The sequence below is a fragment of the Arachis hypogaea genome, chromosome 2 (genome assembly GCF_003086295.3).
Source record: "Arachis hypogaea cultivar Tifrunner chromosome 2, arahy.Tifrunner.gnm2.J5K5, whole genome shotgun sequence".
NCBI classification, from domain to species: Eukaryota; Viridiplantae; Streptophyta; class Magnoliopsida; order Fabales; family Fabaceae; genus Arachis; species Arachis hypogaea.
The window spans coordinates 67,425,771-67,711,089 of record NC_092037.1 but is presented as its reverse complement, the minus strand read 5'-3'; the positions used below and the strand labels follow the sequence as shown (position 1 = coordinate 67,711,089).

At 36.1% G+C, this 285,319-nt stretch overlaps 11 protein-coding genes and 4 long non-coding RNA genes across 30 annotated transcripts; 11 read left to right on the top strand and 4 right to left on the bottom strand.

The window, feature by feature from the left end:
• Window positions 1-23,250: 23,250 nt before the first annotated feature.
• Window positions 23,251-26,317, bottom strand: LOC140177895 (uncharacterized). Its single transcript, XR_011869481.1, has 4 exons — window positions 26,131-26,317; window positions 25,986-26,040; window positions 25,740-25,897; window positions 23,251-23,549 (listed from the first exon to the last, which is right to left on the bottom strand). It is a non-coding gene; the product is annotated as an uncharacterized lncRNA (long non-coding RNA).
• Window positions 26,318-31,640: 5,323 nt separating this feature from the next.
• On the bottom strand, window positions 31,641-34,574 carry LOC140177893 (uncharacterized). The gene is made up of 4 exons (XR_011869478.1): window positions 34,388-34,574; window positions 34,243-34,297; window positions 33,997-34,154; window positions 31,641-31,806 (listed from the first exon to the last, which is right to left on the bottom strand). It is a non-coding gene; the product is annotated as an uncharacterized lncRNA (long non-coding RNA).
• A 7,868-nt stretch (window positions 34,575-42,442) lies between these two features.
• On the top strand, window positions 42,443-43,735 carry LOC112719530 (uncharacterized). The gene is made up of 2 exons (XR_003161833.3): window positions 42,443-42,656; window positions 43,464-43,735. It is a non-coding gene; the product is annotated as an uncharacterized lncRNA (long non-coding RNA).
• Window positions 43,736-47,253: 3,518 nt separating this feature from the next.
• Window positions 47,254-51,225, bottom strand: LOC112747131 (uncharacterized). Its single transcript, XR_003174798.3, has 4 exons — window positions 50,412-51,225; window positions 50,227-50,338; window positions 50,002-50,114; window positions 47,254-47,504 (listed from the first exon to the last, which is right to left on the bottom strand). It is a non-coding gene; the product is annotated as an uncharacterized lncRNA (long non-coding RNA).
• Window positions 51,226-58,877: 7,652 nt separating this feature from the next.
• LOC112747119 (uncharacterized) lies at window positions 58,878-62,821 on the top strand. Its single transcript, XM_025795143.3, has 3 exons — window positions 58,878-60,177; window positions 60,504-61,564; window positions 62,358-62,821. The coding sequence occupies exons 1-3, from the start codon at window positions 59,556-59,558 to the stop codon at window positions 62,415-62,417; spliced, it is 1,743 nt and encodes a 580-aa protein (XP_025650928.1). The 5' UTR covers window positions 58,878-59,555; the 3' UTR covers window positions 62,418-62,821.
• Window positions 62,822-79,230: 16,409 nt separating this feature from the next.
• LOC112726526 (uncharacterized) lies at window positions 79,231-79,785 on the top strand. The gene has a single exon (XM_025775944.1). It carries the CDS (start codon window positions 79,231-79,233, stop codon window positions 79,783-79,785), a length of 555 nt encoding a protein of 184 aa, XP_025631729.1.
• Window positions 79,786-89,591: 9,806 nt separating this feature from the next.
• LOC112747105 (uncharacterized) lies at window positions 89,592-91,387 on the top strand. The gene has a single exon (XM_025795137.3). The coding sequence runs from the start codon at window positions 90,079-90,081 to the stop codon at window positions 91,108-91,110; it is 1,032 nt and encodes a 343-aa protein (XP_025650922.1). The 5' UTR covers window positions 89,592-90,078; the 3' UTR covers window positions 91,111-91,387.
• An 8,893-nt stretch (window positions 91,388-100,280) lies between these two features.
• Window positions 100,281-114,160, top strand: LOC112747093 (ATP-dependent DNA helicase homolog RECG1, chloroplastic/mitochondrial). The gene is made up of 17 exons (XM_025795132.3): window positions 100,281-100,640; window positions 101,607-101,797; window positions 101,894-102,020; window positions 102,688-103,233; window positions 103,337-103,449; window positions 104,368-104,602; window positions 105,484-105,647; window positions 106,146-106,227; window positions 106,726-106,815; window positions 107,176-107,409; window positions 110,222-110,293; window positions 110,463-110,615; window positions 110,724-110,867; window positions 111,181-111,336; window positions 112,151-112,234; window positions 113,020-113,592; window positions 113,889-114,160. The coding sequence occupies exons 2-17, from the start codon at window positions 101,670-101,672 to the stop codon at window positions 113,979-113,981; spliced, it is 2,994 nt and encodes a 997-aa protein (XP_025650917.1). The 5' UTR covers window positions 100,281-100,640; window positions 101,607-101,669; the 3' UTR covers window positions 113,982-114,160.
• A 1,034-nt stretch (window positions 114,161-115,194) lies between these two features.
• LOC112747067 (uncharacterized) lies at window positions 115,195-119,752 on the top strand. Of its 2 annotated transcripts, XM_025795122.2 has the most exons (4): window positions 117,238-117,590; window positions 118,068-118,659; window positions 118,745-119,292; window positions 119,382-119,752. In XM_025795122.2, exons 1-4 carry the CDS (start codon window positions 117,573-117,575, stop codon window positions 119,550-119,552), a joined length of 1,329 nt encoding a protein of 442 aa, XP_025650907.1. In that variant the 5' UTR covers window positions 117,238-117,572; the 3' UTR covers window positions 119,553-119,752. The 2 variants fall into 2 exon arrangements, 1 of the variants encoding a protein (XP_025650907.1); XR_011869476.1 differs by lacking the exons at window positions 118,745-119,292; window positions 119,382-119,752 and adding an exon at window positions 115,195-115,401 and having other exon boundaries at window positions 116,114-117,590; window positions 118,068-118,203.
• Window positions 119,753-133,917: 14,165 nt separating this feature from the next.
• Window positions 133,918-144,813, top strand: LOC112747020 (uncharacterized). Of its 4 annotated transcripts, none has more exons than XM_072218463.1 (11): window positions 133,918-134,290; window positions 134,406-134,458; window positions 134,877-134,959; window positions 137,497-137,574; window positions 141,569-141,769; window positions 141,871-142,115; window positions 143,352-143,564; window positions 143,636-143,728; window positions 143,817-143,918; window positions 144,008-144,331; window positions 144,511-144,813. In XM_072218463.1, the coding sequence occupies exons 5-11, from the start codon at window positions 141,571-141,573 to the stop codon at window positions 144,556-144,558; spliced, it is 1,224 nt and encodes a 407-aa protein (XP_072074564.1). In that variant the 5' UTR covers window positions 133,918-134,290; window positions 134,406-134,458; window positions 134,877-134,959; window positions 137,497-137,574; window positions 141,569-141,570; the 3' UTR covers window positions 144,559-144,813. The 4 variants fall into 4 exon arrangements, with proteins under 4 accessions (XP_072074564.1, XP_025650894.1, XP_025650898.1 ...); XM_025795109.2 differs by having other exon boundaries at window positions 134,385-134,458; XM_025795113.2 differs by lacking the exon at window positions 137,497-137,574 and having other exon boundaries at window positions 134,385-134,458.
• LOC140172957 (uncharacterized) lies at window positions 138,369-140,651 on the top strand. The gene is made up of 3 exons (XM_072218462.1): window positions 138,369-140,056; window positions 140,126-140,440; window positions 140,521-140,651. Exons 1-3 carry the CDS (start codon window positions 138,426-138,428, stop codon window positions 140,648-140,650), a joined length of 2,076 nt encoding a protein of 691 aa, XP_072074563.1. The 5' UTR covers window positions 138,369-138,425; the 3' UTR covers window position 140,651.
• A 1,945-nt stretch (window positions 144,814-146,758) lies between the features above and the next one.
• LOC112746980 (zinc finger CCCH domain-containing protein 5) lies at window positions 146,759-156,197 on the top strand. 9 transcript variants are annotated; one of them, XM_025795079.3, is made up of 10 exons: window positions 146,759-147,319; window positions 149,813-149,903; window positions 150,580-151,076; window positions 151,163-151,285; window positions 151,379-151,537; window positions 152,959-153,051; window positions 153,635-153,751; window positions 153,993-154,067; window positions 154,295-154,512; window positions 155,081-156,197. In XM_025795079.3, the coding sequence occupies exons 2-10, from the start codon at window positions 149,858-149,860 to the stop codon at window positions 155,850-155,852; spliced, it is 2,100 nt and encodes a 699-aa protein (XP_025650864.1). In that variant the 5' UTR covers window positions 146,759-147,319; window positions 149,813-149,857; the 3' UTR covers window positions 155,853-156,197. The 9 variants fall into 9 exon arrangements, with proteins under 9 accessions (XP_025650864.1, XP_025650877.1, XP_072074545.1 ...); XM_072218444.1 differs by having other exon boundaries at window positions 146,840-148,314; window positions 149,676-149,903; XM_072218446.1 differs by having other exon boundaries at window positions 146,862-147,319; window positions 149,676-149,903.
• A 15,028-nt stretch (window positions 156,198-171,225) lies between these two features.
• Window positions 171,226-175,495, top strand: LOC112746971 (B3 domain-containing protein Os04g0386900). 3 transcript variants are annotated; one of them, XM_072218441.1, is made up of 6 exons: window positions 171,226-171,599; window positions 171,704-171,763; window positions 173,261-173,403; window positions 173,900-174,137; window positions 174,535-174,682; window positions 175,200-175,495. In XM_072218441.1, exons 2-5 carry the CDS (start codon window positions 171,730-171,732, stop codon window positions 174,543-174,545), a joined length of 426 nt encoding a protein of 141 aa, XP_072074542.1. In that variant the 5' UTR covers window positions 171,226-171,599; window positions 171,704-171,729; the 3' UTR covers window positions 174,546-174,682; window positions 175,200-175,495. The 3 variants fall into 3 exon arrangements, with proteins under 3 accessions (XP_072074542.1, XP_072074541.1, XP_029148196.1); XM_072218440.1 differs by having other exon boundaries at window positions 173,900-174,225; XM_029292363.2 differs by lacking the exons at window positions 174,535-174,682; window positions 175,200-175,495 and having other exon boundaries at window positions 173,900-174,491.
• LOC112746961 (G-type lectin S-receptor-like serine/threonine-protein kinase At1g11300) lies at window positions 175,011-181,202 on the bottom strand. Its single transcript, XM_025795064.3, has 7 exons — window positions 179,735-181,202; window positions 178,995-179,120; window positions 176,425-176,579; window positions 176,119-176,329; window positions 175,779-176,019; window positions 175,520-175,670; window positions 175,011-175,424 (listed from the first exon to the last, which is right to left on the bottom strand). The coding sequence occupies exons 1-7, from the start codon at window positions 181,062-181,064 to the stop codon at window positions 175,116-175,118; spliced, it is 2,523 nt and encodes an 840-aa protein (XP_025650849.1). The 5' UTR covers window positions 181,065-181,202; the 3' UTR covers window positions 175,011-175,115.
• A 25,349-nt stretch (window positions 181,203-206,551) lies between these two features.
• LOC112746952 (G-type lectin S-receptor-like serine/threonine-protein kinase At1g11300) lies at window positions 206,552-212,466 on the top strand. Of its 2 annotated transcripts, none has more exons than XM_072218435.1 (7): window positions 206,552-208,090; window positions 208,741-208,869; window positions 210,822-210,976; window positions 211,064-211,274; window positions 211,378-211,618; window positions 211,726-211,876; window positions 211,972-212,466. In XM_072218435.1, exons 1-7 carry the CDS (start codon window positions 206,761-206,763, stop codon window positions 212,281-212,283), a joined length of 2,529 nt encoding a protein of 842 aa, XP_072074536.1. In that variant the 5' UTR covers window positions 206,552-206,760; the 3' UTR covers window positions 212,284-212,466. The 2 variants fall into 2 exon arrangements, with proteins under 2 accessions (XP_072074536.1, XP_072074535.1); XM_072218434.1 differs by having other exon boundaries at window positions 206,594-208,090; window positions 208,747-208,869.
• The last annotated feature ends 72,853 nt before the right edge of the window (window positions 212,467-285,319 follow it).

Sequence of the window (285,319 nt, the reverse complement as noted above, 5' to 3'; positions counted from 1 at the left end):
AGCTTTCCTGCTTTGTTGAAGGTGTTGCACGCTCTTCTTTGGAGTGGCATGCCAACTTCTTCTTGGTTGATGGCGTTACACACTAGCTTGTGGCGTTGCACACAGCTTGTTATCCTGTTGAAGGAATTGCACGCCCTTGTGGTGGCATAGCATGCCAACTCTTTCATGGCTTGCTGGACTTCATGGCGTTACACACCATTTCTTGGAGTGGCATGCCAACTTCTCTATATCTTGGAAGGCGTTGCATGCCATTCTTTGGAATATCATGCCAACTTCCTGTATTTCCTTAAAAGTACTTAAAAAACATATTAGTAACAGAAAATACCTCAAATCAATCGGTTTAGATGAAAGAAACTATAATTAGCTTAATGAAAATTCAAAAAGAATGCAACATGCCAACCTCTGAGCATGCCACAAGCCCAAAATTGGCTCCCTGGGTGAGTTTTGTACTTGGCATGCAACACGCCGAGAAAGTGACGTGTCACACGCCCAGTAAAAAAGGAGATTCAAGACAATTCAAGAAGTTGGCATGCCACACACCAAGGCAAAAGGTGTGGCACGTTGGACCAATTTTTCAAAAGGTCAAACTCAAGGCATATCAAGCTTGAAGTTGGTGTGCAACACGCCAAGGAGGTGGTGTGTCCCATGCCCAAAAGTGGGCTCCTAGGAGGCATAGTTCATGGCGTGCAACACATCAGGCTTAAGGGACGTGTCATTTTGACACGCCTTCAAAGGAGAAATTGAAAGCAAAACTAGCATGTAACACACCAAACCCTAGGTGTTCCACACGCCATAAGTGGTGCTCCCATGGGTGTCAAGAAAAGTGACATGTAATAGGACAGTTCCTGGGTGTGCCACACACCAGGATTGATGCTCCAGGGCCATGAAACAGAGTGGGCGCACAACACGCTAGTGAATGGCCGTGCCACACGCCCCAAGGACCGAGAATAACATGCTGAAAGAGAGCTTTCCTCAGGCCCATATTAAAGCACCAAGTCAAGGATTGAATCACCACATCATATACTTGACAAGAATTGAAGATTAATTACGGAAGATTTGATTTGATTTGTTTTAATAAAGTTTGCATTTAATATTTAGGTTTTATTTTGAGGTTAGTATAAAAAGAATCCTGAAAACTAACCTTTAGATCTTTTTTCCATTTTTAATTCTGAATTTTGGATTTTGATGACTAGCATGAGTCACTAATCTCCCCGGTTAAGGTTAGGAGCTCTGTTGATTCTAATGGACTAATGTTATAACTTTTCTATATTTGATTAATGCATTGATGTTTTCTTAAGAAAAATTTTTGTTCTTTATCAAAAGAATTTGAATGTATTGGAAAATAATTCTAATCAGACTTAAATTCTCTTAATATATTGGAAAAGTTAATTAATTGAATTAAACTTGAAAAATTATTCTCATGGTTCTTAGGTTTTGAATTTGGACTTAATAAGTGACATTGAATCAGCTAAGTTTGGTTCTTGAGAATTGTGTGATTTTTAAATCAATGAACGTGCTTAATCTCTTATGACAATAAATTTATCAAAGAATTGATAATTTATTACGATTAGAGTAATTGAATTACCATGAAATTGGAGTTTGATTACTTATGATTTGCCATAAATCAAGATGGATAGTGAAAAGCATTTTTTTTGGAAGTCTCAACATATCTGAAACCTTAACTATTTTGAATCATATTAATTTCTCAATTATTTATGACTTGCTTTTGTTTAATTCCCATGTTTTATGCAAATTGACCTTGAAACTCTATTTTCTGATTGTCTGACTAGAATAATCAATTGACCATTTCTTGCTTAGTCTGTTAATCATTGTGAAAATGGTAACACACTCCTGTGGTATTACTTGGTACGACTTGGTGCACTTGCCGATCGTTTGTGGTTTTATAAAATTTGCATCAATTTTTTTGTGCCGTTGCCTAAGTGAGATTAATAACAAACCAATCAAATAATTACCTAGATTATACCTTTCTTTTCTTGTTATTTAATTTTTGTTAGTTACCTCAATGGGGATTCTCTTCACTTTGACATAAGGAATCCCAATTTTTCTTATTTTCGGTGTGTGTGTTTATGCAGAACAATAAGTGATAAAGAACCTCTTTAATTTGATCCTGAAATTGAAAGGACTCTTTGAAAGCAAAGAAAATAAGCCAAAGACCAAAGAGTTGAAGAAGAAATTGAAGAGAAAATTGAAGAATAGCCTGAAATCAATATGGCAACTAACAACAATAATGTTATTGCTATAATACCCGGTCTAACCGAAATTAATTAAATAATAAGTTAAATAGGAGCGAATATGGTTAGAAGATTTGGCAATTGGAATTTGATGATTTAAATATGATATTTGGATTCAGTGAATTTTTCTGAGTCAAAAAACATAGTTTTCTGCGTAAAAGCACGCAGTGGAATTTTGACCGGAAGTACCGGCTGAGATCTGTCTGGTATTGCAGTTGAAAAAATTGATTATGAGTAAATAAGATTAAGAAATGAGGAATTATAATTAGGGAAGGTAGAAATATTTGAAGTGCGATTTAGAGCGCTAATCTTAAAGGTTTTGGTCCAAAATTGGGCTAACGGACAAAAATAAGTGAACCGGGCCTAAGTGGGCCCAAGACTCAACATATATAAACATTAGTTATGAGTATTTCAGCTCATTTTGCGCTAAAGAAGGGGTGTTGGGCGCTCAAATTGGGAAGAGAGAAGAGAAGAGAGAAAACCTAACTCTCTTTGATCTTCAAATCACCATAACTTGAGCTACGGAGCTCCGATTGAGGAGCCGTTTACGGCCACACGTCGCTCTTCTCATCCTCTACAATTCTATCTAAGTTTTGTGGTGAGTAATCCACTGTCCTCTGCCCAGTTTTCATTTTCCTCTTCAAATTCGAATTTGGTTTGGGTTTTGAGGAAACCTTGTGATTTTGGTTGTTTAGGAGTGCTCTAGTATGAGCCATGGGTGATATTCATCACAAACTTCAGTGGGTTAAGGTAAGAAACCCCTCCAACCCTTGTGAATTGTCATTTTTATGAGCCCTAGGTTGATGTATGTATGTGATATTGGTTATGTTAGTGTATTTGATGGTTTTGGTGCACAATTGGGAGATTGGTGTTGCTTGAGGAGCTTTGGTGAGGCTTGGGGCTAAGGTTGGTGGAGACTTCCAAAGAAGAGGCTCAATTGATTTGGCTACAAGAGGTACGGTTTAAGTTTCATTTAAGTACCGTGTGGTGTGATGAGAACTCCTAGGCTAGATGCCCCTAGGATTAAGTTTGGATTGTGTAAATGGTTGGTGCTAATATGCATAGTTGGTATGTAATGTGAATTAATGATTGGGTTGAGAATTGTGTGGCCTTGTATGCTTGGTGTATTGAAAATTTGATGTATTGGGTAATGAGTATTGATTTGTGGTTTATGCATTTAAATTGTGAAATTGGGCCGGAGGCCGAAAATTTTGGGTCGGAGGCCGGAAAGAGGTAAGGAAGGTAAGTTGATGTGTGCATTGTATGATGACACAAGTGATTGGATGAATTTCAGATAACGAATATATGAATGATTGGGTTGGTTATTGAATAATAAGGTTTGAGGAGTTGAAGTGTGGAAATTGGTAATTTTGGGTGAAATTGTATAGATAAGGTATGTTTGGTTTTGGTTGAGGTATGTTATGTGGTCATATATGTGATCATGATTATTGATGCCTTGATGGTATGATGATGCATGAGAGATATGTATGTTGTGATATATGCTTGAGAAATGATTAAGGTTGATTTGTGGGTGAAACCATGTGACAGTGAGTATGATATTGATTATGTATAATGATAATTGATTGGAAATAGTTTTGTTGAAAATTGTGATGAGAAAAGATGTATGACATGTTAATGTGTTTGTAATTTAGCCATTTATTTGAAATGGGTAAAAATGCTTATATGGCGGTTTTGTGAATTGTGGTAATGTGTTAGTGTATGAGTTGAGGAGGCTTAATGTCGATTTTGATATACTTTGACTGATTTAAAAAAAAAGGGGATGAAATTGGCATGTTTTGGTTGATTTTGAAAATAGTTGGAAATGGCTTGTTTTGAAAATGACACCTTGTGGTTTTGAGTGAAAACATGGTTTTTGGGCATACTTTGATGGGACATAACTTGGGCTGCGGATTTCTGTTTTGTGCCAAACTTGTTTAGAAGTGAAGTTGGATCCGGGATGTCCATGTCGTTCGAAGAACGAACGAAAAACGATTTAAAATGAGAAAGTTATGTCCGTCAGAAGATTGGGGTTGAATTTGTGAATTCTGCAGCTTTTAACTTAGAAAAATTTTTAGCAAAATGACCCTCCACGCGTAGGCGCACTTGGCGCGTACGTGTCATTCTTCAAGAAGGCACCTCCACGCATGCGCGTGGTGTGCGCGTGCGCGTCGATGCACTGCACCCAATGCCCAGCCATTTTCCCGAGAGTTGTGCCAGTTTTGTGCCTAGGGCGCAAATGCACCCACGCGTACGCGTGGTTGATGCATACGCATCGTCTGTCTGTGTTTCAATCCGCGCATCCGCGTGTATGACGCATACACGTCGATGAGCTTTGTGGTCATCCACGCGTGCGCGTGGCCCTGTTTTCATCCCAAAGTTGATTTGTGAATTTTAAAAGCTAAATCCCATACTTCTAAGCCTCTGATCTCACCCCTTATGTATTAAATCATTATGATATGCCTAGCAAAGAGGAAGGAGCTAGGGGATGTGGTAACTTGCGAATGAAGCAAGGGGAAAAGTTGTGATCAATGATGATCAAAGATGATTATATGAGATATGGAGGATGGCGATGGAAGTACCGTGTATGCCATGAGCTGAAGGGCTATAACTATTGATAAATGGTTGGTTCTTGATTGAACCATGAGCCGGATGGCTAAGTTATTGCCGGATACGGCGGAGCCATGTTGATAAATTGGCTAGTTCTGGATTGAACTGTGAGCCGGATGGCTGAGTTATTGCCGAGTTACGGCAAAGCCATTATGGATTATGGTTGAGTATAAAGGCATATATGATAAATAAATGAATATGATAAATGAATAATGATAGAAAATGTTGAATATAAGCATGCTTGTGTTTTCTCTCTGGTTGTAAGGGTGACAGGGCACCGATACCCTCTAATGGCGACAGGGCGCAGATACCCTCTAATGGTGACAGGGCACATATTCCTTCTAATGATATTAATACGCAACAGAGAGATTGTGCCCGGGTTAGCTACCGGACACGTCGGGTTGGCTTGATAACCGACAGATGATATCATCAGCCATAGGGTAGGCATTCATCATTTGCATATGTTTGAATTGTTTGGGTTTGCCTATTTGTTTTGGATTTCTACATTATATATGCTAAGTTACCTGATTATGTGCTACTTGTTCTACTTGTACCTTAATTGTGTATTACTTGCCTGTATTGCTTGTGTTTGTACAACTGAGAGGCCCCTCATGTTGGTGTCGGTGGAGGTTGAGGGCTGTTCTTGATGAGATGAATTAATGATGCAATTGCATGATGATGATGATCATTGGATGAGATAATTTGAGCCCCCTAGGTAGATGCAGTGATGTGATTTCACTAGCTCCAGGCGAGGGTATGATGTATTGATATAGAGTTGCTGAGGCAGAACAACTGGTGATGGTTTTGCTTATGATTCTGAGTCTGATATGTGGAAGAGTCAGCGAGTTGGTAAATATGTGTAACATGAACTAGATTTAGTATCCCCTTACGACAGTTGCCTATTCATGGATTGGTGAGAATCTAGGCTGGATATTTGGTGAAGAAGTTTAGGATTGCTTAGTGAGTTTTTATTGCAGTGCATTGTATTTATTTGGCACTTTTACCGTACTGGGAACCCATGGGCCCGGGGTTCTCATTCAGTATATATCTCTTGTTTTTCCGATACAGGTCCAGGTGCTCAACAGTGAGTTGTGGGTCGTCTGAGAGACGGCGAAGATCTTTATTTTCTCTACTTTGTGTTTTGCTTAGAATCTCTCCACTTTTGTTTCAAAAAGATTATATTATGTATTGTACTCTTTTAAACTTACCTATAGAGGCTCTCATGTTTCCTTTGGGAGAGATTAGGATATACTGTTGTCAACTACTTTCATACTGTACCCTAGCCAGCCTAAACTTCGCGGGTCGTGACTAGTGGCTATTTACTTATGCTATAAATATCTATCTGTTATCTATCTCTTAATCTCCTTTATGCCTTGTCCGTATATCACGTTCGGCTTAACGGTTTATCTTTTTGTTGTTGAGATGTGAGTGATACGTCTTTGCGATTTTATCCCTACTCTTTTCAGGCTTCTTAATTAATACTCCTTTTGAAATTACCTATATCTATATAAAAAAAATCCACCTGAGAGTCGTACCACCGTAGTATCATTGACTTATGACTCGAGCATAAGGATTTGTATATTAGGGTGTTACATTATGGTATCAGAGTAGTTCGTCCTCGTGAGCCTGAGGGATGGAACTGCTTATGCTTCAATGCATACTCTGAGTCTGTGCCTGTGCTAGTTAGGGTATCTAATCGATACATCTAGCATGAAGTCCATGAGTGTACCTTTGGTACTTTGAAGCACTATACTTCCGATATTGAGACTGATCAACTTGATATCGATTGTTTGGTGTGTATAGGAACCAGATCGCGCCTCGTGGACCCGGTCGGGGATGTGAGAGAGATCGTACTAGTACTCAGGAACCGGAAATCAACCCGAATAACCCGGTAAACCTTATAGCGGCATTGGAGAATATGGCTACTACTATGCAGGCCACTGTGGAGGCTCTTGGGCAACAGATAAACAATAATGGCAATGGCGGAAGTGGAGCTCAGGGCACGATGACACTGGCAACTTTCTTAAAGGTTAATCCACCTAAGTCAAAGGAACCACTAATCCGACTGAAGCTGACACCTAGTTTCAGGCCATGGAGCGAGCACTGCAAGCGCAGTTGGTGCCTGAAGAGCAGTGTGTTGAATTTGCCACCTATCTACTCACGGGAGAAGCATCGCATTGGTGGCAAGGGGCTCGACGTCTCCTGCAGCAAGGAAATGATCCTATCACCTGGGGTGCTTTCCAAGTAGAATTTTATAAGAAGTACTTCCCGAATTCTGCTAGAACGGTCAAGGAACTTGAATTACTATAGCTGAAGCAGGGTACAATGTCCGTATCTGAGTATACGGATAAATTTGAGGAGTTATTCAGGTTTTCTCGTATGTGTCAAGGAACCCCGGGAGACTTCGAGGAATGGAAGTGTATTAAATATGAGAGAGGACTTCGAAGTGAAATCCCGAGCTCCGTTGGACCGATGGAGATTAGGGTCTTCTCCGAACTTGTGAACAAGAGCCGTATTGCTGAAGAATGTGTGAGGAAGGCTGTTGAGGCAAAGAATGACCGTTAGGAGTCCCACCGCAGGGAGCACAATCAAGAATACCCAACAAAGGGTCAAGAGTTTAAGAGAAGAGAATACCCACAACGTTTTTCTCAAAGGCAAAATGACCTTGCGACGAATAAGAATTCCCAAGGAAAAGGTAGGGAAAAACAAATAGTGGCTGCTTCGGATGTTTTGAGCTGTCAGAGATGTAGAGGTCATCACCAAATAGACCGTGTCGTTATGGTTCGGGTTTGTGTTACAATTGCGGAAAGCTAGGACATTTGATCAGAGATTACCCACACCGGAAGGACCAGGAGACTGCCAGATCCGATTTTCGTACCTGAGGTAATAAGAAAACTGATAACTTAATTCTTTACCACTTTAGATAATGCTAAAGGCTGGTATTCACTCATAATACATGGTCGAATGAAAAATTATGATCTGTTCTAGATAACCCTAAGTTATCTTAATAGAAGGTTTGGTGAGCATAAATGATTAGGTAGGCATTTAATGGAAAGCAACCTTAGAGTGGAATGACTGGTGAGCGATGTCAAAGCCATCATCCGGGAACTCCGTGTTGGGGTATATTGGGACTTTGCCATGGTTGTAGAGGAGTTGGACATGTGTCCTGGAAACGTCCTAAGAAGGTCAACCGGAATACTACCAAGGGCCAACAATAAGGTCGTGTGTTCACTACAACAACGGGTGATACCGTTAGATCCGACGGTTTGGGAATTGGTAAGCGAAAGATCGGTAACAATGTGTTAAAAGTACGATTAAGTTGGTATGTGGTTTTGGCTATCATAGATAGAAATCTAGTGAATGCCAGTCATGCTAAGTTGTGGTTGAGTACTTGAGGAAGTAAGTGATAGAGCTCGTACTAGACAAGAGATCAGAATAAAGCAGCAGAAACTTGTGAAAGCAGTAACACAGGATAGCTACGAATAGGAGCTGTAAAAGTTTACTATAGTATCTTATGTTTGAATACTAGAAAGGTTAAGTGGGTTACTGCAAGTAATGATCCCCAAATAGTTGGAAATGATTGCGGCTGCGAGCTTTGATGGTTCTAAAGCGGATGAGGAAATTATCATTAATGCACAATTGGATTTAGATGATGAGAGAGTGCAAGTTGTTGTATTTGAGAGATGAGTACTATGATGATTGGTCATAGTGACCTTGGATTTAGATTGAGATTTATAATGATTGGTTTTGAAAGACGAATGTGAAAACCATTAAATTGAAATGTTGATGCGGTACTGAGATTGATTTGAGGGAACCTGTGACAGGTGGTAAACTCCAATTTTTGGGGAGGTACTGTTGAAAAATTTTTCCCAAGAATTTGAAAGAGTGTTGGTTTTGGTTTTGAAGATGATTTTTTATATGAGTAATTTTAACAAAAGAGATGTGTTTCAAATGCTTTTATAGATTATTAAAGGAAATGCGGATTCTTATGATTTTGTTAGCTTGCTATTCCAAACTCATTTGATTTCTAGAAATGAAAGGGGTTTTTGATTGATAAGCCAGAGACTGTATAACAGCAAGTCATGTAGAAATTTGAGGGTTAAAGAATAAAAAAGCAAGTTTGGAGATTATGCTTGGAATTGAACTGTGATTAGAGGAATTGGCTTGGTAGAGAGAGAGAGAGAGAGAGAGAGAGAGGATAGTGATGGAGTATGATTAAGGTGTGGTGATGATCTTTGATTGATTATACTGATGTGGGATAATGGCTATGATTAATGATGATGGCAATCTTATTGATGACATGATTTGAGATTTAATAAGATGTGAGTTGATGAGACGATAAAAGTAAGGAACAAGGATGTTGGTTGGCGTTGAACGAATGACCGAGACCCTCGGAGATAGAGAAATCAGAGCACAGCAACGGAAGCGCGCAGAGTAAAAGGACCTTGGAACTGTTATGCGTTTGATATAAAGGCAGACTATGCTCGCGTACTCGTAGTGATGGATGGAATTTTCGAGGGCGAAAATTTCTGTTAGGGGGGGTAGAATGTAATACCCGGTCTAACCAAAATTAATTAAATAATAAGTTAAATAGGAGCGAATATGGTTGGAAGATTTGGCAATTGGAATTTGATGATTTAAATATGATATTTGGATTCAGTGAATTTTTCCGAGTCGAAAAACATAGTTTTCTGCGTAAAAGCGCGCAATGAAATTTTGACCGAAAGTACTGGCTGAGATCTGTCTGGTACTGCAGCTGAGAAAATTGATTATGAGTAAATAAGATTAAGAAATGAGGAATTATAATTAGGGGAGGTAGAAATATTTGAAGTGCGATTTAGAGCGTTAAAGGTTTTGGTCCAAAATTAGGCCAACGAACAAAAATAAGTGAATTGGGTCTAAGTGGGCCCAAGACCCAACATATATAAACATTAGTTATGAGCATTTCAGCTCATTTTGCCCTAAAAAAGGGGTGTTGGGCGCTGAAATTGGAAAGAGAGAAGAGAAGAGAGAAAATCTAACTCTCTTTGATCTTCAAATCACCATAACTTGAGCTACGGAGCTCCGATTGAGGAGCCGTTTACGGCCACGCGTCGCTATTCTCATCCTCTACAATTCTATCTAAGTTTTATGGTGAGTAATCCACTGTCTTCTGCCCAGTTTTCATTTTCCTCTTCAAATTCGAATTTGGTTTGGGTTTTGAGAAAACCTTGTGATTTTGGTTGTTTAGGAGTGCTCTAGTATGAGCCATGGGTGATATTCATCACAAACTTTAGTGGGTTAAGGTAAGAAATCCTCTAACCCTTGTGAATTGTCATTTTTATGAGCCCTAGGTTGATGTATGTATGTGATATTGGTTATGTTAGTGTATTTGATGGTTTTAGTGCACAATTTGGAGATTAGTGTTGCTAGAGGAGCTTTGGTGAGGCTTGGGGCTAAGGTTGGTAGAGACTTCCAAAGAAGAGGCTCAATTGATTTGGCTACAAGAGGTACGGTTTAAGTTTCATTTAAGTACCATGTGGTGTGATGAGAATTCCTAGGCTAGATGCCCCTAGGATTAAGTTTGGATTGTGTAAATGGTTGGTGCTAATATGCATAGTTAGTATGTAATGTGAATTAATGATTGGGTTGAGAATTGTGTGGCCTTGTATGCTTGGTGTATTGAAAATTTGATGTATTGGGTAATGAGTATTGATTTGTGGTTTATGCATTTAAATTGTGAAATTGGGCCGGAGGCCGTATATTTTGGGCCGGAGGCCGGAAAGAGGTAAGGAATGTAAGTTGATGTGTGCATTGTATGATGACACAAGTGATTGGATGAATTTCAGATAATGGATATATGAATGATTGGGTTGGTTATTGAATAATAAGATTTGAGGAGTTGAAGTGTGGAAATTGGTAATTTTGGGTGAAATTGTATAGCTGAGGTATGTTTAGTTTTGGTTGAGGTATGTTATGTGGTCATATATGTGATCATGAATATTGATGCCTTGATGGTATGATGATGCATGAGAGATATGTATGTTGTGATATATGCTTGAGAAATGATTAAGGTTGATTTGTGGGTGAAATCACGTGACAGTGAGTATGATATTGATTATGTATAATGATGATTGATTGGAAATAGTATTGTTGGAAATTGGGATGAGGAAAGATGTATGACATGTTAATGTGTTTGTAATTTAGCCATTTGTTTGAAATGGGTAAAAATGGTTATATGGCGGTTTTGTGAATTGTGGTAATGTGTTAGTGTATGCGTTGAGGAGGCTTAATGTTGATTTTGATATACTTTGATTGATTTAAAAAAAAGGGAATGAAATTGGCATGTTTTGGTTGATTTTGAAAAGAGTTGGAAATGGCTTGTTTTGAAAATGGCACCTTGTGGTTTTGAGTGAAAACATGGTTTTTGGGCATACTTTGACGGGACATAACTTGGACTGCGAATTTCTGTTATGTGCCAAACTTGTTTAGAAGTGAAGTTGGATCCGGGATGTCCATGCTGTTCGAAGAACAGGCGAAAAATGATTTAAAATGAGAAAGTTAAGTCCGTCGGAAGATTGGGGGTTGAATTTGTGAATTCTGCAGCTTTTAACTTAGAAAAATTTTTAGCAGAATGACCCTCCACGCGTAGGCGCACTTGGCGCGTACGCGTCATTCTTCAAGAAGGCACCATCCACGTGTGCGCGTGGTGTGCGCGTGCGCGTCGATGCGTTGCACCCAATGCCCAGCCATTTTCCTGAGAGTTGTGCCAGTTTTGTGCCTGGGGCGCAAATGCACCCACGCGTACGCATGGCTGACGCGTACGTGTCGTCTGGCTGTGTTTCAATCCATGCGTCCGTGTGTATAACGCATACGCGTCGATAAGCTTTGTGGCCATCCACGCGTGCGCGTGAAGTACGTGTGCGCGTGGCCCTGTTTTCATCCCAAAGTTGATTTGTGAGTTTTAAAAGCTAAATCTCATACTTCTAAGCCTCCGATCTCACCCCTTATGTATTAAATCATTATGATATACCTAGAAAAGAGGAAGGAGCTAGGGGATGTGGTAACTTGCGAATGAAGCAAGTGGAAAAGTTGTGATCAATGATGATCAAAGATGATTATATGAGATATGGAGGATGGCGGTGGAAGTACCGTGTATGCAATGAGCTGAAGGGCTATAATTATTGATAAATGGTTGGTTCTTGATTGAACTATGAGCCGGATGGCTGAGTTATTGCCGGATATGGCAGAGCCATGTTGATAAATTGGCTAGTTCTGGATTGAACTGTGAGCCGGATGGTTGAGTTATTGCCGAGTTACGGCAACGCCATTATGGATTATGGCTGAGTATAAAGACATATATGATAAATGAACGAATATGATAAATGAATAATGATGGAAAATGTTGAATGTAAGCATGCTTGTGTTTTCTCTCTGGTTGTAAGGGTGACAGGGCACCGATACCCTCTAATGGCGACAGGGCGCAGATACCCTCTAATAGTGACAGGGCACATATTCCCTCTAATGATATTAATACGCAACAGAGAGACTGTGCTCGGGTTAGCTACCGGACATGTCGGGTTGGCTTGATAACCGACCGATGATATCATCAGCCATAGGGCAGGCATTCATCATTTGCATATGTTTGAATTGTTTGGGTTTGCCTATTTGTTTTGGATTTCTACATTACATATGCTAAGTTACCTGATTATGTGCTACTTGTTCTACTTGTATCTTAATTGTGTATTACTTGCCTGTATTGCTTGTGTTTGTACAACTGAGAGGCCCCTCATTTTGGTGTCGGTGGAGGTTGAGGGTTGTTCTTGATGAGATGAATTAATGATGCGATTGCATGATAATGATGATCATTAGATGAGATTATTTGAGCCCCCTGGGTAGACGCAGTGATGTGATTTCACTAGTTCCAGGCGAGGGTATGATGTATTGATATAGAGTTGCTGAGGCAGAACAACTGGTGATGGTTTTGCATATGATTCTGAGTCTGATTCGTGGAAGAGTCAGCGAGTTGGGAAACATGTGTAACATGAACTAGATTTAGTATCCCCTTACGACAGTTGCCTATTCATGGGTTGGTGAGAATCTAGGCTGGATATTTGGTGAAGAAGTTTAGGATTGCTTAGTGAGTTTTTATTGTAGTGCATTGTATTTATTTGGCACTTTTACCGTACTGGGAACCATGGGCCCAGGGTTCTCATTCCGTATATATCTCTTGTTTTTCAGATACAGGTCCAGGTGCTCAGCAGTGAGTTGTGGGTCGTCTGAGAGACGGCGAAGATCTTTATTTTCTCTACTTTGTGTTTTGCTTAGAATCTCTCCACTTTTGTTTTGAAAAGATAATATTATGTATTGTACTCTTTTAAACTTGCCTATAGAGGCTCTCATGTTTCCTTTGGGAGAGATTAGGATATATTGTTGTCAACTACTTTCATACTGTACCCTAGCCGGCCTAAACTTCGCGGGTCGTGACTAGTGGCTATTTACTTATGCTATAAATATCTATCTGTTATCTATCTCTTAATCTCCTTTATGCCTTGTCCGTATATCGCGTTCGGCTTAAGGGTTTATCTTTTTGTTGTTGAGACGTGAGTGATACGTCTTCGTGATTTTATCCCTACTCTTTTCAGGCTTCTCGATTAATACTCCTTTTGAAATTACATATATCTATATAAAAAAAATCCACCTGAGAGTCGTACCACCGTAGTATCATTGACTTATGACTTGAGCATAAGGATTTGTATATTAGGTGTTACAATTGCCCCTAATGTCCTAAATGACTAGCAAGTTAGGAGGACTTTTGGATCCTTCACTACTCCAAATCCTGGGCATTGTGATAGTAGCATTATTACTCATACTTTGAATGTTAATAACTTTGAGTTAAAGCCCCAATTCATCACTTTGTTCCAAAAAAATTGTCAAATCGGTGGAAGTCCTCAAGAAGATCCTAACTGACATATCTCTAACTTCCTCCAAATCTGTGACATGGTCAAGACTAATGGGGTCTCTACTGAAGTTTACAGGTTGTTGTTGTTGTTCTCATTCTCTGTAAGGGACTAGGCTAAGCAATGGCTTGAAACTCAACCAAATGAGAGTATAATAACCTGGGAGGATTTGGTAAGTAAGTTCTTAACTAAATTCTTCTCACCTCAAAGGTTGACAAAGGTGAGAACAGACATCCAGACATTCAAATAGCAAGACAGAGAGTCCCTTTATGAAGTCTGTGAGAGGTATAAGGAGATGCTGAGAAAGTGCCATCCAGACATATTCTCTGACTAGGTGCAACTCTAGATCTTCTATAATGGGATTACCCCTACTTCAAGGATCTCATTAGATAACTCAGCTAGAGAATCTTTACATATGAAGAAGACCATTGATGAAGTTTTGGAGTTGATAAAGATGGTGGCTAATAATCAGTATTTATATTTCTTTGAGAGAACTATGAGAAAGGGAGAGATGAAGTTGGATGCATTAGACACTCTTCTAGCATAGAATAAAGCCATGTCTCAACAAATCATTGCTATTACTCAACAATTTGAAAACATACAAGTCTCAGCAGTGAATACACAAGATATCTCCTATGACATGGGTGGAGGAGTCACTCAAAGTGAAGGTTATGAATTTGGCCAATCCTCTGAATAAGTGAATTACATGGCGAACTCTACAAGACCACCTCAAAATGATCCTTTCTCTAAGACTTACAATCTAGGATGGAGAAATCACCCTAACTTTGGATGGGGTAATTAAGGTCAAAGGCAAAACAAATTCAACAATAACCCTCACCAAAATAACTTCAACCCCCATTACCAATCCTATCAACCATCCCAAATTCCTCAAAACCCTTCTCCTGTGGAAATTGTCCTAGAAAAACTCTCTCAATACACCTCTAATTTTGTCCAAACCACTCAAAATTTTATGCATAAAACTAAAGCCTCTATTAGAAACTTGGAAGTGCAAGTGGGACAAATTGCTCAATAATTAGCAAAATCCACTAACACCTTCCCAAGTGACACTGAGATCAACACACTAGAGGAATGCAAGGCTATCCTGTTGTGAAGAAAAAAGCCACCAGCTATGAAGAACAAGGGGCTCCTGTACCAAGTAAAATTTCAATAAAGAAGGAAGCATACGTCCAAGAATCTCATACCCTCAAAGTCTCAAGGAGGAGAACAAGAAAAAGAAATACTCCAAATTCTTGGAGATATTTAAGACACTTCACATCAATATTCCTTTCACAGAAGTACTTGAACAAATATCACTGTATGTTAAATTTATGAAGGATTTATTATCCAAGAAAAGATCTTTAAAGGGAGGTCAAATTATGGTCATGACTAGAGAGTGTAGTGTAATCATTGAAAGAGATTTGCCAAGTAAGAAGAAAGATCCCAAAAGTTTCCAAATCTCTTGCACCATTGAAAACACAACCTTTGAAATAGCATTGTGTGATTTAGGAGAAAGTATCAATTTTATGTCTCTTTCTGTGATGCAAAAGCTACAAATCCAAGAGATAAAACCCACAAGAATTACTCTCTAATTGACTGACAAATCAATAAAGCAAGCACATGAAGTGGTTGAGAATGTATTGATTAAGATGGAAAAAATTTTTCTCCCAGTGGATTTTGTTATTCTTGACATGAAAGAGGATGAGAATTCTTCTATCATTCTAGTGAGACCTTTCCTAGCTACTGGTAGAGCCTTGATCGATTTTGAAAATGGAGACTTGATGTTGAGGGTACATCACTCGAGTGACAAGAAGGATTGCATGAAGGTTGAATCAAGTGATCCAAATCTCAAAGAACCTTTTGAGGAAACACCTCTAGAAGCTCCACCACCATGCTTGAAAGGAAACAAAAAAAATAGAAGTGGTACAGCAAGTTGAAGGCACAACAGAAGCTACCAAGAATTTTCAACCTAAGCCCCCCTTTATGGATACCAACAAGACCCCCTTGACATCAAGCCTAAGTATAATGTTGAGTGTGCATGATCACCTAAGGGGGAAGAGAAAACTTTGAAGAAGCCCATGAAACGGAGAAATAAGAAGCTCTCTACAAGTGACTGATGCGAATTTTACAAATCACAAACTATTTACAAGTGCACCAGATCGTATCAAGTAATATCACATGAGTGGGTTATCATTCCCACGAGGATTAACGAATTAAGTAAGTAATAGTCAATTGATTATTCTAGTTAGATAATAAAAAAAAGAGTTTCAATAATAGATAGCATGAAAACAGAAAATTAAACAAGAACAAACTAAAATTGGTTAAGAAAATAATAAGATAAAGATAGTTAATGTGTCAGAGATGTTCCCTCTTTAGGAAAACAATCCTTGTGTCCATTCAGATGAGGTCTGCAAAGATCAATCACGACGAATCATAAATAATAAAATTCTAATTCCTTGGCAATTTAATTTCTCTTTAACCTAATTAACCGCTAATTCCTTAGTCAATTTCTTAAGAAAATAGGTGAAACACAATTCTGATTCAAATTCAACTAAAATTAAAAAATAGTCCGTAGGTTGAATTATATGTCACGTATTCAAGCTAGTCCCAAACAATTGAAACTCGCAAAGTGTCGCACACTCTTTGAAATTATTCCTTGTGAAATAAAAAAGTAATGAGAAAGAGTTTTCAAGCTAATTCAAATATTAATTTTTTCCAGAACAATATTTAAAATCCAAGACAGATTTAGAATGTTTTTCAACAATTTTAAATCTTTAGAGATGAAGAATGAAAACTCAATCATGAAATAAGTGAAAGCATAAACCTCATATAAAATAAAACACTTAGATTAATAATCTATAAAAAGATGATCATAGCTCCTAACCTTAACAATGGAGGTTTAGTTGCCTGTAGTGCAGAAAATTTAAATCCTAAAACTAACAATGAAGAGAAGAGAGAATGGGGGAGAAGAGTAAGTCAAATGTGTGGCTCCTCTCCTATTTATACTAACCCTAAAATCTACTTCAGAATCAAACTAATTAAAAAAAAAACAAATCAAATCCAATCTAATTAATTAAGTCTTAATGACTCTTAATTAGCTAATAGTCTTCCTTGTAATTGGAATTCAAACTTGGTGCCTTGCTTAGCTGAAATCATGGGCTTGAAACTTCAATCTTGGACTAACAACAGTTGAAGAATTGAAGGATTAATGAAGGATCAGTAAAGAATTGAAGATCCAAGAGGGTGGCCCATTTGTGCACGGAACGTGCCTCAAGTAACCATGCAACGTGTGGCTTAGTTTTGGAAAGGATTGCCTCTACCTCATACTTCACGTCTAACTGCCTGGCTACCACATCCCACAGTTGAATTTTTGCCTCAATTTGCTCTCTATTTTGCCCTTTACATTGCACAGCTAAATCTCACATGCAACGCATGGTTCTTGGTGGCCATAGAGTGCATTTTGTGGCTTGAGTGTAGCTAACTTATATGCATGTGCACTATAGACTATTATATATCGTTGGAATGCTCTAAATGTGAGCTTTCTAATGCTGCTAAAATTGCATCATTTGGAGCTCTCTAGTTCAATTTATGCTCATTAGAGTATGAAGAAGTTAGAGGGGTCTGGTTCCATTCATTGCACGGAAGACACCCCACATTGGACGCGAACTGGGTCTTGTGTGTATGCATGCTAGATATGTATAAAGGAGTTTTTTTTTTGGCGCTGGTTACGTGTACGCACATGAGATGCGTACACATGACTTCCTTCTTGGTGTTGGACGCAGTTTGGCACATGACGCCAATGTCATGGTGTTTAGCGCCGTGATGCCAGAGAGCAAGCATGGGCGAGTATATATCGTTGGAAAGTTGTGAAAGTTGGCTTTCTATTGCCACTAGAATCACATCAAATTTATAAGATTGTGAAAAAGAATTTGCTTAGAGGTCTTCAAGAACTTCCATTCTCTTGGCTTTAGTGAGGTGATCTCAAGTTGAACCTGACTCAATTCTGCATTGTTCACATTTCTAGAGTTCTCTGCTTCAATAGGTGACAAAATAGAATCATCTCCTGTATTTTGATCTATAGAATCAGAGACAGCATTTTCCAAAGACGATTCTGATTTATCTTCTTCTTGAATCTTTTGAGAACTCAATTCAGCTTCAGTTCCTGCATTATTTTCTTCAATAACACTTGAAACGGTGTTAGAATCACAAAAAATGACATGTTTAGACTCCTCTATTATTCTATATTCTTTGAGGTAAACCCTATAGGCTTTACTAGTGGTTGAATAACTAACAAAGACACTTTCATAAGATATTAGATCAAATTTTCCTAGATTGACTTTAGTGTTCAACACAAAATATTTGCAACAAAAAATATGAAAATACTTAAGATTTGGTGGTATTCCTTTCAAAATTATTCTAATGATGGCTTGGTTCAAAATGTAACAAGCTATATTCACAGCTTCTGCCCAAAGAAATGTTGCAATTTCATTTTCATAAAGCATTACCCTAACCATTTCTTGAAGACTTCTTTTTCTCCTTTCAACAACCCCATTTTGTTGAGGTGTTCTAGGACATGAAAAGTTATGTGAAATACCGAATTCATCACAAAATGCTTCAAAATGTTGATTTTTAAACTCTTCCATGATCACTTCTTATGAAAACTGTTTTCAAATCTGTTTTATTTTGGATCTTTTTGCATAGAATTGAAAAAGCAATGAAGGCATCATTCTTATGATCTAAGAAAAGAACCCATCTAAACCTAGCATAGTCATAAACCACCACAAATCCATAGTGCTTACCACCAAGACTTTGAGTCCTTGTAGGACCAAAAAGATCAATATGTAGCATTTCCAATGATCTTTTGGTTGAGATGTCATCCTTGGGTTTGAAAGACTTTTTAGTTTATTTACCTAATGGACAAGCATCACAAGTGATGTTTTTGTCAAATTTTATTTTAAGAAAACCTCTAACCAAATTCTTTTTCACAAGCTTAGAAATTTGAAACATGCTTGCATGTCCCAATTTCTTATGCCATAGCCATTTTTCAGATTCCATGGAAGTAAAACAAGCTACATTTTGTTCTTTTAGTTCCTCTAAGGTTAGTCTATACACATTATTGCATCTTCTAGTTTCAAACAATATTTTACTAGATTTTTCACACACAACTGATGAGCGGATAATTTGTACGCTTTTTGGCATTGTTTTTAGTATGTTTTTAGTATGATCTAGTTAGTTTTTAGTATATTTTTGTTAGTTTTTAGTTAAAATTCACTTTTCTGGACTTTACTATGAGTTTGTGTGTTTTTCTGTGATTTCAGGTATTTTCTGGCTGAAATTGAGGGACCTGAGCAAAAATCTGATTCAGAGACCAAAAAGGACTGTAGATGCTGTTAGATTCTGACCTCCCTGCACTCGAAGTGAATTTTCTGGAGCTACAGAAGCCCAATTGGCGCGCTCTCAACGGCGTTGGAAATTAGACATCCTGGGCTTTCCAGCAATATATGATAGTCCATACTTTTCCCAAGATTTGATGGCCCAAACCGGCGTTCAAAGTCACCCTCAGGAATTCCAGCGTTAAACGCCGGAACTGGCACAAGAATGGGAGTTAAACGCCCAAACTGGCACCAAAGCTGGCGTTTAACTCCAAGAAAAGTCTCTACACGAAAATGCTTCAATGCTCAGCCCAAGCACACACCAAGTGGGCCCGGAAGTGGATTTTTATGTCATTTACTCATCTCTGTACACCCTAGGCTACTAGTTCTCTATAAGTAGGACCTTTTACTATTGTATTTTCATCTTTTAATCATACTTTTTATGATTGAACCCTCATTGGGAGGCTGGCCATTCGGCCATGCCTAGACCTTGTTCTTATGTATTTTCAACGGTGGAGTTTCTACACACCATAGATTAAGGTGTGGAGCTCTGCTGTACCTCGAGTGTTAATGCAATTACTATTGTTCTTCTATTCAATTCCGCTTGTTCTTGTTCTAAGATATCACTTGTTCTTCAACTTGATGAATGTGATGATCCGTGACACTCATCATCATTCTCACCTATGAACGTGTGACTGACAACCACCTCCGTTCTACCTTCGATTGGGTGAATATCTCTTGGATTCCTGATACATGATGCATGGTTGATCGCCTGACAACCGAGTGCTCGCCTGACAAACGAGCCAGCCATTCCGTGATATTAGAGTCTTCGTGGTATAGGCTAGAACTGATGGTGGCATTCAAGAGAATCCGGAAGGTCTAACCTTGTCTGTGGTATTCTGAGTAGGATTCAATGATTGAATGACTGTGACGTGCTTCAAATTCCTGAGGGCGGGGCGTTAGTGACAGACGCAAAAGAATCACTGGATTCTATTCCGGCCTGATCGAGAACCGACAGATGGATAGCCGTGCCGTGACAGGGTGCGTTGAACATTTCCACTGAGAGGATGGGAGGTAGCCACTGACAACGGTGAAACCCTTGCTTAAGCTTGCCATGGAAAGGAGTAAGAAGGATTGGATGAAGACAGTAGGAAAGCAGAGAGACGGAAGGGAAGGCATCTTCATACGCTTATCTGAAATTCCTACCAATGAATTGCATAAGTATCTCTATCTTTATCTTTATGTTTTATTCGTATATCACCATACCCATTTGAGTTTGCCTGACTAAGATTTACAAGGTGACCATAGCTTGCTTCATACCAACAATCTCTGTGGGATCGACCCTTACTCGCGTAAGGTTTATTACTTGGACGACCCAGTACACTTGCTGGTTAGTTGTGCGAAGTTGTGTTTATGCCATGGTACTGAATACCAAGTTTTTGGATTCATTACCGGGGATTAATTGATTTGTGAAAAGTAGTGATCACAATTTCGCGCTACCAACAACCAAGCATTCCAATTTTTTGAAAATAACCAAATAAGCTAAATCATACAATTGGCTAATGCTTAGAAGATTATGTTTTAAACCATCAACTAGAAATACATCATTGATGAAAGTTGAAAAACTCTTACCAACCTTACCTACGAGCACAATTTTTCCTTTGTCATTGTCACCGAAAGTCACAAAGCCTCTATCATATTTGTTAAGTTTGATGAAGAATGTGGACTTTTCAGTTATGTGCCTAGAGCATCCACTATCCAAATACCACATGTCATTCTTCTTCTTGGATGATAGGAAAAAATGAACAAAGCTTTCAGGTGACCTTAAGCATCGAAAACTCTTTGAATCCTTTAATGTTAAACCATCTTTGTTGACGAAGAGCATTATATTTGCCAACTATTTTGTAATTTCTATCACCAATTTTTCTTTCAAAAATGAAACATTGAATAAGAAGATGACCATCTTTATTGTATATGTGACAGAATTTATTGGTTGCTGACTTTTTAAGAGGATTTGGATTTTGAAATCTTTTGTCTTTAGAACTGGAAGCTTTATTTTCAAATTGTGAATTTTTGAAAATAGATTATGATTTTTCACAATAATCCAATCCATCCTTTTCAAAAAGAGGTCTTTGATTAGCCAACAATTTATCTAAATTTTCAGAACTTTAAGCAAATTTGGCTAAGTCTATTTTTAAATTCTTAACCTCTTTATACATCCTTTCATTCTCTTCCAAACAATTTAAATATGCAACCACTGAATGCTATTTTTCAAAACTTTTAAATTAAGCCTTAAGCCGCTTGTTTCTTCAATAAGATCAACAGTGGTTTCGGGTTCCCTTAGTTTTTCTTTAAGAAAATTATTTTCAGCCTTTAGGATGTCATTTTCACATTTAAGTTCATGACATTGGTTCAAAAAGTTTCTTATTTTCTCAGTGAGATGATCAATCATAAGATGCAGATCTTCATTAGAGGGTTCAATAAAAATTACCTCATCATTCTGACTGTGGTCGGCCATAAGGCAGGCTTGAGACTGGTTGCCTGAATCTTCATCTTCTTCAGAGTCATTTTCCAGATCTTTCCAAAAGGTCATAAGTCCCTTCTTCTTGTCTTTTCATGATTTTTCTTATTTCTTTAACTTGGGATAGTCATATTTGTAGTGTCTAGCTTCTTTGCAGTTGTGGCAAAAGACCTTGCTTAGATCCTTCTTTGGTCCCTTTGAGCTTCTTCCTCTTAGTTTCATCATCCTTATGAGTTTTCTAGCAAAAAATACAAACTCGTCATCTGATACATTATCCAATTATTTAGTACATGATTTAAGAGCCACTCCTTTCTATTCATACCCTGGGTCGAGTTACCCGACCCGGGATGATTGGCGATAAAAGCAACCGACCTCCTTAGGTCCGACTAGCCGACCTCTTCTCAAAGAGCTCGGCCAAATCGACAGGAGAGCCCAGTAAAGGGCCCAAATAGAGGAACACGACCCAAATTCTAGGGCAACCCAAGCCTATAGAGATAAAGGCGGTTCCATTGAAGATACGTTGACCTCAACTCAAAGATAAAGATAAGATAAGATAACTAACTTATCTTATCCAAAAGGTCACATCTCATCATTATAAATACGCTGGAGCACCCAGGTATAGCTCATACTCTGATTCTACATAAAACCTGCTTAATACCCTTGCTAACTTAAGCATCGGAGTCCCTTGCAGGTACCCCCCACCCTTCGGTGATAGAGGATCAGCAGCACCATCAGTCCAACAAGTCGGACGTACCAGCTCCGACTGTCATCCACCTGCCGGACACACCAGCTACGACCAGTACGGAAGATCTCGTCCGAGATCGACCTCCAGTTTCAGGTAACCCTCGGAACACTTTCTTTTTTGTATCATTTTTTATGTGAGTGATTTCATATGCTAGTAACTTTTCTCTCAGCTCATCATTGGTTATTTGACTCAGGTTACTACTTTCAGAGATAACAGTAGCCTTTGTTTACCACTCTTTAGTCAGAATTCTCAAGACTTTCCTCACCAGCACTTGTTCAAAGTGAGTAATCCCTATAGCATTTAAGCTATTAATGATGATAGAGAACCGCTCGAACATGTCATCAATTGATTATCCTTCTTTCATAGAGAACATCTCATACTCTTTACTCAGTGTGTCAATTCTGGTTTCTTTTACTTGTGTGGTGCCCTCATGTGTGACTTGGACCTTTTCCTAGATTTCTTTTGTTGTTTCGCATCTTGAAACCTTCCGGTATTCCTCTAAACAAATTTCACAGTTAAGCATGTTAACTACCTTGGCATTGAGTTCCACCTTTTTCTTGTCTTCTTCATTCCATTCTATGTAACACCCTACCATACAGAGTCTTATGCTTAAGTCATAATTCAGAGATGGCAAGGTATTACGACCTCTAAAATAAAATTTAGTACGTATAGTAGTATGAATAATTGATTATAACTAGGAGCCTTTGTAGAAAAAGGGGTAAACAAAAAAAAACCGCAACCTTAAAGCGCAACACTCCGATCGATAACGTAACGAACAAGGATAACCAACGCGAGATTATATATATATACAAAGGAGTGTCAAAAACAGGAATATCAAGACTCAAGATCCGGCTGCGAAGATAACCGGTCCGAGCATAACAGTATATACATATGATAAAATAAGGAAAACCCCAAAGGAAACCCAAAGGGACACAAATACATAAAACCTATTCTCCAAAATCTCCCATAAGAGGAGTCATCACAGTTTGTATTATTTAATGGAGATAAAAGTATCTAGCAAAACATATAAACCAAAATCATAGCCCCCAAGAACAAGGAATCTTCGCAATCTAGAAGTCTCCAGCATGCATCAACGGGAAACCTCACGTCCTGCATCTGAAAACCACAAAATCCGCATGGGTGAGAACCAGAGGTTCCCAGCAGGTAACAGCTTCCACATATATAATACATAATAATGGAGGAAAGCCAAAGGCAATCCTAGGACTTCCTCCAATTAATATCAAAGCTTACAAACAAGCTAAACCATATAAGGGTATCTGACTAAAGATTCTTCAGTCTAACTAATACTTCCCTTTCCAATTCCTTCAGACCTCCCAACCACCAGCAGGATGTAATATAGCAAACACAGTTATATCAAACAAGGAATATACAAATAGGAGCAAGTAAGACATTTAGACAATTAGCAAGTTATATGCAGTCAAATAGGCAATCTCAAACAATTCATATAGTATGCATATGATGAATGCCTGTCCCTAGTGGCTGATGATATCATCTTGTCGGTTATATAGCCAACCCGACAAGTCCTGGTCGCTAACCATTGGACTGTCCCTCTGTCGTGCATCCCCAAACTCGAGTTATACTCGTTATAAACTTGATCATAAACATGATCCATATACATCACCCTCACTGGTGAATATTTACGGGGGTTCGAGCTCATCCGGGCCTTTCACAGTGCCCGGCCACACTTACAACATAGGGTTAACAGAGCTTCGAGTCTCAACCTGGAGCACGTGGTGGCTAGCCACTGCTACTACCCAAGGAAACTCGTACTTAGATAGTGGAAGTGCAAATTTCACAATTATCAATAATTCAGCATCAACATGCATGAATTCTCATCCATGGATCAACATCCATACTAGCCATTCCGGCTCACGGTTCAATCCAGAACCAGCCAATATTCATATCATACACAGCTATTCCGGCTCATGGTTAAATCCATAACCAGCCATTTCATTAACAATTATAGCCTTTCGGCCCATGGTATAACAAGCACTTCCTCCACCATCCTCCACATCTCACATAATCATCTTGATCCTCATTGATCATTCATATTTCCCTTGCTTCACTCGCAAGTTATCACATTCACTAGCCCCTTTTTAATAGCTAGGCATGCCATAATGATTTAAGACATAAATGGTGAGATCGGAGGCTTAGAAGTATGAGATTTGGCTTTTAAAACTCAAAAATCAACTTTGGGATGAAAACAGGGCCGCGCGTACGCGCACTCTACGCGCACGCGTGGATGGCCTCAAAAACTCATCGACGCGTAAGCGTCATGCACGCTAACGCGTGGATTCCAAACTTGCCCATCGACGCGCACGCGTCAACCTCGCGTACGCGCGGGTGTTCTCGTGCCCCAGGCACAACACCGGCACAGTTCTGGCATAACTCTCTGGAAAATGGCTGGGCATTGGGTGCAGCACAATCGGCGCGCCCGCGCACATCACGCGTACGCGTGGATGGCACTTTTCGGAAGATCGGCGCGCACGCGCCAGGTGCGCCTACGCGCAAGGGGTGATTCTGCTAAAATTTTTCTAAGTTAAAAGCTGCAGAATTCACAGATTTTCACCCCAATCTTCCAACGGACATAACTTTCTCATTTTAAATCGTTTTTCACCCGTTCTTCGAACGACATGGACATCCCGGATCCAATTTCATTTCTAAACAGATTTGGTACAAAACGGGGATCCGTAGTCCAAGTTATGTCCCGTCAAAGTATGCCCAAAAACCATATTTTCATACAAAACCACAATATGCCATTTTCAAAACAAACCATTTTCAACTCTTTCCAAAATCAATCAAAACATGTCAATTTCATCCCTTTTCTTTGAAATCAATCAAAATGTATCAAATTCAACATCAAGCCTCCTCAACTCACACATTGACACATTACCACGATATACAAAATCACTACCTCATCATTTTACCCCACTTCTCCCAAGTGGCTCAAATTCAAACATATTGACATATCATATACTATTCCTCATGCCAATTATCAACAACACCAATTCCAATAAATTATTATGGTACACAATCAACATCATACTCACCATCAACATGGTTCAACCCACAATTCAACCATAACCAATTATCAAGCATATATCACAACATGCATACTTCTCATACACCATACCATTAAGGCATCAATAATCATCGTCACATATATGAACACATCATATATCTCAATCATTCAACAACATCAACCATTCAATGCCTATCTTAGGGCCTCTAGCCTAAGTATTTCCTACCACATTACATATTAGATACGGGAAACCGAAACCATACCTTAGCCGATTTTCCCAAGCTCACCCGGAGCACTTCCAAACCACTTATCCACAAGTTCTCAAGGCCTCAACACCTCCAAGAACAGATTTTGCACCACCAAACCCTTTCCAAGCTTTTCAAAGTCACCAATCAAGCTCCAATATTCACATATACACAACCTAAGCCACAACCATCATACCCATACACAACATCTCAAAACCCAAACATCATAAAATCACAAAATTACACTAGGGTCAAGAACCTTACCTCACCCAAGGTCCAAGGAGACAAGATTAACCTTCTCCTTCAAGAGTGTTGGGTCCTATAACATCAAAGAACCCAAAATCTCAACATTTTACCCATGAAACTCGAAAATAGGGGCTGAGATTTCGAACAGAAACTTGTGGCTTACCTCAAGATTGATGGTATGGGTTTTGTAGAGCTCTCCGCGGTGAACGCGTGGCCGCAAACGGGGCGGCAATCGGAGCTCTAGATCAAAAGTTATGGTGATTTGAAGATCAAGTGAGAGAAGGAAGTTGAGAGAGTGTTCTTCCTCCCCTTCTCTCTAAATTCAGCGTGTTTTGGTGTGTAATGAGGAGAGAGAGTGCTGAAAACTAGGGTTTTGGTTAAGTTATGTTGGGCCAAGGGCCCACTTTGGGTCCGGTTGGCCCGGTTTGGCCCGTTCGGTCCAATCTTGGTCCGAATTCTATAAAATTGGTACCGAAATTCTCGTCTCAGTCTCCCCTATCACATTTAGCCATAAAAATCACATTTTAGGCTTTCTAGAATAAATTCTCATTTATGGGTTAATTAGCCGTTAATTAACCGGGTTTTACATTCTACCCACCTAATTGGGAATTTTGCCCACAAAATTCAAATGCAATTACCTGAGAATAAATGCGGATAATCCGTTCGCATCTTCGACTCAAGTTCCCAAGTGTGTTCCTCAACACCGCCTCGACTCCATGCCACTTTGACCAATGAAACCTCTTTTCCACGCAACCGTTTGATACTAGTATCATCAATTCTGACTGGAGCCACTGGAAGCGTCAAATCTTCCCTTAACTGAACCGACTCAGGTTCTAACACATGGCTAGCATCAGGAGTGTACTTCCAAAGCTGCGACACGTGAAACACGTCGTGCAGGTTCGAAAGATGAGGTGGTAGAGCCATTCGATACGCCACTGGTCCAATCCTTTCCAGGATTTGAAATGGACCAATGTATCGAGGATTCAACTTCTTTGTCTTAATTGCCCTACCTACTCCCGTAGTCGGAGTAACCTTAAGGAAAACATGGTCTCCTTCCTCAAATTCTAAGGGCTTTCGCCTCTGATCGGCGTAACTCTTTTGACGACTCTGCGCCGTAAGCATCCTATCACGGATTTTCTTGACTTGTTCAGTAGTCTCAGCTATCATTTCCGGCCCCAACAAGCTTTTCTCTCCAGCTTCATACCAACATAACGGAGATTGACATTTCCTCCCATACAAGGCCTCATACGGAGCCATTCCGATGCTCGCATGATAACTATTATTGTATGCAAACTCCACTAATGGCATATACCGATCCCAACTCACCGGTTGGTCCAAAACACAAGCTCTCAACATATCTTCTAGTGTTTGGATTGTCCTTTCAGATTGACCATCTGTTTGAGGATGGTAAGCCGTGCTCAAGCTTAATCGGGTTCCAAAAGCTTTCTGAAATGCACCCCAAAACCTTGAAGTGAAACGAGGATCTCTATCAGAGATTATAGTAGCAGGTACACCATGAAGTCTCACAATCTCCTTTATGTATAACCGTGCTAGCTCCTCAAGGGTATAAGTCATACGAATGGGCAAAAAGTGAGCTGACTTCGTCAGTCGATCCACAATCACCCAGATAGCATCAAAACCAGCCCTAGTCCTTGGCAATCCCGACACAAAGTCCATTGCAATACTTTCCCACTTCCATTGTGGAATCTCTAAAGGTTGCAACATCCCGGAAGGTCTTTGATGTTCAATCTTTACCTTTTGACAAGTTAAGCACTTTGATACATATTCCGCCACATCATTCTTCATTCCTGGCCACCAGAACATTGCCTTCAAATCACGGTACATCTTAGTACTTCCCGGGTGAATGGAGAATCCGCTTTTGTGTGCCTCCTTTAAAATATCTTGCCTCAAAGTGCCAACATCCGGCACAATGATCCTACCCTTGAATCTCCATAACCCATCTTTTTCTTCCGACACTCCCCACCGTTTTCCTTGCTCAATAGCCGGTAGCACCTTCCATAACGCTTCATCATTTTGATGAGCCTTTAGGAGTTCGGACTTAAAGTCACTTGAGATTTCTAATCGGCTCAAACACAAAGTTCTGGATACTTCTCGGGCACCAATTTGTAGACTCTCAAATCCCTTGAGCAATTTCTCCTCTTGAAGCATCATCCAAGCCGCATATAGTGACTTCCGACTCAACGCATCCGCCACTACGTTCGCCTTTCCCGGATGGTAATTCAACTCAAAGTCGTAGTCCTTCAACAATTCCATCCACCTTCTCTGCCTCATATTAAGCTCCTTCTGATCAAAGAGATACTTCAAGCTCTTATGATCGGAGAAAACTTGGAACTTGACCCCATAGAGATAATGCCTCCACACCTTTAAGGCAAACACAACCGCAGCGAGTTCCAAATCGTGCGTAGGGTAACTAACTTCATGAGGTCTCAACTGTCGTGAGGCATACGCCACCACATTACGATGCTGCATTAGCACGCATCCTAGACCCTTCAATGAGGCATCACAATACACCTCAAATGGCTCATTCGGCTCGGGTAACACTAACACAGGTGCAGTGGTCAACTTTTTCTTCAGTGTCTGAAAGCTCTCCTCGCACTCAGGAGTCCAAACAAATGGAGTGTCTTTGCGGGTTAACTTTGTCATTGGCAAAGCTATCTGTGAAAAGCCTTTGATAAACCTTCGGTAATAGCCAGCTAAACCCAGAAAACTCCTTATCTCCGTCACGGTGGTTGGTTGCTTCCAATCCATTACAGCCTCCACCTTAGTTGGATCTACGGCTATTCCCTTCTTACTCACCACATGGCCCAAAAACTTCACCTCACTCTTCCAAAACTCACATTTAGACAGTTTTGCATAGAGTTTCTTCTCCCTTAGAATCTGCAACACGGTCCTCAAGTGTTCCGCATGCTCTTCTTCAGTTTTGGAATAAATTAGTATATCATCAATGAAGACAACAACGAATTTATCCAGAAACGGACGGAAGACTCTGTTCATGTAATCCATAAACACCGCAGGAGCGTTTGTCAACCCAAAAGACATCACAGTGTACTCGTAATGACCATAACGCGTTCTGAAAGCGGTCTTAGGGATATCCTCACCCCTCACCCTTATCTGGTGATAACCAGATCGCAAATCAATCTTGGAGAAAACTCCAGCTCCTTGTAACTGATCCATGAGATCATCAATCCTCGGCAATGGGTACTTATTCTTTATTGTAACCTTGTTCAGCTGCCTGTAATCCACACAGAGCCGCATACTCCCATCTTTCTTCTTCACCAGTAACACTGGAGCACCCCACGGAGAGACGCTTGGTCGTATGAAATTCTTTCCCAACAAGTCTTCTAACTGAGACTTTAGCTCGTTCATCTCTAACGGTGACATCCTATAAGGAGCACTTGAGATTGGCCCCGCCCCAGGCACCAATTCAATAGAGAACTCAACCTCTCGGTTAGGTGGAAACTCATCAATATCATCAGGAAACACTTCCGGAAACTCACACACAACCGGAATCTGTTCCAACCTTTGATCATCACCTGAAACACCCGCTGTTAACAACATGATACCCTGACATTCGGTTCCGGAACAATTCACCATCATCGAATTCAAGTAATAATTATTCACCACGACCGGTCCTTCAGTATCTTCCGGCATAAAGTACACCGACTTTCTAGAACAATCAAGCAGAACATGGTTCTTAGATAACCAATCCAATCCCAAGATAAGATCAAGACCAATCATCGGTAAGCAGATTAAATTATGAACAAAATCACGCTGCTTGAACCTAAAGGAAACTTCCGGACATCCTAGCCTAGTTACCATGGCTTCATGGGTAGCATTATATACCTTTAGGTCATAACCTAAAGTTGCAATCTTCAACCCTAACTCATGGGCTTTCTCAAATGCAATGAATGAATGCGATGCTCCAGAATCAAATAAGGCATTTAAAGTTTGACCAGCTATTTCACAGTTACCTCGAATGAGTGTCTCAGATCCCTCAGCTCCTACAGCTGAAGTGGTGAACACCCGACCAGTCTGTTGTGCCTTCCCAGCACCTTGTTTCTGTCTCTCCAGACAATTGGCGGCTTTATGCCCCGCTTTTCCACAATTGTAGCACAAACCCCATCCGGCCTTGCATGGTGCTCCCGGATGGTGACTCCCACACCTAGTGCAAGCTTGATCATTCTGAGGCTGCTTCCCAAACCTCTTTCCTTGGGAGTTGTTGTTGTTGGGCCTCCTGAAAGAGCTTCCTCTCTTGAAAGACGAACCTCTAGGTGCAAAGCTCTTCCCTCGGTTCTGTGGGAATGATCCCCTTTGACTCCCTTTCTCAGCGGTTGCCCTCTTCACACACTCTTCAGCAACCCTACACTTGTTTACCAACTCGGAGAAGGTCCTAATCTCCATTGGTCCCACTAAACTGAAGATATCACTCCGGAGTCCTCCTTCATACTTAACACACTTCCATTCCTCATAGTCCACTGGGGTCCCTTGGCACATGCGAGAGAACCTGAACAACTCCTCAAACTTGTCAGTATACTCTGATATGGACATAGTACCCTGTTTCAGCTGTAGCAATTCAAGTTCCTTAGCCGTTCTAGCAGAAGTCGGAAAGTACTTCTTATAAAACTCCTCTTGGAAAACATTCCAAGTGATATAGTCATCACCTTGCTGCAGAAGGCGTCGGATACCTTGCCACCAATGCGACGCTTCACCGACAAGCATATAGGTAGCAAACTCAACACGCTGTCCTTCAGGCACCACTTGCGCTTGCAGCGCTCGCTCTATAGCCTGAAACCATGTATCAGCCTCAGTCGGACTAGTAGTTCCCTTGAACTTAGGTGGATTAACCTTCAAAAAGTTTGCCAAGGTCATCGGGCCCTGAACTCCACCTCCATCATTACCATGGTTGTTCATCTGTTGACCAAGAGCCTCAGCAGTGGCTTGCATAGCAGCAGCCATGTTCTCCAACGCAGTCATAAAGTTCACCGGGTCATTAGGGTTATTCTCCGGCGCACGAGCATTCGTACGACCTCTCGCACTACCTCTACCGCGTCCACGAGGCGCCATCTGGTTCCTATACATACCAAACAATCGATATTAAGTTGATCAGTCTCAATATCGGAAGTCTAGTACTTCAAAGTCCCAAATGCATGCTCATGAACGTTTATGCCAATTATATCAAGCAGATATACTAATAGCACATAACACACACACAGAGAATGCACAGAAGCATAATCAGTCCATCCCTCAGGCTCTAAAGGAACGAACTGCTCTGATACCATAATGTAACACCCTACCATACAGAGTCTTATGCTTAAGTCATAATTCAGAGATGGCAAGGTATTACGACCTCTAAAATAAAATTTAGTACGTATAGTAGTATGAATAATTGATTATAACTAGGAGCCTTTGTAGAAAAAGGGGTAAACAAAAAAAAACCGCAACCTTAAAGCGCAACACTCCGATCGATAACGTAACGAACAAGGATAACCAACGCGAGATTATATATATATACAAAGGAGTGTCAAAAACAGGAATATCAAGACTCAAGATCCGGCTGCGAAGATAACTGGTCCGAGCATAACAGTATATACATATGATAAAATAAGGAAAACCCCAAAGGAAACCCAAAGGGACACAAATACATAAAACCTATTCTCCAAAATCTCCCATAAGAGGAGTCATCACAGTTTGTATTATTTAATGGAGATAAAAGTATCTAGCAAAACATATAAACCAAAATCATAGCCCCCAAGAACAAGGAATCTTCGCAATCTAGAAGTCTCCAGCATGCATCAACGGGAAACCTCACGTCCTGCATCTGAAAACCACAAAATCCGCATGGGTGAGAACCAGAGGTTCCCAGCAGGTAACAGCTTCCACATATATAATACATAATAATGGAGGAAAGCCAAAGGCAATCCTAGGACTTCCTCCAATTAATATCAAAGCTTACAAACAAGCTAAACCATATAAGGGTATCTGACTAAAGATTCTTCAGTCTAACTAATACTTCCCTTTCCAATTCCTTCAGACCTCCCAACCACCAGCAGGATGTAATATAGCAAACACAGTTATATCAAACAAGGAATATACAAATAGGAGCAAGTAAGACATTTAGACAATTAGCAAGTTATATGCAGTCAAATAGGCAATCTCAAACAATTCATATAGTATGCATATGATGAATGCCTGTCCCTAGTGGCTGATGATATCATCTTGTCGGTTATATAGCCAACCCGACAAGTCCTGGTCGCTAACCATTGGACTGTCCCTCTGTCGTGCATCCCCAAACTCGAGTTATACTCGTTATAAACTTGATCATAAACATGATCCATATACATCACCCTCACTGGTGAATATTTACGGGGGTTCGAGCTCATCCGGGCCTTTCACAGTGCCCGGCCACACTTACAACATAGGGTTAACAGAGCTTCGAGTCTCAACCTGGAGCACGTGGTGGCTAGCCACTGCTACTACCCAAGGAAACTCGTACTTAGATAGTGGAAGTGCAAATTTCACAATTATCAATAATTCAGCATCAACATGCATGAATTCTCATCCATGGATCAACATCCATACTAGCCATTCCGGCTCACGGTTCAATCCAGAACCAGCCAATATTCATATCATACACAGCTATTCCGGCTCATGGTTAAATCCATAACCAGCCATTTCATTAACAATTATAGCCTTTCGGCCCATGGTATAACAAGCACTTCCTCCACCATCCTCCACATCTCACATAATCATCTTGATCCTCATTGATCATTCATATTTCCCTTGCTTCACTCGCAAGTTATCACATTCACTAGCCCCTTTTTAATAGCTAGGCATGCCATAATGATTTAAGACATAAATGGTGAGATCGGAGGCTTAGAAGTATGAGATTTGGCTTTTAAAACTCAAAAATCAACTTTGGGATGAAAACAGGGCCGCGCGTACGCGCACTCTACGCGCACGCGTGGATGGCCTCAAAAACTCATCGACGCGTAAGCGTCATGCACGCTAACGCGTGGATTCCAAATTTGCCCATCGACGCGCACGCGTCAACCTCGCGTACGCGCGGGTGTTCTCGTGCCCCAGGCACAACACCGGCACAGTTCTGGCATAACTCTCTGGAAAATGGCTGGGCATTGGGTGCAGCACAATCGGCGCGCCCGCGCACATCACGCGTACGCGTGGATGGCACTTTTCGGAAGATCGGCGCGCACGCGCCAGGTGCGCCTACGCGCAAGGGGTGATTCTGCTAAAATTTTTCTAAGTTAAAAGCTGCAGAATTCACAGATTTTCACCCCAATCTTCCAACGGACATAACTTTCTCATTTTAAATCGTTTTTCACCCGTTCTTCGAACGACATGGACATCCCGGATCCAATTTCATTTCTAAACAGATTTGGTACAAAACGGGGATCCGTAGTCCAAGTTATGTCCCGTCAAAGTATGCCCAAAAACCATATTTTCATACAAAACCACAATATGCCATTTTCAAAACAAACCATTTTCAACTCTTTCCAAAATCAATCAAAACATGTCAATTTCATCCCTTTTCTTTGAAATCAATCAAAATGTATCAAATTCAACATCAAGCCTCCTCAACTCACACATTGACACATTACCACGATATACAAAATCACTACCTCATCATTTTACCCCACTTCTCCCAAGTGGCTCAAATTCAAACATATTGACATATCATATACTATTCCTCATGCCAATTATCAACAACACCAATTCCAATAAATTATTATGGTACACAATCAACATCATACTCACCATCAACATGGTTCAACCCACAATTCAACCATAACCAATTATCAAGCATATATCACAACATGCATACTTCTCATACACCATACCATTAAGGCATCAATAATCATCGTCACATATATGAACACATCATATATCTCAATCATTCAACAACATCAACCATTCAATGCCTATCTTAGGGCCTCTAGCCTAAGTATTTCCTACCACATTACATATTAGATACGGGAAACCGAAACCATACCTTAGCCGATTTTCCCAAGCTCACCCGGAGCACTTCCAAACCACTTATCCACAAGTTCTCAAGGCCTCAACACCTCCAAGAACAGATTTTGCACCACCAAACCCTTTCCAAGCTTTTCAAAGTCACCAATCAAGCTCCAATATTCACATATACACAACCTAAGCCACAACCATCATACCCATACACAACATCTCAAAACCCAAACATCATAAAATCACAAAATTACACTAGGGTCAAGAACCTTACCTCACCCAAGGTCCAAGGAGACAAGATTAACCTTCTCCTTCAAGAGTGTTGGGTCCTATAACATCAAAGAACCCAAAATCTCAACATTTTACCCATGAAACTCGAAAATAGGGGCTGAGATTTCGAACAGAAACTTGTGGCTTACCTCAAGATTGATGGTATGGGTTTTGTAGAGCTCTCCGCGGTGAACGCGTGGCCGCAAACGGGGCGGCAATCGGAGCTCTAGATCAAAAGTTATGGTGATTTGAAGATCAAGTGAGAGAAGGAAGTTGAGAGAGTGTTCTTCCTCCCCTTCTCTCTAAATTCAGCGTGTTTTGGTGTGTAATGAGGAGAGAGAGTGCTGAAAACTAGGGTTTTGGTTAAGTTATGTTGGGCCAAGGGCCCACTTTGGGTCCGGTTGGCCCGGTTTGGCCCGTTCGGTCCAATCTTGGTCCGAATTCTATAAAATTGGTACCGAAATTCTCGTCTCAGTCTCCCCTATCACATTTAGCCATAAAAATCACATTTTAGGCTTTCTAGAATAAATTCTCATTTATGGGTTAATTAGCCGTTAATTAACCGGGTTTTACATTCTACTTCGGTTTTGGGAGTGACAACGCCATCAGCGCCAGTTTTGGTGGGGTTTGAGAACCGTTCATAATTATCTTCTATAGGTTGTAATCCACTAACTGAACAAAGATCTTCATTCTTTCTTTCTAATAGTTATAGTTTTTCCCATTGAAGAATGGAGATCTGTTTTTGGATTGTCCTTCTGTTAGTATATAAGTCACTATATTTAAACCAATGTTGTTCGCCATAATGATCTTTCCTCCAAGCTGCAAAGGATGATCTCTGTTAGATTAAGCTCTGATACCAATTGATGGTAATTAATGGCTAAGAAAAGGGGGAGTTGAATCTTGGCCTCCCTTTTAACTTTCCTTAAAACCTTGCTTTCTGTTTAGAGAATACAGGAGAAATTTTAGTTTTGTCTCCTGACGCAGTAGGAGCCAGAATAGAGTTATTTGCAAGGAAAGTTGTAAAGAAGTAAAGTTTTATAGAGAAATCAGTAGATACTTTATTTTTGTGTCTTTTAGTACAAAACGAGAAAAAGAGAAGAGAGTAGAGAATGGCACATAGATGTATCCTGATTCGGTTACCCAGTGCAATGTACCCTACATCCAATTTCCATTACAATAATGATGGAATTTCACTATCATTTCAACAGATTACAGTCACCAATTACCTCTAGGAACTACCCAGTCCTATCTGGGACAAGTCTAGATTCTAACCCAACCTGAACTTGACTAGGACTCACCCTAGCTTTTAACTGTAAAGTGCTAACCCAACTTGCAAGAGAATCCCCTCAGGATCATGACCACAAAATAGAAATACATACGAAAGATTTCTGAAATAACTTAGATTTTTTCTCCAAACTTAGATCTCTGTCTTTTTTCACTCACTGACTTTTTCTTATAAACCTCACCATGTTTGCCATTTACCAATCAAACTTAGATAGACTAAACTAAGAAAAAATACAATATGAAAACCATAAAGGAGAAGAACATAATAGATCAGGCAGCTATGAGAATCGAAACTAGTGCTCTTTCTCTCTTACTTCAATCCTTGGGTGTTCACCCTATTATAGAGGAGTGAAGCTTCCAGGGCTTGAACCATCCTTGGCACTTTGTTTGTTTTCTTTTCCAACAATCAGAATCAACAACGACGTTCACAAAAGAGCGAGGGGACCGAACCATACCTTTTCCTTTCAACCTTTTTCTTCATGCATCTTTAATCTGGGCTGTTCATCTTTACTTTGGCCCCAAGTTTGTTTCTTGACCGTTGATTCATAGCAGAGCACTATTGACTTCAATTTCATCAAAGTTTCCAGAATGGTGCTTGAGACATAGAGGATTTCTTTACGGTTTCTTGATGAAGTACAAATGAGAAAATCACCTTTTTGTGATCCTCTGTTCGGATGAGATTTTTCCTCTTATTGTAGCCCTCTTACTTTCTCTTCTTGCTTGAATTTGGAAACAACCTTTTTGTTCTTGACCGTGCCTTAGCTCTAGAAATTTCTTTTTCTTCCTTCTTATTTCAGAGTGATGTGATGTGAAAGAAAGAGAAGAGAGAATATTTGATTCGGTGGGTGAAGGTGGTGTGTTTCAAATTAAATGAATTTGATTCTAAATCATAGTTTAGTTCTCTAAATTCAACACAAGTGCTTGTGGTACTTATGTATCAAGAAAAGTTTGAAATAAAGCATTTAGATTCACAGCTAAACTCAAGGTGCAAAGCTTCCCCCCTCCCCCCCAAAGAAAGAGAAGCCAAAGGCTATGAGCACCACTAATTCAAAATGTTAAAAGGGCATTGTGAACTCAAATAGCTCCCTAATTAAGTGCTTGTGGTCCTTATGTATCAAGCAAAGCTTGAAAATAAAGCATTTAAAGTCACGGCTAGGCTCAAGGTGCAAAGAATCCAACAAGAATAAACTGTGAAAAGAGAGTAAGTAAACTAACAGGATGATTAGTTCATTCAAGCACACCGTAAAGAATAGAACTCGAATTGAGGGCAACATTTGCGAAGCATTTCTGGCCAAGGAAACTTTCACATTTTGCTTCTTCTATTTTCAATCTCATGTTGAGTCACGTAGAATAAGGGTTGCAAGGAACGATGAGAGGGGAGAATCCACATCAAGTGGAGCAACATACCTAATGTTTTTGTCAGAAGGAGCTACAATGGGTGTGGGCAATAACTACTGGTTAGAGCAGAAGGAGATTGATGCCGCTCATCTACATGTGTTGCTTAACTGTGACCAAGTTTCATCCTACCTCATGTTAGTTTTATAAGTCTTTGTAAATATTGCAATCAGTAACATACTAGCTTTGTAATCTAATTAAAACTTCGTTGTTCTAATCTATCATACAAGTTATTTCGAGAGGCAAATTTGGAGACATCATTGACCGATTTTCCACGATGGTTCCGAGAATACATCAGCGTACAACTAATTGACACAACATATTTAGAACTAGTTGTACTTAGTTGGAGCCCATTGAATAAGGCAACTAGCTACCCAATCTATAATGTTTATAGATATCGGTTCTATACCTTACAATGGTCGATTGAAAAGAAAACAGATAACACTAGAATTTGGGTTTGTGGAGATTCAGCCGGGGTCCATTCTGATTAGTTTGGTGTATTGTATAACATAATTGAATTACAGTATTTCTATCACACTACATACAAGGTGTGCATGTTAAAATATGAATGGTATGATTCAAGTTCGCCACAAGCAACATGAAAGCACAAAGACTACGATATCACTGAAGTAAATGTAACTAGGAAATAAAGGCACTATGATCCTTTTATCTACCTCAAAATACACGTTAGCTATACTATTTGTCTTATCTGGTTTGATGCAAGTCTAGTTAGGTGGTTGTGGTTAAGACTAAGCCAAGAGGCCGCATTGCGTCTGATGATACGATAGAGGGTCAGGAACCTTACTAGATTGATGGCCCAACTCCTTTGAAAATGGTGATTACCGGTGAGCTGTTCTCCCTTTGGTCTGCTGTTATAGATAATGATATCATTGACCTTGGACTAGATGTTGATACACTTCCAGTAGAGAACGACAATCTTCAAGAAGAAGACAGGGTTGATGGCGACAAAGAAAAGGAAGACGAGTTCAATGATAATCAAGAAACTATATTGGAAGACGAAGATAGTGAACCAGAGGAAGAAGATGATGAATTTGATTAGGGTTAATGTAAACATAGTTTTGTGATATGTATTTCTTTAAAAAACGTTACGTATTTGTAATATATGTTTCAGTGAATGTAAACATAGTTTTGTGAATGTAATATAGTTAGCATTATTTTAGATATTTCAGTTACCATCATTCGGTATTTGTAATTTAAATTTTTCGTATTTCACATCAAGTTTGAAGCACTATTTCAATTGTTAATTATCAGGGTACACTAGAAATGAATGGAGAAAGATAATTTAAATTTAAAAAAATACTACCGTTGAAATTTTTGTCGGAATATTCCGACGGTACCGTTATTTTTTCAAAAAAGATTAAATAACATTTCCATCGGTATCAGCGTCGGATAAATCCACTGGTAATATAGCAGGAAATCGTACAAAATTGCGCCAAATATGAGTAACATCGACAAATGATCTGTTTTCGATTTATTATATTCCATCAAAAAATCCGAAGGTAATTACTGTTGGATGCAATAAATCCGATGGTAAACGTTTACCAGCGAGATTTATACCGGCTGATATTTTTTGACGGTATTCATTATTTTTCTTATAGTGTATGTTATGTTATGAGCTCAATAAAGCCTAATAGAAAGGTCATTAAAAGGTATAAACACAATTAACTCTATACGTTGCCAAATCATGGCATTAAAGGCAGAAAACGTCTATCTGTTACATTGAAATGATGTTATAAGGGGAAAAGGAAAACACAGTAGATACACATTGTTCTCTAACTATCACCTAAAAAACACTACTAACATAAGCATCAGAGTGTTTTGCAGGTTTCTGTCCCGACCTAGTTCTAACTCGACATAGATCAGGATCCCTATTACTCGTAAGTTCAGAAACCTTCCTTCAGGTACGAACAATTCATACCAATATTCATTTACAAACATTAATCCAAACACATGCTATAACAACCTTGCTACCAAAATATCACGCTTCTGAATGCGCCACTCTAATAGCGAGGGCATTACGACAACATTCATATATTTAATAATAAGATATGAGCCTTTCAAACTTGAAACTGTATCACTATTTTTTTTTTTTTGAGAAACTGAAAATGCTTTTTACTTCATACAAACATGCATATACATATATACGAAACTTCTTACATAAGTAACTTACAAATATTATACACATACATATCATTATAATCACGAATCATATCCCTCCTTCAAGAATATAATGATAAAGGCGAGGGAAAACTATAACTAATATATATAAAAACAGAAACAGCATAGCTAAGAACTTAGTAAAAACTTCGGTGAGCTTCCTCATCTGTCTTGAAAAGAGAAGTCTGTAGAGGGTGAAAACCTAACTACACGGTCTCACCAGAGAAGTTTGAAATTGTTATAAGAGGATACGTATAAAAAAGAGTATGGGATTCAACCACAGCGATTATCGTTCATCTTATGAATTTTTTAAACCACAACAATTAATTATCTGACAATTCAAATTCATCTTTCACTTATAAGAATTTCAATCTCAATAACATGAACAATACATACCTCACTTACCAATCAGTGCCTCAGGACCAAACCCAACCAACAATGACTCTGGCCAAAACATAACCAACCACACTATCATCAATTCATCACTAATACTCAGTCTCAAAACAGAATCAATCACAGGCATCAAATAGTGCAAGCTAAACACAATTAAAAAACAATTATAGCAAGTACCACAATTAACAGTTAGACAAAATTTATAAGATATGCAAACCAAAACACTTAAGCACACACAAATAGTAGCAAACAAATATAGTATGATGCATGCCTGTCCTACTAGCCATGAGCTCACGTGTCGGTTAAACTGCCAGAACTCGACACATTTGATAGCTAACTCGGACATGGTCTCTCTGTTGCGTATCCCCAGGAGAAAAAATATTCCGGTCTTAGAAGGAGAGTTTCCTATCACCTTGGAATCAAAGAGAACATGGGCGGAACGACCCACCACATCTCTAAGAGGAACATTTCAAGTTTATCACAAGCTGGTCTCAGAGGAAAAGTGCCTTGTCACCTTCTCTTGGGATGTCAATCATGCAAGCAGGATAAGACCACTGTCCTTGCCAATCAATAATAATTTTCAATCTTAAACATGCAAGAGGGATAAGACCACTGTCCTTGCCAAACACAAATCAAATTCCAAAAATATTCCCGATCATATTCAAAACCACAATCCTTTCAAATCTTAACCCGGAGCAAGTGGGACTAAGCCATAACCCTTGCATCTTACCCAAGTGTTTTGAATCTAAAATTTTGTTAAAAAAAGCAAGTTAAATCCTCATGTTTACTAAACCAAAAATTCCAAACAAATTTCAAAACCTTTTTAAGTTTAAAACTCCTTCAAAGGACTCAAAAATCATCCAGTTTGCAATTCAAAATCTTTAACTGAAACAACATATAACCATTTGTTTTTTAATAAACACTTTAAAGTTCGCTAAAACACCCCAAATCATACTCTTTTCTTTAGTTAAATCAAACTCAAATAGAATAATTCTTCAATCAAATTAACCAAAATAAAACTTTCAAATTCTCATAAAAATTTCAGCAGCATCTCTTCTAAAATTCAAACTTTGCTACCCTTCTCGAGTCCCATCCAAACATCCCTCAAACCTTTCTCAACCATGATCAAATATCAAATCATTTTCAATAATCAAACCATTCCCAAATACCAAATTATTTTCAATAATTAAATAGTTCTCAAATATCAAATCATTTTCAATCCAAATCCCAAAGCAAAGAAATTAACATAACTAAAATTACAGCAAACATTCGGTCTCAATAATCAGAAATAACCACAACCAACCATTATCATAACAACTTCAAACCAAGCACAAAATCCAACTAAATAATTTCAATCGATCAATAAACTAACAAGGCAAGCAATTACATTCATTCAAAGTAACTCGGTTCAATTCATAAGACTTACGAAATCATAAAAAATATATTTTTCGTATTAATATCGACTTGTAATGATTCTTGAAAATAAAATGATGAGTTTAAAAAAAATTCTCTACCTCAAATTGTCAAAACTCAAAAGTCATAAAATGCGTCAAAACCCCTCTTTCAACTGGCTCGCAACAGTGGTAGCCGTAACCACAACTCCATAACGCTTCTGTAATAACAACAGCAACTCCAAACGCGACATGCAAAAACCAAAACTCAATCCTATTGTGATAACTTCACAAAAATCTCAGCAACATATAACGGAACAACGACTAAAAGAGTCTTCTAAGCAAAATAACTTACCACACAAAATGGGACCAAGAATAGAGCAGCGGCAGCTCCGGGGGACTCCAACAGTGGTTGCTTTGACTGTCGCGACCTAGACAGCGGCAACGGCACATGGCAGCGTGAGCGCGTTCTCTCTCTCTCGCTCTTTCCTCACACATCTTCTCTCTTTCACAAACCCCCATGCCTCCAGCCACAATGACAGCGATGATGGCGTGCAGCTCGCGACGGTGACGCGAGCTCGTTGCTCCATAGACTGGACGGCGAGGATGGCGCACGCAGTGGCAGCTCGCGTGGATGACGATGATAGTGGCTCCTCGTAGCGGTCGCGCTACTCCTCCTCTCAATAACGTCAATGGTGATGGCGAGCCCCAGTGCCGCCGATGTGGGCTCCTTCTTCCTCCTCCTCTTTTTCCTTCTCCGTTCCTTCACTCTCTCGAGCTCTCCCTCTCTTTTCTTTCTTTCCGTATGTGGGTGTGTATGGTGAGGGGATGGCGACTGTGTGTATGAATAGAAGTGAGAGTGTGAGTGTGTAATTAAGATTAGGGTTTGTAATAGAAATTAGAATTTGTTTTGAAAATTTAGAGATTAAAGTAGTATAATAATTTTAATAAAAATAAAATAAAATAATAATTTAAAATTAAATTAAATATAAAAATAATTATTTTTAAAATACTATTTTATTATTAATTTATAAGTTTAATTTTAAATACATATTAATTTAATAAAACCTATAAATAATTAAATTAATTTTTTAATTATAAATAAACGTCATAATCTAATTTCTAAAATCTGAGTCTTATACATACTAAATAAATCAAATAGATAAATTTTTCTTTCTCTTCTAATATGATGAATAATAAAGATAGAATTCATTTGCATTTGAATGGTGAATCATGGTGACGTCAATCCGTATGAGAAGGATAAATTTAATAGCAATAATGATAATATATGGTCTCAAATAAAAAGCATTTAATAGTTCTCTTTGTGCTCACCACACCGCTCCATATAAAAAGCATTTAATAACAATAATGACTATATAGAAACAAATTAAATCAAAAAAAATTATTTGGACCATCATTTTATGTGTTATGTTACCATATGTTGTTACCATACATTAGTTAAACATTTTATAAAAATTTCTCACCAAATAGTTGAATACACTATAAAGTTTTATATTAGATAGTCATATTATAAATACTAAAGGTTTACAAAGAAAAGAAATCATGCGCATAAAAAACACAAAGAACAAAGTTGAGAGAAAAAGAAATTTTCAAGTGAAAATGGCTAGAAAAGAAGCTTTGGTTTTTGCTTTCTCATGCCTCATACTCGTGGCATCTGTGATATCCAGAACTATTCCAGAAGCAAATACCAATAATACAGATGCTACACCAACGAATAAGCATGCCAAATTTCATGATAACAGTAATAAAATTGATGGTAAAGTCCTAATATCACATATGCACACATTGATATATTTTAAATTGATGTTCTCATTACTAGCATGCATGGTAGCTAGGATCATGAATTTCCTTTTGAGATCGTCCTATTTTACAGTTTCTTTTCTCTATTTTAGTCATCGTTGTCATAAATGGGTCACAAAATATATTTTATGTTCCTAACATTTATAATTTTTTAATTTTATTTAATTTTATTTTTGATATTTTTTTATGTGGCAAATTTATCATTAAACGTTTTTAATTTTGTTTTTAATGTTGATCTAGATGGAATTAACATCCAGTATAATTCTAACATAAATAAAAATATAAAAAATAAAATTAAATGAAAATAAACATTATAATATTTTTAAAAAAATTATAAACTTTAAAATAAAAGACATATTTTAATTATTTGAGTTTTTATTTATAGTCACAACTGAAAACTAGGAATATAGCCAGTTTAAAGTGGCGGTTCTCAAATGTGAAATAAAAATATAAAAATAAAATATTGATTAATATTAATAAAAAATATTGGTTCTTTTAAGTTTTTTCTTTTTTTTTTTTGGTCCTATGTAACTTGGCAACGTTGCTCACTAGTTTCTAATGCCGCTAATAATGATATGACCAATTTTATGGTACTTGTTATTTAGTGTTTAAATTTTGTATAATTTTATTAATTTTTATACTTTTAAAATAAATATTAATAATTTTATTTTTTAGTAATTAAATACTATATTTTAGACACCATAGCATACACATAATGATGTTGGTGACACTAAATCTTGGATATGTTTTTGACACTTCACAGGTAAAGTTCGGAACTGTTGCTTGGTAATTCCGTTCTATCCCGGTTGCTATTTATGGTGCAAACCGAAGCACACGTAGTTGCCGTACAACCGCATGGAGTATACTACCATGCACTATGCAGGATTTGAATAATATGTGTCCCCCATCTTAATATCGTGCTGTTGTAATAAATTAACGTGAAACAAATATCATGCATGAATATCTATTAGAACTTAAGTCTTATTGTTTTCTAAGTGATATCTTAATATAGTTATTTTGGTAATTCTTAACCAATTTATCTAATTATATTCTGTACCATAACATAATCAAGTAAATTTGATAATAAAGTAAAATGAAATTGGTCCAATAAACCATTGGTTTAAAATCATTCTAACAAAAAGTTATTTACAACATAAATGCATGAATCATGCACACTTTTTCTTTCCTCGTTTGAATCTCTGCTATCATGTTTGCTAAATAATTAGGGTAGATACTCTTACGAATATATGAAAGTGCTATGCTACATAATACATATACAAATTTTTTTGGCTTACAAACTTTATAATTTGGACCAAATCTAATAAAAACTACATTTACCCACTGAAACGTGATAAGACGCGCGTCACTCAACCGTTTCCAAAGCGCGCTCTCACTCACCATTATGGAAGACGCTTTCTTCTTTTTCGCATTCCTCCTTCTCCTCTTCCTCTTCTTTCTTCTTCTCATTCTTCTTTGCATTTCTCCTCCTTTTTCTTCGCATGTTTCATATTCATTGTTTTTTTTATTACTGTTGTCGCTGCATTTTTTTCTTCCTCCTCTTTTTATGATTTTGTAATATTATGTATTTTTTTTCTTTATTTGATTTTTTCTCCCAAGAAGAATTATAAGAAAACGAAATAAGAATATGAGGAAGAAGAAGCAGTAGAAGATGAGGAGGAAGAAGAGGAAGAGTTTTAAATTATGCAGAACTTATCAGAATAAAAATACACCCAAAAATTCTTAAAATACATCCAAATATCTTCGTGTTATACCCAAATATCTTCGTGTTACACCCAAATTTGCTGCAAATACAGAAAAATGTTTTCTCTGCCTTTTTCTTCTTTTTTTTCCTTATTTCTTTCTTTCTTTTAGTTGAATGAATGTAAGTTCATCATATTGCAAGTAATTTTGGAGCATTATGTATTTTTTCTTCTTCTTTGTTTGATTTTTTTGTTTTTATTCTTGTTAAGAGAGTAAAATAAGAAGAAACTTGAAAAGGTAAAATAAAATGGAAAAGATGAATGAGAAAAAAAACAGATGATGCTGATGATGATAAAAAAAGAAGCAGTAGAAGATGCGGAGGAGGAAGAGAAAGAGTTTTGAATTATGCAGAACTTATCAGAATAAAAATACACCAAAATATCTTCGTGTTACACTCAAATATCTTCGTGTTACACTCAAATTTGCTGCAAATTTAGAAAAGTATTTTCTCTAATGCTGTATTTTTTTAAACTTCTTTTTTTCCTTATTTCTCTCTTTTTTTTAGTTAAATGAGTGTAAGTTCATCCTCTTCCAAGTAATTTTGCAGCATTATGTGTTTCTTCTTCTTTTTTGTTTTGATTTTTTTTTGTTTTTATTTTTTTAAGAGAGTAAAACAAGAAGAAACTTGAGAAGGTAAAACAAAAAGGAAAATATGAATAAGAAAAAAAGAAGATAGTGATGATGATGAAAAAGAAAAGTAGAAGTAGTAGAAGATGAGGAGAAGGAAGAGGAAGAGTTTTGAATCATGCAGAACTTATCAGAATAAAAATACAACAAAAAATTCTTAAAATACACTCAAATATCTTCGTGTTATACCCAAATATCTTCGTGCTACACCCAAATTTGCTGTAAATACAGAAAAATATTTTCTCTAATACTATATTTTTTCTTCTGAATTAAATCACACCTCAGTCACTTGATTTGATTCAAAATAATAATCAATTTCATTATGGTTTAATTGACAATCTAAACCTTAATTATTTATTATTTTTAACAACGAGATAACTGATGATGGAGGAGAAAGAGAAAAAGAAAAGAGGAGAAAAAATTCCAATGAAAAAAGAAGGAGGAATAGGAGGAGGAGGAAAAGGTGGTGTTGATGACGATGATAATGAGAGAGAAAAATTACGAAGAAAAAGAAGAAGAAGAAAAAACATGGAGAAAAACATGAAAACACCTGAATATAAATGACTTGTATGACTTATATAGGAAAAAAACTTATACGTGGAGAATAATTCTATACAAAAACTTTCTTATTTAATTTATATTTTTGTTATAATTTTTAAGTTTATTTCTTACTAATTCATTTGGTTTGTGTATATCTTATTTTATTGATACAATTACCATGCTACAATTAATACACTTGCATAATTACGAGTGAAATGACTAAAATATGAGTTTTTCTCAATTGAATAACGCAAACACCTATATGATATATTATTTCTTTATTAGATGACATAATTATAATACAATAACAGAATATGGATAAGAAATTAATATTAAAGAAGCTATGTATTTTTGTATGGATGAACTTTTGAGGTATAGCTCGTCTCTTGCGCTGCTGTAATACGTCTTTTCTTTAATGGAGTGAGAAGAACTCGGACGTCAAAGAACACAGTAGGTAGATACCTGCAAAAGACACTACGACGCTCAAGTCAATAAATGTTTAAGAGGTATAAGAATTTTATGATTATAGAATGTTAAACATGAAATAGAACTTATCATGTGCATCCTTTTTGAGATATAGAAATTGGTACCTTTTATAGGCATAGAGTCGATGAATAGAGTTGATGTTATGACCGTTGGTCATTAAGTCAGAATAATGGTTATTAAGGTCATCCAATACAAATTTAGAATAAAAGCAAATAAAGTCAAGTTATGTCTCATAATGCACATTAAAGACCGAGCTATAAGGTGACAGATCACAACCCCCAAGCTTTGTCTACCGATCATATAATCCAGGCTAAACTTAAAAAATTAAATGAGTTATAACTCGGTAAAAAGATAAGTAAATAATGATATGGTGATCCCCCAAGTTTAGTCGGGTTATTATATCGGCACTTATTTAAAAAATAATTGAGTGGCAAGAGTTATTTAATGAAGATAGTTGTGTGGGGGATACTTTTCCACTTAAGAACAATTTTTCATGACATGCATATAGCATTTAATTGTATGTGAACTAAAAAGTTCAGAAATAGATATCGTTAGCGGAATCGATTGTATGATCTGAGAATATAATGGTTAATTATTTTGGGAATTTTTTCGGCCCTCAAGCTTATTGATGAATTTCGCGCTCAAAGCAATTAGTTATTGCATATTTACAATTTATAGTGAAGGTCATATGACATGAATAAGATAAATTGAGAAAATAAATATGTATAAAGTCGCAACATATATTGAATAATATATATTGTAAAAGTAAAAGAGTTCAAAGTAGAAAAATATACCTTGAAAGTTGATAATTGTAGAAAAGAAGACTACATATATGAATGTCATACATGTCAAATGTGAAATATTTAATTTTATTTGTTAGTATTTGTCATACATAATCTTCTATGCTCCTTTAGCTCCGTACTAAACCTCCACACATTTAGCTAAAAAGGGGTGAAAATAGAAGGTAGGAACTATGGAGTTCTTAGTAGGGTCGGGGTTAGAAGTTAAGTTCATTTTATAACACCCTAACTACCAAAGCTCACGCTTTCGGCTGCGCAACTCTGATAGCTCGGACATTACGACGACACTTATACTATTTAATACTAAAATATGAGCCTGTTTAAAACTTCAAACCGCAATACCGCTCCAAAAATTACTTCCGTTCGATAACGTACATCCATAGATACCATACAACTTAAAAGATTTCATCAAGAGTACATCCATACATACATATATATAAGTAATACTACAAACATTACCTAATACAATTCCTATCTCTCTTACAGAATATATTAAGATAAAGGCGAGGGTACAAAAATAATAATCTAAAGCAATACAGAGCATCTCAATAACAAATAGATAAACTCTTCGTGACTTCTGCGCCCATATCCTGAAAGGGGAAAAATGTAGGGGGTGAGAACATCATTGTCGAAAGGGTTCTCAGTAGAGGGTTTTTGGGAATTACTGTAATAGGATATATGAAGATAAACCGTACCAGTGATTAATAACCGACTTATGCCTCTTTTCAAAAACAACAGTTTACAATAAAAGTAAAGTCGGAAATCTTTTCTGAAAGAGGAACCGTTCAATTCTCAAAACATCAAAGCCTTTCAAAATGGTCTATCTATACTGAACCAAAGTAGCCTTTCATATTTTATTCCCAACTAGAAACACAAAATCGAAATCAACCATCGGTTCATCTCATTCCAACCACGGCCCTAGGCCCACACAATCCAATCCAACAATCAATCACCACAAACCAATAGAGTCCCAGTTGCAAACACAGATAGGAAGTTCAAGCACAAACATACAGTTACAGCAAGTAGAACAATTAGCAGTTAATCACAAAGGCAAACCACGTACAATATGCACACCCAAACAATGTCACATAGATGCATATGATGCATGCCTGTCCTAGTGGCTGATGATATGATCTGTCGGTTATATAGCCAACCCGACACGTCTTGGTAGCTAACCATGGACAGAAACACCCATCGCGGAGAAAGTAGGTTTGAGCTACAACCCCATTGCTACTACCCGCTCAACCCAGAGCCAGTGGAATAACCACTACTGCGGCTACTACCCAGGCGGATGTTTAAAAGCTCAACCTGGAGCGAGTGGAATCACCACTACTACCGCTACTACACAGGCGTCACAGTCTCTGACCTGGAGCAAGTGGGACGAACCACAACCCTTGCTACTACCCAAGTATCTCAAGCATATATTCATTCAGTCCCAACCATGGATCAACATCCATCTCAGCCATCCGGCTTAAATTCATAATTCATAATCAGCCATACGGCCCATAACTCATTCGGCAATCAGCCATAAATCAATATCATACACAGCCATTCCGGCTCACGGTTCAATCTAGAACCAGCCAATATTCATAATCATACATAGCCATTCTGGCCCATAACAAACAGCACTTCCACCATTCAACATCATCAAATTCATAAAACTGGCATTTAAGCCATAAATCATTTTTCTCAAGCCATTTCACTTTGAAATCAAATTTCAACTCTTTTTAGCATTGGCTTTAAAGATCTCATTTCTCAGATCATCTCAGGCTCATAGGCCAAATTTACTCAAAGTGAGTTCCCTTTCTAAAACAAAGCCACTCTCGGCATTCTCTTTCCAAAACTTCCAAAAACATGGCAAGTTAAGGATTTATTTCAAAGTATTCAAAATCGCCCATCCAACAATGGGATTTTATAACCAAAAGTTTCCCAGCAGAGTCCCAAGTCTTTAGAGGAGAATAACATAACTCATTCCGCCAAATTCATTTAAAATCATTAAAATCTTGGCTTTCCGATTTGAGTAATAAAATAGGATCTAAGCCAAACTGAGTCACGTAATCATTTATTTCTTTCAAAGCCGTTTCATTTACTTAGGCAAAATCAACTTCAACCCCCATGATAAATTCTAGAACGTTTCAACTGTTCAAAGTTGTTTTAGTCTTGCAAGAATTCAGAATTCAAAGAGTACTTAAAACATTTCTCAAAACATTTCAAAATGAAACTTGTCAATAGACATTCAGATTCTTTCAAAGTCCTTGAAACTTCTTTAATTGAAACCCCTAAGTCAAATTCAAAGGCATAAACCCTTTTCTCATTCAAACAGCTTTAAAACACAAGTTTCATCTAAATAACTTTCTCTTGAAAGAGATACAAGGCCTTTCTTAAGAAGCAAGACTAAATCACAATTTCCTCTTTACTAACTCATTTCGAAAACATGAATCATCCTTTTCGTGATGATTCAAATAAAATAGTAAAAGTCTTTAACTCATCATTTTCCAGACAACATTTCAATAAAGACTCAGATTTTATAGAAATTTCGGCAACACCTCCCCTAAAACTTAGACTATGCCACCCGGTTCGGGTCCCAACTAAATCGTTTCTCATCCCTTTTCAACAGCTCAAAACCAGAAATCAATTCAAAAGCAAGCTAAATCCAACAGTCGCCTCAGTGGCATATCTCAAGGAAACCATTTCAAAATCAACTCAATATCAATCGATTTAACTCATTTCCAAAGCTTAAAAGAATTGGTTCAACAATAAATCATTTGTCCAAAACCAAGCCAATTAAAGTAAACCAGGCTGAATTCAAAAGTGCATTCAACTTTTCACGTCGTCAAAATGATTAACTCAATTCAAATCAATCCTCAACGGATTAAACTCATATTTTAAATCTTTAAATAATCAACTTTAAAACATTACATTTCAAAAAGCCGCACAATGATTCAGCCAAACAAACATCCATAGTCATTCAAGACAATCAAATAATGCATAAGGCAGATACAATCACCAAATACACAGCGTCTCATCTCAGTATCCATATGAAATAATTCCAATACATAAACCATAGTTTTTGGAAAGCGCCCCTACCTCAAAACGCAAATCCATAGTCCAAACGCCTCACCGAGTCCTTTTCGCCTCAACTCGAAATGACGGAAACCAACAACTCGGCTCCACTTGCTTCCTCCATAATCTCAACAACTCTAATCGCAACATACAACAACCAAAACCCAATCTTATAGCAATTAACGCCACAAACCTCAGCGTATGATAACAGAATAGTAACCAAAGGACTTTTAAATCGAAAATGCTTACCGAACCGAAGGAGAAACGGCTGAACCAAAAACGGCGACGGTCTCCGAACCGGTTTGGTGGCAGCCCAGCAGCCATCTCAAGCGGCAGCGGTGACGAATTCCGATCACGACATCTGAAACCAACACGCAGTGACTATAGTATTCCTGGAATTCAAAAAGGACAGAAACCACAATTAAAACCCTTACCGACAACCATTTCCAACGATGGCAGGAGAGTCTCAAGCGGCAGAGGCTCAGCCCGGAGCTCCGGCGGTGATCCCGAAAGTCACAGAACCACTCTCGACGATCAAAACATAGTGGCACAGCTTCCTCCTCTGACCGCGACACCTGCGGCGGCCTGAATCCTTTTCCGGCGACGATGAGAACCCCAACAGCGCGGCGCGGTTCAATCTGCTCCATAGCACAGCGGCGACCGGACCTCTAGCTCGCGTCGTCCTCTCTCCCAGCGGTGCTCAATCTCAGCCTTCCTCTCCGACGCGGCGCGGCAGCGACCGGCGCAGCTCGTGGCTCCACAGCGACTCCCTCTCTCTCCCAACGTCGCCCACTCACAGCGAACCATGGAAGCAGAAACAAAGCCCCATCGTTCTTCTCGTTCGGAGCTGACAAGGACGACGGCGCGGTTACCCCGACGGCGTCAGATCGGCGAGGACGAGCTCCTCTGGCTCGCGCGCGATAGCTGCTTTTCCTCAAACCCTCTTCTGCGCAAACAGTGGCGATGCAGGAAACTTTGACGGCGGCAAATCGGTGGCAACGTGGTGGTTCGACAGTGTCCCTGGCAGCATGGACTGCTGTGGCGGTGAGGCGCGATGGCGGCGATGAGCTCCCTCCTCCCTTCCTCGCCGCAGCTCAGTTTCCCTTTCCCTCTTTGATTCTGTTACTTTCGGTCATGGAAGGGGAAACCATGGGTGTTGCTGTCCATGGGTGAAAGGGAAGGTAGGTAGGGTTTCGGCTGCTGGGTTGGAGGCTTTAGGGTTTCATTTGCATTTTTGAAAATTAGGGTTAGGGGTATTTTAGTAATTTCACTTAAAAATAGGAATAATATAGTAATTAGAAATAAATTCTAATCCAACACTAGATGTATATAGAAAATACTATTTGCTCATCAATTTTTACAAATTACTTTCAATAAAATGCCCAAATCAAATAATTAGAAATAATATAATTAATTTTCTCATTTTCCAAAATAGCAGTATTAATATTTAGAATATTACTTATCTAATCCAAATCATGTAAAACCCCTATTATTTCATAACAGCCAAATTTATAATCTAAATATAGAAAATAACCCAATAATTATAAAATTGGATAAAGATCATAACTCGTCTCAAATTCAATAAATTAAAACTTGCCTTAATTATCTTTAATAAAATAATTTCTGAAATTAAGGCTATAAATAACTATATGATTTGAGACTTGATCTGAGAAGGAAAGAACTTGGCTAAGAAAGTCGTGACCAGCTTATCCCAAGAGTTTAGGCTATCTTTAGATTGAGAGTCCAACCATACTCTAGCTCTGTCTCTTACAGCAAAAGGGAAAAGCATAAGCCTGTAGACCTTGAGATCAACCCCATTGGTCTTAACAGTATCACAGATCTGCAAGAATTCAATTAAAAACTGAAAAGGATCTTCTTATGAAAGTCCATAAAACTTGAAATTATGTTGCATCAGAGAAACTAATTGAGGCTTTAGCTCAAAATTGTTTTCTCCAATGGCAGGGATTGAGATGCTTCTTCCATGTAAGTTGGAATTTGGTGCAGTAAAGTCACCAAGCATCTTCCTTGCACCTCCACCATTGTTATTGGGTTCGGCCATCTCTACTTCTTTTTCAAAAATTTCAGTAAAGTCCTCTTTAGAGCGTTGTGTTCTAGTTGCTCTTAGCTTCCTCTTCAGAGTCCTTTCAGGTTCAGGATCTGCTTCAACAAGAATGTCCTTGTCCTTGCTCCTGCTCATATGAAAAAGAAGATAACAGAAAAGAAGAGGAATCCTCTATGTCACAGTATAGAGATTCCTTTATGTGAGTAGAAGAAGAAAAGAATAGAAGAAGGAGAAGAGAAAAATTTGAACACAGAGGAGAAGAGAGGGTTCGAATTTTGAGATGAAGAGAAGTGTTAGTAAATGAATGAATAAATAGAAAAAGATGAGAGAGAGAGAGGGAATTCAAATATTAACTAAAAGAGAGAAGAAAAAAATTTTTGTTTTTATTTTAATTATTAGTTAAAATCCAAAAATTAAGAGAAGAAATAAAATTAAAATTAAAATTTGAAATATTTAGTTAATTAAAAAGAATTTTGAAAAAAGGTGAGGAATTTTCAAAAATTAGAGAGAGAAAAGTAGTTAGGTGGTTTTGAAAAAGATAAGAAATAGACAAAAAGTCAATTAGTTAATTGAAAAAGATTTGAAAATCAATTTTGAAAAGATAGGAAGTTAGAAAAGATTTTTTGAAATCAAATTTTTGAAAAAGATATGATTTGAAAAAAAAGATATGATTGAAAATTATTTTTGAAAATGATTTGAAAAGGAAATTAAAAAGATTTGATTTTTAAAATTGATGACTTGACTAACAAGAAACTAAAAGATATGATTCTAGAATTTAAAGATTGAACATTTCTTAACAAGAAAGTAACAAACTTCAAATTTTTTAATCAATCACATCAATTGTTAGTAAAGTTTTCAAAAATTATGAGATAAAATTAAGAAAAAGATTTTAAAAACACTTTTTAAAATTTTCGAAAATATTAAGAAAAAAAATATGAAAAAGATTTGATTTTTGAAAAAGATTTTAAAAAGATAGGATTTTTGAAATTGAAATCTTGACTTGACTAACAAGAAACAACTAATTTTAAAAATTTTTTGACTAAGTCAACCCAAAGATATCGAAATTTATGAGTAAAATAAGAAAAATATATATATTTTATTTTTGAATTTTAATGAGGAAAGAGAAAAACAACAAAATAACTCAAGACATGAAAATTTAAGATCAAAACACATAATGCATGCAAGAACACTTTGAATGTCAAGATGAATACCAAGAACACTTCGAAGATCATGATGAACACCAAGAACTTATTTTTGAAAAATTTTTAAGAAAAGAAAAATATGCAAGACACCAAACTTAGAAATTTTTCTTGTTTAGACACTAACAAACTAAAAATGCATATGAAAAACAAGGTAAGACACAAAACAAGAAAATATGAAGATCAAACAAGAAGACTTATCAAGAACAACTTGAAGATCATGAAGAATGCAATGCATGAATTTTTCGAAAAATGCACAAATTTTAAAAACATGTAATTGACACCAAACTTAAAAAATGATACTAGACTCAAACAAAAAATACAAAATATTTTTGGTTTTTATGATTTCATTAATTTTTTTATTTTCCAAAAATTATTTTTAGAAAAACGAAAAAGAAGAAAAATTTTGAAAGATTTTTGAAAACTTTTTGAAAATAAAATAAAGGTTGAAACAAGAAGAAAATTACCTAATCTGAGCAACAAGATGAACCGTCAGTTGTCCAAACTCGAACAATCCTCGGCAACGGCGCCAAAAACTTGGTGCACGAAATTATGATCTCAATGGCGCCAACAACTTGGTACGCACAATTGTAATATCACTCTTTTTCACAATTTCGCACAACTAACCAGCAAGTGCACTGGATTGTCCAAGTAATAAACCTTACGTGAGTAAGGGTCGATTCTACAGAGATTGTCGGCTTGAAGCAAGCTATGGTCACCTTGTAAATCTCAATCAGGCGGATTCAAATGGTTATAGAGCTTTAATAATTAAAAGATAAATAAACAGAAAATAAAGATAGAGATACTTATGTAAATCATTGGTGGGAATTTTAGATAAATGTATGGAGATGCTTTATCCCTCTTGAATCTCTGCTTTCCTACTGCCTTCATCCAATCCTTCATACTCCTTTCCCTAGAAAGCTGTATGTAGGGCGTCACCGTTGTCAATGGCTACTTCCCATCCTCTCAGTGAAAAAGGTCCTCTACGATTTCCTGCATGGCTAATCAGCTGTTGGTTCTCGATCGTGTAGGAATAGGATTTACTATCCTTTTGCGTCTGTCACCACGCCCTACAGTCGCGAGTTTGAAGCTCGTCACAGTCATCCCATCCCAGATCCTACTAGGAATACCACAGACAAGGTTTAGACTTTCCGGATCTCAAGAATGCTACCAATGGATTCTAGCTTATACCACGAAGACTCTGATCTCACGGAATGGAAGGCTCTGTTGTCAAGAGAAGCACCCATGTGTCGTGGATCAGGAATCCAAGAGATACACACTCTAGCTTTCACAAGTAGAATGAAAGTGTTTGTCAGACACGCATTCATAAGTGAGAATGGTGATGAGTGTCACGGATCATCACATTCATCAGGTTGAAGTGCGAATGAATATCTTAGAATAAGAATAAGCATGAATTGAATAGAAAATAGTAGTAATTGCATTAATACTCAAGGAACAACAGAGTTCCACACCCTTAATCTATAGCGTGTAAACACTCCACCGTTGAAAATACATAAGTGATAATGGTCCAGGCATGGCCGAGAGGCCAGCCCCCAAAACGTGATCAAAGGATCCAACAATAATCCAAAGATGAAAATACAATAGTAAAAAGTCCTATTTATACTAGACTAGTTACTAGGGTTACAGAATTAAGTAAATGATGCAGAAATCTACTTTCGGGCCCACTTGGTGTGTGTTTGGACTGAGCATTGAAGCTTTCACGTGTAGAGGTCTTCCTTGGAGTTGAACACCAGTTTGTAACTTGTTTCTAGCGTTTGACTCTGCTTTGCAACTTGTTTCTGACGTTTAACGCCAGAATAGGGCAGAAAGCTGGTGTTAAACGCCAGTTTGCATCGTCTAAACTCGAAAAAAAGTATGAACTATTATATATTTCTGAAAAGCCCTGAATGTTTACTTTCCAACGCAATTGAGAGCGCATCATTTGGAGTTCTGTAGCTCCAAAAATTCCATTTCGAGTGCAGGGAGGTCAGAATCCAGCAGCATCAGCAGTCCTTCTTCAGCCTCTGAATCAGATTTTTGCTCAGGTCCCTCAATTTCAGCCAGAAACTACCTGAAATCACAGAAAAACACAAAAACTCATATTAAAGTCCAGAAATGTGAATTTTACTTAAAAACTAATAAAAATATACTAAAAACTAACTAAATCATACTAAAAACTATATAAAAACAATGCCAAAAAGCGTATAAATTATCCGCTCATCATGCGGCCTACTTAATTTTTTTTGTTTGATATCATCTCCTTTATTTATTTGTTTGTAATTTGGCATTTTTCTAGATAAACTGATGAACCATATTTTCATTGTTTATTAAAGAAGCCTTGTTTTCCTATAATAAATGTCTAGGATACATACATAAAAATAAGGTTGTAGTATATTTTCCGTCATGTGTTTTTATTTGTATCTTAAGTAGAGTTGTTGAACTAGTGAGTAACAAGAATTTTAATCCACGTCGAGTTGGTATTAAGCGGGAGGACAACCTGCAAAACACTCTGATACTTAAGTTCGTAGTATTTTTCGATGATAGTTAGAGAATTTTGTATAACATACATCTTTTCAATATAGTCACATAGACTTTTTGCACCTTTAATGTCATGATTTGACAACTTATCGAGTTATTGTGTTTTATATCTTCATGACTGTCGTGCATATCTTATAATGGAGAAGTTGGTGCAACCATCTAGACTAAGCTAATAACACCGGATTTACATCTTTTAAATTTTGAATTTCACTTTAGAGAATAAAGTGTGATATCTCACCATTTATTTTATAAGTGGGACCAAAAAAATTATGAGAGAGAAACTATTTAAGGGTGAGAGATTACACTTTACCCTCTAAAATAAAAATTTAAAATTTAGAGCGAGGATCCAAATTCAATAACACCACACTCCTTGGGATTTTTTTCTCAAATAAAATAAAAAATAATTAATTTCCCAAACCTCATTTTCCAGCTTTAATTACCAGGATACGATTTTTTTTGATAATTAGGGGGAGTTCACTGTACCGCCGATGAACTCTATAATTTATATAGAGTTCGCTGCACCCCCGACAAACTCTACATAAACCCAGTGGGACCATTTGGGTTTGTCCTATTCTTATACAATCTCTCTTCAAAATTCACTGTCTTTCTCTTTTATCTTGTCTTTTGGACGCACGTGAAGTTCATTGCAGACGACATTCTTAATTTTATGTCAGTAAATAATATTTTAGTTAGAGTTAAATTTTTTGCTTACTTAGAGTTAGTTTTTTTTAGCTTAGTTAGCGTAACTGTTGACATGTTAGTTAAAATAATTTAATTATAGGTTGTTTGTTAGTTAAAGTTACTGAGTTACCGATGACATGTTAGTTAGATTTACTGTTAATTATTTTTTATGTTAGTTAAAATTTGTTATGTAATTGTTTTTAAGTATAGCTGTTGTTTATTGTCTATAACTTGGTAATTAGTATAACAAAGTAAATTATTAGTTAGTTTAGTTAGAATAATTAGTTTAAGTTGTGACTCAGAAGGCAATTAGTGGAAGAATTAATCAAGTTAAGTTGGATGAGAAAAATTTTGATTTGAAAAATTTAGAGTTCAGTTAGTTGGGAAAGAATTAGAATTATTAAATTTATAAGTCGAGTCAAATAATTAAATATATTTTTTTATTTAATAATTTGGTTAATGTAAAAGGTGAGTTCAGTGTTTGTGATTTTATTTTACTGGATTGTATTTAGATGGAGGAGCAGCTGTTGGGTTGCAGGGTGAGATGTGTAAACTGGATCACATTGAGCACATTGCTGGCAAGCTTGATAGAGTGGTACACTTTTTTAATTTTTTTTATTTTTTTATAATTAATTAGCAGTGAAACTCTAATTTTTATGTGTTAACCATCCCCTTTTTTTATGTTTTTTGTTTCCGTTTAATAGGCACCTCGGGTACTGCGCACCAGGCGGAATTTGATGGCACGGCCGTCGGAGCAGATTAGGCCATATCTCAGACGAGCTGGGTTTGAGTATGTGGCCTATATGGTTGAGTTCGAGCATGATTGGCCGCTTGCCTCGGTTTTGATAGAGAAGTGGAGACCTGAGTTCCACACGTTTCATCTACCGTGTGGGGAGATGACTATCACCCTGCATGACGTAGCCTACCAGCTGGGGCTCAGGATTGACAGTGATCCTATGAGTGGGTGCATCGGTGGGTGGGAGTAGCACTATTAGGGACGCACGATTGAGGAGATATGTGAACCCTCCTAATGCTGTACTGCTTAACTGCCAACATCACTTCTTCCTTATCTTTAAATTGTTGTCCAACCTCAAACTCATTGCTTGGATCCTCTTCAAGGCTTCCCTGGGTAAACGACCAACCCGAAGTCATTGCATCGAGATTCAACCTCGTGAAATGATCCGGTCGGTCATATGGTCGAGAGATGGCGGGTTGTGTAAAAGCAATCTGAGTGTCACTGTAGTAGTTCATCTCTTCTTCCTCGTCATCATCATTAGGAATTTCAGCTAGTTCTTCATCGGCATTGTCTACGTCATCAGGGTTAACTTCATATTGATCCATCATCGGATCTCTAATAGTAGAGCCATCATGACTTTCAACCCCATCGTTCATCAAGTCAACATTACAAGCTTCAACATTAGACCCCTTCTGACTCCCCTCGGGTAGCATATTTAGGTCCACCATAGTCTTTCTGATAGTTCGTCTAACAGCTCCACTCAACGGACTATTATCGACAATATCTGCAGAGGATCCTCGGGCACCCACCTCAACGAGATACATGAATAATTCCAACAGATGAATATTTGTCCATCGATTGTGCCACAACTGTATGAGCCGTACATCCTCATCATCGCGCAAATGGTACCTAATTCAACACAACAAACGTATTTCTCACAATCGTTATCTCATAAATATAATAATAACAGACACAATACGAGTGTAACATACCTTTTATAAAACAAACTGTCATCTACTTCGGTCGGATATCTTTAGTAAATTTTTTCACCCTTTGTTTCTCTTGCTGCCTGACGGAATGCAATATGAAATTCTTCAAAGGTGTTAAACTGTCAACCTCCAGTGTCATATAAGTGAATATCGGTTGTCCAAATCTAAAACTATAGAAATTTCTTCGTCATACACTATTTCACCATTGTAAAAAATGGATAACAATGGATTTGTTGACATCATAGAGAAAATATCAACCTTAAAAATGAAAACTAATATTGTGTTTTAATGATCTACTCTCCGGCAGCCATATTTTTATTTTCAAAATCTAACATATAGTTCGTCGGGATACAGCGAACTTCTCCTAATTACCAAAAAAAAATTACATCCTGATAATTAAAGCTGCAAATAGGGTTTGGAGAATTAATTATTTTTTATTTTATTTGAAAAAAAAATCCACTCTCCTTGCTGCCTCACATGCACCACGTGGCAAATTACATATACTCGCATATAGTTAGATACCAAAAATCAAGTTGGAATAGTTTAATAGTTGATTTAAATAAATGTTAGGTTCCAATTTTGTCTTGTAAATTTATTATTGACAAAATTTTAACTAGAATTTTAACGTGTGACAGGAATTAGTCCTTATTCTATTCGACTAATATAATAAAAAATCGAAAAAATAGTTAGCTGCCAAACGGCGTCGTTTGACTTCACTGCGCGCCTGTATTAATTGCACTTTCCCTTTGTTCTAAGAAAGCAGCCAAAGAGAGCATACTAGTCTTTGTCTCAATCAAGCGCACAATGAAATGAAAAAAAAAAAGGAAAATAGAAAAGTTGTTTGAAGCGCATGATGCAATAAAACAAAACCATTTTATTATAGTTCTTTCTTTAAAAATATCATCACATGGGAATCTTCATAAAAATTCATTGCACAATCATCATTACCTTCACCATTACTGTTCTTGTTCTTCATTAATCTAATCTCCTTTTGGGCCTTTTACTATTCCTACTTAAATTCTCAACTATTAACCACCAACCTCCTCCTAAATCCAATTTGTTCTTATTATCTTTTGTCGTTTAGCAACGAAGAATAGTGTTCAGGGTTTTGGAAATTGAAATTGGAATTTGCGAGCTTGTAATTGTTCATTTTAAGCATGATCTTGAGTTTCTGTTGTTTTTTTGTATTTTTCTTCAAGTTATTCTATCATCACCTGCTTTGAGGTTTGATCTTGAACCTTTTCTGCTTTTGAATTGAGATATTTTGGTGTATGGAAATTTTGGATTTTGCTTGGTGTGTGTTGTTTTTGTGATGGTGAAATGCTTCTTCTTGAAGGGGAAACTCGGGTTTTGAGTTCATAAAGGGGGAGAACATGGATTTGCATGAATCTCATTCTTGGACCCTTGGAGGTCTGATTGGAGCATTTATTGACCTTGTTATAGCTTACTTCTTGCTATGTGGGTCAGCTTTTGCTTTCTTTGTCTCCAAATTCTTCTGGTTTTTTGGACTCTTTATGCCATGCCCCTGCAAGGGTAGTTTTGGGTATATGAACAGCACTTTCTGTGTTCACAAACTGTTATTTGAATGGCCTTCAACAAAGATATGCTCAATTCAAGTGATGGCAGTGAATAGGTTCCCTTTTGATCTTGTTAGGGTGAAGGGGCATTCATGTGGCAATGATAGGGATGTTGTTGAGTTGGAGGATGAGGCTTCTTGTAGTTCGTGTTCGGGGCCTCGTTTGCTTCCTTTGGTTGAGAATGAAAATGGTTATGATGCTAAGGGGAAGAGGGTTATGAGCTTGAAAAGAAGATCCGGAATTCGGCGTCGTCGGAGGGCTAATAATTATGGTTCTGGGAAGTTGACTTTGGTTAGTGGTTCTGATAGTATGCAGTCTAATGTTGCTTCTACTTCGCTCTTGCCTTGTGACGATGGGATTGCAGGAAAAACCAAGGAAAAGATAAATCCTGATCCAAGGAAAGAAGTTGCTCTACTTGGTAAGTGAGAAGTTATCTGTACAAATTGTGGTTCATACAACGATTTCAGTTGAAGTTACATGTTATTCCTGTGAACGTTGGAGGGTTATTAAGATATGCAACACTTATCTTTCATATATTTGTGCTATTTATGGTTCTTGCTTGATTTTGTTGATAAATTTTATTCATATGTTTCAGACATGGTAACTAGATGGAATCACTTAATATAGAAAATGTGACATTGGACTTTTACATTCTTGTTGAGCAATCTCTTATATAATTGTTATTCTCTGCATGCTGAATATTGGCTTTTAACTACTTGTTCGTCTGTCGTCCTTGATATTTAGATGTTGATGATGTTCAAACTGGCCATGATTTGGATGTAAAGACATGTGATAGTTATGAATTTAATGGATCAATGGTGGATAGTCCAGGCCAAGACAAATGTTCTTCTTTGTTGGAAAATTACATCAATAGCGTGCGAGACGCAGTCCAGGTTCATGGGAATGGAGAAGAACGGATCAAGATTTTGGAAGACGCACTAGAAGAAGAGAAAGCTGCCTATGCTGCACTCTACCTAGAGCTAGAGAAGGAGAGAGCTGCAGCCGCTACTGCTGCTGATGAAGCCATGGCTATGATATCTCGTTTGCAGGAGGAGAAGGCATCAATGGAAATGGAAATGAGGCAATATCAGAGGATGATAGAAGAACGATTCACTTACGATGAAGAGGAGATGATTATTCTGCAAGAGATCCTCATAAGGAGGGAAAGGGAGAATCACTTTCTGGAAAAGGAGCTCGAAGCTTATAGGCAGATGGGTTTGAGAGGAAGTGACAGGTCAAATAATGGCAAGCCAAGGGTGTTATCGGATGAATGGGAACAAGCACTTCCTATTATGCTCGAAACACATGAAGAGGTACTGCAGAATGAATGCACTATATCAGTCAAGAAAGATGAACCCTCAAATATTTCCTCGGATTACATGTTAGCTCCAACTTGTATCAGCATGGAAGGTGGAGAAATGCGGGCAAAAGACATAGAACATGATACTGAGCCGGATGTTCTTGATGTCCATGTTGTTGATGACAACATAGAACTTAGGGAACAGGAAAATAAAACAAATAATAATATAGTGAGTAAGTGTCCTAGGACAGGCAATGATTCAGGAAGGGATTCTTCATGTTTAAACAACAATGAAAAGCTGAAGATTGACACAGAGATCGAGAAGCTCGGAGAAAGGCTGAAGATGATACAGCATGAGAAAGGAAAATTGTATATCTTTGCAGAGAATGGAGAAAGTGAAAGGGTTCAGTCGAATCTTTTAGAGGAGATATCAGGCCAGATTCTACAGACTAAAGAATTGAGAAACATTGTTCGTGGAGCTTCCTTGCCTCCTTCATCTGTTAAGGTATAATTTGAGACTTCTTACCTACTTGCCACTTAAATTTTAACAAAGTAATTGTCTTTGAAATTATGTTTTTTGCTGCAACTGTTTATTCACAACATGTGATTATTTACTGTTTCTACAAGCTAGAACATATAAGACAAGCAATTCGAATCTGGTTCTTAGATTAGTGGACACAAAATTGCACCTTCTTCTACACATCTTGAACTGTATTTATATGTGCATAGCTTGTATCCAAACCTTTGTCTCTGTTTCCAAACCCACTATCGTTAAGAGCTGTGGTATGAGAAAAGTTGAAAATATATTTTCTTGTGCAACACTTCATATATGCTTAAATAGATATCGGCTGCTGCTAGTTCAATAATTTAGGATACTGAAATTCCTGGTGTATTCAACTTTTTGCATTTGTTATTCCAAGATACCACAGCACATCTATTTTCTTATTGAAAGAATAAGGCCTGAAGTACACTTTTCACTCCTAAAATGTTTCAAATTTTTCGACTTTATGCCTAACATTTAAATTATCTCTATTTTACGTATAACATTTCCAAATGTGGTCAGATCTACCTTTTAGCCAATTGTCACATCAACCTCTGCCATTGGTTATATGGGTACATCTAACAACAATTTGAAACGTTAGGTGTAAAATTAAGGCAATTTAGAAGCTTCAAGTCTAAAATTGTGACAATTTACAAGTTATTGAAAGTGTATTCTGTGAAAAAAATAAGTATTACTGTTTCTCATTGCTATCTTGCTTGGTGACTGGTGCTTACTATATACCCCCTTATGTTTTCAGGTGAGCTTGAGGAAAAGACGCTGCCAAAGTGCTTCTTGGGAATCTAGTGAAAGTTCATGAGTTTTGTGCCTATGGCACTCTGGAAATTGTAAATGGCAACCAACTTCGGTAGCTACTTTGGTATTCAGTATTCATCACTAGCACCTAGTATTCCATGTTGTTATGTTTTAGGGTGTAAATAAACTTTATCATAGCCCCAATAAAGCTCAAAATGTAGTTAAAATAAGCAGTTTTTAAGCCTTAGTACAAGTCATTCCCCCACCCTTTGCGTTTGTTGTTTGCCTTGGTGGGATATGATCTGTAATCATATTTTTCTTGTGATCATTAGTTTGATCTTCCGTTCTTTGTTGAAGTAGCTTTTGAGGTATTATTATTATTATCATGTCTATAAAGCATAGAGGACAACTTGTGAATGTAATTATTTGTTTTTTCAGTTTCTTATTGTATTAATATGATTACTTGCATAGTGTGCATGCGTGTATTTTGGGTTTTTGCTTTTTGAAAGTTTAAGTCCTGAGGTTTTTATAAATTAGAGCATGCTATGATTGTTCATCGAATTTAGAATCAACCAAATTTATTACTCAGATTATACACATTAAAAATATAGAATCAGTGGCCGACGCCTCAGATTGGTTTCCAAGTTTGCATTATTGCAAAAACGCTGCAGGAGTAGCTCCACCTAAACCCAAGCTAAGGCATGATAACTTGGAAGAAACCACGATAAATATTAAAAAAAAAATCCGGAATGGTGATTATGATACTAAATTAATTTACATATTTTTATAAAAATTTAATTTCTATGCGTTGGCGGTGTAAAATGCAGTCATGCAATCACAACCATATTTTTGGATGACTATTCACGGCTTTACGTGATAAATGTAAAAAGTAATTATTTTTACTAATATGACGTTATATAATTGGATGCACGTCTAAAACAATTTTACACTGACAGTGTATCAAAATTAAATTTATTTTATAAAATAATTATAATTTAAAATGTTTTTTACTGCAAATTATGACCAGCCGACTAAATTCCTGGAAGGATCAAAATTTTTCTCTTGCAAAAAGGGTTACCTTAACGCAATCTACATTAGCTACCATCCCTTTTTATTTAATGCAAACCATGAAGATTCCGCTAAGTGTTTGTGATAAATTGATGGCATTTGTAGAAATTTCATATGGGAAAAATTTTTTGATGGTAAGAAGCCAATCTCCTTAGTTGGGAGAAAATTTGTCTACTAAAGATTAGGGAGAACTAGGTTTTAGACCAGTCTGAACTCTAAATAATGCTTGCATGATGAAACTAGCGTAAAAGATGATTCACTATTCAGATATTCTATAGGTGCAGGTCTTACGGAGTAAATATAGATGCGTGAATCATCAAATTTTAATCATTAACAAGCCTCAATCTTGTTCTAATGTATGGAAAGGTATCTGTCAGTTTTGAGCAACGTTTGCGAAAAATTTCATTTGAAGGCTGTGTGCTAGAAATCAGGTGAATATGTGGACTAACCATTGAATACCTGGTGTGCAGAGACTAGCTGACCTTGTTCCTGAATTTTTTATAGAAAAGCGAATAGAGGACAAAGTGGTAGAATATGTGGTTGACTCAAGCTGAAATTTTATTTCCTTGATAATTTTCTAAATGAAGATTGGGTTCCTATCTTGGCTGCAATTAAATTCGTCGGGAGATCATATGGGAGAGGACCAAGTTGCTTGGTTACACTCAGCTATAGATTTTTTTTTTATCATTAAATCAGGTTGTTTGATTTATTTGGAGGTTGTGGATCAGATGTGCTTTTCACAAAGGTCTGGAAATTGCAAGCTCCATAACGACTTCGTGCATTTTGTTGGCTAGTAGCAAACAATGCTCTTTTCACAAATGAACTTCATTTTCGAAGAAGAATGACACCTGATAATTTTTGCTGTATTTGTGGTATCTATCTTGAATTTTTGCTCTATGTCCTCCAGGATTGTAAAGTCGTGCACTAGACGTGGAAGAACATAGATAATACATTGAATATGGATACTGTTTTCAATAAGGCGCTTTACCTATGACTCTTGGAAAATCTATCGGCTCAATCCCACCACCAAGGTGTCATTGGCCCCTATCTTTGTTTGCACAATGAATACCCTTTAGCTTTGGCAGAACAAGTTTATTTTTTAGCTGACCACTATTCCATTTGTTGGACTTCTCTCCATTTAGCTAAAGACTACTATTTTGCACAATCCGAACTTTTCGAACCAAGAGTAGAGTTGGTTCTTTTTTTTGAGAAACAAATGATGGATGCCCCTATCTCGCCATTCTTCAAATTAAATACTGATGGTTCAGTCATAAAAGAAGGAAATGCGGCTTGCAATGATACAATAAGAGATCATGAAAGTAAATTTTTGGCATATTTCAATGCTAATTTAGGTATTTGCTTTATTACTCAAGTTGAATTATGGACAATTCTTCTTGGATTGGATCTGACTATCAATTTTAGTATTCTTAATCTAACTATTGAGTTGGATTCAAAAGTTACTGTGAAATTCTATCTAAAAAATATTGCTGATTTTTCTTATGCTAAATCTCTTGTGCTACAATTCATTTCAGATGTCACATCAGATGTCACAGTTTTATAGATTAAGCTAATATTATGATTCTTAATTATTTATTGTAACTTTTGTTAAAGTCCAATTTTTAGTGTTATTTATAAACCTATTTATATACACCAAGCACAACATTATAAAATTGAATAAATTATTAAAATGGTAATCGAAAATTCACACGCTAACAAAAATAACTTCAAAAAATGCTATTGACAAATAAGTCTCTACAAAATTAAAAAACGCGACAAAAAGAACTAGATAATAAATGTATATTCTAAAAAAATTTAGAGATTAAATTTTGATATAATTTTCTACAAATATTATTAAAAAATAAGATCTTTTCATTTTTAAAATTTGATAATTTTATGTTAAGTGAATTTTTTTATAAAAAATATTTTATTGTGAATAACTTTTTTTAAATAAAAAATCTAAAGATCAAATTTTGCTCTAATTTTTTTTGTGCACTTTCGAAATATTTTTTAAATATTGCCACAAAAAATTAGATCAAATAGATAAGTCGTTTGTTAAATACAAAATTTTTTTTATCACTCACAAAAAATATAATATTTATTGATTAATTTGTTATATTTTCAAAATATTTAAAAATTATTTTATCAACGTTTAAATCGTTCGGACACTATATTAATAATTAACTCTTACAAAATTTAAATTCTATCCGCTAACGATTTTTATTTTTGCACATCATATACAAATCTCCTATTTACAACAATGCCCTAAGTAGAGGTGTTTATGGGTCGGGTGAAACTGAGTTTGATGTGACCTAAATCCGACCCGAAATATATACCGGGTCTATTTATTAGACTCGAATCCGGCCCTATACCCAATGAAATCTATACATTTTCAGTCCACGATTATACCGGATAAAAACCGGGTGAAAATAGGGTCGTTAACATTATATTACCTTGATAACTTCTTATAAGCTAGCATGTGAAAATATCCAAATTTCCAAGACTCTAACCATTATTTGACATGGTAAAATTCACTTAGAAAAATATAACAAGAACCAACTCTTCTCTAAAATTAAAGCATAACCATAATCAATATTAATATTTTCTAATAACACCAAATATTTAAATCAATACAAATAACACAATATTATGCATTAGTCTAAAATCTTATGTATTTTAAACATAAAACATTAACTTATAGTCTTATAATAACTAATAACACAAAATATTAAAGTTTACAATACTTAAATTTCACATAAGAATAGCCATCATCTATCACTAATAACATAAAATATTAATTATGTATGATGATCGGGCCACCGGGCCGAGTTCAGATGACCCGAGTCATGGTCCGGATCTGACCCAAAATAATGACCAGGTCTATTTTTGAGACTCTTAGCCAACCCTAAACCCAATAAAATCACACCAAATTAACCTTTAAAGTGTTTGAAATCGGATCAGGTCTTCGAATCGGGTCAGACCATACACACCCTAGTCCCAAGAACCCAACAATCCATAGAAGGAAGCTTCTATGATGGAAAAAGTATCTTTTGATCCTTCAAAAGGCTGGTTAAAATTTTGAATTATAAAAAAATTTGGGACTCTTTTAAAATTTTGCAATTAAACATTAAGTTAAAGAATGGTTGTAACAAAATTCATTACATACTTAGTCAAAGTCAAAGTTAATGTCAAAGCTATTAAAAAAAATTGGGCTCCCGATAATTGCCAACCCAAATTTGTGAACACTAGTATGGTCTACCACCTCCTAGAAAAATAATTCTATAATTCGATAAAAAAAAACTTATGTATATCAATAAATGTGGTTATAATTATATTGGTATTTTCTTTTAATTAATCTTTCTGTAATTTAATTTATATTAATATAAAGAATAATTATGTGCAAACAAAACTTTGGACATTTCATTTTGTGTGTAACTAACTTAAATTACTAACATTAAATATACACGTATATAATATTATATAAATCAATATAAATGCATAAATAACAAATTATAATTTTAATGTTTATAAAAAAGCTAACAGTTAAATCAAATGATGTTCACCGTATAGGAGTTATTTAATAATTAAGTTCTCGATTTAAAAAAAAATGAAACTATAATTAACATTTAAATTAAAGTGATCAGGTGAAGTTTAGATTTTTAAATTCTACGTAATATAAGATAGCTCAATTAACAAAAAAAAAAAGTTAACATGAGTAGTCTTCAAAAGCATAAACATTTTCAATATTCATATCATACGCATATATTGATTCCTATTTTTTTTTTTGGACGTGCATTGATTCTTAATTAAATTCAATTATTTCACTTTCCAATATTTATTATCTTTTAAGGATGTGACATATATGCACACACATCCCAATATTGTAAACTAATTAAACTCTTATTTTTGTTTTGACATAAAATAATCAAATTTCACCCAACTAGGCCCAACCCAATAATTTTTTGTAAGAATAAATTTCAACCAAAATCCAATATTTTCACTCTCCACACTAACACCATCTAACTCAGCATATTTATATTTGATCTCTTAGGCATGTTTCTAATTATTAAAAAAAGGATTTTTTATTTAAATAAATAAAAAAATATATTAATTATCAAAATAAATAATTTTAAAAATATTTACTGTTTTGTATTTCCAATCATATCTCGTTTACACTATAAACGAGATGACATTGTACGTATCTCGTTTACACTGTAAACGAGATAGATGGAGTTGTGTCCCACCGGCTATAAAAGGATATGTAATCTTTGGTATTCTTCACAAACTTTTCGTATCATATTTCTCAGAAATACAAGGCATTAATGGCCAGTATAATCCGTACATAGTTGTGATTGTGTATCCCAATTGCCGCATGAGAAACGGCGACAACGGGGTGACATTTTAAGTGCAAGAATCCGATATTATTTTGCACTCAACATGTGAATACGTTGTCAGATTTGAAGAGTTTGATACTGAGCAAGCTTGGTGGTACAGAAGCGAGAGAAATCGGAAGGGTGGCGTATAGGTTACTGGCCACTATGGGTAATGGAGTCTTCCAATTTCGACTATTCCGACTTCAAGGGAACGAGCATGTGCGAGTGATGTTCAACATACATGGGAGGATCATAGTGGAGCAAGCAATGGAACTGTTTGCAGAGGTTGGACACAGTGGGAGGGTCCATCCGTACACTCGACCTATGTGCAGGATGACCGACCTCTCGCACCACCGCTGATGATTGGATTTTTGTGTGGTTTAGAATTCACAAATAAATTCTCGTTGCAAGTATAGCTTCTAAACTAACTAAAATCCTTTCATACAAAAAATTGGTTGTCACAAGTAACAAATCCTATAAAAATAATAACCGAAGTATTCAAATCTGGGGTCGTCTCTCAAGGAATTGCAGGGAAGTGTGCTTATGATTGGTTATGAAAAAATATATTTTTGGAATTTTTAAATGTTGAACAAGGAATGTAAATGATAATAAAATAAACTAATAATTAGGAAAAGGTCTTGGCAAGGTTTGGTGGTCAAGGATCTCTATCCTTATCACTAACCACAACATGAGAATTGACAAGGATCAATCACATTAAATCATCATCTAACTAGTAGTAAAGAAAAGTTAAATGAGCTATACCAATCCAAGTCCATAAGTCCTAGCTCTCCACCAATTCAATTAGTGAGAACTAGATTTAATGGCTCCCAATCATCAATTACTTGGACATTAGTAACTCAAGAGTTCCTAATTTACCATCCCAAGCAAAGAACATAAAAGTCTAATTTATGATCCTCCCAAGCATTTCATCAAATACTTGAAAGGCACAAAATAAAAATAAGAAAAATTAATAAGAGAATATTAAATCCAAACAACCTATTGAAAGCATCAATAACACAAATTGAAGAAAGTAATCATAAATATAAAATACTTCAAATTGCATTAAATAGAAAATCAAATCTAACATGGAGTTCAAAAACCAAATTGAAAAAATAAACAAATCAACAAGAGAAATAAATAAACCAAAGTACTAGAATAATTAAAGTAGAAGAGAAACTAAATTAAAGGAACATTGAACTTGGATTTGAGTAGAAATAAATCTAAAACTAAGAAAAATCATAATCTCTAGAAACTACATCTAAAAATCTCAAATTATGTCAATGAGAAGTGATGTCCTTCATTCCTCCACTTTGCAGCCTCTAATCTGTGTTATCTGGGCTGAAAACTGGGTCAAAAACAGCCCAAAAATTGTTGGGGGCGATTTCTGATACGTAAAGCACGTGGCTCATGTGCACATACGCGTCATGTACGCATACGCGTCACTGAACTTTCGCACAATCCACGCGTACGTGTGCTTTGCACGTGCGCGTCCCTAAATGCGAGGTCAACTATAACAAATTGTATATCGTTGCGAAGCCCCGGATGTTAGCTTTCCAACGCAACTAAAACCGCCTCATTTGAATTTCTGTAACTCATGTTATGATCGATTGAGTGTGAAGAGGTCAGGGTTGACAACTTTGCAGTTCCTTCAGCTTCTTGTATTTCTTCCACTTTTGCATGCTTCCTTTCCATCCTCTAAGCCATTCATGCCCTGTAATCTCTGAAAACACTTAACATACATATCACGGCATTGAATGGTAATAAGAGATGATTAAAATTAGCTAAATTAAGACCAAAGAAACATGTTTTCAATCATACTTATTCATACAATTTGCATACTTATTCATACAGATTGATAAACCACTATTTTATAGTTTATCTTGTGCTAAATTGAGTGGTATTTATCAATTTTCTGCATATTTATTCATACAATTTACATGGTCTTACAAATCCTTCCCAATGTTGTTTTATGATTGAAATCTTGCTTCCCGAGCCCATACCTTGTGTATTTTTTATTCCTCTTTTTACCATTCGATGTCGTGATCCGTGTGTTAAGTGTTTTCAGGTTTTATAGGGCAGGAATGGATTAGAGAATGGAAGGGAAGCTTGGAAAAATGGAAGAAACACAAGAAAATAGAGGAGTTGACCAGCGAGGACCGGCGCGCACGCGTACCTGATGCGTACGCGCAAATTGGCACCTTCCCTATGGACGCGGACGCACACCTGCCGCGGACGCGTGACATGCGCAGAGGATCATCGACGCGCACGCGCCCTTGACGCGTACGCGTGACATGCACCACGTGTAGAAAATGCAGAAAACGCTGGGGGCGATTTTGAGCTGCGGCTGGACCCAGTTTTCGGCCCAAAAACACATACTAGAGTCAGGGGACAGCAGAGACTCAACACACATCCACACATTCATTCATTAATAGTTTTAGTTTTAGTTTTGAATCTGAGAGAGAAAAACTACTACTTCCTCTAGGGTTCTTCATATTCATAGATTGGAGTTTTATGCTTTTGAGTTGGATATTACAAAGAGTTACTACCTCCGTGAAGTCTTTATTATTCTAGTTTGTTTTCTATTCCTTTACTCTTTTTAATTTCCCATTTACCCTGTTCAGAGTTACAATTGGATATCCTCTATTTTGGAATTAATTAATGCAAGGATACTTTTCTATTTAACTTCTTTATTTTTTGATTATTTTCAATTGAGTTTAATTGCCATGTCTTCTTCCTACTCCCTTCACATGAATGCGAAATTGGCATCCATGTCAATGGAGTAGACTTTTAACTTGGCTTTGAGGTTGATTAATATTGGAGACTCTTGAGTTGAAAGACTCAAGAGTTAAATAATAATTGGAATTTGTTGGCTGGTTCCCTAGTCACTAACGCTAATCCTTCTTGAGGGAGAGGATTAGGACTTATGAATTGGGGTTAACTTAACTACTTGACTTTCCTTCATTCATTGAGGGTTAACTAAGTAGAAATAACCTATCATTATTTATCTTGGGAAATCCAACAAGGATAGAACTTCCAATTAATCTTCTCCAAGTCAAGGCCTTTATTTCAATTACATAAATCTCTTGTTAATTTACAATTATTTATTTGCCCATTTTCCAAACTCCAAATTTCTGAGAAAATCCCTAATCAATAATTCACACTCTCTAGCAACTCGTTGGGGGACGACCTGGGATTTTTACTCCCATTATTTATTTCTAAATTTTGTGACAACCCTTTTAAATTGATACGCGAGCTTTTTATTGATTAAGAACCGTACTTGCAATGTTGATTTCTGAATTAAATTCTTAATTGACAATTTTCTGCACGTCAATTTTTGGTGTGAGAATAGTGGATAAAATCTACTCAATTAAGCATAAGATGTTCCACGAAATAGTGGTGCATCAAATCTCCCCACACTTAAACATTCGCATGTCCTCATGCTAAGCTCAAGAGAACTAAAAGAGTGAAGGTAAAATGGTAGAACTTATTCAATGCAACCTATCTATATGAATGCAACTACATGAAAAAATGATTCTACCTACTTGGTTAAAAGTAAATAAACCCTTCGAGAACAAATATGAACTGGATTTCACTAATTCAAATCATAAAAATGAAGTACAAATAGACTTGCAAGAAGAAGATAGCTCATGAAAGCTGGGAACAAGGAATCGAGCATTGAACCCTCACCGGAAGTGTATACACTCTAATCACTCAAGTGTTTAAGGCTCAATTCTCTCAATTAGACTAACCTTGCTTTCTAAGACTTGCTCTTTTTCTACCAATCAACAGAATTTTAATGCACAAATACACAAATCAATAGCTCTTTTAAGGATTGTAATGGGATCAAGGTCAAGGTAGGATTGTATTTGGTCAATTGAACTAAAATCTGAATCCTTAATTAACCTAAACTTCTCACCTAACTTAGGACAATACCATGTAATCAAAATGCAAAATCTAACTGTCCATTAACTATGTTTTCCACATATTCATGCATCCAAATTTGAGTACAGCTCATATGCATTGCTATCATTTACTTTGGGCATTTTGTCCCCTTTCATTATTTGCTCTATTTTTCTTTTCTTTTCCTCTTTTTTTTCTATTTTTTTGTTTCTTTTATTTTCTTTTATTTTTCTCAATACATATGATTAAAGTATTGAATGCAATAAAATGTGCTTAACATTCTTGTTCATATTTTCTCAAGAATACACAACACTCAAACCAAATGTTTCCAAACCCAACTTTTTCACACTTAAATCATGAGTACTTTCACTAGTCTAAGCTAACCAAAGATTCAAATTAGGGACATTATTGTTTTCCACTTAGAGTTAATGATGTGCTAAAGTAAAGAACAAAGGGAGTAAAATAGGCTCAAATTGGTTTGCAAAGGATAATGAAAGGGTAAGGCCATATGGGTATGTGAGCTCAGTGAAACAAGGCCTCAATCATGTAAGTGCATGCATACATCAAACAATGGAAATATAGAATTAAGCAAGACAAAGATCACAATTTTAGAGAGAACAACACACACCAAAAATAAAATATTGGTTGATAAGATGCAACCAATCAATTAGGCTCAAAATCTCACGAGTTTTGTGTGTTCGAGCTCTAAACCATGTTCCAAAATAATTTTTTTTCAAACAAGTTTAACAAAATTTTAATTCAAATTAGCAAAATGCTATAAAAAAAAGTTTCTTGAAAAAGACATTATTACTTCAACCAAGCAGTAGTAGAGCATGCACAAAATCAAACAAACATGCAAATGTAACAACTAATTTAATAAAGAACACTAAACACTAGTGTTAAGACAGGAAGTAGTTACCCGTGGAAGTCGGTATTGACCTTCCCACACTTAGAGATTGCACCGTCCTCAGTGCATACAAAGATGTGCAAGTGGGCGGGTGGCTCCAGCTGAAGCATTTCTCTAAAGATTGTGCAGATGGACTTATTTGTTGCCCCATTGAGAAGCTTTTTCCTTTTCCTTCTCGGTGGCCATCCTAAAAGAAGAGAAAAAGGAAGAAAAGTAACCCAGAAACAAAGATAAGAAAACAAATGGAATATGGGTGGGTTGATGCCAAATAATGAGGATCTCAACTACATGGTAGCTACAACATGTGAGTGAGAAAATAGTAGAAGCAAATGGCATATCAATAGTGCAAAAATTGTAGCAATGGGGGAGAGAGTGTGGGTAATGAAAGACAATATAAGAGCATATCAATGCAAAAGGAATACAAGTATCATAAAAATTAGCATTGATGTATAATTAATAACACCCAACAGTTTAAAACAAGTCACGAAGCACCAAAATAATTCAAGAAAATATGCAACAGTTGAATAAGAACATTTAACACCAGGGATAAAATAGAAAATTATAAAAGAAGATAAAAACTTGAACAAAACTAAAGAGCAATGAAGGAAAGTATGCAAATACAATATGTAAAAGAGAAGGAAAGAGAGTAAGGAGGAGAAGGGAGGAGAGAAATTTGAAAGCTGGCGGCGCAAGCGACGCGCACGCATACAGTACGCGTACGCGTGCATGGAGAGAAAAGAAAGGGTGCGGAGGCGCACAGTGCGCAGACGCGTGGGTGGCCATGTGTGGAAAGGGACGCGCACGCGTCAGGGACGCGCACGCGTCAGGGACGCGCACGCGTCAGGGACGCGCACGCGTCAGGGACGCGTACGCGCTAGTGATTTTGTGCCTCGAGCACAATACCAGCCCCAGTCCAGCATAACTCTCGGGTAAAATGAGGTTTTACGCCGATTTTCCCAACCACGCGGACGCGCCAAGGGCACGGATGCGTGGGTCGCCAAAAGTGGAAACGGCGCGCACGCGTATAGTACACTTGCGCATGGACGAGATTGTGCCTAAGGCACGTTTCTCGCCTAGCTCCCGCGCCACTCTCTGTTCAATCTAAGTCATTTCACATCCATAAATGACGCGAACGCGCACTAGGCGCTGGCGCGTCGATCCCCATTTTTTTATAAATGCATAATGCATGTGAAGATGCAAAATAAATGAATGAATGGACACTAATAAAAATAAAACAAAATAAAACTAAGAATGAAAAGGAACGATCATACCATGGTGGGTTGTCTCCTATCTAGCACTTTTAGTTAAAGTCCTTAAGTTGGACATGTCGTGAGCTCCTTGTCATGACGGCTTGTGCTTGAACTCGTCCAGGAATTTCCACCAATGTTTGTACTTCCAGTAGCCTCCGAGGTCCCAAACTAGGCACATACAGCCTTCAAGCAAGTGACAAGTCCCCAAAAGTGTTGATCGCTAGAAAGAATTCCAAGGTCCCAAACCTTGCTTTTGCACCGGTCTTTGTGTTGATCATCATTGTTCCAACCAGGTGGCAAGCAATATGAATTCTCACTGAAGTGTCCAAACAACTTTCTAGACCTATTCAATTGAGCTCTACAGCAATCCTTGCAATGCAACTTGGAGCATGCAACCATAGTGAACCTTGCATGACAGCTCCTATCACTGACCATTTTTCTCTTACTCTTAAAGCCACAAAGAGCTCTAAGTTGACCATCCGTCTCAAGCAAACCATATTCAAGTGGGATTATAAAGCTTAGAGATAAGAGGTTTACCCACTTGAATGAAAGGATGGATGGTGATAGCTTGGGGAGAGGTATTTCCAATGGCTTTACAAGCTCCACTATCTTGTGCTCTTCTCTGAGTTTTTCCACCTCTTTGCAAGCCTCTTCAATTTCAACTGCACCCTGATCAAATTCTTCTAATTCTTCCCCATCACTCAAGTCATAAGTTGGAGTTTGAGAAAAGTCTACCTCCACATCATTTTTAGATTCACTTGGAGAAGGTTATTCAAAATCAAGGGGTTCAGTTGCGGATGCAAGTTCATCACTTGGAAGGCTTGACTCATGATCATCATCACCAAGGAAACTTGCCTGTTGATCTATTCTGTCCAATGCTTCATAAGAAACATGCCTTGGAGGTTATTCACTATCCTTCTCAACATCAATTTCAATCTTATTGGAGGAATACTCTATCATTCAAAATTCCCATGGAGGTACAGCGTCTCCTAAATCTTCAACCACTTCTTCCTCTTCAACTATTACGGCTTCCTCCACTTGTTCCAATACAAAGTCATGTTCCTCATTGTCCACTGGAGTTTCTAGGGTCTCCTTCATGTTACGCTCTTCATTAGATTCTCCACATGTAGCTATAGGAGTTCCTTGAGTGTCCAACTATTGGGAGGCTAATCGATTTACTACCTCGGTCAAGGCAGTCGTGAGTTCTAGTACCTTCTTATCCATCCTTTCTTACCCTTGAAGAAGTACATAAAGGGTTTCATTCATTGGAGATTGTGGTAGTTGGAAGGGTTCATCGCATGGGAATAATGGTTCATGATAGGAAGGTGGTTCTTCTTGATAAGGATAAGGAGATGGTGTATATTGAGGTGGTGATTCTAAGTATGGCTCATAGGGCTCTTGGTATGGTGGGTAAGAATTAGGGTCATATTGGGGTGTTTGGTGGTAAGGTGTTTGTGAGTATGGTGGTTCAAAATTATGTTAAGGAGGTGGTCCATAAGCATGTGGTGGTGGTTGGTGACATGTACAACTAGGACTACCACATCCATTCGATTGGTATGCATTAGGATTGGAGTTATACCGATATGAGACCGGAGGAGGTTGTTGCCAAGAGGATTGATCAAATCCTTGTGCCTCCTCCCATCTTTGATTGTCCCATCCTTGATGCATATTCTCATTGTAATCTCCTCTTCCTACAACATAATTATAACCAAACTCATCGCCAAAGGTATGAGAGTTCATAGTAGCTAAAGAAAATAAAAACAAAAACTAGCAAAAATAAGCAACTAATTCCTAAACTAACAAAAACTAGCAAACAAGCAAAAAAGCAAATATTTACAATAACCAATAATAAGGCACATGTTTGTGATGAGCGGATAATTTATACGTTTTTTGGCATTATTTTTATATAGTTTTTAGTAGGATCTAGCTACTTTTTAGTATATTTTTATTAGTTTTTAAGCAAAATTCACATTTCTGGACTTTACTATAAGTTTGTGTATTTTTCTGTGATTTCAGGTATTTTCTGGCTGAAATTGAGGGACCTGAGCAAAAATCTGATTCAGAGGCTGAAAAAGGACTGCTGATGCTGTTGGATTCTGACCTCCCTGCACTCGAAATGAAATTTTTGGAGCTACAAAAACCCAAATGGTGCGCTCTCAATTGCGTTGGAAAGTAGACATCTAGGGCTTTTCAGAAATATATAATAGTCCATATTTTTCCCAAGTTTAGATGATGCAAACTGGAGTTCAACGCCAGCTTTCTGCCATATTCTGGCGTTAAATGCTAGAAACAAGTTGCAAGCTAGAGTCAAATGCCAGAAACAAGTTATAAACTGGCATTTAACTCCAAAGAATGCCTCTACACATGAAAGCTTTAATGCTCAGCCCAAGCACACACCAAGTGGACCCGGAAGTGGATTTCTGCATCATTTACTTATTTCTGTAACCCTAGTAACTAGTTTAGTATAAATAGAACTTTTTACTATTGTACTAGGGAGCTTTTGGAATATCTCTGGACCATTGTTCACATTTTGGGAGGCTGGCCATTCGGCCATGCCTACCCTATTTTCACTTATGTATTTTCAACGGTGGAGTTTCTACACACCATAGATTAAGGTGTGGAGCTCTGCTGTTCCTCGAGTATTAATGTAAAGTACTATTGTTCTCCTATTCAATTCATGCTTATTCTTATTCTAAGATATTCATTCGCACACAAGAACATGATGAATGTGATGATTATGTGACACTCATCACCATTCTCACTTATGAACGCGTGATTGACAACCACTTCTGTTCTACATGAAAACAAGCTTGAATGTATATCTCTTGGGTTTCTAATCAACGATTCACATCGACTCCCCTCTAACAATGGGGCATCTGAATCCGAGATTAGAATCTTCATGGTATAGGCTAGAATCAATTGGTAGCATTCTTGAGATCCGGAAAGTCTAAACCTTGTCTGTGGTATTCCGAATAGGATCTGGAAAGGAATGACTGTGACGAGCTTCAAACTCGCAGCTGTAGGGCGTGGTGACAGACGCAAAAGGATAGTAAATCCTATTCCTACACGATTGAGAACCAACAGCTGATTAGCCATACGATATCTGTGCATGATATTTTTCATCTGAGATGAGCAATCCGACAGTTGATTAGCCGTACAGAAACCGTAGAGGACCATTTTCACTGAGAGGACGGGAAGTAGCCATTGACAATGGTGACACCCAACATACAGCTTGCCATAGAAAGGAGTATGAAGGATTGGATGAAGGCAGTAGGAAAGCAGAGATTCAGAAGGAACAACGCATCTTCATACGCTTATCTGAAATTCCCACCAATGAATTACATAAGTATCTCTATCTTTATTTTATGTTTATTTATCTTTTAATTATCAAAACTCTATAACCATTTGAATCCGCCTGACTGAGATTTACAAGATGACTATAGCTTGCTTCAAGTCGTCAATCTCCGTGTGATCGACCCTTACTCACGTAAGGTTTATTACTTGGACGACCCAGTGCACTTGCTGGTTAGTTGTACGAAGTTGTGAAAAAGAGTTGAGATTACAATTGTGCGTACCAAGTTGTTGGTGCCATTGAGATCACAATTTCGTGCACCAGTTTGCAATTCCCCGGCAACGACGCCATTTTGATGATCGGACTTTTGTGTGGTTTAGATTTCACAAATAAATTCTCGTTGCAAGTATAGCTTCTAAACCAACTAAAATCCTTTCATACAAAAAATTGGTTGTCACAAGTAACAAATCCTATAAAAATAATAACTGAAGTATTCAAAACTTGGGTCATCTCTCAAGGAATTGCAGGGAGGTGTGCTTATGATTGGTTATGGAAAAGTATATTTTTAGGGTTTTTAAATGTTGAACAAGGAATGTAAATGATAATAAAATAAACTAATAATTAGGAAAAGGTCTTGGCAAGGTTTGGTGGTCAAGGATCTCTATCCTTATCACTAACCATAACATGAGAATTGGCAAAGATCAATCCCATTAAATCATCCTCTAACTAGTAGTAAAGGAAAGTTAAATGAGCTATATCAATCCAAGTCTAGAAGTCCTAGCTCTCCACCAATTCAATTAGTGAGAACTATATTTAATGGCTCCCAATTATCAATTACTTGGACATTAGTAACTCAAGAGTTCCTAAGTTACCATCCCAAGACAAGAACATAAAAGTCTAATTTATGATCCTCCCAAGCATTTCATCAAACACTTGGAAGGCACAAAATAAAAACAAGGAAAATTAATAAGAGAATATTAAATCCAAACAACTTATTGAAAGCTTCAATAACACAAATTGAAGAAATTAATCATAAAGATAAAATACTTCAAATTGCATTAAATAGAAAATCAAATCTAACATGGAGTTCATAAACCAAATTGGGGAAATGAATAACTCAACAAGAGAAATAAATAAACCAAAGTACTAGAACAATTAAATTAGAAGAGAAACTAAATTAAAGAAACATTGAACCTAGATTTGAGAAGAAATAAATCTAAAACTAAGAGAAATCCTAAAACCTAGAGAGAGGAGAGCTCTCCTCTCTAGAAACTACATCTAAAAACCTCAAATTATGTCAATAAGAAGTGATGTCCTTTATTCCTCCACTCTGCAGCCTCTAATCTGTGTTGTCTAGTCTGAACACTGGGTCAAAACAGCCCAAAAATTTCTAGGAACGATTTGTGATACGTACAGCACGTGGCTCATGCGCGTGTACGCGTCATGCACGCATACGCGTCGCTGAACTTTTGCACAATCCATGCGTACGTGTGCTTTGCGCGTGCGCAACACTAAACGCTAGGTCAACTATGACAAATTGTATATCATTGCAAAGTCCCAGATGTTAGCTTTCCAATGCAACTAGAACCGCCTCATTTGGACCTTTGTAGCTCAAGTTATGATTGATTGAGTGTGAAGAGGTCAGGGCAGACAGCTTTGCAGTTCCTTCAGCTTCTTGTATTCCTTCCACTTTTACATGCTTCCTTTCCATTCTCTAAGCCATTACTGCCCTGTAATCTCTGAAAACACTTTACACACATATCACGGCATTGAATGGTAATAAGAGAGGATTAAAATTAGCTAAATTAAGACCAAAGAAACATGTTTTCAATCATAGCACAAAAATCAGGAAGGAAAATGTAAAACATGCAATTTACATGAATAAATGTGAGAATAGTGGATAAAATCCACTCAATTAAGCATAAGATGTAGCCCAAAATAATGGTGCATCAACCGCCCATTCATGTCGTCGTTCTAGTGGATGAGGCGAAGGAGGGCGAGGAGGAGTCGGACGAGGATTACATGGCGGACAGTGGTTATAGAGAATCGTTCGGGGGGTTGGTGGAGTGCATAGTTGTCTGGCATCCACCATGTCTCAAGACCATCGTCAGCTAGACAGCAGTCTGATATGTTGGGTCATCTTGCCGTTGATACAGTCCAACCCCTCTGTCAGCATTCCAGTTTTGCAAGGTGCAGTCCAGGTGAGCTACCACTTCAAGCCATCCTACAGAAAGGTGTGGTTGGCCAAGCAGAAGGCAATTGCACAAATCTATGGGGATTGGGAGAAGTCGTACAATAAGGTTCCCAAGTTGCTTCAGGAACTGCAGAGCTATTTTTCTGGTACCATTTGTGACCTCCACGTCAAACCATTCTACAATGCACAACTGCTTGTACGTGACTGCAGTATGTTCGACAAGGTATTTTGGTCTTTCCCGTCATGTGTAGAAGCCTTCAAGTATTGCAAGCCCTTTGTCTCTGTAGATGGGATGCATCTGTATGGCAGGTATGGTGGTATGTTGCTTATTACGGTGGCGCAAGATAGGAATAGCAACATCCTGCCCATTGCATTTGTCATTGCAGAGTCCGAGAGCACGGAGTCATGGTCGTTCTTCCTAACTAATCTGAGATGCCACGTCACCCCATAAGACGGCCTGCTGGTTATCTCTGACAGATCTCAAGTTATCAAGGCAGCGCTTAGCTCCGATGACAGTGGTTGGCATCCCCTAGAGCCTACCATGCTTACTATATCAGACACATGGCTGCGAACTTCATGACACGGTTCAAGTCAGCCGAGGGCAAGAGGTACCTCATTAATGCTGCTTATAGTCCAAGCAAGGCCGGTTACGAGTGGTACATGGATGCATTAAGAGGAGTCTCACCTACCATGGTTGACTGGGCTACTCGTTTTAGGAAGGAGATTTGGCTACAACATTGCGACGGCAGGCGTCGATTTGGCCATATGGCGACAAATCTATCCGAGTGCATCAATGCAGTGTTGAAGGGCACCCAGTACTTGCCAATATCCGCCATTGTGCGCATCACGTACAAGAGATTACAGAAGTTATTCGTGACGAAGGGTAGAGAGGCGCAGTCATAGCTCGCTGCTGGATGCCGATTCTCACAGAGACTATTGGCCGCCATAGAGAATAACAGAAAAGGGATACTGAAGATGCGTGTCACTCACTGCGACAGGCGGGCATTGGTGTTTGTTGTAAAGGAGCTTGAGCCGTTTGAGGGATGGGGGGCGGTTCCTTCCATGTTCGGCTATCGAAGGACATGTGTGACTACGGTTTATTCCAGTCACTCCACTATCTGTGCCGTCACGCACTAGCTGGGTGTGCCGCTGCTAGCATTGAGTAGGGCCCGTATGTTCATCCTGTGTACAAATAGGAAGTTGTTTTCAAGGTGTACGAGATGGAGTTTTCTCCTATCCTAGACGAGTCGATGTGGGCGGAGTGGCATGGGACTAGGCTATGTCCTAACCCATCAATGCGTCGGAAGGTAACTGGAAGGCCCGTGTCCACCAGATTCCGGAATGACATGGACGAGACCGAGCGGCATGAGAAGCGGTGTGGCCTGTGTAGTAAACACAGTCATGCCCATGGGTGATGTATAAGTCTCACTAGTGTCGTATGTTTACCGAAGTTGGCATGTGTTGGTCTTTTTTTATGTAGTGTGTTGTCAAATGTTGCAGTGTTAATGTACGTAAAACTGTTAAAGTTCTAACCAAAGTTTTAATGAGAAGTAATCACTTTATGAGATGTTGGTTTTTTTTTAAAGGAACAGTAAGCATAAACATAAATGCAAATAAGAAAGAAGACGAATATAAATAACAATATACACAAACAAAGTACCACTAATATTCAGTCCAAGTTAAATCCGAATCTACATACCATACACCTAAATAATGAAAAATACATACATAGTGTAAATCAAACTACAGTACAGACAATACTACAAGTCCTATCTCTGGGTTGGATCCTGGTAGTGACGCCTGTGTCCAATGCCACATGGGGGAGGCTGAGCCTATCACTGAGGTTAGGCCGGTCGAGGATCTAGGCCCATGGCTGCAGGCTCCGGCTGACTGTGAGGATGATACGTCTACATCCCTCCGGACGATGAACCCGTGGCAAACTGGTGTAACTGAAGCTGAGTCTGCGGATGAGGAGCTATGGGTGAGGTCACTTGAGGCTGGGACTGGGTCAGGTACATGCCATAGTCGTGGGAGAGGGGAGTCGCGTACTGGCTGCCTGGCCGAAGTCCCGTCTCGTATGACCCAGCAGATGAGGGTGATATATGAGGCATCCAAGACGAGGTCTGGGCAGGAGCTTATGGGTGATGGTCCTCCGTGATGCCAACCTCTCTGCCTGTGCAAAATGTCTCGGCTAACCTATTCATGACGGGTTCCTGCATCGTGTATAGGAAAGCATCGTCGAGCAGAATCTCATCAAGGAAGACATCATCCTTATGCTGGGTCCAGGATGGACCTCCCTCATGCAAACCGGGTGGTGATGTATCCCATGCTGGCTGAGACTGATGCCCACCAGATCTGGATGAATGCCGCGCTCCGAGGTGTGAGGGAGGGAGAGGAAGTGCATGAGTCGGTGCTGTAGGTGGAACGTCACCGTGAACTGGTAGATCTCCGTAATCCTCGTGACGGTGGAACTCCACCTCCTCCTCCGAGTCTGCGTCACCCCTAGCCTGTTGAGGCCTGACCCTCTCCCTCTGGACGGGCTCACCTGGGCGACGCTCCCTTCTAGTTGGTCAGCGAGTGTCCTCTCTGACCTCCCTCACACGTCTCCTCTGATCCGGCACGCCCCTCAGAAGGGTCAGATCGTCCCTCGGCTAACTGGCAGTAGGCTGCACGTCGGGGGGCAACTCCACCAACCTGGGGTCTTCCAAAACCTCCTGGCCGGATAGATGCCTCCCACGGCAAGTCTCGCGCCACCAATCGTAGTACTCAACGGTCGGCCTAGTATCGACTGTATAATGAACTGTGATCCTGCGACCATGCTCGAACCTCTGCCTCCAACCGTCGTACCACTGTTGGAGTCGTTCCGGCCACCAAACATCCTCACCGCGATCAGTGGTGGTCAGATACCTGATGTTAAACACATTAAATAAATAAGATAGTCTCACTATCAGATGCACAAACAACAACCAACGTATAACTTTGAAGAAACTAACCACGTTCATACTTGTCAAGATTCACTAAAATTCCTGGCACTGGCTACTCCCTATTGAACTGCCGTTTCACCCGATCGACGTGGTAAAACATGAGAATGTTAAAGCAGACTATAGGAACGGCCGACAACCAAGTACCCCACTCGTCCTCCTCATAGAACCAATATGGGCACAAACCTTGCAGTGTAGGGTCGTCGTACACCCTCCATGCAAATTGAATAAAAAAATGTTTAACAAAATACCAAGTATTACAACACAGCACTTTGAAGGAAATATCAAAATATTTAATTTCATGACTTACCTCACGAACCATAACCGGTCGATGGATACCCTATACTGCAAGACCCTGGACTGGTGCTGGTCTCTACTCTGCTGCTGCAATCCAACCAATCTGAAAGTAACAAAGACATATACAACTTCTTAAGTTACAACCAATGCGAATTAACAACAAAGTTTAACATGAAACGAAAAAGTAATATTTTGATACCTGGCAGCTAGCGGGTACTGGTAGACTCCTCTATCCGGTGGACACCACTGAGAAAATCTCTGGAACATCTAACTCATCAGAAGCGGAGTGCAACCGGCGATATTCGTGACTCCCCGCTGTGCCACCAAACAGAGTGACTGATAAGTCCAGGCCAGCACAACAGAGCCCCATGATAACGCCCTACACTCTGCGAAGTCCCAGAGAAGTGGCAGCCACCGTACGTGCACCAGGTTGTTGGACTTGTTTATCAGCAGATACCCTCTGATCAGTAACATAATGTAACATCGAGCATACTGTCAGAAGGTCTCAGGATCGTCGGTGGGGGGCATCTGTCGGACACACTCACGCAACCAGACCAGCTTCAGCGTGAATGACTCCTTCCTATGTGCCGCCTGCTGTGCCACCACCGAAAGCTTGGCACCAAGCAGCTACTCCACCATCACCCACATCTTAGTGTTAAAATTAGTGGATTTTATCAACTATCCTCATGCTTACCTATATAATTTCCATGTTTTTAAGTTTCCTTATGAATTTTGTGTTATGATTGAAAACATGCTTCCTATGCCTTTAAATTACTAATTTTGAATCCTATCGTATTACCATTCGATGCCGTGATGCGTTTGTTGAGTGATTACATGATTTATAGGGCAGGAATGGTACAGGAGATGACGAGAAAGCATGTTAAAGTGGAAGGAACACAAGAAATTGAAGATTTGAGCAGCTGGGACCGACGCGCACGCGTGGCTGATGCGTGCGCGTGACCAGTAGCGTTGTCCACTGTCGCGTACGCATGACTGATGCATACGCGTGACCACTGCACAGTCCAGGTGACACGTACACGTGGCTGACCCATACGCGTGACGAGCATCACGTGCTGCAATTACAGGAATTCGCTGGAGGCGATTTCTGGGCTGATTTTTTGCCCAGTTTCAAGCCCGAAAATGAAGACAATAAGTTGAGAATGGAGCTGGGACAGAGACACTTACACTTTAGCTTAGTTTTTGAGTTTTGAATTCTAGTGAGAGAAACTCCTACTTTTCTCTAAGGTTTTTGGTATTCTTAGCTTTTGCTTTCTGTTGGATCTTGAGAGAAACTGCTGTTACCTTCAATTTTAGTCATTTTTCTTATAGTTTTCTTCTTTAATTTCTTTAGTATTCTTTTCAATTTGGTTACTTGAATTCATGTTTAGATTTTGTTACTCTTGAATTTTATTATTGCATTGAGTAATTTCCATATCTATTGTTTTTGCTTGTTTGTTATGGCTGATTATTGTTCGTGGTAATTTGGATTGAATTATTTTATCATTTTTATCATGTCTTTTATTTGCACCCACCAAGTGTTTGAGGAAATGTCATCCATGATAATGGAGTAGATTTTCTTGCTTGGTTTAGGGGTTGAGTAATTGGAGCCACTTGAATTGTTATACTCAAGTGTTAATTGGTAATTAGAAATTGCTAACTAGCTTGAACCTCACCAACTCTAGTTCTTCTCTATGAAGTGACTAGGACTTGTGAGCTAAAGTTAGTGGTGTTCACTTGAATTTCCTTCAATTGTTAGAGGATAACTAAGTGAGAGCAATGAGCTTTACCATCACACTTGGAAAAGACAACGAGCAGTGACGGATCCAGAAAATTTTGATAATGGGGGTGAAATATATATAACATGATAATAATTTTTATAATAAAAATATTACGTTTACATAAAAAATTAGCTATTAAATTATCTACTATAAATTTGTGTATAAATACATATATCATTTAACTTATTTTTAATGTATATTTTGTATTTTAAGATTTATTCTTTACAAGTGATTATTTTATGTATATGTAGTATAATTATTGTTATAATTATATTTTGTTATTGTAAAATATGATTAGGTTTCAAAATATCTAATTACAAATTAAAATACTAAAATAGTAATTTAAATAATAACATATAATTTAAAATTTAATTTTTTATATTTCATATTTTAAAACCTTGACAATATAATTAAAATATTTTTTTCTATATCTCGTTAAACAATCATTTAAAACTCAACTTTCATACAATTAGCTCTTGATGATATTATTTATAGTTGAAAAAGTTTATTTAATTAGTGTAGTTATTCTGAACAAAAAAAACTAAAGCTAATTTTAAAAGAAGAAATACAAATGAATAGATAATATTCTTTCGAGACGATTTCTAAGAAAGAACATCAATCTTATTTAAATTTGAAACTTGATCATTATAATGGACATCTAATATGGCGTTCTTAAATTGGCTATCAAGTATCAAAAGTTGAATAAAAAATTATTGTGGGTCAAATTTAATAATTTAGTGAGGACAAATAAATATTATTATTATATACTACTCAATAAAATTTCAAATTGTAGTGGGGGCGCTTGCCCCACACCCTAAAGAGTGGATTCGTCCCTGACAACGAGGATAGAAATTTCGATTCTCGCCCCTAACCAAGGCTTTTTACATTGATTAATTATCAACTTTTGCTAGTTATATATTGCTATAATTTCTAGTTATTTATTTTTCTTGTCCTTCACTTCAAAAAAAAAACCTCCAGAAAATCCTAACCAATAATTTTCATCTTGTGTCAACTTCGAGGGAAAACATCCCGAATTCTACTCCCAGTTATTTATTTCATTTGTGACACATTTTAACTTTGATTAGCAAAAATTTCGTCAGTTAAGACTGTACTTGCAACGTTGATTTGGAAAAATACTTTTGATAATTTTTGACCGGCATTTATCCGCTTATCAATAAATTCAATGAGAAAAAGAGATTCATATTGATAGAAGCATCCATTTTCAAAAATGCCAACCTTAGAGTTTCTTATCTTGAACTTCATCAAAAAGATCACCACAGTTGCTCCTAGGTTAGCTTGGGTTTGAATAAGAAAGACCTTCTGTGCCTCAAAAAGTTTTGCATTTGGTAGCTTATCTTCGTAAAAAATAAGCGATAGTCTATTTGACAAAGAAGGAAAAATGTGTGGAGGATATTAGTATGACAAAATCAAAAGGACAAAAAATCAAGAAAGAGAGATCCTACACATCGATGATGATGTCAGCATGATTAAAAGAAAGAGCAGAGGAGAAAGAAGTTGCCAGGACGATTTATGACAACATTAATAGTGGCAACCTATAATATGTAAGAACTATGAGTGTTTAAGGATTTGGTTAGTTTGAGTTTGGAGAAAAATAAGAACCAAATCGATTAAATTTTAATGTGTTCGAATTGGTTTGGATATGAGATTTTCTGTAAGTAAACTCAAACCAATTCGAATCAATTAAATTCGAATTAGATTGATTCATCAGATACTCGATTGAAAATAAAGATTAGAAAAATATTTTAAAAGTATTAAAAAATATGTAAATAATATATAATAATAAAAAAATAAAATTATACTTAAATAAATATCATAATTTAGGTAAAAAAGTATATATATTATTATATTTTATTTTTTTAAAATTAATTTAAAGTTAAACGAATATTCAGTTTGATTCGGATTCTACAATTCTATAATCAATATCAAAATTAATTAAAATCAGGTTTAATCGAATTTGACTCACTTATATCTAATTCGATTAATAAGAGGCCAATTATAGTATACAGATTTTCATATATCGATATTCTCTTAGAAAGGTATCATGATGACACGTGTAACAATGTTGGTAGGTAGGGAAACAGTTTACAAATATGATTCAGAGAGCTTAAGAGCTTATGGGAGGATTTAAAGGCAAGTCATGTTGCTGACATTGGCTTGGATGTAGTGAAAGTGGATCTTTGAATGTATTGGATTGTGATATTGGGCCTCGAAGTATTGGATTGTGATACTGAGCCTTCTTAAATAGTTTTTGAACCTTTTTTTTAGCAAAGATAAAGAAATTCAAATTCGCAACCTCTTAGATGAATATGAGGAGACTATGCAATTTGAGTTATAACTCATTGGTAATATATAGTTAATTTTGAACATACCAATAATATGATTGAAATAGTTATTATTTAAACTGAATTGAATTATCTCGATTAATTATTTTTAAAAGTTTTGAATTTTGAAAATAATTTTGTTTTTTAATTAATAGTTATGTGGTGTAATATATATCTCTGCATGCATGTGTGAACATTTAACAAAGAAAGAAGAAGATCAATATTTTAACAAAAATAATAGTTAATCTTTTCGAAAGAAAAAGACGGCAAAATAAACTTATTTTTTATGTCATAAATATTATAATAAAAATATATTTTTTAATCAATATTTGTTTATTGTAATGAGGAGTATAATAATTGTTTAAAGATACAAAATTGTAATAATTGTAATAAGTAGTATAATAAAAAATTTTCATAATTATTTTAATTGTAATAAGTGTTAATTATATCTAAAAAAATATACAATAGTTTTTTAGTATATTATTTTAATTTTATACTCAAATAATTATTTAAATTATAAATATATTTTTTATTATTCATAATTATTAATATATATTTTTAAATATCTATAAATAAAAAAATTTTGAATTTGTTTCAATTTTTAAATTATTTTTTAAAAATATATATTTAATGTTGAGTACTTTTTATTTATTTTAAAATATTGAGGACAGAATTTTTTTGACAATGTGTTCAAAAATCGAGAGTAATTTAGGAAATTTTTTCATATTTATTTGATATTATTTATAATAAGTTTACCAACTTTAAAATTAATCAAATTAAACAAAACTATTTTTATTAAAATAATTCTATTAACCACAAAAGTTTTATTATTAAAAATAATAATCGCAAATGTTAAAAAATAAATTTTTGGTATTTTTACTTAAATAAATTAAATTTCATATTTATATTTGCATGTATTTGTTTAAAAGCATTTATATATTTTTTTTTACCACTAAGTGCGAGAAAAAAAATATTCATAACTAACTTTGGCCCATGCAAATTATAAAAATCTTAGAAAAAAATATAAAGTTAATTGAAAAAAAATAAAATAATAGATCTTTATATGCTATTTAGTTTATGTTTTGGGTTTATATTTTTATGGTATGTAGGAAAATAGCAAGCTCACCGTATAACAAATTTTATTAATATTAAATTAAGACGTTTTAGTTATAAATTTCATTTTCATATGTTACAAATTATTTATTATTTAGTATAATTATTTGTTTGAAAACTTATTTAATTGTTTTGTTACTAAATATTTATTCAAAAGTTGAGAATTTTTTATAATTGCTAAATAAAAAATTCATATGTTTTATTATATTCTGGAAGAATATTATCATCAACTCTATAACAATTAAGTATGGAGATAAATATATCTCTAAAAAAATAATCTAATCATGTTTTAAAACTACAAGAAATATAAGTTTTGTTATCTTCTTCTTTATCATAATTTTTTCAACAAAAATTTTATAAGAATATTTAAATAACTATTTAAAAAATACACACAAAAAATAGACAAAAATTTGATAATATATATATATATATTTTTTTAAAAGTATTATTGATTGTTGACAAAAGAATCATAAAAAATATACTTAACAAAAAGTTACAAAATTTTAAGGATAAAAATATCTCATTTTGCTAATTATGCTTGCAAAATACTGCATTAAAATTTAATTTTTAAAATATTTTTTGAGAATACATATTTAATTATTGATATTTTTGTTGCTTTTTTAAATTATTTGAGAATATTTTTATTAATAACAAAAATAGAGATAATAAATATAGATCAGAAAACAGAGATAATAAATATATATCAAAAAATAGAGATAATAGATATAGATCAAGAAATAGAGATAACAGATATAGATCGAAAAACAGAGATAACAGATATAGATCGAAAAATAAAGATATAGATTGTTTTTTTTTTGGAAAGGAAGTGTGTGCGAGTTGTTTATTTCAAGAATAGGTTGGATCGAACTAACTGCACTTTTTTCTTTATATATATAAATAGAAAAAAGTGCATGAGATATAGATCAGAAAATAGAGATAACAGATATAGATCGAAAAACAGAAATAACAGGTATAGATAAAAAAATAGAGATAAGATCGAAAAACAGAGATAACAAATATAGATCAGAAAATAGAGATGATAGATATAAATAAAAAAGAGATAATAGATATAGATCGGCATTTTTTAGGCCATAATGATTTATTATACTATCTTTGTTTATGAAGATGCAGGTAAGTTTGTCTCGTTAAAACTTCTTCAAGCAAAACTCTTTTTGGAAAAAATCTTGTGAGTAGGAAAAAGAGTACAAGCATATCCCTGTCTTTTAGTTATAATATTGCTTTAAAGAAGAAATATTTCAAGAGTTAGGTAGCATTGTACCATCTAGAGATTCGAAAGATTTTTATTTCTCATTTCTCCACACACGGTGTTAATTGTTCTGGTAGAGGTTGACCGGTGTATAACTCGTCTGTCGATAAATACTTGTAAGCTTTCCGTCAGGATGAGGTATACGTCAGTAATGAAAGAACAATGACGTCGATACTTGCAAAAGACACTTCGACAATTAGTGTTATGTACGTGTCACTCCAAAATAAATTAAAAAAATATCTATAAATTTATATGGATTTACATTTTTATCATAGAAGGACACTTAATAAGATTATCCATATTGGTAAACACCTAAATAAGATCCATTCTGATTTAAAGTTTTCGGCTGTTTATGTTCTCTTTGGGATATAAACCTTATCGAGCTATAAAGTATAAACTGCCTTTTTTGTGTGTGTGTATTATAAGTTTATAACCCCCATGTTTATTACTTAGATGCCTTGCGTTTCATTTTGTGTTTTATGGACGAGGATGCGTGTTTGGTGTCGAGTTTTTGGTCGTTATTTTGTTTTTTCTATTATAAAATGCAACCGGAGCGGTTACGTAGAAGCCCAAAGGCCCAAACTAGACACACTAAAAAGTAAAAACTGAGAGCAGTCTAGTCTGGTCCATCACCGTCCCACAACTGCCAGTCTGCCACAGCCTGCGCACTAACTGTCTGTGACACAGCCCACTATGCTCCCTCCCTCAACGCCCTGTCACTGTCCCAAAACCCACGAACACACCCGCCACGCTCACAAGTCACAACCACCACCACCATCACCATTCACCACCACCACAACACCAAATGTCAACCCCCAAAGTCACCCACCCAATTCACTTAGTAATAATAACACCTCAACACCAAACAAACATAACCACCCCAACCCCAAACTCACGCAGCCAAATACCCTAACCAACCATAAATAACTCGTAAGTCACAACCCTAACACACAATTCACATCACCAATGGCCTCCTCACCCACACCCACACCCACACCCACACCCTCATCTCCAAAACTAATTGCTCCAATTACCACCATAACCGCTACCACAACCACAACCACAACAACAAACACCACAAACGACGCCGTTTCGCCCACCAAGAAACCCCAACCGATTCCATGGACTCACCAGGAGACCGTTAACCTGATCAGGGCGTACCAGGAGAAATGGTACGCCTTGAAGCGCGGCCCGCTCCGGGCCAACCAGTGGGAAGAGGTCGCCGTCGTCGTCGCCGCCCGCTGCGGCTACGACTTTAACCATCCTTGCAAGTCCGCCGTCCAGTGTCGCCACAAGATGGAGAAGCTCCGCCAGCGCCACCGAGCCGAGAAGAAGCAACATCTTCTCACCACCTCCCGCGTCCCTGCCCGTGCCACGTGGCAGTATTATGGCCTTATGGATGAGCTGGAGCGTGGCCCAATGCCGATCTCCGCCCGGCCCATAACCTCCATGGCGCCTACGGGCGGCAACGACGAGTACGGTAATTACGGAAGTTTCGATCAAAATGACGATGATTTCATTGAGGAAAATGAAGAAAGGGAAAATTATATAAAATCAAAGAGTATTAATTATCTTCTTAGCAAGAAACCCTCAATGAACAAGTGTAGTGGGATTTTGAGGGATCGTGTTCCAAAAGGATTGTGGAGATTTGATGATGCTGACTATGATGATGATGATGTTAATTATCTTGATGATGATGATGATGATGATGATGATGATGGTAATTGTGGTGGTGGTGGTGGTGACGAGAGAGGAGTGGTAATGGTGGATGAGAGGGCTTTGGTTTCGGGTTTGAGTACAGAGATAAAAGACTTCACTGAGAGGTTCATTGGGATGGAGAATTTGAAGATGAGGATCGTGAAGGAAACTGAGAGGCGGAGGTTGGAGATGGAGAACAGGCGGATGGAGATGATCCTTGAGTCGCGGCAGCGGACCATTGATTCGATTGGGAGGGTGTTCGGGTCATCCAAGAGACTCAAGATGAGTGAAGGAAGCTGAAGGTTTCATCTCATTTTTTTAGTCTTTTGATTTTTTAGTGCCAGTTAAATTTTTTTGTCCTTGTCACTATATCTTGTTATAGACTTATAGGATCATTTACTTGAGTGCCCAGGAAGAGGCTAGCTTTGCAATTAGTGCATTGTTCTTCATGCAGAGTTGTTTTCCACTACTGTAAGAATTTAGCTCCTAAGGATGGTTGATTAGTCTGCACAATGTGCAATATAATTATATCATCATGATGAAAATAAAAATAGTAAATAATAAATCTTTTTGCATAGCTTGCTGTTAGTTAATTGTTATTATTTATATTTTTTCCGTGGTTGCTCAAAGTTCTCATGTTTTTGGGTATGAGTTGGTTATAGTGACCTAATGTGGAAAGACTGTTTTGCTGCTTTTGCTGTGGTTGCCGTTGTTAGTTATAGCACAAGTAGCATTAGTTTCTCTTCGGCATTTTCCTTTGTTACACATTGATCATGATCTTCAACGTATGCATGTTTCATTTGTTTTGTTTGGAGAAAATCTTTGATGAATGAAAGACTAGAAGCATGAATATTGCAAAGTAAAAGTTTCGCTAAACGAACACTTACTGTGTTCTGTCATTGTTGTAAATTTTCTTATTTTCATTTGTAGACAATTCATACAATAGCTTAAGCTGTTAGTTAGTTAGCTGCATGCATGGGATGGGAATAATAAATAACATATTTCATTGGCGGTTGGTTACTTGGTTTTAAAATGAAGATATGAAGTTGTACTTGATTTGTATATATATTATATATACTGGTTTTACACCTTTTTGGTTTCACTAAGAAATGACTAAATTGGCATTTGATTGAGTGCCTTTGTACACGTATAGTTCTAATATGGTAACTACTATCAACAAAAAAGTACTTTTCTCATCATTTGGGAGAATTAGCTTCCTTTTTAAAAAGGCTCTAGAAAGAGTTACACAACAGCAGAGCTTGTTTCTAAGCTTAAATATGTGTGTGCCGGCTGATGCTAATTTTTGAAATATGTTTGTCTGAAAATAGCTATACAGAAGAAGATCCTTCATCAACACTTTCTTTATGTAGGGGATGCTCCAAGATATGCTTCAATCCCTCTACAACCCATTTGGTGTAGTTCTTCATTTTTGGAATTGTTTTATGACTGAAATAGTGTGATAAAGCAATTATTGTCTCTTAGCCTTGGTGTAATGGAATCCTTTAGTTAAACAGTACTTGGATGATCTTCTGGTAGCATCATTAATACACGTTAGAGTATCTTATTTTGGGTACAATCAAGTTAAAGAATGTTGTATTGTATGGTAAATTTTGGCCATAGTAGTGATTTCAAAGTAGACCTCCTTTTCTATTGCAAAGTATAACTTTTTTAGTGAAGAAGCTTACTCAGGTTTCAAGATGTAATGTTAGTCCAATCAGATATACAGTTTTTTCTTTTTTCTTTTTTGGTACAGAGGTGGTTATATAAAAATATATATTCTTTGTATTGTTTGTGATCAAATTTTTCCTATATAGGCGTGCGGTGCCCTAAAGCAAGATCTCATTGGAATTTGCATGAGACTCTTGCATTTGCCTTATGAACTTGGAATTTAGATCTTCTAAAGTGGGGAGATTAATAAAATGATCAAGTGAGGGGTTAATCACCATTCAATTTGTAACTCTCATTGTATGTGAGTCTCATTATCTTTATTTAAGAGTGATTAATTTCTAACTTTATTACTTTATCAACTCCTTATCTTTATTTATGAGTGATTAATTTCTCACTTTATTACTTTATCAACTCCCTCGTATTAGAAGATCTTAAACCATCAACTTGCATGAGTTTTTCTTACAAACTTCAAGTTTTGCTAGTTCGAAAAAAAGAATAAAATCTCAGAGGGATCACACGAAGCAAAGATCCTATGGTAAAAGCAGATCTTTTTGCCGTGCTTTGGTAGTTTGGTGTATTTAGTTGGAAAGGAACTCCAGGGATTTCTACAATTCTTTTTCAACTGTTGGTTTTATTTGGGATAAGAAACACTGCTGGCTTCCCTTTGAGTTCAACAATCAGCATTTGGTCTCTTCGAGGGTGTTTTGTTATCTGAGATTCAAAGGAACGGGCATGCTTTGTTATATGGTCTAATACACTAATCCATTTGGTCTTAAGCCATGTACTATTTGGTCTTAAGCCATGTACTTTGTATCTTAATAAGTCATCGCAAACATATATAGAGTAAATTAACAAATCAGTACTTGAAAATTTTTTATGTGGACAAAAATAACTTTAAAAATGCAAAATAAAAGAATTCTTCAAAAGATTATTAAGTTTGACAAAAATAATTAAATATTAACTGATTATATTTTCATTAACGAAAAATATTTACGTAACTAGTAAAATAAAGGACATGATAAATTCAGCTAACAATATAATTACCTGGCATTCTTAGTTAAAATAAAGAGTGATGCTACACATACAAATTTTTTTGACAATTAAATTTAATTAAGTTGGTTCAAACCCAACAAAAATTAGCTTTATTATTAGCGCGTGTGAACACGCTACTTTTTGATATCTCGATTCTTCTTTCCATTCTTCTTCTTCTTCTCCTTCGTGTTCTTTCTTCTTCTTTACATATTTTCATGTCATCGTCGTTTTTTATTGCTTTGCTATTGTTGTATATTTTTTTTCTTTTCTTTTTCCTCTTCTTGATGATTTTTGCAACATTATATGTCTTCTTTCTTATCTGATTTTTTTTCTTTTTTTCTTGTTTTTATTCTTGTTATGAAGGTAAAACAAAAGAATTATGAGAAGTTGAAACAAAAGAAATGATGATGATGATAACGAAGAAGGGAAGGATGAGTTTTGAGTTATGCAAAATTTATCAGAAAAAAACACCGAAATTTTTTTACCATGACACATAAATTTTTGAGTTACACTTATTGGATTGAATTTTTGCCATAAATAAAAATAACACCAAAATTTCATAATTTTAACATCAAAATTTTGTTACAAAATACAGAAATCTCTTTTTTAATGCCACATTTTCTTTTGATTTTTTTTTCTTTCTTTCTTTTCTTTTACTTTTACATCTTCTTTTAAGAATATTGCTTCTTATATTAGATTTAAATGAACATGTATTGCAATCTTATTTAGTTGAATGAATGTAGATTCACACCTATTGGATTAAATTCTTGCTAGAAACAAAAATAAGAGTGAACTACCAATCCAGTCCTTGTCCATTTCTCAAAATGACAACGCGACCCTTCAAGATAAAAATGATCCACTTCGGGCTCGGTCCTCCTCTATTTTCGTGACACATCGCGGTCCCTGTGGGTATTTTTCCGTCAATTATGAACGGAAAATATTGACGTGTCAAGTTCAAAAATGGACAAGAACCTATCTTTTTGAGGAGTTTGAAAAACGGACTGGACGACGGCGCGGACTGGACAACGGCGTGAATTGGACGATAGTGCGAACTAGACGACGACGCTCTCCAACTCTTTGTTGTGCCTGCGACAGAGATAATTGGACGACTTGCAACGACTTCGAGCGACGATGGATGACTTCCTTGATGGCGGACGACGCTCTCTGGCTCTCTCAGGCTCTCATTCTCTCCGGCATGGAGGAGGAAGAATGGAAGATGGAAGTGAGTTGTGGGTAAGTGGATGACCGCGTGAAAGGGAAAGAAAGTTAGGGATTTGGACTCTTTTATTACTAGGTTAAAGGAAAAACTAGTAAAAAGAAGCACTACTGAACACCTTCTTCGGTTCGATTTGTTTCGGTTCGATTTCTACCAAGTCAACTAAAAATCGAACTAAACTGATCGGTTTAATTCGATAAAACTAAAAAATCGATTTTTATTTTTCATTCGATTATTGTAAATTTCGGTTCAGTTTTACGGTAATTTTCTGTCCGGTTTGGTAACTTACACCCCTAGTTGCATGCCCTCTTCTTGCCTTGTTTGCTGGTTCCTAGAACTTGGCCCAGCTTGCCACACCCTAGGGTGGCGTTGCATGCCATCTTCCATGGTTCTCCCAGGGCTTCTCTGATTGTTCCTCCTTTTCTTCGGCCTTGCCTACAATTTTTCAACAATCTCTTAGACATATCAAAGCTCAAGGCAACTCCACAAAAAAATCAATTAAGTCGCAATAGTCTCAATTATAATGAAAAACTCACTAACCTTATTCAAAGAAATAATAAAGAAAAATAACTAAAGATGCTCATGCATCACATGTGAATCGGAGAAACTTTACTTACTGTTATTTGCAACAAGAAACACTTTTAAATGAAGAGAATGAATGTTCTCTTGAATTTCAATTAATTTTTTCTCTATCCACATTCATTTCGATCAAAGACTTTGTCAACAACTATAAAGAAGAGCCTTTGAAGCTTTCAACAATACGCTTTTCTCCTCGTTGATATCTTTGTAGGGAATTTTCTCCAAAAAATAATCTCCTACAACAACACTAAAATTGGTTAATAATATAAAAGTAACGTAAAAATAACATCAAAATTTGATAGAATAGATTACAAAAGGAATTGTTACCAGATGCATTTAAATTGAGGGCATTTTTTATCTTGGCTGGGGTGATCTTGATTTATTTATACTGCGGGTCCAGTTGAACTTTTATATAAATAAAAGGAATGAGCTAGTTCTTTCAAAAGCTTGTATGTAACATTTAAGTTTGGAATATGTCTTAGAGCATCAAATTCCAATTCATCCACAAGAATTTTCTTTTCTTCACTCATTTTGCTTAATATTTCTAATATTGTTCCTGTTGAGCACTGCAAATCATGAGTTTCCTATAAATAAGGTTGAAAATGAGCCGAGCTGAGCCGAGCTAGACTACATTCAAGCTTGACTCACGAAAATTGAGTTTGGCTCACGACTGGACTCATTAACAATCAAGTCTATTTTGTAAGCTCGAGTTCGGCTCAACAAAAGCTCACGAACTGGCTCGAGCTCATGAGCTGGCTCAAATAATAAGAACATAATCTATAATTCTATATCAATAAATTATAACTTATATATGTTAAAAAATATTTAAAAGAGATCAATTTTATATATTATCTATCTATTAATTATAGATTTTTTATTTATATCCTATATCAAAATTATATATAAAAATGACTATAAAATTTTAAATAATTAAGAACATTAATATATATATATATATATATATATATATATATGTCAAATTATATATATATATATATATAATCGAGGCAGCTCACGAGCTAATGAGCTGAGCTTATTCAAGTTCAAACTCGACTTATTTAATTTATGAGCTCAATTTCAAGTTAAGTTCGGCTCACTAGCTCACGAGTTTAGCTTATTAAGCTATTAACGAGTTGTGCTCGAGCTAACTCATGAGCTGGCTTGACTCACTTCCAACCCTACCTGTAAACAATTGAAAATTATTTTATATAGATTTTTATACAATAAAAATGGAGTTGTTTTAACATGTATATGCTTACATCATATGTTGGTGCCTTCTTCTTTGAGATGCTCTTCTTAGCAACCTTTTTCATTGTCACTTTGACGGTAAGGAATAAAAAATTTGGTTAATTAGTAACAGCACAATATTTATATCTAAAATGCATCAAAATTACTTAAGATGACGATACATAAACTCAATTCAAAACAAGCACACAAATGAGATTCAATCATCCACAAAAACCTATGCATGTAAATTTTAAATTAAAAAAAGTCATCAATACGACTTAAATAACACCAAAAGCATTACAACTCTCTTGTATGAACTAATTACACCAAATTCAAGTCATGGGACTAAGAACACCTCATTTAAATCTAAAATGCACCGAAATTAAATAATGATGATGACACACAAACTCAATTCAAAATAAGCACAAAAACAAGATTCAATCATCCACAAAACACACATCCATGTAAATTTTAAATCTAGAAGAATCATCAATATAGCTTAAATGATACCAGAAGCACTACAACTATTTTGCATGAACTAATTACACCAAATCCAAGTCAATGAGACAAAGTGCATCTTATTTAAATCCAAAATTCACGGAAATGACTTAATGATGACGATGCACAAACTCAATTCAAAACAAGCACATAAATAAGATTCAATCATCCACAGAAAATACATGCACGTAAATTTTAAATCTAGAAAAGTCATCAATATGAGGTACATAAACACCGACCTAGCATAATTATCACAAAATAAACACTATAAAAAAATTCCATTCATAATTTCTACTTTATCGTGAGAACACAAATTGAATATATTAAATACATAAAAATATGACTATTTAGTATTTCTCAACAATAAATGCGAGAGAGAAAGGAAAAACAGAATAGAAATGCACGATTTAGGTTTTGATTACCTTCAATAATGCTTTTACGGTGTTTTTTGTTGAAGATGTGAACCTAGCGCTGATAGTTTCTTTGAGTTTTTGCAGAGATTTTTGAGAGAAGAGTCGTTTGAAATTTCTGTTATAAGGTTATGATGAGTTTAAAAATTGTTTTTTCTACAAGAGAGTATGACATGCAAAACGTTAGTGAAGAGCATAGTTCTGAAAAATAAGCCGGACCGGCCGGTTCAATTAAGTTAACCGGAAATTGGTCACCAAGCCGCTTCATATGAGCCTATAAACCGTCTGACAGAAAACCGGTTACAGAACTGGTCGAATCGGTGGTTAACCGGTGAACTGGTAGAACCGTCCGATTTTTTAGAGGGTTTTCAGTTCGAAAATAAACCCTCCAAACAATGCCGTTTTATCCTTTTTTTTAAAGAAAAAGAAAAAGCAAAAAACGGCAATACTGAAGTCTGAACCCTAAAGACCTAAATCAATCCCCGTAAGGCCGTAACCATCTTCTTCACAAACTTATCTCTCCTCTCTTCTCTAAGAATCGCGCAGCCACCAATCGCACCGCCACCGCAGCCCGCCACCACCGCATCCCGCAGCCACCACAGCGACGGGTTTGACAACCACAGCCCCACCGCGTCGTTGTCATCACGGAGCTCGCCTTCTTTGTGTTCGCCGGTGTCACGTCCTCTGTCGTCGCCGTTGCTCGCCGCCGGTAAGTAATACCCTGTTCCATGTTTTGCACTTTGCAGCCATCTCCTCGGCATCTGCTTCCTGCTCTGTTCCATGTTTTTGATTTTCTGTTCAAGCGTTTATGATTTTTTTGCAGAAGTTATTGTTTTTTGAGGTTATTAATTTATTTTTTGCTGAGGTTATTTTTTTCTGTTCTGATTTTTGTTCAAGTGTTCATGATTTGTTTTTGCTGGGTTAGTACTTGTTTGCTGAGGTTATTAATTTATTTGTTATTCTATTCATGATTTTGTTGCTGAGGTTATTGTTTGCTGGTTTAGTAAGTGTTTGCTAAGGTTATTAATTTATTTGTTATTCTATTCATGATTTGGTTGCTGAGGTTATTGTTTGCTGGTTTAGTATTTATTTGCTGAGGTTATTGATTGCTGGTTTAGTTTTATTGTGGGGTTGGCTGAGTTAATTTTGTTCATAATTTTCTGTAGGGTTTGCTGATTTTACTAGGGAGTTTGCTGATTTAAGTTTTATTGTGGAATTTGTGGAGTTTGCTGAGTTTTACTAGTGTAGACGAGGTTTCTATCAACTTTGAGAGGAACAAGAGCAAGGTATTGATCAGAGTTTAGGCTTCTGAGTTTTTTGTTGAGATTCTGTGCAAAAGCTGAGGCATTTGTAGCAGGAAGTTGAAGTTGAGGAAGAGAAGGGATCAGTGTTTGAGATGCCTTTGTATTGGAATATAGCTGTGGTGGTTTTGTTGTCAACTGAGATTGGAGCATCCATAAAGACCCTTTGTAGCCATGAAGTACTTGCTTGGAACAATGTTGGCATGGACTAAAACATGTGGTTTGTCCTAGTCCAATTAGTATGAAACTTGTGGTGAAGGGTTATGTTAAATTTTGATGGATGATAGTTGATGGTGTTTTATTAAATTTTCTGAAATAATTTTATTGATGATTGATTATGTTTTTTTAAATATTTGAAATTATATATTTAATTTTTAATAATTTTATTTAATATTTAATTAAACTGGTTGAACTCTGATCGAACCACTAAACCAGTGAATCAGTCATTTTACCGGTTTATTGACCGGTTCGATTCCGTAACCTTGGTGAAGAGTTAGCATGTGTGTAACACTTTTTCACTAATAAAATTGATTTTTGTTAGGCATAGACTAATTTATTTAAATTTAACTGCCAACAAGATTTGAATGTGTAGCATAACTATTTTTAAAAAATTTAGAGATTATATTTTGATGCAAATATTTTTAATCATTGTTAGAAAAATAAGAACTTTTTATCCTTAAAATTTAATAATTTTATGTGCAAGTGAATTTTTTAAAAAGTATTTTTTGTAAATTACTAAAAAAAAAATTAAAAACTAATTTTTTGTATACTTTTTAAATATTTATTCAAATATTGATAAAAATTAAGATCAAATAAATATTATAGGGAGGTTTGTTAAATATAAATTTTTTTCTATCACTTATAAAAATATAATAATAATTAATTATTTTTGTTATATTATCAAATTATTCAAAAACTGCTTCAAGAATTAAATTTTTTGCATATTAAATTAGTAGTTAATTATTTATTTATTTATTAGTAAATACTCATATAAATTGTTTCTATGTGAAATTAAATATTAACTTCATTAGATAATTTAGATTTTGTTTGGATAAATAACTTAATTAAATTCTTTTTAAAAAAATAATTTAAACAATAAATAATTATATTAAAAATAGCTCATAAATAAATTATTTTGTGTTTGAGTTTTTAATTTTAAAAGTGCTTATTTTAAAATAATATAATAAAAAAATTTTATAATAAATTTTTTTTAATTCTTTTATAAATTCTTAAATAATTTTTTAAAAAATTATAATTTAATTTTAAAAATTACACTAAATATAAATTTTATTAATTTTTATAAATTAAAAATTAAAAAATTACCTTTTTTTGAAACTTTTAAGACGGGCCTTAATAAAAAATTTTAGTTATCATATTTTCAATTAGAATATTATTAGAAGGTTAGTAATATTTATAATTGATAGCTATTAATTAATTATTAATAATAATTTAATAGTGTGAAATTAGTGTGAAATTTTATTCAATAACTTATTTTTTTCTGTTGATTACATAATGGCCAAAATACAATAAAAGATGGTCATAGACTTTTCGTTTCGATTATTAACTTGTATGAGTTTCCACCTTATTTAGTTATTGGTGCTATAAAGTTGTGTGTTGTGTTCAATTGTGTAGTAGCTTCCGGTGGAGGTTGAGACGGCAACGACGACGAATCGGCAGTGCCTAGCAGCCAGAGGGAACACCGGAGTTTGCAAGCCTGAACGTGCTAACAGATTCCACTGTGACTAAAGTGGAGAAAAGAAGAAATCTTATTTAGTTTCCCAATTAGTTGGTCTGTTTGCCCATTCTTTCTGGCTCTCTACCGGAGACAGCCAACAGCCACTCGCTGGGTGCAACGGGCGGGTGGAACAGCCATGTCAGTGGCGGTTCTTCTTGTTCAAAGTGAGCAAAACTTCTCTCTTTTATTAACGGTTCCACGATGTTTGTGTTCATCTCTGAATGTGGTTCTTTGCTAAAATTATGCAAAAGGGAAAAAAAAATCTAAAATTGCAAAATGAGGCATTTGAGAGAGCAAAAAGAAAGCTAATTATTGAGAGTGATAAAGCAGTTTATGGTTTTCTCTTTTGGGGTGTCCATTGATATAATTTTGTTGTTTAGAAGTGTAAAACTGTAAATTTCATTACTTGCTTTGTGAAATGTTGAGCATGTATGGTATGGTGTTCTCCTTGGTTTCCTTGCTGCTGCAAGATGTCACTCAGAATGTGTATTGCTCCGTTTTCTTGGTGGATATTCCAACCACTAAAATGTTACTTGCTGCAATATGTTGTTCGATGGAATGCAATTCAAACAAACCTCAATGATACTAAGTGCAATTTACTCAAAAGTCTTTTATATTATCATAAGCAAGTCTTTTTATTTGTGTAATCTAATCAAATAATTTTATGGAAAAGTCTAGGGGATCAGCAACTTTATTGAATTTTGGCCAGCATATAACTAGCAGAGAAATGTGAGCCACTGGATGAAATCTCACATCAATCTCACACCATTAAATCATCATTTATGGTTATTTGATGGCTACCAATCACAAAAGATGATGGCCCCCTAGCATTGCTCTTTATTGTGTAATCTTTTAAGAAGTGAGGATAAAAATTTAAATTCTTTTATTATTACATTAATATAATTAACTAAGGAGGAGTGCTGGCGCCAGCAGATTTTGTTATTTGTAGCCATTAATTAGCCATTATTAGTGTTTTTAATGGTGTGAGATAATGGTGTGGAATTACTTTTTTTTTTTACTGGTTAAGTGGTGGCCAGATTTTAATAAAAAATGCTGCCCCTCTAGACTTTCTTTTAACTAAATACATAACATGATGCGTTTTTTACCCTGGATGTGTGTATGATTTTCAGGGGTATAAAATTCAACGAGTTAGTTCTCGCTTCCAATTCCTCTCAACAGGATACAATCCCCCCATGCACACTGCCCATTCAACTGCTTGCCTCTCCAAGCTTGTAACATCCTATGATTCCATCGCTATGAGAAGTCTTATGGTATTTCAAGGCATGGAAGGGTGTTTGGCCTTTCTCAATAGAAGAATGAGGTATGGTGCATTGTTTAATGTTAAGCTTAGGATAAGTATGTATATGAAAGTTGAAAACTCATGGTTTGACTTGATGCTACCTTTACTTTGCTGCAGGTGTAGTAGTTTTCTCTCTTTAAAATTTTCGAAAATATGTTATCGACAAAAGCATAAGTTGGCACAGGGGAAGTCTCCACAGATAGACCAACATGGTATAAAAAGCAGTTCAAAGTTTCATAATAAGGTAAATGAATGCTTGTGCACGCAACTGTCTGTCAATTTAGGTGATGAATTTTATTGCGTTCGATTGATGTTTTTGTTCCTGCCTTTTGAATCTTGAGTACTTTTTGCTTTCCATTATTAATGATCAAGATTTCTTATTGCTTGTTGTCTTGAAGTGTTCTAGTTATTAGATAGGGTTTAGGTAAACATTGATGTTAAATCTGGCAATATCTGTGGTTGTTCATTTCTTTTAATTTCATAATCGTGTTTGTGATGTTCAAATTATTACATAAACCATTGTGAATGATATAATTGATTTGCTTATATATTTTGGATAAGTCAAACTGGAGGTCTTTTTGTCCATGTTGTTTCACTTCATCAAATATATATTTCTATTAATTGGAATGATTAGTAGATTTAAATATATCAAACAACAGCATAGCGCCATAGCCTTTTCCCACAAGGCAGGGGATTCCAATTTCTTCATTTAGTCACATGTACTATTGCATTAACTGTTGCTGGAAGTTCATGTTCTTATTTTGGTGATCTTCATTCTTTTACAAATTTTATGTCATTGATAAAATCCATGTGTATGTAATAGTGAATTCATTTGAAAGCTTGACCAGATAAGAATGTTTTGATAATTTGTTTATACGTGTTATCTTTGAATAAACTCATTATTGGTACAGGTATTCGCTATAATGGATTATAACCTTCCAAATCTAACTGGCAATGGAAGTGGGATAAAAAAATCTGAAATGAACAAAAATGATGCTTTAGATGATATTGACATCTCCTTGATATGTAAGAAATTTCCATCAATTACTTTGGGTAGTGCTTCTCCAGTGGATCTGTATGATGGGACCACATTATACTCTGAAAAGGCAGGCATTATATCGGCAGAAGATCTCGAAGAATATTTTGCTGATTCTTCGGAGGGAAGGTGGGTGCAAAATACTGTCCCTGAGACATGGCCTTCTTTGTACTTTAATGATTCTAGTGTATCAGCATCTGAGTTAAGTAAAGAAGATTCTCATACATGTCATTCAATGTCACCAACATATGAAGAAAAATTGGATCATCAAGTCATGGAGGAAGATTCTCAAAATAAAGTGGGGCAGCAGTCACAATCTAATCTTACACCTAGAGAGTTATTTCTTGACAAATCCTTAAACTACTTACCTGGATTGAGTAAGAGGCATTATCGACAGCTAGATGACTGTGGGTTCCACACGGTGGGTTACTTAAACTGTTGAATTTGGAAAGCTAGTAGTTCTTTGGACTTTTTTTTATGCTAAGATAATTTAAATTCACATTAGTGTCATTCTTTACATGTAGTTACGGAAATTGCTGCAACATTTCCCTCGATCGTATGCTAATCTGCAAAATGCACATGCCAAAATTGATGACGGGCAGTATTTAATTTTTGTTGGAAAAGTATTATCTTCAAGGTGACTATCCTCTATTTCATTTCTTCATCACATTTATGCTTGTTTGCATTCTTTTATCTTGGCATCAGCAGTTTAGGTGTTTGCTTTATTAGTTGAATCAGGCTAGCTACATGACTTTGCTAACTATCAAGCTTTGCAAATACTGAAAGTGATCTTACACAGCCATAATGTATAATGAAGCAAAGTTTGATGATGAATAATAATATTAAAGACGAGTCTGGGATGGGTGTAGATACATTTGTCATTATTAAAATTTTTATTTTTTTGTTGTCTTTCAAGAAGCCCTTATTGTGCTTGCTAGAGTAGATGCATATTGAGAACATGGGAAATAGATAATGAGTTTCGTTTAAGTTCCTATCATAAGGAAAATGGGTTGCATATTATCTTCCATCTTTCCTTTTATCTGGTATCAAGCATGTCTGAAATAATTTTGTTCCATCTCACTTTGCACTTGTACTACCAACATTCTTAGTTAGCACATACATATAATTATTATAGGAGTAAAAGTTCAACTGTAACAGTACCATTATTAAATCATTACAGTCCTCTCTTACCTTCAATGTTGCCAAAGCTATTTTTGATATGCAATAATCACATATGAACCAACATAAGCTGGGAGACATTGGATGCTCTCTTCTCTCTTCATTGGATGCTCTCTTCTCTCTCCATTGGATGCTCTCTTCTCTCTCCATCCCTTTTCTACTTGAGAGGCTTGTGATCCTTCATTTCGGAAATTAGTTAACTTGATTCCTTGATTGTACTTTGCTAGTTAATAATGCTCAAACTTTTAGATCATTATTTTCATTACTCCTACATTGTGTTCTGCATGTTCCCATGATGTGAATCTGCATAAAAATGGCAATTTGTAAAAAGATTGAATCAGGTAGGTATTGACATGATTTAATATCACTTTTGCAGGGGAGTCAGAGCTAATTGTTCATTTTCATTTCTTGAGGTGATTGTGGGTTGTCAGGTTGCAGAGAATGAATCAGTTTCAGAGCATGTGACTGGCAATGCTATTGGTGGGCAAGAGAAGACAATTTACTTGCATCTAAAGAAATTTTTTCGTGGCACACGTTTTACTTTTAAACCTTTTCTTAAAAGTCTTGAAGAAAAGTATCAAGTGGGAGATATAGCATGTGTTAGTGGCAAGGTGAGTTTGTCAACTACCAAGCAACACCAAAGTATCCTTATCCATATAATGCTTTAAAAGAATGGGGTTTGTTAGCTGTAATTGTGTTTGGTATTATACAAATTGAGCTATTTGTGCTGTGGCTTGGGTTTGGTGTCGGTTAAGCTCTTAAATAGGTTTCCATACAACTTAGGATAGGTTGAGCTAAACCCTTGACCTCTCTCTTTTTGAGACCATGTTTGTTAGGGATCCATGGAACCTAACCACCTCGTCGATGAAAATTGCCGCCACCTCTCTAGCTTTGTATGGTGGGGAAGGTGTATAAAGAGGGCATATCTGGTGAGGTGATCCACAACGATATTGTTAATAAAATCAACCCCATAAGCATCATGAATCCATAGGCATGGTTGTGGATGCAATAACTCAACAAATGTCTGATGTCTAAGGCCAAAGATGATAGAGATTCTATCCCATCCCTGGTGAAATTGCCTGAAGACTTCTGCATGTACTTCCTACATGGGGAAATAAGTATATTCTTCCTTCCATTGGTACCAATCATGTTCTCTCCCATGTAAAATTCCCATCCCCATTTCCAACTTTTGTTGCATCTCACTTTGTTAACCTTGAAATATCTCTTCACTCTACTTACCAGCATGCTCACCTGAAAATACAAGAAACTCTGTTCCCAAGCCCCTCACATGAAAATAGGGTAACCTTCTAGCTTAGCACTACTACCTATGTTATGGTGTGTCATGCCCTATATTTGTAATATTTCAAATTTATATTTTGTTGGTAAGTTTGCTTTTCCTTATTTGAACAATGATAAACCCTTTTTCTTCATCCCGTTTTATTTTTATTTAGAGTTTTGTAACACCAGATATAATTGTTGGCTTTTAACGTAGGTCAGGACTATGCGTGCTAAAGATCATTATGAGATGAGAGAGTACAATATTGATGTTCTTGGTGATGGAAATGATTTCTCCTTTTGTGTTAAAGAGAGACCCTATCCTATTTACCCTTCAAAGGGTCGTCTGAAACCAACTCTTCTCAGGGACATTATTGCAAGGTTTGTGCTTCAAATGCTTGTTACAATCTTATCCTTAAAAGTTATTTTTTGGTAAGCAATATATACTTATTCTTCCGTAAAAAATTATTAACAATAAAAGGAAAAGATACAAATATAGAAGATCAAGTATTTTAAGAAACAGTAATCAAAAGAACACTAGTAGGTCTCAAAAGATTGAGCCATATAAATCACATGCCTGTTATTGGTTTAGGTTGCTTCTGCTCAACAATTCATATACCAACTCTACCATTCCTATCGTAATTGAACTACTTATCATGTAGCTTTCTTGTTTTAAATAAAATCTTTCCTTAAACTTGTATGCCTAGCATTTTGACCAAGAAAATGTAGCATGAGCATCTATTTCTTTTTCTATTTTTCTCCTAAATTTTATCTAAGTTAGAAGTATGGTTTATTCCAATGTTCTATCCAAAGAAGTGACATTAAATGCTTTGTAACGATATGTTAAATGGAATAACATTTTATTTTCTTTTGTTGCAGAGCTTTACAAGCCTTACCTAGCAATATTGATCCAATTCCTGAAGACATAACAAAGCAATTTGGACTGTTAAGTCTTCATGATGTAAGCATTTGAATTCTTTATTCAATTAAAATGTATTATTTTGAGTTTGCTTAGCTGCCATACGAAAATCTGACTTTAGGCACCTCTAGGGATTTGATTTATATTCAGCAATGCCTTCTGATAAATTGTGTTATTGTTCTTTTATGGATAAAAAATTATCATATAGGAAAATAAATATAGAGAAAGATGAAACGTGATGTTGGGAGAGAGAAAAGCATGTGCTGAACCTGTGTATTCCAACTAAGGTTGAAAATATGGTTTATGTATTCTTGTACGGATTTTATGTAGTTTTGATAATAGGGTTTACAGTTTTCTCTATTTTCTGTATTTTATGTCGTCTTGTGCTGGTTTAGGTTTGGAAAGGAGTGTCATATGTTCTATGGTTTCTTTATTTGAAAAATAACAACTGGTAATTAGTTTCTGCTTTCTGATTTATTATGATCGCATCTGTTCTTCATATTTTGGTTTATTTGAAATTTATTAATGTTAACAATGTAGGCATATTTTGCAATCCATAAACCGAAAGATATAAATGAAGCTGATTTGGCCCGCAAGAGACTTATATTTGATGAATTTTTTTACCTGCAGGTGAGGAATATAGTTATATGTTTAACTTTATTTCCAGTATTATTAATGGGTAGTTCTAGAAGTATTCTCTTGTTTTGGTTACATTTACCTCTGGTTGTTTTCTACTTACAAGAAATAATATGTAAATAATTATTGCAGTCACTTGTAAGTTACTGTTATTCTTGGTGGGTGTGTAACACGGCATGTCCATACATATGGCTAAACATCTTTTCCATGCTTGAAATCCCATAATTAACCAGCTCTGCTTCTTTGCTCTTTGCCAGATAGTTTTTGCTCTCTATTTTGATTTCTTGTTATATTTCATTGCTTGCTGTATATGTTATTTTCCTTTTTTGGCTTTAACTTATTGTCTTTTGTCAGTTAGGACGCTTGTTCCAAATGCTGGAAGGTCTTGGTACACAAATAGAGAAGGATGGTTTGCTAGATAAATATAGAAGACCAGAAAGTAATGCTGTGTGTACAGAGGAATGGTCTGATCTCACGAAGAAATTTTTGGAAGCCCTTCCTTATTCTCTTACATCTAGTCAATTACATGCTATTTCAGAAATTATTTGGGATCTAAAAAGGCCAGTTCCCATGAATCGGCTACTGCAGGTTGTGATTTTGATTAGCTTGCTTTTGTATTTGAACAATATTATATCCCCTTATAACTGTTTCATTTTTCATTTGCTTCCTATCCTATTAACACATTTTAAGTACCTTTCCTCTTTTCAAGCTGGCATAAAACTGATTTAGGACAGCAGAGCAGTGTAATTATGCTTAGTTCCCTAGTTTCTATTCCATTTGTGTTGATATGTTCTGATTGGCTAGTTATTTTTGTTTTATCTCTGTAGTTAGGAAAATATTTACTTTCTGTACTTGGAGTGGCCTATTATGTTTTAGGAGGTTCATTGTCTTGACATATTTTCTCCTTTCAATATTTTCGCCTACACTGAATCCCCTCAAACCAACTGTTGATTTTAAGTTGATAGTTCATTGTCCCAATTTTGAAATGTAACATTCATTTTGAAAAATAAGTACATGTTAGACTATGAATGGTGTTTTCTTTTTTAAAATATTGTAATATCACATAATTCAACATACATTGATCAAGTTGTAGGAGTGTGTGTAGTGGTGTACAAGAATTATCATAGATTAAGTGGATTCTGATAGGAACTGAGATATAGCAGAATTACGGATTTTATTGATGAACTAGGGATTGTGAATCACAATCCCCTTTTTGACGTACATTCTTGGATCTAACCAACTCTAGAGAGAATTTCCCTCTCCTAGACTAACAAACTAAACAGATTTTTCTAACTGACTAGAAATAAACTAACCCCTAGTATTTATAGGCAGCAGCTAGGCCTAGCCCTACTGCTCCTAAACCTGCTAAACTAGATTAGGAGGGACAAACAAACCTGTTTCTACCATTACTCCCCCCTGGACAACCACCTTGTCCTCAAGGTGGATCTCCGGAAAGGAGCTCCAATTGCTCCACTGCATCCGGGACGGCTTCATGCTCCAACCAACCCTCCTCCTCAGCCTCAGGTCCCATAACCAGCAATTTGAATTCCTTGTTCTTGCACACATGCTCTGCTGAGAATGGTTTATTGCATAAAAAGCATTTGCCTCGTGCCCGTTTAGCTTTGTACTCCTCATTGCTAAGGTGCCGCACTCCCGGCCGTTTCGGAGGCTCCACCCCTGACTCCACACCCTTGCTTGCTGGAGCCGTCACTACCGTTGCGAGTGCCGTCTTGTTAGTAACGAAGTTGTGTCATCGGCTTACCCGCACTGTGGCCAAGAGCAGCCCGTGCCATGTTACGGTTCTCAACCTTCTGCACCAACACCATCAATTCATCTAGCGTTTGAAACAGAATCAACTTATACTCCTCACTAATCTCCAGTTTCAGCCCATTCAAGAACAGACCGATCAGAAAATTCGGATTGATCCTGCGCAAGGGACTTGCGTACATCTCAAATTGATTGATCTCGCGCAAGGGACGTTACAGATTGTTGAAGTTGAAACAGCTGACTTCGGTAAGGGATTACTGCGATCAATTTTAGATGTACGCAGGTCCCTTGCACGGGATCGATCTGAATTTCTTGATTGGTCTATTCTTGAACGGGCTGAAACTGGAGATTAGTGAGGAGTGCAAGTTATGTCCGTTTCAACGCTGAATGAATTGATGGCATTGGCGCAAAAGGTTGAGAACCGTAACATGGCACTGCGGGATGCGGGATGCTCTGGACGCAGTGCGGGTACGCCTATGACACAAAACTTCATTACTAACAAGAGGGTACTTGCAGTGGTGGCAACGTGTCCGGCAAGCAAGGGTGCAGAGTAGGGGTGGAGCCTCCGAAACGGCTGGGAGTGCAGCACCTTAGCAATGAGGAGTACAAAGCTAAACGGGCACAAGGCAAATGATTTTTCTGCAATAAACCATAGCAGCGCATGTGTGCAAGAACAAGGAATTCAAATTGCTGGTTATGGAACCTGAGGCTGAGGAGGAGGGTTGGTTGGAGCACGAAGCCGTCCCGGAGGCAGTGGAGCAATTGGAGCTCCTTTTCGGAGATCCACCTTGAGGACAAGGTGGTTGTCCCAGAGGGGGGGGGGGAGTAATGGTAGAAACAGGTTAGTTTGTTCCTTCTAAGCTAGTTTAGCAGGTTTAGGAGCAGTAAGGCTAGGCCTAGCTGCTGCCTATAAATACTAGAGGTTAGTTAGTTTCTGGTCAGTTAGAAAAGTCTGTTCAGTTTGTTAGTTTAGGAGAGGGAAATTCTCTCTAGAGTTGGTTAGATCCAACAGTGTATTTCAATAAAGGGAAATCACAATCCCTAGTTCATCAATAAAATCCCTAATTCTGCTATGTTTCAGTTCCTATCTGATTCCTTTCCTGATGGTGTACAAAGCTAGGGGTTCTCGAATACTGGAATATGAGAAAGGTTGATTCAGATAGCTTAGGAAAGGAACATCCTCAATCTCCAAGCATGTATTCATTGGTCACATAACTACAATATCTAATGAAAAGGTGAACAAATTTGTGCTAGAAAATAAGTAAAGACCACAATCTAATATGTAGATGTATTAAAGGAGCCTTGCCCATTCCTAATATGGCCTCACCCATCATCCTAGTTCCAACCAAATTAGAAAATTCTCTCTTCTTTCTAGCTTTGCCTATCCTTGCTGCAAAATCTGTTCTTCATGCTCCACTCTTGTTAATAGCTCTCTTTCTTCTTTCTCGTGTAGCTTAAGATGATATATTATTACCTAAGGTAGCATTACTAAGTGAATGAGAATCCATAACTGTAGTGTCGCCAACCTTTGGTGCAATAACAGCATCTATTATGTTAATTCTAAACAGAAGCCTTTCTTATTGATTTGCGGCACAGATTATTCACATCTGTTAATATCTTCTAACATTTTCAGGGTGATGTTGGATGCGGGAAAACTGTGGTAGCTTTTCTAGCATGTATGGAGGTTATTGGTTCTGGATTTCAGGTAGGTCACCTTTGTTCTTTTGCATCATACTTGTTAGATTTACACTGTATCACAATTTTGGTTGCTGGCTTTCTGTTACTTGTAGGGTTCTTCCTGTTTTGTTTATAATTTATAGAAAATTGTAATATTTAATACATGATAATATCTGGCCTTTTCTTCTGATAACTAGGCTGCTTTCATGGTTCCAACTGAGTTGCTTGCAATCCAGCATTATGAACACATGCTTACTTTGTTAGAAAACATTCATGAGGGAAACTGCAAACCAACCGTTGCTTTACTCACTGGTTCAACCCCACTGAAACAATCACGGATGATTCGCAAGGTTAGATTCTTTTTGGCTTTTCCAAATTCAATTTACTATGTGGTGATCCAAACCTTGTTGCTAAGTTTTTGAATTCTTATTAGTATATCTTGAGTTATGGTGTTGCAGGGTATCCAGGATGGGGAAATCTCAATGGTCATAGGAACCCACAGTTTAATAGCAGAAAAAGTGGAATTTTCAGCCTTACGTATTGCTGTGGTGGATGAGCAGCATCGCTTTGGTGTGATTCAAAGAGGAAGGTTTAATAGTAAGGTGGTTCAATTCTCACCGTTCTGGATTTTATGATGGTTATATTATGCGTACTTCTCTTCACAAATAACAACCACCCCCTTGAAACATTAAGAATTTACTAAGTAGGAGTGGTTTACAAGTTAGTATGGATATTATCCTTAATCAAATAGAATAGGAGGTGGTGTTGTTAATTACAAAACGATATATCATATCTTGAATACTCTCTCTAATTGGATTAAGCTATTAGGTAAAGACACATAAATCATTTTTATATTCAACAGCTTTTACCTTCATGGTTTAACGTTATTGTTGTGGTCTCCAAACCTTCTCTCAGTTATATGTATCTTCAATTTCGAGCGTGGAAGAAGCTGTTACAGATGGGTCCTCAAAGAGTGATGTTTATATGGCTCCTCATGTTCTTGCCATGTCTGCTACTCCTATCCCAAGGACACTTGCACTTGCTTTATATGGTGATATGTCTCTGACACAGGTACTTTTTGTCTCCGTTATTAGTATTCTCTCGATCACCCCGAACAATGACCCTTTTTCTTGAATTTGTTTGAAATATCTATAGACAATATTTATTCCTGTTAGATGGCGTTAGTAGATACCATTTACTGTGATGCGGCTATTCCACATGGAACAGGGTATCAGGCAACGTTAGTGACAGTTTAGCAGTTAATCTGGATTAGTCACAATCGATTGCAAACTTGCAACATATTTCATTGCGGACTATTCATATATTGTGTACTCTAACTTCTTGGAGTAGAGTTCACGTTCTCATCATAAATAAATTTTCAAACATCAGTTTGTCTTGTATTCTCTCTCCCGCATAAACATTTTGTTGCACCTTATCACTTCCTCGTACCAGTCCTATATTTCATCTTAATCTTATGAAGTTCATGGGCTTGGCTATTATATTTGGGATTTTAATCTCTGTTGTCAGTTTTGAAACTACTGTGGGGTTGTAATTGTAGTCAAGTCTTGATGATCAATTAAGGCTTGTCACTCTGCATTTTACTATTTGTTTTGGGAAGCTATTATTTCTAAACTGTGTTTGTATCATGTGATGCTGAGTATGGGGCTAAAAGATTTGTCAATCAGGTCTTACTTTTACTCTTACCTTATTCGTGTTAATGTTGTATATGTTTGGTATTCCCTTGAATTCATCCACAATTTTATTACCCAATGGAAGTGATATAAAATCGAGAAAGGGGCCTCTAGGAAAATGATATGTTGTCTTAGTTTTTGTGTAAAATTACTTTTTGTTGCAAACTTTAATATCTTTCCTTCTTTCATCATAGATAACTGACTTACCGCCAGGACGAATTCCTGTTGAAACGCATACCATTGAAGGAAATGAGAAGGGATTTGAAGATGTGTACAAGGTGACTGTCCTTTTCTATATAAGATTCTCTCTCTCTCTCTCTCTCTCTCTCTCTCTCTCTCTCTCTCTCTCTCTCTCTCTCTCCTACACACACTTTTCACATCTTATGTTATTTAATTTGTTTTCGCCGTTTTTGACCTTAGTTTTATAATTTATGGAATGAAATCTAGATGACGAAGCTTTAATAGACCTTTATCTGATAAGGTACTAGTGTCTACTTCATAGATGAAAACAAGTTCTTCCACACAATATGAAATCAGATCTTTCTTTTTTGTTCACTCTAACACTATTGAGCTTTGCTATTGGTGCAAAATTTTCTGACAATGGATCCCATTAGTTTGGTTTAACTCCATTTGCTATCAAATATGCTTTATATCGCTGTAGTGTCCCATCTTAATCATACGTCTCATTAAACGCCTATTGCAGTGCACAAGACTCTGCTTTAGGCAGGTTAATTACATCCCAATTCTCCTTTTACCCAATTTTTTCATCTTCTCAACTACAAATTCCTTCAACTCTGGACTATTTAAGGTATCCTATATAGTCTCCAGAATTCTCACACTAGAAAAATGAGATGAAGTCATAGAATAAGGGTTTTCTTCCAAATCCCTAAAATGTTAACCCTTCACTAGCTCTATGATATACTATGATCTGGTCCACTATTTTTCAGAAGTGTTTCTTGTCATTTATATCACAATGCACCCTCAAGTGTATCCTATTTTCAATTAGTTGTAAAATACATTTTTATTTCGTATAACATAGGCATAATTGGTTTGATTACGACAGATGATGCTTGACGAGTTGGAAGATGGAGGGAAAGTTTATCTTGTGTATCCAATTATTGAACTTTCTGAGCAACTTCCTCAGCTTCGTGCTGCTTCTGCTGATCTTGAAGTTATATCAAGTCAATTTCAAGGATATAATTGTGGTTTATTACATGGAAAAATGAAAAGTGATGAAAAGGAAGAAACACTACAAAAGTTTAGAACTGGAGAACTGCAGATACTTCTTGCAACTCAAGTTATTGAGATTGGTGTTGATGTTCCAGATGCATCCATGATGGTTGTGATGAATTCTGAGAGGTTTGGAATAGCTCAATTACACCAACTCAGAGGACGAGTTGGACGTGGTACGAGAAGGTCAAAATGTATACTAGTAGCCTCAGCTGCTAGTAGCCTAAATCGCTTGAAAGTATTGGAGCAGTCATCGGATGGCTTTTATCTTGCCAATATGGATCTTATACTACGCGGACCTGGCGACTTGCTTGGCAAGAAACAATCTGGACATCTTCCAGAGTTTCCTATTGCTAGATTGGAAGCTGATGGAAATATTTTGCAAGATGCACACCTTGCAGCACTGGTAAATATTTGTTTCTTATGAAACCGTATTTCTTGAGTTATTTGTGTTTTTCGGGATATGCTAGAGTTGCGGCTTAAACACGGTAAAATTAATGTTATCAATAAGATAGCTGGGAAAGAAGGAAATAAGAATAACAAAAGTGGTTAGTAGCATAAATCATAGTGAGTCACTCACACCAGGAAGGTAGGGCACCTATCCTTTAATATAATATGGTAGCTGACTTAAAAGTGCTATATTTGCATATGCCTATGTTACAGTCTTTTAATTTCCAGTTTGTGAATTCTCATCGTTTGCAGAAAATTTTAAGTGCTTCCCATGATTTGGAACAATTTCCTGCACTCAAACTGGAGCTTAGCATGAGGCAACCACTTTGCCTGCTTGGTGATTAAGTGTTGTTTTCAGATGTGAATGTTTTTTGTGATAATGTAATTAATGTAGTTAGTTTTTGTTTTCTTTTACTTTTAAGTTTTTTCTCTTCTTTTGGTGGTTGGGTGGTGAGGTAAAAACTGCTCATCCTGAAGGCCGAACTTTGCATATTGAAACTGTTAACATCCCTTTTTTCACTGAATATGTTGTGTACCATCCTTTTGGTTTTCTTAATATTTTCCTTGATTTATTCAAGTTGCTTCTAACAAGTACTTAAAATTTTGATAAACAATTATAATGTTTAAAGTACTAACTTTTATTTATCTATTTTTTTTTCAATCTTAATTCAACAAAGAAATTTCTTAAAACTAATAGAACTTAAAAAATAACATATAAACTATAACAAAGCAACAAGAAATTTTGTAGAAATAAGATAGAAACGTTTGAGGAGGAATAAAGGGGAAAATTTGCATAACCAAGGAGAAGGAAAAAAAGAAACACTTATTCACTTGGTATTATTGGTATAAATGTACATATATAAAGTTAACCAAAATTTGTTATCCTAATCTCAATCTAAATTATAACTTGCTTGATTCCTCTCTTTTCTCTCATGATATACCCTTATATCTTCTAGCAGGGATGTTAAATCGTTCATCCAATCCAAATCGAAAACGGATTAAAACCGCGATTTGATTCTATTTTTTGCAAACCGTTGGATCGGATCGGATTTCGAATCTACTTTTCATAATCGATCTAATTCAATTCAAACCGTATTGTGAACACCCCTATTTTCTAGGGCACATAATATATACAACCAAGCTAATCTAATACTAAACTATTAATCCAAGGTTTTCAGTAAGTGAATTGCCGACTTGTGTTCAAGGAAAGGCATGAGGGTTGGATCTTTTTGGTGTTCTCGCTACCACAGACCTCATCAGTAATCCCTTATGCTCTACATTCATTCATTTCATGTTTCATTCCATTTGCCATGCATAGAGTTAATACTCAAAATGGCCCCTCAAATTTGGATAAAGACTCAATTTGACCCCCGAAATTTTAATTGACTCAATTTGAACCCCCAAATTTGAATAAGTGACTCACGTTAGCCCTTCTGTTAATCTCCGTTAACGGCACGCTTACCTGGAACGTTAAGTGACACGTGGGCTTGACAGGTGGCCTTATTAAACGATGTCGTTTTCTCCTTGGAGGGTAATCTCTCCTCAAACGACAGCGTTTCCATGCTAAGGTTAAAATTCAACAACACCGCAATGATCAAACCAGTCAAAACAGGGAAACTCTTCTTCTTCTTCTTCATTCTCTCACATGCAACATACTGTGGAAGATCAATGTCGCTGCTAGTGTAGGGTTCTCATTTTGTCACACGCGTTCTCGTTTGCTAGCACGAGAAAGAAGAAGCTGCGAACCACTGTTTCTCCAAAGAAGGTTAGTAACGCAAGCATTCTATATTTGGGTTCAATGTTATGTTTTCTGTCTTCTCTTAGTTGGGGTTTACAGGCCATTAATTTGTGCTCTATTTGATACTCAAATGGATTGGATCCATTGTGAAAGAAGATAGTTTTAGTTATTGATCCTCTTCTGTTAGGGTTTTTTTTTTCTTTTAAAAGACTAATTATGATTAACGTTAACTATGTTACAGAGAAGAAAGGATATATAAATTAGAGTTGAATCATTTTTAGAAGAGTTGAATCATTTGTTTCTGACATATTTATACTAAACATGCTAGTAAGGAGAGTTATGAGTACTGGCACTTAGTGTTGAAATTATGTACTATAGAGTACATATAGAGTACAAATTCAACTTGTTTCAATTTGAGATGTTTAGTTTTACTGTTAGCATTTTACTTCGACGCTTCTAAACGATTCAATAGCTGAGTTATTTTTGAAAATATAAAATAAAAAATTCATGCATGAGTAAATAGATTATGCTTGTCAATGTGATAATGCAGAGCTGTTAATTATGGACAACACAAAATTGTGTAGCTGTTGTTACACGGATAAATTTTATATATGAATTTTTATATTTTCTATTCTGAAAAAATATTGATTGGCATATTAATGTAGAATCATCTGATGCATGATATGAAAGGGCTTGGATGTTGAAGTTAATTTGTTAATTGTTTCAATTATATTTGTAGATGGGTGATTTGATAACAATTGTCTATCATCATGGAGGCAGCTTTGTTACAAAGAATGATGGCAGTGTAGTTTACGAAACAGACAATACAGATGAATTAACTGGACTAGATGAAGATAGATTGGACGTATTTTCACTGAGGGATTACTACAAGGAGCTCGGTTATGCTGACATTGTTGAATGTTGGTGGCTTATTCCTGGGAGACCTTTAAAGAATGGACTGAGAGCACTTTTACATGACAAAGAATTGTTAGAGATGTGCTATCTTGCAAAAATGAACCAAGGAAGAGTCCACTTATATTTTGAGCATGGAGTTTCCCAACCTCATGATAATGAAGTACCTGAGTTAATAGAGTTTACTGCCATTACTCTTGAAGAAGACAAGGATGCACCTATCACCAAACCAAATCCAATAGGAAGCTCAAATGATGTCTCAACTACAAAGTGCAATGAAGAACCAGCAGTCCAGACCCAACCTGAAGTACTAGTTCAGGACCAAGAAGATCCACCAGCTCAGGCCCAACCTGAGTCACCAACTCAGGCCCAACCCAAATCACCAACTCAGGCCCAACCCAAGCCCACCTCAACCAAATCCACCACCACCAACATCAAATCCAAACCTAAGGCAAAACCTAAACCCAAACCCAAACCCAAACTCACTACATCCAACACTGCCAAGACCAACCACACATCATCTAAATCTGCAAGCAAACCCAAACCCAAGAACAAACCCTCATCATCTAAAGTCACAATCACTAAGCCTACAAACAAGCCTAAACCAAAATCCACTTCAGTGAATTCTGCCAAGACCAAACCTATTACTAGATCATCTGCTAGATCAGCAAGTAAAATAGTGGAAAGTCAGGATGGTGGAAACCGAACCAGCAGTAGTAGCGACTCATATGACTCTGTAGAAGACAGCCTATATAGGCCTGACCCATTTGAAAGCTCAAGTGACTCTGATATTGATGGTGGAATTTCTGAAGCAAGGAAGAGGGACTTGAAGTTCAAGCATGCACCGGGGTCTGCTTGGAAAAAGGGGAAAGAAAAAGTGTTAGTGGAAGATGATGGAATTGTAGTAGAGAATTCTGATGAGGAGCTGGACTGGTTATAAGTGTTAGGGAAGCTGTGAAATTTAACACTAAACAAGAATTTATGGAAGCTGTGAGGGACTTTACCATTCAAGAGGGGAGGCAAATAAAATTTAGAAGAAATGAAAGCTACGGGTGAGGGCAGTTTGCAAGTGGAAGAATGAAGAAGTTAAATGTCCATGGGTTGCATATGTCTTAAAGACGCATTTCGGTGGACAAATACTTTCAGCTGTGGGACAGGATGCCAACAATCATATATATCCGATTGCTTGGGCGATTGTAGATGTCGAGAATAAGGAGAACTGGAGGTGGTTTCTAGAATTGCTTCTTGAAGACCTTGGTGAATATGAACAAGATAAACGGAGCTTTATGTCGGACATGCAAAAGGTAATCTAAACTTGAGCTTTATACAAATTGTTTACAAATTTAATTTATTTTAATTATGTACTGTAGATTACTTAAGAGTTATAATTACACTATTATTTTTAACTTGTTCTAATTAAGAGTTTGATATTCATATATACTATTATATTCAAAATTAAATGTGACTTATTAACATATCATAAGCACCTGGGCTCCTCTAAGAAATACTTGTACTTATTTGAAAGCATATATGTTATAGAGTACATAAAGAGTACAAATTCAACTTGTTTCAATTTGAAATGTTTAGTTTTATTGTTACCATTCTACTAATTACACACATTATCATAGACCTGGAATACATAGAACATGCAATCTTTTATTTTATCAGGGTTCAATAATAGTTCATTAAAATTATTTCAAGGGTCAATTTGAGTTCATTAAAGTTATTTTAGGGGCCAATATAAGGCACGAAAATTAAATTGTTCTTACTATTTGGTTTAGGGGTTGATACCAGCGGTGAAAGAATTGTTGCCTACGGTTTACCACAGGTTTTGCGTATGGCATTTATGGAAAAATTTCAATAAACAATGGAAGGAGTTGGAGTTGAGAGGAATGTTGTGGGATTGTGCCAGGAAAACTACTCGCCATGGGTTTGAACAGAAGATGCTTAGGTTAAAGAGGAGAAATGAAGAAGCATGGGCATACTTGAACAAGTGGCCTAAAGAGTCATGGACAAGAGCATTTTTCAGTCATGGACCAAAGATGGACAACATTTGTAACAACGGCTGTGAGGTATTTAACTCAAGAATTAAGGAGTTCAGAGCAAAGCCAATTATAACACTACTAGAGGAGGTTCGGATGTTTGCAATGAGGTCAATTGCCAAAAATAAAGTCAAATTATCTCACCATATTGGCAAGCTACCCCCAATCCAACAAAGTCGGCTACAGAAGATCAGAAAAGACTCGCAAAAATGGACACCTATATGGTGTGGAGATGATGGCTACCAAAGGTTTGAAATTCACGGCTGGCCTACTAACATGGCAGTTGATTTAAGCAAAAGCATCTGCACTTGTAGATTCTGGCAGATAACAGGTCCAATTTGATATCTTAATTAACATTTTTAATGTATGGCATTTAAGAGTTATATATCATGACTGATTAAGATTTGAATCTGTAGGCATGCCGTGTGTCCATGCACGTGCAGCAATTTCAAGGATAAATAAAAATCCTGAAGACTTTTGTCATCATTGGTTGACTATGGAGGCATATAGGGCTACATACATGCATTCCCTAAATCCAATACCGGGTGAGGAACTGTGGGAAAAATCTGAATACAACAGACCTCAAGCACCTAAAACTAGGAGAAGGCCAGGAAACTTTAAGAAGAAAAGGAGAAAGGACGCTGATGAGGAGCCTTCGAGCAGTAAGAAGTCTAAAACTGCAACAAAGTTAAAGAGAATCTACAAAGAATTTACTTGTACCTACTGCGGTGTTAAAGGACACACTAAAAGAAGTTGTGCTCATAGAAAAGCTGATGATATTGCAAGTGCTCTTGCTGCTGCAGCAGCAGCTGTTGTAGCTAAATCCAAATCTCAAGATGGAGCTAGTGCAAATGCACCCGATGATGCTGCGACAACTGCTGGTATACAAACTGTGGATGCTCCACAGGTTTCGGAGATTGACATCACCCAACCCACTGTTTCACAACCACAAATTATAGAGCAGGTACCAATAAATAACACATTAATTAATTATATTTAGAAAAATTTCATGTGTTTATTCATCATCTATGAAATATTTCTAATTACATGTAGGTGCCTCCACCTCCACCTCCACTCACAAGGCCGGATAAGCTGCCGCATAAAAGAAGAGCAACTCCCAGTGTGGACCCAATGCAAGGAGCTAGTTCTGGGACAACGTCAAAGTTTACTGAATTTATGAAATTTGTCCCCACTTTGGGTTTCAAAGCACCAAGGAAGAAATAGACTTTAAATTATGTTGTCTTTTGTGGATGAATTGATAAATGTAATCCAAAGTGTATGTTTTGAGGTTATTTTGTGGCTGTTTTGTAACTAAAATTTACATCAGTGGTTTATGCCTTTTGTCATGTCTTGTATAGGGCTTTGTTTTGGAACCTTTTAAATAGCCCTTTTGTTTTGTGACTGTAATGATAACATTCTAGATATCACTCTTGGTTTATCATGTGTTACAATGGTCATTGGCATGACTATGGTTGATTTATGAAATCAGATTTAAGGTTTATTATTATAACTTATTTTGCAATTTAGAGATTTGGTAGATAAATTACAAGTTAGTTTATTATTGATATTTGCAGATTTGTAATCAATCTCTTGTTTATTCTTACCATTTTCAATTTACAGGTTTGGTCACAAATTTTAATTTACAGAATCATACCTATTTGTAATATCCTTACTGAATTTGTAGGTTTAGTCAAAACTTACAATTTACAAAACATATTTGTATTGAAAAAAACATAATTGTAGTGACATTAATTCAATTTTATTCATCACTTTCTTACACCCAAGGCATAGCCAATGGCTACAACTACAAACAAAACAAGAAAAAAACTCAAAATACTATTCCATATTTTTAAATTCCTAATTTCAGCTTCTATTGCACTAATCTTCCAACCCATGTTCATCTTCCAATACTCAATGCTATGTTCAGTTTCATGTCTGCCAATCATGTCTTCTTCTTCCACGCCATTTGCCCACACAAAAAGTCCACACCATCTATTTCCAGATGTCTATCACAACAAGAACCACAAAATAAATTATGCATGTATTACAAAAAGAAGATGTAAATTCAAGAAGGAAGCAATTCAAGAACTCACATTATAATTTGGACATCCAAAAAATGGTCTTTCTGGATTTGCTTCTGTTCCAGACCAACGAAGAACAGGACGCATTCCACAACCACACCAGTGTGGAACCTTTCCAGATCTAGCTCGATTTGGATTCCTTTCCAAACTTTCATGTGAATGAGATCTGTTGCAGCTTCCGGAACCTTGGCTGGTGCTCCTCATCATCTTCTTCAACACCCAAACAACGATATCAATTTGGGAATTTGGCACTTGTTAGGGTTTTATATTCATTAAAATAGGGGCTAAATTGAGTCTAAAAAAATTTTTCCTGCCTCATCAACGTTTAATAAGGCCACCTGTCAAGCCCACGTGTCACTTAACGTTCCAGGTAAGCGTGCCGTTAACGGAGATTAACAGAAGGGCTAACGTGAGTCACTTATTCAAATTTGGGGGTTCAAATTGAGTCAATTAAAATTTCGGGGATCAAATTGAGTCTTTATCCAAATTTAAGGGGCCATTTTGAGTATTAACTCGCCATGCATACAATACTTGTTTGTATTCCTTTCTTCGACTTCAAAATTGTTACTGTTTCTTATTCCCTTTAAAATCGTGTGAATTTTTTCCTCATTTACGATTCATAGTAATCATTGTTAACCCACATCTGCCACTTTCTGCTCCATATAATCTTCTGCTTTCTGTCCAGACTAATCCTATTCTTTGTCACAGGCGTGATATTAATTAATCGTGCCATTTTTCTTTAATTCCCTTTCTGCAATCCTACATAATGTACCACTTTCTCTCATTCGATTATCGTAACTACATGATGTCCCGTGCAATATCAGTTTTCACTTATTGGCTGTTTTCTGAAGGAAACCATCGTTTTGCTACTTTATAATTTAATCTTCCATACATTCAAACAAATATGCATGCATTCCTTAAAAACACCACTTTTACCATAAGTATATAATTTTTTCGTCCTGTACTAACTTCATATCCTTTTTTTCCTATCTTCATCATGCCAAGGATGTATGACAACTACTTCAAAGTACCTTCATTCTTCCTGGAAATTAATCCTGATACAGTAATATAACTCTCATTCAGTTCATATATCAGAATGTTATTTATTTTTAAATTTTTTTGTGTTGAATTCTTTTTTCGTGTCATCATGATGAACTTTTACATGTCATAGTTAATGTTATTTCATCCGTAAATTTCAAGACATTGGAGAGATTCCTACTTTGTTCTATAGGAGTTTCAAGCACGTTATCTCGAACTCTATGGTCTTCATTGATACTAATGGTAATGCCATCGACTTGACAGTTCAGAAAGGAGATCGTACTGACATGATAGTTCAAGATTATAAACAGTTCTTGGATAGATATCGTCTTTCTCATGGAGATTGGCTTAAAGTGAATATGTTGGTGGTGACAAATTTTTCATCAATCTCGCTAGGTAACCTGTAGCCAACAATAAGCCAATAAACATTTTTGAACTGCACTTCATGCTAATTAATTACAAGGAATGGACCACAACATAAGAAAAATTTATATAGTTCCCTTGAAGTCTTTGCTTGATAAGAAAAATTTAATTTGCAATGACATCATTGTGAATTCAACTAGTCATGCATTTAAATTAGGTGATGGTGGCCCATTAATTTTTTCAAATAGTGAAGTGCATGTGTTAGAAATAAACTTTATGATTAGAACTTAAACGGATAGAAATTATTGTTTAAATGAGTTGTCTATATTTAGTTTTATTTTAAAGTATTTGTTTTTGTAGGATGTGTTAAAATTTAGATGTTAAAGAAAAGTATAAATATGTATGTAATTATTTCATAAAAAATACACAACAAATACATTCAATACATTTCTTTTCATGCTATATATTCTTCGTAAGTGTGTGTTTTGTTCTTTTATTTTCTAACAAAATTGTATCAGAGCCATTTATAAAATGTCTTTGTCAAAAGGAACCACTTTATCTTTTCAGTACCCACAATTATTTAGGCTCAACTATGACAATTGGGCATCGCAAATGAAAGCAATTCTCGATACTAAAGGACTGTGGAAGATGGTTGAAAAAGGCTATGTAGAACCAGAAAATGTGGAGAAGTTAACAGAAGCTCAGAAGGATGAATTGGAAAATAAAAGAAAGAAAGATTAATGTGCACTTACTATCATTCATCAAGGCTTAGATGATGATATGTTTGAGAAGATTACTGATATAACCAATGCAAAGAAAGCTTGGGATACTCTTCAAAATTTCGTCATATGAGTTGAAAAGGTGAAGAAGGTTCGTTTTCAAACTCTAAGGACTGAGTTTGAGTCTCTAATGATGAAGGAGACTGAATCTATTTCGGATTATTTCACCAAAATTTTGGCGGTAGTGCACCAAATGAAAAGGTTTGGAGAAAAATTAGAAGATGTTCGTGTTGTTGAGAAAATCCTTCGTTCTCTCAACTCAAAATTTTACCATGCGGTGGTAGCTATTGAGAAGTCCAAAAATTTGGATACGATGTTCATTGATTAGTTGAATAGTTCCTTACGGACCCATGAAAAAAGAATGGATAAAGACAAGCAAGAACGTGTGGAACATATCTTGCAGGCAAAACTTTTGTGGAATGCTAGAGTAGAAGCTAACGAAAATGGAAGGCAAGGACGAGGTCGAGGCTGTGAACAAGGACGAGGACGTGGTTACGGAAGAGGAAGAATTGAGAAAAATTATTCAAGAGAGAAGAAATCAAAATTTTTCTCGAAGTCGTGAAAGAGGAAGAACGGTTGATAAAAGACAAATTGAACGTTATTCATGTGGAAAGAATAGACATTATTCTTGGGAGTGTTAGACATCCAAAGAAGAAGAAAATAAATTTATTGTGCACAGTGAAGATGTTAAAGAACCAACATTATTCCTTACGCTCAAAGAAGATCAAAATTCTAAAGATAGTACGTGGTATCTTGACAATGGAGCTAGCAACCATATGACAGGTGATAGGAGTAAATTTGTATCACTCAACACTAAGGTAAAAAGACACGTGCGTTTTTATGATGAAAGTAGAGATCAATGGTAAAAAGACGATTCTATTCGAGCTAAAGAAGTCATAAGATTCTTTCCAACATTTATTACATCCCAAAGATGAAGAATAATATCTTGAGTATTGGGCAACTTATGGAGAATGGTTGCAAGATAGTCATGGAAGATCGCTATCTTTGGCTTAGAGATAAAAAGTGGCTTAGAGATAAAAATAGAAATCTTATTGCTAAAGTTTTTATGCCAAGAAATCGTATGTTCTTGTTATAAGAAATGGTAGAGCTATATATTTGAAGTCATGTATTGAAGATCCATCATGGATTTGGCATATGAGATATAGACATTTAAATTTTGGTGGGCTCAAAGATTTGGAAACAAAGAAGATGGTAAAAGAAATTCCAATAATTGATCATCCTGATCAGTTATATGAAGCTTACTTGAAAAACATTCAAGAAAGAGTTTTCCAAAGCAGTCCAAATCAAGAGCTTCTAAGCCTCTTTAGCTTATCCACGCGGACATTTGTGGACCTATCAAGCCTTTATCACTTGGTAAGTGTGTTTATTTTCTATTTTTCATTTATGATTATTCAAGAAAAACATGGATTTATTTCTTGAAATAAAAGAGCAAAGCGTTTAATGCATCCAAGAAGTTCAAAGCCCTCGTTGAAAAGAAAAGTGGCTATGAGATAAAAGTTCTCAGAACTGATAGAAGTGGAGAATTCACTTCAAATGAATTCAAGAAATTCTGTGAAAATCATGGTATTCGACGTCCCTTGACTGTTCATAGATCACCTCAACAAAATTGAGTTGCTGAAAGAAAAAATAGGACAATTCTAAATATGGCAAAAACAATGTTGAAGAGCAAGTCATTACCAAAAGAGTTATGGGGAGAAGCAGTTGCATGTGCAATTTATCTCTCAAACCGCTCACTTACCAAAAGTTTGAGAGATATAACAGCTCAATAAACATGGAGTAGTATAAAATCTAATGTGTCACATTTAAGGATTTTTGGATCTATTGCATATGTCTAAATTCTTGAGCAAGAAAGATAAAAACTTGATGATAGGAGCCAAAAGGTCATATTTATTGGCTATGAGGAAAATACTAAAGGCTACAAGTTCTTCAATCCTGACAACAATAAAGTAATAATACGTAGAGATACTGAGTTTGAATAAAGTACAAAGTGGGACTAGACTACACAAAATGAAGTTACTTATGATTTTTTGCCTTACTTTGAGGAAGAAGAAGCTCCAATACAAGAAGTGCAACATAAAACTGATCCTTCAATATCAGCATTAACCCCACTATCATCATCATCATCGTCATCTCCATCCTCTAGTTCAAGTGAAGGCCTTCGTAGATATCGAAATCTCACTAATCTCTATGAGCAAACTAAAATGCTAGATAATGAGAATTTATTATGTCTACTCTCCAATGATGAGCCTTTGAGTTTTAAAGAAACTATCAAAGATGAAAAATGAATACAAGCTATGGAGGAGAAAATTCAATCAATTGAGAAGAACAACACTTGTGAACTTGCATCACTTCTAAATGATCATCAGGCTATTGGAGTCAAATGGATCTATAGAGTTAAGAAGAATGCTAAAAGTGATGTAGAAAGGTATAAGGCAAGACTCGTTGCAAAGGGGTATAAGCAAAAGCAAGGAATAGATTATGATGAGATGTTTGCTCCTATTGCTCGCTTGGAAACGATAAGGCTATTGTTATCACCTGTAGCACAAAACCGCTGGAAAATCCACCAAATGAATGTGAAGTTTGCTTTTTTAAATAGTAATCTTCTAGAAGAATTTTATATTCAACAACCTTTGGGTTTTGTTGTTGAAGTTTGTGAAGATAGGGTGTTAAGGCTTAAAAGGGCTTTATATGGACTGAAGCAAGCTTCAAGATCTTGCAATGATCGTCTTGATATGTATTTTCAAGACAATGGCTTCACTAGGTGCATTTATGAATATGCACTTTATGTGAAAGAGGAAAGAGGAAATTTGTTATTTATTTGTATCTATGTGAATGATCTTATATTCACAGGAAATAATCAAATAATGTTTGAAGAATAAAAAGGTAATGGCTAAAGAATTTGAGATGAATGATATGGGTATAATGTCTTATTACCTGGGAATTGAAGTGAAACAAATGGAGGATGGAATTTTCATCTCACAAAAGGCTTATGCAAGAGAGCTATTGAAGAAACTCAACATGTTGAACTACAATCCTACCAATACACCTATGAAGTGTGGAGTCAAAGTTTTTAAAGAAGAAGAAGGTGTATGAAAAGTTGATCAAACATTATTCAGAAGCTTCGTAGAGAGTTTTAAGGTATTTGACCTGTACCAGACCTAACATTTTGTTTTCAGTTGGGTTAGTTAGTTGTTACATGGAGAATCCAACAGAAATTCATATGAAGGCAGCCAAGAGAATTCTTCGCTATCTTAGAGGCACTCTTGAGTATCGTGTGTTTTATTTAACTTCAGATAAATTCAAATTAATGGGCTATTATGATAGTGATTAAGCTGAGGATATTGACGGTAGGAAGAGTATTACTAGATTTCTTTTCTTTCTAGGAAATAATGCAATTTCTTGGTGTTCAAAGAATAAACTTATAGTCACTTTTTCAACTTGTGAAGCTGAATATGTTGCTGTCATTGTCTATGCATGTCATACAATTTGGCTAAAGATACTATTGAAGGAACTTCATTTTGAGCAAGCTGAATTCACTAAGATCATGATGGACAATAAGTTAGCCATCGCCCTAGCAAAGAGCCCAGTGTTTCATGACAAAAGCAAGCACATAGAGACAAAGTATCATTTCATTCGACAATGATTGAGAACATGCATGTGGAGGTTGAGTATGTGAAATCACTTGATCAAATTGCCGACATTTTTCACAAAGCCTCGAAATATGATATTTTTCAAAAGTTAAGGATTATGATTGGAGTCAAAAAATTATCAAGTCTAAGGGGTAATGTTAAAAATAAAATTGATTATTAAAATTTAAGAATTGATAGAAATCACTATTTAAATGGGTTGATTATATTTAGTTTTATTTTAAAGCATTTGTTTATTTAGGATGTGTTAAAATTTAGATGTCAAAGAGAAGTATAAATATCTATGTAATCATTTCATAAAAAATACACAACAAATACATTCAATACATTTCTCTTCATTTTATATATTCTTCGTGAGTATGTGTGCCTTGTTCTTTTATTTTCCAACAGCATGCATGTCAAAGCCATCTTCCAGAGAATTTGTTAATGTCGTTACAACAACCTATTAGTGAAAACAACTTCTTCATATCTTCAATATTCTGCACCTAACTTCCTTTCATTGGTCCAAATGATATGTCATTCATGTAGGTTTTACGATTTTCTAATAATAGTATTAACCATTTTTTGGGTGATTTCATCAATCAGGATGTAGGCCAAACTCTACCTAATATAAATATATCTCATTTTACACCATCTATAGAAGTAGTATATGAGAAAATTTTTGTAACTTTATAAGGCCTGCATGTTGTATTGTACCAGTTGGAAGTCATGATTGCGAATTATAACTCAAATCGTCTGTCAGGTAACCTCTTTTCCTCCATTCTATCAGATACAACTCCTTTGGTATATTCTATTGTTAAGGTTATTATATCCTATCAGACCGACCATTATGCTATGTATGTGAAGGTTGTAGAAGGCCTAGAGAAGGGGGAGTTGAATCTATGACCCTCTTTTACTTTAATTAAATAAACCTTTAAAACAAACTTTCAATCTGAATTTATTTGAACTCGGCACTGGAAAATTTATGAGACAATATTATTTTGTCTCATGAATATCAGAAAACAAAACAGAGCAGGAAAGAGAGAAGCTGACACCATCATGTATCCTGGTTCAGTTGCCTTGTGCAATGCAACCTATATCCAGTCTCCACCACAACAGTGGTGGAATTTCCACTATAGTTAAAGTATTACATACACCAATTCCACAGGATTGACACAATTCTTTCACTCTCAAGTTCTAACCTAACTTGACTTGGTTATGCTAATACCTAACTCTCCACTCTTAGTGCTCACCCAACTAAGAAAGGGTTACCTCACAGGTACAAGATACAAGACACAGAATCAACCTAAAAAAATCCGAAATCAATCTAGGCTTTTCACTCAAGTGTTTTTCTCTGCCTCTTTCCACTCTTAGGCTTTTACTTGAGCTCTCTCATTTTGTCTTTTACCTCAAAAAATTACAGAAAGATAAACATTGAAAAGAAAATTACAATCTGTAAAACATGAAAGAGATTAATGCTTCAACAGCCTCTTTGCTATGTGATGAACCAGATTTGCTTGCCTCTAGTTTAGTTCCTCATTCTGGCCAAATGTTCCTTTGACTAGGAAGCATTGTCCAAGTTGATGAACTTCTTCAGAGAACTCTTCTCAGAACATAAACCTCAAAACGCTGGTTCTCTCTCCTTGTCTTCAAAAAATTGAAAATCTTTCTTTTGTATATCTTTCCAAGTTGCTGTGTTGCTCTCCTTAGAGTCAACTCCTCGAGCTGTGTGCTGCCAACTTAGCCTTTCACTATCTTCCATTAATCCCTAAATTAGAGATTTTGGAACATACCTTTTTTGCTTGACCAAAGACATTTGAGTAGCAAAGAGAAACTTGTTCAGTGGTAAACCCAAATCTGAACAATTAACAATGTGCTTTGCCTCCAAGAAACTTTGTAAACCATTGATTTATAACAGCGGAGATCAAAGACTTCCTTCTTCATTTAACCAAAAATGGTATCGTAGAAAGTTGGAGAAGGAGTGAAGAAATTAACATGCATGCAAATGGAAATAAATCACCTTTAACTTTTGACTCAACTTGATGGATTTGATTTGGGCGATTAGACCTTTGCTTTCTTTGATTAAGCTTTCTCTTTCTTTCTTCTTTGATGAAATGAGTAAGGAACGAAACTCTCTCTCTTTTATTCTGATGCTGACCGAAGCAAGTAGAGAGAGGGAAGTCTTCAATCTTGGATGAGAAGCTTGATGGAGTCAACTTGGACTTGTGTTAGATATGTTTCCATTCAGCCCAACTGATTTTATTGCTTAACAACTTTGGACTTTTAGTGCTTTATAGCCCACTTTGTTTATGGTTTGATTTTCTTCCTATTGGGCTGCTGCAATATTCTTTCTTTGGCCTGCAACACTTTATCAAGCACAATTAAAAATTAATTGGATGATTAACCCAATAAAATAAAGTTTGTCATCATCAATTAAAGTTAGTTAATTTCTTAACTCAACAGTATGTATTCATATAAAGTTTTTGTTTATCCTCTTAGACCAATATACTTATTATATTGTCACATGAAACTAATTTTTTCTTTATCTATAATGTTTCAGTTGCTGCTAGCCAAGTTTACAACGAAAGATTTCCCATCTAAGCTTAACAAGGTCAAGGTTAAGCAACCGAGTGGATTGTTTTGTGTGATGAAACGTAGATGGAAACCAAAGAGGCCTAACAGTGTATTCATCACTGAGGGTTGGTCTAGATATTACAAAAGGAATAAATTGAAAAGTGATAGTACTGTTAAATTTAGTTTCTCTACTTCTAATAATAAGACAATAATGAGTAATGTCAAAAGTGCCCATATTTGTTTACAAAGATTGACAAAAATAATCATATCATTGTTGTGAATAGATAAATATAAGCTGTATTTTAATTATCTACAGCAATACACTAGTGGAAACCTACTCATAATAAAGCAATAGACACTAAATGAGACATTATTATACCAAGCTTTCATAGATGATAAACCAAAACATAATTGTCACAAGTTTAAAAGTACATATGTAATTAGAAACAACCAAAAGAAACACAACTTATAACCAAAAGATGAGGCAGATTGTGCAAAATTAAATAAACTCCAAAGTTATAAAGTACGCAAGAAAGTTTATATCTATCTTTCATAGCATCAAAGCTAAATAAAGTAGAATAGATCTACATAATATAGTTATCTAAGTATTTGGAGTAGAATTGGAGGCTGTTGGATTAACTTTAGGGGGTATGTGGTTCAAGTATTATTTTGTTACTCAGATTTTATTCTCATGAGAATCAAATATATCTAGGAAAAATGTGGGAATTAAAATGATAGTATTTTGATTCTCTAAAATTAAACTTGTTTGGGAATAACTTTTCAAACTTTGAACGTTTAGGTGGTTGGAAAGGTGTTTGTGGAGGTTAGTAGAAGATATTAGGCGTCGGAAGGTTTCTCATAGGGTCTCAATAGGTAGGTTGTTGGTGTAGAGAGTGGGAACAAGGCCAACTAAATTTGGGTTAGGTTTGTTTTGGGCCTTGTCAATTTAGGCTTGATTTTCCTGATTAGCATCTTCTACAATAACTGACTCACTAATTGGGTGTTCTGTATACAATTCAATTTTGTTCTCATTCTTCACAGTAACTTTATAGATGCTTACAATATCCAAATCAAACTTCAGAAGTCTCAACCCGTTATCCATATCCATTCCAGACTATAGCCGATAAAAGCCAGATATCAAAAGATAATCTATGTCTTTAAGTAGGTCATTGATGAAAAATCTATTAAGTGTATTCACATTTTTTTTTCTTGAAACGAAAGAAACTCAACATAAAAGTGGAGCAAAAAAAAACTAGAAAAACAATAAACAACACCTCTTGTAATTCATTAAGTGTATCCACATTTATCCTCTAATATGAAAATAAGAAATTTTTATTAATACTCTTGTATATCTCATTATAATTGAGATTTTATAATACACTCTCAATAATAATATATTTATTATAATATAATATAGAGAAATTTTCACTCCTCTCTCCCGACATGCTAAAATGACACTCCCCTCCTCTCTATTTATAAAATATACATTCTTTCCCTTATAACTTTTAAAAAAGCTCCTCTTTAATCCATTTTAAATTTTTTGTGCCACCTAATGTTAACTTTATCCATTTTTCAAGAAAAAATAAATTATTTTTTACAAAAATATCCCTTAACAAAAATTTTATTTTTTTGTCATTAAATTTTGCTTAACAAAATACTTTTTAATAAATTATTTTTTATTTATTAAATTATATTTTTACCAAAATATTTTAAAAAATTTAATAATTAAATTATTTTTTTCTAAGAGACCCTTCAATAATTTTATTAATTATTAAATTATGATTTTACCAAAATTTTTGTTAATAAGTTTTTTATATTGTACTATTAATTTTTCAATATCAATGTATATTATTTAAACATTAAATAAAAAATCTTACCATTGTTAATATGTATAAAAATTAATATATATTGATATTGAAAAAAAATCTTACTAAGATTTTTTTAATATTAAAATAATATATATTGATATCGGAAAATTAATAGTAAAATATAAAAGAATGTTAACAAAAATTTTAGTAAAATCATAATTTAATAATTAAAAAATTATTGAAGGGTATCTTAGAAAAAATAATTTAATTATTAAATTTTTCTAGAAATATTTTGGTAAAAATATAATTTAATCAATAAAGAATAATTTATTAGAAGGTATTTTGGTAAGCAAAATTTAATAAAAAAATAAAATTTTTGCTAAAGGATATTTTTGTAAAAAATAATTTATTTTTTCTTGAAAAATGGATAAAATTAACATTAGTTAACACAAAAAATTTAAAATGGATTAAAGAGGAGGTTTTTTAAAAGTTATAAGGGAAAGGAATGTACATTTTATAAATAGAGGGGAGGGAGTGTCATTTTAGCATCTCGCAAGAGAGGGGAGTGGAATTTTCTCTATAATATAATATTATATGAAGGAGAACACCTTCGTTTCCTTTTATTTGTGTGCATCTACATTTTGGTATGTGTTGATGCTTATTTATAGGCAAAATATGGGATCTTTTATTTAAATTAAATAAATATACTATTACCGATTTAAATAAATGTGGAAGTATTTACTAAAATACATTTCTAGTCACATCTCGGATACAGTGAAGGAAACAAAAAAATGAACATATCTCGGATGCACTGACTCCGTTTTGTGATACAGCGCGTGCTAGTCATATCTCGGATAAACTCGTGATATGAACTAGCCCGTATATCGGATATACTGCATCCGAGATATGCATGTAATCTGCTTTAATCCGGTGCATCCGAGATACATGCATGTATGCTGATTTGGGGCAGTGCATCCGAGATACGTGTAAGGGCCTATATAAACCACAGCATCCAAGAAGTGCATGGATTAGAGGGAGTTTTTTTAAACTTTTGAGCTTCCGCACGTGTGAAAGAAAGTTTCTTCACAAGCTATGGCCTCCCGAGGATATGTCCACGCGGAAGACATTAATAGACTAAATGACACTTGGCTCGTAGCTGGAATGTTGGCCTTTGAGGTTAGTAGTTCAACCTTTTTTGTTAGTATTTAATAGGCTTAATATTTGTAGATTTATATAATTATCTTCTAATACGTTTAGGGTGTTAGTCTTTAGTAACTTAGAAATATATATATTTATTACATTTATTGTAAACGCATAGGTAGGTGTATTATAAGTTGTAGTACTGTTTAAGGACAATTAACGGTTTAGATGTAACTAATGTACGTTAGTTATCTGTTATGGCATTTGCGGTGACCACGGTTATTTTTGCCACACCGTGTGACACTAGGTCTCCCGCCGCCACCCATTCTGCTTCCCTATATAAGGGAGGCTAGATTTGGGCATGCAGTAGGGTTGAGAGATTTTATGTTTGACAGTTGCTTGATCTCTGCATTTGTCGAGCAGTGGAGGCCAGAGACCCATACGTTCCACCTTCCGTGGGGTGAGGCCAGCATTACGCTTGAGGATATTGCCTACCACACTGGACTGCACACTGCCAGAGAGCTCGTTGTGGGTTGTACCAGAGACTTCCAACGGTGGCACCGGCACCCGACATGGGTATGGGTTGAGAATTATTGGGCGCCAGGCCGCCACTACTATAGGAGGGAGGGAAGCAGGTGTTTGCAGTCACGATGACGTGGCTCAGAGACCGAGTGGAACATATTCCTATTGGGGCAGCCCCAGAGACTCTCCGACAGTATGTCCGATGCTACCTGATGATGCTGATTGAGGGTTTCTATTCTCGGACAAGTCGACTACACTTGTGCCGTTGAGATGGCTGCCACTGCTAGAGGATTTCAATCGATGCAGCCAATTGTCATGGGGTCTGCACTTCTCTACCATACCTACCACTCGTTGTGCACGGTGGCATCCCGTAATGTGACGGACATTGCGGGGTGTATGTTGCTTCTTGTATCGTGGATCTACCATAGGTTCCGTGCTTTAGTGTAGCGGGTTACGACGTCATCAAGTTCCCACTTTCTTCCAGGTATATGAAAGTTGTAATTAATTTGTTGATTACCATATAGTAGACACGTAATATATGTTGGAATATAACTAATGAAAATCTATAAAACTATCTTTCATCTACGCAGGTTGGCAGGGCTAACGCAAAAGAGCAAAGATCGTCATGATAGCAGGATACTAAGTTTGCGTCGTCGTATCGATGCACTGACATTTGAGCAGGTATGATATAGTGTGCTCTATGTATTTTTTTTTCAATCTACCATTGGTATATCGTTTAATTAACGAAGCTCCCTAAATGTTTTTAAAATAGTTTCGCTGTACACTGTACGACGATGTAGAGCTATGTCAGATTGCGCCGGACTGGCTCATGGCTAACACAGAGCTTTATACATGGAGGGCTGTCATCCCTATCGTCTGCTTTCACTTTGTCGAGTTCCATCACATTAACAAGGTGAAGAGGCAGCTAGGGGGGCAGCAGCACAGGCCAGCAGACCCAGTGAACGTTGATGAGTATCTCTTTAAGACGTCTAAGGGAGATGACACCTGATGGCTAGACCAGCATCATTACTGGTATGACCTATTCAGGGGCCGTTACCAAGCACAGCACTTGGTTACAATCGACACAGGAATACCTCACCTGGTGGCAGCAGGCCTGCAGAGTGAGATATCTTTCCGGTGATGACATCTTGGCCGATCCCAGAGCAGCAGCCCCACCGGCTGATATCCTCCCTGTAGCCCCTGGTCACAGAGATGAGATACAGTTACCGCCGGATGTCCCAGATTGGAGACGACGGGCGAGGAGGCGACTTTGCGATGATGTCTAGAGACCAGCACGACAGGCATGTGGTCAGCATGCTCGTAGGGACGGTGAGGATCCTTAGGACGGAGACCGACAGTTGTCAGACGAGGAAGTTAAGTACACCCGACAGGAGGAGGTACTCGAGGATGTCATTCCTGATGGACGTGCAGAGCAGCCGTCCGACGCATTTTTTGCTGACCATGAGGCTTATGCCGGGTGCCTCCATACCTGGTCACCATGCGGCTAATGACACCGGATGGGAGTAGCCTTAATTCGACATTGGATCCGATGTCGAGATAAACATCGATGATATGTTCAAGATCATCGGGGCGACCAGTGATGCGATAAAGGACTTGGCCAGTCGTTATCCACTACAAGGAAACCTAATTTCAGCGACTATATAAGGGGAGCGGTCAATTAGAACCGCCGTCGCTGCTACCCCAAGTTCACATACCCGCGGTTGATAGCAACCCGCCTCTGAGAAACAAATCCGGCGGCGGCCATCGTTTTCACTCCACGGCGGTTCATGGTATTCGCGCCATTACTTGCTCAGACCGCCTAATTTCTCTTTCCTTCGCACTTCTCGCTAGCTCCACTACCCACTACTATCTGCCATTACCCCAATTTTTCATTCTTTCCAAACCTAGCGCGCCCAGAACCCCAAGTGCAGTGAAAAGAAAATCTTCGTTCAAACAAAAATCTGCACGAATCATTGATTAGCAAGACTATACCCATTTGTTTCTATCCTGGTAAGCTCATTGTGTATTTCTTTATTCTTTTCTGATTCAATTTTATGCTTCTTCTAGTTAATAATCACTGATAGATGATTATCTTATTTTCTAGTTATTTCTCCTTCATGTTCAGTGCTCTGAATGCACGAATTTCTCTCCTGGAAGTGCAAATTTCTGCAATTTAAGGTTACTTTGTCTCTTTCTCTACTATTAGGAATTTAGGGGTTTATTGGATATAAATTGTAAAGAGAAATTTGTGCTTTCTTTTTTTGGTATTAGAATGAATTCGTACTTATTACTTAATTAATTAAAAGATAATCTAGCTTGAAACTAATAATGGAAAATTGTTCGATGAAGTAGTGCGCTTGAAGAACAATTTCTGTGATTTGATTTGTATTCAATTTGTCTAATTTCATTGATGAATTCATCATTGGGATCAGAATTGCATATTTGATCATATTTTCTGTTTAAATTAGTTCTCAATTGAGGTATAAATTATGAAGTAAAATGAGCAACTAAGAGAAGAAGGGAGGGTGTGTTTGTTTATTTGTGAGCAAAGTTAAAAGAGAGGTATTTGAAGTGTTTGATTAATTGGATTTTGCAGGTTTTAATCTGAAATTATTATCCTTTCTGGTCTATATTCTTAGCAAAGGGAGCCAAATTGAGTCAAGACCAACTTTGACACAGGTAATAATTATTAGTAATTTTTAGATTTGTCAAATTTTGTTGATAAATATTGATAATTAAAGTTAGCAAACATAGATTATTTATTTTATTATGAATGCTAGCCCTGTTTGGTATTGATGTATTCATACTTCTATAGTCAAATAGCTACTGCCAAGTGCCAATACTATCCCTTTGTCTTTGTGTCGTCTTTACTTGGTAAAACTTTAGTAAATTAAAGTTGTACTATAATGTATCTATATTCTATACTTATCCATACCACTAGTGCTTGATATTAAGGGTCCCAATTTTTTTATTTATTTATCAAACCTGAGAGCCTTGCATTGCATCACGCTGTAATAGGAAATTGTGAGAGATGCTTGAAGAAAATAGTATCCAAACCATGACACAAAAACAAGTGTTAAAAAATAAAATGAACACGTGTTATATGAATTGCCTACAGCCTGATAGCTTCTTTAGTTTATCCCTTCTCTATTTCTATAAATTTAAAAAGAAAAGAAAAACTGGGCAATTTAAACAAAATTATCCTTTAAGATAATAATTTATACTACCATTAACAGTTAAAAACTTCATAAATGGCAAAGATAAGATATTCATGTCCATGGATGAAACATCAATTAAGTTTTTTTTAGTTTAGTAGTGTAAGTATATACTTTATCCTATACTTTTAAATAGTGATGACCACAAATAACAAGTTCTAATGACCCTCTAATATTCTTCTAACGTGTTAATATCTTAGCTGTTATGAATAGTTACCTAGTTACCTTATAATATTTACTCTGGAGTGCTGCTAGCTAGCTAATATAAAATGTGAACCGGATACGAAGGCAAGGCATGTGCAGCAATAAGTTCCCTAAAAACAAATTAATAGAAGGCTATAAATTAAGCAACAAAACAAATAAAAGAGAATAAAATATTTACATGAAAAGAAAAGATGAGCGTAGAGACCACTGAGGAATCATGAGAAGACATGTATGGTGCAGCACTGCAGCCAGTGGTGCATGTCCTTGATCACATTGGGGCAGTGACCAGTGAGGGCTGAGGAGATAGAATATTTAAAGAAAAGAAGAGCATTAATGAATAGGTAGTGGGCTAATGCAGTCCAAATTCTTAACTCCAAGGAGGTGGAATTGAATACCATGAAAGGAAGCCATAGCCCATAGCCCCTAGCCATAATAACATACAACAATATCAACACTATTAAGAGAAAGGAATAAATTTAATTAAACCATATAGTGTTATTGTTACATTACTATTCTGTTTTTTGTTGATGTCACATGCATCTGCTGCTGTCTTCAGCTGAAACCAAAAAAGGTCTTAGGGAAGATTTCAGGATTTAAACTAATTGACAACTTAAACAACCCCAGAGAAGAAATTGGACATAAGTGCAAGCTAAAGAATAATTTAACCTGATTTTTTTATTATTACTTTACATGCTCTTCTTTGATTACAAATGAGATGGATGAAATTAGTTCTTTACATAATCTTAAAACAGCTAATTTTCTATCCACTACTTCTCTTTCATCTTCTCTGTTCTGTACCTTTTTTTTTGACATTTTACTATATACTTCAATAGATCATATGATGTAGAGACGCCATGCAGAGAACAATAAGCATTAGTCTATTGAAGCATAGACCAATCCACTTTACATCGCGAATATGACTAAAACAATTAGTATTATGCTAACTGCGAAATTTAATGGAGACATACTCATCAAAGTTGGTTGGTGACGGAATTACCCTGTTGTTTTTTGTTTTTATAAACTGTTTCAATTAGTAATTTTATCAAGTATTTTAAAGTATATATTAGTTAAAAATTTTTTATTTATTATTATAATTGTTAGGAAAAATTTAAAGATTTAGCTAGACAATACTAGAAATAAAAGAGAAATAGTATTTTTTATTTTTAAGATTGATTCACTTATTATTTTATTAGTATTAAATTGAAGATGAGTGGTACTTAATTGAGAAACAAAGATATCAAGGGCATTTCTCGAAAGAATGAAGTAGATCAGGAATTCAATAGTTGAAGCATGCATTGGGCTATTTTGTGTAATAGATTTGTGTCTAATTATTTTGTTGTTAAGCTGGTCTTGAAGTTAAAATGTCTAGTTTTTAGTGCATAGCTAACTAACTAATTATGAACTTTTTTTTGGAGGGAATTGAAAGAATGGAGAATATGCAGTAAATAGTGATGAGGCATTAATAGTTAAGACTTAAAAGTAGTACCATCTCTCTCTTACTTTCTTTGTGAAACTGCAAATGCAACTGCATCTGGAACTGCTGCGAAATATGTCTGAAATTGATGCTATGTACAATAATATTTATTCCAACCTGTAGGTGCGGTAAATGCATGCAATGACATCCAAATTTTATTATTTTAGGAGAGGGGGAAGGGGCAGGTTTTTGGAATTGTATTTTTGATGTGCGTTTGTGAGGATAACAATCCAACCTCTTGTGGGTTTTGCCAACCTACATAGCTACTATCTTTCATCCATGTTAATTCATTTTTCTGATTCTTATTTTTTTTCCTTTCGCAGTGAAGGCTGTTTTCTTTGGAAGTAACATACCTACCTATTCCATTTTACTTATCTGCTGATTTTTTTTTTGAAAAACAAGTAAGTAACATCTCTTTTTCTATGGTTGGTAGATTAGTATTTTAAAAAATATATATTTACATAGTTGTTACTAAATAGTGCACATGGCTTTAAACCAGAACAATTTACTTTAAAGCTATGGAAGTTCTGGATAAATCGTGGATTAAGAGACCACGAAATTCTCTTGAGTATGCACAAGGTGTCTCAAGATTTATTGAGTTCGCTTTTGCACATCATTCAGCCGATGGAACAATCATATGTCCATGTAATGCATGTGCTTTTAAGAAGTGGCTAACAAGGGACGAGGTGTATGATCATTTGATTTGTACACAATTTCCAATAGGGTATACATTTTGGTTTTATCATGGAGAGCGCTCGATAGGAGAAACTAGCAACGTCTCAAGTAGTATTTTTTCAGATGTACAACAAAATTCTATGGCCGACGAGCAACATCCTATGGTCGAGGTTGATTCAATTCGAAACTTGATTAGTGAAGGTCTAGGAGTTGGTGGGAACATAAAAAATGGAACACCCGTAATAACAAATGAAGTCATTGATGGTGATGCTCAAAGATCGATGCCTAGTGAATCTCATGAAAGTCTTGAAGCGAAAGGGTTTAGCGAGCTACTTAAGGATGGAGAAGAGGCATTATATGAAGGGTGTACAAGATACTCGAAGTTATCTTTTCTATTGAAGTTGTTCCATATCAAATCCCTCTGTGGTATGACCGACAAGTCTATGAAGATGATTTTAGAACTATTGAGTGATGCATTCGAATACGCGAGGATTCCAAGTTCTTTTTATGAGGCAAAAAGATCATTTCTAAACTTAGTTTGGATTGCACGAAGATACATGCTTGCCCAAACAATTGTATGTTGTATTGGGGCGAAGATGAGAACAGGGAGACATGTAAGGTCTGTAATAGGTCTAGATGGAAGACAGATAAGAAAAAAGGTCCAGCTGAGGCATCGAGTATTATTGGTAACAAAAAGAAGAAGCATCCGGCAAAAGTTCTTCGTTACTTTCCTTTAAAATCTCGATTGAAAAGATTGTTCTACTCGTCAAAGACTGCGGCTGATATGCGATGGCATGCTACAGCTGAGAATAAGGATAACGCAATGAGACATCCAAGAGACTCTGAGGCCTGGAAAAGGTTTGATTTGGAGCACTCAGACTTTGCATCCGATCCACGAAATGTGCGTCTTGCATTAGCTACCGATGGCTTCAATCCACATGGAACTTTGAGTGCGAATCATAGTATTTGGCCTGTCATTCTCATTCCGTATAATACTCCTCCATGGACGTGTATGAAATCGACATCATTCATAATTTCAATGATCATTCCTGGCAAGAAAATGCCAGGAAATAACATAGATGTTTATTTCCAACCTCTAATAAAAGAGTTAAAGGAGTTATGGGTTGAGGGTTGCGATGCATATGATGCTTTAACACAAGAAGTCTTTAAGTTGCACGCAGCTTTATTGTGGACAATTAGTGACTTCCCTGGGTTAGGGACTCTTTCTGGATGGAATACATACACAGGACTTGCTTGCCCATCTTGCAACTTTGATAACATCCCTCATCGTCTCAATCACAGCAAAAAGTATTGTTTTATGGGTCATCGTCGCTTTCTGGATCAGAGACACAAGTTTAGATTAAACACCGTTCAATTTAATGGAAGACAAGAAACAAGGCTTCCACCAAGAACATTATCTGGCAGTGAAATACTTTCACAAGTTGAGAATATTAATGTCACATTTGGCCGAAGAGAAGAAATAGGAAGAAGTGGTAAAAGATTACGCACTGGTGGAACTGTTGAAGGAGGTGGTACTCAACAATGGAAAAAGAAGAGCATTTTTTTTGAGTTGCCATATTGGAAGTCTAATTTGCTGCGTCACAATCTCGATATGATGCATATTGAGAAAAATGTATGTGACAACATACTATATACTTTGTTAAATGATAGTTCGAAGTCAAAAGACCACATAAATGCCCGAAGAGACCTTCAAGAAATGGGTATCAAGCCTGATCTGTGGCCAAGGGAAAATGGAAAGTATCCTCCTGCTATTTATACTCTGAACAATTTGGGTAAGAAGAAATTCTTGACAACTTTGAAAAACGTCACTGTTCCTGATGGTTATGCAAGCAACATATCAAGGTGCATTGACATAGACTCTCTTAAGTTGAGTGGGATGCTAAAAAGTCATGATTGTCATATACTTATGGAGCAATTATTACCGTTAGCCATGCGAACAGGTCTGCCTGATGAGGTCTCTGCAGTGCTTATTGAGATGTGTTCATTCTTTAGACAATTATGTGGTAAAGCGTTAAGTGCCCCTTATTTGAAAAAGTTGCAAGATCAAATTGTCCTCACGTTATGCCACATGGAAATGTTATTCCCTCCTTCATTCTTCACAGTTATGGTTCACTTGATGGTGCACCTTGTAGAAGAAGCTCAACTTGGAGGCCCTGTCCATTATAGATGGATGTACCCTATTGAGAGGTAAAATTATTAGCTTAGATCGTTATTTATGACTTTGTTGGATAGTATTTAATCTTCATTCCTGGATAGGTATTTAGGACACTTGAAGTCATATGTACGTAACAAAGCACAACCAGAAGGATCCATAGCGCAAGGATACTTAATGGAAGAAATTCTGACATTTTGCTCCAGATATTTAGAGAACATTGAGACTAGATGGAATCGACCTCGCAGAGTTGATGATGAACCAACCCATGAAGAATCAAATCCTTGGTTAGATACTTTGTTTCCTCAAGTAGGTAAACCACTTGGTGTTTCCTCATATTTCACTTTAACAGCCACCGAGAAGTTACAAGCTCATAGACATGTGTTAACTAATTGCTCCATAGTTGACAACTATCTCCAGTGAGTATTTAAGCATGTTCTAATTCATATAAGTAAGATTTTTTTAATGACCTTTAATCCTAATATTAAGACATCTATAGGGAGTTTAGAAATATTGTACGAAAGCAATTAAGAAGTCGTACAAGAAATACATCAGAGATAGACAAGAAAGTTCATAGAGAGTTTGCAAGTTGGTTCTCTACCCGTGTGAGTCAAATACTTCCTCTTTGAAGTTATTTTTTAAGTCAATTTCCATCATATCAAGTTGATAAAAAAATTCGTCATGCTTTCTTAGATTGTTCGAGATCTTGATAAAATTGAAGAATCTAAGAGAACGGTATTTTTTAGTCTTGCCAAAGGGCCGATTGACCAAGCAAGAAGATTTTCTGCATATAATGTCAATGGATACAAGTTTAGGACTGTAGAACGTGAAAAAGGTTTAAAAACTCAAAACAGTGGTATTTTTGGAACATTTGGAACAAGAAGCTACTCCCGCAATAGTGATCCCAACATGAGGTTTGGAGCAGTTCCTTATTATGGAAAGTTAGTCGATATCATTGAACTTAATTATGATGGTATATTCTTTGTAACCTTGTTTAAATGTGAATGGGCTAATACCACAAACCCAAGGGCCATAAAAGTAGATAACTTAGGTTTTACCTCTATCAACTTTAGTAGATTGATACATACCGGTGAGCATGAGGATGATGAGCCATATATTAAGGCTAACGAAGCTCAAATGGTTTTTTACGTGGAGGATGAGAAAGAAAAAGGTTGGAGCATACCAATTCAAGTAAAGCCAAGAGACTTATATGATATGGGCAATGAGGATGAAGACATAATTTATGACAACGTGGGTTATCCATCACAAGATTTGGGACAATTTTTTCCAGATAACATTTCACATGTACCATTAGCAAGATCAATTATAGACGAAGAAAGTTTAGAATAATGTAAGTCTTTAGTTGCAAGTCATAGAGTGTTATGTATTGTTTTCTTTCGTAAGTTTATGTTTTATTACATATACTTGATAGTTTGATTTAGTAGTTTCTTGTTTCTTTGGTTGTTAGTTGATTAAATCAAGTACTATCATTTAAGTTTCATTATGTTATTGATATATTAATCTTAATATCTCTTGATACGTTGTAGAAATGACTAAGAGAAAGACTGTTTCTTCACGGAAGAATGCATCTACTCATGAGTTTGTTGATTCACCACCCGTTGATCAAAATGAGTCTTCTGAATCCATGGAGCCTGAACCTACTTTATCTACTGGTTCAGAAATTTCACATGTTCAGTTAGATGTACAAGGAAGAAAGTCCAATAAGTACTGGACAGTTGATTTGGAAGGTATGTTATTAAATTTAGTTCAATTATAGCACTGTATATTTAAACTTCTACAAGGAAAGAAGTATAATAATCTATGGTATACGACTTGAATCATATGATAGATGCAAATGGAGTGATTAAGGAAGGTCACTTAAGGTTGAAAGATGTGTGGGTGCTGTCTCGTGAGACTAGAATTATAGTACATTGGAATGAGCATGGCCAACCGATTGGTGAATCTGGTGGACTTTTAGGCTTGTTTTTGGGAGCTGTTGCTGGGAATTTCAAAAACTTTCCTATAAGTTATGAGAAATGGCCTTTGGTTCCAACAGAGCCATACAAAAATGGAGCTTATAGAGATATTATTCAGGTTCTTTTTTATTTAATTATTTAATAATAATTTAATTATCTTCAATACATGTACTCCTATGTTCTGGTATTGTGTCATCCAAGGACAATTTTAGCTGTTATTTATTAATGGAAATAATATAACTGGCCAACTCACTAAATGCCCTCTAATCTAATACTAGTTAAGTTTGTACTAATGTCTTTATCCTGTATTTCTTTTTTTTCTAATTAGTAAAATAGTATTTTAATATATACATATTCAAACAAGTTTAATTATTCTGTGTACAACTAAAAAGAACCTCTTAAGTTTGATTGACATTGGTGCAAATAAGATATGGAAATCATAAAATTATGTAGAAGATAAAAAGTAAAAAGAATTTTACTGTTTATGCATAATGTTAGACTTTAGTGTATCCAATGAGGTGTTCTAATATTTATATTTAAATCGGTATCTTTTATTTTGAATAACATTTAAAAGTTTGTTTAGACTTCATAGGAAAAAAAATATTTCACTAGATTTTTAGAAGTTTTTTGGTCTTTTATGGGATTTCAGATCAGGTAATTAGGTAAAATGCTCTACGAAGCTGTAAATGAGTTAAAATTAATTAAGGCTGGATATAATATCACATGACCTAACCTATCGTTTTGACATTTTTTTCCTATATAAATTTTTTTTGTCATTTATGTTGTCGTTAAACATTTCAGGGATTAGTATCAAGTTTTATGATTAGCAAGGTTCTAATTAAAAACTCTGGATAATGACTTTATTGGAAATATTTGAACATGAGGTTTATCCATATTAGTTTAGCATTATGCAGGTCCATTTGTAATTTGTTATCTAATTAAATTTTAATTTTTCATTTCTAATTAAATTTTAATTTTTCATTTATAAAATTTTGGAAAAAGAAGAACTAAAATTAAAAATTGAAAATTAAACTGCAAATCAAAGAAGCGCTAAAATTTTTTTTGAGTTGTTTAATATTACATAGCTCACACTTATAAATATGTATTGTACAGGGGTGATTGGTTTTTGGTCTATACTTCTTAGCATTTCTTGGTGCCATAATTATTTTCTTATGCCGCATGCCTCTTATGGCCATATTATGCTATTATTTTAGTTGTAAATTACATTTTGTGCATAGCATGAGTCTGTGAACATTTTTGTGAATTATGTTCCAATTTTAGTTATTAATAATTTTACCTGTAAGTTTATGTTACAATTATTCAAGTTAATTATTTTTATGTTTATACTATGTAGAGATTCTTTAAAGTTGATGATGGACAGCAAAAGAAGTACATACTACAAAATCTTGGCAGAAAGTGGAAAGATGATAGATGCAAATTATTTAATGACAATTATAATTGGAATCTTACTAGAGAGCAAAATATAGCAGCGTTACCAAAAGGATTTGGAGTCAGCTTGGAACAATGGGCAACTTTTATTGATTATAGGTTAAGGTCCAAAACTCAGGTAATTGTATGAGCACACATTCTATATTTCATTTTATATTGACAAGTTACTAATTGAATTTGCATGATTAGGATATGTGTGAGAAAAATGCAAGTAATCGAGAAAAACAAACAATTCCTCATACACTCGGATCCAAGACGATTGCTAGGAAGAAACACGAATTGGTTTGTGATCGAGTCCTTATCAGGATAATAATATGTTATTTAATTTTTACATGCGTTGAAATTGAATTTCCATTTATTGAATTGATAGGAAACTGCAAACAAGAGAGTTTTTACTAGAGCTGAAATGTATCCAATTAGTCATAAGAAGAAGGATGGATCTTTTGTTAATGATGAGGCTAGAGAGAAAAGTGTAAGCACTTTCACTTTATTTTGGCTTTGTTTGTTAATGAGAATAGAGATTATTCTAATGATGATGCATTTTTCAAATTCTTGTCATAGGAACAATTAACTTTGCTTCAAGCTAATGAGAGTTCTACTGATGATGCATATGCCAAGTTGTTTGGAAAAGAACACCCGGGTCGTGTTAGAGGTGTTGGATTTGGTGTTTGTCCATCCCAAGTCATGAAATCTTCTAATAGTTTCGGAGGGGTATCTTCTTCATGCAATCATGACTTTGATATGGATAAAGTTCGCTCTATGGAAGTAGAATTACAAGAGAATAAAGCAACAATTTCTTTATTACAAGCCCAGGTGACATATTTCATTAATCATTGTATGGGTGGAAAAGTACCACATGACTTTCCTACGGCTACAAATAATGGGGTAAATATTATATATAGATTTTTTTCCTTAATCTTTCATTGTGCATGATCTAGTAAAATTAGTTATTGTTGTTCATTTTCTTAATTTATGCAGATGGCTTATACCTTTTCATGTTAGACTTAAATTATTTAATTGTCTTTTTTTTATTCTAACATATTTTTATTTATTTTCAATCCTAGGTTGCAGACTCTCCAATAGAGACAAGGTCACATTCTACTATTCCATGAAGTAGTTGTAGAATTTTATAATTGAAGTGACACAAGACTTTTATTATCAAAGTAGCTCTTTTTTTAGGCATTTAGCTTAGTTAAATATTAGTAGCAAAATTCTTTTCTAATACAATTTTAGAATTGCATTATTTGAATTTACTTTGATATGTATATATAGGTGTTAAATACTGATTGTGTTGGATTTATGATTATGTAAGACTTATTAAATACATATTATATTTTGAAATGCAATGTTCATATTCTTTTGGTCAATTTTTCTATTTTACTTTGAGTTGTAGATTTTAATATTTGTAGTAGTTACTTTATTTTATTGCGATGGAAGCATTAGGAAGGAGTTTATGTATAAATTTAGTTATTTTTTTAAAAAAACATGCTGCCATTTTTGCGGCGGTTAAAAACCGCCGCGAAATTCAATTTAAAAGTTCTAACCGACCTTTTAGCGGCGGTTTAAAACCGCCGTGAATGTCCAACGGTAACTAAATTTTGCATTTTGCGGCGGTTGTTAAACCGCCGCTAAACACCTACTTTGCCTGGTTTCCGCGCATAGTGGCGGTTTTAAACCGCCGCGATTCGCTGAATGACTCTGGCGGCGGTTATTCCAGCGGTTCTTCAAAACCGCCGCCGTTGCAATGCCGACGGTTGTTCTGGCCGCGTTTTGCTCACCGCCGGGATCCGATTTTAGCGGCGGTTCTAACCGCCGCAACCCTCCAAAAAACCCGCCGCCGCTGCGCTGTTTTGTTGTAGTGATCGCCACTGAAAAGACGATACCGACATACTTGGGACATCGAGCAGTGTATCCACCCAACATGGGACAACTCTTCCAGGGTACTATCAGACTCCTCCTCCACCACCGCACCAGTCTGGTTCTGCTCCGTTACCCTACTATCAGACTCCATCCCTACCACCACCGCCACCACTGTCCGGTTCTATCTGGCCACCACCTCTTACGCCTCCTCCCATGATTGTAGCAGCTCCTTTTCCGCCACCACACCAGCGTCCACCACCCACTTTCAGCCAGCCAGTTGTTCGTCCTCGTCCATACCATTCTCCCAGAGTGTCTTGTCCTCGTGGATGTGGGACTGGACACCACTTGGATCCTGCCACTGGACGGCGTTAGTTACCATTATTGCTATGTATTTTGCTTATTACTTATGTTTATAGACTTTCATCACATGTATGACTCTTTTTTAGTGCATCCGAATGTATGACTTGACTTGTTTATCCATGTGAGTATATGTTTTTTTATAAAATTATTGTAACTATATATAAAAATTGTCCTGTATAGTCGCACGTATCTCAGATGCACTACCCCAAATTAGCATACATGTACGTATTTCGGATGCCCTGGGTTAAAGCAGATGACATACTCGGATGCAGTGTATTCAATGTACAGTCTAGTTCATATCACGGGTGCACCCGAGATATGACTGGCATGCCCCGTATCACAGAATGGGGTTAGTGCATTTGAGATATATTCATTTTTTGGTTTCTTCCATTATATCCGAGATATGACTAAAAACGTATTTTAGTAAATACTTCCACATTTATTTAAATTGATAAATAGTATATTTATTTAATTTAAATAAAAAAATCCCAAAATATGTGGTTGCTATCTTTGACAAAAATAATAGTCATGTATTGCAAGGGGCACCTACTAAGGACATCCACACACAATAATATTACAACAAAGAGAAGGTAAATGGAAATTTAAACGGAAAAAGTTGTTGAATGTTTTTCCAATTTTTTTTGGGGTATTCCAATCTGCAACGGATCTTATTTCATTTAATGATTTATTATTAGTTAATAAATTACTATATACACAAGATAAAATTTAAATATTTAGTAAAAAAAAAACTTAATAAATTAATGATTTTTTATTTTTATAAATTAAATAAATATAATAATTATTAAAATAAATAATTTTAAAAATAATTACCGAGATAATTTGCATGTATCTCAATTTAGTGACATGCATTAACTGGATAAATATTTCGGTGTAAACGAGACAAGAAAGAAGTATTTATTTCGGTAAATATTTTTAAAATTATTTATTTTGATAATTATTTAATTTATTTAATTTATAAAAATAAAAAATCCAATAAATTAATCACCAGACAAATCTAAAGTTGGTGGAATGTTCTTCAGTTTTTTTTTTTGTTTGCTACATTAAATGTTCTTCAGCTTACTTGTTCAATACATTCTCCGGTCTAATTTGTGGCCGGCTCCTTTAGTTTTTTGGACATGGATTTGGGCCAGAAAACCAACCGCATAAAAATCTGACCCACTTATATCCCATACTTGCCCCTGCCGTCTTGCTATTCGCCGCCAATCTCATCCGTCTGTTCTGAATTTCACATCGGGTCAGGTTACCAAGTTCATCCTCTGTCGTTTTGAACACTACCTGAACTTGGGATTGACTCATATTCTCTTTCGATTTCGTCGCCATTTCCCTCGCCGTTGAGACTCCTAGCGTTGTTTTGGCCCTCCTCAGTGGCGCCGGTGATCCTATTTTGTAGCTGGTGTCCCAGTTTCCTTAAATAAACCCTCTAAACACCACCCATCCTCACTAACACCATAACATCTCTGTCTCTACCACATCTGCCGTACCTCCGACCACTTCCAACGCTCCGTACCTCCGACAACTTTGCCGCCGCCGTGCCAATCCCAAGAACAAGGTTTATCTCGCCAGCCAAGGCTGCACATCTCCACACGAGGATCCTGTTAATGAGTACGTTCTCGCGGTTTTCTTCACATTAAGGTAATGAAGGTTCTGGATATATTTAAAATAAGAACAAGATGATTATTATTTTTGGATAATCGAGAACAAGAAAATTTATGTGATCATAATTGCGATTATATAATAGTTGCGCAACATCACACCACCAGTGGTGTATGTAGAGTTTAGATTTGAATGCTATATTGACATTTGTATATAAAATATGATATCATTCATTCAGAAATATACCCTAAAATCCATGGTTCTGAAAATTAGACCGGATCGGCCAATCTGACCGGTTTAACCACAAACCGGTGATTTTTACAGTTTGGTTCAACATTAAAAACCGTCGAATCAAAACCATTCTCAAACTGCTGAACCGGCCGAGAACCGGTCGGTCGGAACGAACCGGAACCCGGCCGGTTTTGAAAATCGGCGTCGTTTTCCGTTCTGTTAGCATCAATGAAATGGCCAGGTCTCCTTAGCACAACCCCTCGAGCCATTCTTCAATCTTTCTCCCCAAAACACAACCCTAGATTACAAGTCCCCCACCGCCACAGGGCTCAGCGCCGCCGTTTGTTGCTCTCAAGCACCATTGTGTTTTCGTCCGATCGTCCGCGCTTCTCCCTCATTCGGAAATCGGTGCGTCTTCCTCGAGTTCGCCGTCATTCGCTGCCTCGCTGGTCTTCGTCTGCTCAAACCCTAGCCTCCATCACTCTCCTCTTCAAGCTGTGTCACCGCCGCCGTCGAATCTGGTCCAACCGTCGTCCCTACTGTTTCAGCGTCGTCGCAGCTCGTCTCTGCCGTCGTGTCGCATATGCTCCACTCTCCTCTGCCGTCGCGTCGCGCTGCGAAGGGGAAAGAAGGGGTGGAGGTCGCGGGAGGAGGCGCGCGAAGGGTGAAGCCTTTGCTGCTTCCGCCGTGTTTGAGCTCGAAGACGGCCGCCAGTGCTGCTACCTCTGTCGTGCCTTGCCATCATGTTACCACTGATTTCATCTGCCCTCATTCTCGTTCTACTTCAAAATCATGCTAAATTTGTGAGTATCCGTCCTTTTTGAATATGTTTATAAATAATAAGATTAGACATTGATTTTTCTGAATTCTGATTATGGTTTTGTTCAAATTTACTGATGGCTTTGTTTGTAGTTGCTGGTTTTGCTGGGTAAAGGTTTAGTGTTTTGGAATGTTTTATAATGTGCTAATGTTTGTAATTGCTGGCTTTGTTTGTAATTGCTGGGTGAAGGTTTAGTGTTTTGTGATTATTGGTTAATGTTTTGGTTTAATGTTCTCTCTTTTCCAGATTTCCCTTCTCCCTGTATTTCTGCATGTTGCTGAATTGGTAATCAATAAATTTGCCTTTTTGCTGTAAATCGGGACTTTACTAGGATTTGTTAAATTTGTTGCTTGTTGCTGAATTTGTTGCTTCCCAGTCACAATATCAGAACAGAATGCTCAGTCAGTGCTTGAATGATTGGCTTTGCTCACTGATTGTATTTGATGATAAATTTTAAATTGATAACTTTTAAATTTTAAATTTGCACTGCCTATGTTACTGATTCACTGTTCTTTCAGTGCTTTTTGTTGTTGTTAATCATTGTGATGAGCTTTGTTAAAATTTGCACTGCCTATATTACTGAGTGTCCCTTCAGTGCTTTTTGTTGTTGTTAATCATTGTGATGAACTTTGTTAAAATTTGCACTGCCTATGTTACTGATTCACGGATTCATCCCTCTCGTCATTATCATTAGCATGAACTCCGAACCAAAACCCCAACTCTCTGGATAAAATTGTAACGAAAGCTGATTGAGACTTTTTCTTCTACTTAAGGTATGAATCAGAATGATGAGGCCAAGTTGTGAATACACAAGTGTCAACGGACTATAATATATATTGAGTTTGTGACATTAGAAGGGTGTAATAATAACAATAATGGAGTCATGTTATTTGAATATTGAGGTTTAACATTTAAACTCTCAGCTTCTCAGCCCTGTTTGATTCTTCATCTCAGGCAATTAAATCGAATCAACCAGGCCTTCATTTTCTTTTTCTTTTAGTTGATTCTTAATTTTTCTAATATATGTAGCTTTCTGAATCAAGTGGATCAGATTATGTAGTTTTCTTGATTTGGGATATTTTCGGAGACGCATTAGAAGAGCTATTTTATTATTATGTTTGCTATAATAATATTCACATGTTCTGTATGCTTGTGATTGTTTCGGTGTTTACATTTTTTTTCCAAGTCACTTGCTGTGGTTGTTCTTTGAGTTAAGGCTTTGTATGTGTGTGTGAGAATGTGATAATGTTGAATGCTGTTGCATCTAATAGGAGTTCTTGGAGTACCCTCATCTTTGGTCCTTTATAATTTATTTATTATTTTATTCTAAAACGGTTTTTCCAGTTGAACCACTGGTTGGACCGGTTGGACCAATGAACCAGTGAACCAGTGACTAAAGCGGTTTGATGACCGGTCCGGTTTTCAGAACCTTGCTAAAATCTACAAATCAATGATAAGCTGAAGTTGAAACTGGATTGCAGGTTTTCTACAATCTCTATGAATTGAACGTGACATAATACACATATATGGCTTCAAATGAGCTTCTGACATCTGCTGCGACAAACCCTGAAGGTCTATTTGGGTTTATACTTTCACAGTTTGCATTCCTAATTTTTATCTTGCTGCTGCTTTACTTCAATTCAAGCCTTGTTTGCTCAGTATATCCCAAATGCTTAATGAATAAATCTCCCAAGTCTACCACTTCTACTTATGATAATTGTTATTTGCATTGTGACTATATCGATTTTACTTGTTGGATTCTGGGTGCCTTTATGTGTAATATTTTAGTTTTAAATTCTGACCAAGAAAGGTACAAACCATGGTATAGTTACCACTAGTGTAAGCTGCCACAGATTGAGCTAGAGCTAGATTTATAATCATATAGATATTATCTAATAAAATGAACTTTTAAATTGGGCACCTTTGCAGAATGAGTTTTTAAGGGTGGAATTTAAATCTAGAAGTGTAAAAAGTTCATAAATCCTTTCTGTGGCTGAGTATTTCACCTTCAATATAATTTTTTTATTTGTTTATTTATCCTTATCATTATTGATAACTTTGTCTATGTTGAGATTGTTGCGAAAATTTTATATAGCTGGTCCCAAACTTGGATAAAAGAGGAGAGTGGTGTTAGGCTTGCAAGTTGCAACAGCTAACGTAAAACTTGTCGAATCTTAATGACATGGATCCTTGTGATTATTGACCTAAATTATTCCTGTCATGCTGAGCATGTTTTTAAACTTGTCAGTTCTGACTGAAGCGGCAAAGACAAAGGAGAATAAGGGAGAAGAAGAAGAAGAAAAGAAGGAGATGAGTCGGAAGGAGAAGCGGAAGGCATTAAAGAAAATGAAACGGAAGCAAATCAGGAAGGAGATTGCAGTTAAGGAGCGGGAAGAGGAGGAGGCTCGCATCAACGATCCTGACGAGCAGAGGAGGATGCAACTCCTGGAGCAGCAGGAGGCTGAGAGAATGGAGAGTGACAGGAAGCTTTTCGAGGAAAGAGAGAGGGCTTGGATGGAGTTACAGCAGAGGATCCAGCAGCAGCAGGAGCAGCAACAGCAACAGATAGACCTTCTTGAAGAATCACAGTCGGCACGCAATGATAATGGTAGTGACAATGATGATGATCAATGGGAATATGTGGAGGAAGGGCCTCCTGAGATTATCTGGCAAGGAAATGAGATTATCCTCAAGAGGAACAAAGTGAGGGTTAGGGTTTCAAATAAGGAAACAAAACAAAATCAGGTATTATCATAACTGCATCCTTCTGTTATTCAAAGAATTTCTTTCAACCTTATTTAACACTGTTGTTGTTGCTCTTGCTGTTGCAGCATGCTGATGATGCTGATAGACCTACCTCAAATCCTTTACCCCCAGAATCTCACTCAAATTCATTCGCTCAGCAGGTGCTGGAGAATGTTGCTCAACAAGTACCCAATTTCGGAACAGAACAGGTTATTTAGTTCTTATCTCATCTTGATCTTGCTGTTTCTCCTTTCGTAATTCTCAATGTGCTTATCTTTTTTTTTTTTGGGTTATCATGGCAGGACAAAGCTCATTGCCCTTTTCATTTAAAAACTGGAGCATGCCGATTTGGTCAACGTTGTAGCAGAGTCCACTTTTACCCTGATAAATCCTGCACCCTTCTGATGAAAAACATGTACAATGGTCCTGGCCTGGCTTGGGAGCAAGATGAAGGCCTTGAGGTCTGTTAATGCTGCTTTTGTGCCTTCGCTGTATCCTCAAAGAAGCTCCTTCCAATTTCCTTTTTTATAATTTTATTCTGCAATTAGTTACTTTATTATATAATAGCGGTTTTCTATCTTATATCAGAATATGCCTTTTACATCTTTTGTCTACAGCTGTTTCATCTATCAATAAAAAATGAAAGCATCCATGTCAATGGAGTCTATTCAGTTCAATTATTTTTCTTGTAGATATTCTCTTGTTCTTTAACTTGATAATAATCAGATTCATTGCGGTGGAGGCTCATGGTTTTGGTCTTGGTATGGTGGGTCAAGATTAACGATATTAGCTGTTGTATCCTTGGGGTTGTTAGTAACTTAATCAACTATTTTCTTTTGGTTGTGTTTGACCCTTTTTCCCTTTTAATACCTATTCTTAGATATGTGTTTATTTAGTATCCGAGTCCTTTCTTTCTATTACCATTGGCATCATATGTTCGCAACTGCTTTCAATATTTCATATGTTCTTTGAGGTGGGAGGATTTTCTTCTTCATGATGTTTCAATCAATATTTTATATCTACATCACATTTTAGGATGTATTCATTAATTAGATTGTACAGTTAAAATTCATACTTTTAAATTTCACAATGTCCAAAATCTCTTGATCCTTAACCATAAATAGTTGTTGGGCAGTTGGGCAATATTCAAGCCATGGCTTGTGGAGCTATGTTGCAGATATCACCAAATGGTTTGAGATTATTGCAGCCAGACATAAAAATGGGGATGAAGTTAGTTGGTTCTTGAAAGTACATTGCTTTGTGTGTGTGGGTGGGGGAAAGGAAAATGTTTATGCATGGCCAGAATTTATGTTGATAAAATCTGTATTGTTTCATATACAAACTTATATTCCATTATGCTTCTGTGTTTCATTGCTTCTTGGTTGCCTAGCTATAGACTCATTGATCCTATTAGTTATAGGAAAATCCAATATGTTATCATATTCTATTTTCATTCAAGTTGTGTGAGTCTAGTATGCTTAGATAAAGATAATAAAAACTGCTCTTTGTAGGCATCCTAGTGTATAACTTTTCAAAATTGATACGTATAATTCTTTTAGCCGATACAATCCTTACTCCATGAATCTTCTTGTCATCTTAAGAATCTTGCAAACTAGTGAATTTTCATCCCTTATGCACGAACAGGAAGTGCTGAATTTGGCATCTGCTACTTCTTTTAGCTTTGTTTTGATCCCTATTGCACTGCTGAGATAGCTGAAACTGGAATAGAATTATCTTCACTGTTTTTGGTTATGTAGGCCTTATAGTTAATATTTTATCATTTGTATAGAAATAATTGAAAGCTAATATTCTAGTACTTGGTATATTTATTACATTGTCAGAATCTAAAAATCCTTATTTAACTTGTTTACCTATTTTTCAGTACACGGATGAGGAGGTTGAACGCTGTTTTGAAGAATTTTATGATGATGTTCATACGGAGTTCCAGAAATTTGGAGAAATTGTGAACTTCAAGGTTCTTTTGTAATGCTTTTTATATACTGAAAAGTTTTCTGCATGAAGTTTTGACAAATAGAGACACAATATGTTTGGTTGTATTGAGATAGAGACAAATAGAGACACATTGGACCTGAAATACACTCACTCAATATGCATCTCGGAAGGAAGGGCACTAGTGTCTCTATCTTTAGTGACTGTCTCAATGTCCTATTTCACCCTATCTCTTGTTCCAAACACAACATTACATAACTATTATGGTCTTGCTTTGAACTTTACCCACAATGAGCCCTTTTATTGAGTTTTTCCCCCGCCCGCCGCGGGGGGGGGGGGGGGAGGTTATATATGTATCAAACAATTTTGTAAGTGAAATAATTCCTTTAAGGCAACAAGGGATATCACATTTTTCATTCTTGTTATTTGTTAGCGATTAGAAGACCATATTCTTGTTATTTGTTAGCGATTAGAAGACCATATTTTGGTACCAAATTTGAATCACATTAAAAATATTTGAATTTTCAGGGGCATGAGTTGGTTATCCCTTCCTGATCTTCCTTTTTCTCCAACTTATGCAAATGCTTCTTTATCCTTATTCCTGTCAGGTGTGTAAAAATGGTGCATTTCACTTGCGAGGAAATGTCTATGTTCAGTATAAACATTTGGACTCCGCTCTGCTTGCTTACAACACTGTTAATGGGCGCTACTTTGCTGGGAAACAGGTAATTCATTCCCTGTTTATTCTTGATGAATATCTTGAATTTTGTATGAACATATGAATTTCATCGAAGATCCAATTAAGATAGAAATTCATCGGTCTTGGGACTTCTGCCTCTCCTTTGTTCAATATCTGGGAAATTCCCAGTATTGTATTGACGAGCTGTAAGGACTAAGGCCGTAACTCCTGCTATCCATGGGAACCCTGAGGATGTTTGATGCAAAACTGGATGTGTCTTATTTCAGGTAAGTTGTAACTTTGTTAGTTTGACAAGATGGAAGGTTGCCATATGTGGCGAATATATGAAGTCAGGTTACAAGGTATACAATTTATCAGTGATTTATATTTCGTTCCCCTAGTATATATTACATATAGCTTTGGATACTGAAAAAACGTGTGGTTCATTTGTAGATCATTTGTAGAAACGATGTGATGACTTGGTTTCAACTTCAAACTTTAAATAGTTTTTTTTTTTTTATCCCTTAAATTAATTTAAGGGTTGAAGGTCAATTTGTTGATGCTGTTCTTTTCCGTTGCATGTTAACAGACTTGTTCTCATGGAACAGCATGCAATTTTATACACTGTTTCCGAAATCCTGGTGGAGACTATGAATGGGCTGATTCTGATAGACCGCCCCCAAAATATTGGATGAAAAAGATGATAGCATTATTTGGTTATTCTGATGATTATGAGGCTTTAGGGGAGCGAGAAAATTTGAGTTTGCAAAAGAATACCGGGGAGATGTCAAGATCAGATTCTTTCAGGTATGCTTTTTTCACTTTGTTGTTCCTCATTCTATGACAATAAATGGTGTGAATTTTAACGGACCAACTAGCTATTACCATTTTATCAATATGCTCAAATTTGGACCTGCTTATATTATTTGAAAAATGGAGCAAAAGCTCCAATTGAGGGTAGCATGGTGCACAAGCATGTCACAACATGAACTGTGACCTTTGTCATAGGGACTGGAGATAACTGTTGGTCCAAAATTCCCCCTCAAAAATTCCAACTGATAAATTAACCAAAATTTCCTATCAAATCTGTGCAAAGAATTTTGCAGGCTACACTTAGGCTTGCATTCTTGTGCTGCAACAAAGGCTGTCTTATATTTGAGGGAAAGTAACTAATTGTTAGCATTAGTCTAATAAAATTTTATTTAGAGGAAATATGGCTTGGAATAGCATTTTGTTGATTTGAGTCCAAATTTTCAATTTGTGAACCGGAACCATATTTTATGTATGAGGCAAATATTTTGTTCATGCTGGGTTTTATGTATATTTTTTATACGTTAATTTATACTCATTCTTATAGTATGAGAATCTTTTGCAGGTACCACTCAAGTAGATCAAGATCTAGGGAGAGGGACCAGTTGAAAAGTTATTCTAGCAGAAGAAAACATGGAGACGAACGAAGGCAAAGATCTCCTGATGAGGGATGGAATGCCAATTCAAAAGAGAATCATAAAATTAAGCACAAAACTCCGGTTTCTGATTCCAATAGGGAATGGCTAGAAAAAGATGAAAATAGGGAAAGTCACCATAAACATTACGGAAAAAGCTTGTTACATAGTGACAAGGATGACAGTCGCAGAAGCCATGATGAGGATTTTGATACAGATTTGGCTAATACTGGTAAGGACAATGAAGTAGAACATGGAAAAGAACGACGACACTGTAAGAAAGGGAAGAGAGATAGAAGGGATCGGATTTATGAGTCCGAATCAGAGCACCATACCAGTAGAAGGAAAAGTTCACGGCATCACAGTAGGGACAATAGAACCGGTGAAGCTGAATCTAATAAAGATTTGTTTGATCAAGGAGACTTGGAACCTCATGATAGCTCTAGGAAAAACTCGAGACACAGGAGGTTTAACCATCGAGAAGATAACAGAGACTATGATAGTGAACATGATGAAGTTGATGGAGATTGGTCACGGAGAGAGAGAGACAGAAGATCTAGCTATCGAGAAGACATTAAAGACCATGAAAATGAATGTGATGAAGTCGATAGAGGTTGGTCACGGTGGGATGGGGACGGAAGATCGCATAATAAAAAGAAGCGTTCAAGACACCATCACTCACCAGATGTCGGATTACAGTGATGTAGACATCTAAGAATGCCAGTAAGATTAACTTTTGTATTCCTGTGATGATGCTTTATCATCTTTTGTACAATCTCTTCTCTTAGTGTTTCCTTTTTTTTTTTTTCCTTCTATGAAACAAAAAAAGAATGCAAGTTAAACGAGCATGAGAAGGTTTGTTTTTGTAAATTCTCATATTATAGTGAGGAGATTGGTTATGCTATTAATATTGGCTAACATTGGTTAAGAGAGAGCTGTGAAAATAGTTGTAGTCAGATGGTTTATTCTTTGCATACCGGACGTGGTAGGAAAAGAGAGATACTAGTAAGATTGTTTCAATTAAAGTAATGAAAATCTTTTTCAAGATATATGACTTTGGTGTTGCTCAGTACTGGTGGCACACCTGTAGTTCGCTAGTAATAAATTGTATTGTTTTCAATACCTTTCTTCCTACTTGAAATTAAACTCGTGTAATTTTGGTTACTTCTGTTATTTTATAACTAATAAAAAAAACCTGATAATTGTGCAGGTATATCAAGCAAATATTTTGTAAATATATAGACTACAGTAAGTATGAAATGATTATGTTAAAATGAAACTAAAATATTATTCTTTATTTATTTATAGACCAAAACCTATTTATAATAAATTTAACAATTGGACCTAGAAGTTTTTGTGATGATTTCATAATAATTAAGTAACCAAGTAACGCGGGAGGTGCTAAGGTCCGAGCGGGTCGCAGATCCGTCGGGCAATGGGTTCATCGTTTGGATCCTCGGTTCTTTTTGGGCTTGACCAAAACACACACACATTATATGTTAGATATTGTTTTTATAAAATAATTTTATGAATGCCCCTTTAATTTACCAAAAAAAAAATAATTTGTTGAACAATACCAAAAAAAAAAAAAAAAAATAATTTGTTGAATTACAAGTTTTTGAAATAGTATTTTCTATTATTTTATGCGTGAAAAACAGATGAAAAATTTAAAATTTTTTTCAGAGAGTAATTTGATTTTGTTGTGATAAGTACTTATTTGGATGCTCATTTCCTATGAAACTCTATTTACTAAGGATGACTATATTAAATGTAGTTTGAAAATGTTTCATTATAAATAGAGGTTTAAGCCTCTGAACGAAGATACACAACACACAATCAATAATAACAACGTTCTCTCTCTCTTTTATATTCTCTCTTTACAAGTATTTTAAGTACTCCTTTCTCTTACTTTTATATATAATATAGTAAATATATTAATCATCTCTATTATATTGAGATAGTAATTCTAGTAAATATTACTACTTAGGTTATCTAATTATATTTTTATATTTTATTTGTTACTTTTTCCTTATTTATTTAGTTATTTTATAACACGTTATCAGCACGAAGCTCTAACAAAGCTTTAGGAAGACTTCAAGTAAAATTTTTTATTATGTCAAAATTCTTTCATCTTGAATATAATGCTTTTGATATATTTGGAAATAATTATTTATCATGGATATAGATATTGAAATCCATCTTGATTCAATGGATCTTGAAGATACCATTGAGACTGAAAATAATACATCCCAGAAGGATAAAGCCAAAGCGATAATTTTCCTTCGTCGTCATCTTGACGTATGATTGAAAAATGAATATCTCACATTAATAGATCTTGCAGATCTGTGGAAAGACTTTGAAAAAAGGTACAATCATATGATACTTCCTCAAGCCCAATATGTTAGGGAAAACTTTCTTGACCTTCCATGTCTCGAATGTGCTCCTGCAGCAGCAGTATCGAGAAAAAGAATTTAAAAATATTCTGATTTAATTTCTTGCTTTCTTGTTGCTGAACGCAACAATGAGTTACTTTTAAGGAATCATGAAGCGTGTCCAGTTGGCGCCGCCCCATTTCCTGAAGTAAATGCGGCAATTAACCCCAGAAGAGGTAAATGGCAAGATTTTGATAACAAGAAAAATTATGAAAGGAAAAAGAAATTATGTTCACAAGAAAGATCTCACCAGAAGTGGGATAAATAAAGAAATAATGGGCAAAGTATATCAATTGAAGATAAATGCTTCCGTTGTGGTGGAAAGGGTCATTGGTCACGTACCTGTCGTATCCCAAGGCACTTAGTTGATCTTTATCAAGCATCCTTGAAAAAGGATGACAAAGGAAAGGAAACAAATGTTGTTTCAAATGATAAAAATTCCACCACTCATTATGATGTATCTAATTTCTTTAAGGATTCTGAAGAAAATATTGACTATTTGATCAATGATGGAATAGTTTGATATATATATATGTGTGTTTGCTAAGTATTCATATGAATAATTTTAATGTGCATGTACTTCTACTCATTTTATTATTATTATTATCATTTGTTTTTGAAGAAAAATGGCAAGGATATATTCTGAAGATATTTGCCTTGCGGATAGTGCAAGTTTGCACACTATTCTTAAAAGTGATATATATTTTACCCATCTTGTGCCAAAAGAAGAATATGTTAATACTATTATTGGCTCAGGCAATGTGATAGAAGGCTCCGGAAGAGCTATAATTTTGTTTCCTGTAGGAACAAAATTTATAATAAATAATGCACTATTATCTACTAAGTCTCTAAGGAACTTGTTGAGTTTCAAAGATATTCGCCGAAATGGATATCATATTGAAACAATGAATGAGAAAAATCATGAGTATTTATGTAGCACAACTCATGATTTAAATAAAAAGGTTATATTAGAAAAGTTAACCTCACTTTCATCTGGGTTGTATTATACCAAGATTAGTGCAATTGAATCACATGCCATTGTAAACCAGAAGTTTACTAGCCCAAATGAATTCATAACTTGGCATGATAGATTGGGTCATCCGGGAACAACCAGGATGAAGAGAATTATTGAAAACTCCCATGAACATTCACTAAAGAACCAGAAGATTCTTAAAACTAGTGAATTTTGTTGTGCTGCATGTTCTCAGGGAAAGTTAATTTTAAGGCCATCACTAGTAAAGATTGGATTTGAGTCCCCTGAATTCCTAGAAAGGATTCAAGGTGATATATGTGGACCTATTCATCCACCATGTGGATCTTTTAGATATTTTATGGTCCTGATTGATGCATCTTCGAGATGGTCACATGTGTGCTTATTATCTTCTCGCAACCTGGCGTTTGCGAGATTACTGGCTCAAATTATTCGATTAAAAGGACAATTTCCAGAAAATCCAATCAAAGCAATTTGTCTTGATAATGCTGGTGAATTTACTTTCCAAGCTTTTGATGCTTATTGTGTGGCTAATGGAATAAATGTTGAACATCCAGTAGCTTATGTTCACACACAAAATGGTTAGCAGAATCACTTATTAAGTGTCTCCAATTAATTTCTAGACCCTTGCTTTTGAGAACAAATCTCCCAACCTCGGTTTGGGGGCATGCTATTTTACATGCCGCAGCACTTATTCGTTTGAGGCCAACGAGTTACCATCAGTTCTCTCCTATGCAATTAGCTTTTGGCCAGCAGCCAAATATTTTCCATTTAAGAATATTTGGGTGTGCGATATATGTTCCTATTGCACCACCTAATCGCACCAAAATGGGACCCCAAAAAAATTGGGGATATATGTTGGATATGATTCTCCCTCTATAGTGAGGTATCTTAAAATACAAACTGGAGATGTATTTAAACCCCGGTTTGCGGATTGTCATTTTGATGAATCAAAATTTCCAACATTAGGGGGAGAGAATAAGCTTCCTGAAAAGGAACTTAATTGGAATGCATCATCGTTGATGCATTTAGATCCTCGATCAAGACAATGTGAACTAGAAGTTCAAAAGATTATACATTTGCAAAGAATAGCAAATGAATTGCGTGATGAATTTTCCGATACAAAGAGGATAACTAAATCTTATATACCAGTGGAAAATACCCCAATTCGAATTGATGTCCCAGTAGGACAAGTAGCCACTGAAGCAAATTCACACCAGAAGCGTGGCATGGCAGAAAATGTCCCAATTCGAATTGATGTCCCAGTAGGACAAATAGCCACTGAAGAAAATACACGCCAGAAGTGTGGCAGGCCTGTCGGTTCCAAAGATAAAAATCCTCGAAAGAAAAAAGAGGTAAATACTATTCCTGTTGGAAAAGACATAGTAAAAACACCTGTAGTTGTCCAAAATTCTGATATAATATTAACGTCAGAAGACGTTTAGGTGCCTGAAAATTGTGAAAATGACGAGATCTCGATAAATTATGTCTTTACAGGAGAGAAATGGGACCGAAATAAGACAATTGTCAATGAAATATTTGCATATAATGTGGCATTAAATATCATGCATGAAAGTAAGGATCTTGAGCCAAGATCAGTCGAAAAATGATAAAGGAATGATTGGCCAAAATGGAAAGAAGCCATGAAGGATGAATTAGACTCACTTACAAAACGTGAAGTCTTTGGACCTGTAGTCCGTACATCAGAAGATGTAAAACCTGTTGGATACCGATGGGTATTTGTGAGAAAATAAAATGAGAAAAATGAAGTTGTGCACTACAAAGCCCGACTTGTGGCACAAGGTTTTTCACAAAGGCCCGGTATAGATTATGAAGAAACGTATTCCCCTGTAGTGGATGCAATAACATTGCGTTATTTGGTCAGTTTATCTGCATTTCATAAATTACATATGCATTTAATGGATGTTGTAACAGCCTATTTATACGGATCATTAGATTGTGATATCTATATGAAAGTCCCTGAAGGATTAAAGATATCTAAATCATCCAATGAATATTCGCAAGGGTTATACTCAGTCAAATTGCAAAAATCTTTATATGGTCTAAAGCAATCTGGACGAATGTGGTATAATCGCCTTACTTAGTATTTGGCCAAAAACGGATTCAAGAATGATGATATCTGTCCATGTGTTTTCATAAAGAAAATCGCATCTGGATTCATTATAATTACTATGTATGTTGATGATTTAAATATCATTGGGACTCTTGAAGAGATTCCAACAATTATAAAAACTCTGAAAGAAGAGTTTGAGATGAAAGATCTCGGAAGGACTAAATTTTGTCTCGGCCTGCAGATCGAGCATACAAAAAATGAGATCTTTATTCATCAAGTGACATACACAGAGAAGATCTTGAAAAGATTTTATATGGATAAATCACATCCTTTGAGTACCCCAATGATCGTAAGATCTTTAGATGTGGAAAAGGATAAATTCCGTCCTAAGGAAGAAAATGAAGATATCCTTGGTCCTGAAGTACCATATCTTAGTGCCATTGGAGCGCTAATGTATCTTGCTAATAATACGCGACCTGACATATCATTCGCGGTGAATTTACTAGCAGGATATAGTTCCTCTCCAACCAGAAGACATTGGAGTGGAATCAAACAGATCTTTCGATATTTTCATGGAACGATTGATATGGGGTTGTTTTATCCCTATGAATCCAGGTCACAACTAGTTAGCTATGCAGATGCCAGATACTTGTCTGATCCACATAAAGGGAGATCTTAAACAAGATACCTGTTTACATATGGTGGTACAGCTATATCATGGAGGTTCACAAAACAGACGATAGCAGCAACCTCCTCTTATCATGCTGAAATACTAGCAATTCATGAAGCTAGTCGCGAGTGTTTTTGGTTGAGGAGCCTGATTCAATATATTCTGTTATCATGTGGACTGACTGATCATAAGATGGCTCCAACTATCCTGTTTGAAGATAATACAGCATGTATTGCTCAACTTAAAGGCGGATATATCAAAGGTGATAGAACAAAGCATATTTCTCCCAAATTCTTCTTTACTCATGATCTTCAAAATCAAAAGACAATTGATATCCAACAGATCCGCTCAAGTGACAATCTGGCAGATTTGTTCACAAAGTCACTCCCAAAATCCTCCTTTGAAAGATTGGTACATGAGATTAGGATGCGCCGATTTCGAGACATTAAATGATGTCGGCAAGAGGGGGAGACTGTACTCTTTTTTCCTTGGTCAAGTTTTTTTCCCATTGGGTTTTTCTTGACAAGGTTTTTAATGAGGCAGTCCCCATCACCAAAGGATATTGTACTCTTTTTCCTTCACTAAGGTTTTTTCCCGCTGGGTTTTTCTTTAGTAAGGTTTTAACAAGGCAGTAATCCTAAATGGTCATCCAAGGGGGAGTGTTGTGATAAGTACTGATGTGGATGCCCATTTCCAATGAAACTCTATTTACGAAGGATGACTATATTAAATGTAGTTTGAAAATGTTTCATTATAAATAAAGGCTTAAGCCTCTGAATGAAGATACACAACACACAATCAATAATAACAACGTTCTCTCTCTCTCTTTTATATTCTCTCTCCTTACAAGTATTTTAAGTACTCATTTCTCTTATTTTTGTATATAATATAGTAAATATATTAATCATCTCTATTATATTAAGATAGTAATTCTAGTAAATATTACTACTCAGGTTATCTAATTATATTTTTATATTTTATTTGTTACTTCTTCCTTATTTATTTAGTTATTTTATAATAGATTTGTATTTTTCAAGTTTAGAGACTAAAATAAGTTATGAGTAAAAATTTAGTGACTAATTTTTTAAATTACTTACTTAATACATAAATAAATAGTATTAGGAGACATGATATTATTATTTATTTCAGTATATGGTCAAATATTATTTTGGCACGACATTGCGAAAATTTTGAATCAAATTAAGAGTCAACTTTAGGATCGAGGTAAATTTGAGGATTAAAGTTGAGTATTAAGTATTAACTCCTCAACCAAACCAACTATATACTCTCTAGATTCTTTAGTACTGGCTCCCGTACAATTTTGTTCATGGTAGAATTATCAACAATTTAATTGGGTATTCTTTAAAAATAGTATAATATTCAGTCTTTTATCATAATAATTTTAAAAAAAATTAAAATAAACACATCTAAAAATTATGAATAAATTTGCTGTCTTTTTAAAATTAAATACATCAAAATTTGATTTTAAAATTATAAAATAAACTTTAAACCATTTAATTATTAACTAAACCCGTACAAAACACTCGAAGAAGTTATACTCGCGCACATGGAAAACTTCAGAGGCGCACATCGAGAAGTTATCCTCCGCCGTCGTTCATCTGCGCCACCTTCTTCTTCCGCGTTCATCCTCGATGGTGCCTTCCTCCTTCTCTGGTACTCATTCACAACGCCACATTCTCCTTCGTTAACACTCATCATCGTCGTCGCCTTCCTCCTCCTCATCGCCATTCCTCCTCCGCATCAACGTCGCCACGCCAAAAATTTACCTAAGGTTTGGATAGGTTTCTGACACTATTACTTTTTTTTATTATTCTGTATAAGTTTTTTAATTTTTTTGAAATAAAAAATCGAATAAAATGGCCTGAAGAGATTTTCATATATATTGCAATGTTAAATTATTTTTGCACGTGTAATTTCTGTATTTTAGAAGTATTTCAAAATATTTTTTGTATAACTTTATAATTTTACATGTGTTACAATTATTTTTTAATATTTAAATTTAAATTTTAGATTTATGATTTTCGATGTGTTTCAAAAATATTTTTTGTATAACTTCATAATTTTAGATGTGTTACAATTATTTTTTAATGTTTAAATTTAAATTTTAGATTTATGATTTTGGATGTGTTTTAAAAATATTTTTTGTATAACTTAAAATTTTAGATGTGTTATAATTAAAAATATTTTAGTTTGTGTATATAATTATATTCGACCCTTCATCATTAGAAAGTCGTAAAAACAAATCCTGCATTTTATCAAAGGTACAATAAGTAAGGAATTAATTTTTTTCCAAATACACTGCTTTTTGAATTTTTTTTTTCTGCAGATACAAATTGAAATATTGTAGTAGAATAAAAGAAAGAAAACAGAAAAAATAAATATAAAAGAAAGAAATAATAAATAACTATAAAGTGTTGTGATAAGAACGAGCAACGTGGATGCCTATTCCCATGAAAAACTCACATTTTCAAAGAAGGAATGATATTAAATGCATGTTGAAATTAAGCTCCCAATATATGTATAAATAGAGGCCTTTGCCTCTAAGAGAAATACAAGCACTCAAACAATAAACAAATGAAATTCTCTCTCTTTACTTTTAATACTTCTTTCTATCTTTATATATATATATATATATATATATATATATATATATTATAACATATAATTTTAATGTATATATATAAATCATTATTGAGCTAATTATATTAATGCTAGAGTCTTTTATTTATACATCTTTATTTTATATTTAATATATCTTTTATTTATTTTACAACACGTTATCAGCACGAGACTCTGATCAAATTTTTAGGAAGACTCAGGTAACAAATTTTTATTATGTCAAAACTCTCTCATCTTGAATTCAATGCTCTTGATATATCTGAAAACAATTATTTATCATGGATATTAGATGCTGAAATCCATCTTGATTCAATGGATCTTGGAGATACCATTAAGGCTGAAAATAATGCATCCCAGAAGGATAAAGTCAAAGCCATAATTTTTCTTCGTCGTCATCTTCACGAAGGATTGAAAAATGAATATCTCACATTAAAAGATCCTGCAGATCTTTGGAAAGACCTTGAAGAAAGGTACAATCATAAAAAATGGTGATACTTCCTCAAGCCCGATATGAATGGACGCACTTGCATTTACAGGATTTTAAATCCATAAATGAATATAATTCTGCAATGTTTCGAATCACCTCACGAATAAAATTATGTGGGAAAAAGATAACTGATCATGATATGTTGGAGAAAACTTTCTCAACCTTCCATGCCTCGAATGTGCTCCTGCAGCAGTAGTATCGAGAAAAAGGGTTTAAAAAATATTCTGAGTTAATTTCTTGCCTTCTTGTTGTTGAACGCAACAATGAGTTGCTTTTGAAAAATCATGAAGCGCGCCCACCTGGTGCCGCCCCATTTCCTGAAGTAAATGCGGTAAATTACCCCAGAAGAGGTAAATGGCAATATTTTAATAACAAGAAAACTTATGGAAGGAAAAAGAATTATATTCAAAAGATAGGATCTCACCAGAAGTGGGATAAAGAAAAAAATATCGGGCAGAATAAATCAACAGAGGATAAGTGTTTCCGTTGTGGTGGAAAGGGCCATTGGTCACGTGCCTGTCGTACCCCAAGGCACCTAGTCGATCTTTACCAGGCATCTTTGAAAAAGGACGACAAGGAAAAAGAGTTGAATTTCGTTTCAAATGATGCTGAAAATTTCACCACTCATTATGATGTATCTGATTTCTTTGAGGATCCTGAAGGAAATATTGGTCATTTGATTAATGATGGAATAGTTTAATGTGTGAGATAGTTAAGTATTCATGTAAATAAATAATGTAAAGAACTTATTATTAAGTTTTATTTTCTATGTATTTAAGTTTCAAATATGATGTATATAAATAATGAAATATTAATGTTTATGAATTTTGAAATTATTAAATGTGTCATGTTTTAAAATAAAATTTTAGTATATGACATTATTTTATGTACAATGTTTCTTAGAAAAATAATTCTGATCAAGTATTCAATTTATCTGTGCATACTACTCATTTTATTATTATTTGTCTTTGAAGAAAATGGCAAAGATATATAATGAAGATGTATGTCTTGCGGATAGTGCAAGTTCGCACACTATTCTTAAAAGTGATATATATTTTACCCATCTTATGCCAAAAGAAGAATGTGTTAATACTATTATTGGCTCAAGTAATGTGATAGAAGGCTCCGGAAGAGCTATAATTTTGTTTTCCGGAGGAACAAAATTCATAATAAATAATGCACTGTTTTCTACCAAGTCTCGAAGAAACTTGTTGAGCTTTAAAGATATTCGCCGAAATGGATATCATATTGAGACTACGAATGAGAAAAATTATGAGTATTTATGTATCACAACTCATGATTCAAATAAGAAAGTTATATTAGAAAAATTACCCTCACTTTCATCTGGGTTGTATTATACCAAGATTAGTTCAATTAAATCACATGCCACTGTAAACCAGAAATTTACTAGCCCAAATGAATTCATAACTTGGCACGACCGATTGGGTCATCCGGGAACAACCATGATGAGGAGAATTATTGAAAATTCTCATGGACATTCACTAAAGAATCAGAAGATTCTTAAAACTAATGAATTTTGTTGTGCTGCATGTTTTCAGGGAAAGTTAATTTTAAGGCCATCACTAGTAAATGTTGGATTTGAGTTCCCTGAATTCCTAGAAAGGATTCAAGGTGATATATGTGGACCTATTCATCCACCATGTGGATCTTTTAGATATTTTATGATTCTAATAGACGCATCTTCAAGATGGTCACATTTGTGCTTATTATCTTCTTGCAACCTGGCGTTTGCGAGATTATTGGCTCAAATTATTCAATTAAAAGCACAATTTCCAAAAAATTCAATTAAAGCAATTCGTCTTGATAATGCTGGTGAATTTACTTCCCAAGCTTTTGATGCTTATTGTATGGCTAATGGAATAAATGTTGAACATCCAGTAGCTTATGTTCACACACAAAATGGGTTAGCAGAATCACTTATTAAGCGCCTCTAGTTAATTGCTAGACCCTTGCTTATGAGAACAAATCTCACAACCTCAGTTTGGGGGCATGCTATTTTACATGCCGCAGCACTTATTCGTTTGAGGCCAACGAGTTACCATCAATTCTCTCCTATGCAATTAGCTTTTGGCCAGCATCCAAATGTTTCCCATTTAAGAATATTTGGATGTGCGATATATGTTCCCATTGCACCACCTAATCGCACTAAAATGGGACCCCAAATAAAATTGGGGATATATATTGGGTATGATTCTCCCTCTATAGTGAGGTATCTTGAGATACAAACGGGAGATATATTTAAAGCCCCGTTTGCGGATTGTCATTTTGACGAATCAAAATTTCCAACATTAGGGGGAGAGAATAAGCTTCTTGAAAAGGAATTTAATTGGAATGCATCATCGTTGATGCATTTAGATCCTCGGTTAGGGCAATGTGAACTAGAAGTTCAAAAGATTATACATTTGCAAAGAATAGCAAATGAATTGCCTGATGCATTTTCCGATACAAAGATGATAACCAAATCTTATATACCAGCGGAAAATGCCCTAATTCGAATTGATGTCCCAGTAGGACAAGTAGCCACTGAAGTAAATTCATGCCAGAAGCGTGGTAGAGCGAAAAATGCCCCAATTCGAATTGATGTCCCAATAGGACAGATAGCCACTGAAGCAAATACACGCTAGAAGCGTGGCAGGCCTGTCGGTTCCAAAGATAAAAATCCTCGAAAGAAAAAAGAGGTAAATACGATTCCTGTTGAAAAAGACATAGTAAAGACACCTGCAATTGTCCAAAATTCTGATATAGTGTTAATACTAGAAGACGTTCAGGTACCTGAAAATTGTGAAAATGATGAGATCTTGATAAATTATGTCTTTACAGGAGAGAAATGGGACCGAAATAAGACAATTGTCAATGAAATATTTGCATATAATGTGGCATTGAATATCATGCATGAAAATAAGTGAAGGTTGTGGTAGGCTTAGAGAAGGGGGGTTGAATCTATGCCTTCCTTTTAGTTGTTGTTATTACCCCTTTAAGACAGATTTGCAATTCTGATTCTATTTGAACTCAGCAGCGGAAATTTATGAGACAATTTATTTTTGTCTCATGATTATCAGAAAACAAAACACAGCAGAGAAAAGAAAAGCTAACACTAGCAAGTATCCTGGTTCAGTTGCCTTGTGTTATGCAACCTACATCCAGTCTCCTCCACAATTATGGAAGAATTTCACTATAGTTAACAGAATTACATACACCAATTTCACACTCAAGTTCTATCCTAACTTGACATTGGCTATGCTAACTCCTAACTATTCACTCTTAGTGCTAACCCAACTAAGAAAGGGATACCAAACAGGTACAAGATACAAGACACTTAACCAACCTAAAGAAATCAGAAAAATAACTCTAGGCTTTTCTCTCAAGTGTATCACTCATCCTTTTTCCACTCATGGCTTTTACTTGAGCTTTCCCACTATGCCTTTTCTCACAAGAAATTACAGAAAGATAAACTTGGAAAAGTACATTACAATCAGTAAAAACATGAAGGAGATTGACTTCATCAGCAGCCTCATTGCTATGTGCAAAACCATATTCTCAAACCTCAGATGCAGTTCTTCAGTATTGGCCGAATGCTTCTTTGAAAGAAAGCATTATCCAAGTAGAGGAACTTCTTAACAGCACACTGTTCTCACACTCTGGTCTTCTCTCCTTGCCTCTGAATGAACAACAAGCTTCTTTTTATCTCCTTGCATGTTGCTTGGTTCTTCTTCCAAGGTCAACACCTTGAGCCTTGAGCTTCACCAACCCACATGTTCACTTTTCTTCTTTAATCCTCAGAGTAGAAACTTTCCCTCTAACTTTCTCATCTTGACCGAAAGCCACAAAGTAGTAACCATAGAAATCTTCTTATAGTCAATTTGATCTTAGCCATTGACAAACTACTTGGTCCCCAAGTATCACTTGTGACCGTAGATGTGAAGCAGAATAGGGCAGAGAACAACTTTCTCTTGAATGCCATTTTTGGATAGAGCAGAGAGTTGGGAAGAAGAGAAGAGGATCTGATGCATGCAAGATGAAATGGGTTACCTTTAATCAAAACTAGGTTTGGTTTGATCTGGGTGATTTGATATTTTCCTTTCTAGCTTAATCTTTCTCTTTCTCTCTTCTTCGGTGAAAGGCTTGTGGAAGAAGCTCTCTCTCTCTCTCTCTCATTCTCTTTCTTATTTTTCTGAAGCCTTGATGTGACTTGATTAGAGAGGAGAGGAACGTTGCTTCTGGTAAGGCAAGATGGAGGGAATTAAAATCAATTCAGGCTTGGATCGGGTATCCATTATCTTGGCCCGTTTTGATTTCTTTGGCTTCTATCTTTTTGCTTTTTCTTGGGCTTCTGATTTTTGCTTTCAGCCCAATCAACATTGCTGATTGCTTTTTATTTCATTTGGACTATTGAAATTTTGGCCTGCAATAATAAATAATTAGTAAAAATAAATACAATTAATCAACACCAATTATTTATTTTGCCCAAAAATAATATTTGTCATCACTAATTAATTTAGTTAATTTCTTAACTCAACAATAAGGATCTTGAGCCAAGATCAGTCGAAGAATGTCGACAAAGGAATGATTGGCCAAAATGGAAAGAAGCCATGAAGGCTGAGTTAGACTCACTTGCTAAACGTGAAGTCTTTGGACCTGTAGTCCGTACACCAGAAGATGTAAAACCTGTTGGATATAGGTGGGTATTTGTGAGAAAACGAAATGAGAAAAATGAAGTTGTGCGCTATAAAGCCCGACTTGTGGCACAAGGTTTTTCACAAAGGCCCGGTATATATTATGAAGAAACGTATTCTCCTGTAGTTGATGCGATAACATTGCGTTATTTGGTCAGTTTATCTGCATATCATAAATTGCATATGCATTTAATGGATGTGGTAACAGCCTACTTATACGACTCATTAGATCAGGATATCTATATGAAAGTCCCTGAAGGACTAAAGATATCTAAACCACCCAATGAATATTCGCAAGGGTTATACCCAGTCAAATTGCAAAGATCTTTATATGGTCTAAAGCAATCTGGACGAATGTGGTATAATCATCTTACTGAGTATCTCGCCAAAAACGGATTTAAGAATGATGATATCTGCCCCTGTGTTTTCATAAAGAAAATTGCATTTGGATTCATTATTATTGCTGTGTACGTTGATGATTTAAATATCATTGGGACTCCTGAAGAGATTCCAGCAATTATAAAAACTCTAAAAGAAGAGTTTGAAATGAAAGATCTTGGAAGGACTAAATTCTGTGTCGGCCTGCAGATCGAGCATATAAAAAATGGGATCTTTATTCATCAAACAACATACATAGAAAATATCTTGAAGAGATTTTATATGAATAAGTCACATCCATTAAGTACCCCAATAATCGTAAGGTCTTTGGATGTGAAAAAGGATCAATTCCGTCCTAAAGAAGAGAATGAAGATATCCTTGGTCCTGAAGTACCATATCTTAGTGCCATTGGAGCGCTAATGTATCTTGCTAATAATATAAGACCCGATATATCATTTGTTGTGAATTTACTAGCAAGGTATAGTTCCTCTCCAACCAGAAGACATTGGAGTGGAATCAAGCAAATCTTTCGATATCTTCATGGGACGGTTGATATGGGATTGTTTTATCCTTATGGATCCAAGTCACAACTAGTTGGCTATGCAGATGCCGGATACTTGTCTGATCCACATAAAGGGAGATCTCAAACAGGATACCTGTTCACATATGGTGGTACAACTATATCATGGAGGTCCATGAAACTAGTCGTGAGTGTTTTTGGCTGAGGAGTCTGATTCAATATATTCTGTCATCATGTGGACTGATTGATCATAAGATAGCTCCAACTGTCCTGTTTGAAGATAATACAGCATGCATTGCTCAACTTAAAGGCGGATACATTAAAGGTGATAGAACAAAGCATATTTCTCCCAAATTCTTCTTCACTCATGATCTTCAAAATTAAGGGACAATTGATGTCCAACAGATCCGCTCAAGTGACAATCTGACAGATTTATTTACAAAGTCACTCCCAAAATCCTCCTTTGAAAGATTGGTACATGAGATTGGGATGTGCCGATTTCGAGATATTAAATGATGTCGGCAAGAGGGGGAGACTGTACTCTTTTTTTCTTGGTCAGGTTTTTTCCCATTGTGTTTTTCTTGACAAGGTTTTTAATGAGGCAGTCTCCATCACAAAGGATATTGTACTCTTTTTTCTTCACTAAGATTTTTTCCACAGGATTTTTCTTTAGTAAGGTTTTAATGAGGCAATAATCCTAAATGGGCATCTAAAAAAGAGTATTGTGATAAGAACGAACAACGTGGATGCCCATTCCCATTAAAAACTCACATTTTCAATGAAGGAATGATATTAAATGCATGTTGAAATTAAGTTTCCAATATATGTATAAATAGAGGCCTTTACCTATGAGGGAAATACAAGCACTCAAATAATAACCAAATGAAATTCTCTCTCTCTTTACTTTTAATACTTCTTTCTATATATATATATATATATAATTTTAATGTATATATATAAATCATTATTGAACTAATTATATTAATGCTAGAATCTTCTATTTATACATCTTTATTTTATATTTAATATATCTTTTATTTATTTTACAACATAAAATAGGTAAAAAATTAGAGAAATTTTAATTTTTAAAATTTAAATTAATTTTAATTATAAATATATATCCTACAAAATAAGAATATATTTTAATTAAAAAATAATTAAATAATATTAAAGGGCAGACCAAAATCTGAATTTTGTTGTACAAGTTACATTTTTCAATTATCAAATGCACACATTCCAAGTCTGAACTCTCAAATATTCTCAATCGGTTTTCTCAGTTATGCTCACCTCTTTACTTGATGCATCCATCTCTTCATATAGAACTTTAATCTTTCTATTTTCAAATAGCACTCAAGTAACCGTTGAAAATATGGCTGAAAATATCTTGAAAATATGCATCTGAACACGCAACAGCTGGATTCGCGGGAAGGGAAACTCGCTGTGCTGCATGTGACTGCCTGAAACACGAGAAACCTGTTATAGTCTTCAGCAGCACAGGAAGCACCGCGACGTTGTAGGAGGCGGCTTCAGAAAGTTTTGGCGCGTTCTACCTGTTGATAACGGTATTGGCGTTTCACATTCTTGTAACCTAATTTGTCTTTTAGAAAATCAAATTCTTTAATGAAAGTTTTGTTTTTATACTGAATAATTTTTTAAACCTCCATAGTTACACCGTTGCCCACCGCCTCAAGCATGAGTTCTCCAGGATCATCCTCAACCTCAAGAGGTAATTTTTATTTTTTATTCTTTTAAAGTACTTTTTGGAATTTGAATTGAGCGGTGATATTGAGATTTTAAATCTCCCTTTTGTTTATATTTTATACAAATTGTTGAGATTTAATAAAATAACCTGCTAATCAAGTTAATGAATTTTTTCTTTCATTTTTAAATAGACTGCATGCCGTGATGCTCTCCCTTGTTTTTTTTTTAATTTTATTTTGTAATCTTTTTTATGACTTAGATAAAACTAAATGTATGCTCGAAAAGCAAGCGCACTGTTAGTAGTTTAACACTTAAACAGAACCTTTTCCTGAGTTGTTGCCAATAATTAGTGTGTGGGAAAGAAGGCTGAAATTATTTATTTGGTTATTGTTAAACAGCTTTGCCCATGGAATTTATTTATTTATTTAAATTATTAATGGTAAACAAATTTGAATATTGGGAACAAATTGCGTTTTTGTTGTACTTATGAATGTTCAATTTAACAAAATGTTAAGTGTAAAGATGTTCCCAAAAGGGCTTTTGGTTTATTGATGTGGGTTCCAAAACAGGACATAACATTGTCCCTTCCCCTGATTACCTCTCTACTTGACCTAGTGAAGCTGTCTTTGGGACACAAATACAGAGATAATAATTATGCAAATATGTTTTATATTTTACGTGATGTGGGAGTTCCTAATTTAAATCGGAGTTTAATGCCTTATAACCACATAATATGGCATATCTAAAGGCTGAAAGAATGGTAAATCAAGAACTTGGTGAGCAAAAGCATTCTACAATACCACTTGATTTAGTAGAAAGTGTACTCCTCAAAAGCAAATTGATAAGAGGGGAGTGAGTCCATGTATCACAACTTGCAAAAATTGTTGACTTTATCATTTTTTTGTCCTTATAAGGGGAGCCTTTGAGCAACGGTTGAGTTGTCTCCATGTGACCTTTTGAGTTCAAGTCGTGGAAACAGCCACTAATGGAATTATCAGGCTATGCTACGTATATTACACCCTTTGGGTGTGACCCCTTCCCTCCATCCTGCATTAATGCGGTATGCTTGTGCTCCGCTGGCAACCCCACCCCCCCTGCCACCCGGCACGTCCTTTATCTTTTTCTTTCCTGAATCTCATTATTTTAGTGACTGGTATACTGTTTGTATTTTATCTTTCTTTTTTTTTGTTCTGTTTAATCTATCATCTTTTTAGGGTACATAAGCCATAGGTAATAGAGACATTTAGGTTGATTAAGGGAAAAGGTTATAAAACCATGATGTGATTGAAATTGGTAAAAATAAGTTGTATAGAGTTAACTGTTTTGGAAGTGTTTTGATAATGCATCTAAAGAATAAAGAACTTTAACGTGGCAAAGTTGGAAACTAGTCTCCAAGGAAATAGGACTAAGGGAATTAGTAAAATTATTTATGGAATATAGACTCATAGTTGGAAGGGTTGTGATCCGATGAAATTATGTATGCAACATTTAAATCTAACTTCAACCAACTCAAATTTTGCAGTTTCAGTAGAAGAGCAAGCCCCATTGCCAAAGCCGGCTGATCCTGCAGCAAAATTATCAAGCGATGAGATTGCACCACTTTCAGGAAATCCATTCTTTCATGTAGTTCTTTCAAAATCACATGTTCGTCGTAGTTGTCTCATGGTAATTTCACATTATGTTATAATTTCATTTGCCTCTTATATAGTCAGAGAAGATTAAGAAGTCGTATGAATGTCTAAATTTCTGATGAATATCAATCTTCCACGTTTCAGAATACCATTTCTGTTTAATTTAAGGTTATGAATTAGATTACAACGGATGCATGTTTGCACTTGATGTCTTCAATGGAAAGGATAAGAATACACAAAATCAGGATGCAGCAACCTTAATGTTGTGCTAAGACTGACCCTAAAACATTTTTTTCTTTTACATTTCGATTATTGCTTCAAATTTTTAATAGTCATTGGAGCTGAATGCACTTGTTCTTTCAAAGGTCCATTTCATGTATAGGGATTTTTTTTTAAAACTCTACTGTGCCTGTTGAGCACATGAAAACACAAGACAATTTAATGTTTGTGTTAGCTATAAAATATTTATTCTCTTCTTATACACTTCCAATAATAAATTAATCATGTTAAAATCTTATATTGGTAAATAGGGGCCATCAAAGGACTTAGTAGATATACTTCCATTTGCTGAGGTCCCTACTGTTCTTAAGTGTGGAGGTGAGAGCTGGGACATGGTGTATCGTGGACATGCTCCGGGTCGCAAGTTCTTCGATGGAGGCTGGAGAAAATTTGTCAAAGCTAATTGTTTGGTAGAGGGAGATGCTTGTGTTTTCGAGCTCATGGCAAACAGTGATGAGAAAATTGTCTTTGAAGTTCAAATTCTCAGAGGTGATGTCCCCAAAGTGTTTTTTAAAAGGGATAGAATTGGTGAAAGTGAACAGAAGCCAATTGTCATTGACTAGTGAACCGCAATATGGTATAGTATTGCAGGGTTTCTTTTGGTGCTTAGGTTGCTGCAACTAATTGTTTGGAATATCTGTTTAGTGAATGAATGCATTGGAATATTTTTGTATATTGTGTTGTTGACTTGCTCTAGATAGATAGTAAGTGCTTGAGTATGCAATGTAAAATATGTTTCATAAATCAAAAAATATGTCATCATAATAAGTATACTCGGTTATTGGAATAGCTAAATTTGTTTGGGATGTCTTTGGGTATGAATTTGATTTTTGATATGGGGAAGATGTGTTAAGCAATGGCCTAATATGCCCTTTATTTATTTTAGTCTGTTTATAGTCGCAACTATTGTCATAGTCAACAAGGTGGAAACTTCCAAGAAAAGACTTAGAAATGGGAGGCCGGGCGATCCTGCCGGTGAACTGACTGTACCTCAAACCAGCACAGGGGAATGCTTCGAAATCTTCGGCATTGAGGTATCCTTCAGTTCCACCATGATCTATTTGACCTTGCAATTGATGCTCTTACTAGCAAGTCAGACAAAACACCAAAGTGTTTTTTAGTTTGGTGATTTTAACTTCTCGTAACTGGCCATTACAGGCTTCTTCTATCATGCTTTTTAAGTGGGGATTTATTTATTTATTTTCTTTCATAGTTATATAATATCATAAATTCACCTTTTTATGAAGAATTAGCTTAGCACTATCAAATATGAGCAGAGAAGTTTAGTGCATCAGAAGTCAGAACAGATCTTGCTTTTGAAATCACTCAACATTCACCAACCAAAGTATTTTAGCCTAGATGTTAATATAAAACTTCATATTCTCATCATTAATAGTTGCACAAAAGAGAAAACAAAAGATCAATACTCAGCTTGAAATCTCATGAATTCAATTTGCACATATTATATTATCTTCCTTCTAATTCAGTAAGAGTTACATTGTTGTTTGAGCTGGATTGGTGACTTTTCTGAGAGGATTCTGAACTGTGCAGCTTTTGTTTGTGGACAAATGCAACTTGTCCTGGTGGAGGAAGATGGGTAATCTCACTTATTAGCATCAAAACCACAGTGGATATAGTTGGTCTTTCTTTTGTCAATTCTTGCACACATAAAAGTCCTATGTGTATGCACCTCAAAATACTTTTCTCAAAGCATGGATCCATAATCTCTGGATCTGTTAATGATATGATGTTATTTTCATTCCATAGTTTCCATGCCTTGAAAAACACAAACAAAACTTTGTTAATATGAGTATAATAAATGAAATTGAAACTGTTTGTAACTAAAAGGTGGTAGAGGAACAGTGACTAACATATCCAACAAGGCTTAGTGATTGCTGATGGTTATAAAAGCTGGTGTTTCTTCGTCCGCTAACAATCTCTAGTAACAAAACTCCAAAGCTGTAGACATCTGATTTCTCTGAAAAAAGTCCTTCCATTGCATATTCGGGTGGCATGTAGCCGCTACATCCAAAAAGCGAAATGCAATAAGTAAGGAAGTAACTAATTAAGTATTAAATAGCTCAATACGTAAAGATAATTATGTAAAATAAAAAAAAAAGGATAACATACTAGGTTCCAACGACTCTTTTTGTATTAGCTTCGTCATCTTCACCTCCTCTAAAAATTCTAGCTAAACCAAAGTCTGATATTTTTGGATTCATCGCATCATCCAACAATATGTTGCTTGCTTTAAGATCCCTATGTATGATTCTAAGTCTTGAATCTCTGTGAAGATAAAGTATACCACGAGCTATTCCTTCAATTATGTTGAAACGTTTCTTCCAATCTAAGACTTTTCTTTGCCGCGGATCTACAGAATATGACAAACAAAAGCTATGCTTAAGTTGAAGGGAAACTGGATGCACATAAGACCTAAGAGTATAATACTAAGAAGGATGGAAGAACCAACCAAAAAGAAAAGCATCCAAACTTTTGTTTGGCATGAACTCGTAGACCAACATTTGTTCGTCGCGTTCGACACAACAACCAAGAAGTCTAACAAGATTGCGATGTTGAAGTTTTGATATAACCACTACTTCGTTCATAAATTCTTCCAACCCTTGTCCAGACGCTTTGGATAATCTTTTCACCGCGATTTCTTGTCCGTCTTCCAAATGTCCCTAGAAGATAGTTAAAGTCTTAAAGATGTTCAAATATATTGATTTTTGCAGCATAATGTGAAGGATTATTGGCATATCTTTGGGTGAATTATTACCTTATATACTGGACCAAAACCTCCTTTCCCAAGCATGTTTTCAGCATGAAAGTTGTTTGTAGCAGTTGCAAGCTTTTCAAATTCGAATAAAGGTAGTTCGTCGAGTTTCATTTGTTTTTGTTCCCCGGCATTACTCTTTTTTAGAATCGGAGTTCCTGAAACTTTCATTTGTAAGAAAGAAAAATCTACATTCTTGAACTAAAAAATTTAATGAAGTCTACAATACACACAAACAAAATTAATGAATGTGCTTCTTTCACGAATAATAATTTTATTGGATATATGAAGTTGAATGGTGTTTCCAATTTTTTATTATATTTTATTCATGTGTGTTTGTTTGAAGTTGGACTCTCACATTCTCTAAAAGAGTTTCAGATAGGTGTTTTATGAAAAAAACAAACAAACCGATGTAGTAAGAAATTAATCATCATTAAATTGATGACTTTATCATATGTGAGTTTTATTGTTATAATTTAGATTAAAGTGTTTTTGTCTCTAATGTTTGAATTAAATTTTAAAGTTGTTCCTAATATTTAAATTGTCATATTAAGTCTCGAACGTTTTAAAATTATTTTAATATTGTCCTGCTGTTAGTGATCTTTTAACAAGTTGACAGTAGAACAATATTGAGATAATTTTAAAACATTATGGATTTAAATAAAACTAAAATGTTGGAGATAAAAATGATACATTATATTACTTTTAAAAGAATGATCAAATCAAAGAAAATAAAAATGAATTTTAACATAATAAAATACATTACAAATTCAAGATTTTTATTCATTATGAAATACTTGTAGAATGATTAGTAGATAAATTTCCAGAAAAAGAAAAAAAAATCATATTTTCAACTTTATTTTTAATTTTAAAATAAATTTAATTTTATCTTTCAATAATATTAATTTTTTTACCGTACTTAATTATTCGATTATTTTTTAATCATATTACTATCATATTATTTTTTAATCATATCTTAATTATTTTTTAAATTACCTTTAATCATATTACTATCATTCAAAATGAATTTATTTTTAAAAAAATTTACTCTTCAAAATTTTTACTCATTATAAAATACTTGTAGGATGTCTAGTACATAAATTTGCAAGGGTGAAAAAAAATAGCATGAAAAAATATAAATTATACTTTTTTATTTCTAATGTATTGAACTTCTTTATTTAATTTAAGTAAACTTTATTTTTAACTTTGAAATAAATTTTAATTTTATTCTTCAATAATATTAATATTTTACGTTAGATAATTATTTTTAATTGATCTAAATAAATTACTCTTAATTACATCATTTTCATTCTAAATAAATTTATTTTTTCAATTTTACTCTCAATCACATTATTTTCATTCTAAGTAGATTTATTTTTGATTAAAAGTACATTTAAAAAATAACTTGAATAATTATCTATCATAAAAAATTGATATTATTGAAAAATTAAATAAAAAATTAAGTTTAATTAAATTAAACATTAAAAAAATTTAGTATATTAGAGACAAAAAAATATAATTTATACTTTACTGTATATGTACCATACTTTTTTTTTTCCTTTCCTAAGAAGTTTATCTATTAGCTATTCTATAAGCATGAGTAAAAAAATTGAATTTGTAATATAATTTATTCCATTAAAATTCACTATCATTTTATTTGATTTGGTAATTATTTTAAAGAGTAATATATCATTTCTCAATGTTTTTGTCTTATTTAAGTCCATAACGTTTTAAAATCGTCTTAATGTTGTCTTGTTATCAATTTTGCTAAGAGATTACTAACGACAGGACAACATTAAGATGATTTTGAAACATTAGGAACTTAAATAAGACGATTTAAATATTAAAGATAATTCTGAGATTTATTCTAAATATTAAAAATAAAAATAATATTTGATTCTATAATTTAAGAATAATTAAATTTTTATTTTTTTATTTTACCAATTTTCTCATTTTAGTGAGGTTTGATGCATATATTTTATATACTAGTGGATTAATAAGTTATTACAAATTAATTCACAATATCTTTTCTATTATTCTAGTAGGACTAGTAGTTATATAATAAAGTAATTATTTATCAATATCAGTATAAAGGCATAATGATAACTGACAAGAATAAAATGTTTTTATTAATATGCTAATCTAGGAATATTTTAACAAAAATTTGATGATAAAGCTATATTAAATTAAACTTATCTTTAAATAGCATAAAAAAGTTAGTAAATAACATATACCAAATAAGAGGACAAAGATATGCATACATAGTCTACTCGTAAGTCATAGGCAGCTGTAGTCAGTAGTCAATACTCACACTACCACCCCAACAGTAAACCAAACATGTGATGAAGTCTAACTATTCCTAGTCAATTCTTTATCACATTACCATTATCAAAAGTCTTTGTCGCACTATATTGAATTATTGTTCAAAAATACCTGATTGACACAGCCAAAATTATGTTCATGCGCTATATGTGAACCATGTATTTAATCAGAAATACATGTTATATTATATGGAAAAGCCAAATTAAATTAAACTGTTTTGGATAAAAACAGAAAGTGGTAAGGTTACTTACGAGTTTGTTTAGCAGTCCATTTTTGCCACATAATGTATGCACAAATCGCTAATGCAGTTATGCCTATCACCCCAGCAACAATTGGGATCATTAATGGCTTGTTTCGTCTTCTTCCCTTACTTGTAGCTGCAAGGTATTCAGCATATGTATAGAAGGATCAGAGAGCCAAAACAAGCTCATATCAACTTTCAATATTAAAAGTCCAATTTAATTTTTGGATTGATAATTACTTCTCTTTATATAAGAAAAAATATGTATTGAACATTTAGACCTTTGTATTATGTGCCAATACTCACTTTATCGGTTACTAATTATAATTTAATTTTATCGTAATTGCAACTCCAATATTCAGACCTTTCTATGTTCATACTCACTTTATCAACAATCCCCTATAGATCTGACTCCCAATTTCAATAATATATATTCAGACTACTAACCTGTACTCTTAAATCATTATCAGAATAACATATACTATTGAATAATTCAAATAACATCTCTCAATATAATATAATATAATAGACATCTTAATTGATATGAAAATGTTCTAGTTTCAGCGCAGCTGTATAGCTCATAAAATTTTTCCAGACATTTTTTTTTTTTTTTTAATCCAAAACACAATATCAGAACCAATTCAACCAACCAAAGCATTGGCGCACACCTTTAATTTGTATTTTTATCAAGATTCAAATAATTATTTATCACAACTAATCAAAGAGATAATAATAATAAAAAAAACATACCAATTAGTTGAGAATAAGGGACACGCAAGAAGAGATCAACTCCACCATAAGGGAACTTCTGCAAATCAATCAAGTCTCTAATCCAAAACATGCATCCAACATAAGAATCATAAGCATAAGCCAAACAAGAACAATTGGCCAAACAATTCGTTTTGCACTTGTCCAAATTAGCATCAGATCTCTCAGCAAAATCCGGCACTTTCATATTATTAAACACCTTAAACCCATCTTGTTGCACTTCAACTCCATTATTACTATTATTGTTCAAATTCTTCAACCTAACACACTGAAGCTGTGCCTCTTTCTTCCTCACACAACCACTAGTCCAATTTTTCTTACTCCATTCTTCCAAATTCCTTGGCTCAAACCCTTCAAAACAGCTACAAATCGGTTTGCTAGATGGATCACAGTTTCCGAATGGCCCACACGTGCCATAAAAATCACACTCATTTTGAAAAACTTCAAACGTCACATAATTCTTCTTGTTCAAGAATCTTGCCAGCCTAAGCTTTCCATCAAAAGTCAACGAGAGAATACCGAATTCGGCCGGATTAGCAAAACTGTAAGTTAGGTAATCTGTTCCGTCTGGATCATGGTCCAGACGCCAGCCATAGAGATACTCTGTTAGCATCCTCGGAGCGCCAAGGAAAACCCGGCCGTTCCATGGACCGGTTCGCCAATACGGTTGAGTTTTCTTGTACCAGAAGAAAACTTCCGGAGCGGCCAACCGCTCCAGGCTCCCGGTGAAGTCCCCAGAAGAAGGATCCGTGGGGGATTTCCAAGAAACATACTCAATTTTCTTGCCTGTGAACTTGTTGGCTGCGATTTTCATAGTCGGCACGGCTGCGTCCGCAGGGTGGTTGAAACTGTCCCAAACCGTTTCTCCAGTGTTGTCATCTGTCAGAACAAGATTACCGTTATCTTGAAGTTGAGCACTTGAGATATTGGTGACATTTTTAGTTGAGAATGTGAGGTTTGTTGACCAAACTATATGTTTTCTTCCGTCCATTACTACGATGTTACCATCCTTGTGAATCTTGATAACCCCTGAAGAATTTTTCACGGGTTGATCTCTGTTTGCTATCCATATGATGTTGGAGTCAGAGAGGTACCATATTGCGGCGTAGCGATTTGTTGAGTTTGGAGGGCTGAAGAATCCGAGCTTGAAGTTAGTGTTGTTTGAGGTTATTGTGTGATTTTCATTGATGAACATGGTTGATGTGATTATGTCATTGACAGAGCTCAAACACAAATGGATGCTGCAAAATATGAATAAAGTAGTGATGAACAAGAAGGAATTGGTATGAGTTTGATGACTTAGAAAACCCATGAAGAATTCTAATGTAGTAGAATTTTGTGTGGTTGAAGTGATTAATAATAGTACTAGTTTGGATGTGCTGAGTTTATTTCCATGTTTCCTACAAAATTATTGGTGTTGAATTCTGGACTTGTTGACCGTGGTATATCTATTAAGCTTTAGTGTTTTATTTATTTATTTATTTACGTGTTGGGTTAAGCCTGTTGGCTTTAGTTGTGTAGGAGGTGTCAAATATTTTATTTTTTTATTTTTCAGCAAAGTTAATAAATTAAAAAAGGATAGTGCTAGGGAGTCAATGGCTTAAGTGTACAATGTGTACAATGGGCTAAACCTTTGGTCTAAATAAAATGAACATCACTCACACTATTCAAAATAACCATCCGAGAATACTAGGGATAATAAACATCTCATCCTAAAAACGTAAGTTAATTTTGGAGTTCACCAAAGATCGAACCCTTGACCTTTCAGATCTAGAATTCTAATACCATGTCATGAACCCACTCATCCCAAAAGCATAACCTGACAGGACAATGTAACACTAATGGTCATATTTCTAATACTTGCTAAACCTCCATTTTTAGACCATTGGCTCCCTATACTTTTCCATTAAAAAAAAAACAAGTTTAATCACCCGTGTCATGCACGTAATAAGATTAAAATTATAATTTTAAGTTGTTATGTTAAATTTTATTTTAATTATAATAATTTAATTAATAAAAGAATAACTTGTATGCGTTGTTTTTTTTTTCTTAATATAGTGTTAATTGTATTAACTATAAAATAGTTATTTAATCTACTTTTTTCAATAAATCAAACATATATACTCAATATGACCATAAATAAGCTAGTAATTCTTAAATCTACCAACAAAATTTTATATGTTTATTTACTGTGAAGTAAGAAAATATCAAAATCAGCTCAAAATGAAGAACAAATTAATAGAGAATCCTAATGCAGAAAGTTTTGTAATAAATAATAAATAATTTAAACCTACTGAATAACAATTCAATGCTATCCTTTGATACCTGCAAAATATATACATAAAACAACACTGTATCAATGTTTGTATATAAAATTATATGATTAATGTAATTATAAAATTGTTTGTCAAGAGAATAAAATTATACGAATTTTTATGATAATTTTAATATTCTCAAACTATTAATGTACAATAAGAATTCATCTATTAGTTCCTAGAATTTCTAAATTTTTTTAAGTGATAGTAATAAATTTTAATAAATAAATAGATTTAGTAAGACATTTTGTTATTACCTTTTTATTATAGACTCTCAAAAACTTCTCTATATACCACATTCATCGTGCAGTTATTTTCCAAGTGTTCATAATCTTGCAACAGCACTCGCATACCATATTTACTCGTTACCCTTGATAACGCAACATACAATTGACCATGGGTGAAAATTGGCCTTGAAAAGTAAATTCCAACTTTCGATAGAGTTTGTCCCTGGGACTTATTTATTGTCATTACAAATGACATAATAATTGAGAATTGTCTTCTTTGAAACCTGACCGGCAATGTTTCATTATTTGGAATTAGATTCAGTCTTGGGATAAGAACAATACTTCCAGTTTTGTTACCAGTTAAAGTCTTGCATTCTATCACATGATTTTCCATTCTTCTAACTTGCATCCTCGTTCCATTGCACAAACCATTAGTTTAGTCTATATTCCGCAGCAACATAACAGGAGAACCATTTTTAGATAAGTTGTCTTACTCTTGTCAAATTTGGATGGAACTTTTCATAACCTTATAATCCTTGCCTTTATTTTTCAAACATTTTCATTACATAGTCTACTACAGGTAATACTGTTGATAGAGTCATAGCTTGTAGCCATTAAGTATGAAAAATAAAGAGAAAAAAAATACAAATAAGGTACGAATTTTGTAGATAAAAAATAATTGAAACAATCGACTATTACGACTTATATATATATATATATATATATATATATATATATATATATATATATATATAAATACTAATTACAAATGATATGAATTTTTAATGGAGATACTTGATACTAATAGAAAAAAATTATATAAATAGAAATTATTTAATTTCAATTTCAATTTCATATAACAAAACAGTGGTTTTCAAAAATTATGGAATCTTTTTTTGACATATGTATTATGCCATACGTATAAATTATACGGGTTATTATATAAATTCATATATATGCATAACAAAACAGTTTAATATTATATATTTTCTACATTAATTATATGCTAATATTTTGAAAAAAGAGATAAAAAAAGAGATATATAAATATATATAATATTACTGCTATATATAAAGCAGTTTTATATTGCTTTAATTATAGAGACTTACTATAATTATATAAAATTTAATTTGAGAAAATAATTTTCCTTGCAATAAATAATATACTAAAACTATTAGTATATTATTTTCTTTATGGTTAATTGAATTTATCAATGATTTTTCCGTGTAAATCGTTATTACCCAGTTTTTAATAATTACTTAATATACAAAATTTGAAATTGAAAATTGTTATTACTATTAACTGGTTAATTGAGTAATAATTGTCAAATTATTAAGGTGCAAAATCATTGATTTACTCAATTGATTTCCATATATTATTTATATTTCAAGTAATAATTTGAAATTATATTATTTACCCAGTTAATAATACTATTATTAAAAATTATTTTTTGCATTGATTTTTAAATCAATTATTAAATAATTATTTTTGTTAAGATAATTGTTTATAAATTATTTCAAATTATATTTTGTTAAGATATAATTATTTAGATTATTACTCATGACACGGGTATAATTTTATTTTATACCAATTAATCAATTATAATTATATGACACGGGTGTAATTTTAATTTCATCTACGAATTATTTTTCGTAATAATATACAACATATTATTTACTGTGATAATTTGATTTGATTGATTTCTAATTATTTACGTACATAAATGATTAAAATATATAACATAAATATCGTAATTATTATAATTCTATGATATAATTATAATTAACATATTTTATCATAATTAAATATTGATTTGATATAATTATAATGAAAATACTTTCCTAAAATAATATAATCTACTATTATTCATCCACTAATTATTTGGCAACAAACCTTAATATGATTTTTTACATCTTCGCTATGGGAAATAACTACTTAAATATACCAAATAATATGTAACATATTACTATCAGTATAAATTAAGGCACAAAGACAGGATTTAATTAAGGTGATTGAAACTTTCACCAAACAGAATATGATCTCAATAGAATAAAAAAAGATACTCGATTTTGCATTAATTAGCTAGTCGAAAAAATAACACACTCATTCATTATTCATGTTTTATTATATTTTTTAAATAATATATAGAAAACATATATCCTGTGTATAAAAATGTGACTATTAGTAATTTTATTAATAAACCTTTTTTTAAACTATTACTAATTTTAATTTTAATAGAAAATATGAGGAAATAATTTCGCTTGTCATAAATAATATACTAAAACTGTTAGTATATTATCTTCTATATGGTTAATTGAATTTATCAATGATTTTCCCGTGTAAATCGTTATTACCCAGTTTTTAATAACTACTTAATATACAAAATTTGAAATTGGAAATTGTTATTACTAATTCAATTAACTGGTTAATTGAGTAATAATTGTCAAATTATTAAGGTGCAAAATCATTGATTTACTCAATAGATTTTCATATATTATTTATATTTCAAGTAATAATTTGAAATTATATTATTTACCCAGTTAATAATACTATTATTAATAATTATTTTTTGCATTGATTTTTAAATCAATTATTAAATAATTATTTTTGTTAAGATAATTGTTTATAAATTATTTCAAATTATATTTTGTTAATATATAATTATTTAGATTATTACTCATGGCACGGGTATAATTTCATTTTATTCCAATTAATCAATTATAATTATATGACACGGGTATAATTTCAATTTTATCCACCGATTATTGGCAAATAAATTTTATTCCAATTATAAATAAAATCTATTTTTATTGGCAAATAAATTGTCTTTAGGTCAACGATTTAATATATGTAGTTTCATTTTTTGTCAAATATAATGAAAATACAAATAGAGAAATAAAGGATAAAAATAAACTTAATAATATCTGACACTACTTCATTTTATTAAATTATTTAAAAATAGCACATCTACAAAAAATAATCGTAATATGTAAATTAAAGCAATAATTTAAAATTCTATAATTATAAATTAATCAAATACTAAAAGTAAAATCAAATTACCTAAACAATATTGAACATATTCTAGTCCTTAGTCACGTATAGTATAGAATCATTCATGTAACGACAACCAATTGAAATAACATCGTAAGTTTCAATATTTAGAATTCGTGCAAAATCAAACTATCCTCTTGTTAGATAAGCTTCATCATCCACTATCCATGCAATGCGGCAAGGTATAGAATTGACACACCGAGCAACCAAACTAACTCTTATTCCCCTCAATGGCATTGCATGCATGCAAAAGAAAGCTAGTAATTTCTGAAAAAAATCAAAATATGTTAAAAATTATTCTAATAATGAACAACTTAAACTAAGAAAATTTAAATATATTACTAATCGTTGAAATTGCATATCTAAATTTGTCACGAATTTAGCAAAACTGAATTGAAACTGAGGAAGTTCAATTTCATTATGTGCTCCACTTCGAAGATTTTCAGGCAAGCGTAAAAAGCATGGAGGGGATGGAACTTGAACTTGCCCTATAAAGTTCCGTGGATGCAATTCCTCAATCAAAAATCGAGCTCCTCCTAAGAAATCTAACTTTAACCACATTTCATTGGGTTGGTCATAATAGGTGAGTAGATCCAACCATCCTTCGGTAAAGTAGAGACTATTGCCTCTTCTTTGAATGCTTACATCCATATAGTTGGAATGCGAATCAGTAAAGACAACTCGATGAGGTATTTCATGGATGTGATGCATTGTAAATGATTGTGGCAAAAGACGATCGAAATGGAACATTAGACGATAAGAATAACTTAGAGTAACAACAAATAAAAAATTATCAAAAGAATAATATAATAGAATGAGTATATGAAAAATATTATAAAAAAATTATAAATTGTACCTTAAAATGATCAACTTCAATAAAAAATGAAGAATACATTCTTATTCTATGAAGTAGTAAAAAAAACACTAAATATAAAATTATGAATTGACTCTCAAATTTAGATTCATGTACCACAGGAAAACACTATATATAGACTTTAGTAAAACAAAAATAAATATGTAAATTATCTATTATTAAGGTAATTTTTTAATAATGCATTAAATTTTGATTTGATACAATTATAACGAAGATATGTTTCTAAATTAGTATAATTATATATTATTCATTAAATATTAATTACAATATAATTATATTAAAGATATTTTTTATAAAATAATTTAAAAAAATTATTTGATATACGTGAATCGGGTAACAAAGATTTTTTATTATTATTATTACTATTATTGATATTATTATTATCATTAAAATTATTAAAAGTATTTTTAATTGATAATTGATAAGTAGTTTAATATTGCATTAAATATTGATTTGATATAATTATAATGAAGATATGTTGCTAAATTAGTATAATTATATATTATTCATTTAGTATTAATTATAATATAATTACAATAAAATAATTTAGAATAGAAAATTTTTTTTATTGGTTTTGGAGGGAAACGGAGGCATGAGAGATCGACACGTCACCTTTAGTAGTTGGGGGAAAACCCAATTTTAATATATTAAGTAGATCCTTAAAGGCAGTAGTGACTTATATATAAATAATTTAAAATAGTGATAATTTGATAATTAATGTATGATTATCTTTAGTTATTTTTTTATTATTTTTATGAATTTTTTATTTTAATTGAGATTTTTGTGCTTTAATAAATATTTTTTAGAGTTGTTTCGTACATTAATTTGTTTGGTAAGTTGTTGAAAGATTTTAGATAAGAACAAAAGAAAAGAAAGACAACCAAAGAAGTTTCTGGAAGAACCAAGGAAGGTAGCATATAAAAGGAAGCAACCTCCCATGGAAATGCAATTCTTTCAAAGAGAATTTGTAGATGCTGTGAACCTGGCCTCTTCATATTTCAAGGAGCATAATTTTAAGTAGAGAAATCCAAATAAAGCAATTACAAAGGTGTTAAAAAGTTAACATCCAAAATTTTAAAACGATATATATATATATATATATATATATATATATATATATATATATATATATATATATATATATATATATATATATATATATATATATATATATATATATATATACGGACGTTCATTTTGGGCCACGAGCGACCCTCACATTAGAGCTCGTAAAAGCAGCACGAGAAAACTGGTGTACCGCTTGCCTCATGCTATGCACACCAGCTTCCTTCCTTCCATCGAAGGTGTAGCAATTGCCACACGCTCAGCAATATGCCCCACGCTAGCCGCACACCCAACAACTTTCCAACACGCCACTTCTTCCTCTCCGAGCCTTTCATTGAAGGCGTGGCACTTCCCCGACGCCCATGCACGCTATGCACACTTCCTCCCAGCCTCAAGATTCCTTCGAAGGCATGCGATGTGCCTGATGCCATGCACGCCAGCCCAAGCCTCCGTTAAGGAGTGTGTCAAGCCGTCCACACCAGCCACACGCTGGGTCAACTCTCCAGAAAAATTTCAAGAAGGCTCCATCGAAGGCGTGTCACTTGACACACGCCATCCACACCATTTTTACCTTCCACTAAGGGACATGACACTTGTCTCACCCCAACCTCCACACCAGGCCTAACTCCAGAGAGAACTCAAAGTTGGTGCATTGAAGGCGTGCCACTTGCCTCACGCCTACAACAAGCCATCAAGTGGACGTGCCACTTGCTCCACGCCCTTTACACGCCAAAGATTTTCTGGGAGGTGCACAACAAGGGCTTCCAATCACTCTCAAGCCCAAGATTAAGTTGTAAGTCCATGGTTTTTAATAGAATAGCTCATCAAGTTTTAAGCTTTAATTATAAGGAGAATCACTTTTAGTTGGAGATTAATTAAGAAAGATATGATTTGATTCTGTTTTGATTTAATATGAATTTGAATTTTAGATTATTGTTTAGAAAAAAAATAATTCGTGGGAACTATTCCAAAGACAATCACTTACTTTAGACAATAGCACATTTCACAATCCTAGCTTTTGTTTTTACTACAGCATGAGCAACTAATCTCCTCTATAAGGTTAGGAGTTCTGTTGATCTTTTTTATAGATTATTAATTTAAGTATTTTATTTTATTTGAGGTTTATACATTGATCTATTTCATGATTAAATTTTTATTTTTTATCCCAAAGACTAGAACTCTTGGAAAATATTCTAATTCTATTTTGAATTCTAGTATTACTTTAAAAAATTTAATATTAGAATTAGCTTGAAAACTCTTCTTCACGACTTTTTGATTTAACTAAGAATAGTGTTTCAATGAGTGTGCGACATTTCATAATTTTCAATTGCTCCAATTTGAGCAAGTGACATATAATTCGCATTAGAAAATTTTTGGAAGTTATGCTTTCTTATAAGTTTCAATTGTTTAGGATTAGTTTGGAAAAGTGACATATAATTCAACCTAAGAACTACTTTTGAATCTTATTTGAAATTAAATCAGATTCGTGCTTAACCTCTTTTCTTAATAAATAGAAGGATTGTTTTTCTAGGGAGTGAACATTGCTGAAAGAAACCTTAACGCTCTCATCATCATTTTTTATTCACTCCTTTGTTATTTACTTTAATTCTCTGTTTACAAGTTTGATTCCTCATTCCTCTATTTTAATTTGTCTAATTAGAAGTGATCAATTAATTATTGTTTGAAGGTTGTAGAAGGCTTAGAGAAGGAGGGGGTTGAATCTATGACCTTCTTTAATGTTACTAAAATAACCCTTTTAAAACAAACTTGCAATCAGAATCTGTTTGAACTCAGCAGCGAAAAATTTATGAGACCATTTCATTTTGTCTCATGAATATCAGAAAATAGAACAGAGCAGGAAAGAGAGAAGCTGACACCATCATGTATCCTAGTTCAGTTGCCTTGTGCAATGCAACCTACATCCAGTCTCTACCACAACAGTAGTGAAATTTCCACTATAGTTAAAGTATTACATACAATAATTCCACAGGATTGACACAATCCTTTCACACTTAACTTCTAACCTAACTTGACTTGGTTATGCTAATACCTAACTCTTCCTCTTAGTGCTAACCCAACTAAGAAAGAGATACCTCACAGGTACAAGATACAAGACACATAATCTACCTAAAGAAATCTAAAATAACTCTAAATTTTTCTCTCAAGTGTACCACTCAGCCTCTTTCCACTCATTGGCTTTTACTTGAGTTCTCTCATTATGCTTTTTCACTCAAGAAATTACAGAAAGATAAACATTAAAAAGAAAATTACAATCTGTAAAACATGAAAGAGATTAATGCTTCAACAACCTCTTTGCTATGTGATAAACCAGATTTGCTTGACTCTGATTTAGTTCCTCATTCTGGCGGAATACTTTTTTGAAAGAAAACACTGTCCAAGTTGATGAACTCTCTTAGAGAAGACTTCTCAGAACATGAACTTCAAACCCTGGTTATCTCTCCTTGACTTCTGAATAATGAGAAATCTCCTTTTGTATCTATTTGTTTGTTGTTGAGTTGCTCTCTCCTAGGTCAACACTCGAACTTTGTGCTTCACCAACTCACCACATCACTTTTTCCAGTTAATACTCAAATTTGGAACTTTGGTTCTGACCTTCTCTTGTTGACCAAAAGCCACAAGATAGCAGAAACAAAACATTTTCAATGGTAAACCTGGATCTTGGCCATTGAAAAATTACTTGGTCCCCAAGACATAATTTTAACCGTAGATACACAGCAGTATAGAACAGAAATTAACTTTTTCATGTATCCCAAGATAGAGTGGCAGAGAGTTGAAGATGAAGAGAAGAAAATGATATGCATGTAGAAGGAAATAAAATCACTTTTAGCTTCTGACCTCTTCTTGATACAGATTGATGTGGGTGATTAGACTTCACCCTTTCTTACTTAACCTTCTCTTTCTTGCTTCTTTGGTGAACGACTTAGGAACTAAGCATTTTCTCTCTCTTTCTGATTTCTGACCAAGATGAAAAGTGAACGTTGCTTTTGGTGAAAACAAATGAGAGGGATCAGCTTGGAGTGATCTATACGGGCTTGGATTGGTTTTGATTCATGCAACCCGTTTGATTTTCTTGGTCCATCTGACTTCATTTCTTTGATTTTTTTGGACTGTTGTTGTTTTTGTAGCCTACCAGCCTTGTTTATATTTTTCATTCAATTTGGGCTACTACTTTGTATATCAATTTTGGCCTACATCACTAAACCAAAATAATAAAAACTAATTGGGTAATTAACCCAATAATCTAATATTTGTCATTATCAATTATGTTAGTTAATTTCTTAATTCAACATTATTACTTAGTCCATTATTCCTCCTGAGAATGATAACTCACTCACTATAGTGTTACTTGATACGATTTAGTGCACTTACCGAATTTTAAAAAATATCCATCAATAATATATTTTAAAAATTGTAAGTTAAGTATACTAGCTATCAAATGAGTCACGATGAAAACTAACCACTAAATAACTCAATTAAAAGTTAGTGAAAAGAGTATCTTCATGTTAAATTTTCATATATAACCACACATGTCATATGTGATTTCTTATCATTAATAACTTTATAATATATTTTATTATTTATTCATAAATATTAAATTTCTTATTTTGCAGAGAGTACCAAAATAATTTAGTTAAAGTATGTAATATTTTATTAATTTATTCACTAAAATGTGTTGTATGATATTATCTTTTTACAAGGAAAAAAACTTTTTTTTTCTTAAATAAAGAGCTCTTTCTTTCTCTACCTCTCTCTTTTGTTCCACCTCTGTTACTTAAGTATGTGTGGTGCGAATTTTTGAATACCACAACTTACTAACAAGTGTACCGGGTCGTACTAAATAATAATTCACAGTAAATGAGTGTCGATCCCGCGAGGAATAATGGATTAAGCAAGAAATAATTAATTAGCCAATCTAGTTAGACAAGTTGAAACAAAGGGAGTGATGTTCGAATGGAATAAAAAGTAATGAATTAAGAAAAATAACAACAGACGGTTGAGAAAATGGTTTGAGAATGGAGTTAAAGTTTTGGAGATATTTAAATATCCAGATTAATAATAATTGTTAACTAGCTACCTTGATCATACAATGATTATGTTCATAGCAAACCCAATTGATTAAATTTCTATTTCTAAGCTATTCAATCTGTAACACCCTTGTTATTAGAATGTCACGCTTTTGCATGCGCCACTCTGATAGTTTAGGTATTACGACGACTATAAACATATTTAATACTAAAATAGGAGCATGTTTAAAACTTAAAACCGTATACCTTTTCAAAAAACTTTTTAGTTGAAAACATAAATACATACTTACAAACCATATACAATACTTACAAAAAATATATATATACATAATATTAACTTACAAGCATTACATACCACAATTACTATTCCTCTTACAAGATTAGTAAGAATAAAGACGAGAAAAAAATAAATAATTAAAATAATACACAAATATCGAATAAACAGAAAACGAAATAAACTCTTCATAACTTTTTCGTCTATATCCTGAAAAGAAAAAACCTGTAGGAGAGTGAAAACATTGTCCTCGCTGGTTCTCACTATAGTGTTAGAGAATTGCTATAATAGGATACGTAAAATAAAATGGTGTTCAAGGTATAATGATCATTGCTCGTCTTATGTATCTTTTCAAAAATTAAAGATTTACATTCAAAAATCCAAAATTCTTTTTAAAAGAGAAATCCGTTAATTCTTTAAAATTCAAAACATTTTCCTTTTGTACAAAATATTAAAAGTTTTCCTAACAGTATAAATGACCAATATGTTCTAAACATAGGTTCATTAAGTCTATACTGAACCAATAGTTTGATTTTTAATTTCATATTTTACTAAACCACAAACACAAACCAATCATAAATTCCGACCCATCACATAATCTATCATAGCCTCAGGTCCAAACAACTCAATCAACATCCAATTCACCATAATCCAACCAATTTCAACCACAAACACAAATAAAGAGGTTCAAACACAATCAAAGTAGTTACATCAAGTATAGCAATTAGTAGTTAAACATAATTATTCACATAGGCAAACCAATTACAATATGCACACCCAAACAACGTTACATAGATGCATATGATAAATGTGTGTCCTATTAGTTGTGATATTACATTATCGGTTCAACTGCTAACTCGACACATCCCTATGAAAATGTTGCCTTTCAAATAAGAAAAATAGTAGAAATATTAGAAGAAAATTATTATTTAGATTAATAATATTTTAAATAAGAAAAATATTAGAAAGTCAATATTCTTTAGATTAATATTTTATTTTTATATTATTAGAATTTAGGATTTAGAATTTAATATTTAGAATTTTGAATTTATTAAATATTAGTCAAAAATAATAAATTTTGTTTATTATATGATATTACTCTTGAAATAAATAAAAATGTCACTTATACATGCCACCTATTACAATCATTAAATATGAAAAAAAACACACACATGAATAAATATTATTTTTGTCTCTAAATTCTGAAATCAAATTAAAATTGTCCCTAATATTTTTTAATTTAAAATGGTCCCAACATTATAATATCAAAATTATTCTTTTTAACAAATTTATCTTTTATAAAATTTGATAATTAAAAAAAATATTATATTCCTTCTACTCCATTACCTCCTTCGCTTTCCATCTTCACACACACACATGCACAATCAAAATTGTCCCTAAATTTTTTTAATTCAAAATTATCTCCAATATTATAATATTAAAATCATTCTTTTCGACAAATTCACCTTTTATAAAATTTAATAATTAAAAAAATATCCTACTCTTTCTACTCTATTACCTCTTTCATCTTCCATCTTCTTCCTTCATCTTCATCTTCCTCTATCACCTCTTTCATCATCCATCTTCTTTTTTCATCTTCATCTTCTTCCGAAAAAATCTCTATCTTCTATGTTGATTCTCAATCCAATCCCTCCATTTTTCCTATACATTATCATTGGTACATTTCAAAGTTCACCAACCAACACTGAATCCTCCATGTGTACGACACCATTTTTTATGGCTTCTCTACGGTCTTCACGGACGACCAGGTTGCATCCATAAGCCAACGCCCTTCAATCCTTGTTGTTTTTGAAGAGCGCCATTGCCAACTCCACACCACTCGCTCCCTGCAATTCCTTGGCCTCCGCAACCAATGTGGCCTATGGTTAGAGTCTGATTATGGCTCTAACATCATCATTGGAGTCTTTGATACCGGTGTATAATCGAAACAATAAAATTTCTCCGACTTGAACTTTGGTCCCATCCCTAGCCGTGGAAAGGTGTATGTGAAAAGGGAGTGAAATTCTTTTTCAGAAACTACAACAAGATTAAGATAAAGATGAAAGAAGATGATGGAGGATATGAAGGCGGTGATGGAGGAAGATGAAGATAAAGGAAGATAATGGAAGATGAAAGAGGTGATAAGATAGAAGAAGGGCATTTTTTTAATTATCAAATTTTATAAAGGGTAAATTTATCAAAATGATGATTTTAATACTACATATAATGTTGGGGGACCATTTTGAATTAAAAAAATAGAGACAATTTTGATTTTGGTCTCAAATCTTAGGGAGCAAAACAATATATATATATATGTATCACTATACTATGGTGACTAAGCAAATGTTGATAAAATTAAAGTCATATTTTTTTAAGTAATAGTTTTTAAAAAAGTTGTTTAACAAGAAAAAAAACGTTACTTTAATTTTAGCCACATTTTTTAAAATACTATATTATAGTAGTCACCATAACATAGTCATACTCATAGTTATCAAATCCGGCTCGACCCAGCCGGTTCGACTGGAAATTCGGTCACCCAGCCACTTAGCCTAGCCGAGCTACTCATTGAACTGGCTATGCAATGAACCTGGTGGAACTCCGTTCAACTCGACGGGTTTTAGTGAAAACCAGTGACCCGGCCGGTTAATTTGACCCGGTCCGGGTGGTGAATTTTTTTTTTTTAAAATCATATTGAAACAACGTCATTCCACATTCAGCCCCCTCCCCTTTCGTTGATTTGACCCTTCCGTAGGCTCTCTGTCGTTTGAGTTCTACACTCAGCAGTCCCTCACAACCTCACCCTCTCCCTCACGGCCGCACTTCGTCATTCCGTCGTCTCTCTCCTCACCTCGTCGTCACTCTCAGTCTCGGCCTCACCTCGTCAGCGGCAGAAAGTGTTCATCAAGAAGCATATCTGCCTCTACTCTCTCAAGTTAATTGGGTGGTAGTGGTGGTCGTCAGAAAGCTCAGAAAGCGTTCATCAAGAAGCATCTCTGCCTCAGTGCCTCTAATCCCTCAGGTCAGTTGCTGTTGTATTTAAATTTTAGAGTTGTTAAACCTGAGCATATTTTAGTTAGTATTGTTATGGAATCTGGTGGATATTTCTGTTGCATTTGATTTTTTAGAGTAGTTGTTGAATCTGGCTGAATTTTAGTTAGAGTTGTTCTTGAATTTGGTGGTTGCCGCTGTTGTATTTAGTTTTTTAGGGTTGTTTGTTACTGGTTGCTGTGTTGATACAGAGTTGTTGCTAGTTGCTGCTCTTGTATTTACTATGTTTTTTAGAGTTGTTGTTGTTTGTTGCTGGGTTGTTTAGAGTTGCTGCTTGTTGAATAAGTAAACTTTGGTGGAATGGTGGTGGTTGCTGTGTTGCTTAAAAACTGACTTAAGTAAATCTTTTGTTGCTGAAAATATTTTGTTTCTTTTGCTAGAATTTTAAAAAGGTCTTCATCTTAAACACCATCAGAAAAGCTACCATCTCAAGAACAAGCATCATTAGCAACTCCTACCCCTGACCTTACCACTAAAAGAGTTTATAATAATATAAGAAAGACTGATCTGCTTGGGGTCATTGTAAATTTTTCAATCGCTTGAATATTTTAATTGTCAGTTGCTATTACAAATTATTTTTGATATTAATTTGTGGAAAATACACAAATATAGATCAATTAAATTTGGAAGATGACCAAGATAATGATGGACTGAGTAACAATGCTATGGAAGATATGGATGCAAATCAAAATGAGAAAAATATTGATCAAGCTCTAAATTTGTCCTATGAAAATGTTGATGCCGACTTTGAGCTCACCTCTTGGACTTGATTTACTGATTGTGTTATCTTTCACTTGCTCTTGTTGATTTAAATTGAGAACGTATTTTGTACTAGAGACTAGTTTATTATCTTTTTTTTAGATTATTAGTTATGTTTAAAAGTTAATATTAGATTATTAATGTTTGTAAAGACTTGTATTTTAAGTTTTAAGATATTATTTTAATTTTATTTATAATTTTATATTTTCTTATTATGATCGAATTAACCTAGTGTGGTCCACTGATTGAACAATGACCCGATGATTCAGTCATATAATCGGATTAATTATCGATTCGGGTCTGAGCAATATGGTTATACTAGAATAACCCTATTTTATTTGGAAGTCAATATGTGTATTTGCTTCTAAATCACTTCTGTAAAAGGAAAATAATAAAGTAACAAAGAAGTCAGTTCATTATAACTTCATTCGGGGGGCTTACAGGCCTTTCAGGTTGCATAAATTGATTTTGTAATACTTAATCTAGTATTTTATTTATGTTGAGACTATTTCGGTTCTAAAGTACTTTTATTTAATTAGTAGCTCTAAATAAATAAATAAATAATACTCGTTCAAGTTTATAAACATTAATCATCTTTATCTGGTTGAATATTTGGTTTAAAAAATCCTAAGTCAACAAGGGACAGTCTAGCTATCATTAATTTTAAATGGGTGTGACGACTTTAAATTTCTTGGCTAAGTACAATTATTTGTCTGAGGAATATTGGAATGTAGCACGTTATGTCACGTCGTTGTTTTATATTTTAGAGGGCATACCACCTTCGTTTTCCAATAAGAACACTCAACATACTCCGGTGGTTTAGGTTAATGTCATGTTCTAAAGTTTCACATCTTCCTCACTTCACTGTTTTCTGCCACAAAGATGATATGGAACAAAAAAAGAAGGTTAAAATATACAAATACGTACTTGCTTCCATTCTTCCAATTATCATAAAGTCAGCAACTTATTAGTTTCAACTTCATGTATGTATATATAGTAGTTATTTGGGGGTCAGTGTTAATGACTTATCTTTTTTAATATATAATAATTTGGAGGCAGTTCCATTTTAGTGATATCTCACCATATATAACGAATAAAGGATTTTCAAGGAAAGAGGTTAATTTAATTTCAAAACAGCAAAGTCTACACGTTACGATAGAAAAATGCATGAATTTTCCCAAACAGAATATATACATTTTGTTAGCGGCAGATTGTGGTTGTTATATTTTCAGAAAAAATAATTTCCTTAGTTTAAAATTATTTTATTCCAATATAATATTTAGATCGATGACTTCATTATTGACTAGCAATTGCATAAAACGCGTCATTTAAAAAAGAAAGTCTAAATATAATCCTTTTTTTAATCAACTATCAATCAACTTAAAAAACTTGAAATTAATATTTTTTTATTAACTAATGTTGAGCTAATTTTATTCTCTTTTGTTCTTTACTTTCTTGTTAAGTTAAAAAAAAAATTGTTTAAAATTTTTTAAGTTAATTATTAGCAGAGAAATGGTCCATTTCTAATTGAATCGAATTCAATTCCTAATGTTAGAATTAGTGGGTCACAATTAGTACTCTATACACGCTTCCTTGACTAAATCAAAATCGCCTTGGATAAGAGGCTCAGGCCAGGGGACACGCATGATGATATAGGAAACAACACCCTAGCTAGAAATTTAATTAAATTTTACCAAGATTGATATATACAAATAAGGTGGATTTTCTGGTGGCTTAGAATTTCATGGTTAAGGGTGATTATGGTTTGACCAGCTACTGTATGTGTGACACGTCACTAACGGGTTTAGAAAAGACTATTGTAATCTAACCTATAATCAATGTTTATGTGATGATAAATGTGTGGTGACTTGCACCGAGTTACTGTGACTACAATATTATTATTTCATGTTTGAAAAGTCATTTTTGTTGTTTGGACCTTAATTGGGTTAGCCAAAAATATAAAGTGTTGAGCCTACAGGATTTAGGGAACAAAGAAATTGTACCAGCCCAAACAAAACAAAATTGAATTTATTTTATTAGTTGATTCTCCAAAACAAAAATGCCATACGCAACCCTTCATGTTATTTTTTTTTTTAAATTTCAACTCCATAAATTGAAGCTAGAAAGTTTAGATCTATTATATTTTGATTATTTTTTTTTTGTATTTTCTTAGTCCACTGATACTACTTCATGAGTGAATTCATTTTGATTCACTGACTATCAGGTAAAGAAATTTAAAAATATAATCGCGTTGTAAGTATAGTTTCTAAACCAACAAAAAATTCTTTCGTACAAACGTTTGGTTGTCACAAGTAACAAACCCAATAAAATTTATAAACCGAAGTATTAAAATCTCGGGTCGTCTTCTCAAGGAGAAATTACAGAGAAGTATGATTTATTATTGGTTATGAAAAATAGTATTTTTGGGTTTATGAAAGGTTGAATGAGAAAAATAGATTGCAGAGAATTAAATCAATAGCAAAGAAAAACTCTTGGCAAAATATGAAAACTGGAAGTTCTATCTTAGTTATCCTTATCAATGGTGATGAGAGTTATATTTTTGCTCCCACTAAGTCAACCTCTAATTATGAAGGTAAGTCAAGTGGATAAATCAATTTAACACCTAAAGTCCTAGTCAACTCCTGAGAAAAGACTAGAGTTATAGGAATCTAAATCAATCAGCAAGATATGAATTATCAATCACCATGAGTTTGACAACTCAAGAGTTACCAATTAATCAACTAAAGCCAAGAATGTAGAAAGCTAAATTAAAATCATATATCTGAAAATACCTCAAATTACATTAATTAAGAAAATCCTAACATGAAAAGTTAATAAGCCAATTTGGTAACATAAATCAAATAAAAGCATTAGAGTATCTAAAAATGGAAGAGAAATATAAAATAAAGGAACATTGAACCTCTAATCGAAGAAATCATAGCCTAATCCTAATAGAAATCCTAAATCCTAAGAGAGATGAGAGTCTCTCTCTCTCTAAAACTACATCTAAATTATGAAAAGTGAAATATGAATGTTGTATGAATTTTCCCTATGAATGGATGCATTCCCCCACTTTATAGCCTCTAATATGTGTTTTCTGGGTCGAGAACTGGGTCAAAAACAGCTCAGAATTCGCTGGTTATGAAATCTGCCACGCTGATTTTCGTCACTCGATGCGTCCGCGTAGAGCATGCGTTCGCGTCGCCTAGATGTACGGTCACTATGGCAAATTATATATCAAATTGAAGCCCCGGACATTGGCTTTCCAACGCAACTAGAACCGCATCATTTGGACATCTGTAGCTCAAGTTATGATCGTTTGAGTGCAAAGAGGTCAGATTGAACAGTTTAGCAATTTCTTTAAGTTCTTGTATTCTTTCCACTTTTGCATGCTTCCTTTCCATCATTTGAGCCATTCCTGCCCTGTAATCTCTGAAATTACTTAACACACATATCACGGTATCAAATGATAATAAGAGAGAATTAAACATAGCAAAATTAAAGTCCAAAGAAGTATGTTTTCAATTATAGCACAAAATCCAAAAAAAAAGTAAAACCATGCAAATAGTATGAATAAATGGGTAAAGAATTGATAAAAACCACTTAATTGAACACAAGATAAACCATGGAATAGTAGTTTATCATTCACTTCCTATTTTCCTTCTTTTATGTTAATGTATGTAAATTAATTCCTCAAAAAAAACATAAAATTGTCGATGGATAACTAAGATACACAACAACAGAAACATTAATGTCTTTTAAATTAGTCGTAATGCATTTTATTCTGCAGCACAAAACATAGTTTATAGATATAATTTTGCTTTTAATTATGTAAAAAGAGTTTCAGAACTCAAATGAGAAGAAGGTATCAAAAAGACTATTAAATAAATAAAAATTAAGAACACATTTTACTCACAAATCGCTCTTTTTAGGCCGATGACCCCCTAGTTCATCATCAACTTTTTATAGAACCATCCTTTCCATCAAGGGTTTAGGGATTCTTCGATATTTTAGAAAAAAAAATTTACAGATTTTTTTTCATTGATTTACTCAACTCTTTAAATTTGAATTGTTAATTATTTATGTTTACTGATCCAATAATTTTATCGTGCTTCATTTCTAAAATTACCATGTTTAAATCAATCAAACACTTCATCTTCTTTGTTCAAACATAACACGTGCCACATTATATTGCTTCCATTAGCTTGCCCACCTTAGCCACCAATAAATAAGTATCACCACAGAAGTCACCTACAAATAAACAAGTAATTAAAATATTACAGAGAGAAATACGAAACGAGACTCACTCTTGATCCATATATATAGTGATGGTATCAAGGACAATTGGGAGATAAAAAAAAAATGTTCAAAACAGAAAATTCAAGAGAATTTAACAAACATTATATATACACTTATTAGTAATTGGTTGGTTCCCGCCAAGGCGCCAACAATTTATTTTAGGGAAAGTCACATTATATTATATTATTGTTCTATTTATAAACTGATCTATTTTTGAGGGACCTAAACTGATCTCATTATTTATTAGGTTTAATTACTCTGTTGGTCTCTATAGTTTCGCGAAATTTTTAATTAGGTCCCTATATTTTTTTCCTTTTAATTGGGTCCCTGCACCTACTTTTTCTTTTTCAATTAGGTCCCTATTGACGATAAACGTTACAAAAAACGTTAAGAATGAGTGATTTGACCATTATAACCCTCCCTTACCCCTTACAAATGAACGAGACTCAGTAGGGTTCTGAGTTCTAACTTTCTTCTCTTCGCCTCTTCCTCAAACTTCTCCTCCTCCGTTTTCGTCCCTTACCCTTACTATGTCAATACTCATGGATTAGATTCAGTTATCTTCAGGAGTCTGTAGTTCCAAAATCCTCATCAAGAAGAGACATTTTTGTTTTTGTGGTGAGGTAGTTGCTGTGATGTCTTCTTCGACAGTAGCAAGCCATGGAAGAAGGTATGTTGGTTGTGGGAGAATGTCGAAATGCAAGTTCTTCGAGTGGATTGATGATGAAGAAGATGAGAAGAGTGGATGGTTGAAGCAAAAGGAAAGGAGGGTTCGTTACTTTTGTGGAGACATTCTGATTCTTCGTAGTTCAAGTACATCAAAAAATTCAAACAGAAGATTCATTTCTTGCCCTAATAGGAGATACAGATTTTTTGAGTGGGTTGATGGGAAAGAAAAAAAGTTATCTGGAGAAGATGGAGTAAACAGTTCATAGCAACTACTTGGAAGGGTTAGAGAATTGGAGGCACAAGAAAGGAAAATAGACAGATTAAGTGTGGATCTAGAGATTAATTGCAGAGGTTGGAGAAATAGATGCCTGTGTAGAAAGGTTATGTGCTGAGCTGAGTTCAGTGGAAGAGCAATTTGCTAAACTGAAAGATAGTATGAAAAAGCAATACAAGATACTAATTATGCTGGTTTTGATATTAGGTGTTTTTATTATTGCAGTGTTATATGTAAAGATGTAGAAAGCATGACTGTTATGATAATGTAATAGTCTACATAAGACAATAGTGTACTGTTTATGTTGAGTGCAATGAAGTTATATGAAATGTTGTTTAATTTTTCTAAATGAAAGTTGTTCCTTTGTTATTTAATATGCATACAAGTATGAGACTGAGAAAAAAGTTGGTAAAACAGAAGATGCATTGAATTATAATAGATACCATTATTTTTTACATTATATAATGTAGGACACCTAGATAACCACAAAATAAATGTGACACCCACTCATAATAGTTTTTCACCTATATAACAAAAGTGGTCCACAACACATAATAACAGTGGTCCAAACCATAAAGAAAGCAGAGTCACATGTGAACACAAATCCTACATAACACTAGATATCAAAAAGAAACCCTAAACTCTCTTCAGCCTCAATCAAGTGTGAGGTCAACATGTTCAGGCGGCTGATTTATTGCCTTCCTAACTCCAATCTTGAGTCTTCCACTTCTTCTCACACCAAAGATTTTGGTTTTGGGCAAAGGTTGAGATGCTGGTGCAGTGGGCAGTGATGCTGGTGTAGGCAAGGTGGTGGGCAGTGATGCTGGTGTAGGCAAGGTGGTGGACAGTGATGCTGGTGTGGGTAAGGTGGCCGGCTGTGATGGTGGTGCAGGGGTTTGTGGAGGTTGTGATGGTGGTGCAGGGTGTTTGAAGGTCTTGATGCTGGTGCAGTTATAGGTGCAATCCTCCCTCTACCCCTTCCTCTGCCCATCCCTACTGCTGCTCTTCCTCTGCCTCTCCCTCTAATCATCCTGGATCTAGTAGTAGGAGCAGCTGCAGATCCATTTGCTTCAACAGCAGCACCAGGTCCATTAGCAGCAGCATCAACTCCTCCAATTTCAGTTGCAGCATCAGATCCTTGTGTGCCTTCAGGAGCTACAAAATGAAATAGCAGTTAATAATAGTTCCTCAACATATGAACAAAATAAGTTGGCAACCAATACCTGTCACTATAGGGTTTGGACAGAGTCTCCTATTGTGTCCGTATTGGGCACAATTACTACAGGTAACAGAAGTTTCAATTCTTCTATATTTTGTTTGTGTTCTATTTTCATCGGGTTCCCTTATCCTAACCATCCTTGGCCTTCCTGGTTTAACTTTGAAAATTGGAGGGATGATGGTATCACATTGTATCTTTGGCCACATATTTTTTTCATTGCTTGGTGATATTAACTGCCCATATGTAGTAAGGTATGCTACCTTGCTGTAATAGTTACTACAATAATCTTTCGGGTTGTCACCCTTCTCAAAGATAGCACAGCAAGCATGTGGACAGGACATACCACACAAACCCCAGAACCTACAACTACACCTTCCAGCCATCAAATCGACCACAAACCTTTCCATGATCATCCTGTTCTTAGGGTGCACTTCAAACTTCAGGTCTCCTGCCCATTTAGCTTACCACTCCATAGCTCTAATCGCAATGATATCTAGCCCTTTCTTGGGTTTTGGCAAAACAGAGCCCTCATACCTCTCCGCCTTCTTCTTTTTCTCTGCAAACATTGTCATTAAGTAGCACCTAATCCATTCAAACATGGTCAGAATTGGTTTGTCTCTTGCCTCTAGGATTCTTCCATTGAATTCCTCTGAGATGTTGTTCATCAGCATGTCACTCTTGGCTAGAAATGTGAAGTGACTCTTGGTCCACAATTTTGGATCCAAAGCAAACAACTTGTCATAACAGTCTCTATTGATCTCCTTTAGTTGATTCATCCTTCTTTTCCATTCTTCCACATAGGTAGCTTTGGCAATAGATAGAATGAGGTCCTTTAGTACAATACCACCCCCATATGCTTTTTTATAGTTAGCATATAAATGCCTCAAACAAAGCCTATGCTCCAGTGTTGGCAATGCCTCTTGAAAGACTTGCATCAGCCCCTGATTTATTGTTACAGTGCAGAAGACAATACACCCATGTAACATATTAATGTTGCATCTAAGCATAGCAGATTAATGTTCACTAACATATCAAATTTTGAAGTAGCTTAATATTCACAAACTTAGCAGATTTATGTTCACAAGCTTAGCCATTGCATATATGATCATATACATTTCAGATTTATATCCACAAACTTATCAATTGCATATATGATCATATACATATCAGATTAATATTCACAAGCCTCCAGTTGCATATATCATCATATACATAGCAGACTTATATTCTCAAACATATCAGTTGCATATATGATCATATACATTTCAGACTTATATTCACAAACTTATTAGTTGCATATATCATCATATACATAGCAGAGTAATATTCCAATCAAATTAGTGGGAAAAAAATTAAGTGATACCTTTTATTGGTCACTCATGAAAACCCACTTTATTGATTGTCCAATGTCATTTAACAACATCTCCAAGAACCAACCCTAGCTGTCCTTAGTCTCTGCCTCTATTGCAGCTACGGCAATTGGAAAGTAATTGTCATTCGGATCTCTGTCAACAGCAACTAGCAGCTGCTGTCCATGGTCACCCTTCAAGTGACAACCATCCACGCCAATAATAGGTCTACAACCCGCCAAGAAGCCTTTCTTGACTGCATCAAGGCACATGTACATTCTCATAAATCGAGGCTGGTGCATAAGAGAAGGCCTATCAACCAATATACTCAGACTAGATCCTGAATTTGCCCTAAGTATCTCTGCACAGTAATCCCTTAGCTTAGCATACTGTTGGATTGTCTGTCCATGTACCTCTTCTCTTGCCTTCTTCCTTGCCCAATAAGCCTTACCAACACTGATATTGGCCATGTATTTGTCTTGGATAGTCTGAATAACTGTCACAAGCTTCATCTCCTCCCCTCTACTGATGTTGTTGGCAATCTTCTTTGAGATCCAACTACTTGATGCAAGTCTTCCGCTATATATAGTTCCTTTCACATGTATGCTTTCCATTCAAAGTCTTGATCCTGAAACAGTCAGAATCCCCGACCTTACTTGCAAAACAAATCCACTTGCACTTTCCTTTTCTTCCTTTGCAAACAACTCTACACCTCACCCTATCATTTTTTCGAAACCTAACGTCCTTACCATTCAATAGGGCATGCTCCTTAATAGCCTTTTTAAATTGACTAAGTGATTTAAATTCCAGCCCCACCTGAAATTCATACTCTCTGTTCATCTTTGCCTCATTGTATTTAGGGAACCTCCTCTTTTTTTTATCATATCATCAGAGTCCCCCTTATGACTGTCTATGTCATCAGTCTCATATCCATCAGATATGCCCCCAACTTGCTCATTACCCTCCCTTAAACCTTCATCACCTTTAGCTGTTCCAGCTGCTGCAGTTCCCTCATCATTTAGTGGGCCAGTAAATCCCCCAAATACATTTGATTGTGGATCATTGTCCTCCACCTCAAACCCAAAGTGATCCTCATGCTCACCATCATCAGCACTATCATCAAATACCTCTTCTTCAGTAGAAGGCTCTGACTCAGCATCCACTTCAACCTCTAGCAACCCAGAACCACTGTCTTCACCTTCCTTTGGCACATAATCAGCATCACTTGAAGTGATTTCAATACCGTTACTTTCTCTAGCTCCATCGACAACATATACCTCACAATGTTTGCATGAACTTGACACCAGTGACCTAGCCATTCTCATCGCATCCCCATCGGACTTCATCTCTCTAAGACCTGACTTCAAATCCATCCCAAGTTCCTTGTACCATACCCTGGCAAAACCTTTATATCCTAGTTGCTTTAGTTGACTGACAATCTCTTGCAATGACCATTCATCAACCTCAAAATGTAAATCCTCCACAACTATTCCTCCTAAATACTCTAATCGTTGTCCACTGTCAACAAATTTGCCACCATAGTGGATTTCGATAGTGAAATCCAAATCACCCATAACTGCATACAAAAAAAATTAATGCCATAAATTCCTCTTGAATCATTTTCAGAAACAAAAGGAAGCACTACTAAACAATATGATAAATTTTTCCAGGAGAAAAAAAGAAAAACCCTTCAACGACTGAAAGGTTGAGTGTTGTCTTACCTAGAGGCAGCACCAACGCCTACAACGACGGCAGTGATACCGGAGACGCGAAACCCTCCAGCAATATTCCGGTGGAGTTGAAAGACTGCACCTGAGCGAGTTGGCAAGCAACGAATGTGAATGGGTTTTTTCTCTAAGTTTGGGAGAAGAGAACGAACAGTTTCTAAGTGTGGGAGGGTAAAATTGTATTTCAGAAAATATGAGTGCAAAGCGAGTTAGGAATTTCACATAAAGTTACAGAATCTTTAATTTAGGAATGGAATATTCCGTTAAATCTAACTGTTTGGTCACGGTAGGGACCTAATTGAAAAAAAAAGTAGGTGCAGGGACCCAATTAAAAAGAAAAAAAGTATAGGGACCTAATTGAAAATTTCGCGAAACTATAGAGACCAATAGAGTAATTAAACCTATTTATTATTATTATGATTATTATTATTATTATTATTATTATTGAAGTGGAAATATATAGGTGGTCTTTTTTTTTTTTTGTGTTACAACCAGTTTTAAAATTGGGTTTAAGTACTACTTCGTTCCGGCAAGGAACATTTTGACCTAGAAAAGAAGCCATCTGAATTCAGTTCTTAGAAATCTAGCTTGGGTCTTAAATGAGACTACACAAATCTTTGTCCACCAAATACTATAAATAATAGAGGCCAATAATTCGCGTCTAAAGTATGACATCTACCTCTAATCCTTATGTATGTTTCTTGTCTCTTGGACTGAGATTAACTTAAGCGTCGAAATTCTTTATAAGTACTCTTACCAACTGGTTCAAGGACCAAGATTCAACAAAAATTTCCATCTCACTCATGAAGAGTTCATCCAGATAACCCTTACTAAACATATATTGTCAAATTATCACTATTTTTAAATTATTTATATATGTGTTATTTTTTCTGTTTGACTATTATATATTATCCCCCTTTTTCCAACTGGCTTTAAGAAAAGTAGTTCTTAAATTCATTAAATTTGCTCAAAACTAAGAAAAAGAAAAGAATTGACAGACCTAGATAGCTAAAGCCAACAAGCTTAACCAAACACATAAATGTAGTCGCAGAATCAGAAATTTTATATGAGAAAAGGCAAACTAAATATAAAATAAATTAAAACATAATATAATAAGATATTAACAAATTATAATTTATAGTGTATATGCCAAGTCAATAATTATATTAGATAAGAGTTACATTCAACAATATATTTTGACTTTTTAGTATTTTTAAGACTTCTTTAGTAATATTTTATATAATTGAAATAGTCAATTATCATATTTAACGTAAATTTTAAAATAGTTTTTTTAATTAATATATATACAATAATATAATTTGTTAAAATTTGTGTTTTATCTTTGTTTAAAAAATTTTACTTTAATAGTCTTCATTACTGAAAAATTACATTCAGTTGTTGTCATATGAAGAAAATATATTTAAATATTTTCTTACAAAAATTGCATCAAAAACACATGAAAGAATAAAATTTTATTAAAAATAAATTATAACTTTAATTGTTTTTGGATCATTTTAATTTTTAAATAGACTAAATTATTGTTTTATTTAACCGATGTTTATTATAAATTTATTATATATTCATACATAATACAGTAATTATTATTATTTTTATTATTAAACACTAGTCGCTATTGAAACATAATGAAACCCCATAGGCCATAGATCCGCCCGCCACTGCGTAAATCAATACATAAATGAAACATGATCATCCACAATTAACATGGAATAAAGCCAGTAGATCCAAACTAATATTATTATTATTATTATTATCATCTCAACCACACACAACTCTACTACATTAAAATTCTTCATGGGTTTTCTAAGTCATCAAACTCATGCTAATTCCTTCTTGTTTATTACTACTTTGTTCATATTTGTTAGCATCCATTTGTGTTTGAGCTCTATGAATGACACAATCACATCAAACACATCCATTGAAGACAATCACACAATAACCTCAAACAACACTAACTTCAAGCTCGGATTCTTCAGCCCTCCAAACTCAACCAATCGCTACGCTGCAATATGGTACCTCTCTGACTCCTACATCATATGGATAGCAAACAGAGATCAAGCCGTGAAAGATTCTTCAGGGGTTATCAAGATTCACAAGGATGGCAACCTCGTAGTAATGGACGGAAGAAACTATATAGTTTGGTCAACAAACCTCACATTCTCAACTAAATATGTAACCAATATCTCAAGTGCTCAGCTTCAAGATAACGGTAACCTTGTTCTTAGGGATGGTAAAACTGGAGAAACGGTTTGGGACAGTTTCACGCACCCTGCAGATGCAGCCATGCCAAGGATGAAAATCACGGCGAACAAGATCACAGGCAAGAAAATGGAGTATGTTTCTTGGAAATCCCCTACAGATCCTTCTTCTGGAGACTACTCCGTGAGCATGGAGCGGTTGGCCGCTCCGGAACTTTTCTTATGGTACAAGAAAAGTAGGCCGTATTACCGAACCGGTCCGTGGAACGGTCGGACTTTCCTCGGCTCTCCGAGGATGCTAACAGAGTATCTCTATGGGTGGCGTCTGGACCACGATCCAGATGGAACCAATTATCTAACGTATAATTTCGCTGATCCAGATGCATTTGCTATTGTCTGGATTACTTATGATGGAAAACTTAGGATGGCAAAATTCTTGAACCAGAAGAATTACTACACGATTGATATTTTTCCAAAAGACTGTGATTATTACGGCGCTTGTGGGCCTTTCGGAAACTGTGATCCAAATAGCATACCGATTTGTAGCTGTTTCGAAGGGTTTGAGCCAAGGAATGTGCACGAATGGAGTAAGAAAAATTGGTCTAGTGGTTGTGTGAGGAAGAAAGAGGCACAGCTTCAGTGTGATAGGTTGAAGAATTTGAACAATAATAGTCATAATGGAGTTGATGAAGTGCAACAAGATGGGTTTAAGGTGTTTAATAATATGAAAGTGCCGGATTTCGCTGAGAGATCTGATGATGACGTAGACAATTGCAGAACGAGTTGTTTGGCAAATTGTTCTTGTTTGGCTTATGCTTATGATTCTTATATTGGATGCATGTTTTGGATTAGAGACTTGATTGATTTGGAACAATTCTCAATTGGTGGAGTTGATCTCTTCCTTCGTGTCCCTCATTCTCAACTTGGTATGTTTTTTCATTTTATCTCTTTGAATTGTTTTTAATCGTTGTGACAAATAATTATCTAAATTTGATGCAATACAAATTAAAAGTGTGCTAATGTTTCGGTTCTTTGAAGTGGTTCAAATCTTGTGTTTGGAAAAAAAAAAAAAAAGAGCTATATACAGCTCAAACTAGACTAGTTTAATTTTATATCAATCAAACATTTAAACTTTATAGTCCAGTGGCTAAAATAATAACAAAGATGTCGATTATATTATATTGAGAGATGTTATTTGAATACAGAAATATTGAAGTTAGAACAGTCAGATTTATTTTATCAGTGATAATTGATAAAGTGATTATTAACACAGAATAGTCTGAATATTAGAATTTGAAGTTACAATAAAATTATAAATACTTAATAGCTGATAAAGTGAGTATTAGCACACTATACAAATGTTTATTAAATGTTATAAATAGTAGTAATAATGAATCCAAAAATTAAACTAGACATAATATTCTAACGAAAGCCTGAACTCTTTTAATCTCTTTTTTATAATCTTATCTCTGTACATATCATTGAGTTGCCTTGACAACAGTAGGGATCGAAGTTAATATATATGAACTTGTTTTGACTCTGAGATCCTTCTGTATATATGCTGAATACCTTGAAGCTACAGGTAATAAGGGAAGAAGAGTAAGCAAGTCATTAATCATTGCCACTATTGCTGGGGTGATTGGAGTAATTGCATTAGCAATTTGTGGATACATTACATGGCAAAAATGGACCGCCAAACAAGCTCGTAAGTAACCTTACCCACTTTTCATCTAAAACAGCTAAACATTTAATTTCTCATTTAATACATATGGTTCCACATTTTTTAGATCATTCAGAGTCTTGACCCAATGTATAAAGAGTGGCTAGGAATAGTCAGCCATTATCCAAAAACATAGTGAGGCAGTGAGTATTGACTACTGACTGCAACTTCTTATGACGACTAACGACTTATGAGTAGACTATGTATATACATATCTTTGTCCTCCTGATGGGTATATATATTTACTAACTTTTTAATGCGATTTAATGATAAGTAGAAATAATGTTATTTTATTTTATTTATAATCGAATATATCAATATTACAATAAAACAAAATTATTCTTGTCAGTTATCACCATTATTTATATAATGTATTCGTGTTGAGTTTTATTCTTTTGTTTTGAGAAATGTATGTTAATAGGTTGATATTTTTTATTAATGTTAGCTAATATTTTAAATTGATATTTTATTTTGATATTATTAAATTTAAAATTTAACACAAAAATATTTTTAATAATTAAATATTAATTAAAAATAATAAATTTTGTTGGTGACATATATAACCTTTCTCTTTTGTTTGGTTATATTTGTTACTAGTAAAAGACTTGGCGCGGCAAAAATACTTTCGGTGATATTTAGTTTTGTCCATTATGACTTTCTGATGATATTGAGAAATAATTTTTTTTGTTATATAACTACTAGTACAATTATATTAAGAGTAAGACCCAATTTGTCTTTTATCTATTTTTTTAAATGATAAAATAATTAAAAAAGCTTCGATATTATCATTATTATTTTAGGACAACACAAATTTTCTCTTAAAAAATTTGTCAAATAATAACAGAATGTAGTTTTTAAAATTAGATTTAATTATAATTTATGAAAATTTTAAACTCCACAATTTTTTTTTTCAATAATAGAGTTAATTATCATTACTATTATTATCAGTTTTTTCATCACTATCATTATAATTTTTATTTCTATTATTTTTACTGTTCAATCATACTTTGTCATTGTTATATATTTTCTTTATTCCCAACATTAACACTAACACCAACATCATAAACATCACCATTCTCTTTTTTTATTTCTTGTGAGATGTTATTTTTCTTTTGGAAAGATGTATGAACTCTAATTTTTTTCTTGCGATATCACTTCTAGCAATAGTCTTTCTTTACTCAATTATTAACGGTGAATAAATTTTTTAAAAACAAACTTAATAATAATTTGTAATAATTTAAAATTCCTATAAAATTAATTTTCATTACTACTTGACAGATTTTTTTTAACAAAGTATTTATATTGTCTAAAATTAATAATGTTAAGAGTCGAAATATTTATTTTTTTAAACAAAAATCGCATTATTTTTTTTTTAAAAAAAAAGGACAGGAACTAAGTTAGATCATTACTCCTATATTAATACTAAATTTGATTTTTTACTTTAAACATCTTTTGTTTAACTATTTTTAGTAGAATAGAAAAGATATCGTGAATTAGTAAGTAACAACTTATTAATCCACTCCATATTAAGTATACATTAGAATCAGCCATTAAAATTAACTATTAGTATAAAATATATATTAAAATATATAAAATATACATTAAAATAAGTTAAAAAATATATATGTTTCATACATAAATATATAATGATTAATTTTAATAATTTATTTTGGTTAACAAATAGCATTCTTTTAATCCACTGGTATATAAAACATGTAGTTGAAATTCTTTAAGAGAATGTGATAATCCAACTTTAAACAAACATGAATAAAGTAAAATAAAATAAAAAATTAGAAACACCCTTCAACTTCATGTTTCCAATAAAATTTCATTGGAGAAAGAAGATTCATCAATTTTGTTTCTGTGTGCAGTGTAGATTTCATTAATTTTTTAGTCCAAGAATGTATGTTTTTCTTTCTTACAAAAGAAAGTTTCAGGAACTCTGTCTCAAAAAAAGACTACTGTTGGAGAACAAAATCAAATGAAACTCGACGAACTACCGTTGTTCGAATTTGAAAAGCTTGCAACTGCTACAAACAACTTTCATGCTGAAAACATGCTTGGGAAAGGAGGTTTTGGTCCGGTATATAAGGTAATAATTCACCCTAAGATATGTCAATAATTCTTCACATTATGCTAAAAAAATCAGTATGTATGAACATTTTTAACTATCGTTTAGGGCCATTTGGAAGATGGACAAGAAATTGCAGTGAAAAGATTGTCCAAAGCGTCTGGACAAGGGCTGGAAGAATTTATGAATGAAGTAGTGGTTATTTCGAAACTTCAACATCGCAATCTTGTTAGACTTCTTGGTTGTTGCGTCGAACCTGGCGAACAAATGTTGGTCTATGAGTTCATGCCAAACAAAAGTTTGGACGCCTTTCTCTTTGGTTGGTTCATCCATCCTTCTTAGTTTTATACTCTTTGGTCTTGTATCATCCATTTTCCCTTCAGCTTAATTAAGCATGGCTTTTGTCTGTCACTATTATGTAGATCCACAACGAAGAAAAGTCTTAGATTGGAAAAAACGTTTCAACATAATTGAAGGGATAGCTCGTGGTATACTTTATCTTCACAGAGATTCAAGACTTAGAATCATACACAGAGATCTCAAAGCAAGCAATATCTTGTTGGATGATGCAATGAATCCAAAAATATCAGATTTTGGTTTAGCTAGAATTTTTAGAGGAGATGAAGATGACGAAGCTAGTACAAAAAAAGTTATTGGAACATAGTATGAAATCCTTTTTAATTCAACATAATTAACTTTATGTCTTGAGTCGTTTAATAATAACTAGTTAGTCAATTAGTTAGTTATTGTATTTGGTTTTTTGGATGTAGCGGTTACATGCCACCTGAATATGCAATGGAAGGATTATTTTCAGAAAAATCAGATGTCTATAGCTTTGGTGTTTTGTTATTAGAGATTGTCAGTGGACGAAGAAACACCAGCTTTTATAACCATCGGCAATCACTAAGCCTTGTGGGATATGTAAGTCATTGTTCCTCTACCACTTTTTAGTGACAAACGGTTTCAATTTCATTTATTATACTCATATTAACAAAGTTTTGTTTGTGTTTTTCAAGGCATGGAAACTATGGAATGAAAATAACATCATATCATTAATAGATCCAGAGATTATGGATCCATGCTTTGAGAAAAGTATTTTGAGGTGCATACACATAGGACTTTTATGTGTGCAAGAATTGACAAAAGAGCGACCAACTATATCCACTGTGGTTTTGATGTTAATAAGTGAGATTACACATCTTCCTCCACCAGGACAAGTTGCATTTGTCCACAAACAAAATCTTTACAGTTCAGAATCCTCTCACAAAAGTCACCCATCCACCAGATCAAACAACAATTTAACTCTTTCTGAAATAGAAGGAAGATAATAACATGTGAAAATTGAATCCTTGAGATTTCAAGCTGAATATTGTTCTTTTTATTTTCTTTTTTGTGTAACTATTAATGATGAGCATGTTGAAGTTTTACATTAGCACCTAGCACTATAAGAAAGTCGGATATTGTCAGATTTATTGGCAGAATAAATTTGAAAGTGTATATTTCGTCAGTAATTATTTTCTGGCAGATTTTTTCGTCTACCACTAATTACCAATGAATTTAGTGACAGATATAAGTTTTTAATTGGCAAGATATAAAATTCGACAATAATATATTATTTATTATTAATAATTAAATTAATAATTATTGACGAATTTAACCAACAGTAAATTCAATGGTAAAATTAAATTTTAACTTTTAAAAAAAATTTATTTAACAATTCAACATATAATTTTAAATATTTAAATTTAATAATTTTTAAACTAATAAAATTCAAAGTTTTAATGACATCATATTTAAACTAATAAAATTCTCTCTCTCTCTCTCTCTCTCTCTCTATATATATATATATATATATATATATATATATATATATATATATATATAACATAATTCAAAGTTAAACCATGTCAATTATCGGATACTAAAATCTTTTAGTGCTATATATCAAGTTTCAGACAAAAAAATCAGTCAGAACTTGCCTTAACAATTAATGAATGCTAAATAAAGTAAGTTATTGCTAAATAAGACAAGTTATAGCTATTTTTGACTGATTTTCTTTGGTTACCAAATATTTCCGTGTATATATATATATATATATATATATATATATATATATATATAAACACTATTAACTTTAAACCGCACCTCCACTTTCTTAGGCTTTGAAAATTCTTCTTGAGCCACCAACGGAACCCACTTTTATCTTGAAATATCAAATACAAAAGTTGCAATGAGAATGGAATAATCCACAGGCATATAATATAATGTTAAAAGATTTATTTAGTGATTAGGATATGAAAAAATATAGGTAGACAATGAGAATATTAAATAATATGAATAATGAATATGTCGGATGTTTAATTCAATAGGTATACAGATGATTATGTTAATTATTTTTAATTAGATGATTATTTATTTTTATTCGATTTATTCATGTACAGTTAACAATGACTGGATATTCAATTCACTAGGTATGCAGATGGTTATCTAAATGTTAAGATTTATGAGGTAATTTGGGCTAGAGTGTTATTTTACTTTATTAGGTCAATTCTAAAATCTATTGTTCATATTGTTTAAAAAAATCATTGTCTACCTAATAAAACCGATATGATATTACAACAGAGGGTAAAATATAATATACAATATGACCTATTAAATATAGTTACTTCTAACCTTACTCCCTTTCCAGTTTTTTGTGATCATTAAAGTCCCATGTATGTTGTTTTAAAGTTAAAAGTTCTACTTTATTAATCAAATGCACAATAAACCCTAGAGGGCAAAAACTGAAAACTTCAAATGTAGAATAAGTGATAGATCAAACAAGTAACTTTTTTAATGACAAAAATGTATTTTACTCAACAATATGCCACCATCAACAAAGCACATGAATTATATTTATTTTTCTTAATCTTGTAGTTAACATACACAATTTGAATTATACCAACTACCAAAGTTACCATACTATTCATTTAGTAGAACTATATCTTAGTTTAATAAAGATATCACTCAAAGTATGTTAACTAATGGTCATTATCGAGTGAGAACGCAAATCATATGCAGACCAATCTGCAATACCAACACACTCAATCCCTCAATTCTTTCTATAATACACAAGATGCAAATTCCAATCCATCAAAATATTTCTATCCAAAAAAAGATAAGGTATTTTTCCTCAAGCTCAAAATGGAAATAAACTTCACAAAACGGAAAAAAAATTAAAAAAAAATATACAAACAAGCACACAAAAACTGAAATAGTAAATTTGTAAATTCCGGTTAAAGTAGTAGATAATTATTAAATAAATTAGTTTTTAATAAGAAAGATTAAAAATTCAAAAATAATATTAAATTAGAATAAAACTCATCGAAACGAAAATTTTGACACTAATTTCGAAAAAACGGTCCAAGATTAGACCGAACGGTCCGAACTGGTTGAACCGGACCCAAACCGGACTGTGGGCCTAATCAGTCCAACAATTAAAAAGAGCCACGGGCTCTTTCTCTTCATTTCCCTTAATGACGCAGCAAGCCTCCCAGGGAAGAGAAGAAGAGAAATACGTTTACGGTGAATTCAATTTCCCGTAACTTTTTCGTCTGAGCTCCAATCGCCGTACTGTTTGCGGCCACACGTCCACCGCGTCGAGCTCTACATTTCTATTGGAACAATTTCACTGGTAACTTGCTTAATCACTTCTAGCCCTTTTTTCTCCCAATTTTCGAATTTTTAATGGGAAGGTTGAATTTCTTTGATTTCTAATATTTTAGGATCCAATTAACTTGAGGAAAACGTTCACTCTTGCTTATGTGAAGCTTGGGTAAGGTGAGGATACGATAATTTTATTTTAATTTCATTAAATTTGAGCTTTGAGTATTGAATTGGGTATGTATGTGTTATAAATGTGTATTAGGTTGTGAATAAATAATTAGAGCTTGAAATTGTGAATATTGGAACTTGGAGGAAGCGGATTAGTTGAGGTTTTGAGGGCTGTGTTCTTTTAGGAAAATTGTATTGGAATAATACTTGGAAATCGGCTAAGGTATGGTTTAGGTTTCTTGCATATAATATAAAATGTTCTGTGAAAACTTAGGCTAGATGACCATAGGATAGGTTGGATTGCATGTGTATATTTAATGCTTAGTATCCTATTGATGAACATGGTTGGTTTGGTGCTTGTTGATTAACTGGTGATTTGGTGAATTATTGATTTGAGGTATAACTATTGTGGAGGTTGTTGTGATAATGAGGTATTTTGTGTAAAAACTTAGGATTTGTGAATCATGATTCTTAGTTGAATTTTGGTTGTTAGATTTGAATATTGTATGAGTATAATTGTTGATTTGAGGTAGATTTATTGTGGTGATTGTTATGATGATGAGGAAGGGTATGTTGAATTGAAAAGAATGCATGTTTGGACCCGAAAAGGGTGGCAAAGTCTGAGTTTTAGAGGAGATGCTGCCGAAATTTTATAAAAATTAGAGATTTTATTTATATGATTATTTAAAAAGATTTAGATTCAAAGGTTATATGGTTTTATTTTGAGTTATCAAGAAAATGAGTATGTTTTAAGTTTGATTCATTTAGAAAAGAATGAATTATGTTTTGAATTGGAACTATTGATGGACGAAATGGGAGGTGTGATAATGAAGGATAAGGATTGAATATGATTGATGTATGATGATGAATGAGATGCGATTGAGAATGATGTGGATGTTGATGAATTATAATTGAATTATTTATATAGCTTATGAATTTGAATGATCTGAGATACGAGATTCCCTGGATTAAGTGCCGTGGCTTGCTGGTGCACGAAATTGTGATCTCAATGGCGCCAACAACTTGGTACACACAATTGTAATCTCAACTCTTTTTCACAACTTCGCACAACTAACTAGCAAGTGCACTGGGTCGTCCAAGTAATAAACCTTACGTGAGTAAGGGTCGATCCCACGGAGATTGTCGGCTTGAAGCAAGCTATGGTCATCTTGTAAATCTCAGTCAGGCGGATTCAAATGGTTATAGAGTTTTGATAATTAAAAAATAAATAAACATAAAATAAAGATAGAGATACTTATGTAATTCATTGGTGGGAATTTCAGATAAGCGTATGGAGATGCGTTATTCCTTCTGAATCTTTGCTTTCCTACTGCCTTCATCCAATCCTTCATACTCCTTTCTATGACAAGCTATATGTAGGGGGATCACCGTTGTCAATGGCTACCATCCATCCTCTAAGTGAAAATGGTCCAGCTACGGGTTATGTAGTACTAATCATCTGTCGGTTCTCACTTGTGTCGGAATAAGATCCAATGATCCTTTTGCGTCTGTCACTACGCCCAACAGTCATGAGTTTGAAACTCGTCACAGTCATCCCATCCCAGATCCTACTCGGAATACCACAGAATAGGTTTAGACTTTTCGGATCTCAAGAATGCTGCCAATTGATTCTAGCTTATACCACGAAAACTCTGATCTCAAGGAATTGAAGGCTCTGTTGTCAGGAGAGGCAATCAAACGCATGGACCAGGAATCCAAGAGATATGCATTCAAGCTTGTTTTCATGTAGAACAAAAGTGTTTATCAGGCACGCGTTCATAAGTTGAGAATGGTGATGAGCGTTACATAATCATCACATTCATCATGTTCTTGTGTGCGAATGGATATCTTAGAACAAGAATAAGCATGAATTGAATAGAAAACAGTAGTAATTGCATTAATACTCGAGGAATAGCAGAGCTCCATACCTTAACCTATGGTGTGTAGAAACTCCACCGTTGAAAATACATAAGTGATAATGGCGTTCATTGGATTCGGCCCCAGAGGGAGAACCAGAATAACCAAGACCTCGTTCTAAGGACTAAACATCCAAAAGATCCAAATACAATAGTAAAAGGTCCTATTTATACTAAACTAGTTACTAAAGTTTACAGAAATAAGTAAATGATGCAGAAATCCACTTCCGGGCCCACTTGGTGTGTGCTTGGGCTGAGCATTGAAGCTTTCATGTGTAGAGACTTTTCTTGGAGTTAAACGCAGTTTTTATGCCAATTTGGGTGTTTAACTCCAGCTTCTATCCTGTTTCTGGCATTTAATGCCAGAATATGGCAGGAAGCCAGTTTGCGTCATCAAAACTCGAGCAAAGTATGGACTATTATATATTACTGGAAAACACTGGATGTCTACTTTCCAACGCAGTTAAGAGTGCGCCATTTGGGTTTCTGTAGCTCCAAAAATTTCATTTTGAGTGCAGGGAGGTCAGAATCCAACAGCATCAGCAGTCCTTTTTCAGCTTCTGAATCAGATTTTTGCTTAGGTCCCTCAATTTCAGCCAGAAAATACCTGAAATCATAGAAAAATACACAAATTCATAGTAAAGTCCAGAATTGTGAATTTTGCTTAAAAACTAATAAAAATATACTAAAAAGTAGCTAGATCCTACTAAAAACTATATAAAAACAATGCCAAAAAGCGTATAAATTATCCGCTCATCACAACACCAAACTTAAATTGTTGCTTGTCCCTAAGCAACTAAAAACAAAATAGGATAAAAAGAAGAGAATATACAATGAATCTCACAATATCAATGAAACTTAGTCCTAATTAGATGAGCGGGGCTAGTAGCTTTTTGCTTCTGAACAGTTTTGGCCTCTCACTTTATCCTTTGAAATTCAGAATGATTGGCATCTATAGGAACCCAGAATTTTTGATAGTGTTATTGATTCTCCTAGTTAAGTATGTTGATTCTTGAACACAGCTACTTTATGAGTCTTGGCCATGGCCCTAAGCACTTTGTTTTCCAGTATTACCATCGGATACATAAATGCCACAGACACATAACTGGGTGAACCTTTTCATATTGTGACTCAACTTTGCTAAAGTCCCCAGTTAGAGGTGTCCAGAGTTCTTAAGCACATTCTTTTTGCTTTGGATCACGACTTTAACCACTTAGTCTCAAGCTTTTCACTTGGACATTCATGACACAAGCACATGGTTAGGGACAACTTGATTTAGCCGCTTAGGCCAGGATTTTATTCCTTTAGGCCCTCCTATCCATTAATGCTCAAAGCCTTCGATCCTCTTTACCCTTGCCTTTTGGTTTAAAGGGCTATTGGCTTTTTCTGCTTGCTTTTTCTTTTTCTTTCTTTTTATTTTTCGCCAAATTTTTTTCGCTACTTTTTCTTGTTTCAAGAATCAATTTCATGATTTTTCAGATCATCAATAACATTTCTCTTTGCTCATCATTCTTTCAAGAGCCAACAAATTTAACATTCATAAAATTCACTATAAAAAATATGCACTGTTCAAGCATTCATTCAGAAAACAAAAAGTATTGCCACCACATCAAAATAATTAAACTAATTTCAAGATAAAATTTGAAATCCAAGTACTTCTTGTTCTTTTGTAATTAGGCACATTTTTCATTTAAGAGAGGTGAATGATTCATGGAATTATTCATAGCTTTAAGACATAGACACTAGACACTAATGATCATGTAATGAAGACACAAACATAGATAACACATAAAGCATAAAATCAAAAAACAGAAAAATAAGAACAAGGAGATTAAAGAACAGGTCCACCTTAGTGATGGCGGCTAGTTCTTCCTCTTGAAGATCTTATGGAGTGCTTGAGCTCCTCAATGTCTCTTCCTTGCCTTCGTTGCTCCTCCCTCATAGCTCTTTGATCTTCTCTAATCTCATGGAGAATGATGGAGTGCTCTTGGTGCTCCACCCTTAGTTGGTTAATGTTATAACTCAAGCCTTCCAAAGAGGTGTTGAGTTGCTCCCAATAGTTGTGTGGAAGAAAATGCATCCCTTGAGGCATCTCAAGGATTTCTTGTTGAGGAATTTCCTCATGCTCTTGTTGAGGTCCATGAGTGGGCTCTCTTGTTTGCTCTATCCTTTTCTTAGTGATGGGCTTGTCATCTTCAATGAGGATGTCTTCTTCTATGTCAATTCCAGCCGAATTGCATAGGTGACAAATGAGATGAGGAAAGGCTAACCTTGCCAAAGTGGAGGACTTGTCAGCCACCTTGTAGAGTTTTAGAGGTATGATCTCATGAACTTTTACTTCCTCCCCAATCATGATACTATGGATCATGATAGCCCGATCCACAGTCACTTCAGATCGGTTGCTAGTAGGAATGATGGAGCATTGGATGAACTCCAACCATCCTTTAGCCATAGGCTTAAGGTCCGGTCTTCTCAACTGAACCGGCTTGCCTCTTGAGTCTCTTTTCTATTGAGCTCCTTCCACACATATGTCTATAAGGACTTGGTCCAACCTTTGATCAAAGTTGACCCTTCTAGTGTAGGGGCGTGCGTTTTCTTGCATCATTGGCAAGTTGAACGGCAACCTTACATTTTTCGGACTGAAATCTAAGTATTTCCCCCAAACTATTGTAAGCCAATTCTTTGGATTCGGGTTCATACTTTGATCATGGTTCCTAGTGATCCATGCATTGGCATAGAACTCTTGAACCATTAAGATTCTAACTTGTTGAATGGAGTTGGTGAGAACTTTCCAACCTCTTTTTCGGATCTTATGTTGGATCTCCGGATACTCATCTTTCTTGAGCATGAAAGGGACCTCAGGGATCACCTTCTTATTGGCCACAACTTCATAGAAGTGGTCTTGATGGACCTTTGAGATGAATCTCTCCATCTCCCATGACTCGAAGGTGGAAGCTTTTGCCTTCCCTTTCCTCTTTCTAGAGGTTTCTCCGGCCTTAGGTGCCATAAATGGTTATGGAAAAATAAAAAGCAATGCTTTTACCACACCAAACTTAAAAGGTTTGCTCGTCCTCGAGGAAAAGAAGAAAGAAAGAAGGGGAAAAAGAAGAAAATGGAGGAGAAGGGGGGAGAGGTAGGTTCGGTGGTGCACAAAAATTACAATCACAATTTTGCAATTCCGCACAACTAACCAACAAGTGCACTGGGTCGTCCAAGTAATACCTTACATGAGTAAGGGTCGATCCCACGGAGATTGCCGGCTTGAAGCAAGCTATGGTACGATTATCTTATTATTCTTAGTCAGGATATCAATATTGGTTCTTAGTTTTAATTGCGAAAAGTAAAAGAGCATGAATTAAATGATACTTGTTATGCAGTAATGGAGAACAGGTCGAGGTTTTGGAGATGCTCTGTCTTCTGAATTTTTGCTTTCCTACTGTCTTCTTCTTCACGCACGCAGGTCTCCTTCCATGGCAAGCTGTATGTTGGTGGATCATGTTGTCAATGGCTACCAGCCGTCCTCTCAGTGAAAAGGGTCCACGTACATGACTAATCATCTGTTGGTTCTCACTAATATTGGAATAGGATCCATTGATCCTTTTGCACACTGTCACTGCGCATAACATTCATGAGTTTGAAGCTCGTCACAGTCATCCCTTCCCGGATCCTACTCGGAATACCACAGACAAGGTTTAGACTTTCTGGATCTCAGGGATGCTGCCAATTGATTCTAGTTTATACCACGAAGACTCTAATCTTATGGATTTGAATGCTCTGTTGTCAGGAGAAGCAGTCAAACTCGTGAACTAGGAACCCAAGAGATATACATTCAATCTAAGGTAGAATGGAGGTGGTTGTCAGGCATGCGTTCATAGGTTGAGAATGGTGATGAGTGCCACGGATCATCACATTCATCATGTTGAAGTGCGAATGAATATCTTAGAATAAAAACGAGCGTGTTTGAATCGAAAACGGAAGTAATTGCATTAATTCATCGAGACACAGCAGAGCTCCTCACCCCCAACCATGGGGTTTAGAGACTCATGCCGTCAAAGATACAAATTCAGATCTAAAAATGTCATGAGGTGCAAACTAAATCTCTAAAAATAGTTTTTATACTCAACTAGTAACCTAGGTTTACAGAAAATGAATAAACTAAGATAGATAGTGTAGAAATCCACTTCCGGGACCCACTTGGTGTGTGTTGGGGCTGAGCATTGAAGCTTTCAGTGCATAGGCTATTCTTGGAGTTAAACACCAAGTTGTAACCTGTTTCTGGCATTTGACTCTAGCTTGAAACCTGTTTCTGGCATTTAACGCCAGAATATGGCAGAAGGCTGGCGTTGAACGCTAGTTTGCATCATCTAAACTCGGGAAAAGTATGGACTATTATATATTTCTGGAAAGCCCTGGATGTCTACTTTCCAACGCAATTGAGAGCGCGTCATTTGAACTCATGTAGCTCCAAAAATTTCATTTTGAGTACAGGGAGGTTAAAATCCAACAACATCTGCAGTCCTTTTTCAGCCTCTGAATCAGATTTTTGCTCAGGTCCCTCAATTTCAGCCAGAAAATACATGAAATCACAGAAAAACACACAAACTCATAGCAAAGTCCAGAAATATGATTTTTGAAAAAAATAATAAAAATATACTAAAAAGTAGCTAGATCCAACTAAAAACTATATGAAAATACCCCCAAAAAGCGTATAAAATATCCGCTCATCACAATACCAAACTTAAACTGTTGCTTATCCCCAAGCAACTAGATAAACAAAATAGGATAGCAAGAAGATCAAGAGGCAATTTTAGAGTTTTACATGAAGCTCAATTCTAATTAGATGAGCGGGACTAGTAGCTTTTTGCTTCTGAACAGTTTTGGCATCTCACTTCATCCTTTGAAGTTTAGAATGATTGGCATCCATAGGAACTCAGAATTTAGATAGTGTTATTGATTCTCCTAGTTTAGTATGTTGATTCTTGAACACAACTACTTTATGAGTCTTGGCCGTGGCCCTAAGCACTTTGCTTTCCAGTATTACCACCGGATACATAAATGCCACAGACACATAACTGGGTGACCCTTTTCAGATTATGACTCAGCTTTGCTAAAGTCCCCAATTATAGGTGTCCAGAGTTCTTAAGCACACTCTTTGGATCACGACTTTAACCACTCAGTCTCAAGATTTTCACTTGGACCTGCATGCCACAAGGACATGGTTAGGGACAGCTTGATTCAGCCGCTTAGGCCAGGATTTTATTCCTTTGGCCCTCCTATCCCTTAATGCTCAAAGCCTTGAATCCTTTTTACCCTTGCCTTTTGGTTTAAAGGGTTATTGGCTTTTTCTTTCTTTTTCTTTTGTGCCAAATTTTTTTTTCACTGCTTTTTCTTGCTTCAAGAATCAATTTTATGATTTTTCAGATTATCAATAACATTTCTCTTTTTCATCATTCTTTCAAGAGCCAATAGTTTTAACATTCATAAACAACAAGATAAAAAATATGCACTGTTTAAACATTCTTTCAGAAAACAAAAAGTGTTGCCACCACATATAAATAATTTGATTTTTTCTTATTAAAAACTCAAAAAAGTTGCCTCCTTATTCTAAAAATATATGCTATTTCATTCATGTTTAATGATGATGAGAAAAATAAATTATAGCTTACTTAGAGATGATAAAAATAAAAATAAAAATACTAACTACTACTACTCATATGACTCCTAAAATAGATTTCTAATAGTAGAAGTTATCACAGAGTTAAAATTAGGACTCAACAACCTTTATTTTGGGAGATGGATGCTCCTTCAATCTGTGGGGTGTCTGGTCCCTCAAGGGAGAGCCTCTGGCACTTCAGTTCCTGTAGCTCTCGCCCTTGTTTTTCTTGTTCTTTAAGTAGCCTGCAGATCATACTATTTTGATTTTGCTGTTCTTCCTTAAGTTGATCTATAGTTTCTTGTAGCTTGGTGACAGATGCTTCTAGGCGGGTCCAGTAATCAATCTGAGGGATTTTTGGGAGGAACTCCTGTGCCCTCCTTTTGATGGAGTTTTCTTGTACTTGTTGTCCCTCCATTGACTTCTTGGTGATTGGATGTTCGACTGGGATGAACTCATCTACTCCCATCTTCAACACAGCCTCTTTACATAGCAGAGAAATCAAGTTTGGGTAAGCCAATATGGCTTCCTTAAAGTTCTTATTTGCAATTATGTAGAGCTCACAAGAAATCAGATGATGAATCTCCACTTCGTTTCCTTGCATAATAGAATGGATCATCACTGCTCTCTTGATAGTGACTTTGGAGTGGTTGCTGGTAGGCAGTATGGAACGCCCAATGAAATCCAGTCAGCCCCTAGCAACTGGTTTGAGATCCTCTCTCTTGAGTTGGTTTGTAACACCTTTTGTGCTGGTTGTCCACTTGGTTCCAGGGATGCATATGTCCTCTAGAATTTGGTCTAAGCGCTTGTCTGATCTCACCATTCTCCTATTAAAAGATTTTGGATCATCTTGTAGTTGAGGCAGCTTGAAGACCTCTCTTATTTTGTCAAGGTGGAAGTAAATAATCTTCCCTCTGACCATGGTTCGAAAGGTATAGAAAGCGGTTCCAGTCATTCTCTGCCTCTTTGTTTGCCACAGATTTGAGTAGAATTCCTGAACCATGTTTCTACCCACATTTGTCTCAGGATTAGCAAGAATTTCCTAGCCTCTGTTTCGAATCTGCTCTTGGATCTCCGGATATTCGTCTTCTTTTAGATCAAATTTAACTTCCGGGATCACTGACCTTAGACCCATTATTTTGTGGTAATGGTCCGAATGTTCCTTGGTTAAGAACCTCTCTTGATTCCAAAGTGATTTTGGATTATTCTCTTTCTTGCCTCTTGAAGTGGTTTGTTTTCCCTTAGGAGCCATGATCTTAGTGAGTCTTAGCTCAGTGATCACACAAGATACACCAAACTTAGAGGTTTGCTTGTCCTCAAGCAAAAGAAAAAAAAGGAGAGGATAAGGAGGAGAGCTAAATTCGAATTGTGGAGGAGAGGGGGTGGCTGAATGTGAATTTAAAAGGAAGGGGTGGGTTCGAAAATTTTTGAAAAAGATATGATAGAAGATATGATTTGTAAAAGATAAGTATGAAATGTAAAAGATGTAATTTTAAAATTGAAAAGATATGAGAGAATTTTGAAAAAGATAAAACTAAATTGGAAAAGATAGTATGATGAGTTGAAAAAGATTTGAAAAGATATTAAAAAGATAGATGGGTTTTGCAAAAGATTTGAAAAGAAATAAAAAAATACATGAGTTTTGAAAAAAGATTTGAAAAAAAGAAAATATTTTTAGGATTAAGAGTTATTTTTGAAATTGAAATTGAAAGATGAGGATTTGAAATATGTTTATGCAAGAAATTATGGATGAAAACATAAAAAATAAAAAAATTGAGTTGGAAAACAAAACTACCTCCCCTCCACGTTCCTGGTATTAAACGCCCAACTGTTGCCTGTTTTGGGCGTTTAACGCCCAACTTTAGCTTGTTTTGGGCGTTTAACGCCCAGTTGTTGCTTGCTTTGGGCGTTTAACGCCCAGCCAGGTACCTTGGTTGGCGTTAAACGCCAGAAAGCCTTTGTCACTGGGAATTTTTCTAAACGCCCAGGATGCTGTAAGTCTGGCGTTAAACACCCAGAATGGTATCCTTACTGGCGTTAAATGCCCAGAATGATGCCCATTCTGGCGTTTAACGCCCAAAAGTGCCTCTTACTGGCGTTTTTGTGCCAGTGAGCTTTGTTTCTCTGCTCTCTGTTCTGAACCCTTCTGTAACTCTGTGAACTCCTATAAATGAGAATTAATTCTGATGATAATTTATTAAACTCCTATAATTATTATTTAAGTGACAAATAAACAACAGTAATGGCTGGGTTGCCTCCCAGCGAGCGCTTCTTTATTGTCTTTAGCTGGACCTTACTGAGCCTTAATCTAGTCTCAGTTCTGAGCGTTCTTGCTCAAAATTGCTTTCAAGATAATGTTTGACTCTCTGTCCATTAACAATGAACTTTTTGTCAGAATCAATATCCTGAAGCTCTACATCTTCATATGGTGACACACCTGTAATCACATATGGTCCTCTCCACCGGGATTTTAGTTTCCCAGGGAATAGCCTGAGCCTAGAGTTAAACAGTAGAACTTTTTGTCCTGGCTCAAAGACTCTAGATGACAGGTTCTTATCATGCCATCTTTTTGCTTTCTCCTTGTAAATTTTGCCATTTTCAAAAGCATTGAGTCTGAATTCCTCTAACTCATTCAGCTAGAGCAATCTTTTCTCTTCAGCTAATTTGGCATCAAGGTTTAGGAATCTGGTTGCCCAGTAGATTTATGCTCCAGTTCCACAGGCAGGTGACAGGCCTTCTGATGAGCGGATAATTTATACGCTTTTTGGCATTGTTTTTACATTGTTTTTAGTATGTTTTAGTTAGTTTTTAGTATATTCTTATTAGTTTTTAAGCAAAATTTACATTTCTGGACTTTACTATGAGTTTTTGTGTTTTTCTGTGATTTCAGGTATTTTCTGGCTGATATTGAAGGACCTGAGCAAAAATCTGATTCAGAGGCTGACAAAGGACTGTTGATGCTGTTGGATTCTGACCTCCCTTCACTCGAAGTGAAAATTTTGGAGCTACAGAAGTCCAAATGGTACGATCTCAACTGAGTTGGAAAGTAGACATCCAGGGCTTTCCAGCAATATATAATAGTCTATACTTTGCGCGAGTTTAGATGATGCAAACTGGCGTTTAACGCCAGCTTTCTGCCCTATTCTGGCGTTAAACGCCAGAAACAAGTTGCAAAGCAGAGTCAAACACCAGAAACAAGTTACAAACTGGCGTTCAACTCCAAGGAAGACCTCTACACGTAAAAGCTTCAATGCTCAGTCCAAGCACACACCAAGTGGGTCCGAAAGTAGATTTCTGCATCATTTACTCATTTCTGTACCCCTAGTAATTAGTCTAGTATAAATAGGACTTTTTACTATTGTATTTTCATCTTGGTATCTATCTTTGATCAGTTTATGCGATCTTAGACTTTGGGGGTTGGCCTCACGGCTATGCCTGGACCTTCATCACTTATGTATTTTCAACGGTGGAGTTTCTACACACCATAGATTAAGGGTGTGGAGCTCTGCTTTCCTCGAGTATTAATGCAATTACTACTGTTTTCTATTCAATTCATGCTTATTCTTATTCTAAGATATTCATTCGCACTTCAATCTGATGAATGTGATGATCCGTGACACTCATCACCATTCTCACTTATGAACACGTGCCTGGCAAACACTTCTGTTCTACCTGCGAAAGCTAGAGTGTGTATCTCTTGGATTCCTGGTCCACGACGCATGGTTGCCTCTCCTGACAACAGAGCCTTCCATTCCGTGAGATCAGAGTCTTTGTGGTATAAGCTAGAATCCATTGGCAGCATTCTTGAGATCCGAAAAGTCTAAACCTTGTCTATGGTATTCCGAGTAGGATCTGGGATGGGATGACTGTGATGAGCTTCAAACTCACGACTGTAAGGCATGGTGAAAGACGCAAAAGGATAGTAAATCCTATTCCTACACGATCGAGAACCAACAGCTGATTAGCCATGCGGGAAACCATAGAGGACCTTTTTCACTGAGAGGACAGGAAGTAGCCATTGACAACGGTGATACCCAACATACAGCTTGCCATGGAAAGGAGTGTGAAGGATTGGATGAAGGCAGTAGGAAAGCAGAGATTCAAAAGGAACGAGGCATCTCCATACACTTATCTAAAATTCCCACCAATGATTTACATAAGTATCTCTATCTTTATTTTACATTTTATTTATATTTTAATTATCAAAACTCCATAACCATTTGAATTCACCTGACTGAGATTTACAAGGTGACCATAGCTTGCTTCAAGCTGACAATCTCCGTGGGATCGACCCTTACTTTCGTAAGGTTTATTACTTGGACGACCCAGTGCACTTGCTGGTTAGTTGTGCGAAGTTGTTAAAAAGAGTTGAGATTACAATTGTGCGTACCAAGTTGTTGGCGCCATTGAGATCACAATTTTGTGCAGCAAGTTTTTGGCGCCGTTGCCGGGGATTGTTCGAGTTCGGGCAACTGACGGTTCATCTTGTTGCTCAGATTTGGTAATTTTCTTCTTTTTTCAATCTTTATTTTATTTTCAAAAAGTTTTCAAAACAAATCTTTCAAAATTTTTCTTCTTTTTCATTTTTCTAAAAATAATTTTCGAAAAAAAATACAAAAAAAATTATAAAATTATAAAAATAAAAAATATTTTGTTTTCTTGTTTGAGTCTAGTGTCAAATTTTAAATTTGGTGTCAATTGCATGTTTTTAAAATTTGTGCATTTTTCAAAAAATTCATGCATTGCATTCTTCATGATCTTCAAGTTGTTCTTGACAAGTCTTCTTGTTTGATCTTCATTTTTGAATTCATAGTGTCTAAACATGAAAAATCTCTAAGTTTGGTGTCTTGCATGTTTTTCTTTTCTTGAAAATTTTTCAAAAATAAGTTCTTGATGTTCATCATGATCTTCAAAGTATTCTTGGTGTTCATCTTGACATTCATAGTGTTCTTGCATGCATCTTTTGTTTTAATCCAAAATTTTTATGTGTTGAGTCATTTTGTGGTTTTTCTCTTTCCTCATTAAATTCAAAAAAATCAAAAAATATCTTTTCCTTATTTCTCTCATAAATTTTGAGATCTTTGGGTTGACTTAGTCAAAAAGTTTTTAAAATAAGTTGTTTCTTGTTAGTCAAGTCAAGATTTCAAATTCAAAAAAAATCTTATCTTTTCAAAACTTTTTCAAATATCAAATCTTTTTCATTTTTCTTTTATACGTTCGAAATTTTTTTTTAAAAAATTGGTTTTCAAAATCTTTTTCTTATCTTTATTTCATAATTTTCGAAAACTTTACTAACAATTAATGTGATTGATTCAAAAATTTGAAGTTTGTTACTTTCTTGTTAAGAAAGGTTCAATCTTTAAATTCTAGAATCATATCTTTTAGTTTCTTGTTAGTCAAGTAATCAATTTTAATTTTAAAAATCAAATCTTTTTAATTTCCTTTTCAAATCTTTTTCAAAATATCTTTTCAATCATATCTTTTTAACTATATCTTTTTCAAAATCTTTTCTAACTTCTTATCTTTTCAAAATTGATTTTTAAATCTCTTTCAACTAACTAATTGATTTTTTTAGTTTGTTTTACTATTTCTTATCCTTTTCAAAACTACCTAACTACTTTTCTCTCTCTAATTTTCGAAAATCACCTTCCTCTTTTTCAAAAATCTTTTTATTTAACTAATTGTTTCAAATTTTCATTTTAATTTTATTTCTTCTCTTAATTTTCAAAAATCACTAACCATTTTTCAAAAAACAATTTTCGAAATTCTCTCCCTCTCATCTCCTTCTATTTATTTATTTATTTACCAACACTTCTCTTCTACTCATAATTCGAACCCTTTTCTCTTCTCTCTCTGTGTTCAAATTTTTCCTCTCCTATTCTTCTTCTCTTCTACTCACATAAAGGAATCTCTATACTGTGACATAGAGGATTCCTCTTCTTTTCTGTTCTTTTCTTTTTCATATGAGCAGGAGCAAGGACAAGGACATTCTTGTTGAAGCAGATCCTGAACCTGAAAGGACTCTGAAGAAGAAGCTAAGAGAAGCTAAAGCACAACAATCCAAAGAAAACCTTACAGAGAATCTCGAAAAAGAAGGAGACATGGCCGAACCCAACAACAATGCAAGGAAGATGCTTGGTGACTTTACTGCACCAAATTCTAACTTCCATGGAAGAAGCATCTCAATCCCTGCCATTGGAGCAAACAACTTTGAGCTAAAGACTCAATTAGTTTTTTTGATGCAACAGAATTACAAGTTTCATGGACTTCCATAAGAAGATCCTTTTCAGTTCTTAACTGAATTCTTGTAGATATGTGATACTGTTAAGACCAATGGAGTTGATCCCAAGGTCTACAGGCTTATGCTTTTCCCTTTTGCTGTAAGAGACAAAGCTAGAGTATAGTTGGACTCTCAACCTAAAGATAGCCTGAACTCTTGGGATAAGCTGGTCATGGCTTTCTTAGCCAAGTTCTTTCCTCCTCAAAAGCTGAGTAAGCTTAGACTGGATGTTCAAACCTTCAGATAGAAAGAATGTGAATCACTCTATGAAGCTTGGGAGAGATACAAGTAATTGACCAAAAAGTGTCCTTCTGACATGCTTTCAGAATGGACCATCCTGGATATATTCTATGATGGTCTGTCTGAATTATCTAAGATATTATTGGACCATTCTACAGAAGCTTAGGAACTCATTGACATGGTTGCAAATAACCAATTTATGTACACTTCTGAAAGGAATCCTGTGAATAATGGGACACCTCAGAGGAAGGGAGTTCTTGAAATTGATGCTCTGAATGCCATATTGGCTCAAAACAAAATGTTGACTCAGCAAGTCAATATGATTTCTCAGAGTCTGAATGGATTGCAAAATGCATCCAACAGTACTAAAGAAGCATTTTTTGAAGAAGAAGCTTATGATCTTGAGAACGCTATAATGGCAGAGGTGAATTACATGGGTAAAGCCTATGGAAACACCTATAATCTCTCTTGGAGAAATTATCCAAATTTCTCATGGAAGGATCAACAAAAGCCACAACAAGGCTTTAATAATGGTGGAAGAAACAGGTTTAGCAATAGCAAGCCTTTTCCATCATCCTCTCAGCAATAGACAGATAATTCTGAGCAGAGCCCCTCTAGCTTAGCAAATATAGACTCTGATCTATCTAAGGCCACTCTCAGTTTCATGAATGAAACAAGGTCCTCCATTAGAAAGTTGGAGGCACAAGTGGGCCAGCTGAGTAAAAGAGTCACTGAAACTCCTTCGAGTACTCTCCCAAGCAATACCGAAGAGAATCCCAAAAGAGAGTGCAATGCCATAACTGTGAGTAACATGGACAAACCTGGAGAGAGTGGAAAGGTAGTGATTCCTAGTGAGGAAGACCTCCTGGGACGTTCACTGACCAATAAGGAGTTCCCCTTTGAGGAACCAAAGGAATCTAAGGCTCATACAAAGACCATAGAGATTCCAATGAACCTACTTCTGCCGTTCATGAGCTCTGATGAGTATTCCTCCTCTGAAGAGGATGAAGATATTACTGAAGAGAAAGTTGCTAAGTACCTTGGAGCAATCATGAAGCTGAATGCCAAGTTAATTGGTAATGAGACTTGGGTGGATGAACCCCCTTGCTCACCAATGAACTGAATGACTTGGTTAGGCAGACATTACCTCAAAAGAAATAGGATCCTGGTAAATTTCTAATTCCTTGTACCATAGGCACCATGACCTTTGAGAATGCTCTGTGTGACCTGGGGTCAGGCATAAATTTAATGCCACTCTCTGCAATGGAGAAATTGGGAATCTTTGAGGTGCAGGCTGCCATATTCTCATTAGAGATGGCAGACAAATCCATGAAACAGGCTTATGGATAGGTAGAGGACGTGCTAGTAAAGGTCAAAGGCCTTTACATCCCTGCTGATTTCATAATCCTAGACACCGGGAAGGATAAGGATGAATCCATCATCCTTGGAAGACCCTTCCTAGCCACAGCAAAAGTTGTGATTGATGTGGACAGAGAGGAGAGTTGGTCCTTCAATTGAATGAGGACTACCTTGTGTTTAAAATTCAAGGATCTCCCTCTGTAACCATGGAGAGGAAGCAAAAAAAGCTTCTCTCAATACAGAGTCAAATAAAGCCCCCACAATCAAACTCTAAGTTTGGTGTTGGGAGGCCACAACCAAACTCTAAGTTTGGTGTTGAACCCCCACATTCAGACTCTAAGTTTGGTGTTGGGAGGTCCCAACAATGCTCTGAATATCTGTGAGGCTCCATGAGAGCTCACTGTCAAGCTATTGACATTAAAGAAACGCTTATTGGGAGGCAACCCAATTTTATTTATCTATGTATTTTCCTTTTTTTTAGGTTGATGATCATGTGGAGTCACAAAAACAATTGCAAAATTTTAAAGAAAAATAAAAATAGCATTAAAAACAGCACACTCTGGAGGAGAGACTTACTGGCGTTTAAACGCCAGTAAGGGTAGCAGAATGGGCGTTTAACACCCAGTCTGGCACCATTCTGGGCGTTAAACGGCAGAAACAAGCACCAGACTAGCGTTAAACGCCAAAAACAGGCTACAATCTGGCGTTAAACGCCAGAAACAGGTTGTATCCTGGCGTTTAACGCCAGGAAAGGAACAAAAGCTTGCGTTTAATGCCAGAAACAAACAGCAGTCTGGTGTTAAATGCCAGGATTGCACAGCAAGGGCATTTTGTACGCCTAATAGGAGCAGGGATGATACATCCTTGACCCCTCAGGATCTGTGAACCCCACAGGATCCCCACCTACCCTCCCACAATACTCTTCCCCAAATACCTCTCACCAATCAACTCATTCACTCTTCCCCATCACCTTTTCACCAATCACCTTCATATCTCTTCCCCAAAAAGCACACCTACCTAACTTTCAAATTCAAACACTTTTCCCTCCCAAACCCAACCCTTATGATCGAATCCTAACCCTCCCCTCATCCCTATATAAACCCCTCACTACTCCTTCATATTCACACAACACAAACACCTTTCCACCATCTTGGCCAAATTCACTTCTCCCTCAATCTCCTCCATTTTTCTTCTTCTTCCCCTTTTTTCTTTCTTCTTTGGCTCGAGGACGAGCAAACCTTTTAAGTTTGGTGTAGTAAAAACATTGCTTTTTGTTTTTCCATAACCATTTATGGCACCTAAGGCCAAAGAAACCTCTAGAAAGAGGAAAGGGAAGGCAAAAGCTTCCACCTCCGAGTCATGGGAGATGGCGAGATTCATCTCAAAGGTCCATCAAGACCATTTCTATGAAGTTGTGGCCAAGAAGAACGTGATCCCTGATGTCCCTTTCATGCTCAAGAAAAATGAGTATCCGGAGATCCGACATGAGATCCGAAGAAGAGGTTGGGAAGTTCTTACCAATCCCATTCAACAAGTCGAAATCTTAATGGTTCAAGAGTTCTATGCCAATGCATGGATCACTAGGAACCGTGATCAAAGTATGAACCCGAATCCAAAGAATTGTCTTACCATGGTTAGGGGGAAATACTTATATTTCAGTTTGGAAAATATAAGGTTGGCATTCCACTTGCCAATTATGCAAGAAAACGCATGCCCCTTGATGAGCGGATAATTTATACGCTTATTGGCATTGTTTTTAGGTTGTTTTTAGTAGGATCTAGCTACTTTTTAGGATGTTTTTATTAGTTTTTATGCAAAATTTACATTTCTAGACTTTACTATGAGTTTGTGTATTTTTCTGTGATTTCAAGTATTTTCTGGCTGAAATTGAGGGACCTGAGCAAAAATCTGATTCAGAGGTTGACAAAGGACTATAGATGCTGTTGGATTCTGACCTCCCTGCACTCGAAGTGAATTTTTTGGAGCTAAAGAACTCCAAATGGCTCGCTCTGAATTGCGTTGAAAAGTAGACATCCAGGGCTTTCCAGAAATATATAATAGTCCATACTTTGTGCGAGTTTTGATGACATAAAATGGCGTTAAAACGCCATTTCTCTGCCCTTTTCTGGCGTCAAAACGCCAGAACTGGCATAAAAGTTGGAGTTAAATGCCCAAACTGGCACCAAAGTTGGTGTTTAACTCCAAGGAAGACCTCTACACGTGTAAAGCTCAATGCTCAGCCCAAGCACACACCAAGTGGGCCCGGAAGTGGATTTCTGCATCATTTACCTATTTCTGTAAACCCTAGTAGCTAGTTTCATTATAAATAGGACCTTTTATTATTGTATTTTCATCTTCGAATCATAGAGATATTCTGGATATCATATTTTCATGCTTGGGGAGGCTGGCCATTCGGCCATGCCTGGACCTCCAGACCACTTATGTATTTTCAACGGCAGAGTTTCTACACACCATATATTAAGGTGTGGAGCTCTGCTGTTCCTCGAGTATTAATGCAATTACTACTATTTTCTATTCAATTCAGCTTATTCTTATTCTAAGATATTCACTCGCACTTCTACCTGATGAATGTGATGATCTGTGACACTCATCATCATTCTCACCTATGAACGCGTGACTGACAACCACTTCCGTTCTACTTAAGATTAAGCGTGTATCTCTTGGACTCCTGACTCATGCGTGTTGATTGCCTCTCCTGACAACAGAGCCTTCAACTCCTTGAGATCAGAGTCTTCGTGGTATAAGCTAGAATTATTGGCGGCCATTCCTGAGATCCGAAAACTCTAAACCTTGTCTGTGGTATTCCGAGTAGGATCTGGGAAGGGATGACTGTGATGAGCTTCAAATTCGCGAGTGTTGGGCGTTGTGACAGACGCAAAAGGATCACTGGATCCTATTCCAACATGATCGAGAACCGACAGATGATTAGCCGTGCAGTGACAGCGCACATGGACCATTTTCACTGAGAGGACGGGAAGTAGCCATTGACAACGGTGATGCCCAACATACAGCTTGCCATAGAAAGGAGTACGAAGGATTGGATGAAGGCAGCATGAAAGCAGAGATTCAAAAGGAACAAAGCATCTCCATACACTTATCTGAAATTCTCACCAATGAATTACATAAGTATCTATGTCTTTACTTTGCATTTTATTTATCTTTTAATTATGAAAACTCCATAACCATTTGAATCCACCTGACTGAGATTTACAAGGTGACCATAGCTTGCTTCAAGCCAACAATTTCCGTGGGATCGACCCTTACTCACGTAAGGTATTATTTGGACGACCTAGTGCACTTGCTGGTTAGTTGTGCGAAGTTGTGACAAAGTATGATTCACGTTTCAGAGCTCCAAGTCTTTGGCGCCATTGTTGATGATCACAATTTTGTGCACCACCCCTACACTAGAAGGGTCAACTTTGATCAAAGGTTGGACCAAGTCCTCATGGACATATGTGTGGAAGGAGCTCAATGGAAAAAAGACTCAAGAGGCAATCCGGTTCAATTGAGAAGACAAAACCTTAAGCCTGTCGTTAGAGGATGGTTGGAGTTCATCCAACGCTCCATCATTCATACTAACAATTGATCTGAAGTGACTGTGGATTGGGCCATCATGATTCATAGTATCATGATTGGGGAGGAAGTAGAAGTTGATGAGATCATACCTCTAGAACTCTACAAGGTGGCTGATAAGTCATCCACCTTGGCAAGGTTAGCCTTTCCTCATCTCATTTGTCATCTATGCAATTTAGCTGGGATTGACATAGAAGGAGACATCCTCATTGTAGAGAACAAGCCCATCACTAAGAAAAGGATGGAGCAAACAAGAGAGCCCATTCATGGACCTCAACAAGAGCATGAGGAAGATCCTCATCAAGAAATCCCTGAGATGCCTCAAGGGATGCAATTTCCTTCACACAACTATTGGGAGCAACTCAATACCTCTTTAGAAGGCTTGAGTTACAACATGGACCAACTAAGGGTGGAGCACCAAGAGCACTCCATCATTCTCCATGAGATTAGAGAAGATCAAAGAGCTATGAGGGAGGAAAAACAAAGGGAAGGAGGAGACATAGAGGAGCTTAGGCGTTCCATTGGTTCTTCAAGAGGAAGACGCCACCCTCACTAAGGTAGACTCATTCCTTAATCTCCTTGTCTATTTATTTTTCTGTTTTCGGTTTTTATGCTTATTGTGTCATCCATGTTTGTGTCTTCATTACATGATCATTAGTGTCTAGTGTCTATGTCTTAAAGCTATGAATAATTCCATGAATCCTTCACCTCTCTTAAATGAAAAATGTGCTTAATTACAAAAGAACAAGCAGGACTTGGATTTCAAATTTTATCTTGAAATTAGTTTAATTATTTTGATGTGGTGGTAATACTTTTTGTTTTCTGAATTAATGCTTGAACAGTGCATATTTTTGATCTTGTTGTTTATGAATGTTAAAATTGTTGGCTCTTGAAAGAATGATTAACAAAGAGAAATGTTATTGATAATCTAAAAAACCATGAAATTGATTCTTGAAGTAAGAAAAAGCAGTGAAAGAGAAAAAAAGTAGCGAAAAAAAGTATATGGCGAAAAAAAAGTGAAAAAGAAAAAGCAAGCAGGAAAAGCCAATAGCCCTTAAAACCAAAAGGCAAGGGTAAAAAGGATCCAAGGCTTTGAGCATTAATGGATAGGAGGGTCCAAGGAAATAAAATCCAGGCCTAAGCGGCTAAATCAAGCTGTCCCTAACCATGTGCTTGTGTCATGAAGGTCCAAGTGAAAAGCTTGAGACTGTGTGGTTAAAGTCATGATACAAAGCAAAAGAGTGTACTTAAGAACTCTGGACACCTCTAATTGGGGACTTTAGCAAAGCTGGGTCACAATCTGAAAAGGTTCACCCAGTCATGTGTCTGTGGCATTTATGTATCTGGTGGTAATACTGGAAAACAAAGTGCTTAGGGCCACGGCCAAGACTCATAAAGTAGCTGTGTTCAAGAATCAACATACTTAACTAGGAGAATCAATAACACTATCTAAAATTCTGAGTTCCTATAGATGCCAATCATTCTGAACTTCAAAGGAAAAAGTGAGATGCCAAAATTGTTCAAAGGCAAAAAGCTACTAGCCCCACTCATCTAATTGGGACTAAGTTTCATTGATATTATGGGATTCATTGTATATTCCCTTCTTTTTATCCTATTATGTTTCCAGTTGCTTGGGGACAAGCAACAATTTAAGTTTGGTGTTGTGATGAGCGGATAATTTATACGCTTTTTGGCATTGTTTTTACATAGTTTTTAGTATAATTTAGTTAGTTTTTAGTATATTCTTATTAGTTTTTAAGCAAAATTCACATTTCTGGACTTTACCATGAGTTTGTGTGTTTTTCTGTGATTTCAGATATTTTCTGGCTGAAATTGAAGGACCTGAGTAAAAATCTGATTCAGAGGCTGACAAAGGACTGCTGATGCTGTTGGATTCTGACCTCCCTGCACTCGAAGTGGAATTTTTGGAGCTATAGAAGTCTAAATGGCACGCTTTCAATTGCGTAGGAAAGTAGAAATCCAGTGCTTTCCAACAATATATAATAGTCCATATTTTCTCGAGCATAGACGATACAAACTGGCATTTAACGCCAGCTTTCTGCCCTATTCCGGCGTTAAACGCCAGAAACAAGTTACAAACTGGCGTTCAACTCCAAGGAAGACCTCTACACGTGAAAGCTTCAATGCTCAGCCCAAGCACACACCAAGTGGGCCCGAAGTGGAATTCTACATCATTTACTCATTTCTGTACCCCTAGTAACTAGTCTAGATAAATAGGACTTTTTACTATTGTATTTTCATCTTGGTATCTATCTCTGATAAGTTTATGTGATTTTAGACTTTAGGGGCTGTCCTCACGGCCATGCTTGGACCTTCATCCCTTATGTATTTTCAATAGTGGCGTTTCTACACACCATAGATTAAGGGTGTGGAGCTCTACTGTTCCTCGAGTATTAATGCAATTACTACTGTTTTCTATTCAATTCATGCTTATTCTTATTCTAAGATATTCATTCGCACTTCAACCTGATGAATATGATGATCCGTGACACTCATCACCATTCTCACTTATGAACACGTGCCTGACAAACACTTTTGTTCTACCTGCGAAAGCTAGAGTGTGTATCTCTTGGATTCCTGGTCCACGACGCATGGTTGCCTCTCCTGACAACAGAGCCTTCCATTCCGTGAGATCAGAGTCTTCGTGGTATAAGCTAGAATCCATTGGCAGCATTCTTGAGATCCGAAAAGTCTAAACCTTGTATATGGTATTCCGAGTAGGATTTGGGATGGGATGACTATGACGAGCTTCAAACTCGCGACTATAGGGCGTGGTGACAGACGCAAAAGGATAGTAAATCCTATTCCTACATGATCAAGAACCAACAGCTGATTAGCCATGCGGGAAACCGTGGAGGACCTTTTTCACTGAGAAGATGGGAAGTAGCCATTAATAACGATGATGCCCAACATACAGCTTGCCATGGAAAGGAGTGTGAAGGATTGGATGAAGGCAGTAGGAAAGCAGAGATTCAAAAGGAATGATGCATCTCCATACACTTATCTGAAATTCGCACCAATGATTTTCATAAGTATCTCTATCATTATTTTACGTTTTATTTATATTTTAATTATCAAAACTCCATAACCATTTGAATCCGCCTGACTGAGATTTACAAGGTGACCATAGCTTGCTTCAAGCCGACAATCTCCGTAGGATCAACCCTTACTCACGTAAGGTTTATTACTTGGACGACCCAGTGCACTTGCTGGTTAGTTGTGCGAAGTCGTGAAAAAGAGCTGAGATTACAATTGTGCGTACCAAGTTGTTGGTGCCATTGAGATCACAATTTCGTGCACCACCTTCCCATACATAAGCTAGTATGGAGAGGTTCCTATAGGAGTCTTGAATGCTGTTCTGTATGCCCATAGAGCATCATCCAAGCTCTTTGTCCAATCCTTTCTACGGGCAATTACAGTCTGTTCTAGGATTCTTTTCAGTTCTCTATTAGAGACTTCAGCTTGCCCATTGGTCTGTGGATGATATGGAGTTGCCACCTTGTGGCTAATTCCATATCAGACCATGGCAGTATAAAGCTGTTTATTGCAGAAATGAGTGCCTCCATCACTGATTAGTGCTCTAGGGACACCAAATCTGCTAAAGATATGTTTCTGGAGGAACTTCAGTACTGTCTTAGTACCGTTAGTGGGTGTTACAATTGCCTCCACCCATTTAGATACATAGTCTACTGCCACCAGAATGTAAGTGTTTGAATATGATGGTGGGAAAGGCCCCATGAAGTCAGTACCCCATACATCAAACAACTCAATCTCTAAGATCCCTTGTTCAGTCATGGCGTAACCATGAGGCAGATTACTAGCTCTCTGGCAACTGTCACAGTTACGTACAAACTCTCGGGAGTCTCTATAGAGTGTAGGCCAGTAGAAGCCACATTGGAGGACTTTGGTGGCTGTTCGCTCACCTCCGAAATGTCCTCCATATTGTGATCCATGGTAATGCCATAGGATCTTCTGCGCCTCTTCTCTAGGCACGCACCTACGGATTATTCTGTCTGCGCATCTCTTAAAGAGATATGGTTCATCCCACAAGTAGTACTTCGCATCAGAAAGTAATTTTTTTCTTTTGCTGCCTACTGTACTCCTTGGGAATGAATCTTGTAGCTTTATAGTTTGCAATGTTTACAAACCATGGCACTTCTTGAATGGCAAAGAGTTGCTCATCCGAAAAGGTTTCAGAGATCTTAGTGAGGGGGAGAGACATCCCTTCTACTGGTTCTATCCGGGACAGGTGATCTGCTCCTTGATTCTTTGTCCATTTTCTGTCTCTTATTTCTATATCAAACTCTTGCAGAAGCAACACCCATCTTATGAGCCAAGGTTTTGAATCTTGCTTTGTGAGTAGATATTTAAGAGCAGCATGGTCAGTGTACACAATCACTTTTGATCCTACTAGATAGGATCTAAACTTGTCAATGGCATAAACCACTGCATGCAGCACTTTTTCTGTGGTTGTGTAATTCTTTTGTGCGTCATTTAGAACACGGCTAGCATAGTAAATGACGTGCAGAAGCTTATTATGCCTCTGTCCTAATACTGCACCATAGCATGGTCACTGGCATCACACATTAATTCAAATGGTAATGTCCAGCCTGGTGCAGATATGACAAGTGCTGTGACCAACTTAGCCTTCAGAGTCTCAAAAGCTTGCAGACACTCTATGTCAAAGATAAATGGCATGTTAGCAGCTAGCAGGTTGCTTAGGGGTTTTTCAATTTTTGAAAAATCCTTTATAAATCTCCTATAGAATTCTGCATGTCCCAGAAAGCTTCTGATTGCCTTAACATTGGTAGGTGGTGGTAATTTTTCAATTACCTCTACCTTGGCTTGATCCACCTCTATCCCCTTGTTCGAAATTTTGTGTCCAAACACAATTCCTTCAGTCACCATAAAGTGACATTTCTCCTAGTTTAAAACCAGGTTGTTCTCTTGGCACCTTTTCAGAACAAGTGCTAGATGATCAAGACAAGAGCTAAATGAATCTCCAAATACTGAGAAGTCGTCCATGAAGACTTCCAGAAATTTTTCCACCATATCAGAGAAAATAAAGAGCATGCATCTCTGAAAGGTTGCTGGTGCATTGCACAGACCAAATGGCATCCTTCTGTAGACAAATACTCCAGATGGACATGAGAATGCTGTTTTCTCTTGATCTTGGGGATCTACTGCAATTTGGTTGTAGCCATCCAGAAAGCAGTAATAGTCATGACCTGCTAGCCTTTCTAGCATTTGGTCTAATGGTAAAGGAAAATGATCCTTTCTGGTGGCTGTATTGAGTCTTCTGTAGTCAATACACATACACCACCCTGTAACTGTTCTTGTAGGAACTAGTTCATTTTTTTTCATTATGAACTACTGTCATGCCTCCCTTTTTGGGTACAACTTGGACAGGGCTCACCCAGGGGCTATCAGAAATGGGATAAATAATCCCAGCCTCTAGTAATTTAGTGACCTCTTTCTGCACTACCTCCTTCATGGCTGGATTCAGCCGCCTTTGTGGTTGAACTACTGGTTTGGCATTATCCTCCAGTAGGATCTTGTGTATGCATTTGTCTAGGCTAATGCCCTTGAGATCACTAATGAACCACCCAAGAGCTATCTTTTGTGTCCTTAGCACCTGAATTAGTGCTTTCTCTTCCTGTGGCTCTAAGGCAGAGCTTATAATTACAGGAAAAGTTTCACCTTCTCCTAGAAATGCATATTTTAGGGATGGTGGTAGTGGTTTGAGCTCGGGTTTAGGAGGTTTCTCCTCTTCCTGAGGAATTTTCAGAGGTTCTTTTATTTCCTCTGGTTCTTCTAGATCAGGCTGAACATCTTTAAAGATATCCTCTAGCTCTGATTCGAGACTCTCAGCCATATTGATCTCCTATACCAGGGAGTCAATAATATCAACACGCATGCAGCCTTTTGATGTGTCTGGGTGCTTCATTGCTTCAATAGCATTCAGCCTAAACTCATCCTTATTGACTCTCAGGGTTACTTTTCCCTTTTTGGACGTCAATGAGGGTTCATCCAGTTGCTAGGAAAGGTCTTCCTAGAATGAGAGTTTCACTCTTGTGCTCCTCCATTTCCAACACTACAAAGTCAGTGGGAAAGGCGAATGGCCCAACTGTGACAATCATGTCTTCAATCACGCCTGATGGGTATTTAATGGAGCCATCAGCCAATTGAAGACATATCCTAGTTGGTTTGACCTCTTCAGTCAAGCCAAGCTTTCTGATAGTGGATGCAGGGATTAGGTTGATACTTGCCCCAAGATCACAGAGAGCTGTCTTGGTACATGTACCCTCTAATGTGCATGGTATCATAAAGCTTCCATGATCCTTAAGCTTCTCTAGTAAGCTCTTTAAAATGATTGCACTGCATTCTTTAGTGAGAAAAACTTTTTCAGTTTCTCTTCAATCATTCTTATGACTTAAGATCTCTTTCATGAACTTAGCATAAGAGGGTATTTGCTCAAGTGCCTCTGCAAACGGAATCTTGATTTCAAGAGTCCAGAGATAGTCTGCAAAGCGGACAAATTGTTTATCATGTTCCGCTTGACGAAGTTTCTGAGGATAAGGTATTTTGGCTTTGTATTCTTCAACCTTGGTTACTGCAGGTTTATTTCCTACAGAGGTAGGTTGAGAAGCCTTCTTGAGGGAGTTATTATCAGCACTTGCAAGTGTCTGACCCCTCATAGGCGTTTGAACGCCATGATTGGAGGCTAGATTGGCATTTAACGCCAAATTCCCTCCCTTTTCTGGCGTTTAAACGCCAGAACTGAACATGGGTTGGGCATTTAACGCCAATTTTTCTTCCTTTTCTGGCGTTTGAACGCCAGAACTGAGCGTCCACTGGACGTTTAACGCCAGTTTTTCACTCTTTTCTAGTGTTTGAACGCCAGAATCATTGCTCTCTGGGCTCTTACTGTCCTCAGAGGGATTTTGGGTAGCAGTCTACTCATCCTCTATTATTTGTTCTTTTCTTGACTTTTTGCTGCTTTGAGTTGAGGTATTCAATATTTTTCCACTCCTTAATTGAACTGCTTGGCACTCTTCTGTTATCTGTTTTGATAACTGCTGTCTTATCTGGTCAAGTTGTGCTTCCATGTTCCTGTTAGCATCCTTAGTGTATTGTAACATCTCTTTAAATTCTGCCAACTGTTCTGTCAGATAACTGATGCAGCGGAAATTGGTGAATTAAAAATTACTAAAATGTGTACGTTGCAAGTATAGTTCTTAACTCACCGGAAATCCACTTATCAATTTAGAAATATGTCACAGAAATTCAAATTTTAAATACTGGGAGTATGAATCCCAGGTCGTCTTCCAACGAGTTGCAGAAAGGTATGTTATTTTATTAATCAAATGTTTTCAAAAAGGTTTGAGTTGAATAACAGGAATTTAAATTGATGAATTTGAACAATGTAAATAAAAGCCTTGACTGGGAGTTGATTAGTTGGAATCCCTATTACAGTTGGAATACTCTCAAGATTAATTGATAGTTAAAAGTTATTCTGTTTTGTTATCCTTTACTAGGCAAAGGAAAGTCAAACAAGTTGGAATGCTACGTCTGTTCACAAATTGCAACCCACTTAATTAAAAGGGATTGGCGTTAGTGACTAGAAGGCAATCCAACAGTAACCCAATTACAATCCTTCTTTCAAGCCTTCCAACTCAATTGGTTCCTTTCAATCAACTCCCCATCAAGTTAGGGAACTACTCGCTCATTGTGAATGTAAAATTCATAACATATGAGAAGAATTTAAAGAAAGACCTTGTAAATAGAAATTAAAAATAATCCAATTAAAATAAGAATAATCCTTATATTGAATAAATCCTAATAATATTCCAATGGTAAAATTAACAAAGCAAAGGACATGGAAGAGTAAACCCAAGTAAAGAAAACGAACTAGAATGACAAAGTCTTAATGAGGTAATGACTCTTCTCAATATCCCAATGCAAAAGCAGTAGAAAAATAATATCCTAAGAGTACTAATTGTGTAGAGAGAAAACCTAGAGGAGGAGTAAAACTAGATCTAAAAACTCAAAACTGTGTAGAATGAAATGTTGTGCTTCGTTTCTGCATGTTCTCTGGCTCTAGTCTGCTGTTCTGGGCCGAGAACTGGGTCAAAACAGGGCCCAAAATCGCCCCCAGCAAAATTTGCAGATTATGCAGATCGCGCATGTCACGCGATCGCGTCATCCACGCGGACGCGTCATTCGCGTTTTTCCGTGCCACGCATTCGCGTCGTCTACGCCTCCGCGTCACTTGTGCTTTTCCTTTCCGCGCGGTCGCGTGAGCCATGCGGCCGCATCACTGCGATTTCTCCTCTTCCGCGCGAACGCGTGAGCCATGCGGCCACGTCACTTCTCGCTGGTTGTCTCCTCAATTTCTTGTGTTCCTTTTATTTTTGCTAGCTTCCCTTCCAATCTCCAACTCATCCATGTCCTATAAAGCCTGAAACACTCAACACACAGATCACGGCATCGAATGGGATAAAGGAGAACTAAAATGCATAATAAAAAGTCTCTAGGAAGCAGTTTTCAACCATGTAATAATTCCAGGAAGAAAATATAAATGCATGCTAAATTAATGAATAAGTGGGTAAGGATAATGATAAAACCACATAATTATACACAATATAAACCATAAAATAATGGTTTATCAACCTCCCCACACTTAAACATTAGCATGTCCTCATGCTTAATTGAAGGAGATAAGATAAATGAGTATGAACATGTAGAAATTTATGCAATGCAATACAACCAATATATATACAAATGCAACTATATGATTCTTGCCCACTTGATCAAAAGTAAACAAGCTCTTCAAAACAATTACAAATCAAATTCCATTAATTCTACTATACAGTAAAACGGATAAAATTGCAAGAAGATAACTCGTGAAAGCAGGGAACATGAAAATTTAAGTATAGAACCCTCACTGATGATGTATATACGCTCTAATCCCTCTAGTGTATAGGGTAATCACTCTATCATTCTCTAATTATGCTCTCTAACTTTTGTTTTTCTCCTAACCAATCAACAACAGTTAATATGCCAATGTAAACATCATGAGGTCTTTTTAAGGTTGTAATGGGGCCAAGGTAAGGATAGGGATATATATATATATATATATATATATATATATATATATATATATATATATATATATATATATGGTTAAGTGAGCTTATAAATTGAATCTTTAATTAACCCAGCTTTAACCTAACCTATATATTTTATATAACTTTAGAATTCATACCTAGCTACCCAGAATTCCCTTTTACCTTCCATACTCATGTATCAAATTTTTTTTTATATGTGTGCATTGATCTTTGAATTTTTAATTTAACATTAGGGTAATTTTGTCTCCTTATTCATTAAACATAGCTTATCAATGCACATAGATTTGTAATTCTTATAGCTTCACATGAGTAGGTACCCAAATTCCCATTATATTATCATGATACATTCCCTTAATAATTTTTGTTCCCACATATTCCCATACTTAACTAGCATACACAAATCTATCTTAAGCTAACCAAAGATTCAATTTGGGATATACAATTGTTTTTCCGCTTAAGGCTAGTAATGTGGTAAAATACAGAACAAATGGGATTTTAAGGCTCAAAGTGGTTAACAAAGGTAATTAAAAAGGGTAGGCTTAATTAGGATAAGTGAGTTTAAACAAATAATGGCCTCAATCACATGCAAGCATGTAAACATAATAACTATTGGACATATAGGATGAGACAAAATATAGATTACAATCATAGAGAAGTAAACACACAAGAATAAAATAATCATGGTAAAATAATGTAACCATGCATAAAGGCTCAAATTTTCACAGGTTGTGTGTTCTTTAGCTCAAAAATCATGTTCCAAATACAACTTCAAGCAGATTTATCCTAAAAATTAGGATCAGAATTAGTGAATTTTTGTTCTAAAGATATATTTTTTTTAGAAGAAACTTATTATCTTTTCAATCAAGTAGAACATGCATGCAACTAACCTATTCTAAGAAAAAGAAAATCTAACTAAAATATCCTAATTTATTGGTGCTAGGGAAGAGAATTTACCTCCGGAAGTCAGGTACTGACCGACCTCCCCACACTTAAGGCTTTGCACCGTCCTCGGTGCCATGTGTCAGGAATAATGGTGGGCTGGTGGCAGTGTCTCTATAGTCAGGGCTGTCATGGCTCCCTGTGCTGGTGAAGGACGTGGAGTCCGGGGTGGCTGAGTCTCTGCAATCTCCTCGAAGCAGCTCCCTGAGGTGTTTGAATCGGCGTTGGGTGCGGCGCTCACGGAGCGTTGCTTTCTTTTCATGTTGGTCCAACCGCTTCAGTATCTGATGTAGCAGTTGACTGGTAGATGGTGGAGGAGCTGCAGCATCCTCTGTGGATTGGCTGGTAGTGGCAAGTTGTGGCCTGAGATATTTTCCGTGAGGAACATATTGATCATCCCGTGGGAGAATGGCTTTGGTGTCCCCAGCTCTGTAGGATACTCCGGCTGCTGAGATGAGATCAGAGACCAATGCGAAAAAAGGTAGGTTGCCCGCGATCTGCACATGTTCCATAGCATTCCGGATATGTCGCGGTAAATTGAGAGGCTGGTCTGTGAGGATACACCATAGTAGAACTGCCATGTCTGCGGTGAAGGAGGACTCATGAGTACTCGGAAAGACGTAATGGGACATGATCTGTGCCCATACATGAGCCTCTAAGATAAGGGCGGAAGCCGAGATTCCCTTAGGACGGGAACGATGGTATCCGAAAGTGTATGCCTGGCGCTTGGTTGCGGCTCTCTGAAAAGCGTCCAATCCTTCTGGAGCAGGTGGGAGATCTAAGGCTTGCTGTAAGGCTTCTTTTGTAATGGGGACTTGCTTCTGGCGTAAATAGATGGACTGCAGAGTCGACAGGTGGAAGTTGGAGTAGAACTCAACAACCCAAGAAAGATTAACCTGTCGTGGTTGTCTCAGTAAAAATCCCCAATGTCTATGTGCAATTTGTGGCTCAACAAATTCAGCGATATGAGGCGGAAGGATAAGAAGGTGTTCGTTGTTGTAATTTCGAGCTGCCAGAATAGGGAACATCTGCTCACAGTAGCGATTTGGGAATCGTGCAGTGTCCTTGGCTGGGAAGGCTCGTTCCTTTTCATCAACCTTGATAATCCTTTTAATTCTCTTTGTTGAGGGCTTGACTGCAGTTGAAGAAAGTTCTGCTACTAATGCTCTCTTCGTTCCTTTCCTTGCTGTGGGTCTAGGGGTAGCCTTCTCTTTGCCTTTTTTGGTGGCCATTCTGAAAAAGGGAAGAGAAAGTAAGTTAGATCCAAAAAAACAAAGCAAGGAAGGAGATGGAGTGGGTAATAAACAGTGCACGATGAAGATGAATGAAAGAAACACATGGTATAGACAACATGTGAAAAAGATCAAGAAAGGAAATAGGATAGTGCATAAAAAGGGAAGCAGATGCAAGATGATTATTAGCATGCCGGCAAGGGCATGAGTAGCATAGATCAAGCATCACTTCGTAACAAATTAACAATTTGTATTGGCAATTAAATTGGATTAATGAAATAGTAAAGGAATTTTTGTGAAAAACATGCATGGAGTAGTAGAATAGGATAATGTAGAAAAGTGCATGATGCCATATGGGCCTTTTCACAAACACATAGCATGCATGGTAAATAAGGCATAGAAAGTATTAAAGTAAACATGCAAGCAATCCTTTTTGGAGAATAAGATATAAGTGCCAAACAAATTACAATAATCCACAAGCAAATAACGAGGAATGATGGCTCAAATAAATATGCTAGCACCATGTAAAAAGGAAATAAGAAGAAAGAAAATAATGATAAAGAAAAGAAAAAGAAAAGAAAAGAAAATAACATCTAAAAGAAGAAGAATGATAAAAAGGGAGAAAGGGAAGAAGAAAAGAAAACCTTGTTAATGGAGGTGAGAGAAAGAGAGAGTGAAGGGTGGGATAGAAGGGAGAAGGGAGAAGGGAGAAATAAGGAGGGAAAAGAAAAATTAGGATTTGGAGGAGAGAAAGATAAGATAATTTGGCAGTTTTGGTGGAGCTGTGCGGCGCAAGCGACGCGGCCGCGTGGAGCACGCGTTCGCGTGATTGCGCTGTAAGGTAGTTGACGCGGTCGCGTCAGTCACGCGGTCGCGTGACCCATATTGTGCTTCTGGCGCGAGTACAGCCTCGCGGCGGCACAACTCTCTGTTCAAATTGATAAATTTGCCAAAATTGGGGTGACGCGATCGCGTGGGGCATGCGATCGCGTGAGTGGGCTTTTAGAGGAATGTGACGCGGTCGCGTGGGGCACGCGGCCGCGTGGGGCACGCGGCCGCGTGGGTAGAATTGTGCGTTCAGCACCAATCCAGCACAATAATTGGTTGTGCACCCTTTTACGTCGAAATCCAAGGCACGCAGCCGCGTGGGGCATGCGATCGCGTGGAAGGTCAGGAATCCCATGTTACGCGGACGCGTCAGTGACGCGGTCGCGTGGGATGATCTGTGCCATTGGCACGCCTCCAGCCACGCTCTGGTGTGACTCTCTGTATGCTTTTTATTTTCTCACCTATTCTTGCGACGCGGACGCGTCGCGTAGCTCTTTTTTTTAATATATATAAAATGCGAATGCAGATGCATGAAGGTGCTAATAAAGAGAAGAGTTATTGACTAGGAAAAACTAAAGATAGAAAGAAAAGAACGATCATACCATGGTGGGTTGTCTCCCACCTAGCACTTTTCTTTAACGTCTGTAAGTTGGACGCTCCAGTAGCTCAATCTTCTGGCCTGTGGGGATCTTCCAAGAGCAAGATCTCAAGCTCCTTATTTTTCTACAGCTTCTCTCCATGGTACAGCTTCAGACGTTGTCCATTAATTTTAATAAGTTCAGAGTGTGAAGGGTGGCTTAGGTGATAAACTCCGTATAGTTCGGCCTTCTCTACTCTGTATGGACCTTCCCATCTCGATCTCAACTTGCCTGGCATGAGTCTTAGTCAAGATTTGTAAAGGAGGACTAAATCTCCAGATTGGAACTCTTTCCTCCTAATGTGCTGATCATGTACAACCTTCATCTTTTCCTTGTATATTCTTGAGTTCTCATAAGCTTCTAGGCGAAGGCTCTCCAGTTCTTGCAGTTGCAACTTCCTTTCAGCTCCAGCTTGCTCAATTCCCATGTGGCACTCCTTGACTGCCCAAAAGGCTCTGTGCTCTACTTCAACTGGGAGATGACAAGATTTTCCATAAACTAAGCGGAAAGGGCTCATCCCAATGGGTGTTTTGTTTGCTGTCCTGTATGCCCATAGTGCATCTTGCAGCCTGGTGCTCCAGTCTTTTCTGTGAGGTTTGACTATCTTCTGCAAGATACGCTTTATCTCTCTGTTTGACACCTCGGCTTGCCCATTGGTCTGAGGATGGTATGCTGTTGTAACCTTATGAATTATCCCATGCTTCTTCATAAATCCTGTTAGTCTCCTGTTACAGAAATGGGTGCCTTGATCGCTGGTGCACGAAATTGCAATCACACTTTTGCAATTCCGCACAACTAACCAGCAAGTGCACTGGGTTGTCCAAGTAATACCTTACGTGAGTAAGGGTCGATCCCACGGAGATTGTCGGCTTGAAGCAAGCTATGGTTATCTTGTAAATCTTAGTCAGGATATCAATAATTATCAAGTTTGATTGTGAAAAGTAAAAGAACATGAAATAAGTACTTGTTTTGCAGTAATGGAGAATAGGTTGAGGTTTTGGAGATGCTCCATCTTCTGAATCTCTGCTTTCCTACTGTCTTCTTCTTCAAACAAGCAAGGCTCCTTCCATGGCAAGCTGTATGCAAGGGTTTCACCGTTGTCAGTGGCTACCTCCCATCCTCTCAGTGGAAATGTTCAACGCACCCTGTCATGGCACGGCTATCCATCTGTCGGTTCTCAATCAGGCCGGAATAGAATCCAGTGATTCTTTTGCGTCTGTCACTAACGCCCCACCCTCAGGAGTTTGAAGCTCGTCACAGTCATTCAATCATTGAATCCTACTCAGAATACCACAGACAAGGTTTAGACCTTCCGGATTCTCTGGAATGCCGCCATCAGTTCTAGCTTATACCACGAAGATTCTGATTAAAGAATCCAAGAGATATCTACTTAACCTAAGGTAGAACGGAGGTGGTTGTCAGGCACACGTTCATAGTTGAGAATATGATGAGTGTCACGGATCATCACATTCATCCGGTTTAAGCACAAGTAATATCTTAGAATGGAAGCAAGCATGATTGAATAAGAAACAGTAGTAATTGCATTAATCCATCAAGACACAGCAGAGCTCCTCACCCCCAACCATGGGGTTTAGAGACTCATGCCGTGGGAAGTACACAAAGAAACGTGTAAAATGTCATGAGGTACAGATACAATGTCAAAAGATCTTATTAATAGTAAACTAGTAACCTAGGGTATACAGAAATGAATAAATGACGTAAAAATCCACTTCTGGGTCCACTTAGTGTGTGCTTGGGCTGAGCAATGAGACATTTTCGTGTAGAGACCTTTTATGGAGTTAAACGCCAGCTTTTATGCCAGTTTGGGCGTTTAACTCCAAGTTTTATGCCAGTTCCAGCGTTAAACGCTGGAATTTCTGAGGCTGATTTGCCACGCCGGTTTGGACCATCAAATCCCGGGCAAAGTATAGACTATTATACATTGCTGGAAAGCCCAGGATGTCTACTTTCCAATGCCGTTGAGAGCGCGCCAATTGAGCTTCTGTAGCTCCAGAAAATCCACTTCGAGTGCAGGGAGGTCAGAATCCAACAGCATCTGCAGTCCTTTTCAGTCTCTGAATCAGATTTTTGCTCAGGACCCTCAATTTCAGCCAGAAAATACCTGAAATCACAGAAAAACACACAAACTCATAGTAAAGTCCATAAAAGTGAATTTTAACTAAAAACTAATAAAAATATACTAAAAACTAACTAGATTATACTAAAAACATACTAAAAACAATGCCAAAAAGCGTATAAATTATCCGCTCATCACAACACCAAACTTAAATTGTTGCTTGTCCCCAAGCAACTGAAAATCAAAATAGGATAAAAAGAAGAGAATATACTATAGACTCCAAAATATCAAGGAAACTTAGCTCCAATTAGATGAGCGGGACTAGTAGCTTTTTGCCTCCGAACAGTTTTGGCATCTCACTCTATCCTTTGAAGTTCAGAATGATTGGCATCTATAAGAACTCAGAACTCAGATAGTGTTATTGATTCTCCTAGTTAATTATGATGATTCTTGAACATAGCTAATGTATGAGTCTTGGCTGTGGCCCAAAGCACTCTGTCTTCTCGTATTACCACCGGATACATACATGCCACAGACACATAATTGGGTGAACCTTTTCAGATTGTGACCCAGCTTTGCTAGAGTCCCCAATTAGAGGTGTCCAGGGTTCTTAAGCACACTCTTTTTGCCTTGGATCACAACTTTATTTCTTTCTTTTTCTTTCTTTTTCTCTCTTTTTTTTTCGAAAATTTTTTTTGTATCTACTGCTTTTTCTTGCTTCAAGAATCAATTAGATGATTTTTTAGATCCTCAATAACAGTTCTCTTTTTCCTCATTCTTTCAAGAGCCAACAATTTTTAACATTCTCAAAACAACAAATTCAAGAGACATATGCACTGTCCAAGCATTCATTCGGAAAACAAAAATTATTGTCACCACATCAAACTAATTCAACTAGTTTCAAGGATAAATTTCGAAATCCTGTACTTCTTGTTCTTTTGTGATTAAAAAATTTTTCATTTAAGAGAGGTGATGGATTCATAGGACATTCATAGCTTTAAGACATGAATTTTAAATTTTATTAATTATGGATTAAGAACAAGACTAAAAAATAGATATAAGATGAGACTAAAAAAATTAGAAAACAAAAATTTAAACTAGGCTCCTAATGATAGAGGTTTTCACAGAGTTAGGACTCAACAACCTTGATTTTGAGAAGTGGATGCTCCCTCAGCTTGAGAGGAGAGCTTTTGGCATTTCAACTCTTGGAGTTCACACCCCTGCTTCTCTTGTTCCTTCAGCAATTTGCAGAGCATGCAGTTCTGATTCTGCTGTTCTTCCTTAAGTTGCTCCATAGTCTCTTGCAACTTGTTGATAGATGCTTCTAGGCTGGCCCAGTAGCCAATTTCAGGGAATTCAGGGAGGAACTCCTGCGCCCTCCTTTTGATAGAGTTGTCTTGCATTTGTCCTTCCATTGACTTCTTGGTGATTGGATGTTCAATGGGTATGAATTCATCTACTCCCATCTTCACCCCAGCCTCTTTACAGAGCAAGGAGATCAAGCTTGGGTAAGCTAGTTTGGCTTCAGTGGAATTCTTATTTGCAATTGTGTAGATCTCACAAGCAATCACATGATGAACCTCCACTTCTTTTCCAAGCATAATGCAATGAATCATCACTGCTCTCTTGATAGTGACCTCAGAACGGTTGCTAGTGGGTAGTATGGAACGCCCAATAAAGTCTAGCCAACCTCTTGCAATTGGTTTGAGGTCTCCCCTCTTGAGTTGGTTTGGGACACCCTTAGAATTGGTTATCCACTTAGTTCCAGGGAGGCATATGTCCTCTAGAACTTGATCCAACCCTTTATCTGCTCTCACCATTCTCCTATTAAAGGATTCAGGATCATCTTGCAGTTGAGGTAATTTGAAGATTTCTCTTATTTTGTCCAGATGGAAGTACATAACTTTCCCTCTGACCATGGTTCTGTAGGTATGGTAAGCAGTTCCAGTCATTCTCTGCTTATCTGTTAGCCACAGATTTGAGTAGAATTCCTGAACCATATTCCTTCCAACCTTTATTTCAGGATTGGTTAGAACTTCCCATCCTCTGTTTCGAATTTGCTCTTGGATCCCCGGATACTCATCTTCTTTCAGATCAAATTTTACTTCCGGGATCACTGACCTCAGACCCATTATTTTGTGATAATGGTCTTCATGTTCTTTGGTTAAGAACTTCTCTTGATTCGAAAGATTCTTTGGATTATTCTCTTTCTTTCCTCTTAAATTGGTTTGTTTTCCCTTAGGAGCCATGATCTTGATGAATCTTGGCTTAGTGATCACGGAAAAGCACACCAAACTTAGAGGTTTGCTTGTCCTCAAGCAAAAGAAAGGAAAGAAGAGAGAGAGAGGAAGAGCAAATTCGAATGGTGTGGGGGAATGAGGGGCTGAACGTGTATTTATAAAGGGGGGGGGAGGAGAGATTTCCAAAAAAAAGAAAAATTGGAAAGGAGATTTGAGAAGATATGGAAAGAATTTGAGAGAAGGGTGAGTTTTTGAACAAAATTTGGGATTGATTTGAGAGATTTGAAGAATGATTTTAGATTTTTGAAAATTTGAAAGTGAATGATGAAAGGTTGAGATGTATTTATGTAGAAAAGTATGGGTAAGAAAAGGAAAATTTAAAAAAATTTGATTGAAAATCAAAATCTTGGTCCCCCCACCTTTTTGGCGTTAAACGCCCAGAATGGCATCCATTCTGGCGTTTAACGCCCATTTGTTGCCCATTGTGGGCGTTTAACGCCCAGCCAGGTGCCCTGGCTGGCGTTAAATGCCAGAATTCCTTTATCACTGGGTGTTTTGCTAAACGCCCAGGATGCTGCACACCTGGCGTTAAACGCCCAGAATGGTGCCCATTCTGGTGTTTAACGCCCAAAATGGCACCATTCCTGGCGTTAAACGCCCAGAATGGTACCCATTCTGGCGTTTAATGCCCAAAATGCCCCTTACTGGCGTTTTTTCGCCAGTAAGCTCTTTTTCTCTGCTTTTTGAGCTGAATCCTTCTGTAACTCTATGAATTCCTTCATTTTTGATACTTGCCTCTGTAAAAGCAAATCATATAACCTCCTAATGACTGGGTTGCCTCCCAGCAAGCGCTTCTTTACTGTCTTTAGCTGGACCTTTACTGAGAATCACTCAAGTCTCAGTTTTGAGCATTCCTGCTCAAAATTGCTTTCAAGATAATGCTTGATTCTCTGTCCATTAACAATGAACTTTTTGTCAGAATCAATATCCTAAAGCTCAACATATCCATATGGTGACACTCCTGTAATCACATACGGACCCCTCCACCGGGATTTAAGTTTTCCTGGAAACAATCTGAGCCTAGAGTTGAAGAGCAAAACTTTTTGTCCTGGCTCAAAGACTCTGGATGACAACTTCTTGTCATGCCATTTCTTTGCCTTTTCCTTATAAATTTTTGCATTTTCAAAGGCATTGAGTCTGAACTCCTCTAGCTCATTTAGCTGGAGTAATCTTTTTTCACCAGCTAACTGAGCATCCATGTTTAGGAATCTGGTTGCCCAGTAGGCTTTATGTTCCAGTTCCACGGGCAGATGACAGGCCTTCCCATACACCAGTTGGTATGGAGAGGTTCCTATAGGAGTCTTGAATGCTATTCTGTATGCCCACAGAGCATCATCCAAGCTCTTTGCCCAATCCTTTCTTCGGGCTATCACAGTCCGTTCTAGGATTCTTTTTAGCTCTCTGTTAGAGACTTCAGCTTGCCCATTTGTCTGTGGATGATACGGAGTTGCCACTTTGTGGCTAATTCCATATCTAACCATAGCAGAGTATAGCTGTCTATTGCAGAAATGAGTGCCCCTGTCACTGATTAGTACTCTGGGAACACCAAACCTGCTGAAGATGTGTTTCTGGAGGAATTTCAGCACGGTCCTGGTATCATTAGTGGGTGTAGCAATTGCTTCTACCCACTTAGATACATAGTCCACTGCCACCAGAATGTAAGTGTTTGAGTATGATGGTGGGAATGGCCCCATGAAGTCAATTCCCCATACATCAAACAATTCTATCTCTAATATCCCTTGTTGAGGCATGGCATATCTGTGAGGCAAGTTACCAGCTCTTTGGCAACTGTCACAGTTACGCACAAACTCTCGGGAATCTTTATAGAGAGTAGGCCAGTAGAAGCCACATTGGAGGACTTTATTGGCTGTTCGCTCACTTCCAAAATGTCCTCCATACTGTGATCCATGGCAATGCCATAGGATCCTTTGTGCTTCTTCTCTGGGTACTCATCTGCGGATCATTCCGTCTGCACATCTCTTAAAGAGATATGGTTCATCCCATAGGTAGTACTTGGCATCTGAAATTAATTTCTTTCTTTGCACTCTGCTGTACTCCTGGGGTATGAACCTCACAGCTTTATAGTTTGCAATATCTGCAAACCATGGAGCTTCCTGAATGGCAAAGAGTTGCTCATCTGGAAAAGTCTCAGAGATCTCAGTAGAAGGGAGGGACGCCCCAGCTACTGGTTCTATTCGGGACAGATGATCAGCTACTTGGTTCTCTGTCCCTTTTCTGTCTCTTATTTCTATATCAAACTCTTGCAGAAGCAACACCCATCTTATAAGCCTGGGTTTTGAATCCTGCTTTGTGAGTAAGTATTTAAGAGCAGCATGGTCAGTGTACACAACCACTTTGGATCCCACTAGATAGGATCTAAACTTGTCAATGGCATAGACCACTGCAAGTAACTCTTTTTCTGTGGTTGTGTAATTCTTCTGTGTGTCATTTAGAACACGGCTGGCATAATAAATGACGTGCAGAAGCTTGTTATGCCTCTGTCCCAACACTGCACCAATGGCATGGTCACTGGCATCACACATTAGTTCAAATGGCAATGCCCAATCTGGTGCAGAGATGACTGGTGCAGTGACCAGCTTAGCTTTCAGGGTCTCAAATGCCTGCAGACACTGTGTGTCAAATACAAATGGTGTGTCAGCAGCTAGCAGATTACTCAGAGGTTTTGCAATTTTCGAAAAATCCTTTATGAACCTTCTGTAGAATCCTGCATGCCCCAGAAAGCTTCTGATTGCCTTAACATTGGCAGGTGGTGGTAATTTTTCAATTACCTCTACCTTTGCTTTATCCACCTCTATTCCCCTGCTTGAAATTTTGTGCCCAAGGACAATTCCCTCAGTCACCATAAAGTGACATTTCTCCCAGTTTAAAACCAGGTTAGTCTCTTGGCACCTTTTCAGGACAAGTGCTAGGTGATTAAGACAGGAGCTGAATGAGTCTCCATATACTGAGAAGTCATCCATGAAGACTTCCAGGAATTTCTCCACCATATCAGAGAAGATGGATAACATGCATCTCTGAAAGGTTGCAGGAGCATTACACAGACCAAAAGGCATCCTCCTGTAGGCAAACACGCCAGAAGGGCAAGTAAATGCTGTTTTCTCTTGGTCCTGAGGGTCTACTGCAATTTGGTTGTAACCTGAATAGCCATCCAAAAAGCAGTAATAATCATGACCAGCTAGTCTTTCTAGCATTTGGTCTATGAATGGTAGAGGAAAATGATCCTTTCTGGTGGCTGTATTGAGCCTTCTGTAGTCAATACACATACGCCACCCTGTGATTGTTCTTGTAGGAACCAGTTCATTTTTTTCATTATGAACCACTGTCATTCCTCCCTTTTTGGGGACAACTTGGACAGGGCTCACCCAGGGGCTATCAGAAATAGGATAAATAATCCCAGCCTCTAGTAATTTAGTGACCTCTTTCTGCACCACCTCCTTCATGGCAGGATTTAGCCTCCTTTGTGGTTGGACCACTGGTTTGGCATTATCCTCCAACAGGATCTTGTGCATGCATCTAGCTGGGCTAATGCCCTTAAGATCACTTATGGACCACCCAAGAGCTGTCTTGTGTGTCCTTAGCACTTGAATCAGTGCTTCCTCTTCCTGTGGATTTAAAGCAGAGCTTATAATCACTGGAAAAGTGTCACCCTCTCCCAGAAATGCATATTTCAGGGATGGTGGTAGTGGTTTGAGTTCAGGTTTGGGAGGCTTATCCTCCTCCTGAGGAATTTTTGAAAATTCCTTTGTTTCCTCTGGTTCTTCTTGATCAGGTTGAGCATCTTTGAAGATGTCCTCAAGCTCTGATTCTAGGCTTTCAGTCATATTGATCTCTTCTACCAGAGAGTCAATAATGTCAGCGCCCATGCAGTCATTTGGTGTGTCTGGATGCTGCATAGCTTTTACAACATTCAACTTGAACGCATCCTCATTGACTCTCAGGGTTACTTCCCCTTTCTGTACATCAATGAGAGTTCGTCCAGTTGCTAGGAAAGGTCTTCCTAGAATGAGAGTTGCACTCTTGTGCTCCTCCATTTCCAGCACCACAAAGTCAGTTGGAAAGGCGAATGGTCCAACTTTGACAATCATATCCTCTATTATGCCTGATGGATATTTAATGGAGCCATCAGCAAGTTGGAGGCATATCCGGGTTGGTTTGACTTCTCCAGTCAACCCAAGCTTTCTGATAGTGGATGCAGGTATTAGATTGATGCTTGCTCCAAGATCACATAAGGCTGTCTTGGTGCAGGCACCTTCTAATGTGCATGGTATCATAAAGCTTCCTGGATCTTGAAGCTTTTCTGGTAAGCTTTTCAGAATGACTGCACTGCATTCTTCAGTGAGAAACACTTTTTCAGTTTCTCTCCAATCCTTCTTATGACTTAAGATTTCTTTCATGAACTTAGCATAAGAAGGTATTTGCTCAAGTGCCTCTGCAAACAGAATCTTTATTTCAAGAGTCCTTAGATAGTCTGCAAAGCGGGCAAATTGCTTATCCTGTTCCGCTTGGCGGAGTTTTTGAGGATAAGGCATCTTGGCTTTATAGTCTTCAACCTTAGATGCTGCAGGTTTATTCCTTACAGAAGTGGTTGAAGAAGCCTTGTTAGAGGGACTACTGTCAGCACTCTCGGGTGTCTGATCCTCCCTTGGCGTCTGAACGCCAGGAATGGGTGGAAATTGGGCGTTTAACGCCAACTTTTCCCCCTTTTCTGGCGTTTGAACGCCAGAACTGGGCAGGGAATGGGCGTTTAACGCCAGCTTTCCCCCCTTTTCTGGCGTTTGAATGCCAAAACTGTTCCTCTCTGGGCTCTTACTGTCCTCAGAGGGATTTTGAACAGTGGTTTGGTTATCCTCTGTCACTTGTTCCTTATTTGGCTTTTTGCTCTTTTGAGCAGTGTTATTCAGTGTCTTCCCACTCCTCAGTTGAACTGCTTGACATTCCTCTGTTATCTGTTTAGATATTTGCTGTTTTGCTTGATTCAACTGCAGTTCTATGTTCTTGTTAGCAACTTTAGTTTCATGGAGCATCTCTTTAAATTCTGCTAACTGTTCTGTCATCAGGAGCAATTGTTGATTAAGCTCAATCATCTGTTCTTGAGGATTAGGATCAGTGGCTACTGCCATGACTTCCCCTTTTGGAGAGAACTCGTTGCTAGAGTACAAATATTGGTTTCTAGCAACAGTGTCTATAAGCTCTTGAGCTTCTTCAATTGTCTTCCTCATGTGTATAGATCCACCAGCTGAGTGGTCTAAAGACATCTGAGCTTTTTCTGTAAGCCCATAGTAGAAGATGTCTAATTGTACCCACTCTGAAAACATTTTAGAGGGGCATTTTCTTAGCATACCTCTATACCTCTCCCAGGCATTATAAAGGGATTCATTATCCTCTTGTTTAAAGCCTTGGATGTCCAGCCTTAGCTGTGTCATCCTCTTTGGAGGGTAAAAGTGATTCAGGAATTTGTCTGATAACTGTTTCCATGTCTTTATGCTTGCTGTAGGTTGGTTATTCAACCACCTCTTAGCTTGATCTTTTACAGCAAATGGAAACAATAATAGTCTGTAGACATCCTGATCTACCTCTTTATCATGTACTGTGTCAGCAATTTGTAAGAATTGTGCCAGAAACTCAGTAGGCTCTTCCTGTGGAAGACCAGAATACTGACAATTTTGCTGCACTATGATAATGAGTTGAGGATTTAGCTCAAAGCTACTTGCTTTGATGGGAGGCGTACAGATGCTACTCCCATATGCAGCTGTAATGGGGTTAGCATATGACCCCAGAGTCCTTCTGGACTGATCAATCCCACTTAGGTCCATAATGGATAAAGGGAAATGATATGGATTGCAAATAGATAAATTTTGTTTTTTTTTTTTGAATTAAACGAAAAAAATAAAATAAAAAAATAAAATAAAAATTCGAAAATTAAAAAGAAAATAAGATCAAAGCAAATTGAGAACTGAATCAATTAGTCAATTAAAAAGATTTTGAAAATAGCAATTAAAAAGATATGATTGAAAATTTTTTATGAAAAAGATTTGATTTTTGAAATGAGGAAAGAGAAAAACAACAAAATGACACCAAACTTAAAATTTTTAGAAAATCAAACACTAATTTTTCGAAAATTTTAAGGGAAAGAACACAAAGAGGACACCAAACTTAGAATTTTTACGGATCAAAAAGGGACTAAGGACATGCAAATTCGAAAATTAAAAGAAAAACAAAAGCATGCAATTGACACTAAACTTAAAATATGAAACTAGACTCAACTAAAAGACTCTAAATCAACAAAAATAAAACAGTCCTAATCTAAGCAACAAGATAAGCCGTCAGTTGTCCAAACTCAACAATCCCCGGCAACGGCGCCAAAAACTTGGTGCACGAAATTGCAATCACACTTTTGCAATTCCGCACAACTAACCAGCAAGTGCACTGGGTCGTCCAAGTAATGCCTTACGTGAGTAAGGGTCGATCCCACGGAGATTGTCGGCTTGAAGCAAGCTATGGTTATCTTGTAAATCTTAGTCAGGATATCAATAATTATCAAGTTTGATTGTGAAAAGTAAAAGAACATGAAATAAGTACTTGTTTTGCAGTAATGGAGAACAGGTTGAGGTTTTGGAGATGCTCCATCTTCTGAATCTCTGCTTTCCTACTATCTTCTTCTTCAAACACGCAAGGCTCCTTCCATGGCAAGCTGTATGCAAGGGTTTCACCGTTGTCAGTGGCTACCTCCCATCCTCTCAGTGGAAATGTTCAACGCACCCTGTCACGGCACGGCTATCCATCTGTCGGTTCTCAATCAGGCTGGAATAGAATCCAGTGATTCTTTTGCGTCTGTCACTAACGCCCCGCCCTCAGGAGTTTGAAGCTCGTCACAGTCATTCAATCATTGAATCCTACTCAGAATACCACAGACAAGGTTTAGACCTTCCGGATTCTCTTGAATGCCGCCATTAGTTCTAGCTTATACCACGAAGATTCTGATTAAAGAATCCAAGAGATATCTACTTAACCTAAGGTAGAACGGAGGTGGTTGTCAGGCACACGTTCATAGTTGAGAATATGATGAGTGTCATGGATCATCACATTCATCCGGTTTAAGCACAAGTAATATCTTAGAATGGAAGCAAGCATGATTGAATAAGAAACAGTAGTAATTGCATTAATCCATCAAGACACAGCAGAGCTCCTCACCCCCAACCATGGGGTTTAGAGACTCATGCCGTGGGAAGTACACAAAGAAACGTGTAAAATGTCATGAGGTACAGATACAATGTCAAAAGATCTTATTAATAGTAAACTAGTAACCTAGGGTATACAGAAATGAGTAAATGACGTAAAAATCTACTTCTGGGTCCACTTAGTGTGTGCTTGGGCCGAGCAATGAGGCATTTTCGTGTAGAGACCTTTTCTGGAGTTAAACGCCAGCTTTTATGCCAGTTTGGGCGTTTAACTCCAAGTTTTATGCCAGTTCCAGCGTTAAACGCTGGAATTTCTGAGGCTGATTTGCCACGCCGATTTGGACCATCAAATCTCGGGCAAAGTATGGACTATTATACATTGCTGGAAAGCCCAGGATGTCTACTTTCCAATTCCGTTGAGAGCGTGCCAATTGGACTTCTGTAGCTCCAGAAAATCCACTTCGAGTGCAGGGAGGTCAGAATCCAACAGCATCTGCAGTCCTTTTCAGTCTCTGAATCAGATTTTTGCTCAGGACCCTCAATTTCAGCCAAAAAATACCTGAAATCACAGAAAAACACACAAACTCATAGTAAAGTCCAGAAAAGTGAATTTTAACTAAAAACTAATAAAAATATACTAAAAACTAACTAGATTATACTAAAAACATACTAAAAACAATGCCAAAAAGCGTATAAATTATCCGCTCATCAATCGCTCACGATTGCTTGTGGTGATCCAAAGCGGCAAATAATATGGTTTCTCACAAAGGAAACAAAAGTGTTAGCGTCATCAGTGCGGGTGGGAATTGCTTCCACCCACTTGGAAACATAGTCCACAGCTAACAATATATAAAATTGACCATTAGAATTTGGGAACGGACCCATGAAGTCAATGCCCCAAACATAAAAAATTTCACAAAAAAGCATAAATTGTTGAGGCATCTCATCCCTCCTGGATATATTACCAAATTTTTGGCATGGAAGACAAGATCTACAAAACTCAGCAGCGTCTCTAAAAAGAGTAGGCCACCAGAATCCAAAGTCTAAGATCTTTCTAGCTGTTCTTTGAGGGCCAAAATGTCCTCCACTCTCAGATGAGTGACAGGCCTCCAAAATGGACTGGAATTCTGATTGAGGTACACAACGTCTAATTACCTGATCAGCACCATATCTCCATAAATATGGGTCATCTCATATATAATATTTAGACTCGCTTTTCAGCTTGTCCCTTTGATGCTTAGAAAAATGTGCGGCTAACTAGATAATTAGCTATAGGTGCGTACCAAGGTGCTATCTCAGATACTGCTTGCAGGTTATCAAATGGAAAATTATCATCTATAGGAGTAGAATCATCCTTAATGTGCTCAAGGCGACTCAAGTGGTCTGCCACTAGATTCTGATTACCACTCCTATCCTTTATTTCTAAATCAAATTCTTGTAAAAGCAATATCCAACATATGAGCCTTGGTTTGGACTCCTTTTTAGGTAATAGATACTTCAAAGCTGCATGGTCCGAATACACTACTACTCTAGTACCAAGTAGATAAGCTCGGAATTTATCTAGAGTAAAAACAATAGCAAGAAGCTCTTTCTCAGTAGTAGTATAATTGGACTGGGCAGCGTCTAAAGTTTTAGACACATAAGCAATAACAAAAGGATCCTTACCTTCACGCTGAGCCAGCGCTGCTCCTACTGCATGGTTGGAAGCATTGCACATGATTTCCAATGGCTGGCTCCAGTTTGGTCCTCTCACAATGGGAGCTTGAGTCAGGTTGGTCTTCGGCTTATCGAACGCTTGCTTACAATTCTCACTGAACTCGAACTCAATATCCTTCTGTAGCAATCTGGATAAGGGAAGTGCTACCTTACTGAAGTCCTTAATAAATCTCCTGTAAGAACCTGCATGGCCAAAGAACAAACGGACTGACAGGCGATCCAGCATTTGATCAATGAATGGAAGAGGGTAGTGATCCTTGCGAGTAGCTTGGTTGAGATGCCTGTAATCAATGCAGACTCTCCAAGCGTTCTGTACTCTGGTCGCTATGAGTTTTCCATGCTCGTTCTTCACTGTAGTGACTCCAGACTTCTTGGGCACCACTTGTACTGGGCTAACCCATTCACTGTCTGAAATGGGAGAAATGATACATGCTTTCAATAGTCTGGTCGCTTCCTTTTTGACAACTTCCAAAATGGTGGGATTCAGTCTTCTTTGGGGTTGGCGGACAGGTCTTGCTCCTTCCTCTAAAAATATTCTGTGCTCACATACTTGAGGGTTGATGCCTACGATGTCTGCTAAACTCCACCCAATTGCTTTCTTGTGCTTTCTCAGCACATTAAGTAGCTGCTCTTCCTGTTCAGGAGTGAGATCCTATGCAATAATAACTGGAAACTTCTGCCTTTCTTCAAGATAAGCGTATTTGAGATGTGGAGGGAGAGGTTTCAACTCAATCTTCTGGTCATGGGCAGGCTCTGGATTGTTTGGAGCTTGTGAAAGTTCAGAAGTGTCCTTATTGTTAGTTAATAGAGTCCCCACACTTGGACTTTGTTCTGTGTACTTTTCTTTCAGCTCTTCCTGGTGAATTTCAACTACAGCTTCATCTATGACATCACACTAGAAGATGGAATGATCTTCTGGAGGGTTGTTTGTGACTCCATTTAAATTGAAGATTACTATTTGGCCATCTATTTCAAAAGAATATGTTCCTGAAAAAGCATCTAATTTGAATCTTGATGTCTTTAGGAATGGTCTGCCAAGTAGGATTGATGATGGCTTATCTGAGTCATTATTGGGCATCTCCAAGATATAGAAATCAGTGGAAAATGTGAGCCCTTTAATGTTCACTAAAACATCTTCAACAACTCCAGCTACTGTAATGATGCTTTTATCTGCCAACACAAAACGAGCTGCCGACCTTTTTAAGGGAGGGAGCCTTAAAACATCATATACAGATAAAGGCATAATACTAACACATGCTCCCAAATCACACATGCAATCATAAATTACTACACCACCAATAGTACAACTAACTATACAAGGACCTGGGTCACTACATTTTTTAGGTAAACTTCCCATTAAAGCAGATATGGAACTTCCTAAAGGAATAGTTTCTAATTCATTAATTTTGTCCTTATGTATACATAAATCTTTTAGAAACGTTGCATATTTAGGTACCTGTTGAATGACATCAAAAAGGGGAACAGTTACCTCAACCTTTTTGAAGATTTCTACCATCTTGGGGTCAGGTTCCAACTGCTTCCTGGGCTTCCTTGCAAGTTGTGGAAATGGAATGGGTGTGGTGTTTTCTGTAGTGTCTGCGCCTTTTGGTGCTTTCTCCTGTGATTGAGCTTCTTCTCTCTCAGCTATGTCATGTATGTCCTCTTTCTCTTCAACATCTTCTAATTCCACAACCTCTTCAGCTGAGGCGTGTTCTGGTGGGCTTGGTTCCTCCTGACTTCTCTCCTGCAGTGTGGTTCCAGACCTTAGGGTGATGGCATTAATACCACCCTTTGGATTGGGGAATGGTTGAGAGGGGAGTCCACCAGAGCTTGAGGACTGGTTACTGGAATTTTGCATTGATCCTATCTGTGAGACAAGAGTTTGTAAAGTAGAAGCGAAAGTATTCAGAGTTGCTTTAATACTTTCTTCCATAGCCTGATGTCTCTGATCAATGGCTTGTAGTAAGTCAGTATTAGGGGATGAAGCGATGCTAGTGGTCTGAGAGGTTTGCTGAGGAGCTTGAGGTTGTCTTAAATGAAGTGCTCTGTAAGGTTGATTCTGCTACCTGTTGTTATTGTTATTCCACCTCTAATTTCCATTGTTATCTCTGCCTCCTCTGTTAGAATTGTCCCTCCAACCCAGGTTAAAATTGTCTCTCCAGCCTTGGTTGGAATTATCCTGCCATCCTTGGTTATAATTGCCACCTTGATTGTACCCTTGATTGGGGCGGTCATAAAAGTTGTGAGTGGCTGCTACAGTATTGTCTTCTGGTTGGAGCTGCGGACACTCATCGGTATAGTGACTATAATCTGCACAGACGCCGCACACTCTTTTTGGGACTAACTGCTGGCTGTGTTGTGGTGGAGAAGGCTGAACATGCTGAGGTTGTTGTTGATTCAGTTGCATCTGTTTCAGCAAGTTAGTAATTTCACATAGATTCTGGGCTATAGCGGTGGTCTCTGTATTAGTGAATACCTCCGCAACAGCTCTTGACCGACTTTGTCTCTGCCTATGATTCCTGGTAGAGTCAGCTAAGTCTCTGATCAATTGCCATGCTTCGTCCGTAGTCTTGTGCTTTTTCATAGAACCATTGCAAGCACCTTCCAGTGTGGTCCTATCTTGAGGTCTCAGACCCTGTGTAAAGTAACCGAGTAAGACAATCTTGTCAATCATATGATGGGGACATGCATTTCAAAGTGTATTGAAGCGTTCCAAGTATTCATAGAGGGTCTCAGATTCATCCTGGACGATCATAGACATGTCTTTCCGTAGCTTATCAGCAATTTCAGCTGGAAAAAATTTATCCAGAAATTCACTCAAGTGTATTGATGAGTGGATAATTTATACGCTTTTTGGCATTGTTTTTAGATAGTTTTTAGTAAGTTTGAGCTACTTTTAGAAATGTTTTCATTATTTTTTATGTTAAATTCACATTTCTGGACTTTACTATGAGTTTGTGTGTTTTTCTGTGATTTCAGGTAAATTCTGGCTGAAATTGAGGGACTTGAGCAAAACTCTGAAAAAGGCTGACAAAAGGACTGCTGATGCTGTTGGAATCTGACCTCTCTGCACTCGAAATGGATTTTCTGGAGCTACAGAACTCCAATTGGCGCGCTCTCAACGGAGTTGGAAAGTAGACATCCAGGGCTTTCCAGCAATATATAATAGTCCATACTTTATTCGGAAATTGACGACGTAACTTGGCGTTGAATGCCAAGTACATGCTGCTGTCTGGAGTTAAATGCCAGAAAAACGTCATGATCCGGAGTTGAACGCCCAAAACACGTCATAACTTGGAGTTCAACTCCAAGAGAAGCCTCAGCTCGTGGATTAATCAAGCTCAGCCCAAGCATACACCAAGTGGGCCCCGGAAGTGGATTTATGCATCAATTACTTACTCATGTAAACCCTAGTAGCTAGTTTATTATAAATAGGACTTTTTATCAGTGTATTAGATCATCTTGGGACGATTAGTTCTCAGATCATGGGGGCTGGCCATTCGGCCATGCCCGAACCTTTTACTTATGTATTTTCAACGGTGGAGTTTCTGCACACCATAGATTAAGGGTGTGGAGCTCTGCTGTACCTCAAGTATTAATGCAATTCTATTCTCTTTTATTCAATTCTCTCTTATTCTTATTCCAAGATATTCATTCGTACCCAAGAACATGATGAATGTGATGATTAAGTAACCCTCATTATCATTCTCACTTATGAACGCACGTGATTGACAACCACTTCCGTTCTACATGCAACAGAGCTTGAATGCGTATCTCTTAGATTCCCCAACAGAATCTTCGTGGTATAAGCTAGATAGATGGCGGCATTTATGAGGATCCGGAAAGTCTCACCTTGTCTGTGGTATTCCGAGTAGGATCCTGGGAATCCGGAAAGTCTCACCTTGTCTGTGGTATTCCGAGTAGGATTCCGGTAATGAATGACTGTGACGTGCTTTAGACTCGCAAGTGCTGGGCGTTAGTGACAGACGCAAAAGAATCAAGGGATTCTATTCCAGTAGGAGCGGGAACCAACCAGTGATTAGCCGTGCTGTGACAGAGCGCGTGAGCGTAGTTTTCACTGCGAGGATGGGATGTAGCCATCAACCATGGGTGATGCCTCCAGACGATTAGCCATGCGAGTGACAGCCACAGAGGATCATTTTCCCGAGAGGATTGAAAGTAGCCACCGCTGATGGTGAACCCCTATACACAGCTTGCCATGGAAAGGAGTAAGAAGGATTGGGTTGAAGTAGTGGGAAAACAGGCGTTCTTGAGCCATACAGTATCTCCATTCACTTATCTGAAATTCCCACCAATGAATCTGCATAAGTATTTCTATCCCTTTTACTTATTTTATTTATCCAATTTAATTCCATTTGACCCTATGATTTCACTCACTAACTGAGAACTACAAGATGGCCATAGCTTGCTTCATACCAACAATCTCTGTGGGATCGACCCTTACTCACGTAAGGTTTATTACTTGGACGACCGAGTACACTTGCTAGTTAGTTGAACGGAGTTGTGTCCACTCGTGCCAATTTCAAATTCCATAAAAGTACAACTTAAAGAATAGTGATCGCAATTTCGTCCACCAAGTTTTTGGCGCCGTTGCCGGGGATTGTTCGAGTATGGACAACTGACGGTTCATCTTGTTGCTCAGATTAGGTAATTTTCTTTTCAAAAATCTTTTTCAAAAATTTTTCTTTTATTTTTCGTTTTTCCAAAAATATTTTCGGAAAAAAAAATAAAAATACAAAAAAAATCATAAAATCATAAAAACAAAAATATTTTGTGTTTCTTGTTTGAGTCTTGAGTCAATTTTTAAGTTTGGTGTCAATTGCATGCTTTAAAAATTCTTTCTTGCATTTTTTTTGAAAATTCATGCATTCATAGTGTTCTTCATGATCTTCAAGTTGTTCTTGACAAGTCTTCTTGTTTGATCTTGATGATTTCTTGTTTTGTGTTGATTGTTGTTTTTCATGTGCACTTTTGCATTCATATTTTCCATGCATTAAAGATTTCTATGTTTGGTGTCTTGCATGTTTTATTTGCATCAAAAATTTTTCAAAATTATGTTCTTGATGTTCATCATGATCTTCAAAGTGTTCTTGGTGTTCATCTTGACATTCATAGCATTCTTGCATGCATCTTGTGTCTTGATCCAAAATTTTCATGTTTTGGGTCATTTTTGTGTTTTTCTTTAAAAATTCAAAAATAAAAAAATATCTTTTCCTTATTTCCTCCAAAATTTCGAAATTTTGGGTTGACTTGGTCAAAAAATTTTTTAAAATTAGTTGTTTCTTACAAGTCAAGTCAAAATTTCAATTTTAAAAATCTTATCTTTTTAAAATCTTTTTTAAAAATCATATCTTTTTCATTTTTTTTATCATTTTCGAAAATTTCAAAATTATTTTTCAAAATATTTTCAAAAATCTTTTTCTTATCTTTATATCAAATTTTCGAAAAATTAGCTAACAAGTAATGTGATTGATTCAAAAATTTGAAGTTTGTTACTTTTTTGTTAAGAAAGGTTCAATCTTTAAGTTCTAGAATCTTATCTTGTGATTTCTTGTTAGTTAAATCAATTTTAAAATTAAATCTTTTATCTTTTATCTTATCTTTTTCAAAAATCTTATCTTTTTCAAAATTTGATTTCAAAATATCTTATCTAAACTCTTATCTTCTTATCTTTTTCAAAATTTGATTTCAAATCTTTTTCAATCAACTAACTAACTTTTTGTTTATTTCTTATCTTTTTCAAAACCAACTAACTACCTATCCCTCTCTAATTTTCGAAAATTCTCCCTCTCTTTTTCAAAAAAAATCTTTTTGTTTTAAATTTTAATTTTAATTATATTTTGTCTTTGAATTTCGAAAATTACTAACTTCTTTTTCAAAAATTATTTTCGAAATTTCTCTTCTCTTCTCTTATTCTATTTAATTAATTAATTACTAACACTTCTCTTCACCTCTCTTCATCTAAAAATCCGAATTCTTCTTCATTCTTCTACCCCCTTCTTCTTCTACTAACATAAAGGAATCTCTATACTGAGACATAGAGGATTCCTCTTTCTTTTCTTGTTTTCTTCTCTTTCATATGAGCAGGAACAGGGAAAAGGGCACTCTTGTTGAAATTGATCCAGAACCTGAAAGGACTCTGAAGAGAAAATTAAGAGAAGCTAAATTACAACAATCCAGAAACAACCTTTCAGAAATTTTCGAACAGGAGAAGGACATGGCAGCCAAAAATAATAATAATAATGCAAGGAGAATGCTTGGTGACTTCACAAAGCCAACGTCCAAGTTTGATGGAAGAAGCATCTCCATTCCTGCCATTGGAGCCAATAACTTTGAGCTTAAGCCTCAACTAGTTGCATTAATGCAACAAAACTGCAAGTTTTATGGACTTCCATCTGAAGATCCTTATCAGTTTTTAACTGAGTTCTTGCAGATCTGTGAGACTGTAAAGACAAATGGAGTTAATCCTGAAGTCTACAGACTCATGCTTTTCCCTTTTGCTGTAAGAGATAGAGCTAGAATATGGTTGGATTCACAACCTAAGGATAGCCTGGACTCCTGGGATAAGCTGGTCACTGCCTTCTTAGATAAATTCTTTCCTCCTCAAAAGCTGAGCAAGCTGAGAGTGGATGTTCAAACCTTCAAACAAAAAGATGGTGAATCCCTCTATGAAGCTTGGAAAAGATACAAGCAATTGACCAAAAGATGTCCATCTGACATGTTTTCAGAATGGACCCTATTAGATATATTCTATTATGGCCTCTCTGAATTTTCGAAAATGTCATTGGACCATTCTGCAGGTGGATCTATTCACCTGAAGAAGACGCCTGAAGAGGCTCAAGAACTCATTGACATGGTTGCAAACAACCAGTTTATGTACACCTCTGAGAGAAATTCCGTGAATAATGGGATACCTCAGAAGAAAGGAGTTCTTGAAATTGATGCTCTGAATGCCATATTGGCTCAGAACAAAGTGTTGACTCAACAGGTCAACATGATCTCTCAAAATCTGAATGGATTGCAACATGCATCCAACAGTACTAGAGAGGCAGCTTCTGAAGAAGCTTATGATCCTGAGAACCCTGCCATGGCAGAGGTTAATTACATGGGTGAACCTTATGGAAACACCTATAACCCATCATGGAGAAATCATCCAAATTTCTCCTGGAAGGATCAACAAAAGCCTCAACAAGGCTTTAACAATGGTGGACGCAATAGGCTGAGCAATAGTAAGCCATATCCATCATCTTCTCAGCAACAGACAGAGAATTCTGAACAAAACACTTATAATTTAGCCAATATAGTCTCTGATCTGTCAAAGGCCACTTTCAGTTTCATGAATGAAACAAGATCCTCCATTAGAAATTTGGAGGCACAAGTGGGCCAGCTGAGTAAGAAAGTCATTGAAACTCCTCCCAGTATTCTCCCAAGTAATACAGAAGAGAATCCAAAAGGAGAGTGCAAGGCCATTGATTTAGTCAATGTGGCCGAATGCACAAGGGAGGAGGAGGACGAAAATCCTAGTGAGGAAGACCTCCTAGGACGTCCCTCAAGCAAGAAGGAGTTTCCTAATAAGGATCCAAAGGAATCTGAGACTCATAAAGAGACCATAGAGATTCCATTAAATCTTCTTCTGCCATTCATGAGCTCTGAAGACTATTCATCCTCTGAAGAGGATGAAGATGTGACTGGAGAGCAAATTGCTCAATACTTAGGAGCTATCATGAAGCTGAATGCCAAGTTGTTTGGTAATGAGACTTGGGAAAGTGAACCTCCCTTGCTCATTAGTGAACTAGATACTTGGATTCAGAAAACTCTACCTCAAAAGAAACAAGATCCTGGCAAGTTCCTAATACCTTGTACCATTGGCACCATGAACTTTGAAAAAGCTCTATGTGATCGAGGGTCAGGGATAAATCTTATGCCACTCTCTGTAATGGAGAAGCTAGGGATCATAGAGGTACAACCTGCCTTGTTTTCATTGCAATTGGCAGATAAGTCATTGAGACAAGCTTATGGAATAGTAGAGGACATGCTAGTAAAGGTTGAAGGCCTTTACATCCCTGCTGATTTCATAATCTTAGACACTTGGAAGGAAGAGGATGATTGCATCATCCTTGGAAGACCTTTCCTAGCCACAGCAGAAGCTGTGATAGATGTCAACAGAGGTGAGTTAGTCCTTCAATTGAATGGGGACTACCTTGTGTTTAAGGCACATGGCCATCCCTCTGTGACAAAAGAGAGTAAGCATGAAGAGCTTCTCTCAGTTCAGAGTCAAGAAGAGCCTACACAGTCAAACTCTAAGTTTGGTGTTAAGACCCCATATCCAAACTCTAAGTTTGGTGTTGGCAACTATACAACATTGACCTGATCACCTTGTGGCTCCATGAGAGCCACTGTCAAGCTATTGACATTAAAGAAGCGCTTGTTGGGAGGCAACCCAATGTTATTTATCTAATTTTTATTTTATTGTTATTTTGTGTTTTATTAGGTACATGATCATGAGGAGTCACGAAAAAAATCAAAAAAATTAAAAACAGAGTCAAAAACAGAAGAAAAAAAATTTTCACCCTGGGGGACGCACAGGCTGGCGTTCAACGCCAGTAAGGTGCATCTGGCCGGCGTTCAACGCCAGAACAGAGCACCATTCTGGTGCTGAACGCCAGAAACAAGCAACATCCTGGCGCTGAACGCCAGGAATGTGCCTAGAGGAGACAAACTGGCGCTGAACGCCAGTAACAAGCATGAAACTGGCGTTCAACGCCAGAAACATGCATTACATGGGCGTTGAACGCCCAGAACGTGCACCAATGGGCGTTTAAACGCCAGAATGATGCACGAAGGCATTTTACATGCCTATATGGTGAAGGAATGGTATTTCTTTTCACCTCAGGATCTGTGGACCCCACAAGATCACCTCAGGATCTGTGGACCCCACAGGATCACCTCAGGATCTGTGGACCCCACAGGATCCCCACCTACCATATTCCTACCTTACCTTTTAATCCTAATCACACTCTCCTAATCCTAAATCTCATTTTCCTACTCCCCATGTCACACTTCCCAACACCCATCACCAATCACCTCAATTCCTCTTCCCAATTACCCCATTCACCATTCACATCAACCCACTCTTCCCCATAAACCCCACCTACCTTCATAAAATTCAAATTCAATTTCCCACCCATTCCCACCCAAAATAGCCGAACACCCACCCTCCCCTCTCCCTATAAATACCCTTCCATTCTACTTCATTTTCACACAACACAACCCCTTCTTCTCCCACATAGCCGAACCTACTTCTTTCCCTCTCCACCATATTCTCTTCTTCTTCTTCTTCTCTTCTTTTCTTTCTTGCTCGAGGGCGAGCAATATTTTAAGTTTGGTGTGGTAAAAGCATAAGCTTTTTGTTTTTCCATTATCATCAATGGCACCTAAGGCCGGAGCATCCTCTAAAAAAGGGAAAGGGAAGACAAAAGCTTCCACCTCCGAGTCATGGGAGATGGAAAGATTCATCTCCAAGAGCCATCAAGGCCACTTCTATGAGGTTGTGGCAAAGAAGAAGGTGATCCCCGAGGTCCCTTTCAAGCTCAAAAAGAATGAGTATCCGAAAATCCGACATGAAATCCAAAGAAGAGGTTGGGAAGTCCTAACCAACCCCATGCAACAAGTCGGAATTTTGTTGGTTCAAGAGTTCTATGCCAATGCATGGATCACTAGGAACCATGATCAAAGTATGAACCCGAATCCAAAGAACTATCTCACAATGGTTCAGGGGAAATACTTAGGTTTTAGTCCGGAAAATGTGAGGTTGGCGTTTCACTTGCCTATGATGCAAGGAGATGAACGCCCCTACACTAGAAGGGTCAACTTTAACCAAAGGTTGGACCAAGTCCTTATGGACATATGTGTGGAAGGAGCTCAGTGGAGAATAGACTCCAAAGGCAAGCCAGTGCAACTAAGAAGACTGGATCTCAAGCCTGTGGCTAGAGGATGGTTGGAGTTCATACAACGCTCCATCATTCCTACTAGCAACCGATCTGAAGTTACTGTGGATCGGGCCATCATGATCCATAGCATCATGATTGGAGAGGAAGTAGAAGTTCATGAGGTCATCTCCAATGAACTCTACAAAATAGCTGATAAGTCCTCCACCATGGCAAGGCTAGCTCTTCCTCACCTTATATGCCATCTATGTTACTCAGCTGGAGTCATCATAGAAGGAGATACCCCCATTGAAGAGGATAAGTCCATCACCAAGAAGAGGATGGAGCAAGCAAGAGAAACCATGCACGGTTCTCAAGAAGTGCATGAGGAAGCTCATCATCAACAAATTCCTGAGATGCCTCAAGGAATGCACTTTCCTCCCAACAACTATTGGGAGAAACTCAACACCTCCTTAGAAGATTTGAGCCACAATGTGGAACAATTAAGGGTGGAACATCATGAGCACTCCATCATTCTCCAAGAAATAAGAGAAGATCAAAGAGCAATGAGGGAGGAGCAACAAAGGCAAGGAAGGGACATAGAAGAGCTTAAGGACATCATTGGTCCTTCAAGAAGAAGACGCCACTAAAGGTGGATTCATTCCTTGTTCTTTATTTCTTTCTGTTTTCGGTTTTTAATTATTGTGTTTATCTATGTTTTGTGTCTCTACTTCATGATCATTAGTATGTAACCATGCCTTAAAGCTATGAATAAAATCCATTAATCCTTCACCTCTCTTAAATGAAAAATGTTTTAATTCAAAAGAACAAGAAGTACATAAATTTCGAATTTATCATTGAATTTAATTTAATTATATTGATGTGGTGACAATACTTTTTGTTTTCTGAATGAATGATTGAACAGTGCATATTTTTGATATTGTTGTTTATGAGTGTTAAAATTGTTGGCTCTTGAAAGAATGATGAACAAAGAGAAATGTTATTGATGATCTGAAAAATCATGAAATTGATTCTTGAAGCAAGAAAAAGCAGTGAAAAAGCAAAAGCTTATTCGAAAAAAAAAAAGAGAAGGAGCAGTAGAAAAAGCCAATAGCCCTTAAAACCAAAAGGCAAGGGTAAAAAGGATCCAAGGCTTTGAGCATCAATGGATAGGAGGGCCCAAGGAAATAAAATCCAGGCCTAAGCGGCTAAATCAAGCTGTCCCTAACCATGTGCTTGTGTCATGAAGGTCCAAGTGAAAAGCTTTAGACTGAGTGGTTAAAGTCGTGATCCAAAGCAAAAGAGTGTGCTTAAGAGCTCTGGACACCACTAACTGGGGACTCTAGCAAAGCTGAGTCACAATCTGAAAAGGTTCACCCAGTTATGTGTCTGTGGCATTTGTGTATCCGGTGGTAATACTGGAAAACAAAGTGCTTAGGGCCACGGCCAAGACTCATAAGTAGCTGTGTTCAAGAATCAACATGCTTAACTAGGAAAGTCAATAACACTATCTGAAATTCTGAGTTCCCAGAGACGCCAATCACTCTGAACTACAAAGGAAAAAGTGAGATGCCAAAACTATTCAGAAGCAAAAAGCTACAAGTCCCGCTCATCTAATTAGAATTAATATTCATTGATATTTTAAAAATTTATAGTATATTCTCTTCTTTTTATCCTATTTGATTTTCAGTTGCTTGGGGACAAGCAACAATTTAAGTTTGGTGTTGTGATGAGCGGATAATTTATACGCTTTTTGGCATTGTTTTTAGATAGTTTTTAGTAAGTTTGAGCTACTTTTAGGGATGTTTTCATTATTTTTTATGTTAAATTCACATTTCTGGACTTTACTATGAGTTTGTGTGTTTTTCTGTGATTTCAGGTAAATTCTGGCTGAAATTGAGGGACTTGAGCAAAACTCTGAAAAAGGCTGACAAAAGGACTGCTGATGCTGTTGGAATCTGACCTCTCTGCACTCGAAATGGATTTTCTGGAGCTACAGAACTCCAATTGGCGCGCTCTCAACGGCGTTGGAAAGTAGACATCCAGGGCTTTCCAGCAATATATAATAGTCCATACTTTATTCGGAAATTGACGACGTAACATGGCGTTGAACGCCAAGTACATGCTGCTGTCTGGAGTTAAACGCCAGAAAAACGTCATGATCCGGAGTTGAACGCCCAAAACACGTCATAACTTGGAGTTCAACTCCAAGAGAAGCCTCAGCTCGTGGGTTAATCAAGCTCAGCCCAAGCATACACCAAGTGGGCTCCAGAAGTGGATTTATGCATCAATTACTTACTCATGTAAACCCTAGTAGCTAGTTTATTATAAATAGGACTTTTTATCAGTGTATTAGATCATCTTGGGACGATTAGTTCTCAGATCATGGGGGCTGGCCATTCGGCCATGCCTGAACCTTTTACTTATGTATTTTCAACGGTGGAGTTTCTGCACACCATAGATTAAGGGTGTGGAGCTCTGCTGTACCTCAAGTATTAATGCAATTCTATTCTCTTTTATTCAATTCTCTCTTATTCTTATTCCAAGATATTCATTCGTACCCAAGAACATGATGAATGTGATGATTAAGTAACCCTCATTATCATTCTCACTTATGAACGCACGTGATTGACAACCACTTCCGTTCTACATGCAACAGAGCTTGAATGCGTATCTCTTAGATTCCCCAACAGAATCTTCGTGGTATAAGCTAGATAGATGGCGGCATTTATGAGGATCCGGAAAGTCTCACCTTGTCTGTGGTATTCCGAGTAGGATCCTGGGAATCCGGAAAGTCTCACCTTGTCTGTGGTATTCCGAGTAGGATTCCGGTAATGAATGACTGTGACGTGCTTCAGACTCGCAAGTGCTGGGCGTTAGTGACAGACGCAAAAGAATCAAGGGATTCTATTCCAGTAGGAGCGGGAACCAACCAGTGATTAGCCGTGCTGTGACAGAGCGCGTGAGCGTAGTTTTCACTGCGAGGATGGGATGTAGCCATCAACCATGGGTGATGCCTCCAGACGATTAGCCATGCGAGTGACAGCCGCAGAGGATCATTTTCCCGAGAGGATTGAAAGTAGCCACCGCTGATGGTGAACCCCTATACACAGCTTGCCATGGAAAGGAATAAGAAGGATTGGGTTGAAGTAGTGGGAAAACAGGCGTTCTTGAGCCATACAGTATCTCCATTCACTTATCTGAAATTCCCACCAATGAATCTGCATAAGTATTTCTATCCCTTTTACTTATTTTATTTATCCAATTTAATTCCATTTGACCCTATGATTTCACTCACTAACTGAGATCTACAAGATGACCATAGCTTGCTTCATACCAACAATCTCTGTGGGATCGACCCTTACTCACGTAAGGTTTATTACTTGGACGACCCAGTACACTTGCTGGTTAGTTGAACGGAGTTGTGTCCACTCGTGCCAATTTCAAATTCCATAAAAGTACAACTTAAAGAATAGTGATCGCAATTTCGTCCACCATGTATCCCAGTTGGAAATAGTTTCTCTGGGCTGAGTGTAGTACCACTCTCTTGCCTTTTCTTCCAGAGAAAACGAGAAGGCTTTTAATAGAATAGAGATTTCATCAGCTCCATCACGCTTAACAGTAGAGCAAGCGGTCTGGAAATCCCTTAGATGCTTGATAGGCTCTTGAGCAGGTAAGCCATGAAATTTGGGCATTAAGTTGAGTAGTGACGATTTTATTTCAAAATCTACAGCTACTGCTGAGTGGTGCGCCTGGAATGGTTGGAGCGTAAAATCAGGGGCTCCTTCCTCCTGAATGGTGACTCTTCTGGGTGCTGCCATGTCACCTGCACCTAAATGAACTGAATCAGTAGAAAGGGGGGTTGTTTCTTCCTTAAATGATGGTTCAGGTTCGTCCTCAAAGAGGAGTCGCCTACGCCTAGCTTGCCTTATATGCGAAAGAGTTCTTTCAATTTCAGGGTCAAATGCTGGCAAGCTTGGATCAGGAAGCGAACGTGTCATTTAACGAAAGAAACGTGCAGTTCATAGTGATAGAATGAAAAGAAAAAATTGCAATAGAAATAAATACCAATCAATAAATTAACACACTGTTGCAACTCCCCGGCAACGGCGCCAAAAATTGATGCAGCAAAAATTGGTGAATTAAAAATTACTAAAATGTGTACGTTGCAAGTATAGTTCTTAACTCACCGGAAATCCACTTATCAATTTAGAAATATGTCACAGAAATTCAAATTTTAAATACTGGGAGTATGAATCCCAGGTCGTCTCCCAACGAGTTGCAGAAAGGTATGCTATTTTATTAATCAGATGTTTTCAAAAAGGTTTGAGTTGAATAACAGGAATTTAAATTGATGAATTTGAACAATGTAAATAAAAGCCTTGACTGGGAGTTGATTAGTTGGAGTCCCTATTACAATTGGAATACTCTCAAGATTAATTGATAATTAAAAGTTATTCTGTTTTGTTATCCTTTACTAGGCAAAGGAAAGTCAAACAAGTTGGAATGCTACGCCTGTTCACAAATTGCAACCCACTTAATTAAAAGGGATTGGTGTTAGTGACTAGAAGGCAATCCAACAGTAACCCAATTACAATCCTTCTTTCAAGCCTTCCAACTCAATTGGTTCCTTTCAATCAACTCCCCATCAAGTTAGGGAACTACTCGCTCATTGTGAATGCAAAATTCATAACATATGAGAAGAATTTAAAGAAATACATTGTAAATAGAAATTAAAAATAATCCAATTAAAATAAGAATAATCCTTATATTGAATAAATCCTAATAATATTCCAATGGTAAAATTAACAAAGCAAAGGACATGGAAGAGTAAAGCCAAGTAAAGAAAACGAACTAGAATGACGAAGTCTTGATGAGGTAATGACTCTTCTCAATATCCCAATGCAAAAGCAGTAGAAAAATAATATCCTAAGACTACCAATTGTGTAGAGAGAAAACCTAGAGGAGGAGTAAAACTAGATCTAAAAACTCAAAACTGTGTAGAATGAATGTTGTGCTTCGTTTCTGCATGTTCTCTGGCTCTACTTTGCTGTTCTGGGCCGAGAACTGGGTCAAAACAGGGCCCAAAATCGCCCCCAGCAAAATTTACAGATTATGTAGATCGCGCATGTCACGCGATCGCGTCGTCCACGCGGACGCGTCATTCGCGTTTTTGCGTGCCATGCGTTCGCGTCGTCCACGCCTCCACGTCACTTGTGCTTTTCCTTTCCGCGCGGTCGCGTGAGCCATGCGGCCACGTCACTGCGATTTCTCCTCTTCCGCATGAACGCGTGAGCCATGCGGCCGCGTCACTTCTCGCTGGTTGTCTCCTCAATTTCTTGTGTTCCTTCCATTTTTGCTAGCTTCCCTTCCAATCTCCAACTCATCCATGCCCTATAAAGCCTGAAACACTCAACACACAGATCACGGCATCGAATGGGATAAAGGAGAACTAAAATGCATAATAAAAAGTCTCTAGAAAGCAGTTTTCAACCATGTAATAATTCCAGGAAGGAAATATAAATGCATGCTAAATTAATGAATAAGTGGGTAAGGATCATGATAAAACCACATAATTATACACAATATAAACCATAAAATAATGGTTTATCAATAACATAATTGCTGATTGATTTTAGCAACTTGTTCTGGAGGACTAAGTTCAGTGGATACTGCCTTAGCTTCTTCTTTTATGGAGGACTCACTACTTAAGTACATATGTTGATTTCTAGTAATTGTATCAATGAGCTCTGGAGCCTCTTCAATTGTTTTTCTCATGTGTATAGATCCACCAGCTGAGTGGTCTAGAGATATATGAGCTTTTGTTGTAAGCCCGTAGTAGAAGATGTTTAACTGCACCCATTCTGAAAATATTTCAGAGGGGCATTTCCTTAGCATCTCTCTGTACCTCTCCCAAGTGTTGTAAATGGATTCATTATTCTCTTGTTTAAAGCCTTGGATATCCAGCCTTAGCTGTGTCATCTTCTTAGGAGGGAAATATTAATTCAGGAATTTGTCTAACAACTGTTTTCATGTTCTTATGCTAGCTTTAGGTTGGTTATTTAACCACCTCTTAGCTTGGTCTTTTACAGCAAATGGAAATAGTAATAATCTGTAGACATCCTGATCTACTTCCTTATCATGTACTGTGTCAGCAATTTGTAAGAACTGTGCCAGAACCTCAGTAGGTTCTTCCTGTGGAAGACTAGAATACTGGTAATTTTGCTGCACCATGATAATGAGCTGAGGATTCAACTCAAAACTATTGACTCCGATGGAGGGTATACAGATACTACTCCCATATGAAGCAGTAGTGGGGTTAGCATATGACCCCAGAGTCCTTCTGGACTGTTCATTTTCACTTAGGTCCATGATGGAGAAAGGGAGGTGATGTGGATTTATTTTATTTATTTTATTATATTTATTTATTAATTTTTTTCGAAATAATAAGAATAAGAAAATGGATATTAAAATAATAAAATAAAATAAATAAAAAAATTTTGAAAATATTTTATGAGGATTTTTGAAAAAGAATGAGGAGAGAGAAAGTGGTTAGAAGCTTTTGAAAAAGATATGATTTTTTAAAAATTTTGACCAAATCAACCTAATGAATTCAAAAATTATGAGCAATTAAAGGAAAAGATATTTTTTATTTTTGAAATTTATTATGAAAGAGAAAAACACACAAAAGACACAAGACTTAAAATTTTTAGATCCAATACTCCTTGTTTTCGAAAATTTTGGAGGAGAAACACCAAGGTACACCAAACTTAAAAATTTTAGGATCAAAACACAAAGAAGACTCAAGAACACTTTGAAGACTCACAAGAACAACAAGAACAAAAAGAAAGAACACCAAACATAAAATTTTTAGAAAACCAAAATAAAATTTTCGAAAACTAAAGAAAAATTAACAAGAGAACACAAAGCTTAAAATTTGGCACAAGATTTAATCAAAGAAAAATTATTTTTAAAAAGATTTTAGAAAGGAAGACTCAAAGGAGCAACTATTCCCAAGAACATAGACACATTCAATAAATGCAAGGATTGAAAAAAAAGTTTTAATTATTATTATTATTATTATTATTATTATTATTATTATTATTATTATTATTATTATTATTATTATTATTATATATATATATATATATATATATATATATATATATTTTAGATGCAAAAACACAAAGGACACCAAACTTAAAACATGCAACTAGACTCAATGAGAAACTAATAATTAATAAAGAAAAATAATATTTTTGAAGAAAATTTTTTTGAAAAGAAAGTAAAAGATTCTAAACCAAAAGACAAATATTTCCTAATTTAAGTAACAAATCGAACAATCCCCGGCAACGGCGCCAAAAACTTGATGCATGAAAATTACAATCAGAATTTTACAATTCCGCACAACTAACCAGCAAGTGCACTGGGTCGTCCAAGTAATACCTTACGTGAGTAAGGGTCGATCCCACGGAGATTGCCGGCTTGAAGCAAGCTATGGTTATCTTTTTGTTCTCAGTCAGGATATCAATAGTGGTTCTTAGTTTTAATTGTGAAAAGTAAAAGAAAATGAATTAAATGATACTTGTTATGCAGTAATGGAGAATATGTCGAGGTTTTGGAGATGCTATGTCTTCTGAATTTCTGCTTTCCTACTGTCTTCTTCTTCACGCACGCAGGTCTCCTTCCATGGCAAGCTGTATGTTGGTGGATCACCGTTGTCAATGGCTACCAGCTGTCCTCTCAGTAAAAAGGGTCCATGTACATGGCTAATCATCTGTTGGTTCTCACTAATGCTGGAATAGGATCCATTGATCCTTTTGCACACTGTCACTGCGCATAACATTCATGAGTTTGAAGCTCGTCACAGTCATCCCTTCCCGGATCCTACTCGAAATACCACAAACAAGGTTTAGACTTTTCAAATCTCAGTGATGCTGCCAATTGATTCTAGCTTATACCACGAAGACTCTGATCTCACGAATTTGAATGCTCTGTTGTCAGGAGAAGCAGTCAAACACGTGAACTAGGAACCCAAGAGATATACGTTCAATCTAAGGTAGAATGGAGGTGGTTGTCAGGCATGCGTTCATAGGTTGAGAATGGTGATGAGTGTCACGGATCATCACATTCATCATGTTGAAGTGCGAATGAATATCTTAGAATAAAAACAAGCGTGTTTGATTCGAAAACGGAAGTAATTGCATTAATTCATCGAGACACAGCAGAGCACCCCCAACCATGGGGTTTAGAGACTCATGCCGTCAAAGATACAAATTCAGATCTAAAAATGTCATGAGGTGCAAACTAAATCTCTAAAAGTAGTTTTTATACTCAACTAGTAACCTAGGTTTACAGAAAATGAGTAAACTAAGATAGATAGTGCAGAAATCCACTTCCGGGGCCCTCTTGGTGTGTGCTGGGGCTGAGCATTGAAGCTTTCACGTGCATAGGCTATTTCTGGAGTTAAACGCCAAGTTGTAACCTGTTTCTGGTGCTTGACTCTAGCTTGTAACCTGTTTCTGGTGTTTAACGCCAGAATAGGGCAGAAAGCTGGCGTTGAATGCCAGTTTGCGTTGTCTAAACTCGGGCAAAGTATAGACTATTATATATTTCTGGAAAGCTATGAATATCTACTTTTCAACACAATTGAGAGCGTGTCATTTAAACTCCTACATCTCCAAAAATTCTATTTCGAGTGCAGGGAGGTCAGAATCCAACAGCATCTGCAGTCCTTTTTCAGCATCTGAATCAGATTTTTGCTCAGGTCCCTCAGTTTCAGCCAGAAAATACCTGAAATCACAGAAAAACACACAAACACATAGCAAAGTCCAGAAATGTGATTTTTTGGATAAAAACTAATAAAAATATACTAAAAAGTAGCTAGATCCTACTAAAAACTATATAAAAAGAGTCCCAAAAAGCGTATAAAATATCCGCTCATCATTCGGCCAAGGGGGTAGGAGAGGGTTTGTGTTGTGTGAAAATGAAGGAGTAAAGAGGGGTATTCGTAGGGAAAGAGAATGAGAGTGGCCGAATGGAATTGGGTGAATTTGGGAGGGAAAAGTGTTTGAATTTGAAAGTGAGGTAGGTGGGGTTTTTGGGGAAAAGGGATGGAGGTGATTAGTGAAGAGAATATAGGGAAGAAAATAGGATTTGATAGGTGAGTAGTGTTTTCGGTAGAGTGTTATAGAGATGTGTGAGGGGGAGAGAAAGAGGTGGGGTACATGGGAATCCTGTGGGGTCCACAGATCCTGAGGGGTCAAGGACTTCTCATCCCTGCTCCATTTAGGCCTGCAAAAATGCCCTTAGATTGTAATTCTGGCGTTTAACACCAGACTGCTGCCTGTTTCTGGCGTTAAACGCCAGCTTTTATACCTTTCCTGGCGTTTAACGCCAAGCTGTTGCTTGTTTCTGGCGTTTAACGCCAGTTTGATGCTCTATTCTGGCGTTAAACGCCAGTCTGGTGCCCATTTTTGGCGTTAAACGCCCAAAATGGTGCCAGACTGGGCGTTTAACGCAATTCTGCTACTCTTACTAGCGTTTAAATGCCAGTAAGCCTATTGATAAACCCATATTTTATGATGTATATTGAGCTCAATTTAAGTGATTTATTCAACCCTTCACCTACTTATTCATGTAAATTGCATGGTTTCACTTTCCCTTCCTTATTATGTGATATATGAGAAAATATGTCCCTTATGCTTTAAAATAATCAAATTTAATTATCCTTTATTACCATTCGATGCCGTGTGGTATGCGAAATTGTGATCAATACTTTTCACAACTCAAATAATCCCCGGTAATGAATCCAAAAACTTGGTGTTCAATACCATGGCATAAACACAACTTCGCACAACTAACCAGCAAGTGTACTGGGTCGTCCAAGTAATAAACCTTACGCGAGTAAGGGTCGATCCCACAGAGATTGTTGGTATGAAGCAAGCTATGGTCACCTTGTAAATCTCAGTCAGGCAAACTCAAATGGATATGGGTGATATACGAATAAAACATAAAGATAAAGATAGAGATACTTATGTAATTCATTGGTGGGAATTTCAGATAAGCGCATGAAGATGCTTGGTCCCTTCCGTCTCTCTGCTTTCCTACTGTCTTCATCCAATCCTCTTAGTGGAAATGTTTAACGCACCCTGTCACGGCACGGCTATCCATCTGTCGGTTCTCAATCAGGCCAGAATAGAATCCAGTGATTCTTTTGCATCTGTCACTAACGCCCCGCCCTCAGGAGTTTGAAGCACGTCACAGTCATTCAATCATTGAATCCTACTCAGAATACCACAGACAAGGTTAGACCTTCCGGATTCTCTTGAATGCCGCCATCAGTTCTAGCCTATACCACAAAGACTCTGATCTCATGGAATGGCTGGCTCGGTTGTCAGGTGAGCACTCGGTTGTCAGGCGATCAACCATGCATCGTGTATCAGGAATCCAAGAGACATTCACCCAATCTAAGGTAGAACGGAGGTGGTTGTCAGGCACACGTTCATAGGTGAGAATGATGATGAGTGTCACGGATCATCACATTCATCAAGTTGAAGAACAAGTGATATGTTGGAACAAGAACAAGCGGAATTAAATAGAAGAACAATAGTAATTGCATTAATACTCGAGGTACAGCAGAGCTCCACACCTTAATCTATGGTGTGTAGAAACTCCACCGTTGAAAATACATAAGAACAAGGTCTAGGCATGGCCGAATGGCCAGCCTCCCAAAGTGATCAAAAGATCTAAAGAACAAAAGATTCCAAAGATCAGAAGATTCCAAAGATCCGAAGATTCAAATACAATAGTAAAAGGTCCTACTTATAGAGAACTAGTAGCCTAGGGTGTACAGAGATGAGTAAATGACATAAAAATCCACTTCCGGGTCCACTTGGTGTGTGCTTGGGCTGAGCATTGAAGCATTTTCGTGTAGAGACTCTTCTTGGAGTTAAACGCCAGCTTTGGTTCCAGTTTGGGCGTTTAACTCCCATTCTTGTGCCAATTCCGGCGTTTAACGCTGGGAATTCTGAGGGTGACTTTGAACGCCGGTTTGGGCCATCAAAGCTTGGGCAAAGTATGGACTATCATATATTGCTGGAAAGCCCAGGATGTCTACGTTTCAACGCCGTTGAGAGCGCGCCAATTGGGCTTCTGTAGCTCCAGAAAATCCACTTCGAGTGCAGGGAGGTCGAATCCAACAGCATCTGCAGTCCTTTTTAGTCTCTGAATCAGATTTTTGCTCAGGTCCCTCAATTTCAGCCAGAAAATACCTGAAATCATAGAAAAACACACAAACTCATAGTAAAGTCCAGAAAAGTAAATTTTAACTAAAAACTAATAAAAATATACTAAAAACTAACTAGATCATACTAAAAACATACTAAAAACAATGCCAAAAAGCGTACAAATTATCCGCTCATCACAACACCAAACTTAAATTGTTGCTTGTCCTCAAGCAACTGAAAATCAAACAAGATAAAAAGAAGAGAATATGCAATGAATTCCAAAAACATCTATGAAGATCAGTATCAATTAGATGAGCGGGGCTTTTAGCTTTTTGCCTCTGAACAGTTTTGGCATCTCACTCTATCCTTTGAAATTCAGAATGATTGGCTTCTTTAGGAACTCAGAATCCAGATAGTGTCATTGATTCTCTTAGTTAAGTATGATGATTCTTGAACACAGCTACTTATTGAGTCTTGGCCGTGGCCCAAAGTACTATGTCTTCCAGTATTACCACCGGATATATACATGCCACAGACACATAATTGGGTGAACCTTTTCAGATTGTGACTCAGCTTTGCTAGAGTCCCCAATTAGAGGTGTCCAGGGTTCTTAAGCACACTCTTTTTGCCTTGGATCACAACTTTATTTCTTTCTTTTTCTTTCTTTTTCTTTCTTTTTCTTTCTTTTTCTCTTTCTTTTTTTTTCTTTTTTTCGAATTTTTTTTTTGTATTCACTGCTTTTTCTTGCTTCAAGAATCATTTTTATGATTTTTCAGATCCTCAGTAACATGTCTCCTTTTTCATCATTCTTTCAAGAGCCAACATTCATGAACCACAAATTCAAAAGACATATGCACTGTTTAAGCATACATTCAGAAAACAAAAATATTGCCACCACATCAAAATAATTAAACTGTTATAAAATTCAAAATTCATGCAATTCTTCTCTTTTTCAATTAAGAACATTTTTTCATTTAAGAGAGGTGATGGATTCATAGGACATTCATAACTTTAAGGCATAGACACTAAGACACTAATGATCACAAGACACAAACTAGATAAACATAAGCATAAAATTCGAAAAACAGGAAAATAAAGAATAAGGAGATTAAAGAACGGGTCCACCTTAGTGATGGCGGCTTGTTCTTCCTCTTGAAGATCCTATGGAGTTCTTGAGCTCCTCAATATCTCTTCCTTGTCTTTGTTGCTCCTCTCTCATGATTCTTTGATCTTCTCTAATTTCATGGAGGAGAATGGAATGTTCTTGATGCTCCACCCTTAGTTGTCCCATGTTGGAACTCAATTTTCCTAGGGAGGTGTTTAGTTGCTCCCAATAGTTTTATGGAGGAAAGTGCATCCCTTGAGGTATCTCAGGGATTTGATGATGAGAGGGGTCTCTTGTTTGCTCCATCCTCTTCTTAGTGATGGGCTTGTCCTCATCAATGAGGATGTCTCCCTCTATGTCAACTCCAACTGAATAACAGAGGTGACAAATGAGATGAGGAAAGGCTAACCTTGCCAAGGTAGAGGACTTGTCCGCCACCTTATAAAGTTCTTGAGCTATAACCTCATGAACTTCTATTTCTTCTCTAATCATGATGCTATGAATCATGATAGCCCGGTCTATAGTAACTTCGGACCGGTTGCTAGTGGGAATGATTGAGCGTTGGATGAACTCCAACCACCCCCTAGCCACAGGCTTGAGGTCATGTCTTCTCAGTTGAACCGGCTTCCCTCTTGAATCTCTCTTCCATTGGGCGCCCTCTTCACAAATGACTGAGAGAACTTGGTCCAACCTTTGATCAAAGTTGACCCTTCTAGTGTAAGGAAGTTCATCTCCTTGCATCATGGGCAAGTTGAATGCCAACCTTACATTTTCCGGACTAAAAACCAAGTATTTCCCCCGAACCATAGTAAGCCAATTCTTAGGATCCGGGTTCATACTTTGATCATGGTTCTTGGTGATCCATGCATTGGCATAGAACTCTTGAACCATTAAGATGCTGACTTGTTGAATGGGGTTGGTAAGAACTTCCCAACCTCTTCTTCGGATCTCATGTCGGATCTCCGGATATTCACTCTTTTTGAGTTTGAAAGGGACCTCGGGGATCACCTTCTTCAAGGCCACAACTTCATAGAAGTGGTCTTGATGCACCCTTAAGATGAATCTCTCCATCTCCCATGACTCGGAGGCGGAAGTTTTGCCTTCCCTTTCCTCTTTCTAGAGGTTTCTCTGGCCTTGGATGCCATAAATGGTTATGGAAAAACAAAAAGCAATGCTTTTACCACACCAAACTTAAAAGGTTTGCTCGTCCTCGAGCAAAAGAAGAAAGAAGAGAGTAGAAGAAGAAGAAATGAGGAAGAAGGGAATGGCTTTGTGTTCGGCCAAAAAGGGGGAGAAGTGATGTTTAGGTTGTGTGAAAATGAAGGAGTGAAGGAGGGTTTATATAGGAGTGGGGGAAGGGTAGGGTTCGGTCAAGTGAGGGTGGGTTTGGGTGGGAAAGTGGTTTGAATTTGAAGGGTGAGGTAGGTGGGGTTTTATGAAGGATGGATGTGAGTGGTGAAGAGAAAGATGGGATTTGATAGGTGAAGGGTTTTTGGGGAAGAGGTGTTGAGGTGATTGGTGAATGGGTGAAGAAGAGAGAGAGTGGTGGGGTAGGTGGGGATCCTGTGGGGTCCACAGATCCTGAGGTGTCAAGGAAAGGTCATCCCTGCACCAATTGGCAAGCAAAAATGCGTTTTAAGCCAATTCTGGCGTTAAACGCCGGGCTGGTGCCCATTTCTGGCGTTTAACGCCGAATGCTTGCCCTTTTCTGGCATTTAACGCCAGTCTGGTGCCCCTTTCTGGCGTTAAACGCCCAGAATGGTGCCAGACTGGGCGTTAAACGCCCAACAGCTAGCCTTACTGGCGTTTAAATGCCAGTACGCTCTCCTCCAGGGTGTGCTGTTTTTCTTTCTGTTTTTCATTCTGTTCTTGCTTTTTTTTCATTGATTTTGTGACTTCTCATGATCATCAACCTACAAAAGAACATAAAATAACAAACGAGAATAGATAAAATATAACATTGGGTTGCCTCCCAACAAGCGCTTCTTTAATGTCAGTAGCTTGACAGAGGGCTCTCATGGAGCCTCAGAAATGCTCAGAGCAATGTTGGAACCTCCCAACACCAAACTTAGAAGTTGGTTGTGGCCTCCCAACACCAAACTTAGAGTTTGACTGTGGGGGCTCTGTGTGACTCTGTTTTGAGAGAAGCTCTTTATGCTTCCTCTCCATGGTGACAGAGGGATATCCTTGAGCCTTAAACACCAAGGATTCTTCATTCACTTGAATGATCAATTCTCCTCTATCAACATCAATCACAGCCCTTGCTGTGGCTAGGAAGGGTCTGCCAAGGATGATGGATTCATCCATGCACTTCCCAGTCTCTAGGACTATGAAATCAGCAGGGATGTAATGGTCTTCAACTTTTACCAGAACATCCTCTACAAGTCCATAGGCTTGTTTTCTTGAATTGTCTGCCATCTCTAGTGAGATTTTTGCAGCTTGCACCTCAAAGATCCCTAACTTCTCCATTACAGAGAGAGGCATGAGGTTTACACTTGACCCTAAGTCACACAAGGCCTTCTTGAAGGTCATGGTGCCCATGGTACAAGGTATTGAAAACTTCCCAGGATCCTGTCTCTTTTGAGGTAATTTCTGCCTAGACAAGTCATCCAGTTCTTTGGTGAGCAAAGGGGGTTTATCTTCCCAAGTCTCGTTTCCAAATAACTTGTCATTTAGCTTCATGATTGCTCCAAGGTATTTAGCAACTTGCTCTTCAGTGACATACTCATCCTCTTTAGAGGAAGAATACTCATCAGAGCTCATGAATGGCAGAAGTAAGTCCAATAGAATCTCTATGGTCTCATTTTGAGCCTCAGATTCCCATGGTTCCTCATTGGGGAACTCATTGGAGGCCAGTGGACGTCCATTGAGGTCTTCCTCAGTGGCGTTCACTGCCTCTCCCTCCTCTCCAAATTCGGCCATGTTGATGGCTTTGCACTCTCCTTTTGGATTTTCTTCTGTATTGCTTGGGAGAGTACTAGGAGGGAGTTCAGTAATTTTCTTGCTCAGCTGACCCACTTGTGCCTCCAAATTTCTAATGGAGGACCTTGTTTCAGTCATGAAACTTTGAGTGGTTTTGATTAGATCAGAGACCATGGTTGCTAAGTCAGAGGTGTTCTGCTTAGAACTCTCTGTCTGTTGCTGAGAA

Excerpts from the sequence above, each read along its gene's own strand:
- LOC112747119 (XM_025795143.3), top strand. The coding sequence starts at position 59,556 with ATGGATTTGCATGAATCTCATTCTTGGACCCTTGGAGGTCTGATTGGA. Across the intron at positions 60,178-60,503 it reads GAAAGAAGTTGCTCTACTTG|ATGTTGATGATGTTCAAACT; the intron begins GTAAGTGAGAAG and ends CTTGATATTTAG. Across the intron at positions 61,565-62,357 it reads TGCCTCCTTCATCTGTTAAG|GTGAGCTTGAGGAAAAGACG; the intron begins GTATAATTTGAG and ends TTATGTTTTCAG.
- LOC112726526 (XM_025775944.1), top strand. The coding sequence starts at position 79,231 with ATGTCTCAAGACCATCGTCAGCTAGACAGCAGTCTGATATGTTGGGTC.
- LOC112747105 (XM_025795137.3), top strand. The coding sequence starts at position 90,079 with ATGGCCTCCTCACCCACACCCACACCCACACCCACACCCTCATCTCCA.
- LOC112747093 (XM_025795132.3), top strand. The coding sequence starts at position 101,670 with ATGCACACTGCCCATTCAACTGCTTGCCTCTCCAAGCTTGTAACATCC. Across the intron at positions 101,798-101,893 it reads TTTCTCAATAGAAGAATGAG|GTGTAGTAGTTTTCTCTCTT; the intron begins GTATGGTGCATT and ends ACTTTGCTGCAG. Across the intron at positions 106,816-107,175 it reads ATGAATTTTTTTACCTGCAG|TTAGGACGCTTGTTCCAAAT; the intron begins GTGAGGAATATA and ends GTCTTTTGTCAG.
- LOC112747067 (XM_025795122.2), top strand. Across the intron at positions 118,660-118,744 it reads TAGATTCTGGCAGATAACAG|GCATGCCGTGTGTCCATGCA; the intron begins GTCCAATTTGAT and ends TTGAATCTGTAG. Across the intron at positions 119,293-119,381 it reads AACCACAAATTATAGAGCAG|GTGCCTCCACCTCCACCTCC; the intron begins GTACCAATAAAT and ends AATTACATGTAG.
- LOC140172957 (XM_072218462.1), top strand. The coding sequence starts at position 138,426 with ATGTTGTATTGGGGCGAAGATGAGAACAGGGAGACATGTAAGGTCTGT. Across the intron at positions 140,057-140,125 it reads TGGATGTACCCTATTGAGAG|GTATTTAGGACACTTGAAGT; the intron begins GTAAAATTATTA and ends ATTCCTGGATAG. Across the intron at positions 140,441-140,520 it reads ATAGTTGACAACTATCTCCA|GGAGTTTAGAAATATTGTAC; the intron begins GTGAGTATTTAA and ends AGACATCTATAG.
- LOC112747020 (XM_072218463.1), top strand. The coding sequence starts at position 141,571 with ATGACTAAGAGAAAGACTGTTTCTTCACGGAAGAATGCATCTACTCAT. Across the intron at positions 141,770-141,870 it reads CTGGACAGTTGATTTGGAAG|ATGCAAATGGAGTGATTAAG; the intron begins GTATGTTATTAA and ends ATCATATGATAG. Across the intron at positions 143,729-143,816 it reads CTAGGAAGAAACACGAATTG|GAAACTGCAAACAAGAGAGT; the intron begins GTTTGTGATCGA and ends TTGAATTGATAG.
- LOC112746980 (XM_025795079.3), top strand. The coding sequence starts at position 149,858 with ATGGCTTCAAATGAGCTTCTGACATCTGCTGCGACAAACCCTGAAG. Across the intron at positions 153,052-153,634 it reads GAGAAATTGTGAACTTCAAG|GTGTGTAAAAATGGTGCATT; the intron begins GTTCTTTTGTAA and ends TATTCCTGTCAG. Across the intron at positions 153,752-153,992 it reads GCTACTTTGCTGGGAAACAG|GTAAGTTGTAACTTTGTTAG; the intron begins GTAATTCATTCC and ends GTCTTATTTCAG.
- LOC112746971 (XM_072218440.1), top strand. The coding sequence starts at position 171,730 with ATGAGTTCTCCAGGATCATCCTCAACCTCAAGAG. Across the intron at positions 171,764-173,260 it reads ATCATCCTCAACCTCAAGAG|TTTCAGTAGAAGAGCAAGCC; the intron begins GTAATTTTTATT and ends CAAATTTTGCAG. Across the intron at positions 173,404-173,899 it reads TTCGTCGTAGTTGTCTCATG|GGGCCATCAAAGGACTTAGT; the intron begins GTAATTTCACAT and ends ATTGGTAAATAG.
- LOC112746961 (XM_025795064.3), bottom strand. The coding sequence starts at position 181,064 with ATGGGTTTTCTAAGTCATCAAACTCATACCAATTCCTTCTTGTTCATC. Across the intron at positions 176,020-176,118 it reads TTTGGATGCTTTTCTTTTTG|ATCCGCGGCAAAGAAAAGTC; the intron begins GTTGGTTCTTCC and ends CATATTCTGTAG. Across the intron at positions 175,671-175,778 it reads AAAAGAGTCGTTGGAACCTA|CGGCTACATGCCACCCGAAT; the intron begins GTATGTTATCCT and ends TTTTGGATGTAG.
- LOC112746952 (XM_072218435.1), top strand. The coding sequence starts at position 206,761 with ATGGGTTTTCTAAGTCATCAAACTCATGCTAATTCCTTCTTGTTTATT. Across the intron at positions 210,977-211,063 it reads GTTTTGGTCCGGTATATAAG|GGCCATTTGGAAGATGGACA; the intron begins GTAATAATTCAC and ends ACTATCGTTTAG. Across the intron at positions 211,275-211,377 it reads TTTGGACGCCTTTCTCTTTG|ATCCACAACGAAGAAAAGTC; the intron begins GTTGGTTCATCC and ends ACTATTATGTAG.